Raw genomic sequence first — 235,098 nt, 5'->3', positions numbered from 1 at the left:
ACAAGACTATATTGCTTTGAGGACTATGACTATCCATATTATTTCAAGTCATTTGTCCCTTTGAAGAATGGTGAGCTCTTACTGGAAGAAGGTGGCTATAGTGGCGCAAGCCTTCTGTGAAGTAATCCTTTTAAAAAGAAAGAAGGTATCGTGTTTTTCCTGACTGTTCTTATCCTTCCATAGTAGCTACTTAAGTAAAAACAATTATCTCAATTGCTTCGATTATGAGGGCTACAACTAGCAAAGGAATTCAGGATGAAGAGGAGGCAAGAAGACCTCAGGGCAATGTTTGAATGATCATGCGGTGATGGTTTATTTAGCTAATTCGATAAAGAGTCTGAGCATCGTTATTGACAACAACGAAGTAGAAAAATAGATATTTCGGCATTGTTATTTCGCTCTTTACTGGAATAAGTGGGAGGATATCTCAGCGAAATTCCTCTGATCTAGAGTAAGACGCTTTGAAGACAGCTCCTTCAGAGTTCGGTAGAGAACCATAAAAATCCTGTGAGATGTAAGAACATCGGCTGACTGAAGCTGTTGTGCTAAGACTGAAAAGAGCTCTGGCCATTCTCTTGGATAATCAACGCGAGCAATTTTTGAAATAAGAACGGCTACCATATTTTAATCACTGTTTGGTTGATTATTAAGAGTTGGTTCCCTCATATAATAAGTTTTAAGTTATACAAAACTGTTGATTTTTTGCTTTTTGTAGGATTTGAGTGTCGTAAGACTGTTGGCTGAGAACACGTATGATATAGCAGAAGTGGCGTACCTGAGCTCAATGGAAGGAGAAGTTGTCTCTTTAGCAGCTCTGCTTATGGTGGTACCAGAGAAGGTGACAGATTCGATTATGGTTTTGAGGCCAGATGGAGGATTGGCTTCGAAAGACATGACAACCATCTATGAATGTGCTATACGAGAAGTGTTGTGTCTTGGTCAGAAAGAGGGTTCATTTAAAGTGTCAAGAAGGAGGCTTGGATTGATGAGTAGAACTCAGAAAAGAAATTTACTGCTCATTGAGATTGAGTTGCTTTGAGTTTATTCGATGCTTCATTCTTACAAAGGCGACCACGAGTCACCTCACCGCTTATTCTTGCTGCTCAGGTAAAATATAAATATACATAGGAAGGTTGTAATTATTAAAAGTCATTTTGACAATTACCTTAATGTTAGATTGTCAGAAACAAAGATTATCCTATTCATTTAACAATTAATCTAGGAATTTAGAAGTGGTAAATGACATGAGATGAGGGACACCTAACTTATTCATCAGTGAAAAATGGCCTAAGGTATTATCCAATTTTAATAATTAAGCAAATGAACATAAAATAATGGTACTAAGGATGAGAAGACAAATCAAACATGGCATTTTGGAGGCAAAATTATGAGGAGCAATGTGAATGTCCGATGAGATAGTAACAGTTTGAACTATTGTTTAAGGTGTCGCGATGAAGAAGTTGTAAAGCTTCTTCTGGTACCAACATTGATGTAAATGAAAATGCATTGAGAGAAGGAAACTTCGGCCTTTGCATTGCTACCTCAAGCAATCGCTCCAATACTAAGATTCCCGGTTTGGTGAATTTTATGTCTCAAGTGCATTGCTATCCCGAATAGCGGTTCATGGTTAAAATCTAAATCAGAGGACACATATTTTTTCTTATCTTGTTAAGATTGTGGCGTTTGCTTAATGATAATCGTAGAATTCCATTTACATTTTTAAACGTGGAGCCAATGTGAGCAAGAGAAACAAGTTGGGGCTGACCCCCTCCACCTTCTTTGCTTCGGTGGTTATTTCCAAGCACTCCAAGTATAAGGGACTTTGCCCCTCCAAAGAGTCTTTTGCCCTGTACTTGGACAAGTCATACAAATATTCCAATACATTGAAATTGAAAATCGGTGTTACGTTATCCCAAATATGTTCCGGATCCTCCTCCTAAAAGATCCAGTTAAACATGCAATTTCAAAACTCAAGAACCAAAGAATAACCTTTCATGTAAACCCTATTCCTATTCCTATTCATGTCTTTTTACTTGAGGAGTATTACCATCTTCCACGCTAATCTGACCCTTTGAAGAATTGCGAAAGGGAGATTCTAAAGGCCTTGACTTCTCTGGTGGAGATGGTACCGGTGAGACTGAGAATCTGCCCTTGCCAGTATGTGTTGAAGACATCGTGACTTAAACACAGGCTTAGGTAGACTTCATGATGAGTGTTAAGCCAAGATGATGGGGTGGCAATGGGTGGAGAAGGGAAAAGCAAAGACATCAAGTAACAACATCATTATCTACTATTTAAGCTATATATCGAAGATCTACTTTCATGACAATAATATCAACTTTCTACAAGATATTAAAATCTAACATATGCCCATACCTTGAGTTGGCTCAACTTTCCGTTTTTTGAATGGAGGATCTCTCTTTGGTTTATGGGTTGTCCTTCTTGAATTTATTAGCAAAATGTATCAATGTTGTTGATCAGGGTAAAATTAAATAAAAGAGGGTGTTAATGAGGCTGGGAGTGGAAATCACAAGATACACCAGAATCTTTAAGATACCGCACACGGAGTAGCTCGGGAACTACTCCTCTTTTCGGGGGTTAAATCTTGCAAGCCTCAATTTTGATCAACTCTATAAATTTTGTGTGGGCTGACTTTTTAAGCAAAAATCTTGATTTTATTGTATTTTGATTTCTGGCATGGTTATTAAAGGTATTGTGGTTAAAACTGCATAGAGAGAGGTGAAGAAGTCTGACACAATCCAAAATGTGAGAACTGAATTTTCAAAATTGGAAGGTATATCTATGGTAAATATGAAGAGTTTGTTGCGGGAGATTGGCTTCAGAATGAGCAAAAGGTTGTTGATTATGACATAAAGAATGGCTCAATCATCATTGTCTTTATGGATTCGAGGATTCAACAAAAATACATGTAAAGATGTTGCGACTTATAACACTTGATGTGGATATGAGGGACCACAGTCCTTACTATCAAAAGCGTGGGATCTGAAACAAGGAGGGTATCTCTGTTGGCCAACAAGAGCTTTTCTACTTAGGAGAAGAACTGGATGATGGTCGAACGATTGCAAGTTATAACATTGAGGGAGGGTCAACAATTTATGCAGTCTTTTCGTTTGGGAGATACAATGCTAATATCGGTTACTACTTTTGAAAAAAATAGAACTTTTAGTCTTAAAGTGAAAAGATGGTTTACGGTTCAAATGTCAAGTTCTGATTGAAAGCATGGTGGGGATCCCAATTGGCAAACGAAACTCTGGCTTGACAAGGTGGAGCCGGAGAATGATATGACTTTAGCAAACTTACATTTTCGAAGGACGGACATTGAATTTGAGGAGTGACAAAGATGCAAATATTCATTAGGGTGCCTTCGTGTAAATTGATTAATTACAGAGTGGATGGATCTTATACCGTTCAAAATGTGCAAGAAATGATTGAAGAGCGAGGAGGGAATACATATAAGGTCGCAAAGGCTCATCTACGGTCGATCACGGTTTGAGCCTTCACAAGAGTTTGGACGACTACAATATTAAGGAAGGCATACAATTCATTTGGTTCTTCGTCTATGTGGGTGTTAGATAAAGATAATTGTTAATCTTCCAATTAGTTGATTTGATAGAAGGTATTGTGCGTTTTAGCATATTGTTCTTATTGCTTAGAAAGATCCAATGGCTCTCTATCCCTTTAAAAGTAGTGTTAAAGTCAATAAAGTAGAGCTAAAGTCAACAAAATAGAGCTAAAATCAACATATTTTACTCTATCATTATTTTTCTATGTATATATACAAAGAATTTTACTCTCTATCTCTATTTTACTCTCTATATATAGAGAGTAAAATAGAGATAGAGAGTAAAATATGTTGACTTTAACTCTACTTTATTGACTTTAGCTCTACTTTATTGACTTTAGCTCTACTTTAGCTCTACTTTATTGACTTTAACACTACTTTTAAAGGGATGAGGAGCCATTGGACTCAGCCTTAGAAGCTTTTTAGAATTTTATTTCTATGCAATTTAAAAGTTGGGTGCTGCTTTTGGGGTTTTAATTGTGTTTTTTTTTATAGTTAAACTTTGGTATTTGGACTCAAGTTTTAGTAGATTGTTTAATTTCTTTGACACTCATAGGCCACATTATTACATGGCTTTCAAAAAGTAAAAAAATTACATAATAAGCAATTAGTGTTGTAATATATTATGAGGCTTCAAATGGGGTATATAACGGTGCATTTAGATTGATTGTTTTATTCAGTTTTTTTTTTTATAATGGATCGCCATGATGCTTCTCTTCTCAACCATTCCTAAATCCTTAGAAAGAGAGCTGGAAACAACTATGGCAGCCGTGTAGCTAGAACCACGATAAGATATACTCAGTTGATAGTTAGTTTAATTGGATTGAGGGAGTATTGAACATTGCTGATAATCAGGTTCTTTGTAATTATAAATTAGAGTGCCATCAACTGGATGTTCCTAATTAGTATTCCCATTACCATATGATTCTCCAGCCTCATAAGGTATGAACATATTGATGTAAGAATGATATTTTTATCCTTTAAGTGAAACTGATTTATTAGCATCTTAAAAGGATAGACTATAACTCCCTATATCGATCAATAGTACACGATATTGCCTGAGATCATAAAATATGATAGCTATAAATATATCAGTGGAGAGATTTATCTATATTGATAGTCTTGATGAAGATAAATGGAGAATGTGCGTGAATTTGAGGAATTACAATTTTTGTTTTTGTTTTGAATTGTGGGTTGGTAGAACAAAAGAGACATAATTCTATGTTACTCTATTTTTTTTTTTTAATAATTTTAGGATATAAAGGGGTTCAAGGTTCCTCCTTAGATTGTGCTTTTCATCTCATTTAGAAATGTATGGAACCCCTGTCCAACATTATTTAATTTTCTATTTTCAAGTGAATTTGAAGTAAAATTTTTAGATGACTTCTCATTTCCAAGGCAAATATAGCTATTCTAACATAAATTACTATTTCAGGTCATGTGGATGGCACCCCGACTAAGTTTGAACTTGGATATTTTCATGTCAGGCAGGATTCAAGGTTCCTCCTTAGGTTGTGTTTTCATTTCACTTAGTGATGTATGCAACTCCTGTCCGACAAAATGTAATATTCTATTTCCAAATGAATTTCCATGAAAATTTTCGAGCAGCTTATAATTTCTGGAAAATACAACTATTCCAACAATATGATTATTGTTTCATGTCACGTGGACGTGCCACTTGTATAATTTGAACTTAGCCTTACACACTCTCTCAATGCCTATTCGATCAGTGTCATTCGATCTTCAACCTCACCACCCACCAAATAAAGTTCTTTCCCATGGTAAGTTCTTCCTCAAGGTAAGATAATCACTTTGCTTCAGAGATATATTATTATACGTTTTTACAACTCTTAAGATCAGTGCTTTAAAGATAATCACTTTGTTGGGTGGTTATATAACGTTTTCCAAGTATATCAGAATTGTTAAAGATTTGTTGCCCAAGGTTTACGTCTCTGTCATGACTCACGAGGTCAATTTCCAATTAGTAGAGCTCCTGTTATTTGGTTTAATTTGTTCTTATTATGGAATCAAATTCCCAGGTTTTCTTTATCTCTTCAATTCCCTATAAAGTATATGTCAAAATGCGGCCCTTATTTTCTTCATTTCATTGTGTTATTTAGGACAATAATACTTCCAAAAAATTAGAAAAACATAAACTCATCAAACAAAGTATATATATATATATATATATATATATATATATATATATATATATAGCGAATGCTATCAATATACATATATTATTTATTCAAGTGAATTTTAGGTTTTTGAGTCATTAGCTATCTATATAGCAAGTCCGGCCATAGGCCGGGCCAAATGGCTAGTGAAAAAATAGCAATGCAGTCTTTTTACATGCATTGACCAAAAAGATAACAGTCAAACATGGTTGACTTGGATGTGGTGTGGTCTTAAGGGGGATAAACCTAAAGAACTGGGGGTGTAAAGCTAATTGGCCTAAGGCTATGTTTGATAGGAACTGTGGCAAATGCAAATTTTGTCACCCTGACAAATTTGCTATGTGACAATTGCAAATAATTTGTGGCAAATTTAAATTTGTCATTGTTTGATGATACTGTGGTAAATATCATTTGTCCTGATTTGCAACTATTTGTTTGATTGTTCAAATTTGTTGCGGCAAATATTTCATTTTTTTTTCATTTTTTATGCTTTTAAAATATTTAAAATTTAAAAATTATAGTCACTCACCTGACTTGACCAAATTCAAATCTCATTTGTTGTAAATGAGTTGAACTTTCGAATTGAGGGTGCTATGGTTATAAGGATGCACGGGAAGAGAAGTTTTCCTGTTCTAGAAATTACTAATTGAGAGTCTAGAGGAATTTCTGCGTCTTGAAGCAAAATATCTTTGCCTTGAGAACCTTAAGCTTGAAATACAACTGGAGACTGAAGCATCAGGTTCAAAAGTTATTACTCTAATATCTACTGCATTAAAAAAAAGACTGCTATATGGGCAACACATTCAAGTCCAGGTCTATTATGATACATAGAATCCATACGCTTATTAATAGTCTTTGGAATAGCAGTAACAGCAGATAAGAAGAGATATATACTCAATCGAACATAAGAAGAGATATATACTCAATTCTTGCCATACCATCTGTTCACATTCACCTAGAACTCACCCTAACATGCAAATCATAACTTCGCTAACTTATTTTGTTTCTTTGGAAAGTTGTTTAATGAATGGCATATAAATCCCAGCGGATGATAAAATGTTGCCATGATAACCGTCTTTTGTCTCTGCAATTTGAAGACACTTAACCTCAAATGAGACACAGAACTGAACCATATTCATGGGGACATACTCAAATGTGCGTTCACTGAAACAAGCTCATTCCTAGAACATAATACTTTTAATTAAGACAAGCTAAACATGAAAGAATTGCTACTGAGTCCGACATTTTTAGGTATTTATTTTCAAAATCAGTATGACAATCTAAAAAAAGTAAGAAGATACATAGCCCTCACATCAATGAAAGAAGAAAAGACTCAGTTTTCGGCTCAAGAGTTGAAGAACCATTATAGTTCATCTATGCAGGAAAAAACTGAAACACAGAAAATAAAATAAAACTGTCGGGCGAAGGTGTAACATGACTACCACTAGCCTGATAGTGCAAAGTTGAGTGCACTATGAACATCCACACCAATTTGAGCTTCAGCTTTCTCTAAATCAGTTGAGGCTGAGCTCAGCTTTTGGTTGAATTCCGCCAGTCCTTTCTGAACCTGGCTTGCGTCAATTTGGTCAAGTGGCACTGCCTCAACAGCAGGACTCAATCAGTATTTGATTTTACGGAGCTCACCAGCTTAAGCCACCCACGGACATATGAAGGCCGCATTATAACCCAGCAGAAGGGGTTTTTAGATGTGAAATTTGTGGCCTCTAAAACGTCTCTTTCTTTTTCGCGGAATGAGACTGATCTTCTAGTCACAGACTCTGTGGGATGCAAACAACTACTGGTGTCAATCACGATAACACAATTCCTTTTAAAAAGAAATGTGATTGATGGATCATAAAGCACAAGATCGGGAAATATAATTATCAAGCTCAGCTCGTTGCTTCAAGCAAACTGTTGAACCCTCTTTAGCATTCTTATCAAACATCAAGTGACTTTTATTCGCTCGTTCATTTCCGTTTTTTTCATTACCATCATACACCTTCCTACTTTTCCCAGTGTGATTATCGTGCTTCGTTGTGTTTCTCACAGGACTGCTTGGTCTCTTAGATGGAGATAAATTCCTTTTTCTCTGTTTGTTATATCCGAAGGCAGAATCAGAAATTTTCTCGCCTCTCTTTGCTGCAGTGGAGTGAAGTGAACAATGCAGTTTCAATCCTTTAGTACAGTGCTTGCCCTTCTTCTGGTCCTCACCACACTCTGTTAGCCGTTTCCTGTCATAAAAACGTGGATCAACTTCTTGTTCCTTGTCGATTCTGTTGTCCCTATTCCAGTATTCCTCGTCAACCCATTCAGATGTGAACTTCTGGGCAGTATGTGTGCAATGACAACCAGAACTGGGCAAACCAACTTTATCATCAACTTCTCCATTTTCAATCTGTCTGCCATTCTTTTTCTTAGAGTCAAATAGGCTTCTTTTCTTTCCAGCATCATCATTTTGCTTCCCTCTGTTTGTAACAAGAGAGCTAGACTTGCAGCTTTGACTTTTTGAGTCAGCTGAAATTCTTTTACTCTGTTTGGGATTCCGAGATACTCAATCAATAAAAACTTTTAGAATCTTATGTGTCTTGTCAACAAGCTCAAAGATGCATTTATCGTCTTCTTCCAAGTGATTATCTAAAACAAATTCCTTCCAGCCCTTGATTAGCCTACTTCCGTATTCTTTGGAGGAGGACACGACAGGCCACGTCCGCCCATCTGAAGTTTCAATTGTGAGATGCTGATATGTCTTGGCAAAGTCATTTGGTAGACGCTGCACACATGAAGATAGAAATACAACATATAAATAACTACAAGAAGTGCAACTGAGATATAGTACATATAAATAACTACAAGAAGTGTACTGAGTGATCCTCTCAACCAAATTTCCGTTGTCTCCCTGACTTCTACAATTATCTGGTAGACTATGACAGAAAAACAAATTAAGCCCAGGTGTTAGATATAGTACATACTCATCAATATCTGTAGCAGAAAATTATCTGGTAGTGAGGTGTAGGGGGAACTACTTTATTCCTTAAACTGATAAGGTCAGGTTTATATACTGTGTTCATATACTAGGTAGGATGCACAAGCCTAGAGATGAGGATAACCCTTCACTCCACCTAGAACTCACCTTAACATACAAAGATTACAAACCATAACCCTTCACTTTTTTTCCCTGAATATGCTGCCCAACAAGGCAACAAGTTTTCTATTCATAACTTATTAAAAGTCTGACGAGTCCTTCACTAGCTAAGTAACTAATCAATCCATATAATATATATATCAATCAGGAAACAAAGGTCCAACACTAGAAACTAACAGTACTTACAAAAATTTAACAATTTATGACAGCAACTATATACAACATTTACCTTCATTGGGTTGACACGGTGTTCATTATTGTATTGCCTTCGTTTTTCCCCATCTATAAGTAACTCATAAGCAGCTTGAATTTTAATAAATTGCTTCACCCATTGCTTCAAGATTGAAATTCTCAAATGATGATAGACCACATGGCACAGAGAAATTGAGTGATAATACAGCAAACAAAGAAATTTATATCAATTGTTTTACCTCGTTGGAAGCAGCGAGAAAATCTTTGAAAGGCCAAAGAGAGAGTAGGGTTTGTCATCCAGCAGCAGCTTGCCATCCAGCAGCAGCGGAAACACAGCAGCAGCACTCACTGACAAATTTGAGTTATCTCTGAATTGTACAAGTAGAAGAAAACCCACTGCTGCTGATATTTTCACTTCTGCAGCACTCACTGACAAATTAAAACCAAAGGCAGAGAAAGTAAACTAAGAAACCTACAATGGTTTCAGCTTAAAAAGTCAACAAATTTAAAAGCCCAATTTCAACAAATTGGATAATCCCTAACCCTAAACATATCAAATTTTGAAATGGGGTGATGTTAAACTTCCAAGTGAGTTGTGACCCAATGAAATTTGATGAAACACATAACCCCACTCTTACTTTTAACTATTATTAGAAAATTATATACAAGAAGAGATGAGAAGAAATCGAGGAACGAACCTGTTGAAGGAGACGAGGAGATTTCCTCATTTGATGTTGAAGGCAAGCGAACTGGTGAAGGTGGGTTGGGTTTTGGAAATATGTTATCAGGCTCTTTTTGGTTTTCTTTTTTCTGTTGGTGGCAAATTTGTGTGTTGTTTTGGCGTGGCAAAATTTACATACCTCCCCCCAAAGCAAATTTTGCCATGAAAATGGTGGCAAATCAAGGAATATGGCAAATTTTGATAAAATTCGCCACCAAGTAAAAAACGTATCAAACAGCGGCAAATGGGTGATTTTTTGCATTTGCCGTGACAAATGGTGCTATCAAACACAGCCTAAGTTTTTTTTCGCGGGGGGGGGGGGGGTAAAGCTAGAAAACTGAAACATGTAAAGTAGAAAGTTAACACAATATACAAAGCACGCATCATAATTTGATGCCAATGATGGCGCAAAAGTTATTCAATAGTAGCTTCTGGTATAGGTACATTGGAACCACATAAGTTCCTTAAATTTCTCAGAACTGTCTCACACAGATTTAGGCGCACTCTACGAGTAGGCAGTAGTGCAGTACCCTACAATAGTGGGACAAGTCCCACTTCCATGACCCATATTCATCCATCTTCTTGTTGTTAATTAAATGATGTCTCTTCTCAATGTGAAAGAAAGAAAAGAGGTGCAGAAACAGCACAAGCACGTGGTTGTGCAAGCACAATTACACCCAACCTCCTCCTTTTAACACTAAATAGTCCAAACACATTGAAAGGTGTTATGCCCTCTCCAGATCTTTATGTCTCATGTGTGATTGTGTTCTGCTGTACCTACCAACCTCAAAGGCTCAAAACAGTCTCATGGTCAATTAGTCATAGATCACATCATCACAAGATTCACAACACTAGATATGGGTATTGGTTCCATTCTCATGCAGTACTTTATATATCATACTGATCTTAGAATATGATTCAAAAGTAGATACATGGAATAAATATGGAGCATGCATTACTTTATGGTGACTCCCACTTCAAAAAGTTGATAGAACCTCACTTCATTTTCATTTTCACTAGTGACTTGGTGAGTCTCACCTAAGAGCATTCCCAATGCAAACAGTTTTGAGGGGAAATAACAACTTGTTACCTTAGAGCATTACCAATGCAAGTCACTATGAAGGGAAATTAAGAGTTTTCACCTTTGTGGACCAGAAAACACTTGCCCAATGCAAGGGTGACAATGATGGTGACAATGACGGTGACTTGTAACTAAGTCACAATGAGGGTAGCAGTTGCTACCGAGATTGTCACTGAGTTGTGAGCTTCGAATGAAACTTTTTATTCCGTCTCGTGTGTTTTTTTATATTTTTTGGTTTTTTTTTTCAGACCGTGTTTTTTTTTTTTTTACATTCATACAGAATCAAACATTTCGTCCGAGGTTTAAAATCACCTTTGCATTAGGCAATTTTTCTTGTTTTTCACCACAAATGTAACAAAGATGGAAAATAATCCTAGGTGGAGGTGAAAAAAAGTGACTTGTATTGGGAATGCTCTTATGAGCCAAAAACAATAGTCTAATGCAAGGGTGACAATAGGGGTAGTTTTTCACTAAGTTACAATGAGGGTAGCACTTGCAACTAAGATAGTTGCGGTTCGATGGAACATTTTATTTTGTTTCACGTGTTTTTTTTTTTTTTTTCCTAGATGGGATGTTTCATTTCGTGACTTTTTTTTTTTTTTTTTTCTTCGGACGGGATGTTTCATTTCATCCGGCGTGTTTTTTTCGATATTTTTTCATTTTTTTATATTCAAACGGAATAAAATATTCCATCCGAATTTTAAAGTCACTTTTGCATTGCGCAACCCTTAGTAGTTTCTCACCAAGAAGGTAAGTATGAGGGAAAATAGTCAAATAGTGCCTATGTGGAGGTAACAAATTGTTGTTTGCATTGGAAATGCTCTAAAGACGTAAGGACCCTCATAAAAAACTAAGCCACTAAGGAACCTTATGTTTTATCTAAGATGTGATTAAAGAGGAAGAAATGCTGATAAGTTGCTTCAAAATAACAAAGAATTAAGAATCCTCCAGCAAGAAGATGTACAAAGTGAAATATTCTAGGTTCTAGTGTACAAAAAGAAGTGCGATTTTGCGGGGTAGCTCCTTAGCATTTGGAGGAAATGACAGGAGTCTAATATAGAACACAGGGTCTTGGAAGGGCATCCCATAAACAGCCCATGACTCAAATATTATACCAGTCTATAGTCTATACATGCTTCTGGGCCCACCAAAAATTCTTTTGACCCACTTATAATTCGGCATAATAACCAGCAAAAGAACAATGCAGAACATCATCAATAACCACTTTCTACTTTCTAACATGTCAACATGTGCTAATTGAGGATTTTCGGTTGATTAATTACCAAAAAGAAACTAAAATAAAATGAAAATCATAACAATCATTGAGGTCGAATTTTAAAGGCCTGTAAAATCTCAATTTCCAAATCATTTTCAGACAGAGAAGGATATAAATGTTTTGTCGAATAGTTGTCCGATAGCAAGTTGGTACGTTCAGCTTATGACAATTGAGTTTTCATCATGGAGAGATTTTCTTACAATGATTAAGAAGAAAACAAACGAAGCACGATATAGTTCGATCCTTTAACTTTGCTGGTCAAAGGGTTTTGGATTAATAAATTGAACACCACTTAATTCTTTAGTAAATTTTCCCTTTGAAATTACAGATTCAAATTTGAATTTAGCCGACTTGTTTTTTGTTTCCAAGCTTGACTATAGAAGTCGATTAGCGTGTGTGTGTGGACTGTGGAGTAATACCAAATTACTGATATTACTGAAACCAACCTATCAAAATCAGTCAACAAATAGTTTGTTGAATATGGATTATCTCGTGTTGAGCAAGAGCCTTGTTGAACAAATTCCCTACCGGTCGACTGGAGATCACTATTACATTATGAAGGAGGCCAGCATCATCTTGTGAGGGTAGTCATTGTGTGGTTGTGGTTTTGATAAGCTAGAAAACAAACTGCCGACAGTCTTCAACCTCTTTCATCCTATCCACTGCTTCAGAACTCAGGAAAAAAAACATGCATACATTGCCACATTGTAGCAAGAGGACTTTGGTTAATACATTATTGGCTCTCACCTATTCATGGGTTGCTCAGACAGCCCATGTCTGGACATTGTTATGATCCAATTACTAGATTTTGTCAGTTACATCTGGTAGTTTATACAAGCGTGCAAACGCCCAATCAAATATCACTTGGTCCATTAATCAGTGAAAAATGCCACAAGGTAACTTATTAATCATGTAATTCATGTACCTACAATTTTTTTTTTTTTTCACCTTTTCTTTTCTTTTTCACAAGGAAAATAATGAAATAAAACTAATCCTAATGCTCTGAGAATTCTTAAAAGCAAATAGATATATGCATCATCCAATGAAGCACTAAACTCTACAAAATCATACAACCACAAATAGTTGGCAACAATGAGCAGCCAACAAAGGTTTAGATCTCTTTGGTTAAAGTGAGAACCTAGATGTCTTACTTCAATCTAGCACACAATGGCGTCTCCTACTTAATAGCAGAATTGCCAAATAAGACAGTTGTGAACGTTAAACAAAAGAAAAACAAACTTTTCCTTTTTATAGATACAAAAGAAAATCGTACTAATAGTTTATTTTAAGTTCAGATCCCTCATTGTTGAATTACAAAGGTGAAAAACTGAAGAGATGAGATTACAAACTAATTTCCCTCCCCCCGCCGCCTCCCCCTCCCTAACAGATAAGAAAGAGTAACTTCTATCATTCTTTGGGAGAAAATGATGACCAAAAAGAAAATGCAATCGGTATACTAGGAGGCCAATTCAAGAATTATTATCAAAGTTTCACGACAGGTTTTGGGAATATAACTCTCTCATTCATTTAATCCTTATGAGATCTTTATTCCCAGGGTGACTTAAGGATTTGCAAGCAAATCTAAAGAATCACAAATAAAAAATTTAATCGTTTGGTTCTTACTTTATTCTGTTTTTTGCTCAGTCGTTTCTTTCTTGTATGCTTGTAGTCTCTCCTTCAATTTTTTACTCTCTTCAAAATTTGCCTTACGCTTTACCTCTTTCTGCAAAATGCACGCAAAACTAAAGGTTAGATTAAAAAAACACAACATAGGGGAAAATACTCTGGAAGAAACATGTTTTTCAGAGTAACTTACTTCCTTGCGGAAACAACGATCAAGCCTTATCTTGAGATCTGTACACTCACCAAAGAATTTTCCAAAAGGATGGTCTGTGTGACACTTCTGAAATAGTTCAATTATCTGCAGCAGATGTATTCAAAGAAAGAAAATGATCAAGATTTTTCAGTGTTTTCCTCCCTCTCCAGTAAAAACAGAAAAAAGTTATTTCTCCCATTTTCTAGACATTGACATGGATGTAGTTCGAGGAATGAGCATGAGGTTGAAACACCTAAACTCACAGTGCTTTTGTATATCAAAGAATTGATTCTTCATTTATAAAATTAAATAATAACAAGGAAAGAGTCAAACATACATCGGCGCACATAGGGTGCCTATGCAATGTCAGGGGAGGGTGCATATTTCCAGAGTCACAACCTCGATCACTGCAAAACATAAGAATCAGTTAGTTTTGCTTCTTTCTTTTTCCTTTTCTCAATTTCTCTTAACCTCTTTCTTATGTTTGGTACTTCTTTTGTTCTTCAATCTTAATTTTTTAATTCTTGTAAGCTGCTAATGAGAAAATTATTTATATAACCAAATAGGCCTAAAACACAAGATGAGAAGCAAGACAACACATGCATCAAGAAATATTTAGAATAGGTGCAGTCTATCAATACAATGGACTTCCTTTCATACACAAATGCACAAAGAGTGTGCCTGTAAACTCGTTCCCCGTCTTGGGACAAGAACAGATGGTTTTTAGTCTAACAGTCTTGCAGATGTCAATTGATCTACACTGAAATGCCACCAGTACCTCTCCATCGACACTATAGACATAAATGCCACCACGCTCCACAATTACCTTTATTTAGGATGGAGCAGGGTTCTGCCTGTAACCAATCAGGAGGGACTCGGCGTGCATTAGATAGAAACAACATTAATCACTAAATACTCCAGGAGCAAATAATCAAGTGAGTGTATGCGAACGTTCTTGAGTTGGCTTTTTTTGAGAGGGCCTAAACTGAGTCTTAACTGCCCCCCCCCCCCAACTAATAGTTTCTCTCTTCTCTCTTTGTCTTCATCTCCCTCCTCCTCTCACTTCCCCACTGCTATGCAGTAATTCTAGTATGATCAGAACATGGTTGTCTATCTCGCCAGCCATCCCAGAAGAAACAACATTTAAGAAATCCTAACCGTGTTCCTCTATACCAATAGTCAGTATGCATTTCACCGCAGCACAGGATAGATAGGGCACCTTTAAAAGATCTTTTGCTGGGAGTAAACAAACCTCTTCGTGAATCCTAATACCTCTCTTAATGTCCACCATCACCTCTCCTCCTCTTCCCTTACGCTCTATCCTATAACATGGTCTGAATGAGTCTGACTATAGGTAGTTCACCCATATCACCTTCACTACCTTGGTAAAGATAGTCTGCTGAATGGATAGTATTTGAGGACTAATATCAACAGACAAGTACAAATTAGGCATTGTCGAGAAGGTGGGAAACAAGGACTCAAAATAAAAGTAATCCATAATCACTTGTAAAAAAAAGGAGAAAAGAAACAAATGGTACCTGATTTGTAGTTTGTACTCCCTTGGTTATTAGATTGACGAAGATGAAGACAACAGACAAGTTTCCAACAAGTCGGGTTTGGGCTTGGTCCGATCGGTTGCTGGGCTTTGTTGAAACGTTGAAAGAGTCAGACTGAATAAACCCCGTCAGTTTGTGGCATTTTAGTTGGGGTTTATCTTTGTGTGTTCTTACTGTGATGGATCCGACTAGAAGCTGGGCAGCTAAGTGGTTGAGAATTGGTGAGTCTCAATCCAACTTGTAATTTTGTGATTTGTATTAAATGGGCAGCATGTGTATACGTATTTTAAGTGTCTGATGTGGTAGTCGATGTAGTATTGGCAATGTGTTAAGTGGCCGTGGTGGTTGGATGTGTAGAAGGCTAGAAGCACATCAAAAGAGAGGGTGAGTGAATGTGAAGAAACATGTTCGTTTGTTTCGTTTATGCCAAGATAATAACTGGATTTTGTTTTTCCCCCTATGTGCTAGATACGTTTGAACACGTGCACACTTGTTTTGAGATGTGAAAGAAGGTGGGATACTCACAAGGGTAAACCTTGATGACAAAGTTCATCAGTGATCTTAGGTTATAAGGTAGTTTCGTAGGATCCATTAATTAACTAGTTCTTTGTACACTCCCACACACTGACACACCCCACAGTTAGCTTATTACGTCCAGGAAGAGAATTGAGAATAAGACTTCATATGCAACTGTTTGTTCTTCGAAATAATATTGGTGTAGGTAACAATTAATTAACCAAGAGCATTAAAATAACTTTAAAAAGAAAAGAAAAAGGCATGAAAACTGTTGCAGCTTTCTATATTTCTCTCTGCGGTACTCTTTCCTGATTCTCATTTAGTTTTGTTTCAATTTTTTTATATGGATTCTGTAAAGGTGCGTTTTGGTCCTCCTTTACATACAAGATTAAAAGGAGAAGGAGATTGGATATTGATAAGACTGAGTTCGTTGATGAACGAACTGCCTACGTATCTTCTCTCGATCCTGGGGGGAGAGAAGAATCAAGTCTGACGTAGTTCATGTAGGTTGTATTTATAGCCGTTGAGTATAAAGATTTGTGAGACACGTGTGCTGACATGTACAGATGTATGGTTGAGATCAAGGATGAGTGTTAGGTTGGCTTTGGTAGGAATTCTGTAATGATGGAGATCAGTAGCTGTGGTTAGTAGCCTACGGTAGTGGTTTGTCAAAGTACAGCTTTGGTAATGATTGCATATGGATAAGAGATGGTGTCATAAGTCGAGGCGTTCTGCGTGAGATCATCTGTTCGACTTGCATTATCCTGGAGTGAGCTGAAGTAAACCACCTACATGAGGCGAGCTGCTCATGAAGCGAGCTTGGAGGACGTTGACATGAGGTCGGTGTGGTATTTCTGTTTATGCTGGACACGTGTCTAATATTCATTATATGTGAATATTACTCCCTCACAGATTCAATTTGATAAATTTACTTGATTTGTTGTACCTTCTTGGCCTATTTACAGGTAGATTTCTCCCTGGTTGCTACACGCTTGCTGTGACGGAGGTACTTCCAGAAGAATATCAGGTTAGTGGCGTTAATTTGATTATCTTACTATTTAGTTTTGCATTGCTGCTAGATGCTCCGCCGCTCAGCATATTTTGACTTATCCTCTTCGAAAAATTCATATGTAAAGAAATATTGCAAACTTTAGAATGATGAATTGTCCTTTCTTTTTTGTGAGTTAAGTTTGAGGAAGGGTTCTAGAGGTACTGTCACAGACCTTATATTTTTCATTCCAACGAATTCTATTTTGTGCTCTTCCCCTGATGGCCTAATTGTTGTAACACAAGGAGGGTTTTAGATTTTATGTCATGGTTTGAGGATGTCTGATGGATACTCTGTTTACATTGAGGGCTCTTCTCTTCTGTAACACAATCTCTGTAATTAAATTATCTTTAAATGTGGAAATTTGTTCTTAAAGTGTGTCAAGATGGTGTGCTGACACTGTAGTAATACACTGAGCTGCTCAAGGCAATTTTTTTTTAGAGGCACTGTTGATGCTACTAAGACCAACCTAAAAGATTGGTTCTGGATAAATCTTATTGTCCAACCTAAAAGAGTTACACCTTAGATCGGTTTTTGATTGGTTCTGGGTGAATTTTACTGTCCTTGCGTATCATCAGAACAAATGAAGTTTATAACAGAACACTACTTTACAAAATCTTATTAAGAGTCAGCTATTTGGTTGGATTTTAATGTGATTCTTCTTGTGGTATTGTTGGTAAACAACCTATTTTATACTGAAAAAGCTCCTCTGGCTTTCTTTTGTATTGATGCTCTGTTGAAAACGTAATCAGCTCACATATCATTTGGGGAAAAGTTAACTCCTGTTATTCATTTTCTTTTCTTGTTTGCTGACTGAAGTGCCTGATATTTGCATTTTTCGCAGACTCTGTGTGCAGAAAATCATGTGCCATACATACCACCAAAACGTGTTTGACTGGTCAGGAGGATCTTGTTATCTACATAGAGTTGGTGTATTAAGGTTACTTAGGATAAGCAATCAGTTGATCAGGGACCTCTCAAGTCACAATGACGCTGAAGCTAGGAAGCTATTGTGTGTTTATATTAGTAAATTGTTGCAGGCTTGGATTTAGTTGAAGCTTTTATTTGTGAACAGGTCTCAAGTAGTTCAAACTTCTCTACACAATTGAGAAGATAAGATGACCTCTTGAAAAAACCCAAAACATTGTTGTTTCTGCCCGTTATGTTTTTGTGCATTTAAATTGATGATGTGCATTTGATGGTAGCGGCAATAGTCGTAACTTTAACAATCTCTGAGTCATCTGTATTTCCATGTTCATGCAAAAAGAAGAAGAAGAAAGAAAACCCTTTTCACCTCGAAGGTGAGTTGCTTGTGACACTAATGTAAATGTAAGTGTAAGGTGAGGCAATGCCTCCCGTTCTTTTATACAATGTTTACATTGACTGGAGACGCCATCCAGCTAAAAAGTAAGGCTTGCAACTTCCAGTTATATCCACTAAATTTAAATGACAAGCCATCCCAGTCAGGAGATACATTTACAACGAGTCCTGTTTTTCAAATGAAACTACATTTACAAGTTGCTGAGCTGTTCTTGTACTTGTGCAATATCATAGCGTTTTTGGGAATAATTTGCCTAAGAATCTGAAACAAAAGTAGCGTCTACAATATTACATGACAGTTACTCAAAGAGCCCCAAAATATGTGGTTGCAAGTTGCAAGTCGCAACACAATTAGTGTGTGCCATTGTTTTTAGGGCTGAAATGAAAGAGAATCAAGTTAGTCTCATGCATTTCCCCCTTCTGTTTCCTTTTCCAAACGGGTTACATTGTTTTTGTTAAGCTCGACACGTCTTAGTGAATATGTTTTGTTGAGTCCCCAGTGTCCCCACGCTCCTTCCAAGGGATACACACCAACAAAACCTCGATTTCCAATATCAAATGACAGAAGCGCTTAGGTTATGTATTTTAATAAAAGTGAGCAATGAAATTGACATCAACTAGACAACTAGTGTGAAGTGTGAACTACTAAAAACAGAGTACGAACTAAGAACACAATTATATCCTTGTATGCAAGCGCTTTAAAAAAATGTGGTGTTGCAGACTTCATACTGGTTTAAAACAGTAAGACGCACACCCAATAGGCCAATACATGATACATGAATATCTGGGATTTGGAATGACATTTTACGTAGTTCAGTTTGAAACACACCCCACTTGGCAATAGTAAGAACGGCAAGTTCATAACCTTATCACAAGGCTTTTTTCCAGTGAACATCTATTTCAAGCCTGGACTTAGAGTTATACAAGCTTACACACAAAGTGAAACTGAGTTTAATGTGGGTTTTAATGTAGGATACACAAAGTTCTTGACCATCAATGCTCTTTAATCTTCAATAAAGAGTTTTAATGTGGGTTTTGCACACAAACGCATTTCTCCTGCTCGTTACTAAAGCTTATATAAATACATACAAGTTCAAAGACATTGTTTGTTCTATAAACTGATAACAAGAGGGTGAAATAACTCATGTATGGGGTATGACTGATAAAGACATAAATATTGCAATCAATATGAGGCCTTATTTACCATAGTCATAGTTGACAGTCAACAAAAGAACTTGGTCTTGGCGCCTTTTACTTAATATGGTACGGTTTTTTTCATTTTCTTGTTTCGTCATTCTTTCTATCCATTTCTTTCTTCTGCAACTTCACCATATATGGAAACCATACTTTTACTTCTCTCTTTTAACCCACTCATTCATTTACTCTTCCGATCCTTTTACTCAACAACCACAAAAAACTCAGTTTCACTTCATTTTCTTCTATTCTATCAGTTTTTCATTTTCAAAACCCAAAAAAGAGAGAGCAAATAATGGTCAAGTTTCCGAAGTATGTAGCAGAGAGAACAAGCCGTGGGTTGGATCACTATTATAGTGAACTGCCAAAAGCAAATAAGAAGAAACAAAGTGGTACTCCTGCTGGATCATCACGTGGTGGTGTTATTGAGTTGTCGGATGATTCGGATGATGATGAGAAAGTTTGGAAGAAGAAGAAATGTGGTGGGGGTAGAGGAAAGAGAGGGTTTGACAATGGGAAGAAATTTGAAAGGTTGAATGGGAAAGGGGAGGCTGCTGTGCTTCCTTCTTCTTCTTCTGAAGATGTGTATGTGATTAAGGATGACGAATTTCCTTACGTTGTTGGTGGAAACAGTAGTGATGAGAGTGAAGAAGTGGAGGTAAAGAAATGGTCAACTCCGGCAGCTGGTTTGCAGAGGAAGAATATGGACAAGGGTAAAGATGTTGCTGTAAATGTTTCTAACTATGAATCTGGTGGTGATGATTCTGATGAGGAGGATAATGATGACAGCAACGATGAAGAGTATCGGGCTTGTAGTGATGATCGTGATGACGATGAAGAGGATGTGGAGAGGTACGTGGTCGATAGCGATGAAGGTACTATTTGGAGTAGAATTGGTAGGAAAAATGTCCAGGGTAGAAAGAAAGGGTTTAGGGAAGCGTACAAAGAGAGAAAGGCTTTTGAGAACAATGATCAGAATAGAAGGAAAGGGTTTTTGGGGAAGGATACGAAGAGAGAAATGGTTGGTTCTTCAAGTGATACTGTCGATGACGCCGACGAGGATAATGATTTGGGTAATAGGAGGGGTAAAGCTGTTACGAAAAATGACCAGAGTGGAAAGAAAGGGGTTTTAGGGAAATTTGCAGAGAGAAAAAGGGTTGGTACTCCAAGTGATATTGATGATGATGCCGATGAAGATAATGATGTGGGTAATGGGAGGGGTAAAGCTGTTAAGAAAAATTACCTTGGAAAGAAAGGGGTTTTAGGGAAATTTGCAGAGAGAAAAAGGGTTGGTACTCCAAGTGATACGGATGATGATGCCGACCAATATAATGATGTGGGTAGGAGGGGTAAAACTGTTCAGAAAAATGACCATAGTAGAAAGAAAGGAGTTTTGGGAAAATTTGCAAAGAGAAAAAGGGTTAGTACTCCAAGTGATACTGACGATGATACCGACAACGATAATGATTTGGGTAGTAGGAGGGGTAAAACTGCTCAGAAAAATGACCAGAGTGGAAAGAAAGGAGTTTTGGGGAAATTTGGAAACAGAGTAAGGGTCAGTACTCCAAGTGATACTGGTGATGATGCCGACGAGGATAATGATTTGGGTAGTAGGAGGGGTAAAGTGGTTCGGAAAAATGACCAGAGTGAAAAGAAATGGGTTTTGGGGAAATATGCAAAGAGAAAAAGTGTTGTTACACCATGTGATACTGATGATGACGCCGACAACAATAATGGTTTGGGTAGTAGGAGAGGTAAAGTTGTTCAGAAAAATTACCAGAGTGGTAAGAAAGGGGTTTTGGGGAAATTTGCAAAGAGAAAAAGGTTTGGTACTCCAAATGATACTAATGATGATGCTGATGCTGGTTTCCGAAGGCGATGCTTTAGAAGAGGTAAAAATTTGGTTGTTGAAATTGAATATACTGACTTTTCTTACGCTGGTGATAATGTAGATATTGAGGAGGGTAGTAGTGGTGATAATGTCGATATTGGTGAGGATCGTGATGAGTATGTTGTTGATATGAACGGGATTGATGGTGTTAACAAATTTGTCTCCACAAGTGATTTGTCTAACGCTGTTGATATTGGCGATGGTGGTGGTTCTGATGATGTTGTTGCTATTGGCGACGGTAATGGTGTTAACAAATCTGTCTCCACAAGCGACTTGTCTGATGCTGGTGAGGATATGGATATTATCAAGGATTGTGGTGCTGAAGATGCTGCTGGTGATAAACTTGATAGTGACAAGGTTGGCGGTTGTGACAATGCTGATATAGGTGAGGGTATTCATAGCGATCATGTTGATGTTGATAACGGTGGTGATATTGATATTGACAAGGGTAATGATCATGGTGAAATGGGCGTAACAAAAGAAGTGCATTTGGGTATGTCCAGAAAGAGAAGAAATTTGGGGACGTCAAGTGATAAAGTTACTTTGAAAAGGAGTAGTTCAAAGTCTTGTTTTTGGAACGATGGAGAGCAGGGGGAGAGGCATGAAAAGGGTCTAGAACTGAAAAAGAGATGTCTGGAGAAAGTAAAATCTATAGTTAGTGATTGGAAAGAGAGGGATGAAGGAAGTAATGCTGAGTTGGAAAAGAGCTTTTCTGAGAGAGGAAAGAATGTACTCAATGATGCTAATGATAAGGATGTCGATGGTATTGATGATTATGTCGAACCTGACGATGAAGAGGATTATGAGGACAGTGATAAAGATACTAATAAAGGTGAAGATGGTGCTGATGAAGTAGGGGAAAAGGAAGAAGTACAGTCTGTAGGTGTTCCGCCAGTTAAATCCCTCTTCGGTTTCTTTTTGAATACTATTCGGGAGAATGATGGAAACCATCATAATGAAGAATCGGTTTTACCAAATGGCGGCAATAAACAAATTAATTATAAGTTCAACTTTGGAGTTGAAACGCCCAAGCCTGTGGAGAAAACAGAAGAAGAAAAATACCTTGAAATGCTCTGGTCTGAATATGATTTTGCTGTTGTCGTTGCATCCGGTGACGTTGGCTCCTCTGAAACTCCTGCTGTAAGTTTCTGACTTATTTCAAGTTTTCTTGATCTTTATAATTTACACTTCGTTATTAAAATTGAATCTTAATCTTTAACGTTGATTCACCTGCATACCTTTTGTCACGAATCCTATCCTATGAGAACAATAGTATAAATGTTTAACATGAAGGATGTAAATGTCCACCTCTGTTCTTCTATTTCCTACGAGTGCCATTTTGGAAGGATATAAATGTTCAGCATAAGAACCAAGCTAAACCAAATAAAGACAAGGAACTTCCTCTGCATTTGGTAAACTATGGTATTGAGAAACCCAAGCCTGTGAAAAAATGATGAGAACTAGTTCATATCTTATGGCTAATTATTGTTTTGCTCTTACATCCTGTGCGGTTTGTTCCTTAATTGATTTTTATGCATTAAGTTTGGTATTCATGTAGAAGTACAAGCAAAAGAAACAATGTTATGTTGATCCTAGTGTGTTTGTTATTAGCTCTGTTATGTGTTTTTGTTAAGCTCTGTAATCACATTGTTTTTGTTAGTATAAGTCAAGTACATGTGAATAAGTTAGATTTTGCCCATGAAGCTTACAAGCTTTCATGATCTTCTGCAGGTTGACACTGAAGATGCTAATGAATCAAGTGTGGAACTGGATCCATCTACAACTTGTTGTTATGGGAAGCAAGGGAAGCATGACTTTGTCATTGATGATGAAATCGGAATCAAATGCAGATTTTGCTCTTTTGTGCATTTGGAGATGAAATATGTATTACCACCTCTTGTAAGTTTTTCCTCTTCTCTTACTTCACATCGACTTTTTGGAAGTTCGCAAACTTAGCAACAAATCTAAACAAGAGATTAGAACACTTACATTCAAGAGGGAATTCATCCTCGTCAAGATTTTGTGTATTAAGTATATCCCGAACTTCATTAAATGACTAACTGTTTGTACCTTTTTATTGGAATTTTGTTATTGATAGAGAAAAGTTACATTTGAACATGAGAACTAGTACATCAGCCAGTGCCACATTATGATCAGAAATCTGATTATGATAGCTCCCCAGCCCATACAAGATAAAAGAAGAGACCTAGATCAATCTAAAGGCCTACAAATCGTTAATGCAGCCGGGGACATGCCCTTGTTACACTCTCTCTTTGTTCTTACTTAACGGCTTCTACTATCAATCAAAAGATCACTTAATCATTGTACCAAGAGTGTATATAAGGATGTCAGGTTATTGTGAAATGCATCACATGAGAACATGACTACATTAGGACAGGTGATGGGCATGGTTTTTGGATTTCCATGTTAGTTTGATGATGATTTCACATTGAGTGAACAGAGTATGCATCTCTATCTGTTTTGAAGATGAAAGGAATGGACAAAGTGATGCTGATATACTTTTTTTTATTAAAACATAATTTTTAGACTTCTTTTGGCTTCTATTTCATTAATGTTTTTATATCAACATACTCTGCCTAATGTAGATGTTGTTGAATAAAGTTGCATTCTCTTAGTGATTATCCATCTGGGTTCTGGATTTTATAGGAGACACAGCGTTATGAAAGATTGTTGAAGAAGAACTCTGCCGATTAGAAAGATTTGTCAATGTGGGAAGATCTTCATTTTGATGATGCTAGTGGGGATTCTCAGGTTTCCTCCGATCCTGGTAAAGGCACAGTGTGGAACATATTTCCACGAATCAGAGAGAGCATGTACCATCACCAGCAAGAAGGTTTTGAATTTTTATGGAAAAACATAGCTGGAGGACTTAATATTGAAAATTTGAGGAACTCCCCTCCTCCTGATCACATCGGTGGGTGTGTGATATCCCATGCCCCTGGAACTGGGAAGACCTTTCTCACCATTGCTTTCCTCCGGTCCTACATGGAAATATTCAAGGAGAGCAGAGCAGTAATCATGGCTCCAGCCAGTATGCTACTTACTTGGGAAGAAGAATTTAAGAAATGGAAGATTGATATTCCATTCCACAATCTAAACTCTTGGGACTTTACAGGCAGGGAAGGTAGGATGGTTCATAAACTAATACAGGGGAAAAACCGGAATAATAAATGGACCCGTTTGGTGAAGCTTCTCTCATGGAGTAAAGAGAAGAGCGTCCTAGGAATTAGCTATAATTTGTTTGAGAAGCATGCCGGGGACAGATTTGTCAAGGGTAGAAACAAAGAAAAAGTGGAGATGAGGCGAATACTACTGGAGAAACCTGGTTTGTTGGTCTTTGATGAAGGCCATACACCACGTAACAAGCATAGTCTTATCTGGAAGGCTTTGGGGAATGTTAAAACCGATAAACGTATAATTCTGTATGGAACTCCTTTTCAGAATAACTTCGACGAGCTTTACAATACTCTTTGTCTTGTAAGGCCAAAATTTGCAGAGAAGTTCTTTCCCATCCGCCAGGCAAAATCTGATCTACGTAGTCAAGATGCAAGAAGGCTATGGGCTTCACTCACCAACTCTATTGGTAAAGATGATGATCAAAGTTTATTGGATCCGTTAATATCACTGATTGATCCATTTGTTAATGCTCATAGAGGAAGTATACTAAAGGAGAATCTATCGTGTTATTGTTTTGGTTCCTACTCCTTTGCAAAGAGAGCTCCTTGAAGAACTTGGGAAGATACAAAACCCACTTGAGCTAGAACATTCTGTTTCTTTGGCTTCTGTCCACCCATCGTTGTTTTTAAATTGCCGATGTTCTAAAAGTGAGAATCCTTTCATGGACAAGGTTTCATCAGCTGCGCAAGGAGCTAAAACAAGATTTCTTATGGAGCTCATCCGGCTATGTGAAGTACTGAAGGGAAGGTTTTGGTTTTCAGTCAATTCAGAGCTCCGTTTTGCATCATAAAAAGACCAATTAAATCACCATTTCAATTGGACTGAGGGCGAGGAAGTTCTAAAGATGGATGGCGACCTTGATATGAAGATTCGTCAATCACTGATCAATCTTTTCAACGATCCAAAGTATTACTTGCTTCAACTAAGACTTGTCGCGAGGGAATAAGGCTCATTGGGTCGTTCTTCTTGATGTTTGGAATCCATCAGTCGAAAGGCAAGCCATTAGCCAAGCATATAGGCTTGGACAGAAGAAAGTTGTGTACACTTACCGTCTACTAACATCGGGAACAATAGAGGAAAGCAAGTATGACAGACAGGTTGAAAAGGATCATTTATCAGAGTTGGTTTTTTCATCTGCTGAAGGTACTTTATTTTTTGATCAGTAAAATTCACTTTGTATATATAATAATGATATTAAAGATTACAAACATTTCGGCCCAAGTAGCAAGGAGGTACTCGACCAAATTCACACTCTCCCAAATCCCAATACCCTTGACAAAAGTGCGCTCATCTCACCATCCCATCCCAATTGCACATGGAATCAACAAATTTTACAGCCTTAAACAATGATGTAGCACATGCCCAATAAAAAAGAAGCTCCTTGATCTCCTCTACTAGCTTATGCGTACCCTTCTCTTTTTGTTCTCATGTTCCTTTCTTTCTTTCAAATCTACTGAAGGTACTGGAAATAAAGAAAAAGATACATTGAGCATCCAAGATGACAGAATTTTGGAAGAGATGGTTGGTAACAGAAAACTCAGAGATGTGTTCAACAGAATTTATGTACCCGCGGGAAAAGACATGACTGAACCTTTTGGATCAGTTCCCAGAAACACCCAGTAGAAATGCTCCCATAAAGTTCTGCAGTCAACAGAATTGTTCGCAAGTTCATAAAGCAATATGCAAACAAGTGATTTATATTATATATAACTGGGAAATTGGTATTTGTTTACGTAGTCTGAACTCTATTAGAAAACCTGTTTAATTGTGTATTAAATGATTATATATGTCTTTACTTAATGAGTTGGTGAGACCTTGTGGTGAACATCAACATTATCAGTAATTAGGCATTTCCAGTTCTCTCAAGTTGGAATATCTACTATGTAGTGTATGCAGTAGTTTTTAGTTTGCGAGGTTACGTTTTTATTTGTTCCTGTTTATCCTGCTCCTAGAAATGTCTACATGTCCCAAACAGTTTGGCAGGTAAATTTCGTTTTGTAAGGCTCTCCAGCCATAGTACATGTCTTTTCTAGACCGTATTCAGATCTGCTTCTCTTTGGTTTTCTCATATCTTCTATTATTATTGAATTTCTATAGGTTTGACCCTCAATACACCTGGGGACCTGGCAATCAGTCTTGGCACTAGTGATACTGTAAGCTACATGTGGTCTTTGTTTTCTGTTGTTAGTTTAAAATATGAGAGGTCTCAAACTTTCACCAAGGTTTCCATACCCTGCATTCTGCCCACAAGGGTTGTTTATTTTCACAAATCAAGCCGGTTTGTTACTTTTAAGGATGTTGTGAGATTTTTCACTATCTAATTACTGTTTATTATTTTAGTTCTTACCGCCTATGTACAAATGGATTTTCCAGGTGTTTGGGATCGCCAGTGAGCCGAGCCTAGGCTAGAAGGTCATGTCTTAAAGCTACATGGTAATGCTGGTATACAAGAATGGATCTCTAACTCGTGAAGGTATGCCTTAAAACAAAGTGTCTGGATTTTTGTGATGCAATTTAAGCAAACGTTGACTAAAATTGACTAAAACTTTGGTGGTAGATGTACGGAATCGTTGTGCCGAACGGTCATGGGATACTTTCAACAATATCCTGGAGCAAACACCTCCACTAAATGGTTTGTAGATCTTATGTGATCAATGTAGTTGGATTTTTACCTAGCACATGTTCGTATGTTCTTTATTTCATCCATTTTGCGCAACAGGTGGGAAACTAGGCTTCTACTACAAGGAGCATGAAATTCTTCCTCCTCTTCCAGGTTGGTTTCTTTCCTTGAAATTGAGTTCCTATATACTTGAGTTTAGACTGACTGATCATATTTATGGTCAAATTGGATCAGCGAGATAATGTAAAAAAAAAATTGAGTTGGTGGCATTCCTTTTCCAGTTCAAACAAATTCATATAAATTAAAGTCAAGTAGGCTGTAGGCCGTTTATCGTTGCTTATGAGGTCTGGTTAATATAGTTTTGCTTAGACGGTTGTTTCTACCTTTCCTTTAGTTGGCATAGTCAGGGCTGTTAACAGGTTGGTGTACACATCTTAATTAGATAATCGTATTGAAAGATTGTAAAAAGTCAAACACATGATCAAATAGACCCCTGCAAATCTACCCTTTGAGGTCAAATCTGTATATCCCAACTGAAATCGAACATGTTTATCGCTGGGAAAATCCATATTCTAACTCTAATTTAAATGCACTTTAGTTGGTTACCATCGCTATGTCCTTGAAAACTTCACTGGTAGCACATTGGATGTAGTGGAAGAGCGTGAAGTTGCAGAATTCGATGCTCCTTCTGAGGTGAGTTCAAATAAAATAAAACTAAGGGCAGCAGATAGTTGAACTGAGGTATTTTTTTACTTGTCATGAGGCAGCAGATAGTGAACTGAGGTATTTCTAACATTACTTCAGGTAAGGGGAATAATTGAAGGCCCTTTTCTCTCAATGCGAGCTCATGCAGAAAGGTTTGGGATGCCTGCTCCTCCCAACCGAATCATAGCAACTGGTGGTGCATCTGCAAATTCAAGCATTCTCAAGTCAGTGGCATCCATTTTTGGCTGTGATGTTTATACAGTCCAAAGATCAGGTGACTACCCATTAGACTGTCAAGTATAATTTATTGTTTACTTACACAGGATTTTTTGTCTCAATCGTCCAACTTCACCTAAAAAACAAAAAAAATTATATAGGTAAATATTTTTCTTGTTCCCATATATTAAAGAATTATTATCTGGATTCTAACCAAATTGACCTGGACATTTTTGCTTTTTTCCCACTGTTGCTGATTGCCTTCCCAGTTTATGAGCTTACTTTGTTATGCATGTTGATGCATATTCACAAAGTTGAGGTGCTGGCTTAAAATTACAATCTACAAATACTGGCAATTTGAGGAAATATTGAGAAATTCAGAAAAATATATAAGTATAATAAATAATACTTGTGAACAAAAGTAAATAAATAGATAAAATAACCTGTATAGTGTTATGAAGTATTTCATATCTACACCATTGTAAAAATTCATTTTAAAGACAGAATTAACATTGTTCATTTGCTGATTCATATCATCATTATTATTATTATTACCTTCATGAATTGCTTATCAATCTAACACATTTCCCATCGGTAGAAGTGAATTTTGTATGTGCCATTTAATTATAAAAGAGTTGAACAAAGCGTGCTTAGTTCATCTACGCGGTCTCTATACTCAGCTATTATGTATCAGCAAGGTTATTCCCTAGGAGTGAACGTAAATATTATACTAAATGGCATAGGATATGGCGAATTAATCTTTGCACATTATGACTTACTATAATAACTTATTTGGACTTAGGTATTCTCCGTACTCAGTGCAGTTTTTTTTATCGTTTTTAACAGATTCGGCTTCACTGGGTGCTGCCCTAAGGGCAGCTCATGGGTGGCTCTGCAACAGAAAGGGAAGTTTTATTCCCTTCTCGGGTATATATGAGAACAAGTTGGAAAATTCGTCTGTTAGTTGCAAGCTTTCAATGCCTGCAGGAGATGCACAACTACTCTCAAAGTACACCCTGTTGATGAAGAAAAGAATGGAAATTGAGGATTGCCTCGTTCAAAAGTTGGGACGCTGGCAATAATCTTTTCGGAAATGTTTGTTACAATCAAGATACTTTATAAGCAATAATAAATTTGTTTTCGGCCGTTAGAAAAGTCTCAACTAACACATTTTAACATGAATTATTAGAGTATTTTCTTATAGATTGTTATCTTTCATAAATCAATATGGCGCACATCCAGAAACCAAATGACCATCCATTGTGGATCTTGCCGCAAACCACAATTCGCCGTGGCTCATTGTTGGAGATCTAAATAAAACCACATGTCAAGTTGAAAAAAGTGGCGGAACTCCATTCAATTTTTCTCTAGACTTTATGTTCTCTACAGATTTTGTAGATCTAGGATATGAAAGGACTATAAATCTCCCTATTATTAAATCTGATCATGGACCCATTGTAGTCTACTTGAAGCCTCCTCCTACCCTAACACATAAGCAATTCCGGCAATTCTATTTCCAATCAATGTGGGGTGGGGTAAATGAACCAGAATGCAAAAATGTGATATCTAAAGATACCAAGGTTCACAATCTATTGCTTTTGCAATAAACTTGAGAAAGTCAGGAATAAATTTAAAAAAATAGAACAGAGATGTGTTTGGAAATATTTACCTCCGCATGCAAAGCTTTCTAGAGGAGATTAAAAAGTGTCAGATTTATCCAAATATATACAAACTCAACTGTCGAAAACAATTTGCTACATGATATACAAACTCAACTGTCGAAAACAATTTGCTACATGATCTTAATCAAGCCTCCCATCTTGAAGAAAAATTATGGAGAGACAAATCTAGAGATACAATGCTCCACTATGATGGGACCAACTCCCGCTATTTCCATCTCTCCTGTTGTTCGAAGAAATCGGATCGAGATCAATAAAATTAGAAAAGCGGATGGGACTTGGGTTGAAAAGCAAAGTGGAGATACAGTTGTGGAGCACTTCAAAACCCTTTTTACCTCTTCAAATCCCTAAACTCATGTTAGAGACCTTAACATCTGTCATCACTAGTGAACAAAATAATGACCTCACCAGAGAGGTCACTTTAGAAGAAGTCAAGGAAGCTCTTTTCTCTATGGACCCCATAAAGCTCCCGGTCCCAATGGTTTTACCCTTCTTTTCTACCAGAAATATTGGAAAATCCTTGCAAATCGCATAAAACCTCTTATTGACATTTTTATCTCTCCGTCCTAGAGTGCTTTTGTAAAGGGAAGACAAATCTTTGATAACATTGTTCTTGCTCATGAGATAGTTCGTACTCTGGAAAAAAAAAATGTGCATCGGGTTGTATGGGCATCAAGTAGAATGGAGTTTCCTTCTAGAAACTATAGAAGCCCTTGATTTCTCCGAGAAATGGAGGAATTGGATTAATCAATGCATATCTACTACTTCTCTTTCGTTCAAGATAAATGGATCACCCATAGGTTTCCTCAAACCCGAACGAGGTATCAAGCAAGGAGATCCCCTGTCACCCTTTGTGTTCATTATCTACATGAAAGTTTTCTCTCGTCTTCTCTTCAAAGCAGAAAAATAAAAACAAATCCATGGGGTCAAAATCAGTAGGAGTGACGCTCCTATGTCTCACTTTCTTTTTGAAGACGACAACTTCATTTTCTGCAGAGCAAATATTACAGAAACACATCATCTCAAGGATATTTTGGAGCTCTTTAAAAATGTTTAAGGTCAAGAGATCAGTTTCCATAAGTCAAGTATTTTTTTCAGTCACAACACCCACTATCGTCATCAACGCATTGTGTAAAGAATTTTAGAAATTGGGAAAACAATCACCCATGAAAATATATTTGGGAGTCTTGTTAATCCTCAGGCGCAAGAGTCGTATTAATTTTGATGAAGTGCTAGACAGAGTTTTTTAGATAATGGAATGGTGGAGCCAAACTTATCTCCCAAGCCGGAAAATTAACGCTCATTAAAGCAGTTACTTCGCCCATCCCCTCTTACATGATGTCAGTATTTCAATTGCCAACCTCTACATGGAACAAGTTGGATTATCTAAATGCTAGTTTTTTTTTGGGAAGAAAATAAGACAACACAAATAAGGTGCATTATATCTTCTGGGACAAAATATGTTTACCAAAATCAAGTAGGGGCTTGGGGATAAGGCGTGCATCTCATCACAATATCGCACTTCAAGCTAAACTATTTTGGAAAATCCTTAAAGATCGAGCCAGACAAACCTTGGGTGGTAAGCCTACTAAAGAAGTACGATTGTGGAAATTCGATCTCGAGAGTAAAATGCCCTAGGCGAGGGGTATCCAATATATGACAAGGTATACTTAAAGCAAGAGATGAGATCCTCCCTAAGCTATGTTGGCATATTGGGACTGGAAATGACATTGGTATCTGGCTCGATCCTTGGATACCAACTCTACCATACAACAAACCATAGGCAAGCGGGGCTGCCACAGTAGCGGGCAAGCAAGCCCGCCTCACTAGTAGGCAAGCGATGCCACAGTAGCGGGCAAGCAAGTACGCCTCACTAGTAGGCAAGCGGGACTGTCATGGTAGTGGGCAAGCAAGCACGCCTCATTAGTGGGCGGCTCTTATAGTATTACCCAATGATGATCGTTCGTAGGGGTACAATTCAAGTACACTGGTACATACAAAATCCATGGGACCCTTGCCACCTGTAAGCCCATATAGACGCGTAGGCGACCTCATTGATCCTGAAAACCATTCATGGAAAAGAAATGTTTTGGATAACATCTTTCTCCTAACCACTATCAAGGCTCTTGCCGGTGTGAAAGATGCAGCATCGGCGTCATCCCTTTGTACTTGCTTCCCTTTGTCCAGTTGCTTCTGCAAGTAGTTGCTATGCTCTTTCTCTCTTCTGAACCTCTGACGCAGTACTTCTAACGACACATCTTCATCTCCTATCTCTATATTTTCCGGATCTACTTCGTTTGCATTTGTAACATATAGATCTTGAAGGTGAGTTACCGGAGCCTGAGATGGCAGACGTCTAGATCTGGGTTGTCGTGGCACTTGGAGTTGAAAAGGCTGATCTTGCAGATATGTTGTAGCAGGTTGTTCTATCACCTCCTGATTGATTAGTACTTTCGGATTTTCGTCTTGTTGTTGTTGTGTTCTTGCATTCTTGTTCGCCTGAGACCTTGTAGTTTTTGCCATTAATGGTGCTTGGAAGAAGGAACGTGGAAGAGGGCCCGTCAATAAGGACCACAGACGGCACCAATTATGTTTGGGTGAGAACTCACACAAACACACCAATGATCTTGTTGGAGAGGTTGATAGAGAGTGAAAGAGACTGTACTACTAATGGCTGCCTACGTATCCAAATTGTTCTCTTGAATCAAGTCTAAAAAATGCACGTAGTTCTTTGTTTGAAATGATTGTTGAGTATTTATAGGAATCTTATTGCTTAAAATACCATTTTCTTATTTGATGAGATATTTCCCTCTTTGTATGAAATATTTCCAAAAGCTTCATATGGAAAAAATCCCTTGACATATCTCCAGACTTGCTATATATAACTTGGGTGTCATATTAGTGGGCGGTGTCATTGCTCCAATAGAGGGCATGTCCGAATGCCATACTAGTAGGCAAGCGGGACTGCCACAGTAGCGGACAAGCAAGCCCGCCTCACTAGTAGGCAAGCGATGCCATAGTAGCGGGCAAGCAAGTACGCCTCACTAGTAGGCAAGCGGGACTACCATGGTAGTGGGCAAACAAGCACGCCTCATAAGTGGGCGGCTCTTATAGTAGTACCCAATGATGATCGTTCGTAGGGGTACAAGTACACTGGTACATACAAAACCCATGGGACCCCTGCCACCTGTAGGCCCATATAGACGCGTAGGCGACCTCATTGATCCAGAAAACCACTAATGGAAAAGAAATGTTTTGGATAACATCTTTCTCCCAACCACTATCAAGGAAATTCTGAAAGTGCCTCTTAGTCGACAAGAAGACAACAACCCTATCAAATGGTTATAGGAAACAAATGGAAAATTAACAGTGAAGTCTGTTTACAAATACATTAGTGAAAACACAAATGTAGATCAAAACCAAAAGTGGCAACTCTGGAAAAGCATCTGGAATCTTGACACAGCGGAGATAGTCAAATTGTTATTTTGGAAAGCAATCAGAAACAACTTGCCCACAAGAGAAAATCTAATAAATCGGAATATCATCCCTTCAGCTACTTGCGCGCCCACACTGTAGTAATTAGGTGGAATCTACTCATCTTACACTCTTTCATTGTGTCATGCTCAGACACATATGATATGGTTCTAAACTCTCTATCAGAATGGATCATTGGAATAGCGATGATTCTATCATCTCTATCATCACAGATATCACCACTATGCTAAATTTTAAAAATGATATTAAAGACATTCTAAGTGAACTCGCCTCAATCATGTGCTCCGTATGGACTAGCATGAATTGATATCATCTTCAACAACAAACAAACAAATTTTTTTGGCATCATTTCCAAAGCTTCAACTCTCATCAATAACACTGAAAAACCGTTTGCTATAAACAAACATGTAAATGTCTGGCCTCATATAATTGATAACTATTGCTACCTCACTACAAATGCCTCGTGGTATAGTAATATTAAACATGTAGGTTTAGGTTTTGCTATTCGGAATAATTTTGGTTATTGCATTGGTGCAGGACATGACAGAGACATAAGTGCTGATCCAGAAGAGGCAAAGGCTCGAGCCGTCCGAGGAGGCCTAGAGCTTTTACAACGCATGCAAATCCGGAACATCGCCATTTCGATGGACTGCCAGAAACTTGTTGAGAATTTAGAATGTAGAGGGACAAACCTATTTTGGCCGGGAGCTACTTCGGTGGTTCATGATATTTATGCCAGTATTTCTATTTTGAATGATTGTACCTTCCATTATATTAGTAGAAACTCAAATTTTATAGCTCATACACTAGCGGTTAGGGCCGCTACTGCAAGTTTGTTGATTGAATTATGTATGCACTCTCTGGGAGCACTTCCTAGTTTGGAAGTATTTCCCTTTTATCTATAAAAAAAAAATGAGCATCCATTCATATATCGACACCTGTAGACTGAGTTGCGAAGCGGGATGTGCCCAGGTGTCGATATATTTGGCAGTCAAACTATGACGAGTAGTAGGACTAAATTGGATTGGGGCATAGGCCCAAGCCCAACTCAGATAGCGCCCGCCCATTTTCCGGAAATTTTATATGTGCAAAAAAATTATAAAAAAAAATGTTGCACTATTTATCCCGCGCAAATTTTGAAGCTATGTCTCATTTCTTTATTCATACAAAACCCTAAATATTTTTTTTTGACTCAATCTCAATTCTCAATTCTCAAATCACCAATTACCTTTATAAGGGTTTAGGGTTTAGGGTTTATTTTTACTCCATCTCAAATCACCAATTATCTTTATACTCATATATATCACTAAAATTTCTACACTTGAAAATTCAGGATTGTTATTATTTAACACCGTGTTTATTCGAATAAAGAATTTTTATTTTGAAGAATGCAATTATGTTAACTAATGTCTAAGGTGAATTTACCAAGGTAAGCTTTTAGTTTAGTTTATTATTATTATTATGATTTTTTAAAGTAGTTGCGTTTTTCTCCATTGATTAAATAATTTGGGGGGTTTTTTTTTTACAGTGGTAACAAACTGAGTAAAGATTCTAGTTGTGATGGAAAACTGCCTAAAGTCAATTGGTCACAGCATGTCTCTGCGCATAACAATTTCTCGTGTCAAAATGAATTTGTGACCTCAAATTTTCTTTACTCGCTACCTCCACGCAAAAAGCCTTCCTCGAGAAGGAAGGTATAGCTAGCATTTATTTACATTCATATTTTATAATAACTAATAATATGAACTGATTGTTGTATCACTGTAAGCTTATTCTAACCATGTACGTCTGCATTTTGTTATGATTTTTCCATACGTAATGGTAGGTCAATGGCATGTGCAATCGTAAATGGGAAGATGCTACAAAGCCCACAGGTGAGCTTATTGTGATTTTATGTGATTAGTATGAAGGGGATACCATGTGTTCTACTAGCATATTAGTTTCTTTCTATGTGTTAATATTATGCTCCAGTTCACCTTATAAATTAGACTTGCTTGGGCTGTCTAAAAAAACATTGCTGGGCATAAGTCCACTGTAGCCTTGGAGCTGTATTAACTAGCGTGAAAAGACCTTCCCCCATCCTGACAATTTTATGAATTTCCTATAAAATTATATTTAACCATGTGGACATGAAGATGGAAATTTTGCAATATATCGTGACAAGAGTAGCCTTGTTCAGAGCATTTGGCAGCATCTTGCAATTTTATCTGGAAAGCTGGACCCAACCAATACATTTCCTGTGAGAACTCGAAGTGGGAGGGCCGTTGTTTTCTTGCACAATGCGTTCTTAATATAGTTACCTCATTCTCTGAATCACTTAATGTAATACTTTTTGGCAGGCATGGAAAGCTCTTTCTAGCTTTCAGGTGACAAAGCGGAATTATTTAAAGCCCGGAATAACTGCACCAGTTCTTCAGAATAAAATTTCAGAAACCTCCCAGTCTAAGACATTAGAATCTTCTCAAGATACCAGAAAAAATACTACTTTAAGGAGCTCATCTGACATTCCCCAAAAAGCTTTTGGACATTCAGGGGAAAATTCTTCTGAAAGGCTCCAAAATTTCACTGATTCTAATATCAGAGGGCGTGATTCTATAAGTTTCCAGGGAACTTCCCTCCAACACAAATTAAGTGCTACAGACAGCGAAAGAAGGGGCAGCACGGTGTGGTCAAGTGAGACAAAAGCATCAACGCTCTATACTTCTGCAGCACAGGTTGGAGACCGGTCGTTTGTTAACCATGCACAGCATGCTAACCCAAAGAATGGATATGTGAAGGAAACTGTTGAGGATATTGATGATGATGACATACTCCAGGTGATCTGCAGCTTTAGTTCATTTCTGATAGTAAATTCTTGCACCTCTGGTACTAAGTTGCTGATTGATGTGCAATTGCATCCCATTTTCCTTGTTGTACTTGTTTATTCAGAATATCGATGTAGATCAAATAGTTCTGGAACACTATCAATCAAATTGCACTCCTCAACCTTCATCTGAGCTTCGAGCTTCCACTCCAGTTATTGGAAAGAATAATATTGAAATCCCAGATGAAGCAAATATTCCACCTGAATTGTGTACACAATGCAATCATGGTTGTAAGGTATACCTTAATATTTTTTTTTTTTCTTCCAGTCCAATTTCATCAGGTTTGGAGTAATTCCTTGAAAAATCGATCCAGGTAGCACTTTGCCCAGAAGCTGCAAGCCATTTGCAGGAGATGAAGGATATGCTACTTTCTATTACAAACGAGCTTCTTGAGCTTATTGACAATGTTGACAATGTCAGTGATCGTAGTCCTGAGCACCTAGAAAAGCTTCGCCAAGAGAGGTCAGTCGTCTTGTATTATGATTGTAAAAAGATCTAATTTTTTTTTCATGTTTCATATTGATTAATGTGTGACAATCGTCAGGTTGGAGTTGAATAAGAAAGTTCGGCTGCTTGAAAAACACATCTACTCTTTGTCGATGGATGGAGAAAGAGAAGTATCAAACCTTTCAGCTTCAAGTGCAATTTCCAAGAATTATCAGTACGAAACTCCTGCAATGGGTGCATATAAGATTGATCCGTTGAGATTTAATGCTCAGGTTCATATTGGTAATGAGCCAGATAATCCTGACAAGGTTGCATCGTCAACATTGTTCTCTTCTTTCGATAGATTTTCTGTAGAAAGGGAAGCTTATATCCCAAAGTTTGGTGAAGTTAATTACATCGAAGGATCACAAGATAAAAGATGGAGTAGTTGTGATTTTCCATGGACCAGGAAGTTGGAGGTGCTCATCACTACTATTATTATTCTTATCTAGTATCCACAAAGCTTCTTCCAACAATGAGCACTTTTCCTGTTTCAGGCCAATAACAAGAAAGTTTTTGGAAACCGTTCGTTTCGACCCAATCAAAGGGAGGTGATCAATGCAACAATGAGTGGATATGATGCTTTTGTGTTGATGCCAACTGGAGGTGGAAAGAGCTTGACGTACCAGGTAATACCAATAGTATCTTTGTAAGACTTTTAGGGGTTTTACACGCCCATGTAGTATACTCTGTATTATCCCCTTCAGCGTGTAGTAGAGTTGGTCAGTTTCAAACCTAGGTCTTTGGGAACAACACCCACAAACTCTACCAACCAAGCTAGTTGGCACCTGTAGAATCCTCAAATTTATGATGCTTCATGTGGTTCCTTGTCATAACTTTCCATATTAATAAATTTCTGTGGTCCTATGATCCTATGTTAATTAAGATATGGCGTTGGTGTAGAACGGGTAGGATGTACCTTCATCGTCGAACTTTCCGTTGCTGATATGGTACTCCAATTTTAGTATTCTGAGGAAAGCTCTATAATAGCTAATTCTATTTTTCACTATATGGGTTGCTTTATCCATTTTCTTTATCTGTTAGATATGGTGTTTTTGAGTTTATAACAGTGAACTACTAAATATATATCATATACTGAAGATCTCTCCAAATTCAGATGCTACCAGCTTTATTTCTTGAAGATATCACTGTATGAGTCCTCCACTGTTATTCGTTTGGTTTTTCTTTGCTTTGAACGTGAGAATTATGTGGAACTTCGCATAGCTTTATAAATATTAACCTATCGCCTTTATTTGCAGCTTCCTGCCCTAATCTGTGGTGGAATAACTTTAGTGATTTCTCCTCTTGTCTCACTCATTCAGGATCAAATAATGCATTTGTTGCAGGTAATATTAAAGTTTAGATATTTTTTATTTGCTAAGGTGCCTTTGATTATCTGTACCTCATCTTATTATTCATTTAACTTGTGTCTTGCTTTTTGACGTTTGAATCTTACAAATTACAAATGTAGGCAAATATACCTGCTGCTTACTTGAGTGCCAATATGGAATGGAGTGAACAGCAGGAAATTTTTAGGGAACTGAGTTCAGAGAATTGTAAATACAAGCTGTTATATGTCACACCAGAGAAAGTTGCCAAGTAAGTGCTGTGCTGTGTACTTTTATTGGTTACTTACAGTTAAAGCTGTTCAGTATGACAAACATCAGAAATGAATAATCAAGTAGGCGAAGTATCACAGTGAAAAATATCCTGCTATGTATGGCCTCTCTTGCTACCACTGTAGCACCAATGTGATCAGCACCAGTCCTGTTTAGGCAATGAATATTACACTCATTTACATTGGTTCATCCTGCTATGCCCTGGACCTATTGCTCTTTTCACGTAAAAGGTGGCCACCCACCATTCTTGCAAGGCTCAGGAATCCGCTGTGCTTATGATGGTTAGTAGCCAATCAAGACGATGAACTGCCTTTTAGTTGCTTTTTTAGTTTAAGTAGTAATGAACAATATCATATGTGAAGTTGTAGAGAAACGGGAAGAGAGATTGTGAGAGAAGCAAGAGTCAAGGTTGGAGAAGAGAAACTTTGAGAGAAGAAAGAGTCAAACTTGTAGGATTGGTCTCAACCTAGAAGCAGATCTTATTAGAAATTGAGGACAGAAGATATACCTACCAAGTAGTAATTTGATGCTCTATTTTCGCATCCTCTAGCACTCTTCCACTAGCTGTCTTCCCAACTTGGATCAAAATGAACTAAATTGGAAGCTAAGCTTTTTACCACCAATGAACTTTTCCTCTGAATTCTTATTATCCTAAGTTGTTAATAGCCCCATCCCCATCAGGAATGAAGTATCACCAAGTGTGTTGTTCTCCGGTAACAATAGACAAACAGTGTTCACAATGCATCACTGCCTACTTCAGCAAGCTTTGACCAACAAATAGCACCCGGCTTAGCAAATTGTAGTGTGCAAAAAGTTGGAATGTATTTGCCGAGATGTTTAGTATAAAGTCCGTCATGCATTATAGATTTATAGTATAAGTTAGTAGGGCCGCTCCACTCATTGTCTATGGGTCTTGAACTGGATGCTCCAAATTTAAGATGGTATGGGAGCAGGCTATTTTGATACCTGGCCCGACAACTTGTGTGATATGACCCACAAAAACAAGTTTACATGTTATACCAAAAGTGAAGGGCGTCTTCAGATATACAGTAGATTGTCCCACATCAGGCATTTAAAGCTTTGCATAATGTACAAGATCTAGGGTCGCTCCACTCATTTCCAGTTGGTTTTGAGCTGGATGATTCAAATTCGAGAGTAATAGAGTCCATCACATGTGTAGTATGGATCTACCTGAAAAGTAGCATGAACATGTAGGTGTTTCTTAACCAACTTTAAAAAATGCTTCATCTGTGTATTGAGTACTTTGTCTCAATTTTAAAACTTGAATTCTTCCCAAAACTTTTAAGTAACATGCATATTTTCCGATCTTTAACAAATATTTCCTGACGCATTCATCCTTGTTTTACCAAGACATGCATTCAATCTAATGTCAATATTTGTATTCCATGGGTAGAAACTGAATCCAGTATCATGCATTTGGTTGGGGTAAAATGATAATTATTTCATTACGAACCAATTTTTCTTTTTCAAACATCACTTTTATTTGATTTTCAGCATTTTCATATTTTTGGCGTATTGATATACCTTTTTTTATCTTAATGCAGAAGTGATGTTCTTTTGAGACACTTGGAAAGTTTGAATGCTCGTGATTTACTTTCTAGGATTGTTATTGATGAAGCTCATTGTGTAAGCCAATGGGGACATGATTTTAGACCAGATTATCAGGTTTTAGTTTTCTAGACCTTATCATTTCGTTCTATAGGTTGTGTTTTGCTTTACTGGTTGCTCAACTTTATGCTGCATTCTTTCTAGAGTCTTGGCATTCTGAAGCAAAAGTTTCCAAATACACCAGTGTTGGCTTTAACTGCCACTGCAACTGCTAGCGTGAAAGAAGACGTTGTGCGAGCTCTTGGTCTAGTGAACTGCATTATTTTTCGGCAAAGTTTCAACCGCCCAAATTTGTTGTATGTGTTTAATGTGATGTTTTGCCACTACTAAACGTAAATCATCTCATACTTGATGAAATTGCAGGTACTCCGTAATCCCCAAGACAAAAAATTGTTTGGATGACATTGACAAATTTGTTAAGGAAAACCACTTTGACGAATGTGGCATTATTTACTGTCTTTCACGAATGGACTGTGAGAAAGTAGCTGAAAAGTTGCAGGTTGGTCTACTCCTTTTGAACATTTTATTTTCAAAGAGCTTAATTTGATTCTGAATACTTGGCATTGCTCAAAGATATCCTGGTAGAGACTAAGAAGCAACTATTATTTGTACTTGTCCTCCTTGAATTGTGTTTTTAGTGTCCCCAGAATAATGGTGGAGGATATTTTGTTCAGGAATGTGGACACAAAGCATCCTTTTACCATGGTAGCATGGATCCCCAACAGCGAACATTTGTTCAAAAGCAGTGGAGCAAAGATGAGATCAATATTATTTGTGCTACAGTGGCTTTTGGGATGGGTATCAGTGACTAGCACATTTACTGAGTTCGTTATTCTTTGTTTGTTTTGTGTGTTTGTGTGTTAATCAGCATTGTAATTTTAGGTATCAACAAACCGGATGTCCGTTTTGTTATCCATCATTCGCTTCCGAAGTCTATTGAAGGTTACCATCAGGTAGTTTTTGAAAACACATTCTGCTATCTCCAGAATGATTTGGCTTATAAAGATTATGATAATGATATGGCAATGATGATACTATGTAGTCTTTGTAATTTGTTCTTATAATTAATGTCAAAGGTGAGACAAGTAGACAACAGATGGCGAGTATTGTACTCACAATAATTCTTTTATTGTCATTGAATCAAGTAGGAGTGCGGTCGTGCCGGTAGAGATGGTCAGCGTTCTTCTTGTGTGCTGTATTACGGTTATGGCGATTATGTAAGTTTCAGATAATTAATTCATAATTTCATCCTGTTGATACAGTGAAAGCTTCGCTATAATTTGGTTATGAAAAAATAAAACTGAATGGATCTTCATTGTTTACATCATTATTATGTTTCCCTTTCGTTCCTTTGGTTGAGCAGATTCGTGTCAAACATATGATTAGCCAAGGTGCACTAGAGCAAAGTTCTTTTTCCTCTGGCTCGAGACGTTTTTCGTTAGCCAATTCAGATAGGGCACTGGAGACAAATATTGAGAATCTTTTGCGTATGGTACAAACAGCTAATCTTTTCACTTTTTCCATGATTGGAGTAAGTACTTTGTGACTTGTGAATTGATTAATTTAGTATTAACAGGTCAGTTATTGTGAAAATGATGTTGATTGCCGGCGTCTCCTACAACTTATTCATTTTGGTGAAAAGTTTAGTCCTCTAAATTGTAGCCGAACCTGTGATAATTGTGCGAAGGATTCACATTGCACTGAAAAGGATGTCACTGACACAGCAAAACAATTGGTTTGAAATAAATTTTCTTAATGTTTGTTACTTTGGATTTTGTTTCACATAGTGGCTCAAATCAATGTCTAGTATTTGCTTTTTTATACTGAGCACTCTTAGATAATATGCTCTTTCTGTTACATCATGTTCAGGTTGAATTAGTTAGAACAGCAGGGCAGCAGAATTCATCTTCGCATATATTGGATGTCTACAAGGGTTCCATGAACCAAAATGTAGGTTATCACATAACTTGAACTGCTTTTTCCCGTGTCATTGGCTTTGGTGATCTTGTCTATGTTTTTTTAGTTAATAAGCCATTCTATTAATGAAAGAATGAGGATGTACAAAGAGGGGGGAAAAAAGTTCTGGGTACTAGGCACATTGGTACATATGCCTAAACCTAAAATAAATAGCTTAATGGTCCTCTATTTTTATGTAGTAGTAATTAGTAAAGGCCGGTAACAAAAGATTCAAAATATCAGCTCCTGGTTGAACACCACAGTTTGCCACTGTCTGCTGAGAAGTTAACCTCTCTCCATGTTGGTCATAATGACAATATTATTTAGAGAGGACAAAACCTGCTTCTGTCTGCTCCTCATGGCCCATACTCTATTGTTTGATCCATAGCTTTGTACTGCTGCTGTAGAGGCAACCTCCATCTATAGGTTAGACCAGCCTGCTTAGCCGCCCATTCATTATCCTCAAGAATCGTCAAACATTCAGCCATGAAAGAAGTTGTGTTAGGAAACCCTTACCAATGGCTCCCAAGACTTATCCATTATGATTTCTGAAAACAGCAGCAAGACACAACAGCTTGAACATGTGGTGATCTTGTCTACTCTAAATTTTAGGTTAAGAAGTACAGACATAACAGCTTGAGCCTTCACGGAGCTGGTAAACATCTAGCAAAAGGAGAAGCTTCCCGAATATTGCGTCACCTTGTTATCGAGGATGTTCTTGTGGAAGAAGTTAAGAAAAGTGATCTTTATGGATCCGTATCATCAGTGTTGAAGGTATGCACTCATTGTCTTACTTGAAAAAAGAAAGAAAAAATGGAACAGTTTGAGTCGGTCCTCCCTTCTGTGCTGTCATAATTAATTGGTGTTCCAATACTGATGTTAGGTAAATGAGTCTAAGGCGCGCGATCTTCAGTCTGGTGGAAAGAAGTTTCTTATAAGGTTCAATATTTTACGTTTTCTCTTTCGGTCTTATCTTCATAGAACTGAGTGTAGTGAGGTACTGTTTGATGTATGGATGTGATTGTCAGATTGCTATAAACTTATGGATTAGTTAAACATAATAGATAGCATTTTCTTTTTTGATTCGTGGACATCACTTCATCACTTCATTGCATTTTCTTAATTTTCTCTTCTTCGCTACTTGCTAACCCCTAGAACTACCACACTTAATCATCTTATTATCTTATCAAAAGAGATGAAAGGACCTCCCTCTCCACGTTTGTCACGGCAAAGAGATTATCCATTGCCCATATTGCTCATGTCGAAGCCACATGGGCCTATTACCCCCTACCTTGTCCATCATTCTTTCATATCGGGTGCTTCCGAAAATTTTAAGGGGCCAAGTAATATTTTTCTAGAACATGTGGAAGCGTTAGGGTGTAATATGCGTAGTCATTTGATAAAATTGAAAAATCAGATTGATTGGTTCTGTTCCCATCTTCCAAAAGATGGTAGTTGAATTCGTTTTGTTGCTCGGAGTTTTAAAATTGTTTGGAGATGAAAGGATTATAGCTTGGTACACCCTACCATGGATTGTTTATCAAGCAATTGTTGATAAATACTCACATCGTTATGACAGTTACTTCATCTGGTGATTCTTTTTATATCATGGAGATTGTACTAAAAATTGAAAAGATGAAATGCTTGTATGGCATGATGATGCGAGCATCTTATCTATCTTGAAGGTTCCCTGCCTCAACAAAAGCAGTTAAGCTGAGAAAGCCCGAAGAGACGCCAGCAAAAGGCCCTCTGTTCTCAGGAAAGATAGACTCTTCACTTAATGATGCTGCTGCCCAACCTCAAGGAGCTCGGTACTACTCAGTTGGTTTCTGATCTTTTTTCACTCATACATACAATTATCTACTTCCTATCCTGAGCACAAATGTCTTTAATTGCAGAACTTTTTTCTCATACTTTTTGAGGCTCTGAAGAAAATGCGATCTGTTCTTTTGAAAGAGGCTGGCGAGGGGGTCATGGCATATCATATATTTGGGTCAGCTCTTACACACTTCTTTTTCTTTACTTTATTTGTTGTCTTCTTTTCTTGTTTGTCTCAGCAAATCCCCTTTCCCCCTCTCTTTTTCCTTTTTCTTTCATTATGTAATGTTTTTCCCTCCGTATATATATTTTCCTGATCCCATTGGTAAACCTAAACCCTGACATCTTTCCTATTCTTGTGTAGAAATACCACTTTGAAGAACATCAGCAAGAGGGTACCCAGAACTAGAGAAGAACTTCTCGAGATTAGTGGCATTGGCAAGTAAGATCTAGATCGATTTGAGTTTTGATCTTGTAGAATGATTTGAATTAACTAATCTGGCTTAACTCAGGGCAAAGCTAAATAAATACGGGGATCGAGTACTGGAAACCATTGAATCTACCTTAAGGGGTTACTACGGTGCAGACATGAAGAGCAGCAGTGGCAGTGATAATACTGAGGTAACCAAGAGGAGAAGAGACTCGGCAGGGATCATGAACTCAGGTTCGAAAGAAGATGACGACTTTATTGATAGCAATGGTATATCAAAGAAAAGGGCAACAAAGGATTGTCTGACTGCAAAAGAAGGAAAAGATGATTATGTGTCACCTAATAATGAGGAAAGGTGTGTAGACAGTGATCTCGATTGGGATGACTCTGAAAACGTGGACATTAAAGGCTCAGACTTGAACACTAGTCGTAATGAGAACGGGAGGGTGTTACCTTCATGGTCAACACGAGGTAATAGAGGTGGTGTTCGAGCTCGGAATTTGTACGAAGAGAATGCTTTCAAGAGGTAGATATAGCATCATGTGCATATAGTTTGCGTTGGGATGACTTAAAGTGTACAGTTCTATATTCAGTGTGTAGAAGCTGAGTTTTGAGATCTGCTGAAGAATTTCAGTTTTTCAGAGAATGGAAAACATTGTTGTAACATGTTCTCATCTTTTCAAAGCCTGCTATCTATTATATACATCAATCACTGATTGGTTTTATGTTGGACAGAACTGTAGTTGCCTTTGATGTTGAATGTCTGCTTAAATCTTTTTTACGTCTTTGATAACATTTCAGATTACTGAAATGAAATAAAATGTAACAGAATATTGCAGTTATTACTGAAACATTTTCTCTAGGGATGGAACTTGGGACGGGTTAGCCCAAGCTCATGGGCTAAAACCCGAATTTTGTTGGTCTAGGGCTAACATTTCAAATCTGTGGTCCGGATTTGTTCTTGTAAAATCAAAACCCGACTCAGTTTCGAGTTGGACTCAAGTTTGAATATCAAATAACCGAAAAACCCGAGGTTGTTTGCATATCTATATTTTAATATTAAAATTCTCATAAAGGATATTTTTTGAGCTTTATTAAAATTTCACGTCATCAACTTAATAGTTAACTTAAAACGGGAATTTTTTTTCTTTTTAGAATCCAACTTCAAACGGGAATCAACTTAATAGTACTTAAAACGGGAAATTCTTTTTCTTTTAGAATCCAACTTCAAACAGGAATTTCTTTTCCTTTTAAAACTAAAACTCAAATTAGTATAAAAACTCTTTATTTCCAAATTAAAATGGTATCCCTCCACCAATTAAAAAACACGGGTTTTTAAAACATAATTAAAATAATTTGTTAGGAAATTAAAATAGGTTAGCGACGAAAACAGAAATCACGATTTGTTATGATTGTTGAGCAAATTTTTAAAAGAGTCGGTGCGTATGCATGGGTCTACTTTCTAGTATGTACATATATATTTCATTCAATTATATTATATTATATTATTGTTCCTTATAAGGATTTATTCTCATAAAAAATAAAGTTGAGAATATCAATTTTAGAGAGAATAATTGAATCAATCAGGTTAGTTTCATTTTCAAATAATCAAATCCCTTTGATTTAGTTAGAATATTGAATTTTGGTGTTATTTATCTCTTAATTTATTTATTTAACAGTGAAAAAGTGTTGAGTCTTTCACTGTTTAACATTAAAACTTGAGAAATTTGACCAACCCAACCCAATCCGACCAACCCGAGTTGGCCTGGGTTTGAGCTGAAAATTTAAAGACTGACTAGGGCTTGGTCCCGGGCTCGAGTTAAAACATTTGAAATTTGGGTTAGGCCTCAACCTAACCCAACCCGCCCGAATTCCACCCCTAATTTTCTCTGAGCATTATCGACAACCCATTGTTAAAATCCATTTTCAATGTGACCAGTTGACAAAAAATTTGGCAATTTTCGCTCCCAACGCGCTTTGTCAAAACACAGTTTTTATTTTAACAATTGTCAAATCCGAAACCAAATTAATAAGAAATATAGAAATGACTCACACGGGACAAGTTTTGTCGTCCAACATTTTTTCCCTTTTTTTTTTAATAAAAATTTAAACCTTCTCGATTTTGTATGTGGGGCCTAAGATGTTGGACGGGACAAGTTTTGCCGTCTAGAACTTTTTCAATTTTTTTTAATGAAAAATTAAAATTAACAATTAAAACAGGCTATATTTTTTTGGGCCCAAGATGTTGGACGGGACAACTATTCCCGTCCGAAATAGAAACCCCAAATTCGTCGAAAATGCGTTGGTACTTGACACGAAAATAACAATTTTGATCGATGAAAAAAGCTGATGTGTCACAATTTTTTTTAACAACACGTTGATGATGCTCTCACACTCTTGAACCTTGCTAAAAATAATTATGATATTTTACCAGTACTAGCATTTTGGGCACGTTTTATGAGCGTGAAATTGAGAGTTGTCCAATTAATCAAGCCACAAAAGCAAGCCCAACAAAAGCCCAATCCATATGGTGAGGTTGATTTTAAAAAAAATTGCAATCGAAACCCACTCAAAATAAGCCCAACCAAATTGCAACTGAAGCCCAATAACAAAAAGCCCAGCCGCAATTGATGACCAATCTAATTAGAGTTGAATATTATATTTATATATTTACACTTATCAAATATAATAAATTACAAATAAAATCATATTATAGCCTTGTAAATAGAAAATATGAGTGATGGCAAATTTGGAAAACAAAAAGTCCAGTCGACTCAAAAAAACATTGTTGCTTGGGGAGTTTTCTTTATAAAGTAAAGACTAGAGAGTCCTTAACCACAAGCCCATGACAGTTTACTCTGTGACTGTTTTAGAAATGGAGACCTTAAAGTGAACGATTTTTTTCACTGGGGGTATAATAGTCATTTGACAAAAAAAATAGATGGAGAGAGAAAAAACACGCGAGAATGAGAATGCAATCCCTAGAACACCTGCTAGGGTTAACACAGATGATGAGGAAACTAAGGAACAAGAAAAGGAATTTGAAAAACTGTATGGGAGAGGATCACTTGAAAGACTGCTGCAGAAACGAATGGTAAGGATTCATAATGAGTTATTAGTACTGCGAGAGGAAGGAGAAGATGGAGAACTGAATGGGAGTGCAACACAGGAAGGGAGAAGCATGGAGGAACAATAGATAAACGGAGGAAAGGAAGAGAATGAAGCAGTGCGACATGGGAGCGCAACATTGCAGAACCCAAAAGTCAGATCCGATAACTTAGGAACTGAGAAAGAGAGTGTAACAAGTGCGGCAACTGAAAAGTCTTTGGCAACAAAGCAAACTCTTGGTATGACAGGACAGACGGTGGTAATGAAGCAAGCTTCTGGGACTTCAGAGATCCTGGTACCAAGGAAACTATCAGAGGAAGTAAAACAGACAGAGGAAACATCAAAGGGACCGTCTGGTAAGACAAACTCTTGGGCTGATATTCTAGGAAGACAATCTGTTGGGAAGCAAAGCCTCGAGTATTATAAACCAGATATAGTGGAAGGGAAACCAGTTGTGCACTTTGATTCAGAGGAGTATGGGGATGTCAGGAAGAAGTTTGAACATTTGGTGGTAGGAACCTTTGTTGGTCGCAAAGTTTGGGGTTTTCTTTGTAAAGGATGTTGTCCGCGAGAACATGGAAGGTTAAGAAGCGGATTCGAGATGAGGACATCTGAGGAGAAAATATGTACTCGTTTGAGTTTAGAAGTGAGGAAGATCGGAATACTGTGCTGGATATAGGCTCGTTTCATATAGCAAGCCAACTCTTTGTTGTCAGACCGTGGAAATTATTCGTCGAGGCTGATGAGATGAAAACCATTCCTATATGGGTAATACTTAAGAAATTTCCAATGGAACTATGGAACAAGAAAGGTTTGATGGGTGGCAAGTCGCGATCGAGATACCATTTGTTCAGCGACAAGCCCATCAAGAAATGACGAGAACTGGGTTTGCAAGAATATGCGTGGAGGTGAACACAAAATGTGAGTACCAAAAGGACATCACTTGTGTGGTGGATCAAAAGAGAGCGTGTAATGTGAAGGTGGAGTACAACTGGAAACCTCCACAATGCAAACACTGTGAAGTGTTTGGGCACACAGAGAAATCTTGCCCGAAAAAGCCGAGAAAGATGGAGATAGCGACAGTATGGATAAAAAAAAAAGAGTCAAAATCAGCAAGAGGAGAAGGGAGATAAGGAAGAAGAAGTGGGGACAGAAAGAGAGGAAGCATCAGACGAGAGGGGAGCACAGGAAGGATTAGAAGAGAAGAGTGGAAGCAACAAGGAAGGAGAATGGTGGCCGCCTAAAAAACATACACAGAGAGCACAAAAATCACAAAGAAGATGAAATCGGTAGCAAAAGAAATTGCGATCAAGACAAAAGGGAGGCAGGTGATAAAGGCAAGGGGCAACAGGATCGAAATTCGATGAAAGCGAAAAAGACCCGACCAAAGAAAGCGGGAGAAACAAGTATGGCGGAGAGGAAGGACTAGCAAAGAGGTGGTGCTGAAACAGAATCTGGGAGGCAAAATAACTAGTTCTGCGAAAACCAACACAGTGGTTGCCAAGTATGACCACTCTAATCCTAAACGAAGAGTTAAATGATGATTAACTTAGGATGTTGGAACATAAGAGGGCTGAATAAGAAGTTCAAGCAAGCGGAGATTAGAGATTTAATAAGGAAGAAAAACTTGAGTCTGATGGGGATAGTGGAGACTAAGGTGAAACAAAAGAATGTGGATTTTGTGCTTAATAGGGTGTGTCCGGGATGGGAAGTTGCACACAATTACAGTCATAGTGATCTAGGACGAATATGGGTATGCTGGAATGGAAATGAATGAGAGGTAAGTAATATCAGGATTGAGATGCAGTGTATTACTATGAGCGTTACAGTAATTAGTGGAGATACTTTTACAGTAACTATGGTATATGGGAGTACAGAGGAATGGACTAGAAGAGAGCTGTGGAGACAGATAATGGATTTGTCTTGTAACATACAAACTCCATGGATAGTACTAGGGGATTATAATTCGATCCTGAACTCGCAAGAGAGAGTTGGGGGAGAGCCTACAAGGCCTTACCACTTCCAGGAATTACTGCTTTGTACAAATACGGCTGAGATAGTTGATCTAAAGTTCAAGGGCGACATACTGACATGGAGTAATAAACAAGTAAAGAGAAAATGGAGGAAGCTTGATAGAGTTATGGTGAACATCGAGTGGATGGATAAGTGCCCAGATTTGGAGGCAGAGTTCATAAGCCTAGGAGCAACTTCTGATCATTCAGCTATGGTGGTGAACTTGAGTCCCCAGAAAGGTAAATGCAAAAGATCTTTTAGGTTTTTTAATTTCTGGGTTTATGAAGAAGGGTTTTTGGAAGTGGTAAATAAGGCGTGGAGTACAAAAATAGTTGGGAACCCGATGTATGTGATTATGAAGAAACTGAAGCATGTGAAGGCAGAACTCATACAGTGGAACAGAGAAAAGGTGGGCAATGTGAATGAGAGGATAATAGAAACGAGGAAGGAGTTAGAGGACGTTCAGAAGGAGTTACAAAGTGCGCCCATGAGTAGAGAGCTGATTATGAAGGAGAAAAATACTATCAGGACATTGGTAAAAGAATCGATGAGCGAAGAATCTATGCACAAAACAAATCCGAGATAATATAATTGTTCTTGGAGATAATAACACCACTTTTTCTTCAATTCCGATTGAAGAAGCGAGAAGAGGGGGTAAATAAAATCAGTGTGTAAAAAGATAGAATGGGGCAAGTACTTGATGATGTTAATGAGATAGGTGAAGAGTGTGTGAAGTTCTACAAGGAGTTGTCTTGTCCGGACCGCCAGAGGAATTGGATTTCTCTATGTATTCAATATTCACATGCCGCAGATTGGTCAAGACCAAGGGCGAGGAGTTGATTAAGGAGATCACAAGGGATGAAATAACAAAATGCCTCTCAACCATAGATAGTGAGAAAGCACCAGGGGGAGATGGGTTCACATCCTTATTTTTCAAAGTTGCTTGGAGAATAGTGGGTGAGGATTTTGTGAGAGCAATACGGAACTTCTTCAGATCTGGTATGATGCTACAGGAAGTAAATGCAACATGCATTACACTAGTGCCAAAGGTGAAGACTCGGTTTAGTTGAGTGATTATAGACCCATTGCATGTTTATGTGTGGTTTATAAATGTATCACAAAGATTCTTACAAGAAAGATGAAAGATATTATACCACAGGTGGTGTCTTTGAATCAATCAACATTTATCTCGGGTAGGAGCATCCAAGATAACATACTGCTGACACATGAACTGTTGCATAACTATCATAGGGATTCTGGGCCTCCAAGATGTGCAGCTAAGATTGATCTCCGGAAAGCTTATGATTCGGTCAGATGGGAGGCAGTGGAATTTGCATTGACAAGTATCGGAGTACCTGTACAGTTCATCAAATGGATACTGATATGCATTCAAACACCAAGGTATTCTATCATGATTAATGGAGCTCCATATGGATACTTTAAAGGTAGAAGGGGGATTAGACAAGGAGATCCTATGTCACCTTACCTGTTTGTGATGGTAATGGAGTTGTTTTCGCAGATGATGATGAGGAAGGTACAGGAGGGCAGATATACACTTCATTATAAATGCAAAAAACCTATTATTACACATCTGTCATTTGCAGATGATCTCATAGCATTTATGCATGGAGATGTCCAGATAGTGCAGAGTCTAAAGGAGGTGTTGCAGAGTCTGAAAAAGAGCACTGGACTACAGGTGAACATGGAGAAGAGTAATATATTCTTTGCAGGGATGGATAAGGCAACATGTGATCAGATTCAGGGAGTAACTCAGTTCACAAAAGGGAAGTTACCTGTCAAGTACCTGGGGCTGCCTTTGATTACAACCAGACTCACTTCCAAGGATTGTGGGCCATTGTTAGAGAAGGTGAGTAATAGGATACAGAGTTGGAAGGGGAGAGCACTGTCTTATGCAGGTAGATTGCAACTGATAAAAGCAGTGCTGAACAATCTGAGTACTTATTGGTTCTCATCATTTGTGCTACCTCAGAAGACAATTGATGATATCAATAAGTTATTAAGGAACTTCCTATGGAATGGACCTGATGGTAATACTTCTCATGCATTGCTTGGGTGGGAGGATATATGTTACCTTTATGAAGAAGGTGGGTTAGGCATCCGGAACATCAGCACTTTGAACCATGCATCTAACCTAAAGCATATATGGCACATAATCAGTAGCAAGGATACACTATGGGTGGATTGGGTGAAGAAAAATCTGATAAAGGGAAGAAATTTTTGGCATTTGAAGACACCCAATGACTGCTCATGGGTGTGGAGAAATTTGATGAAGGATAGAACAGAAGCAGCATCCATGGCCCTTCATCAAATAGGGAATGGGAATCAAACCAAATTCTGGTTGGACCCTTGGCATCCAGCAGGTATTTTGAAGAAATTTTTCCCCCAATCTTTACTTTATGACTCTACATGCAATATGAACGCCACTGTTGCGAACATGATAGAGAATAGGCAGTGGAGTATTCCTCATAAAATCAGGGTACACTCACCTGACATAATAATGCAAATGGATGAAGTGGTGAGTCTAGGGAGAGAAGAAGACAGAGTGATATGGTTGGTGTCTATGAGTGGAGACTTTAAGCTTAAAGACACTTACAACAGCTTAAGGAACTCAAGACCGGCGACCGAAGAAATGGCATGGAATTGTGCGGTTTTGAATAGAATACCAAGACATTCATTTATTGCATGGTTAGCAATGCGGGGAGGACTCAAGACAATGGATGTGCTGATGGAGAGAAAGGTTGTGACAACATACACCTGTGTGCTATGTTGGCGGGAAAAAGAAACGACGGTACATCTGTTTTTTCAGTGCAACTATTCAGTGAGTATATGGCATAATTTGATCACAAGTGCAGGGTATATGAAGCAAAGAAGTCAGACATGGCGAGAGGAGATTGAATGGATCATCGAGAAATCAAAAGGGACGGGATGCAATAAAGATGCGCTGAAGCTGATGTTCAATGGCTTTGTGTATGAGATCTGGCAAGAAAGGAATCGAAGGGTGTTTTGAATAAGCGGCAGCAGCAGAGCACATAATACAAGTGGTATTGAATGATACGAAGACAAAACTTCGAGCATGTCGATTATAAGATGAGTGAGGGGCCGAGTAGAACGCCGAGAACAGGATGTGGAGATTAGATATTGAAGTCGAGAGGAGGCCGGTCGGTGGTGCAAATGGGAGAGATGGAGAAAGATGTAAGTATCTTGAGTACCGATGGAACATTGCAAGGTAGGCAGCGTGGAGGATGGTCGTGATGATAAGGAATCATAGTGGAGAAGTTTTGGCGGCAAAAGGGAAGTCTGAGTTTAAAAGCATCGCGAATAATCGAAAGCTACAAGGACTAATGCACGGACTCAAGTTGGTTGAAGGCCACAATGTAATGAGAATTAAAGCCCGAGACGGACTCAAGTAATGTGGTCTCATTTTTCAAGGCCCAAAATCAATACCCATGGCGAGGCAAAAGAACATAATGGATGATATACACCACTATATAGGGAAATTGGAAGCATTTTCTATTGTCCATGTATATAGGGAAGCTAATAAGTTGGCAGACGCTAGTCGCCAATATTCCTACTCTCTTCATAGAGATAGTACCTAGTTCATTTTAAGAAGATGTTAAGAAAATTGTATATGAAGATGCTACAGAGCAAGGAATATGCAAGAATGTAAAAGCTTTTATTATTTTATTTATGAAAAGAGATAAGGGACCTCTCTAAAAACCCTGCTTACCTACCAAAAAAAAAAACCACAAGCCCATCATTATCGGTGTATAAAAATTAAAAACATCAAACTTTTGGGTCATGGAGCAATTTTTGGTACTAGCATCATGCACGTTTCAAGACGCTTAACAATACTTACGAAGTTATAATTGAGAAGTAAACCTACGCAACAGGATAAAAACTGTTTGAAACCCAAAATAACCAACATTGATTTTTTTTTATCATTCAGGTTTTAGAAATATTCAGTGCATGCTCTTTGATCCCTCTCTCAAACTCAGGTTTTAAACGCGTCGACAATACATCGCGCATCAACCAAGTAGCAACATCACCTAATGCACAGATGGTGTGCCTATCAATTTGCTTAGTCAATCTTTCAATGATCATCCATAGTCATCATATCCCTTCTATGCAAGGTGTGCATTTCTCACAACTCTCATACTTGTAAAAATATGAAAGACCTGCAATTGCATCTACAACACCTGTAAAAATAAGAAATAGTACAATCTTAATTGAAATAAAAAATAAGCCCTTGTGTTAACAATCTGAATTGAAATAAATATAAACTACAGAAATAGTACAAAACATAACATCCTCCTTTTTGAATGAAGTCCGAGAGAATGTATGCGCGGAGAAGAGAACATGGAAATAATGGAAGACATGACTTCATATAAAAGATTGGATAGAGATGTGACATAAAACTTGGAGGTAGCTTCTTTAAAATTCAGACCTCACCTTTCAAGGATGTAATAAAATGGTTCACACAAAAAATGTCATGAAACTCACTGCGATATAAAGTAAAAACTAATGTAAACAATTCAGAGAACATGGAAATGGATTTTAGACTCTCTAAGAGTGATAGCTATGAGCCTGTGAGTATTAAGCTGCAAGTAGAATTAACCTAACATCATACTCAAACTATGAAGAGAAAATTGAATGTGAGCAAAAAGGTTATTTAACAATCAAACTTCTTATATTCTATTTGAAGTATGTTTGGCAACTGAGAGAATGAATAGAGAAAACAACATGATGAAAATAATGGAACACATGGCTTCATATAAAGTTTTGAAGTTTAGAATGAATATTACCATCAAGTCTATGAAAATTGAATCTTCCGAAGAGAGCTTCTGAAGAGAGCCAGCCTAAATGAGGTCCTCATCCAATTTGTAAGTATTGTACCTGGTTCCATTAGCAAGTATATTATATAATGTAAGCTACATAACATCTTTTTTTCATAATGTATTGGCTTAGGTACTATGATTAGTTTAATTATAATTTAAAAAAAAATAAAAGAAAGAAAAGAATTTCAAGATAATATAATCCGAGAGCAGTATAATCATTTCAATATCTTCTAAACACAAAATTAAAAGATAGGTTACAAACTTGATCTTTCGTATGTTGAGTTCTCAAAGAGGTCACAAATAGAAGCGAAAAACTCCACCTTTTCATCACAACAAAGAGAATAATATTAACAACTGCAAGCACAAATATTACAAATATGTGCTGGATGAAAACCTCGATTACCTAGAAAAAGCTATGAGAAATCAAGTTGGTATTTCAGCTTCTACCAACAAAGCGGTATATAATAAATAGAGACCAGTTGATCCCGCTATATGTTATGTGTACTTGTCATAAAATTGACCATGCTCAAACACATGATCGACAGATAAGTCCCCACATGAGGCGATTAAATGCGTCCCATGAGATTTGTGCCGCGATTAAAAAGCAAATCTCAAAGCGTATTGGGAACTGTTTTTCTAGTGAAGTCAAATGGAAGCTTGAGATCTTCCTCGACGGCCGTTGGAATTCGATGAAGAAAAGCGAGGTTTGGCAACACGACTTCCAGTTAGAATTTAAGCATAAATGACATTTCTTCGAAACCACGGACAAAGAAGTCTTGTTTCGTTTCATAGACCATTGGTTGGGTCGATAATTCTCATAAGTATAAGTGGGGCTCCTAGTTTCAGTGTCAATTTGTGTGGGGCTAAACCACCCGGAGATATGGAGTCTAAGAACATTTGTAACTGTCGTGTGAGGCTAAACAACAACATTCTGAACATTTGTAACTGTCGTGGGATAGCCATATAGGCGCGGCATTAGGCCGGGAAAGGAGGCTTGAGCCTTGGTTTCCAATGTTTCCCTCCGAGAATCCCCAACAACACAGTCTCCTCAACACCAATGTAAGCACCAGCACCATAATGGACATGAACATCCATATGCATTTTCCCCCAAAAGTCCATCTTCTTAAGCTTCTTTCCCGGCCATCCCAAATTAAAAAAATGTGTCAGAAATGGGATCTGGGCACTGATTGTCAGTGAATGAAGCGAAAAATATTGGAAGTTCACTAACATCCACAAAAATAAAAACTAAAAATTAATTTTCTTAAACATCTTGACAGTTCAATACTATTTAATCCTAAAAATGCAATAGGGAAATGTCAGGAAATTGACTGAGCTATAGGACATTGTTTCGGCAGTAACCTGCTTTAACACAACGAGAGCAATGGTGAAGAACGCACTAAGAAACAGAGAAATTTGATGTTTGGGGAGATGAAATTGAACCAAATAATGGCTGCCTACGTACCCAATATCTATTCTCTAGGGATCAAGTTTCAACGTAGTTCCTTATTGTGAGAGAGAATGTTTCTTTATGAATTGGTAGAGGCCCGAGTCCTAAGAGAATTGTGTTTGTTTGTCAAAAGAATTCTTATCTCTTTGAACATCTATCCTTATATTTTAGAATAATGAACCTGGACATATTCATAAATAGACCAGTTATTAGGTGTAGCTAGGATTAAGCCCTTGGGCTTAATTGAACTGGGATGGATCCGTGGGTTAATGAGCCACAAAGTGTGGGTCTATACATCGCCCTCTCTTTGGTGGATGAGCAAATAAGTTAATATAGAAAAAAGAATTGAAGAACATCGATTTAAAAGAAAAGAAAAGAAAATAGAATAAATGTTACCAAGTATTGGCGTGCGTAATCTCATTGTCAAAAGCGATAGCAGGCGATGACAGGAGACGAAAATTATTGGCGACAAAAGACGGAAATAATTAGCGAAAATTATTGGCGGAAAGGCGGAAGTTATTGGCGAAAATAATTAGCGAAAATTATTGGCGAAAGTAATTGGCGGAAATAATTGGCGGAAGGGCGGAAGTTATTGGCAGAAATAATTGGCAAAAATTATTGGCGGAAGGGCGGAAGTTATTGATGGAAATAATTGGCGAAAATTATTGGCGGAAAGGCGGAAGTAATTGGCAAAAATAATTCTTAACTTAATTAATTGTGTGAGGTCGGCTAAAAAGCTAAGAATAATAGAGCTGCAAAAGTAATAATATGGGTTTGGAACTTGTTTGGTTATAAGAAAAAACAAATGAAATAGGTAAAAGAGTAGTAAGACCGGCCTAAATGATTTGTTTTGTGTACTCTTGTTTGACTGGCCTGGATAAGTAAAAGTGAGTAGAATAGGAATAGAACCATTGAAAAAATTGGAGTGCTAATAAAACAAAAAAGAATTGGTATTGGTATTGGTAGGACCGGCTTTATGACAAAATATTTGTTGGAAGAGGAGTTATATTACGTAAGACCAGCTTTAATTAGTAAGAAGGGCTAAAAGATTGCCCATGTGAAAAGAGCATGACCGGACCCATGTGAAAAGAGAATGAAAAAAGCAATAGGAATAGGACCCATGTGAAAGTGTAGGGCCGACTTACCATGCGAATTTCTTGACTGAAGTTGATGTAGAAGTTGGTGTTGGCGAAATATTGAGATTGACAATAAAAACAAAACAAGGAAGTGAATAAAAACAAAACAAGAAAGGTAATGTATGAAAGGGCGGGTTCCACACTGAGGAGTCCTAATACACAAGGGAATAATATTTAGAATTGTTGTTTAGCTAAACTATCAGAACCCACTATAAATACAACACACTAGCTAGGTGGGGTTGGAGAACCAAACTAAATAGAAAGAAAGAGAAAAAAAAATTGAGAATGAAACCGGTAATAAGGATTATTATTATTATTTGTTGGAAGCGAAAATTTGAAACGGTAATGGCGAGAATTCAACTTCAACGAAGATGGACCAAAACAAAAGGTACTTTATACATACGAGGTCAACCAAGGAAGACTTCAATAACGGAGATGAAGAAACGGTTTGCATTACAAGAATTCAATGTGGACAGTGTGAAAAGTGTTTTACAAAAAGCCAAAGAAGATGAAGTAGTAGCAACATGGCACCAATTATTATATGGTTTGAAATTTCCCTTGGATAATACTGTTGCAAGGATCTTAGAATGGTGGCATGTTACACCTGCGCAGATGTCAGTTCCATTTTGGTTAATAGTTTCAAGGATGCGAAGATTACAACTACGGTACAAGCGAAGATTTGGGTGTCAAGAGCTTTACTCAATTCAAGGCCTCATGTCACCGAAAGACAATTTCATAATGTTGGTTAATGCACTTTAAAAAAGAAGGGAGAGATTTAGTGGTCTTCACGATAGTAAAAGCATTGGGAAGATTATCCATTATCGCGATGAGGGAAGTGGAACCACGGAGGAAGGGGCGTTCCCAACAATTTTACTGGTAAGAAACTGTATTGTGTTTACGCATAGGTTAATATTATATCTGTGTTAGGAAAGAAAGATTTTGTAATACCTTAATTACTAATTGTGTTTTTGTTGGTGGCTGTATATGTAGAGGAAATTCCGCCGATTGACATGGTAGACATGGATAGCAAAACACAGAATAGCTTAAAATTTTACTTCCATGGGAAAATTCCAGCTGAAGTATTTGACCTAAGTTTCCCAGATGATATAGTGGACTTCCTATGTGAGGTGGAGGAAGAGGCGTAAAAAGAGGATGAGAGTGAAGGGCAAGAGAGTGAAGAAGAAAGTGATGATGGAGAAGAAGAAAGAAGTTTTGAAGGAGAGGATGAAGATGAAGATGAGAGTTGTAAAAGTTGTAGGAAGGAAAAATAATAAAAAAAAGTGTGTGGAGAAAAAGCAAACTAAAGAATTTGAAGTTATTAGTGGACAATTAATTAGACAAAATAAGATCAAATATCAAAACAATATTATTAGGAATAAACGAATAATCGTAGAAGATGAAGATAGTAATAATGATCTGAGGGAAGGAGTGAATACTTCAAAAAGAGGGAGAACGCTAAGGAGAAAAGATTATGAGTTACCGTTGAAGGGCGATGGTGAAACTTATAAATTTTTTAGAAGATGGTTATGGGAGAAGAGAGAGAGCGTAAAAAGAAAAGGGAGAAAACCGTGGATAAAAATGTAGAAGAAAGAAGAGCGATCTTGCATAGGTTGGATTTGACATTTTAACACTGAAGGAAAATCACAAAACGCAAGGTGAATCTAACAATTTAATCCAAGTGACAACTAGCATGCAATGGGAGAAAAGGAACGAGGTAAATTATTTGTTTAGTTATTTAACTGTAGCATGCGTTTTAAGGTTATGTTAATATTTCATGTAGTGAGAATAATAGAAGAATTAAATGAGATGGAAGAACAGGAGCGGAACGCCACTGTAAGGACTGAAGAATTAGAAGATTTGAAAGCCCGGGTGAAAACGCAGGAAGAAGAAAACGAAAAGATGACTGCAAAAGTGTTGGGGTTAGAAAAAGAATTAAGTGTTGCTAAGAAAGAGAATGTGAAAAATAAGAAATTGTTAACACAAGCTTCCCTAGAGATAGGAAATAAGGAGATGGAGAGGATGCAAGCAATTATGCAAAAGGCAGATGTTCTGGAAGAGAATGAAGAGAGAAAGAATACATATAATAAATTATAGGGCTTTTTAGACTTTGGTCCTAACCATACTTGGTTTATTAGGGTTTGGTCCAGAAAAGGTTGAATATTAGGGTTTAGTCCTAGTTTTGGTTTTGACCGATCCAACTGAGTTGGATCGTGGTCAATCGCCTTTGTATTTTCGAAATGGCAATAATACCCTCGCGTGTAATATCCGCGTGTGCTTCTATTTAATCAAATTAATTGACATCGTCGACATCCGACTTCGACTTTCAATGTGGCCGCCGATCTGAAATTTGCGCATCTTGAGAATACAAATGAGATTTTTGTTTTGGATGTGAAATACGCAATTGAAATAAGGAGGAAATGATCACTCACTCTCTCACTCTCTCTCTCGACTTCTCTCCACGAAACCCTAGCTCTCATGTGTGAAAAACACCAAGTTTAACAGCGGCATACAAACCCAAACAGCCAAACCCAAATTTCTTCTTCTCTAACCACGAAATATGAAGAACCTCCATTGGAGTTGTTGATCGTGTTTTTTTTTAATGATTTTCATCTAGTGTACCTATTGATCGTCATTGTTTTATGGTTTTGAAGCTGTTGTGAGGTCATAATCGTTGATCTAAGGTCATCATCATCTGTTGTCGTCATAAAATTGAAGGTTGTTGCTTAAAGGTTAGTTTTTTATGTTAATCTTAGTAAAAATATAATTTTTATATAAAGTTGTATGATAAACATGAAAGTGTTAGCTTGATCTGTTGGAAAAATGGTGGCTTTCTCGTATGCTTCTTATACTGTTATTGTTAATTTTCATTAAAAGCGTGAATTAAAATGGTGGTTTGTTGTATTGCATGGTGCATGGCTTAGTCTATTGCCGCACACTTTAGAAAACATGGACTAAAACCTAATTTTTAACTATTCAGTTGGACTATGATTATATTAGGAAGTAATTACAAGTACTTAACTCTATATGTGGACATGCTTGATTTGGGGTCTTTTCTTTCATTTTGTCCGAGAGTCGATCCTTTGTTAGGAAGTAATAACATTTGGAATATGTTGTAAATGTTTGAAATTAGGAAGTAATAACATTTGGGATGGATATATTGTAAATGTTTGAAATTATATGCATTTGAATGATCTATATTTGCAAGTTTATATTTGTCTTGCATTAAATTGATTGAATGTAATTGTGAGAAGGGTCCCCTTTGTTTGAATTGTTTCTTATTAACTGATTTATCCTATATGTTGTTTGTTTGTATGTTTGTGGACAGAGGAAGAATGGCCAATCCTTTGCTAGGTGTAAAGGAATTTGTGATACATTATGGTGGTAAGTGGGGGAGAACTATTCCTGGGAAGATAAAAGCTAGTCAATACAAGGGTGGTAAGAGAGAGTGTGTGAAATATGATGGGGATGAGATATTTCTGCTAGATTTGCGAAAGGATTTGCAGAAATTGGTTGGTGAAGGAGTTAAGTTTGAGATTGCAAGTTTGATTGAAGGGAAGTTATGTAGCATAACAGAAGACAAACATCTGATGGATATGTGGGGTAAGCTTACACTTAAACAATACCACCTATTTGTCCTCCCACCTCCACCAACTGCTCATAACTCTCCCCCACCACTTGACTTCAACATCACTGCTTATAACTCTCCCCCACCACTTGACTCCAGCATCACTGCTCATAACTCTCCCTCACCTCTTGACTCCACCCCAACACAACTGCCCACAACACCCAAGAAACCTTTACAAGTCACTGAAAGTGTTAGAAGATCACCTAGATTAAGTCCGGTTCCCATTGAAGTTCCCACTCCAAAAACCTAATCCAGTTCCCACTCAAAAAACATAAACCCGGTTCCCACTCAAAACCTAAAACCAGTTCCCTCAAAAACCTAATCCAGTTCCCACTCAAAACCTAAACCCGGTTCCCACTCAAAAGCCTAAACCAGTTCCCACTCAAAACAAAACCAATGACACCTATAAGAAAGTCCAACAGGCTTAACATACTCTAAAACTAAACCACTTGTAGGTCCCAATGGAGAGCCATTGGTCTTTGACATTCGATGATGAAGAAATTAGTGAGCCACAAGCAAGAGAGGAGGTGACCGAGAATGTGGTTGAGGGGCACAATGGTGTTCACCATCCGGGAATGATGTGCACTTGTCTCAATTAGATCCACGCTGATGATGGTTTCGTACTTTCGAATATTAATGAGTTTCGGAAGAATTGAATGAACCCGATGGTACTCATGTTGAAGTTATTGATGTGTTAGAGGAATTGAATCCTAATGGTAGTCATGGTGAAGTTGTTGATATGTTAGAGGATTTGAATCATAATGGTACTCATCTTTGAAAGTGTTGATGTGTTAGAGGATTTGAATCATGATAAAAGGGATCTTGAAGAACCTTTGTATCGGTATGGTCAATATTTTGGGCGGTTTTGGTACTTGTTTGGATGTAGGGTATGATAGCACCGGCGAAGAAGATAGTGATGAAGAGTATTGTCCTACGGTAGTGATTACTCCGAGAATGAGTTAGATAATGATATTGATCCAATGATGGTTGATGAAGAAGTTCACAATTTAGAAGAAGAATTACAAGGCACTGTTTTGGGAAATTGGTCCATGGGAACAACAAATGTTTTCGAGATTGAGGACATGGCTAAGGTTTCTGACCCTGTTGAAGCTTCTAAAAGGTTTGGCTCGTGTGAGTTGAAGCCTAAAATGACATGGGCAACTGTAGAGGATTGTAGAGAGTTCTTCCAGACAATGGCAATTAAGCACAAGTTTAGTACACAACAAGTGAGAAATGAGAGAGAGATACATTTTGGCATGCAAAGATCCTAGTTGTGAGTGGACTATAACCGCTACTCTTACCAGAAAAGACATGCACACTTTTTGTTCTTAGAAACTATAATGATGAACATACATGTGAAGCTAGTGTGAAGAACAAGTTTACCTGTGCTAGAGCACCATGGGTGGCTCAAGCACTTGAAAATAAGATGAGAGAGCATCCGCATTATGACCCTGGGATATACAAGCGAGAGATGTTTTTTTCAATGGAGTTAGCATATCATATTGGATTAGTTGGAATGCTAGGACATTGATGCTTGAAGTGATCAATGGCAATTATGAGGAGGGTTATAGACTAGTCCCGGAGATGTGTGGGCAGATTATAAAGTCAAACCACAGTAGCCTTGCCAAACATTTTGTGAATGAAAAGAATCATAGTTTCATTGGTGTTGTTGTTGGCATTAAGCATCAAATCATCACTGATGGATGGTTGAATGGGTGTAGACCAATTGTTGGTATGGATGGCTGTTTTCTCAAAGGCAAGTATGGTGGGTGTTGTTTAACCTGCTATTGGATTGGATGCCATGAATGGGATTGTCCCTCTTGGTTTTTCATATGCAAAGGGGAGAATGGGGATACATGGAGGCAATTCTTATGTGAGATGAAGCCATTTCTTGACATGCATAAAGACAAGCTTACCTTCATCGCTGATGACAAAAAAGGATTAATAAGTCTTTGTTGATGAGTACTTTCGATTCAAATCACGGTAATGCCTAATAGGTGATGTTGTTTTTTTTGTATATGTATATCTTGTTTTTTTGTATATGTATATGTTGTATATGTATAATAAGCCATTTTGTTTGTATATGTTGTTTATATCAGTCATAATGATAATATGTATATGTTGGTTTTCTTCCGTGTATTGCTTGGACATATGTATAAGAACTTCAAAAAGAATTTTGGCGGTGAATTATGGGAGAATCTAGCTTGGGTGCAACTAAGGCATATAAACAACAAGAACTGATAAAGATATTGGGTGTTATCAACAAAACAAACAAAAAGCTTTGGATTGGTTAGACACCGCCAAGGAGTTGTTGGGCTAGGGCACACTTTGACCGACATCAAAGTGTGATGAGTTAACCAATAATTTCAAAGCTTCAATTCTGGATATTAGCATCGGAGATAAACCATTGGTTCATTTTATGGATAAGTACAACCTAAATTTGCTGCAAATGGTCTATGATAGAAGGGGAATTGGCATTGTCATTGATGCCAGTGAAGTTGTACCAAATGTGTTGTTCATGATAAAAAGAGAGAGTTGAGATACAATTGGTATGAGATAAAGGGTGTATCGATGTCAATACTTAGCAATCAACATAGTTCACCCATATCACCTTCACTACCTTGGTAAAGATAGTCTGCCGAATGGATAGTATTGAGGACTAATATCAACAGACAAGTACAAATTAGGCATTGTCGAGAAGGTGGGAAACAAGGACTCAAAATAAAAGAAGAAAAACATAATCCATAATCACTTGTAAAAAAAAAGAGAAAAGAAACAAATGGTACCTGATTTGTAGTTTGTACTCCCTTGGTTATTAGATTGACGAAGATGAAGACAACAGACAAGTTTCCAAGAAGTCGGGTTTGGGCTTGGTCTTAGAAAGATGAAGCCCGATCGTTTGCTGGGCTTTGTTGAAACGTTGAAAGAGTCAGACTGAATAAACCCCGTCAGTTTGTGGCATTTTAGTTGGGGTTTATCTTTGTGTGTTCTTACTGTGATGGATCCGACTAGAAGCTGGGCAGCTAAGTGGTTGAGAATTCCAACTTGTAATTTTGTGATTTGTATTAAATGGGCAGCATGTGTATACGTATTTTAAGTGTCTGATGTGGTAGTCGATGTAGTATTGGCAATGTGTTAAGTGGCCGTGGTGGTTGGATGTGTAGAAGGCTAGAAGCACAAAAAAAAGAGAGGGTGAGTGAATGTGAAGAAACATGTTCGTTTGTTTCGTTTATGCCAAGATAATAACTGGATTTTGTTTTTCCCCTATGTGCTAGATACGTTTGAACACGCACACTTGTTTTGAGATGTGAAAGAAGGTGGGATACTCACAAGGGTAAACCTTGATGACAAAAGTTCATCAGTGATCTTAGGTTATAAGGTAGTTTCGTAGGATCCATTAATTAACTAGTTCTTTGTACACTCCCACACACTGACACACCCCACAGTTAGCTTATTACGTCCAGGAAGAGAATTGAGAATAAGACTTCATATGCAACTGTTTGTTCTTCGAAATAATATTGGTGCAGGTAACAATTAATTAACCAAGAGCATTAAAATAACTTTAAAAAGAAAAGAAAAAGGCATGAAAACTGTTGCAGCTTTCTATATTTCTCTCTGCGGTACTCTTTCCTGATTCTCATTTAGTTTTGTTTCAATTTTTTTATATGGATTCTGTAAAGGTGCGTTTTGGTCCTCCTTTACATACAAGATTAAGAGGAGAAGGAGATTGGATATTTATAAGACCGAGTTCGTTGATGAGCGAACTGCCTACGTATCTTCTCTCGATCCTAGGGGAAGAGAAGAATCAAGTCTAACGTAGTTCATGTAGGTGGTATTTATAGCCGTTGAGTATGAAGATCTGTGAGACACGTGTGCTGACATGTACAGATGTATGGTTGAGATCAAGGATGAGTGTTAGGTTGGCTTTGGTAGGAATTCTGTAATGATAGGGATCAGTAGCTGTGGTTAGTAGCTTGCGGTAGTGGTTTGTCAAAGTACAGCTTTGATAATGATTGCATATGGATAAGAGATGGTGTCATAAGTCGAAGTATGCTCGTTAGATCATCCTGTTCGAATTGCATTATCCCCGAGTGAGCTGAAGTAAACCACCTACATGAGGCTTAGCTGCTCATGAAGCGAGCTTGGAGGACGTTGACATGAGGTCGATGTGGTATTTCTGTTTATGCTTTGGACACGTGTCTAATATTCATTATATGTGAATATTACTCCTCACAGATTCAATTTGATAAATTTACTTGATTTGTTGTACCTTCTTGGCCTATTTACAGGTAGATTTCTCCCCTGGTTGCTACACGCTTGCTGTGACGGAGGTACTTCCAGAAGAATATCAGGTTAGTGGCGTTAATTTGATTATCTTACTATTTAGTATTGCATTGCTGCTAGATGCTCCGCCGCTCAGCATATTTTGACTTATCCTCTTCGAAAAATTCATATGTAAAGAAATATTGCAAACTTTAGAATGATGAATTGTCCTTTCTTTTTTGTGAGTTAAGTTTGAGGAAGGGTTCTAGAGGTACTGTCACAGACCTTATATTTTCATTCCAACGAATTCTATTTTTGTGCTCTTCCCCTGATGGCCTAATTGTTGTAACACAAGGAGGCTTTTAGATTTTATGTCATGGTTTGAGGATGTCTGATGGATACTCTGTTTACATTGAGGGCTCTTCTCTTCTGTAACACAATCTCTGTAATTAAATTATCTTTAAATGTGGAAATTTGTTCTTAAAGTGTGTCAAGATGGTGTGCTGACACTGTAGTAATACACTGAGCTGCTCAAGGCAATTTTTTTTAGAGGCACTGTTGATGCTACTAAGACCAACCTAAAAAGATTGGTTCTGGATAAATCTTATTGTCCAACCTAAAAGAGTTACACCTTAGATCGGTTTTGATTGGTTCTGGGTGAATTTTACTGTCCTTGCGTATCATCAGAACAAATGAAGTTTATAACAGAACACTACTTTACAAAATCTTATTAAGAGTCAGCTATTTGGTTGGATTTTAATGTGATTCTTCTTGTGGTATTGTTGGTAAACAACCTATTTTATACTGAAAAAGCTCCTCTGGCTTTCTTTTGTATTGATGCTCTGTTGAAAAAACGTAATCAGCTCACATATCATTTTGGGGAAAAGTTAACTCCTGTTATTCATTTTCTTTTCTTGTTTGCTGACTGAAGTGCCTGATATTTGCATTTTTCGCAGACTCTGTGTGCAGAAAATCATGTGCCATACATACCACCAAAACGTGTTTGACTGGTCAGGAGGATCTTGTTATCTACATAGAGTTGGTGTATTAAGGTTACTTAGGATAAGCAATCAGTTGATCAGGGACCTCTCAAGTCACAATGACGCTGAAGCTAGGAAGCTATTGTGTGTTTATATTAGTAAATTGTTGCAGGCTTGGATTTAGTTGAAGCTTTTATTTGTGAACAGGTCTCAAGTAGTTCAAACTTCTCTACACAATTGAGAAGATAAGATGACCTCTTGAAAAAACCCAAAACATTGTTGTTTCTGCCCGTTATGTTTTTGTGCATTTAAATTGATGATGTGCATTTGATGGTAGCGGCAATAGTCGTAACTTTAACAATCTCTGAGTCATCTGTATTTCCATGTTCATGCAAAAAGAAGAAGAAAGAAAACCCTTTTCACCTCGAAGGTGAGTTGCTTGTGACACTAATGTAAATGTAAGTGTAAGGTGAGGCAATGCCTCCCGTTCTTTTATACAATGTTTACATTGACTGGAGACGCCATCCAGCTAAAAAGTAAGGCTTGCAACTTCCAGTTATATCCACTAAATTTAAATGACAAGCCATCCCAGTCAGGAGATACATTTACAACGAGTCCTGTTTTTCAAATGAAACTACATTTACAAGTTGCTGAGCTGTTCTTGTACTTGTGCAATATCATAGCGTTTTTGGGAATAATTTGCCTAAGAATCTGAAACAAAAGTAGCGTCTACAATATTACATGACAGTTACTCAAAGAGCCCCAAAATATGTGGTTGCAAGTTGCAAGTCGCAACACAATTAGTGTGTGCCATTGTTTTTAGGGCTGAAATGAAAGAGAATCAAGTTAGTCTCATGCATTTCCCCCTTCTGTTTCCTTTTCCAAACGGGTTACATTGTTTTTGTTAAGCTCGACACGTCTTAGTGAATATGTTTTGTTGAGTCCCCAGTGTCCCCACGCTCCTTCCAAGGGATACACACCAACAAAACCTCGATTTCCAATATCAAATGACAGAAGCACTTAGGTTATGTATTTTAATAAAAGTGAGTAATGAAATTGACATCAACTAGACAACTAGTGTGAAGTGTGAACTACTAAAAACAGAGTACGAACTAAGAACACAATTATATCCTTGTATGCAAGCGCTTTAAAAAAATGTGGTGTTGCAGACTTCATACTGGTTTAAAACAGTAAGACGCACACCCAATAGGCCAATACATGATACATGAATATCTGGGATTTGGAATGACATTTTACGTAGTTCAGTTTGAAACACACCCCACTTGGCAATAGTAAGAACGGCAAGTTCATAACCTTATCACAAGGCTTTTTTCCAGTGAACATCTATTTCAAGCCTGGACTTAGAGTTATACAAGCTTACACACAAAGTTCTTGACCATCAATGCTCTTTAATCTTCAATAAAGAGTTTTAATGTGGGTTTTGCACACAAACGCATTTCTCCTGCTCGTTACTAAAGCTTATATAAATACATACAAGTTCAAAGACATTGTTTGTTCTATAAACTGATAACAAGAGGGTGAAATAACTCATGTATGGGGTATAACTGATAAAGACATAAATATTGCAATCAATATGAGGCCTTATTTACCATAGTTGACAGTCAACAAAAGAACTTGGTCTTGGCGCCTTTTACTTAATATGGTACGGTTTTTTTCATTTTCTTGTTTCGTCATTCTTTCTATCCATTTCTTTCTTCTGCAACTTCACCATATATGGAAACCATACTTTTACTTCTCTCTTTTAACCCACTCATTCATTTACTCTTCCGATCCTTTTACTCAACAACCACAAAAAACTCAGTTTCAAATAATGGTCAAGTTTCCGAAGTATGTAGTAGAGAGAACAAGCCGTGGGTTGGATCACTATTATAGTGAACTGCCAAAAGCAAATAAGAAGAAACAAAGTGGTACTCCTGCTGGATCATCACGTGGTGGTGTTATTGAGTTGTCGGATGATTCGGATGATGATGAGGAAGTTTGGAAGAAGAAGAAATGTGGTGGGGGTAGAGGAAAGAGAGGGTTTGACAATGGGAAGAAATTTGAAAGGTTGAATGGGAAAGGGGAGGCTGCTGTGCTTCCTTCTTCTTCTTCTGAAGATGTGTATGTGATTAAGGATGACGAATTTCCTTACGTTGTTGGTGGAAACAGTAGTGATGAGAGTGAAGAAGTGGAGGTAAAGAAAATGGTCAACTCCGGCAGCTGGTTTGCAGAGGAAGAATATGGACAAGGGTAAAGATGTTGCTGTAAATGTTTCTGACTATGAATCTGGTGGTGATGATTCTGATGAGGAGGATAATGATGACAGCAACGATGAAGAGTATCGGGCTTGTAGTGATGATCGTGATGACGATGAAGAGGATGTGGAGAGGTACGTGGTCGATAGCGATGAAGGTACTATTTGGAGTAGAATTGGTAGGAAAAATGTCCAGGGTAGAAAGAAAGGGTTTAGGGAAGCGTACAAAGAGAGAAAGGCTTTTTTTTAGAACAATGATCAGAATAGAAGGAAAGGGTTTTGGGGAAGGATACGAAGAGAGAAAATGGTTGGTTCTTCAAGGATACTGTCGATGACGCCGACGAGGATAATGATTTGGGTAATAGGAGGGGTAAAGCTGTTACGAAAAAATGACCAGAGTGGAAAGAAAGGGGTTTTAGGGAAATTTGCAGAGAGAAAAAGGGTTGGTACTCCAAGTGATATTGATGATGATGCCGATGAAGATAATGATGTGGGTAATGGGAGGGGTAAAGCTGTTAAGAAAAATTACCTTGGAAAGAAAGGGGTTTTAGGGAAATTTGCAGAGAGAAAAAGGGTTGGTACTCCAAGTGATACGGATGATGATGCCGACCAATATAATGATGTGGGTAGGAGGGGTAAAACTGTTCAGAAAAATGACCATAGTAGAAAGAAAGGAGTGTTGGGGAAATTTGCAAAGAGAAAAAGGGTCAGTACTCCAAGTGATACTGACGATGATACCGACAACGATAATGATTTGGGTAGTAGGAGGGGTAAAACTGCTCAGAAAAATGACCAGAGTGGAAAGAAAGGGGTTTTGGGGAAATTTGGAAACAGAGTAAGGGTCAGTACTCCAAGTGATACTGGTGATGATGCCGACGACGATAATGATTTGGGTAGTAGGAGGGGTAAAGCCGTTCGGAAAAATGACCAGAGTGAAAAGAAATGGGTTTTGGGGAAATATGCAAAGAGAAAAAGTGTTGTTACACCACGTGATACTGATGATGATGCCGACAACGATAATGGTTTGGGTAGTAGGAGAGGTAAAGTTGTTCAGAAAAATTACCAGAGTGGTAAGAAAGGGGTTTTGGGGAAATTTGCAAAGAGAAAAAGGTTTGGTACTCCAAATGATACTAATGATGATGCTGATGATGGTTTCCGAAGGCGATGCTTTAGAAGAGGTAAAAATTTGGTTGTTGAAATTGAATATACTGACTTTTCTTACGCTGGTGATAATGTAGATATTGAGGAGGGTAGTAGTGGTGATAATGTCGATATTGGTGAGGATCGTGATGAGTATGTTGTTGATATGAACGGGATTGCTGGTGTTAACAAATTTGTCTCCACAAGTGATTTGTCTAACGCTGTTGATATTGGCGATGGTGGTGGTTCTGATGATGTTGTTGCTATTGGCGACGGTAATGGTGTTAACAAATCTGTCTCCACAAGCCGATTTGTCTGATGCTGGTGAGGATATGGATATTATCAAGGATTGTGGTGCTGAAGATGCTGCTGGTGATAAACTTGATAGTGACAAGGTTGGCGGTTGTGGCAATGCTGATATAGGTGAGGGTATTCATAGCGATCATGTTGATGTTGATAACGGTGGTGATATTGATATTGACAAGGGTAATGATCATGGTGAAATGGGCGTAACAAAAAGAAGTGCATTTGGGTATGTCCAGAAAGAGAAGAAATTTGGGGACGCTAAGGATAAAGTTACTTTGAGAAGGAGTAGCTCAAAGTCTTGTTTTCGAACGATGGAGAGCAGGGGAGAGGCATGAAAAGGGTCTAGAACTGAAAAAAAGAGATGTCTGGAGAAAGTAAAATCTATAGTTAGTGATTGGAAAGAGAGGGATGAAGGAAGTAATGCTGAGTTGGAAAAGAGCTTTTCTGAGAGAGGAAAGAATGTACTCAATGATGCTAATGATAAGGATGTCGATGGTATTGATGATTATGTCGAACCTGACGATGAAGAGGATTATGAGGACAGTGATAAAGATACTAATAAAGGTGAAGATGGTGCTGATGAAGTAAGGGAAAAGGAAGAAGTACAGTCTGTAGGTGTTCCGCCAGTTAAATTCCTCTTCGGTTTCTTTTTGAATACTATTCGGGAGAATGATGGAAACCATCATAATGAAGAATCGGTTTTACCAAATGGCGGCAATAAACAAATTAATTATAAGTTCAACTTTGGAGTTGAAACGCCCAAGCCTGTGGAGAAAACAGAAGAAGAAAAATACCTTGAAATGCTCTGGTCTGAATATGATTTTGCTGTTGTCGTTGGCTCCTCTGAAACTCCTGCTGTAAGTTTCTGACTTATTTCAAGTTTTCTTGATCTTTATAATTTACACTTCGTTATTAAAATTGAATCTTAATCTTTAACGTTGATTCACCTGCATACCTTTTGTCACGAATCCTATCCTATGAGAACAATAGTATAAATGTTTAACATGAAGGATGTAAATGTCCACCTCTGTTCTTCTATTTCCTACGAGTGCCATTTTGGAAGGATATAAATGTTCAGCATAAGAACCAAGCTAAACCAAATAAAGACAAGGAACTTCCTCTGCATTTGGTAAACTATGGTATTGAGAAACCCAAGCCTGTGAAAAAATGATGAGAACTAGTTCATATCTTATGGCTAATTATTGTTTTGCTCTTACATCCTGTGCGGTTTGTTCCTTAATTGATTTTTATGCATTAAGTTTGGTATTCATGTAGAAGTACAAGCAAAAGAAACAATGTTATGTTGATCCTAGTGTGTTTGTTATTAGCTCTGTTATGTGTTTTTGTTAAGCTTTGTAATCACATTGTTTTTGCTAGTATAAGTCAAGTACATGTGAATAAGTTAGATTTTGCCCATGAAGCTTACAAGCTTTCATGATCTTCTGCAGGTTGACACTAAAGATGCTAATGAATCAAGTGTGGAACTGGATCCATCTACAACTGGTTGTTATGGGAAGCAAGGGAAGCATGACTTTGTCATTGATGATGAAATCGGAATCAAATGCAGATTTTGCTCTTTTGTGCATTTGGAGATGAAATATGTATTACCACCTCTTGTAAGTTTTTCCTCTTCTCTTACTTCACATCAACTTTTTGGAAGTTCGCAAACTTAGCAACAAATCTAAACAAGAGATTAGAACACTTAAATTCAAGAGGGAATTCATCCTCGTCAAGATTTTGTGTATTAAGTATATCCCGAACTTCATAAATGACTAACCGTTTGTACCTTTTTATTGGAATTTTGTTATTGATAGAGAAAAGTTACATTTGAACATGAGAACTAGTACATCAGCCAGTGCCACATTATGATCAGAAATCTGATTATGATAGCTCCCCAGCCCATACAAGATAAAAGAAGAGACCTAGATCAATCTAAAGGCCTACAAATCGTTAATGCAGCCGGGGACATGCCCTTGTTACACTCTCTCTTTGTTCTTACTTAACGGCTTCTACTATCGATCAAAAGATCACTTAATCATTGTACCAAGAGTGTATATAAGGATGTCAGGTTATTGTGAAATGCATCACATGAGAACATGACTACATTAGGGCAGGTGATGGGCATGGTTTTTGGATTTCCATGTTAGTTTGATGATGATTTCACATTGAGTGAACAGAGTATGCATCTCTATCTGTTTTGAAGATGAAAGGAATGGACAAAGTGATGCTGATATACTTTTTTTTATTAAAACATAATTTTTAGACTTCTTTTGGCTTCTATTTCATTAATGTTTTTATATCAACATACTCTGCCTAATGTAGATGTTGTTGAATAAAGTTGCATTCTCTTAGTGATTATCCATCTGGGTTCTGGATTTTATAGGAGACACAGCGTTATGAAAGATTGTTGAAGAAGAACTCTGCCGATTAGAAAGATTTGTCAATGTGGGAAGATCTTCATTTTGATGATGCTAGTGGGGATTCTCAGGTTTCCTCTGATCCTGGTAAAGGCACAGTGTGGAACATATTTCCACGAATCAGAGAGAGCATGTACCATCACCAGCAAGAAGGTTTTGAATTTTTATGAAAAACATAGCTGGAGGACTTAATATTGAAAATTTGAGGAACTCCCCTCCTCCTGATCACATCGGTGGGTGTGTGATATCCCATGCCCCTGGAACTGGGAAGACCTTTCTCACCATTGCTTTCCCCCGGTCCTACATGGAAATATTTAAGGAGAGCAGAGCAGTAATCATGGCTCCAGCCAGTATGCTACTTACTTGGGAAGAAGAATTCAAGAAATGGAAGATTGATATTCCATTCCACAATCTAAAACTCTTGGGACTTTACAGGCAGGGAAGGTAGGATGGCTCATAAACTAATACAGGGGGAAAACCGGAATAATAAATGGACCCGTTTGGTGAAGCTTCTCTCATGGAGTAAAGAGAAGAGCGTCCTAGGAATTAGCTATAATTTGTTTGAGAAGCATGCCGGGGACAGATTTGTCAAGGGTAGAAACAAAGAAAAAGTGGAGATGAGGCGAATACTACTTGAGAAACCTGGTTTGTTGGTCTTTGATGAAAGCCATACACCACGTAACAAGCATAGTCTTATCTGGAAGGCTTTGGGGAATGTTAAAACCGATAAACGTATAATTCTGTATGGAACTCCTTTTCAGAATAACTTCGACGAGCTTTACAATACTCTGTCTTGTAAGGCCAAAATTTGCAGAGAAGTTCTTTCCCATCCGCCAGGCAAAATCTGATCTACGTAGTCAAGATGCAAGAAGGATATGGGCTTCACTCACCGACTCTATTGGTAAAGATGATGATCAAAGTTTATTGGATCCGTTAAGATCACTGATTGATCCATTTGTTAATGTTCATAGAGGAAGTATACTAAAGGAGAATCTATCGTGTTATTGTTTTGGTTCCTACTCCTTTGCAAAGAGAGCTCCTTGAAGAACTTGGGAAGATACAAAACCCACTTGAGCTAGAACATTCTGTTTCTTTGGCTTCTGTCCACCCATCGTTGTTTTTAAATTGCCGATGTTCTAAAAGTGAGAATCCTTTCATGGACAAGGTTTCATCAGCTGCGCAAGGAGCTAAAACAAGATTTCTTATGGAGCTCATCCGGCTATGTGAAGTACTGAAGGGGAAGGTTTTGGTTTTCAGTCAATTCTGAGCTCCGTTTTGCATCATAAAAGACCAATTAAATCACCATTTCAATTGGACTGAGGGCGAGGAAGTTCTAAAGATGGATGGCGACCTTGATATGAAGATTCGTCAATCACTGATCAATCTTTTCAACGATCCAAAGTATTACTTGCTTCAACTAAGACTTGTCGCGAGGGAATAAGGCTCATTGGGTCGTTCTTCTTAATGTTTGGAATCCATCAGTCGAAAGGCAAGCCATTAGCCAAGCATATAGGCTTGGACAGAAGAAAGTTGTGTACACTTACCGTCTACTAACATCGGGAACAATAGAGGAAAGCAAGTATGACAGACAGGTTGAAAAGGATCATTTATCAGAGTTGGTTTTTTCATCTGCTGAAGGTACTTTATTTTTTTATCAGTAAAATTCACTTTGTATATATAATAATGATATTAAAGATTACAATCATTTCGGCCCAAGTAGTAAGGAGCTACTCGACCAAATTCACACTCTCCCAAATCCCAATACCCTTTACAAAAGTGCGCTCATCTCACCATCCCATCCCAATTGCACATGGAATCAACAAATTTTACAGCCTTAAACAATGATGTAGCACATGCCCAATAAAAAAAGAAGCTCCTTGATCTCCTCTACTAGCTTATGCGTACCCTTCTCTTTTTGTTCTCATGTTCCTTTCTTTCTTTCAAATCTACTGAAGGTACTGGAAATAAAGAAAAAGATACATTGAGCATCCAAGATGACAGAATTTTGGAAGAGATGGTTGGTAACAGAAAACTCAGAGATGTGTTCAACAGAATTTATGTACCCACGGGAAAAGACATGACTGAACCTTTTGGATCAGTTCCCAGAAACACCCAGTAGAAATGCTCCCATAAAGTTCTGCAGTCAACAGAATTGTTCGCAAGTTCATAAAGCAATATGCAAACAAGTGATTTAATGGTTGATGCAAATGAGTAAGTTCTTCAAAGAACTATTGTGTCTTTGTTAGTTCTATTATATATAACTGGGAAATTGGTATTTGTTTACGTAGTCTGAACTCTATTAGAAAACCTGTTTAATTGTGTATTAAGTGATTATATATGTCTTTACTTAATGAGTTGGTGAGACCTTGTGGTGAACATCAACATTATCAGTAATTAGGCATTTCCAGTTCTCTCAAGTTGGAATATCTACTATGTAGTGTATGCAGTAGTTTTTAGTTTGCGAGGTTACGTTTTTATTTGTTCCTGTTTATCCTGCTCCTAGAAATGTCTACATGTCCCAAACAGTTTGGCAGGTAAATTTCGTTTTGTAAGGCTCTTCAGCCATAGTACATGTCTTTTCTAGACCGTATTCAGATCTGCTTCTCATTGGTTTTCTCATATCTTTTATTATTATTGAATTTCTATAGGTTTGACCCTCAATACACCTGGGGACCTGGCAATCAGTCTTGGCACTAGTGATACTGTAAGCTACATGTGGTCTTTGTTTTCTGTTGTTAGTTTAAAATATGAGAGGTCTCAAACTTTCACCAAGGTTTCATACCCTGCATTCTGTCCACAAGGGTTGTTTATTTTCGCAAATCAAGCCGGTTTATTACTTTTAAGGATGTTGTGAGATTTTTCACTATCTAATTACTGTTTATTATTTTAGTTCTTACCGCGTATGTACAAATGGATTTTCCAGGTGTTTGGGATCACCAGTGAGCCTCAGCCTAGGCTAGAAGGTCAATGTCTTACCTAATCCTGGTGACTCCAAAAGCTACATCTTTAGATATATACTAGTTCTTTGGCCTGTGCGTTCCACAGGCTAATATATTTGGATTGGTAGAGTTTAAATTTAAGAAAGTAGATAAGAGTAACAACAGATATAGAAGTGTAGAGTTTAAATTTTGTACTGTTATTGCTGATCCAGGCCATCGTGATTTCATCAAGAACATGACTACTGGTACTTCATAGTCTGATTGCGCTGTACTCATTGACTCAACCCCTGGAGGTTTTGAACCTGGTATATCCAAGGATGGTCTGACTCATAAGTAATTTACTGACTTATAACGGTAGTCCACATGCATCTCCTTCTCCCTTTCTCTCTTTCGTTTTTGCCACTCCCTCTAGCAGTCTTCATATCATGTGACTAAAAGTTTGTAATAAAACAGACATCTTATGGAATTGAAGGCATAAAGGGTCGATGAGATGCTGCATTTGATATACCTGGAATCCTAGATTATTATAAAAACATGTCACTGAGAAGTACGGGGTTAAACTGCAATTTTTTTTTTCATAGACCCACTGAAGATTTTCGCAAACAGATTATAACTATAACCCCTAGATAAGAGTAACAGATATAGAAGTGTAAAGAGTATATATTATATACTAAGCCATCTGAATTCTTGTATAGAGTAAAGAATTGATGGTATACAGGCAACATAGATGAAGTATATATTGCGTACTAAGCCATTTGAACTTAAAGTTTGAGTCAATATGTCAAATTCTTATACTGAGAAAAGACTTGGATGTTATACAGACAACACAGTTGAAAGTATGAGGCAAACAAAATAATGGCTCGTGATCAAAGTTATTTCTAGTTTCTGATTCGGTAATAAATATTGTCATTAAACATTAGAGTTGTTTGATTTGTGTTAGATAGAAATATACTGCGGAGGATAAGGATTTGTTCTAAAAATAAGGGAAGAGGATAAGGAGCCAAGCTCATATCTAAACTTTGCAGAAAACGAAAGAGGCCAGTTTGCCTCAAACACAACATGAATATCATTCTGACCTTCTAAGCCCTAGTTGCAAGTCTGCAACCTAACGCCCTGTCATATATTAGAGTCCATTCCACGATCTAAATGCAGGATGAAAAGGGAATCTCAATCCCATTTGTATTAGAGTTTCAATTTAAACAGCATATGCGTGCCATCCCTAGTATTATATATATGGGAGATAGAAATACAAAAAGGAATAAATTGTATAGTATGATAACTCAACAACTAAATCAGAACGAATCAGTCTCATAAGTGAGAGTTATTCATCTATTATTACAAATATTATACTGAAAGAAGTCAAAATAAATAGTTATTCATCTATTATTACAAATATTATACTGAAAGAAGTCAAAATAAAATAACTTATATAGATAATACAGTACACTCCTAGCCAACTTCCACAGTTATCCGACTATCATCAATTTTTCTTCTGCAAACAAAACAATTTAATTTTGATTAGTAAGTGATATGTTTATGTTGTAGCTGGTCCTGAAAACTTTGATATCATACTTACTTTATAAGTTGTCCTCTTTATTCTCTTTGACTTGTAGGTCAAGGTAGAGCAATCATTAGGAGCGTCATTTGTATCAAACTAAAAAAAAACATCGGAATCATTTAATTTAAATGTAATACGGTGGGGAAATCATATTATAATATTAAAATGTCATATAAGTAAAGTTAAAAGGTACCTTTGTATTTGTTTTGTCAAAGGTTACCATCTTGGAAATCAAGACGTTTTCTTCCGAGCAATCATTGTCTTGTTGATCAATAACTATTTGATCCTGCAATACATAACAACTAAGTGTACTTTACAAAGAAAAATTACCTTTTACGCATAGTAGTAAGTGAGTCGGATACTAAACCTTTTGGACATTCTCATGTATGCCACCAATCTGAATATCCCGATCTATGTGAAAGATTTTGCTGACAGTAAATGATTTATTCTTATATTTCAAATTGAATGGAGTTATTTTAATTTCAAAAGTGAAAGATACTCCTATAAGTTTCTTCAATTCTTCTTTGATCAGTTCAGAACCATTATCCTAAACATAGCAACAATATAGTAAGTAAGAACTGTAGTATAAACGTCACATTCGTTAAAAACAATATTCTAATAACACTGACAATTTTTTTTTAACCTGTTTCTCCATATCAACCAATTTTTCAACAAGATCCAATATAAGCTTTTCAGCAAGTTTGTCAAAAACCACCAATAATATAGAGTGTGTTGAGTCTTCAACTTGGATTCGAATCATATACCTTTCAAAAAGGGAAAAAGAAAAAGATGTTAAGTATAAAATATGATTCAATGATTTAAAATAGCAGTTTTAGCTCAAACCTTGGCTTCACATCTGTAACAAAAGTATGGCAACCATCGCACCAATCATTGTTGTCTTTGCGTATCATTTTTCTAACACATTTACCACAGCTATAATAAAAAGGCTTAAAATCATGTAGCACTTCACAAATTTTTGCTTTACACGTGTACATTGTACCCTATGTTTGTGAAGAAAAAAAAAATTATAGTAATTATTTTTCAAAGAGTCAAACAAAAAAGAGTTGGTAAAAACAAATTGTATAAGCTGTTTCCTTACCATAGAAGGTTTTTTATCCAATGCACTTATCATATCCTATAATGTTTTTATGTCAAGATTATCCAAAACATCATCGTCGTAAGATGATACAAATGGCATTGTTAACAACTGAGTCTTTTTCCCCTTGCATCTATAAAATGTATATAAGTACGCATGTTGGTAAATAGCTAATGGGATAAGTAGCTTTCAAATTTATTAGAAGGACAATATATTACTTGATAATTTCTTCCAAAGGGCGTGCCTCTGGGATGTCTAAATCAATATAAACCTTGGTTGCAGTTGTAGATGATAGAGCGTATACACCTGTTTGGACACATTTGATTATGTTGATAACTTTGTACCCGAAGTTAATTATGTCAAAGCAAATTTTTTTGTAAAATATGTACCATTGAAGAAGGTCACACTGGTGGATGTAATAACTACAACAGGAGCAATAGCAAATGTTCGAATATTATCTTCTTTGATTTTGAGACTTTTTTTCTTCCAAAGTGTAATCTTCAATTGATGACCTCTACATAAATAACAACAAATTTTCTATTATAATTTTCTATATGTTATATATACAAATGAGCACTATCTATTAGAATTTTTTTCACCTTTCATTTTGTATGATAATATCCCTTCTCTTAGAAACGCTTGATGTGCCTTCCTTAATGTAGGACATAGATATCAGAATCCCAATGACATCTGTAATTCAATTACAAAAAGTGTATTAAGGTAATGAATACATTGTATAAGTTTGTAATGCTAAAATTCCGTCATGTGTGATTACCAGTTGCATTTTGAGTTTCTTCATAGCCAGAACTGATGGCATTGAAAGTCTTGAAGGAGAACATATACATTGGGAAGTTGTTGGATTGGTCATTCATCAGTTTAGCAACTGTATCCCATTTGAAGAATATCCTGTGTATATTGTTAACAGGACGCAAAAAAAATTTCGCAGACCCTACATTAAAATTTGTGATGATACAAATGTTTCCTTCTTGGAGAACACGCTCATGTTTAAGAGCATCTTCTTCAGGAACAGTAGCATGCATCTGATTGCCCTGTATAACATAACTAACAAATTAGCAATTTGGTTTCTAATCCAAATGGTTCTGTTTATTGTAACACCTAAGTCGTTTGCAATGATCGTGTGTCTAAAAAACGTTTGAAACGATCGTTCATAATTAGCAAGTTGTAAGACGTTTGCAATGACCATTTGAAATTTCGATAACTAAAGATGTTTAAAAAAAAATATGGTAGTCATTGCCAAAAGATTAAAAGGAAAGATACATACATGGGTATCAAGTAATATCAAGTCCAAGCTTATGCGTTTATCACCATCTTCAAAGTCAAACACCTCCCAAGTTCTTGAGATTCTAACCATAATTTTCCAATGTTTCTTAGACCTATCAATCTGGTCCAATGAAGTTGTCGCCATTTCGATCTACAATTGAATAACAAATTAAAAAAAATATGAAGAAATGAATCAACATTATGAAATTTATCTGAAGGAAAAAGTGTGGAATGGAGAGAAGCAGAGGAGCACCTGGAGAGTCTTTTTTTTTTACTATTGGGAGGGAACCATCTGAAATCTGCCAAAGGTATGTCCATTTAAAGAGAAAAGAGTGACGATTGAGAAAAGAGAAATTTGAAGTGTTGTGACGATTGAGAACAAATCAGTTGGTAACTGCTATACTGGGTCGGAAAGTTCGAGAATAGATATATTGCTGTAACTGCATTTTATCTTGTAGTTTTTTCTCAATTTAATGAATGTAAATTTTATCTAGTGGAAAAGGTATTTATATACTTAAATGTCTTACGTTTCAATATAAAAAAAAATAGATTGGAAGTTATCGAGATGGCACTGTATTTTGGAATGAATTTGCTTTTTTCCATGAGTTGGGGCAGAGTATTTGTGTTCAGTTATGTGTAATCAAGGCAGATACTACAATTTTCGCCTAAGTAAAACGTTGTGTTGGCGGTAGCCATTATTAGGATGCCTCTTTGGAGACGGAATTCTCAACTGCAGGTGTGCATCAGTTGTGTGGTACATTTGTGGTTTAAGAGATAAATTAATACGGCATAGTTTCTAATGATGAATCCTCATTGCCATTAAGACGTGGAGTTGGATCAAATATCAAAAACACCTCCCTAGAGGAGCTGCCAGATTGGATAAGTAAGCGACAGAGCCTCCAGATTTTGGTCAGAACAGAATGCAGTAACTTGAATGCCACCAATATCCCTTCAAGAGTTGAACCTTAGGTGCTACCATGGAGAGACCAGGTCTATCCAGCGCAATCCTTTTTCCCTTCCTGAGTTGCTATATCTTTACATCGAGAACGGGGAACTCACAAGTTTAAGAACAAACTTATGGGGTAATACAGGGAAGCCTTGGAACATTTAGGGTTATGTTTGCAGTACTTGCCTTAGTTAGAAATGGAATGGAAAACAGTGTGTAGCAAAATGGAATACATCAAGATTATCAGCTTTACCTATCATATTCTTACCACTATGTTATTGGAGTTGAACTTTGAGAGCCTAGTTGAGAATTCTACTGCTCTATGCCTGTTTAGAAGCTTTCCTTGTTTGCTAACATTGTATGTTACGGTGAGTACCAGTTTAGTAGATAATGGTTATTGCAGAGAGATTTTTCTGGACAGCATACCCTTTTGGGCAATGGCCGTCATTTTTGGGAATGTATACCACATGAAGAGATCATTTTTGCTCGGCTTATAAATTTGGTGTTGAGTGGGTTCCTAGTTCTTTGGCCTGTACGTTGCACAGCCTAATCTATTTGGATTGGTAGAGTTTACATTTAAAGAAGTATATAAGAGTAACAAGAGATATAGAAGTGTAGTTTACAGTAATCCATTTTCGCATAATGTGGTCTAGTTCTTCCAGAGGTTCCTGGCCATTACGACCCTTATGACTAAACTTAATATCAAACTTATATCAATAACTTTTTTTTCTTCCAAACTGATTTAAAGACACCTTATGAGGGCCAGTTGTAGTAAGGTAATTATTTACTTTCGTCATGGCATGTCCCCCAATGTGTTAGGTGAGTAGTTGTTTTGGTACCTTCTCTTCAAATTAGGGCTAGGACCTCCACTGTTGCTCTGTTAGGACTTAGAAGCATCCCTGTATCCTGCAGCATGAAAACCGTTGGCATATCCAGCATTTGGCCCAGCAATGAAGTAAGTTTTGTCTAATTCGTCCTCAGTTGTGCAGGTACCCTTTTCAACTCTTGCGTCCCATAAAGTAAGTTTTGTCTAATTCATGTACACACTCATAGAGTTGACTGATCGAACAATAGATACAGAAGGTATAAGCGAAAAAGCAATCAAGAATTGAAATTAATAAAATTAAGACGCTACAACCGAATAAATTGCAAAGTGAATGAATAAGTTACACAATTGGAAGCATAATTCAAAAAGCAGTGAGCATAATAGGCAAATGATGAATGTTAAAAAGTAATTAAATTACAATGGAAGATTCATACAGTAAAAATTACAACATTAAGTAAGATCATTCTTGATCCATAATGTCATACATAACCATTACATAATAGAATTTAAAAGTAATAATGTCATACATAACCATTACAGAATAGAATTAGTCAGGAGATAAGATCATTCTTGATCCAATACGTACAAATCAATCTAACATCTCCATGCATTCTGAAGCACCGGAAGTTTTGACAAAATTTTCATAAGGAAGTCGATGTGTAGTAAATGGTTCACAGTTTTCATAAGGTAGTCGATCTGCAGCGGTAAATGGTTCATAGTCTTCTGGTATATCCGAATTTCTCTTAGCCTTTATGTAATTTAGCCGGAATTTGTAAATGTTCATGAAAGGATCCCTTTCAACATTCCTTTGGCGCCCATAAACTGGAAAGCCTTCTTTATTGTATGCATTTGTTGAAACATGACCATTTTCTTGCCGCATACAATCGGTATAATCATCATGTAGCAGGAAGACACTATTGGCTATTAGTGCTTCATCTGGGCTCAAACTGGATTCATCAGTTTTAACTTCGAAAACAAATGATAATCCTATTAGCTCATCCAATATGGCCCTTATGACTTCTGAACCTCCTTCCTAAAATGAAGTAATATCAATTAGTCGTGGAAAAAAAAATGTGTGACCAATCAAGTTATTGTGAACAGGAAAAGCAAATGGAGCAATCAAATTCTAACCTTTTGATTCATTTGAAATAAATCATCGAGAGGGATCGAAAGAACCTTTTCGGCTTGATTGCTAAAAAGAAAAATTGATGAGGAAAATGTTTGATCCTCTACTTTAATACGGAGGCCATACCTTATCATTAAAACATGAGTACATAAAAGTATAAGTTTGTATGTAGACAATAGTAAGGCAGAACTCTATACCAAATAACCAAAATACACGATAATGAATAAAAATACCTTGGAGTAGTGTGAGAAACCAGATCATAGCATCTCTCACACCATTTGTCATCAACTTTTTGGCCGCAGTTTACACATGTCCAACAGAGAGGATCAAAGTTATATATAACTTCTGAAACATTAGCTTCGAAACTATGAATTGAACCTTGCATTTTACTTTGGCTAACAATTGATTTATTCCCCCTTAACATATCGATAATGTCATTTAAGGATTTTCTGGAGGTGTTGTCGCTGGTCTCCATCACTTGAAAAGTGAGTAACAACTATCGAATCAAGCATTTTCGTTTTTTGACAATGGATATACGTTTTATAAACTAACTGTGAGAAAGGTTAATAGCGCCGAACCGTTGCGAAGCAGATGTGAAGAGCTTTGAGGCAGATATGACGCCGATTGGAAGAGTTGGAAGGCTCTAGATTCTTTAAGGCGAAGAGGCGCGTTCATTTTGGAAGGGCAACGGATAGCGGCCACATATGACATAATAGAAATGTCCAGAATCCGTGTGGGCTACATAAGGGGACGCTGAATGTAGCCCATTAGAAGTAACTAAATTATATGCTGCTGCTGAAATGTTTCGTCATAGATATAATAATAAGCATAGATATAATGAAGAGGTAGTCGTAAACTAAAAAAAAAAAAAAAACACAGAAATATTTATTTTAATATATTCTATCGAACAATATAAACAACCAATCTGGAAATGAGTTACATTGTTTTTAAAGAGTATATTATATTGTTGATTTCTTTAACGACCAATATACGTAATCTGCATAGATTGCATTAGTTTACCACCGCTTATATGTTAAGATCTTAGTGTATATAAGGTCAACAATAGTCACACTATATATAGGAGTATGAGAGAGATGATTGTCCCTGGAATATGTAGAAATAGTCCCACCATCCTTGCATACCTGCATATACATACATATATGGAAACAACCAAGCTTAATTTAAGTTGGAAAAGTGGGCATTAGATGTCCTTAGACTCAATTTTAATGATAGTTTAGGGAGAAATGCGAGAATCATTAAAAGTAATAGTACACTTGTTAAATGCTCATAAAGAATTGATATTTTTATTTTGTAAATCTAGTTGCCACTGTACCCAAGTAACTTCTGGGTTGCCTACGTACCTGGGGGATTAACTGTCACCCTACTTATGGATCAAGCGACACGTAGTTCTTTTATCATACAACTAATATGGTTACAAAGTTCATGTAGATGTAACGGCTTGAATTAGTTAGTTCCATGTAGAAATTCTGATGTGAATCCAAGATAGCTCCCTATTCCACTCCTTCAAGTAGTGCAGTCTGTGCATCGACCCTTTGAAAGTGTGTTCACAAATGGGTATGAGTCGACGTGTTTTCATAACTCCTTTTGCATTTAACGTTGGCCGAGAAGAAATAGAATCTTTAATCATCACCTGTAAATAACTGACAAATTTGCACATCAGAATAAGCTATGTAGAAGAGAATCATAATATCATTTACAGGGAACAGATACATCTAGGGTTGGTAAGATGAGTAAAATCAAAACAAAATTACCTCGACATCGTGCATTTATTTCCATCACATAAGATTCGATACAATTGCAAAGAAATGAGCCGATGGTGTAAAAGTATATCCAAAGTCTTTGTTTGTTTGATTTCCAAAGCCGGCTGAAATTGCATTCACCACCGTGACAGTAGGAATATTTAGCGTGAGATAAGCAATGCAATGTAAAAAACATATTAAAGTTTATTAAAGTTTTTCTCCGTAGCGTGTAATGAGACTAAACAATCTATAAGCAATTACTATTTAAGAAACAGTTAAATAATTCATATCAAAATTGTTATTATATACATAAACCAATAACTAAACGTAGCTCATTTTTCAAATTCTTGTTTCATAGTGAAAACTGAAACAGCGGTTTTTTTTTATAAGGACCATCGACAAAAGTGATAAATGACATACACAATTATAATGGAATGTTATACTCTAAACGTTGATACCTCTAAACCAAGGCAGAGAGCATGTATTCAATAAGAATTAAAATTTTAGACTATCGCAGAAAGAATACTGCGAGCTAGAACTAATTGTGAGACACCAATTGAAGTCGCCGATAATTGAATGAATGCAACAATCTTTACTTTAAAACCACCATTGTCACCGGGTAGCGGTTGCTGAAGAGCCTCATGGTGCATTTCGACTGACTTAACTTCATTGGTCTATCCAATAGTGCCAAAGGTGATAACCATACCAGGTTTGATCAAACCAGTGCCGACATGACCAACTGACACAGTTCCAATACTACCAATCTTGTAAACATGCTTAAGTGGGAGACGTAGTGGCTTGTCTGTGGGTCTCTTGGGTTCTGAGATCAAGTCAAGTGCCTCAAGGAGGGATGAGCCCTTGGAACAATCAAGGTTGGTAGACCTTTCAATCATGTTGTCAATCTCAAAATCAGAGATGGGAACAAAGGGTATTTCATCAGGGCTGTACTCAACCTTGTTCAGGTAGGTAGAGACTCCCGTGAAATAAGATCCGTTAACCACAGAGGAGAATTCCTCCATTTTTGTTTATCCAATGTGTTACTGTAATATGTTTTCTTAGCCTATTAGGATGTATATATAGTTCAAACTTCAAAGTACCTAACCCTTGGTTAAACAAATGAAGGAATATCAAAGCTTTAGGATTGGAGCGATGGAAATTTGCAAGGCGTTGGCCTATTTATAACTGCAGCACCAAGCTCTGGACACCTGGTTAGTTAATGTATCAAGTTCAGGTTGGCACTATTGGACACCTGGCATTGGCTATAGGATTGGCCTATTTATGTATATACTTAAAAGTCTAACAAAATGCTAATTAATATCAAACGCAGTTCACCTGCATTCACAATATATTAATTAATAAACTACTTATTTTGTTTTTGAGAAACTATAGTTTCACTAAATTATCAAACTAAAATATAAAGCGGAAAGCAGTGTTACATTGATTATTAACTAAGAACTAAAAATGAATGTATACAAATTAAATTACCTCGCGAGCTTGAGAAACAGGGAAAGCAGCCGTGAGTGATTCAGAAAGAGCTAGAGAATCACAACAAATCACAGCTGTAGCTGCAGCAGCAGCAGCCGTGAAACCAACAACGCTTTTCACAGTGGACCCAACCAAACTTGGAGAACTTCTCTCTCTTTCAATCCCAACACCCTTCAACTTCTCAGCAGATGGATCTGTCCATTTTTGGGAAATTTGAAGTCGATATGAGCGAGAAAAAGCTCTGTGATTGAATTTCGAAGATGTGGGGCATCTCGAAGTGAGTTTAAGATCTATTCTAGTGCATTAACCTTCCATTTTAGGAACCAAAAGTTTATGGTTTTAGAAGATTTCTATAAAGTGTATGAGCTTTATACATGTTACACATTGCCTCATCATACATGTGGGTGACAACAGTTCAGTTGTTTCAAAGGCCCAGACTTCTATAGCTTTTTGTCCACATAACTCTGGGAATACTGCTTAGATAAGCAATGTAAAAAAAAAAAAAAAAAAAAAAAAGAAAGAAAGAAAGACATATTAAAGTTTTTCTCCATATCGTGAAATGAGACTAAAGAATCGAGAAGCAATTACTATTTAAGAAACAGTTAAATAATTCATATCAAAATTGTCATTATATACATAAACCAATAACTAAATGTAGCTCATTTTTTTAAATTCTTTTTTCGTAGTAAAAACTGAAACAACGTTTTTTTGTTATAAGGACCATCTGCAAATCAATCATGTTGTCAACATCAAAATTAGAGATGGGAACAAAGGGTATTTCATCAGGGCTTTACTCAACCTTGTTAAGGTAGTTAGAGACTCCCGTGAAAATTTCCTCATACCAAGCCTTAGAAGAGTAGTGGCACAGGAATATTTAATTGGTTTGAAGTGTTGACTCGTGTTGCTTATGTCATTGCTGTATAGAGGTTGGGTGGGTTCTATCTGTTGATCACAGTATATGCTTGCGAAGGCTGCGATAATTACTTATTGAATAAGATTTTTATGGTGCTTCCTCGAGCACTTAAGGAACTATAGATCAGTAGTTGCTTATTATATGGGACTATTTTTTTGTCTTAAAAGGTGACTCATCTTTAGGTGGTCCTGTGGAGATGTTTCCTATTGCTCTAGTGATGTTTAGATGGTAGCACGAACTATATGCGAAAGCTAACAGAAACCCTCTGAACTAAAGTAACTTGTTTATGACGTTCGTAAGCATGTAACATATATAAAATGGAAGACAGAAGTCAAAGCATATGTTTATCATTTTAACCTGATAAATCCTAGCCACCGCTAACATATTGGATGAAATATAAAAAAGGACGATGCTTCAGAGCTGAAGCAAGATAACCAGAGTTTAGCGATTCTTACCTGAAGCTTTATTGATCGTGGACCGAAGTTATCAATTATGCCAACCTAACCCTTGATCCCTCGAATCGCTCCCAAGAGTTGGTAAAGTACCAACATATCTCGCAAACAACACGATTACAATGTGAAACGATATACCACAGCCTTATAAATTGAGCCATAACAATCACTATAGACAAAGGAATAGAGGATTCGGATGTCTTCTAGACACTATGCAAGAGGGTGCTTGTCCATCCAAAGCAAGTGTTTGTCAATGACAACACCACATTTTCTGATTCTCGTTCTTCACGATCTTTGAAATGACAACACCACCAATGTTGTTGTTTTTTTTCATTTATAAGTTTGTAATTTCTTCTCATTTCTATGTTTCTACCCGGTAATGGATGAGGCCCCATCATCGGTTTATATAATTTATACAAAGAAGGCAATGGATCTACGCATTTATATTAAGAAATATAAGCGACATGTAAACCCCTTATAAGTTTTTAGCATTGATTAAGTGGATGTTGTGAGCACATCTCGAAATTCCCAAGCTTCCTAACACCACACTTTCTCTATGGCCACTTTGAGTTTCTCGTTTAGCCAAGGAACTTCTATTCTGAACCAAGACCTTTTGCAATACATTTGACTATTACCCGCAACCATTCAACTTAAATTCAAAGTTGTCAAAATTCACCACAAAACCTACAAATACGTAAATTTCTTACCTGCATAAAAATGTCAATGCAACTCAAAGACTCCGCAAGAATAGAAACTGCCAGGTGTATTGGCACCGTGGATACTATAATTGGCTGCTTAATGTACATATATTAGCATACATCAGTTTAATGGAGGGGGAAAAACATTATATTAGATCCAACTGGAAAAAACTTAACAGAGGCGAAAAACATCATAAGTCTTATAGCATAAGATAAGAAACAAAGATGTTATAACATTAGGATTTTGATAGAGCTAATATTAGTAGTAACAATTAAAAATTTACACTGCATGATTGTCATTTATGTTCTAATAGATATAAAGATAACAAAAAAGTGTCATAGCATAGAAATCAGAACCGTTGCACAATATTCAGGATCCTACGATAAGATGTAGCCTACATTAACATAGTTACATAGATATGAAACGAAATCTTACATCAGGACGGTGATTCAACAATGTTTGAAATGCTTCATGCTTTCCAAAGACTCGTTATGCCTCAGATAGGCGTGCCCCGAGACTTGAGACAATGTTCACCTCAGAACCTCTCAAAAGTAGTAGTTCGAATAACTGGTTGCCTCCTGTGATAATACCAACCCAAGTTAGTGATTCAAAGCAATAAAGAACATCCATTGAAACAGAAAAATTGGCAAAGGAAAAAAACCTCTTTCAGCAACATAGTGCAATGGAGTAAAGACTGCATCATCTATTGTATTAGGATTGGCCCCCTTATCTATAAAGTAAAGTGAAGTGGCCAAAAGCAAATTTTATACCTTTGAGAATATTATGGGAGCCCAAATAAAAGAAAAGAAGTTGGATTGTATTCACAAATGTGAGAGTTGTGACTGATCAGTGTCGGCATCAGACCCAGAATCTGTTATAAAGAAAACCCATGATAATTTCACTGTTTAAAAATAATAGCACTGTTCAGACCAAGAAGCTCGTAATAGCAATATTTAAAAATAATTTAACTATTTCTAAAGCGTTACCTGTAGGCAAATTATTGAAAATCTCTCTGTAAACAATATTTTTTGTATAACCTAGTTTCTCACTGTCAGAGTGATTGATCAAAATTTTAAGCCCATCAGCAGACGACGTCCATGATACAGCGACATATAACTGGCCGTGTGAAAAGACAGGTTTTGACAAATAAACTCCAACATATCTCAAAGTCTGACCCTGGCTCTTGTTTATCGTCATCGCAAAACATATCTTAACCGAAATTGTAGACGCCTCAAAGTAAAAGGCCAGCTCGAATCGATGAAGACAACACTATCCCTGATCGGTTCCCCTATTTCCAATGTGGCTACCAGCTTAAGATTTCTGCCTCAAAAGCTCTCGTTCCTAAAATGGTAACAATCATCCTAGTGCCATTACAAAGTCCTCTGCTCGGGTTTAAATTTCTAAGCAACATAATCGGCACTCCAACTTTTAGCTGAAGAACATGTGTTGGCATACCAGACATTTCCAAAGTGTTAAGAAATTTAGTAGGATACCAAATATCCTGATCTTTAGTTGGCATGGAATCTGAACTAATCGAGTCAGCACTCAAATATGTATGTGAATCTCCAGGTATGAGAGAAATAACATGAGCATTTATGTCATCTACAATCTAATTTGTCGTAGTCAAGATGCATCTATTTTGCAAATAGTCAATATGTTTATATTGTTGTTTCAAATCTTCATAGATGGTTGAGACTATCTGCTTAATAGGATCAGGACTGCAAGGAATAAGATATCTATCTGGTATTTTAATCCAACATGGTTCATCCTCATCCTTAAACATCCGAATTGCAGGCAACTTCCCTTCTCCAAGTCTCGATATCCATTCTTTGAACTCTTGCATCGACTCCGCGCCAACACTGTCAATCTCGGTATCTCTTAATCTCATATTAGTGGTTAATGTATAAACTCAGCAGTGCTCCCAAATGTATGATCTATTTACTGATGCTCCAACAATTGTTTCTCGGGTTCCACCCCTAACCACAGGAAGAACTTGTCTGAAATCTCCTCCAAAAGCAATTGTTATCCGGCCAAAAAGCCTATTTTCTGAATTAGGATTTATTCCACGCATCAAGTCTCTTAAAGTTCTATCAACTGCCTCAAAAGAATTCCTATGGTTTAAAGGAGCTTCATCCCATATTATGAGGCTAGCTTTTTGTATTAGGCGAGCTAATTGTGACTTAACTGGAATGTTGCAACATGAATCATCATCAGCTATGACCGGAATTTTAAACCTTGAATGTGCAGTTCTTCCCCCAGGTAATAAAAGAGAAGCTATCCCCGAGGACGCCACCACCAGAACTATTTCTCCTTTAGAACGTAACCTTGATATTATTGTCTTCCACAAATAAGTTTTTCCGGTTCCTCCACTACCATAGACAAAAAAAACCTCTCCCTTTTTCGAATGAACAGCTTCAACGACAACATTGAAAATAATATTTTGGTGAGTATTAAGCCCACTGTGCAACCTAGAAAAATCAGATGCAAGAAGATCTCTGTCAAAACACAGTTCCTCTCTCAACAAACTATTACGCGGGTGTTGATAAGATGAAGAATCCGGTGATGGCATGCAGAAGTCTTTCAGCTTTTTTCCATGGCCGCTCAGAATTCTTTCAATATCTCTCAATGCTAAATTTTTAATTTCAGCCTCACTAAGTTGCAAAGTAAGATCCCTTGATTCCCTCTGTTCTCTATGCAAAATATCATCAGACAATAGTTCCCAATGCCCACTCCAAAGTTCAAGTGGATTTGTGACCCCTCACAAAATAACAAAAGTGTGACAAACAATTCACGTAAAGAACTGCCTGTAGACCAAGAACCCGCCTCGACCAAAGTTTCACGCCATTCTTGATCATCTTCTAGCAATCCCAAAGCTAAGCATGCCGATTTAAAATCAGGATATGTGACACCATTTACTGTCCGAATATCTTTGTAGCAACGTGGACCTCTAACAACATTTAATAACAAACGAAGATAAAATCTTTCTCCGGATGTTGGATGAGCATAATATAATCTTCCAATTTTTGTCCCACTTTCCCTTCTTGTCCATATTTTTTCATCCTTGTGCCAAACCCATTTAATCGGAAATTCGACATACGTGAGTTCCCTAGCATCTTCATACAAAGAGTTTGTATACATCCAGTCTGTAAACATAGTTTTCTGGACATTTGGCCTATTGACTACATCAACTGTGTGGTCTCTATCACAGAAGATAACCATATGTTCACCTTCTAAATGGTAGGAAAGTCTCTCTACAGCCGGTTCACGGAACTGAATCGGGAAATTAAATATCCGCCAACATGCTTCATGAGCAGATACATATCTACACTCAAGATAAGTTTTGATTTCATCCACTTCTTGAATGGTAGATTGTTCCGCTGGCTCGACATTAGATAAATTCTCTTCAACCACAACTGTAGCCCTATCACTGCCTTTGTTTATGTACTTGAATAAATATTTAACCGATCTCCCCCGGTTGCAGATTTCTACATTGATATGAGCATCAAACTTTACGACGAAGTCTCTATTATAGGGCACTACGAAACCATTGCTCAACTGAATTAATCCCACTCTTCGTAGCTGTTCTTAAATCGTCTTTTATTTTATACGCAGCAAACCCGGCATCATCAAAAGAAGTTTCACTGCAAAATTTCTTTGGAAAATGCTTAGTACATTTTCCTTTTACTGTGCAAGGTGCATCACTCTTCAATAATCCACATGGCCCATGCATCATGAACTGAACAACATGTTCATATCCCACTGGATCAGCTATCTTATCAGGTAGTTCTGCTGAAATTATTTTATCAACATCGGTAATGGTAGTTGGCTTATCATCACGATGAAGAAACAATAGGATGTGCGCATGCGGCAGTCCCCTCTTCTGAAATTCTACTGTGTAAACCGCTGCAGGGAGGGGAAAATTATATAGTTAATATAGTATGCTACCTTAAGAAGTGAGAGTGTAGCAAAAAAAACGCGGTGCGAGAATCTATGATATACCTGCAAGAACCCGACCAAAGCACTGACCCTGCTTTAAGTCTTTCATAAGTGCATCCAGTTTCATCTTGAAAACGCGTGCAACAACATCTGTCCTATCCTATGCCTTCTGTCCGTCTATACGTTTCAACCCCTCTCTTATTTCACGCCAATTTGGATTGCGGTAAAATGTAATAAAAGATCCGTGTGCCCGCCCACCTACAAATAGCAATGGCATCCCGATAATTCTCAGATCTTATATCGTGGACCACCAGAAATGTTGAAGGCAAGACAATTCTCCCAAATGTATAGTTTGTAGTGTCTCCTGCAACAACTGCATCCATTAGTCCATCAGATAGCTCTCGCTCGACTTTGGATTGATTATCTCTATACCAAAATAAGCGATCTTCTTCAATGCAAGCATAATTAAGCATCTACAACATACTGCTGAAACAACCGACCTCCACGGATCAACGCCTGACCTTCTTCATACCTCTGCTGAATCCTATACGCATAGAATTCTCTCATGCTAACCCTTTGACGCTTGGTAGTCCTTCCTCCACCAGTGTCACGATAAGGGATTTTGACCATAAACCCATCCTCCCCATAAGGAAACAGTAATGGATATTGCATAGCCATAAAACTTGGATACAAAACACTTATTCTTTTCAAGCCGGCATCCTTTCTATCAACAATAATATCCCGTCCGTCGTTGTGTTCCAAACCGTTGCCCACCATAATAGCAAAGAACCTCGCACGGTTGGATGCTTATATTGCCTTGCATCCCTACTACGACTTCCAATAATCCGCGATCCTAACATCTAAAAATGACATTGCTTGAACCCTCGCCTCGTGCCATTCTAAAAGTTCGTGGCAAGATGATTATTGTCATCTAATACCTTTATAAGACCTTTAACAATTTCGGGATCCAAGTTGTCCTCCCCGCCATCCTTTCCGAAAGTGAATTCAACCTCGCTCAGACCTCATTTTGTGTATCATGGATGTATAATCGTATAACTTGGGTTTATATCCTTCGCCAAGAGTAAAGTACCAAGCCTATGATAATTATGACCTTTTAGCCGAAAGGCATAGGGTCCCCGGCCTTTATTTATCTTCCTATCTACCTCCCCACCCATTGATGTAAAAGCAAACATCATATTGTAAGCGCGGATATTTCTCCTGAATTCCTGCGTTCTTCTTCCTCCTCTCAGATTCTAAAAAGTTGACCCAAAAGTGAGGTGGGTCTTTTAGTAAAGGTAACTGGACTTTTCCCGCTTGGCAACAAATCGAAAAAGATGGACGACGCGGCCGTTTCGATTTCTGGTTTCTTTCTTCATACCAGGCAAATGCTCCACAATGATTGCAGATATGTTCCATTGGCCCCAAATAATGCGTCTCCAACAGATGGCCTATAATGAAATTAAAAATTTAAGTCATATCTATGTTACCCATTCATAACTCCATAACTAAAAAAAGAACATAACCCATTAATCATACCTGGGTCTCTTTCATTATTATGTGAACATCCATTAAACTGTTCATCTCGCAAAGTCACACTAACTCCATCATTAAACTGTTCATCTCGCAAAGTCACACTAACTCCATCATTTGCAACGGTGCAACCATGTGTATGGCTTGTGGTTGTTGTAGTCGTGCCATCTGCACAAACAACAGTACGTGAATGTAAACAAACCTTAGGTGTAGAACGTTTAGAAATCGGTCGGGACCTTTTATTTAAGTGCCTATTACATAGACACTCAATCTTCCTCTTGTTGTATCTCTGCCGAAGAATACTTCGACGAAGGAATCTCGACTTTTTCGCCTCCTCCCTGGTAACAATATTCATTTGTGCCGGATCAAATTTAATATTATTTAGAGTCTGTGTATGGATGTAAATGAAAAATAAGGGGATGGAAAAAACAACAGATTAGAAATCAGTGAGGGATTGAAAGAGTGCCTGATCAAATTTAATATTATTTAGAGTCTTGTATGGATGTAAATGAAAAATAAAGGGATGGAAAAGGGGATGGAAAAAATAACAGATAAGAAATCAGTGAGGGATTGAAAGAGGGAGGGATCAAGCATTTTCTACTCAATTGTTGCAAAGCTTGGGGAAGAAAATAGAAAATGAGTGAAATGTACGCTATGCGGTTTTTAATGTAATTTTTTGCGAGGGAAGAAAATAGAGAGTGAGCGAAACGCTTTGTGGTTTTTATTTTATTTTTTTTGCGAGGGAAGAAAATAGTGGGAAGCGAAACGGTATGCTTTGCGGTTATGACAATACTTTTTTTTTTGTCTCAATTTTTGTTAAGATGGCGTGGAGCTATGACAACACGGTAAAGGACAGCCCTTTAGTAGTGTTAATAGATTATAGCTATACCCTCTTGGCTCTATTTTTCAAGGCTTTATAGAGTTTCCAATTTTTTATAAACTCTAACACTAATTACCAAAAAAAAGGAATTCCAAATCATTAGATATATATTATAGCTATACCGTTACCAATCTATTTTTTGGAGCACTCACATATCCAGACTCCAGTTTTTTTCTAAATTCTATTACTAATTACGAAAAAGTAGAATATAAATAAAGAAACAATTTCATCTAAAGTTTTAGAGAGTCTCCAACTTTTCCTAAATAATATAGCTAATTACGGAAAAAAATTGAGATAGACAACTAAATTGCTAAAAACAGTAGTTTCAACAAAAAACGGTTTTTCTAAAACTCTTACGCTACAAAGAATAGCTTCCACACTAATCTCAGATGAAGTTTAACATAACAAAGTTTCTTTCTAGAAAATGACAATGAATCTATGAAAGAACAAAGAAAAAAAATGAATTGAGTTGCTTGAACATTTACCACACATGTGACTGAAAAAAAAAAAAAAAAAAAAAAAGTCAACGAATTATAAAATAAGTAACAGTATACACCCAAACAAATAAAATTATATTGTATGCACTATATATATGGGCCTAAAAAATAAAGTTGGATCAATTTAATGTGTCATCCACTGTGGGATTTAGACATTTAGTCGTAGTTAAGAATTTCAAAAACCACAATTCCGGCCACAATAATTATAACATATTCCAATTACATTTATGAATTTTATAATTTCCAATTTTAGCGGAATAACGAGATTTAGTTAAAGCAGACGTTGACTTAAATAAATTATATAACTATGGATTTAGTTAAAGAGGAAGTTGGGTTTAAATAAATTATATATCAAACCAAAACAAATTACTATACATGTGGAAAATTAAATTATACAAAAAATAACATCACAAAATATATAATAGAAGAAAATAATAAATAAATAAATAACGGCAAACCAATAATGACAAATATTTTAAAATATATATAATACTACATGAAACTACCGTCAAAGAACAATTAACTGAAAACAGAAAACTAGATGCAAATACATCGAACTAACCTCAAATAATATTTAACGGGAAATCGGAAATTGGATGCACATGCAAGCATTAAACTAATCTTAAAAAGTAATTAATGGACAGTCGAAATATTGATAGAACTGCATTAAACTACGTACCCTCAAAGAATAATTAACATTGGGTTATCGAAATAATAATAATAATAATTAACATGAAATCAAAACTTGGATGCAAATACATCGAACTGACATCAAAAAATAATTGTGGGGAAATCGAAAACTGGATGCAAATGCATTAAATTAACCCTCAGAGATTAAATTAACGGAAAATCGGAAACTGGATGCAATTGTATTGAACTAACCTAAAAAAATTAACTATAAATTAGAAACATGATGCAAATGCAAGCGTAGAACTAATCTTAAAAAATAATTAATTGGAAATCGGAAACCATATGCAACTACAGTACTACACTAAACTAATCTAAAAAAAAAGATGCATATGCATTGAACTAACATTAAGAAATAATTAATGGAAAATCGGAAATTGGATACAAATTCATTGAACTAACATCAAACAATAATTAATGTGAAATCAGAAACTAGATGCAAATGCAACCTTATCGAATAATAAATGAGAAATCATAAACTTGATGCAAATGTATTAAACTAATCTCAAAGAATAATTAACGAAAAATTAGATGTTGGATGCAAATGCATTGAACTGATCTCAAAGAATAATTAACATAAAATTGGAAATTGGAATGCATTGAACTAATTGCAAAAAATAATTAACAATAAATCAGAAACTTGATGCAATTGAATTGAAGTAACTTCAAAAAATAAATAACATAAAATCAGAAATTGGATGCAAATGCATTGAACTAATCTCAAAATATAGTTGTGTTATATGTTGTGAGAATGTCTCTATAAGTATAGTTTTACATTTAAAACGGTGTTTTTATTATTTTTTTTCGTATGATTGGAAACGTCTTAATATTCAAGTAGCTTATTAGACAATCTCACAAAACTTCAATCAAACTTCTATTATTAAACAACAAAATGAAGTTGAAGGGTTTTATCAATGGTGAATTTTTCTTTTAGTGGAGAGTACGTACGTGGGGTTTTCATGTTATAAGAAATTTGGACGCGTGATCAATATAAAATTTGTATATAATAGTTTTGCATATATAGTTGCAAATATTTTTCAGAATAATTAATATGAGAGGACCTGTTCGTAGATAATCTTTGAAGATCCCACATAGTGAGTCAGATATAATTTAAAGAATAACTAACGGAAAATCGAGAACGGGATAATCTTTGATAATCCCATATAGTAAATCAAGCATAATTTATTTTTATGCCATGCTTGCAAGAACACTACAAGTGGATTTGTAGAAAGTTAGTATTACACACCACATTGGATAATTAAAAGAAAGTTGAAAACTAGATTCAAATATATTGAACTGAGCTTAAAGAGTAATTAATGGAAAATCATAAACTTTATGCAAATGCAATAAACTAAACTCAAAAAGTAATTAATTAGAAATCAGAATCTAGATGCAATTGTATTAAACTAATGTCAATAACTAACGGAAAATTAGAAATTAGATGCAAATCATTGAAAAATATTTAACGGGAAATCGAAAACGGTATGCAAATGCATCAAACAAACCTCAAATAATAATTAACGGAGAATCGAAAACTGGATACAAATGCATTAAACTAACCTAAAAAAATAATTAACATGAAATTAAAAACTGAATGCAACTGCATTGAACTAACCTCATAGAATAATTGGCGGGAAATCATAAACTAGATGCAAATGCATTGAAATAACTTCAAATAATAGTTAACGGGAAATCAAAAACCGGGTGAAATTGTATCGAACTAACCTCAAAACATAAATAATTAGAAATCATAAACTAGATGCAGATGTACTGAACTAACCTCAAATAATTATTAATGACAAATCGGAACTGGATACAAATGCAATGAACTAATCTTAAAGACTAATTAACAAAATATCGAAGACTGGATGCAACTGCACTGAACTAACCTAAATGAATAATTAACGGAAAATTGAAAACTTGTTGCAAATGCATTGAACTAACCTAAAAGAACAATTAATGGGAAATCGAAAATTGGATATAATTGCATTGAACTAACCTCAAAGAATAATTAACTATAAAATCGTAAATTGGATGCAAATATATTAAACTAAAATCATAGATTAACTAACATGCTAGGAAATCATAAATTGGAAGCAATATCCTTGAAGAATATTTAACGAAAAATCGGAAATTGGATGTTATGCATTGAAATAACCTAAAATAATAATTAACTGGAAATCGAAAACCGGATGTAACTGCATCGAACTACCCTCAAAGCATAAATAACCATAAATTGAAAACTATATGTAAATGCATTAAACTAACCTCAAAAAATAATTAACAGGAAATCAGAAACTGGATGCAAATGTATTGAACTAACCTCAAAGAGTAATTAACGGGAAATTAAAATCTAGATGCAAATGCAATGAACTAATCTCAATAAATAATTAACAAAACATTGAAAACTATATGCAAACCCGCGACCAATTAACCTTTAATGAATAACTAACAGAAATCGTAAACTTGGTGCAACCGCGACCGAACTAACCTCAAAAAATAATTAACGGGAAATCAGAAACTTGATACAACTACATTGAATTAACCTCAAAGAATAATTAATGAGAAATCGGAAACTAGATGCAACTACATTGAACTAGCCTCAAAGAATAATTAACGTAAAATCGAAAACTTGATGCAAATGCATTGAACTAACCCCGAAACATAGTTTTACATTAAATCGGAAAATATAGTTTTACATTTTAAGTAGTATTTATTGTAATTCTTTTATTATGTTGGGAATGTTTTGCTATTCAAGTAGCTTCAATATCATCTTCGCCACATTGAGTATTCTCACAAAACTTCAATCAAACTTCTATTATTAAATTTAACAACAAAATTATGTTGATGGGTTTTATCAAGGTTTGGTGCTTTCTTTTTATAGAGAGTGCTGATATAAATTTGAATGAGTGATTAATATAATTTTCATATCTCATAGCTATGCATAGTCGCTAATATTTTTTAGAATAATTTAATATAACGACAATTAAGTAGAAGCTGGTTAAAAGCCGATGGTAATGCTGGTATACAAGAATGGATCTCTAACTCGTGAAGGTATGCCTTAAAACAAAATGTCTGGATTTTCGTGAAGCAATTTAAGCAAACATTGACTAAAATTGACTAAAACTTTGGTGGTAGATGTACAGAATCGTTGTGCCGAACGGTCATGGGATACTTTCACAATATCCTGGAGCAAACACCTCCACTAAATGGTTTGTAGATCTTATGTGATCAATGTAGTTGGATTTTTACCTAGCACATGTTCATATGTTCTTTATTTCATCCATTTTGCGCAACAGGTGGGAAACTAGGCTTCTACTACAAGGATGAAATTCTTCCTCCTCTTCCAGGTTGGTTTCTTTTCTTGAAATTAAGTTCCTATATACTTGAGTGAGTGAGTACGACTGATCATATTTATGGTCAAATTTGATCAGCGAGATACGTAAAAAAAATTGAGTTGGTGGCATTCCTTTTCCAGTTCAAACAAATTCATATAAATTAAAGTCAAGTAGGTTGTAGGCTGTTTATCGTTGCTTATGAGGTCTGGTTAATATAGTTTTGCTTAGACGGTTGTTTCTGCCTTTCCTTTAGTTGGCATAGTCAGGGCTGTTAACAGGTTGGTGTACACATCTTAATTAGATAATCGTATTGAAAGATTGTAAAAAGTCAAACACATGATCAAATAGACCCCTGCAAATCTACCCTTGAGGTCAAATCTGTATATCCCAACTGAAATCGAACATGTTTATTGCTGGGAAAATCCATATTCTAACTCTAATTTAAATGCACTTTAGTTGGTTACCATCGTTGGTTACCATCGCTATGTCCTTGAAAACTTCACTGGTAGCACATTGGGTGGAGTGGAAGAGCGTGAAGTTGCAGAATTCGATGCTCCTTCTGAGGTGAGTTCAAATAAAATAAAACTATGGGCAGCAGATAGTTGAACTGAGGTATTTTTTTACTTGTCATGAGGCAGCAGATAGTGAACTGAGGTATTTCTAACATTACTTCGGGTAAGGGGAATAATTGAAGGCCCTTTTCTCTCAATGCGAGCTCATGCAGAAAGGTTTGGGATGTCTGCTCCTCCCAACCGAATCATAGCAACTGGTGGTGCATCTGCAAATTCAAGCATTCTCAAGTCAGTGGCATCCATTTTTGGCTGTGATGTTTATACAGTCCAAAGATCAGGTGACTACCCATTAGACTGTCAAGTATAATTTATTGTTTACTTACACAGGATTTTTTGTCTCAATCTTCCAACTTCACCTAAAAAACAAAAAAAAAATTGTTCCCATATATTAAAGAATTATTATCTGGATTCTAACCAAATTGACCTGGACATTTTTGCTTTTTTCCCACTGTTGCTGATTGCCTTCCCAGTTTATTGTTTATACTTTGTTATGCATGTTGATGCATATTCACAAAGTTGAGGTGCTGGCTTAAAATTACAATCTACAAATACTGGCAATTTGAGGAAATATTGAGAAATTCAGAAAAATATATAAGTATAATAAATAATACTTGTGAACAATAGTAAATAATTAGATAAAATAGCCGGTATAGTGTTATGAGGTGTTTCAATCTTAAACCTGTGATATAATGATATTTCATATCTACATCATTGTAAAAATTCATTTTAAAGACAGAATTAACGTTGTTCATTTGCTGATTCATATCATCATTATTATTATTATTATTACCTTCATGAATTGCTTATCAATCTAACACATTTCCCATCGGTAGAAGTGAATTTTGTATATGCCATTTAATTATAAAAGAGTTGAACAAAGCGTGCTTAGTTCATCTTCGCGGTCTCTACACTCAGCTATTATGTATCAGCAAGGTTATTCCTTAGTTTTTGTGTTCCTCTTTTTAATGATCTAACTCTTAGGGAGGCTTGTAAGGTTTAACATTTTGCAATAATAATAGGTGGGGTCTGCCTTAATCCCAATTTATTAAAATATATATATATATATATAGGTCCTGGCTTCGGTGATTTGCAATGGCATTTAGCGACGCCCATTGCATGCCAATGGGTTAGGTATCTATTGTGCCTCGATGTCTCTCTTTTTGCTTTTGTGGCTTCCCCGCTTTGGACTTGAGCTTGAACCACATTCTTAGGAGTTGTGGTCCAGGTGCCTATGGGTGAGATCCTTGGTGATGCTACCAAGTGCATTCGGCTCTCTATCTTCCCGATTTTGACTTTGATTCTCTGGCTGTGAATGCTACCGTCCCCTCAAAACCACAAAAAGTTTTGGCGGATGGGAGTAGTGCATTATTTGAGGATATGGAAACAATCAATCTGTTTGAGTGATTTGTACAAATTAGTACGTAAGCCGAACGGTGATGATTTACTGCTAAATCACCATAAATCTAATAAAACTATTATACAAACTAGATCGAGTTTAAGATAACTCCATTTGAAAATTACGGATTAATATCCTAAACCACAAAGTGAAGAGGTTATCTCAATTTGATCCCTTAGTTTCCAAGTAATTATGCACCATAATCACTGCTCATTAACGTATTTCGATTTATTTTCAATAAAAATATATTCCGGTTCGAAAATTTGCCGCTAAATCACCATAAATCTAATAAAATTATTATACAAGTTAGATAGAGTTTAAGATAATTCTATTTGAAAATTACGGATTAATAGCTAAACCACAAAGTAAAGAGGTTATCTCAATTTGATCCCTTAGTTTTCAAGTACTTATGCACTATAATTGCTACTCATTAACGTATTTCGGTTTATTTTCAATAAAAATATATTCTGATTCGAAAATTTGCCGCTAAATTACCATAAATATGAGAAAACTATTATACAAGCTAAATCGAGTTTAAAATAATTCTATTTGAAAATTATGAATTAATATCCTAAACCACAAAGTGGAGAGGCTATATCAATTTGATCCCTTAGTTCCCAAGTACTTATGCACTATAATCGCTGCTCATTAACGTATTTTGGTTTATTTTCAATAAAAATATATTCTGATACAAAAATTTGTATAAGGCATTTTGTAAAGCCTTTTCAACACACAAAATATTTAATAGATCCCGGACGTATGCCCGGGTCCAAAATAATTTGTCGATATTTCCGATTAAATCCTCTTGTTCCTAGATCCTCCATAACAATAAATTATTATTCTGTTCCTACACGATAAACGTTTATATTAAATAATATAATTTATAAGATTAATCAGTACCATTAATGAATATTTGGAACTTATAACTTATAAAAATGAGATGGAATTGTCCATTGTCGTTTGTGGGATAAGAATTTGTCTGTCAACTAGAAAGGAACTAAAAAACGGGGCACAAAACAAAGTTCAATCCTTCTTTATTTGTGTGTTTTATTTGTGAGATGGGGATTATTATTTTCCCCATCGATTCGCTTTTCAATAAAATGAATAAATAATAATAAAAAAAAAGAATGGGGTATGAAAAAAATTTAAGTTCTAGGCATGTGTTTAGAACAGAATCATCCAGTTTCAGATTTCCCATTATTTTAATCATTGAGGATTAGTTCAATGCATTTCCAACCAGTTTTCGATTTCCTAACAATTATTTTTTTATGTTAATTTGATGTATTTGCATCCAAGTTTTGATTTTCCGTTAATTATTCTTTGATGTTAGTTTAATGCAGTTGTATCCATAGTCCGATTTCCCATTAATTACTTTTTAATATTAGTTTAATATTTTCATTTGTATCAACTATCAAGTTTCTGATTTTCCGTTAAATATTATTTGAGGTTAGTTCGATGCATTTACAACCAATTTTCAGTTTCCTATTAATTGTTCTTTGAGCTTAGTTTCATATAGTATTATATATATATATATATATATTATTTTGTTTTTTTTAATAAGTTGGGATTAGGGCAGACCCCACCTGTTATTATTGCAAAAGGTTAAACCTTACAAGCCTCCCTAAGAGTTAGATCATTAAAAGGAGGAACACAAAAACTAAAGAATAACCTTTGCGATACATAATAGTCAGAGAGACCATGAAGATGAACTAAGCACGCTTTGTTCAACTCTTTTATAATTAAATGGCATATACAAAATTCACTTCTACCGATGGGAAATGTGTTAGATTAATAAGCAATTCATGAAGGTAATAATAATAATAATGATGATATGAATCAGCAAATGAACAACACTAATTCTGTCTTTAAAATGAATTTTTACAATGATGTAGATATGAAATATCATTATATCACAGGTTTAAGATTGAAACACCTCATATATATATATTTGTCATTATTGGTTTGCCGTTATTTTTTTTATACATGTGAGCTTACATTAGAATGAATGCAGATTTTTATATTATATGTTTTGTGATGTTATTTTTTGTATAATTTAATTTTCCACTGTAATTTGTTTTGTTTTGGTATATATATATATTATAAAATTAGAATTACATTATAGTGTTGAATTTTTTTTTTATAAATTTATAAATTTAATTGGAATATGTCGTAATTTCTGTGGATTTTGAAATCTTTAACGATAACTAAATGTCTAAATTACAAAGTGGATGATGCATTAAATCTATCCAACTTTATTTGTTTAGGCCAATATAGACATATAGTGCATACAATACAATTTTATTTGTTCTCCGCTTAGTTTTGAGTGTACACTGTTATTTATTTTATGATTAGTTGACTTTTATTTTTCCTTTTTTTGTCCCAGTCACATGTACTATGGTTAACAAATATAAAAAGTAAATGTTCATGCAACTCAATTCATTTTTTCCTTCACTATATAATTGTCTTTTTCTATAAAGAAACTTTGTTTTGTTAAACTTCACCTAAAATTAGTGTAGAAAACATTCTTTGTAGCGTAAGGGTTTTTAGAAAAATCATTTTCGGTAGAAACTATTGTTTTTAGCAATTTAGTTTTTTGTCTCATATTTACTCTAAATGGGATTGTTTCCTTCTTTATATCATATTTTTTTTCGTAATTACTAATAGAGTTTAGAAAAAACTGGTGATTTTTCCACATTAATCTCATACTTTTTCGTAATTAGTATATATAATACTGCATGAAACTAATGTTAAAGAACAATTAATGAGAAACATAAAACTAGATACAAATGCATCGAACTAATCTCAAATAATATTTAACGGGAAATCAGAAATTGGATGCACATGCAAGCATTAAACTAATCTTAAAAATTAATTAAAGGACAATTAGATTATTGATACAACTGCATTAAACTAACATCAAAGAATAATTAACGGAAAATCAAAACTTGGATGCAAATACATTGAACTAACACCAAAAAATAATTATCGAAAAATCGGAAACTGGATGCAAATACATTGAACTAACCCTCAGAGATTAAATTAATGTAAAATCGAAACTGGATGCAAATCAGTATTGAACTAACCTAAAAGAAATAACTATAAATTGGAAAACGGGATGCAAATCATTGAAACTAATATTTAAAAAAATAATTAACGGAAATCGGAAACTGGATTCAACTACACTAAACTAATTTCAAAAAATAAATTGGATGCAAATAAATTGAACTAACCTCAAGAAATAATTAATGGAAAATCATAAACTGGATGCAAATTTATTGAACTAATCTCAAACAATAATTAACGGGAAATCAGAAACTAGATGCAAATGCAACCTCATCGAATACTAAACAAGAAATCAGAAATTAGATGCAAATGTATTAAACTAATCTCAAAAAATGATTAACTAGAAATCGGAAACTGGATGCAAATGCATTGAACTGAGCTTGAAGAATAATTAACAGAAAATTGGGAATTGGATGCAAATGTATTAAACTAACTGCAAAGAATAATTAACAATAAATCGGAAACTGGATGCAACTGCATTGAACTAACCTCAAAAAATAAATAACAGAAAATCAGAAATTTGATGCAAATGCATTGAACTAACCTCAAAATATAGTTGTGTTATATGTTGTGGGAATATCTCGATAAGTATAGTTTTGCATTTAAAACGGTGTTTATCTTATCTTTTTTCGTATAATTGGGAACACCTTGCTATTCAAGTAGCTTCAATATGAACTTCGTCTTATTAGACAATCTCACAAAACATCAATCAAACTTCTATTATTAAACAACAAATGAAGTTGAAGGGTTTTATCAATGGTGAGTTATTTTTTTTTAATAGAGAGTACGTGGGGTTTTCATGTTATAAGAAATTTGAATGGGTGAGTAATACAATATTTGTATATAATAGTTATGCATATATAGTTGCATATATTTTTTAGAATAATTAATATGACAGGACCCGTTCGTAGATAATTTTTGAAGATCCCACATAGTGGGTCAGGTATATAATTTAAAAAATAATTAATGGGAAATCAGGAACTGGATAATCTTTAATGATCTCATATAGTAAATCAAACATAATTTATTTTTATGTCATGTTTGCAAGGACAATATAGATGGATAAGTAGAAAGTTGGTATTACACACCACATTAGATAATTAAAAGGAAATCGAAAAGTGGATTCAACTACACTGAACTGAGCTTAAAGAGTAATAAACGGGAAATCGGGAACTTTATGCAAATGCAATAAACTAAGCTAAAAAAGTAATTAATTAGAAATCAAAAATTGGATGCAACTGCATTAAACTAACGTCAGAAAATAATTAAATGGAAATTAGAAATTGGATGCAAATCCTTGAAAAATATTTAACGGAAAATCAGAAACGGTATGCAAAAATGCTACAAATAAACCTCAAATAATAATTAACTTTGAATCAGAAACTGGATGCAAATAATGCATTGAACTAACCTCAAAATATAATTAACAGTAAATCAAAAACCAAATGCAACTGCATTGAACTAACCTCATAGAATAATTGACGGGAAATCAGAAACTATATGCAAATGCATTGAAATATAAATAACCTCAAAGAATAGTTAATGGGAAATCAGAAACCGGGATAAAATTGCATCAAACTAACCTCAAAGCATAAATAATCAAAAATCATAAACTAGATGCAGATGTATTGAACTAACCTCAAAGAGTTATTAATGAGAAATTAGAAACTAGATGCAAATGCAATAAACTAATCTAAAGACTAATTAACGAATATAGAAACATAAAAAAATGGATGCAAATGCATTGAACTAACCTCAATGAATAATTAATGGGAAATCATAAATTTGATGCAACTACATTGAACAAACCTAAAAAAATAATTAACGGGAAATCGAAAACTTGCTGCAAATGCATTAAACTAACCTCAAAAAACAATTAACAGAAAATCGAAAACTGGATGCAACTGTATTAAACTAACCTCAAAGAATAATTAACAGAAAATCAAAAATTGGATGCAATTGCATTAAACTAAAATCATATATTAACTAATAGGCTGGGAAATAAAAAATTAGATGCAATATCCTTGATGAATATATAACGGAAAATCAGAAACTGGATGCAAATGCATTAAAATAACCTCAAAGAATAGTTTATTGGAAATCGGAAACCGGATGTAACTACATCGAACTACCCTCAAAGCATAAATAACTGAAATTGGAAGCTAGATCTTAACTAACTTCAAAAATAATTAACGGAAATCGAAACTAGATGCTGATGTATTAAACTAACCTCAAAGAGCAATTAAGCGGAAATTAGAACATTGATGCAAATGCAATTAACTAATCTCAAAGAGTAATTAATGAAACATTTAAAAATATATGGAACTGCACTGAATTAACTTTAATGAATAACTAATGGAAAATCGTAAACTTGGTGCAACTGCACTGAACTAACCTCAAAGAATAATTAACGGAAAATCAGAAACTTGATACAACTACATTGAATTAACCTCAAAGAATAATTAATGAGAAATCGAAAACTAGATCCAACTACATTGAACTAGCCTCAAATAATAATTAACGTAAAATCGGAAACTTGATGCAAATGCATTGAACTAACCTCGAAACATAGTTGTATTATATATAGGGAGAATATAATATCTCGACAAGTATAGTTTTGCATTTTAAGTAGTGTTTATTATAATTATTTTATTATAATTGTGAATGGCTTGCTATTTAAGTAGCTTCAATATCATTTTCGCCATATTGGACATTCTCACAAAATTTCAATCAAACTTCTATTATTAAACATAACAACAACAAAAAATCGATGGGTTTTACCAAGGTTTGGTGTTTTCTTTTAATAGAGAGTGGTGCAAGAAATTTGAACAAGTGATTAATATAATTTACATATCTCATAGCTATGAATAGTTGTTAACATTTTTTAGAATAATTTAATTTAACGACAAGTTTCTAATTTTTTATAAACTCTAACACTAATTACCAAAAAAAATGAATTCCAAATCATTAGAAATATATTATAGCTATACCGTCACCAATCTATTTTTTGGAGCACTCACAGATCCAGACTCCAGTTTTTTCTAAATTCTATTACTAATTACGAAAAAGTATAATATAAATAAAGAAACAATTTCATCTCTCGAAACATAGTTGTATTATATATAGGGAGAATATAATATCTCGACAAGTATAGTTTTGCATTTTAAGTAGTGTTTATTATAATTATTTTATTATAATTGTGAATGGATTGCTATTTAAGTAGCTTCAATATCATTTTCGCCACATTGGACATTCTCACAAAATTTCAATCAAACTTCTATTATTAAATATAACAACAAAAAAAATCGATGGGTTTTACCAAGGTTTGGTGTTTTCTTTTGATAGAGAGTGGTGCAAGAAATTTGAACAAGTGATTAATATAATTTACATATCTCATAGCTATGAATAGTTGTTAACATTTTTTAGAATAATTTAATATAACGACAAGTTTCCAATTTTTTATAAACTCTAACACTAATTACCAAAAAAAAGGAATTCCAAATCATTAGATATATATTATAGCTATACTGTCACCAATCTATTTTTTGGAGCACTCACAGATCCAGACTCCAGTTTTTTCTAAATTCTATTATTAATTATGGAAAAGTATGATATAAATAAAGAAACAATTTCATCTAAAGTTTCAGAGAGTCTCCAACTTTTTCTAAATAATATAGCTAATTACGGAAAAAAATTGAGACAGACAACTAAATTGCTAAAAACAGTAGTTTCAACAAAAAACGGTTTTTCTTAAACTCTTACGCTACAAAGAATAGCTTCCACACTAATCTCAGATGAAATTTAACATAACAAAGTTTCTTTCTAGAAAATGACAATGAATCTATGAAAGAACAAAGAAAAAAATGAATTGAGTTATTTGAACATTTACCACACATATGACTGAAAAAAAAGAAAAAAAACAACGAATTATAAAATAAGTAACAGTATACACCCAAAACAAATAAAATTGTATTGTATGCACTATATATATGGGCCTAAAAAATAAAGTTGGATCAATTTAATGTGTCATCCACTGTGGGATTTAGACATTTAGTCGTAGTTAAGAATTTCAAAAACCACAATTCCAGCCACAATTATTACAACATATTCCAATTACATTTATGAATTTTATAATTTCGAATTTTAGTGGAATAACGAGATTTAGTTAAAGCAGACGTTGACTTAAATAAATTATATAACTATGGATTTAGCTAAAGTGGAAGTTGGGTTTAAATAAATTATATATCAAACCAAAACAAATTACTATACATGTGGAAAATTAAATTATACAAAAAATAACATCACAAAATATATATAATAGAAAATAATAAATAAATAACGGCAAATCAATAATGACAAATATTTTAAAATATATATAATACTACATGAAACTACCGTCAAAGAACAATTAACTGAAAATAGAAAACTAGATGCAAATACATTGAACTAACCTCAAATAATATTTAATGGGAAATCGGAAATTGGATGCACATGCAAACATTAAACCAATCTTAAAAAGTAATTAATAGACAATCAAAATATTGATAGAACTGCATTAAACTACCCTTAAAGAATAATTAACGTTGGGTTATCGAAAAAAAAAATAATTAACGTGAAATCAAAACTTGGATGCAAATACATCGAACTGACATAAAAAAATAATTATAGGGAAATCGGAAACTGGATGCAAATGTATTGAATTAACCCTCAGAGATTAAATTAACGGAAAATCGGAAACTGGATGCAATTGTATTGAACTAACCTAAAAAAATTAACTATAAATTAGAAACATGATGCAAATGCAAGCGTATAACTAATCTTAAAAAATAATTAACTGGAAATCGGAAACCATATGCAACTACAGTACTACACTAAACTAATCTAAAAAAAAAAGATGCATATGCATTGAACTAACCTTAAGAAATAATTAACGGAAAATCAGAAATTGGATACAAATTCATTGAACTAACCTCAAACAATAATTAATGTGAAATCAGAAACTAGATGCAAATGCAACCTTATCGAATAATAAATGAGAAATCATAAACTGGATGCAAATGTATTAAACTAATCTCAAAGAATAATTAATGAAAAATTAGATGTTGGATGCAAATGCATTGAACTGATCTCAAAGAATAATTAACATAAAATTGGAAATTGGAATGCATTGAACTAATTGCAAAAAATAATTAACAAGAAATCAGAAACTGGATGCAATTGCATTGAAGTAACTTCAAAAAATAAATAACATAAAATCAGAAATTGGATGCAAATGCATTGAACTAATCTCAAAATATAGTTGTGTTATATGTTGTGAGAATATCTCGATAAGTATAGTTTTACATTTAAAACGGTGTTTTTATTATTATTTTTTCGTATAATTGGAAACGTCTTACTATTCAAGTAGCTTATTAGACAATCTCACAAAACTTCAATCAAACTTTCATTATTAAACAACAAAATGAAGTTGAAGGGTTTTATCAATGGTGAGTTTTTCTTTTAGTGGAGAGTACGTACGTGGGGTTTTCATGTTATAAGAAATTTGGACGAGTGATCAATATAAAATTTGTATATAATAGTTTTGCATATATAGTTGCATATATTTTTCAGAATAATTAATATGAGAGGACCTGTTCGTAGATAATCTTTGAAGATCCCACATAGTAAGTCAGATATAATTTAAAGAATAACTAACGAAAAATCGAGAACGGGATAATCTTTGATAATCCCATATAGTAAATCAAACATAATTTATTTTTATATCATGTTTGCAAGAACACTACAAGTAGATTAGTAGAAAGTTAGTATTACACACCACATTGGATAATTAAAAGAAAGTTGAAAACTAGATTCAAATACATTGAACTGAACTTAAAGAGTAATTAACGAAAAATCGTAAACTTTATGCAAATGCAATAAACTAAACTCAAAAAATAATTAATTAAAAATCAGAATCTAGATGCAACTGCATTAAACTAACATCAATAACTAACGGGAAATCAGAAATTGGATGCAAATCCTTGAAAAATATTTAACGGGAAATCGAAAATGGTATGCAAATGCATCAAACAAACCTCAAATAATAATTAACAGGGAATCGAAAACTGGATACAAATGCATTAAACTAACCTAAAAAAATAATTAACATGAAATCAAAAACTGAATGCAACTGCATTGAACTAACCTCATAGAATAATTGGCGGAAAATCAGAAACTAGATGCAAATGCATTGAAATAACTTCAAATAATAGTTAACGGGAAATCAAAAACCGGGTGAAATTGCATCGAACTAACCTCAAAACATAAATAATTATAAATCATAAACTAGATGCAGATGTATTGAACTAACCTCAAATAATTATTAATGACAAATCAGAACTGGATGCAAATGCAATGAACTAATCTTAAAGACTAATTAACAAAACATCGAAGGCTGGATGCAACTACACTGAACTAACCTCAATGAATAATTAACGGGAAATTGAAAACTTATTGCAAATGCATTGAACTAACCTAAAAGAACAATTAATGGAAAATCGAAAATTGGATATAACTGCATTGAACTAACCTCAAAGAATAATTAACTAGAAAATCGTAAATTGGATGCAAATATATTAAACTAAAATCATAGATTAACTAACATGCTAGGAAATCATAAATTGGAAGCAATATCCTTGAAGAATATTTAACGAAAAATCGGAAACTGGATGCTATGCATTGAAATAACCTAAAAAAATAATTAACTAGAAATCGAAAACTAGATGTAACTGCATCGAACTACCCCCAAAGCATAAATAACCAGAAATTGGAAACTATATGCAAATGCATTAAACTAACCTCAAAAAATAATTAACGGAAAATCAGAAACTGGATACAGATGTATTGAACTAACCTCAAAGAGTAATTAACGGGAAATTAAAATCTAGATGCAAATGCAATGAACTAATCTCAATAAATAATTAACAAAACATTGAAAACTATATGCAACTGCACTGAATTAACCTTAATGAATAACTAACAGGAAATCGTAAACTTGGTGCAACTGCACTGAACTAACCTAAAAAAATAATTAACGGGAAATCAGAAACTTGATACAACTACATTGAATTAACCTCAAAGAATAATTAATGAGAAATCGGAAACTAGATGCAACTACATTGAACTAGCCTCAAAGAATAATTAACGTAAAATCGTAAACTTGATGCAAATGCATTGAACTAACCCCGAAACATAATTTTACATTAAATCGGAAAGTATAGTTTTACATTTTAAGTAGTATTTATTGTAATTATTTTATTATGATTGGGAATGTTTTGCTATTCAAGTAGCTTCAATATCATCTTCGCCACATTAGGCATTCTCACAAAACTTCAATCAAACTTCTATTATTAAATCTAACAACAAAATTATGTTGATGAGTTTTATCAAGGTTTGGTGCTTTCTTTTTATAGAGAGTGGTGATATAAATTTGAATGAGTGATTAATATAATTTTCATATCTCATAGCTATGCATAGTCGCTAATATTTTTTAGAATAATTTAATATAACGACACCCGTTCGTAGGACGGGTTTGAAAGCTAGTGGTAATGCTGGTATACAAGAATGGATCTCTAACTCGTGAAGGTATGCCTTAAAACAAAGTGTCTGGATTTTCGTGAAGCAATTTTAGCAAACGTTGACTAAAATTGACTAAAACTTTGGTGGTAGATGTACGGAATCGTTGTGCCGAACGGTTATGGGATACTTTCACAATATCCTGGAGCAAACACCTCCACTAAATGGTTTGTAGATCTTATGTGATCAATGTAGTTGGATTTTTACCTAGCACATGTTTCTTTATTTCATCCATTTTGCGCAACAGGTGGGAAACTAGGCTTCTACTACAAGGATGAAATTCTTCCTCCTCTTCCAGGTTGGTTTCTTTCCTTGAAATTGAGTTCCTATATACTTGAGTGAGTGAGTACGACTGATCATACGACTGATCATATTTATGGTCAAATTTGATCAGCGAGATACGTAAAAAAAATTGAGTTGGTGGCATTCCTTTCCAGTTCAAACAAATTCATATAAATTAAAGTCAAGTAGGCTGTAGGCTGTTTATCGTTGCTTATGAGGTCTGGTTAATATAGTTTTGCTTAGACGGTTGTTTCTGCCTTTCCTTTAGTTGGCATAGTCAGGGATGTTAACAGGTTGGTGTACACATCTTAATTAGATAATCGTATTGAAAGATTGTAAAAAGTCAAACACATGATCAAATAGACCCCTGCAAATCTACCCTTTGAGGTCAAATCTGTATATCCCAACTGAAATCGAACATGTTTATTGCTGGGAAAATCCATATTCTAACTCTAATTTAAATGCACTTTAGTTGGTTACCATCGCTATGTCCTTGAAAACTTCACTGGTAGCACATTGGATGGAGTGGAAGAGCGTGAAGTTGCAGAATTCGATGCTCCTTCTGAGGTGAATTCAAATAAAATAAAACTAAGGGCAGCAGATAGTTGAACTGAGGTATTTCTAACATTACTTCAGGTAAGGGGAATAATTGAAGGCCCTTTTCTCTAAATGCGAGCTCATGCAGAAAGGTTTGGGATGCCTGCTCCTCCCAACCGAATCATAGCAACTGGTGGTGCATCTGCAAATTCAAGCATTCTCAAGTCAGTGGCATCCATTTTTGGCTGTGATGTTTATACAGTCCAAAGATCAGGTGACTACCCATTAGACTGTCAAGTATAATTTATTGTTTACTTACACAGGATTTTTTGTCTCAATCTTCCAACTTCACCTAAAAACAAAAAAAAATTTGTTCTCATATATTAAAGAATTATTATCTGGATTCTAACCAAATTGACCTGGACATTTTTGTTTTTTTCCCACTGTTGCTGATTGCCTTCCCAGTTTATTGTTTATACTTTGTTATGCATGTTGATGCATATTCACAAAGTTGAGGTGCTGGCTTAAAATTACAATCTACAAATACTGGCAATTTGAGGAAATATTGAGAAATTCAGAAAAATATATAAGTATAATAAATAATACTTGTGAACAATAGTAAATAATTAGATAAAATAGCCTGTATAGTGTTATGAGGTGTTTCAATCTTAAACCTGTGATATAATGATATTTCATATCTACATCATTGTAAAAATTCATTTTAAAGACAGAATTAACGTTGTTCATTTGCTGATTCATATCATCATTATTATTATTATTACCTTCATGAATTGCTTATCAATCTAACACATTTCCCATCGGTAGAAGTGAATTTTGTATATGCCATTTAATTATAAAAGAGTTGAACAAAGCATGCTTAGTTCATCTTCGCGGTCTCTAAGCTATTATGTATCAGCAAGGTTATTCCTTAGTTTTTGTGTTCCTACTTTTAATGATCTAACTCTTAGGGAGGCTTGTAAGGTTTAACCTTTTGCAATAATAACAGGTGGGGTCTGCCTTAACCCCAACTTATTCAAAAAATAAAATAAAATAAAATATATATATATACAGGTTCTGATGGTCCTGGCTTCGGTGATTTGCAGTGGCATTTAGCGACGCTTCCATTGCGCCTTGGTGGGTTAGGTATCTATTGTGCCTCTGATGTCTCTGCTTTTGCTTTTGTGGCCTCCCGTTTTCAGACTTCAGAGCTTTAGAACCACATTCTTAAGAGTTGTGGTCCAGTGCCTCTGGGTGAGATCCTTGGTGATGCTACCAGTGCATTGCGTCTCTGTCTTCCCGATTTTGACTTTGATTCTATGGCTGTGAATGCTACCGTCCCCTCAAAACCACAAAAAGTTTTGGCGGAAGCTTTCTGCGGTAAGATTGTTGCTAGTCTTGAGAGGGAGTTTGAGTTCTCTACTCGTCAGAAAGCGATCATTGGATGTTTGCGGTCGGAACATGCAAAAGATTTTCTACTTGCTATTTCGATGGAGGGATCGACAAAGTATGATGTCACAGTGGAGTATCGTGCCATTCTCAGTACCGCCTTATGATTCCTCTCAGACTCGACGGGGTCTTTATGCAAAAAAATAGATTAGATGCCTTTGGGGACCATGCAAAGACATTGACATTTTCCGGTTTTAAATACGATATGATCATGTTAGAGACATTTTGTGTGATGCATTTTGGAGGGCTGGGGTACAAGTGAAGAAAGAGACTCCTGTTAACTTTCTCATTGATCCGAATGAGGGCAGATCGACACTTCGGCCTGCGGATGTATTGATATACAGTTGGTCTGAGAGGAGACATGTATGTGTTGATGTAACTAGCGCCTCTCCGTTGGTTGGGCTTGAGAATGGAGTCTTTGAGGTGGGAGAAGCAGCTAAGAGAGCAGCGACATGGAAGATGGAGAAGCATGAGGAAGCTTGCACGGCTAACCAGCATTGTTTCATTCCGTTTAGTTTCGACACTTTCGGTTTCTTGGAATAACAGGTTGTTGAGCTTCTCAAAAGACTTCAGAGAGTTATGGATAGTAACGTTATGACAACTGGTTCTAACGAGTTTGTTTTTAGAAGAATAGGATTTGCAATTCAAAAAGGACTTGCGGCGCAGTTTGTTACACGCTTGTCCTAATTATTTGTAAAATTCCTTATAAGTATCAATAAAATTTCCACTTATTTGGCATAGGTTATGACGAATTTATCTTTGCACATTATGACTTACTATAATAACTTATTTGGACTTAGGTATTCTCCGTACTCAATGCAGTTCTTTTATTGTTTTTGATAGATTCGGCTTCACTGGTGTTGCCCTAATGGCGCTTCATGGGTGGCTCAACAAACGAAAAGGGAAGTTTTATTCCCTTCTGGGTATATATATGACAACAAGTTGGAAACTTCCTCCTTAGTTGCAAGCTTTCGATGCCCGGCAGGAGATGCACAACTTCTCTCAAAGTACACCCCGATGAAGAAAAGAATCGAAATTGAGGATTGCCTCGCTCAAAAGTTGGGATCGCCGGGCAATAATCTTTTCGGAAATGTTTGTTACAACCAAGATACTTTATAAGCAATAATAAATTTGTTTTCGGCTGTTAGAAAAGTCTCAACTAACACATTTTAACATGAATTATTAGAGTGTTTTCTTATAGATTGTTATATTTCATAAATCAATATGGCGCACATCCCGAAACCAAATGACCATCCATTGTGGATCTTGCCGCAAACCACAATTCACCGTGGCTCATTGTTGGAGATCTAAATGAGACCACATGTCAAGCGAAAAAAAGTGGTGGAACTCCATTCAGTTTTTCTCAAGCAGTCCACTTTCTGGACTTTATGTTCTTTGCAGATTTTGTAGATCTAGGATATGAAAGGACTATAAATCTCCCTATTATTAAACTTGGTCATGGACCCATTGTGGTATACTTGAAGCCTCCTCCTGCCCTGACACGGAAGCAATTCCAACAATTCCATTTCCAATCGATGTGGGGTGGGGTAAATGAACCAAAATACAAAATGTGATATCTAAAGATACCGAGGTTCATAGTCTATTGCTTTTGCAATAAAGTCGAGAAAGTCAGGGATAAATTTAAAAAAATGGAACAAAGATGTGTTTGGAAATATTTACCTCCGCATGCAAAGCTTTTTAGAGGAGATAAAAAAGTGTCAGCTTGATCCAAATACAAACTCAACTGTCGAAAACAATCTACTACAGGATCTTAATCAAGCCTCCTATCTTGAAGAAAAATTATGGAGAGACAAATCTAGAGATACAATGCTCCACTGTGATGGGACCAACTCCCGCTATTTCCATCTCTCCACTGTTGTTCGAAAAAATCGGATCGAGATCAATAAGATTAGAAAAGCGGATGGGACTTGGGTTGAAGAGCAAAATACTATTGGAGATACAGTTGTGGAGCACTTCAAAACCCTTTTTACCTCTTCAAATCCCCAAACTCATATTAGAGACCTTAACATCTGTCATCACTGGTGAACAAAATAATGACCTCATTAGAGAGGTCACTTTAGAAGAAGTCAAGGAAGCTCTTTTCTCCATGGACCCCCATAAAGCTCTAGGTCCCAATAGTTTTACCCTTCTTTTCTACCAGAAATATTGGGATATCATTTCTTCTGACCTCCTTAACACCATCAAGAACTTCATGAACTCCGATCATATCTTGGCAGAGTTGAACCACACCAACATCACTCTAATACCTAAATGCCAGCAACCGGAAACTTTTGACCAATTTCGACCTATTAGCCTCTATAACGTAAGCCTCATAATCATCTACAAAATCCTTGCAAATCGCATAAAATCTCTTATTGACATTTTTATCTCTCCGTCTTAGAGTGCTTTTGTAAAGGGAAGACAAATCTTTGATAACATTGTTCTCGCTCATGAGATAGTTCGTACTCTGAAAAAAAAAATGTGCATCGGGTTGTATGCCCATCAAGCTAGATTTGAGCAAAGCTTTCGACAAAGTAGAATGGAGTTTCCTTCTAGAAACTATGGAAGCCTTTGATTTCTCTGAGAAATGGAGGAATTGGATTAATCAATGCATTTCTACTACTTCTTTTTCGTTCAAGATAAATGGATCACCCATGGGTTTCCTCAAACCCGAATGAGGTATCAAGCAAGGAGATCCCCTGTCACCCTTTGTGTTCATTATCTGCATGAAAGTTTTCTCTCGTTTTCTCTCCAAAGCAGAAAAATAAAAACAAATCCATGGGGTCAAAATCAATAGGAGTGACGCTCCTATGTCTCACTTTCTTTTTGAAGACGACAACTTCATTTTCTGCAGAGCAAATATTACAGAAACACATCATCTCAAGGATATTTTGGAGCTCTTTAAAAATGTTTAAGGTAAAGAAATCAATTTCCATAAGTCAAGTATTTTTTTCAATCACAACACCCACCATCGTCATCAATGCATTGTGAAAAGAATTATGAAAATTGGGAAAACAATCACCCATGAAAATATATTTGGGAGCCCCGTTAATCCTCAGGCGCAAGAGTCGTATTGATTTTAATAAAGTGCTAGAAAGAGTTTTTTAGATAATGGAAGGGTGGAGAGCCAAACTTCTCTCCCAAGCCGGAAAATTAACGCTCATTAAAGAAGTTACTTCGGCCATTCCCTCTTACATGATGTCCGTATTTCAACTGCCAACCTCTACATGCAACAAGTTGGATTCTCTAAATGCTAGTTTCTTTTGGGGAAGAAAACAAGACAAGACAAATAAGGTGCATTATATCTCCTGGGACAAAATATGTTTACCAAAATCAAGTGGGGCTTGGGGATAAGGCGTGCATCTCATCACAATATCGCACTTCAAGCTAAACTATTTTGGAAAATCCTTAAAGATCGAACCAGACAAACCTTGGGTAGTAAGCCTACTAAAGAAGTACGTTTGTGGAAATTCGATCTCAAGAGTAAAATGCCCTAGACGAGGGGAATCCAATATATGACAAGGTATACTTAAAGCAAGAGATGAGATCCTCCCTAAGCTATGTTGGCATATTGGGACTGGAAATGACATTGGTATCTGGCTCGATCCTTGGATACTAACTCTACCATACAACAAACCCATGGGACCCCTGCCACCTGTAGGCCCATATAGACGCGTAGGCAGCCTCATTGATCCAGAAAACCGCTCATGGAAAAGAAATGTTTTGGATAACATCTTTCTCCCAACCACTGTCAAGGAAATTCTGAAAGTGCCTCTCAGTCGACAAGAAGACAACAACTCTATCAGATGGTTAGAGGAAACAAATGGGGAATTAACAATGAAGTCTGTTTACAAATACATTAGTGAAAACACAAATGTAGATCAAAACCAAAAGCGGCAACTCTGGAAAAGCATCTGGAATCTTGACACAACGGAGATAGTCAAATTGTTCTTTTGGAAAGCAATCAGAAACTACTTGCCCACAAGAGAAAATCTAATAAATCTGAATATCATCCCTTTAGCTACTTGCCCACACTGCAGTAATCAGGTGGAATCTACTCATCTCGCACTCTTTCATTGTGTCATGCTCAGACACATATGATATGGTTCTAAACTCTCTATCATAATGGATCATTGGAATAACAATGATTCCATCATCTCTATCAACACAAATATCACCACTATGCTAAATTTTAAAAATGATATTAAAGACACCCTAAGTGAACTCGCCTAAATCATGTACTCCATATGAACTAGCATGAATTGATATTATCTTCAACAACAAACAAACAATTTTTTTTTGCATCATTTCCAAAGCTTCAACTTTCATCAATAACACTGAAAAACCGTTTGCTAGAAACAAACATGTAAATGTCTGCCCTCATATAATCGATAACTGTTGCTACCTAACTACAAATGCCTCATGATATAGTATTACTAAACATGTAGGTTTAGGTTTTGCTATTTTGAATAATTTTGGTTATTGCATTGGTGCAGGACATGACAGAGACATAAGTGCTGATTCAAAAGAGGCAAAGGCTCGAGCCATCCGAGGAGGCCTAGAGTTTTTACAACGCATGCAGATCCGGAACATCGCCATTTCGACGGACTGCCAGAGACTTGTTGAGAATTTGGAATGTAGAGGGACAAACTATTTTGGCCACCTTCTATTATATTAGTAGAAACTCAAATTGTAGAGCTCATACACTAGCGGCTAGGGACCGCTACTGCAAGTTTGTTGATTGAATTATATATGCACTCTCTCGGAGTCTCGGATCACTTCCTAGTTTGGAAGTGTTTCCCTTCTATCTATAAAAAAAAATGAGCATCCATTGGCCACGAAGGACTAAATTGGATTGGGGCATGGGCTCAAGCCCAACTCAGATAGCCCCGCCCATTTTCCGGAAATTTTATATGTGCAAAAAAATTATAAAAAAAAATGTTGCACTATTTATCCCGCGCAAATTTTGAAGCTATGTCTCATTTCTTTATTCATACAAAACCCTAAATATATTTTTTTGACTCCATCTCAATTCTCAATTCTCAATTCTCAAATCACCAATTACCTTTATAAGGGTTTAGGGTTTAGGGTTTATTTTTACTCCATCTCAAATCACCAATTATCTTTATACTCATATATATCACTAAAATTTCTACACTTGAAAATTCAGGATTGTTATTATTTAACACCGTGTTTATTCCAATCAAGAATTTTTATTTCGAAGAATGCAATTATGTTAACTAATGTCTAAGGTGAATTTACCAAGGTAAGCTTTTAGTTTAGTTTATTATTATTATTATGATTTTTTAAAGTAGTTGCGTTTTTCTCCATTGATTAAATAATTTGGGGGGTTTTTTTTTTACAGTGGTAACAAACTGAGTAAAGATTCTAGTTGTGATGGAAAACTGCCTAAAGTCAATTGGTCACAGCATGTCTCTGCGCATAACAATTTCTCGTGTCAAAATGAATTTGTGACCTCAAATTTTCTTTACTCGTTACCTACGCAAAAGCCTTCCGGAGAAGGAAGGTATAGCTAGCATTTATTTACATTCATATTTTATAATAACTAATAATATGAACTGATTGTTGTATCACTGTAAGCTTATTCTAACCATGTACGTCTGCATTTTGTTATGATTTTTCCATACGTAATGGTAGGTCAATGGCATGTGCAATCGTAAATGGGAAGATGCTACAAAACCCACAGGTGAGCTTATTGTGATTTTACGTGATTAGTATGAAGGGGATACCATGTGTTCTACTAGCATATTAGTTTCTTTCTATGTGTTAATATTATGCTCCAGTTCACCTTATAAATTAGACTTGCTTGGGCTGTCTAAAAAAACATTGCTGGGCATAAGTCCACTGTAGCCTTGGAGCTGTATTAACTAGCGTGAAAAGACCTTCCCCCATCCTGACAATTTTATGAATTTCCTATAAAATTATATTTAACCATGTGGACATGAAGATGGAAATTTTGCAATATATCGTGACAAGAGTAGCCTTGTTCAGAGCATTTGGCAGCATCTTGCAATTTTATCTGGAAAGCTGGACCCAACCAATACATTTCCTGTGAGAGCTCGAGTGGGAGGGCCGTTGTTTTCTTGCACAATGCGTTCTTAATATAGTTACCTCATTCTCTGAATCACGAATGTAATACTTTTGGCAGGCATGGAAAGCTCTTTCTAGCTTTCAGGTGACAAAGCGGAATTATTTAAAGCCCGGAATAACTGCACCAGTTCTTCAGAATAAAATTTCAGAAACCTCCCAGTCTAAGACATTAGAATCTTCTCAAGATACCAGAAAAAATACTACTTTAAGGAGTTCATCTGACATTCCCCAAAAAGCTTTTGGACATTCAGGGGAAAATTCTTCTGAAAGGCTCCAAAATTTCACTGATTCTAATATCAGAGGGCGTGATTCTATAAGTTTCCAGGGAACTTCCCTCCAACACAAATTAAGTGCTACAGACAGCAAAAGAAGGGGCAACACGGTGTGGTCAAGTGAGACAAAAGCATCAACGCTCTATACTTCTGCAGCACAGGTTGGAGACCGGTCGTTTGTTAACCATGCACAGCATGCTAACCCAAAGAATGGATATGTGAAGGAAACTGTTGAGGATATCGATGATGATGACATACTCCAGGTGATCTGCAGCTTTAGTTCATTTCTGATAGTAAATTCTTGCACCTCTGGTACTAAGTTGCTGATTAATGTGCAATTGCATCCCATTTTCCTTGTTGTACTTGTTTATTCAGAATATCGATGTAGATCAAATAGTTCTGGAACACTATCAATCAAATTGCACTCCTCAACCTTCATCTGAGCTTCGAGCTTCCACTCCAGTTATTGGAAAGAATAATATTGAAATCCCAGATGAAGCAAATATTCCACCTGAATTGTGTACACAATGCAATCATGGTTGTAAGGTATACCTTAATATTTTTTTTGTCTTCCAGTCCAATTTCATCAGGTTTGGAGTAATTCCTTGAAAACGATCCAGGTAGCACTTTGCCCAGAAGCTGCAAGCCATTTGCAGGAGATGAAGGATATGCTACTTTCTATTACAAACGAGCTTCTTGAGCTTATTGACAATGTTGACAATGTCAGTGATCGTAGTCCTGAGCACCTAGAAAAGCTTCGCCAAGAGAGGTCAGTCGTCTTGTATTATGATTGTAAAAAGATCTAATTTTTTTTTCATGTTTCATATTGATTAATGTGTGACAATCGTCAGGTTGGAGTTGAATAAGAAAGTTCGGCTGCTTGAAAAACACATCTACTCTTTGTCGATGGATGGAGAAAGAGAAGTATCAAACCTTTCAGCTTCAAGTGCAATTTCCAAGAATTATCAGTGCAATTAAACTCCTGCAATGGGTGCATATAAGATTGATCCGTTGAGATTTAATGCTCAGGTTCATATTGGTAATGAGCCAGATAATCCTGACAAGGTTGCATCGTCAACATTGTTCTCTTCTTTCGATAGATTTTCTGTAGAAAGGGAAGCTTATATCCCAAAGTTTGGTGAAGTTAATTACATCGAAGGATCACAAGATAAAAGATGGAGTAGTTGTGATTTTCCATGGACCAGGAAGTTGGAGGTGCTCATCACTACTATTATTATTCTTATCTAGTATCCACAAAGCTTCTTCCAACAATGAGCACTTTTCCTGTTTCAGGCCAATAACAAGAAAGTTTTTTGGAAACCGCTCGTTTTACCCAATCAAAGGGAGGTGATCAATGCAACAATGAGTGGATATGATGCTTTTGTGTTGATGCCAACTGGAGGTGGAAAGAGCTTGACGTACCAGGTAATACCAATAGTATCTTTGTAAGACTTTTAGGGGTTTTACACGCCCATGTAGTATACTCTGTATTATCCCCTTCAGCGTGTAGTAGAGTTGGTCAGTTTCAAACCTAGGTCTTTGGGAACAACACCCACAAACTCTACCAACCAAGCTAGTTGGCACCTGTAGAATCCTCAAATTTATGATGCTTCATGTGGTTCCTTGTCATAACTTTCCATATTAATAAATTTCTGTGGTCCTATGATCCTATGTTAATTAAGATATGGCGTTGGTGTAGAACGGGTAGGATGTACCTTCATCGTCGAACTTTCCGTTGCTGATATGGTACTCCAATTTTAGTATTCTGAGGAAAGCTCTATAATAGCTAATTCTATTTTTCACTATATGGGTTGCTTTATCCATTTTCTTTATCTGTTAGATATGGTGTTTTGAGTTTATAACAGTGAACTACTAAATATATATCATATACTGAAGATCTCTCCAAATTCAGATGCTACCAGCTTTATTTCTTGAAGATATCACTGTATGAGTCCTCCACTGTTATTAGTTTGGTTTTTTTTGCTTTGAACGTGAGAATTATGTGGAACTTCGTGATAGCTTTATAAATATTAACCTATAAGCCTTTATTTGCAGCTTCCTGCCCTAATCTGTGGTGGAATAACTTTAGTGATTTCTCCTCTTGTCTCACTCATTCAGGATCAAATAATGCATTTGTTGCAGGTAATATTAAAGTTTAGATTTTTTTTATTTGCTAAGGTGCCTTTGATTATCTGTGCCTCATCTTATTATTCATTTAACTTGTGTCTTGCTTTTTGACGTTTGAATCTTACAAATTACAAATGTAGGCAAATATACCTGCTGCTTACTTGAGTGCCAATATGGAATGGAGTGAACAGCAGGAAATTTTTAGGGAACTGAGTTCAGAGAATTGTAAATACAAGCTGTTATATGTCACACCAGAGAAAGTTGCCAAGTAAGTGCTGTGCTGTGTACTTTTATTGGTTACTTACAGTTAAAGCTGTTCAGTGTGACAAACATCAGAAATGAATAATCAAGTAGGCGAAGTATCACAGTGAAAAATATCCTGCTATGTATGGCCTCTCTTGCTACCACTGTAGCACCAATGTGATCAGCACCAGTCCTGTTTAGGCAATGAATATTACACTCATTTACATTGGTTCATCCTGCTATGCCCTGGACCTATTGCTCTTTTCACGTAAAAGGTGGCCACCCACCATTCTTGCAAGGCTCAGGAATCCGCTGTGCTTATGATGGTTAGTAGCCAATCAAGACGATGAACTGCCTTTAGTTGCGCTTAGTTTAAGTAGTAATGAACAATATCATATGTGAAGTTGTAGAGAACGGGAAGAGAGATTGTGAGAGAAGCAAGAGTCAAGGTTGGAGAAGAGAAACTTTGAGAGAAGAAAGAGTCAAACTTGTAGGATTGGTCTCAACCTAGAAGCAGATCTTATTAGAAATTGAGGACAGAAGATATACCTACCAAGTAGTAATTTGATGCTCTATTTTCGCATCCTCTAGCACTCTTCCACTAGCTGTCTTCCCAACTTGGATCAAAATGAACTAAATGGAAGCTAAGCTTTTTACCGCCAATGAACTTTTCCTCTGAATTCTTATTATCCTAAGTTGTTAATAGCCCCATCCCCATCAGGAATGAAGTATCACCAAGTGTGTTGTTCTCCGGTAACAATAGACAAACAGTGTTCACAATGCATCACTGCCTACTTCAGCAAGCTTTGACCAACAAATAGCACCCGGCTTAGCAAATTGTAGTGTGCAAAAAGTTGGAATGTATTTTCCGAGATGTTTAGTATAAAGTCCGTCATGCATTATAGATTTATAGTATAAGTTAGTAGGGCCGCTCCACTCATTGTCTATGGGTCTTGAACTGGATGCTCCAAATTTAAGACGGTATGGGAGCAGGCTATTTTGATACCTGGCCCGACAACTTGTGTGATATGACCCACAAAACAAGTTTACATGTTATACCAAAAGTGAAGGGCGTCTTCAGATATACAGTAGATTGTCCCACATCAGGCATTTAAAGCTTTGCATAATGTACAAGATCTATGGTCGCTCCACTCATTTCCAGTTGGTTTTGAGCTGGATGATTCAAATTCGAGAGTAATAGAGTCCATCACATGTGTAGTATGGATCTACCTGAAAAGTAGCATGAACATGTAGGTGTTTCTTAACCAACTTTAAAAAATGCTTCATTTGTGTATTGAGTACTTTGTCTCAATTTTAAAACTTGAATTCTTCCCAAAACTTTTAAGTAACATGCATATTTTCCGATCTTTAACAAATATTTCCTGACGCATTCATCCTTGTTTTACCAAGACATGCATTCAATCTAATGTCAATATTTGTATTCCATGGGTAGAAACTGAATCCAGTATCATGCATTTGGTTGGGGTAAAATGATAATTATTTCATTACGAACCAATTTTTCTTTTTCAAACATCACTTTTATTTGATTTTCAGCATTTTCATATTTTTGGCGTATTGATATACCTTTTTTTATCTTAATGCAGAAGTGATGTTCTTTTGAGACACTTGGAAAGTTTGAATGCTCGTGATTTACTTTCTAGGATTGTTATTGATGAAGCTCATTGTGTAAGCCAATGGGGACATGATTTTAGACCAGATTATCAGGTTTTAGTTTTCTAGACCTTATCATTTCTTTCTATAGGTTGTGTTTTGCTTTACTGGTTGCTCAACTTTATGCTGCATTCTTTCTAGAGTCTTGGCATTCTGAAGCAAAAGTTTCCAAATACACCAGTGTTGGCTTTAACTGCCACTGCAACTGCTAGCGTGAAAGAAGACGTTGTGCGAGCTCTTGGTCTAGTGAACTGCATTATTTTTCGGCAAAGTTTCAACCGCCCAAATTTATTGTATGTGTTTAATGTGATGTTTTGCCACTACTAAACGTAAATCATCTCATACTTGATGAAATTGCAGGTACTCCGTAATCCCCAAGACAAAAAATTGTTTGGATGACATTGACAAATTTGTTAAGGAAAACCACTTTGACGAATGTGGCATTATTTACTGTCTTTCACGAATGGACTGTGAGAAAGTAGCTGAAAAGTTGCAGGTTGGTCTACTCCTTTTGAACATTTTATTTTCAAAGAGCTTAATTTGATTCTGAATACTTGGCATTGCTCAAAGATATCCTGGTAGAGACTAAGAAGCAACTATTATTTGTACTTGTCCTCCTTGAATTGTGTTTTTAGTGTCCCCAGAATAATGGTGGAGGATATTTTGTTCAGGAATGTGGACACAAAGCATCCTTTTACCATGGTAGCATGGATCCCCAACAGCTTAACATTTGTTCAAAAGCAGTGGAGCAAAGATGAGATCAATATTATTTGTGCTACAGTGGCTTTTTGGGATGGGTATCAGTGACTAGCACATTTACTGAGTTCGTTATTCTTTGTTTGTTTTGTGTGTTTGTGTGTTAATCAGCATTGTAATTTTAGGTATCAACAAACCGGATGTCCGTTTTGTTATCCATCATTAAACTTCCGAAGTCTATTGAAGGTTACCATCAGGTAGTTTTGAAAACACATTCTGCTATCTCCAGAATGATTTGGCTTATAAAGATTATGATAATGATATGGCAATGATGATACTATGTAGTCTTTGTAATTTGTTCTTATAATTAATGTCAAAGGTGAGACAAGTAGACAACAGATGGCGAGTATTGTACTCACAATAATTCTTTTATTGTCATTGAATCAAGTAGGAGTGCGGTCGTGCCGGTAGAGATGGTCAGCGTTCTTCTTGTGTGCTGTATTACGGTTATGGCGATTATGTAAGTTTCAGATAATTAATTCATAATTTCATCCTGTTGATACTGTGAAAGCTTCGCTATAATTTGGTTATGAAAAAAAAAAACTGAATGGATCTTCATTGTTTACATCATTATTATGTTTCCCTTTCGTTCCTTTGGTTGAGCAGATTCGTGTCAAACATATGATTAGCCAAGGTGCACTAGAGCAAAGTTCTTTTTCCTCTGGCTCGAGACGTTTTTCGTTAGCCAATTCAGATAGGGCACTGGAGACAAATATTGAGAATCTTTTGCGTATGGTACAAACAGCTAATCTTTTCACTTTTTCCATGATTGGAGTAAGTACTTTGTGACTTGTGAATTGATTAATTTAGTATTAACAGGTCAGTTATTGTGAAAATGATGTTGATTGCCGGCGTCTCCTACAACTTATTCATTTTGGTGAAAAGTTTAGTCCTCTAAATTGTAGCCGAACCTGTGATAATTGTCTTGAAGGATTCACATTGCACTGAAAAGGATGTCACTGACACAGCAAAACAATTGGTTTGAAATAAATTTTCTTAATGTTTGTTACTTTGGATTTTGTTTCACATAGTGGCTCAAATCAATGTCTAGTATTTGCTTTTTTATACTGAGCACTCTTAGATAATATGCTCTTTCTGTTACATCATGTTCAGGTTGAATTAGTTAGAACAGCAGGGCAGCAGAATTCATCTTAAGATATATTGGATGTCTACAAGGGTTCCATGAACCAAAATGTAGGTTATCACATAACTTGAACTGCTTTTTCCCGTGTCATTGGCTTTGGTGATCTTGTCTATGTTTTTTTAGTTAATAAGCCATTCTATTAATGAAAGAATGAGGATGTACAAAGAGGGGGGAAAAAAGTTCTGGGTACTAGGCACATTGGTACATATGCCTAAACCTAAAATAAATAGCTTAATGGTCCTCTATTTTATGTAGTAGTAATTAGTAAAGGCCGGCCAACAAAAGATTCAAAATATCAGCTCCTGGTTGAACACCACAGTTTGCCACTGTCTGCTGAGAAGTTAACCTCTCTCCATGTTGGTCATAATGACAATATTATTTAGAGAGGACAAAACCTGCTTCTGTCTGCTCCTCATGGCCCATACTCTATTGTTTGATCCATAGCTTTGTACTGCTGCTGTAGAGGCAACCTCCATCTATAGGTTAGACCAGCCTGCTTAGCCATTTCATTATCCTCAAGAATCGTCAAACATTCAGCCATGAAAGAAGTTGTGTTAGGAAACCCTTACCAATGGCTCCCAAAACTTATCCATTATGATTTCTGAAAACAGCAGCAAGACACAACAGCTTGAACATGTGGTGATCTTGTCTACTCTAAATTTTAGGTTAAGAAGTACAGACATAACAGCTTGAGCCTTCACGGAGCTGGTAAACATCTAGCAAAAGGAGAAGCTTCCCGAATATTGCGTCACCTTGTTATCGAGGATGTTCTTGTGGAAGAAGTTAAGAAAAGTGATCTTTATGGATCCGTATCATCAGTGTTGAAGGTATGCACTCATTGTCTTACTTGAAAAAAGAAAGAAAAAATGGAACAGTTTGAGTCGGTCCTCCCTTCTGTGCTGTCATAATTAATTGTTGTTCCAATACTGATGTTAGGTAAATGAGTCTAAGGCGCGCGATCTTCAGTCTGGTGGAAAGAAGTTTCTTATAAGGTTCAATATTTTACGTTTTCTCTTTCGGTCTTATCTTCATAGAACTGAGTGTAGTGAGGTACTGTTTGATGTATGGATGTGATTGTCAGATTGCTATAAACTTATGGATTAGTTAAACATAATAGATAGCATTTTCTTTTTGATTCGTGGACATCACTTCATCACTTCATTGCATTTTCTTAATTTTCTCTTCTTCGCTACTTGCTAACCCCTAGAACTACCACACTTAATCATCTTATTATCTTATCAAAAGAGATGAAAGGACCTCCCTCTCCACGTTTGTCACGGCAAAGGGATTATCCATTGCCCATATTGCTCATGTCGAAGCCACATGGGCCTATTACCCCTACCTTGTCCATCATTCTTTCATATCGGGTGCTTCCGAAAATTTTAAGGGGCCAAGTAATATTTTTCTAGAACATGTGGAAGTGTTAGGGTGTAATATGCGTAGTCATTTGATAAAATTGAAAAATCAGATTGATTGGTTCTGTTCCCATCTTCCAAAAGATGGTAGTTGAATGCGTTTTGTTGCTCGGAGTTTTAAAATTGTTTGGAGATGAAAGGATTATAGCTTGGTACACCCTACCATGGATTGTTTATCAAGCAATTGTTGATAAATACTCACATCGTTATGACAGTTACTTCATCTGGTGATTCTTTTATATCATGGAGATTGTACTAAAAATTGAAAAGATGAAATGCTTGTATGGCATGATGATGCGAGCATCTTATCTATCTTGAAGGTTCCCTGCCTCAACAAAAGCAGTTAAGCTGAGAAAGCCCGAAGAGACGCCAGCAAAAGGCCCTCTGTTCTCAGGAAAGATAGACTCTTCACTTAATGATGCTGCTGCCCAACCTCAAGGAGCTCCGGTACTACTCAGTTGGTTTCTGATCTTTTTTCACTCATACATACAATTATCTACTTCCTATCCTGAGCACAAATGTCTTTAATTGCAGAACTTTTTTCTCATACTTTTTGAGGCTTTGAAGAAAATGCGATCTGTTCTTTTGAAAGAGGCTGGCGAGGGGGTCATGGCATATCATATATTTGGGTCAGCTCTTACACACTTCTTTTTCTTTACTTTATTTGTTGTCTTCTTTTCTTGTTTGTCTCAGCAAATCCCCTTTCCCCCTCTCTTTTTCCTTTTTCTTTCATTATGTAATGTTTTTTCCTCCGTATATATATTTTCCTGATCCCATTGGTAAACCTAAACCCTGACATCTTTCCTATTCTTGTGTAGAAATACCACTTTGAAGAACATCAGCAAGAGGGTACCCAGAACTAGAGAAGAACTTCTCGAGATTAGTGGCATTGGCAAGTAAGATCTAGATCGATTTGAGTTTTGATCTTGTAGAATGATTTGAATTAACTAATCTGGCTTAACTCAGGGCAAAGCTAAATAAATACGGGGGATCGAAAGTACTGGAAACCATTGAATCTACCTTAAGGGGTTACTACGGTGCAGACATGAAGAGCAGCAGTGGCAGTGATAATACTGAGGTAACCAAGAGGAGAAGAGACTCGGCAGGGATCATGAACTCAGGTTCGAAAAGAAGATGACGACTTTATTGATAGCAATGGTATATCAAAGAAAAGGGCAACAAAGGATTGTCTGACTGCAAAAGAAGGAAAAGATGATTATGTGTCACCTAATAATGAGGAAAGGTGTGTAGACAGTGATCTCGATTGGGATGACTCTGAAAACGTGGACATTAAAGGCTCAGACTTGAACACTAGTCGAATGAGAACGGGAGGGTGTTACCTTCATGGTCAACACGAGGTAATAGAGGTGGTGTTCGAGCTCGAATTTGTACGAAGAGAATGCTTTCAAGAGGTAGATATAGCATCATGTGCATATAGTTTGCGTTGGGATGACTTAAAGTGTACAGTTCTATATTCAGTGTGTAGAAGCTGAGTTTTGAGATCTGCTGAAGAATTTCAGTTTTTCAGAGAATGGAAAACATTGTTGTAACATGTTCTCATCTTTTCAAAGCCTGCTATCTATTATATACATCAATCACTGATTGGTTTTATGTTGGACAGAACTGTAGTTGCCTTTGATGTTGAATGTCTGCTTAAATCTTTTTTACGTCTTTGATAACATTTCAGATTACTGAAATGAAATCAAATGTAACAGAATATTGCAGTTATTACTGAAACATTTTCTCTAGGGATGGAACTTGGGACAGGTTAGCCCAAGCTCATGGGCTAAAATCCGAATTTTGTTGGTCTAGGGCTAACATTTCAAATCTGTGGTCCGGGCTTGGTCTTGTAAAATCAAAACCCGACTCAGTTTCGAGTTGGACTCAGGTTTGAATATCAAATTCTCATAAAGGGTATTTGCATATCTATATTTTAATATTAAAATTCTCATAAAGGGTATTTTTTGAGTTTTATTAAAATTTCACGTCATCAACTTAATAGTTAACTTAAAACGGGAAATTCTTTTCCTTTTAGAATCCAACTTCAAACGGGAATCAACTTAATAGTATTTAAAACGGGAATTTTTTTTTTTTTTAGAATCCAACTTCAAACAGGAATCTCTTTTCCTTTTAAAACCAAAACTCAAATTAGTATAAAAACTCTTTATTTCCAAATTAAAATGGTATCCTTCCACCAATTAAAAAACACGGGTTTTTAAAACATAATTAAAATAATTTGTTAGGAAATTAAAATAGGTTAGCGATGAAAACAGAAACCACGATTTGTTATGATTTGTTATGATTGTTGAGCAAATTTTTAAAAGAGCCGGTGCGTATGCATGGGTCTACTTTCTAGTATGTACATATATATTTCATTCAATTATATTATATTATATTATTGTTCCTTATAAGGATTTATTCTCATAAAAAATAAAGTTGAGAATATCAATTTTAGAGAGAATAATTGAATCAATTAGGTTAGTTTCCTTTTCAAATAATCAAATCCCTTTGATTTAGTTAGAATATTGAATTTTGGTGTTATTTATCTCTTAATTTATTTATTTAACAGTGAAAAAGCGTTGAGTCTTTCACTGTTTAACATTAAAACTTGAGAATCTTTACCAAAAAAAAAAAAAACTTGAGAAATTTGACCAACCCAACCCAATCAGACCAACTCGAGTTGGCTTGGGTTTGAGCTGAAAATTTAAAGACTGACTAGGGCTTGGTCCCGGGCTTGAGTTAAAACATTTGAAATTTGGGTTAGGCCTCAACCTGACCCAACCCACCCGAATTCCACCCCTAATTTTCTCTGAGCATCATCAACAACGCATTGTTAAAATCCATTTTTAATGTGACCAGTTGACAAAAAATTTGGCAATTTTCGCCCCCACGCGCTGTCAAAACACTGTTTTTATTTTAACAATTGTCAAATCCGAAACCAAATTAATAAGAAATATATAAATGGCTCACACGGGACAAGTTTTGCCGTCCAACATTTTTTCCCTTTTTTTTTTAATAAAAAATTAAACCTTCTCGATTTTGTATGTGGGGCCTAAGATGTTGGACATGACAAGTTTTGCCGTCTAGAACTTTTTCAATTTTTTTTAATGAAAAATTAAAATTAACAATTAAAACAGGCTATATTTTTTTGGGCCCAAGATGTTGGACGGGACAACTATTCCCGTCCCTAAATAAAACCCCAAATTAAATTTAAAATGCGTTGGTACTTGACACGAAAATAACAATTTTGATCGATGAAAAAAGCTGATGTGTCACAATTTTTTTTAACAACGCGTTGATGATGCTCTCACACTCTTGAACCTTGCTAAAAATAATTATGATATTTTACCAGTACTAGCATTTTGGGCACGTTTTATGAGCGTGAAATTGAGAGTTGTCCAATTAATCAAGCCACAAAAGCAAGCCCAACAAAAGCCCAATCCATATGGTGAGGTTGATTTTAAAAAAAATTGCAATCGAAGCCCACTCAAAATAAGCCCAACCAAATTGCAACTGAAGCCCAATAACAAAAAGCCCATCAAATTCCAACAAAAGCCCAGCCACAATTGATGACCAATCTAATTAGAGTTGAATATTATATTTATATATTTACCCTTATCAAATATAATAAATTACAAATAAAATCAGATTATAGCCTTGTAAATAGAAAATATGAGTGACGGCAAATTTGGAAAACAAAAAGTCCAGTCGACTAAAAAAACATTGTTGCTTGGGAGTTTTCTTTATAAGGTAAAGACTAGAGAGTCCTTAACCACAAGCCCATGACAGTTTACTCTGTGACTGTTTTAGAAATGGAGACCTTAAGAGCATTTGCAATGCAGGTGATAGTTTTCACCCCCTCTATCACCGCCACCTCCTCACTTTTCACCCCCTCTATCACCAACCCGGTGATAAACAAAGTGAAGCTGTGCAATGCAAAGGTGATAAAAATATCTCGGCGGGATGTTGATTCCGGCCGGACATAAAAAATTGAAAAAAACACTGACGGAATGAAACATCCCGTCCTGAAATTTAAAAAATCGAAAAAAAAACGAAAAATCATGCGAGACCGGAATCTAACATCCCGTCCAAAAAAAATTTTTTTTAAAAAACACCGAGACGGAATCCAACATCCGTCCGGTTAACAAGTCGATGATAAACTTCGGTGGAAGGTTTCACCTTGTTTTGAACTTCGGGAAAACTATCACCGAAGTTTATCACCCAAAGATTGCACGAAAGACTTTTAGAGGAAAGTAGGTGATAGTTATCACTTCCCCCTCATCCTGATTGCAAATGCTCTAAAGTGAGCGATTTTTTTCACTGGGGGTATAATAGTCATTTGACAAAAAAATAGATGGAGAGAGAAAAAACACGCGAGAATGAGAATGCAATCCCTAAAACACCTGCTAGGGTTAACACAGATGATGAGGAAACTAAGGAACAAGAAAAGGAATTTGAAAAACTGTATGGGAGAGGATCACTTGAAAGACTGCTGCAGAAACGAATGGCAAGGATTCATAATGAGTTATTAGTACTGCGAGAGGAAGGAGAAGATGGAGAACTGAATGGGAGTGCAACACAGGAAGGGAGAAGCATGGAGGAACAAGAGATAAACGGAGGAAAGGAAGAGAATGAAGCAGTGCGACATGGGAGCGCAACATTGCAGAACCCAAAAGTTAGATCCGATAACTTAGGAACTGAGAAAGAGAGTGTAACAAGTGCGGCAACTGAAAAGTCTTTGCCAACAAAGCAAACTCTTGGTATGACAGGACAGACGGTGGTAATGAAGCAAGCTTCTGGGACTTCAGAGATCCTGGTACCAAGGAAACTATCAGAGGAAGTAAAACAGACAGAGGAAACATCAAAGGGACCGTCTGGTAAGACAAACTCTTGGGCTGATATTCTAGGAAGACAATCTGTTGGGAAGCAAAGCCTCGAGTATTATAAACCAGATATAGTGGAAGGGAAACCAGTTGTGCACTTTGATTCAGAGGAGTATGGGGATGTCAGGAAGAAGTTTGAACATTTGGTGGTAGGAACCTTTGTTGGTCGCAAGCTGGGGTTTTCTTTTGTAAAGGATGTTGTCACGAGAACATGGAAGGTTAAGAGCGGATTCGAGATGAGGACATACGGAGAAAATATGTACTCGTTTGAGTTTAGAAGTGAGGAAGATCGGAATACTGTGCTGGATATAGGCTCGTTTCATATAGCAAGCCAACTCTTTGTTGTCAGACCGTGGAAATTATTCGTCGAGGCTGATGAGATGAAAACCATTCCTATATGGGTAATACTTAAGAAATTTCCAATGGAACTATGGAACAAGAAAGGTTTCAGTAAGGTGGCAAGTGCGATCGGAGTACCGCTGTTCACTGACAAGCCCACTGAAGAAATGACGAGAACTGGGTTTGCAAGAATATGCGTGGAGGTGAACACAAAATGTGAGTACCAAAAGGACATCACTTGTGTGGTGGATCAAAAGAGAGCGTGCGATGTGAAGGTGGAGTACAACTGGAAACCTCCACAATGCAAACACTGTGAAGTGTTTGGGCACACAGAGAAATCTTGCCCGAAAAAGCCGAGAAAGATGGAGATAGCGACAGTATGGATAAAAAAAAAGAGTCAAAATCAGCAAGAGGAGAAGGGAGATAAGGAAGAAGAAGTGGGGACAGAAAGAGAGGAAGCATCAGACGAGAGGGGAGCACAGGAAGGATTAGAAGAGAAGAGTGGAAGCAACAAGGAAGGAGAATGGCTGACGCCTAAAAAAAAACATACCTGTAGAGCACAAAAATCACAGCAAGATGAAATCAGTAGCAAAGAAATTGCAGAGCAAGACAAAAGGGAGGCAGGTGATAAAGGCAAGGGCCAACAGGATCGAAATTCTGATGAAAGCAGTAAAAGACTGACCAAAGAAACAGGAGAAACAAGTATGGCAGAGAGAGGAAGGACTAGCAAAGAGGTGGTGCTGAAACAGAATCTGGGAGGCAAAATAACTAGTTCTGCGAAAACCAACACAGTGGTTGCCAAGTATGACCACTCTAATCCTAAACGAAGAGTTAAATGATGATTAACTTAGGATGTTGGAACATAAGAGGGCTGAATAAGAAGTTCAAGCAAGCGGAGATTAGAGATTTAATAAGGAAGAAAAACTTGAGTCTGATGGGGATAGTGGAGACTAAGGTGAAACAAAAGAATGTGGATTTTGTGCTTAATAGGGTGTGTCCGGGATGGGAAGTTGCACACAATTACACTCACAGTGATCTAGGACGAATATGGGTATGCTGGAATGGAAATGAATGAGAGGTAAGTAATATCAGGATTGAGATGCAGTGTATTACTATGAGCGTTACAGTAATTAGTGGAGATACTTTTACAGTAACTATGGTATATGGGAGTACAGAGGAATGGACTAGAAGAGAGCTGTGGAGACATATAATGGATTTGTCTTGTAACATACAAACTCCATGGATAGTACTAGGGGATTATAATTCGATCCTGAACTCGCAAGAGAGAGTTGGGGGAGAGCCTACAAGGCCTTACCACTTCCAGGAATTACTGCTTTGTACAAATACGGCTGAGATAGTTGATCTAAAGTTCAAGGGCGACATACTGACATGGAGTAATAAACAAGTGAACAGAAAATGGAGGAAGCTTGATAGAGTTATGGTGAACATCGAGTGGATGAATAAGTACCCAGATTTGGAGGCAGAGTTCATAAGCCTAGGAGCAACTTCTGATCATTCAGCTATGGTGGTGAACTTGAGTCCCCAGAAAAGTAAATGCAAAAGATCTTTTAGGTTTTTTAATTTCTGGGTTTATGAAGAAGGGTTTTTGGAAGTGGTAAATAAGGCGTGGAGTACAAATATAGTTGGGAACCCGATGTATGTGATTATGAAGAAACTGAAGCATGTGAAGGCAGAACTCATACAGTGGAACAGAGAAAAGGTGGGCAATGTGAATGAGAGGATAATAGAAACGAGGAAGGAGTTAGAGGGGCGTTCGGAAGGAGTTACAAAGTGCCCCATGAGTAGAGAGCTGATTATGAAGGAGAAAAAATACTATCAGGACATTGGTAAAAGAATCAGTAGCAGAAGAATCTATGCACAAACAGAAATCCAGAGATAATGTAATTGTTCTTGGAGATAATAACACCACTTTTTTCTTCAATTCAGTGAAGGCGAGAAGAGGGGTAAATAAAATCAGGTGTGTAAAAGATAGAATGGGGCAAGTACTTGATGATGTTAATGAGATAGGTGAAGAGTGTGTGAAGTTCTACAAGGAGTTGTACTATCCAGACCAGTTAGAGGAATTGGATTTCTCTATGTATTCGAATATTCACATGCCGCAGATTGGTCAAGACCAAGGACAGGAGTTGATTAAGGAGATCACAAGGGATGAAATAACAGAATGCCTCTCAACCATAGATAGTGAGAAAGCACCAGGGGGAGATGGATTCACATCCTTATTTTTCAAAGTTGCTTGGAGAATAGTGGGTGAGGATTTTGTGAGAGCAATACGGAACTTCTTCAGATCTGGTATGATGCTACAGGAAGTAAATGCAACATGCATTACACTAGTGCCAAAGGTGAAGACTCTAGTTTCGTTGAGTGATTATAGACCCATTGCATGCTGCGGTGTGGTTTATAAATGTATCACAAAGATTCTTACAAGAATGATGAAAGATATTATACCACAGGTGGTGTCTTTGAATCAATCAACATTTATCTCGGGTAGGAGCATCCAAGATAACATACTGCTGACACATGAACTGTTGCATAACTATCATAGGGATTCTGGGCCTCCAAGATGTGCAGCTAAGATTGATCTCCGGAAAGCTTATGATTCGGTCAGATGGGAGGCAGTGGAATTTGCATTGACAAGTATCGGAGTACCTGTACAGTTCATCAAATGGATACTGATATGCATTCAAACACCAAGGTATTCTATCATGATTAATGGAGCTCCATATGGATACTTTAAAGGCAGAAGGGGGATTAGACAAGGAGATCCTATGTCACCTTACCTGTTTGTGATGGTAATGGAGTTGTTTTCGCAGATGATGATGAGGAAGGTACAGGAGGGCAGATATACACTTCATTATAAATGCAAAAAACCTATTATTACACATCTGTCATTTGCAGATGATCTCATAGCATTTATGCATGGAGATGTCCAGACAGTGCAGAGTCTAAAGGAGGTGTTGCAGAGTCTGAAAAAGAGCACTGGACTACAGGTGAACATGGAGAAGAGTAATATATTCTTTGCAGGGATGGATAAGGCAACATGTGATCAGATTCAGGGAGTAACTCAGTTCACAAAAGGGAAGTTACCTGTCAAGTACCTGGGGCTGCCTTTGATTACAACCAGACTCACTTCCAAGGATTGTGGGCCATTGTTAGAGAAGGTGAGTAATAGGATACAGAGTTGGAAGGGGAGAGCACTGTCTTATGCAGGTAGATTGCAACTGATAAAAGCGATCTTAACAATCTGAGTACTTATTGGTTCTCATCATTTGTGCTACCTCAGAAGACAATTGATGATATCAATAAGTTATTAAGGAACTTCCTATGGAATGGACCTGATGATAATACTTCTCATGCATTGCTTGGGTGGGAGGATATATGTTACCTTTATGAAGAAGGTGGGTTAGGCATCCGAACATCGACACTCGAACCATGCATCTAACCTAAAGCATATATGGCACATAATCGATAACAAGGATACACTATGGGTGGATTGGGTGAAGAAAAATCTGATAAAGGGAAGAAATTTTTGGCATTTGAAGACACCCAATGACTCAAGCATGGGTGTGGAGAAATTTGATGAAGGATAGAACGTAAGAAAAGATCCATGGCCCTTCATCAAATAGGGAATGGGAATCAAACCAAATTTTTGGTTGGACCCTTGGCATCCAAAGAGGTATTTTGAAGAAATTTTTCCCCAATCTTTACTTTATGACTCACATACAATAATATGAACGCCAATCGCTGCGAACATGATAGAGAATAGGCAATGGAGTATTCCTCATAAAATCAGGGTACACTCACCGACATAATAATGCAAATGGATGAAGTGGTGAGTCTAGGGAGAGAAGAAGACAGAGTGATATGGTCGGTGTCTATGAGTGGAGACTTTAAGCTTAAAGACACTTACAACAACTTTTAAGAACTCAAGACCGAAAGCGAAAATGGCATGGAATTGTCTGGTTTTCGAATAGAATACCAAGACATTCATTTATTGCATGGTTAGCAATGCGGGGAGGACTCAAGACAATGGACATGGTGATGGAGAGAAAGGTTGTGACAACAGACACCTGTGTGCTATGTTGGCGGGAAAAAGAAACGACGGTACATCTGTTTTTATAGTGCAACTATTCAGTGAGTATATGGCATAATTTGATCACAAGTGCAGGGTATATGAAGCAAAGAAGTTAGACATGGCGAGAGGAGATTGAATGGATCATCGAGAAATCAAAAGGGCGGGATCACGATAAAGATCTTGTGAAGCCGATGTTCAATGGCTTTGTGTATGAGATCCGGCAAGAAAGGAATCGGGCGGTGTTTCGAGAATAAGCGTGCGGCAGCAGAGCAGCACATAATACAAGTGGTATTGAATGATACGAAGACAAAACTTCGAGCATGTCGAGATAAGATGAGTGAGGGGCCGAGTAGAACGCCGAAATCAACAGATGTGGAGATTAGATATTGAAGTCGAGAGGAGGCAGGTCGTGGTGCAAATGGGAGAGAGATGGAGAAGATGTAAGTATCTTGAATACCGATGGGACATTGCAAGGTACGCGTGGAGGATGGTCGCAGATGATAAGGAATCACAGTGGAGAAGTTTTGGCGACAAAGAAGGGAAGTACAGAGTTTAAAAGCATCGCAATAATCGAGCTACAAGGATTAATGCACGGACTCAAGTTGGTTGAAGGCCACAATGTAATGAGAATTAAAGCCCGGACGGACTCAAGTAATGTGGTCTCATTTCAAAGGCCCAAAATCAATACCCATGGCGGGCAAAGAACATAATGGATGATATACACCACTATATAGGGAAATTGGAAGCATTTTCTATTGTCCATGTATATAGGGAAGCTAATAAGTTGGCGACGCACTAGTCGCCAATATTCCTACTCTCGACTTCATAGAGATAGTACCTAGTTCATTTTCTGAAGATGTTAAGAAAATTGTATATGAAGATGCTACAGGCAAGGAATATGCAAGAATGTAAAAGCTCTTATTATTTTATTTATGAAAAGAGATAAGGGACCTCTCTAAAAACCCTGCTTACCTACCAAAAAAAAAAAACCACAAGCCCATCATTATCAGTGTATAAAAAATTAAAAACATCAAACTTTTGGGTCATGGAGCAATTTTTTGGTACTAGCATCATGCACGTGTTGTGCACGTCTTAACAATACTTACGAAGTTATAATTGAGAAGTAAACCTACGCAACAGGATAAAAACTGTTTGAAACCCAAAATAACCAACACTGATTTTTTTTTATCATTCAGGTTCTAGAAATATTCAGTGCATGCTCTTTGATCCCTCTCTCAAACTCAGGTTTTAAACGTCTGACAATACACTGCATCAACCAAGTAGCAACATCACCTAATGCACATATGGTGTGCCTATCAATTTGCTTAGTCAATCTTTCAATGATCATCCATAGTCATCCTATCCCTTCTATGCAAGGTGTGCATTTCTCACAACTCTCATACTTGTAAAAATATGAAAGACCTGCAATTGCATCTACAACACCTGTAAAAATAAGAAATAGTACAATCTTAATTGAAATAAAAAATAAACCCTTGTGTTAACAATCTGAATTGAAATAAATATAAACTACAGAAATAGTACAAAACATAGCATCCTCCTTTTGAATGAAGTCCAGAGAATGTATGCAGAAGAAGAGAACATGGAAATAATGGAAGACATGACTTCATATAAAAGATTGGATAGAGATGTGACATAAAACTTGAAGGTAGCTTCTTTAAAATTCAGACCTCACCTTTCAAGGATGTAATAAAATGGTTCACACAAAAAATGCCATGAAACTCACTGCGATATAAAGTAAAAACTAATGTAAACAATTTAGAGAACATGGAAATCGATTTTAGACTCTCTAAGAGTGATAGCTATGAGCCTGTGAGTATTAAGCTGCAAGTAGAATTAACCTAACATCATACTCAAACTATGAAGAGAAAATTGAATGTGAGCAAAAAGGTTATTTAACAATCAAACTTCTTATATTCTATTTGAAGTATGTTTGGCAACTGAGAGAATGAATAGAGAAAACAACATGATGAAAATAATGGAACACATGGCTTCATATAAAGTTTTGAAGTTTAGAATGAATATTACCATCAAGTCTATGAAAATTGAATCTTCCGAAGAGAGCTTCTGAAGAGAGCCAGCATAAATGAGGTCTGATAAGCACCCAAAACTGTATTATAAAAACCCGTAGAGACATAACATTTCGGTCAATTTTGTGCTTAATAATCATGAAATAATCGCATCTTCGCGGCTTTTTGCGGGTTAAGAGCAACTAATGTAAAAATTATGATAAAGCCAAAGATTTAAGCACGGAATAGGGAGTATACACATGCCTTCCGATCAAGCCCATGTGAAGCCCAACAAATTCGGACTAAAGCCCAAAGACTCAAATAGTACGAGAATCCAATCGAAACGGGATTACGCACGCGGAAGCATCAAACTTCCGAAGCTCATATCTCTTGAACTAGGACTCGAATCGACGAGTGAGCTCACTCCGGACGATCGATCGCGATGAACTCTACAAATAGGCGGGAAGTTGTAAAATGCCAAAAGACCGGACTGCCATCGATTATCAGTCGTGGACCCACTAGGCGGCCCATAAGATTTGATGAGTCATCATGCAAGTCAAGACAAAGGTGCAAATAATTGGTGCAATTTTGACACCTTGCATGAAGTTAATGAGTTAGTTGGATTTAGGTGATGATTATCTAAAAATGAAAGGTGTCAAATGGGAGTTAGTTGTGGATAAGTGAAAAATAAATGAGAGGAGAGTGTTTCACGTGGGAGAAGAGAAAAAGGCTCTCTTATGTAAAGGGGGGCTGATTTTGGGAGTTGGAAGCTTTTACTTCTTTGACTTTTACTTTTCATTTACATCCATGTCTTTTAATTTTGTTTTTTAGTTCTTAGTTTTTAGAGAAAAGCTTGTAACTTGTTAATGGGGGAACTCTCTCTAGTTTTGAATAAACTCTTCTTCATTTAGGTAAACAGGTTGTAGTTTTCTTGTTTCATTCTCTTTCTTTTTCATTTCACATATCTTCTTGTAGTTTAATTCAATCCTAGGATCATGAGCTAAAAACTCTCCCAAGGGGAGGGTTAATGATGCTCATGTGAGGATCATGCTACAAATTTAGGATTCCAAAATCACTACTTAAAAGACTTAGGTTCTATTTTTCATCCCATCCCAAAAATGACGAGATTGACAATTATCCTGATCAATTGTTGTAAAGTAGAACTAGGAGTTGGAATGATATTTCAGAGATGAAATATCATTTCAATTCTACATGCTAGCATGATATGTTTAGAGATAGGTATATTATGTTAGGGATTTGAGATGGTAGTGACCTGTTTCTAAAAGACTTGTAGCTAGGCCTTGCATGAGTAGGATTAATCCTTCCCTATCTCTCTCTTTCATTTAACTATAAACAAACTTACAAATTTTAGATAACTTGTGTAAAAAAATCTATCTATAAAATCCTTCTCACTTAGTTCTCCAAAGTGTAGATTCCAGTTGTGATCATTTAAATTCTTGTCTTAGAAGTTGGAACGAAATCCTACTCGAACTAGACTGACATTCTCAAAAAAAAAAATTAGTGAGTAAGGAATTATTGAGTTTTAGCACGTAGTAAGTCAACTTCTAAAAACACTGAAAAGTGCAAAGATCAAGGTCCTTATCCAATTTGTAAGTATTGTACCTGGTTCCATTAGCAAGTAGATTATATAATGTAAGCTACATAACATCTTTTTTTCATAATGTATTGGCTTAGGTACTATGATTAGTTTAATTATAATTTAAAAAAAATAAAAGAAAGAAAAGAATTTCAAGATAATATAATCCGAGAACAGTATAATCATTTCAATATCTTCTAAACACAAAATTAAAAGATAGGTTACAAACTTGATCTTTCGTATGTTGAGTTCTCAAAGAGGTCACAAATAGAAGCAAAAAACTCCACCTTTTCATCACAACAAAGAGAATAATATTAACAACTGCAAGCACAAATATTACAAATATGTGCTGGATGAAAACCTCGATTACCTAGAAAAAGCTATGAGAAATCAAGTTGGTATTTCAGCTTCTATCAACAAAGCGGTATATAATAAATAGAGACCAGTTGATCCCGCTATATGTTATGTGTACTTGTCATAAAATTGACCATGCTCAAACACATGATCTGACAGATAAGTCCCCACATGAGGCAGTGTCTGTCCCATGAGATTTGTGCACAGTTAAAGCAAATCTCAAGCGTATTGGGAACTGTTTTCTAGTGAAGTCAAATGGAAGCTTGAGATCTTCTGACGGCTTCGTTGGAATTCGATGAAGAAAAGCAGGTTTGGCAACACGACTTCCAGTTAGAATTTAAGCATAAATGACATTTCTTCGAAACCACGGACAAAGAAGTCTTGTTTCGTTTCATAGACCATTGGTTGGGTCGATAATTCTCAGAAGTATAAGTGGGGCTCCTAGTTTCAGTGTCAATTTGTGTGGGGCTAAACCACCCGGAGATATGGAGTCTAAGAACATTTGTAACTGTCGTGTGAGGCTAAACAACAACATTCTGAACATTTGTAACTGTCGTGGGATAGCCATATAGCTATGCATTAGCTGGGAAAGGAGGCTTGAGCCTTGGTTTCCAATGTTTCCCTCCGAGAATCCCCAACAACACAGTCTCCTCAACACCAATGTAAGCACCAGCACCATAATGGACATGAACATCCATATGCATTTTCCCCCAAAAGTCCATCTTCTTAAGCTTCTTTCCCGGCCATCCCAAATTAAAAAAATGTGTCAGAAATGGGATCTGGGCACTGATTGTCAGTGAATGAAGCGAAAAATATTGGAAGTTCACTAACATCCACAAAAATAAAAACTAAAAATTCATTTTCTTAAACATCTTGACAGTTCAATACTATTTAATCCTAAAAATGCAATAGGGAAATGTCAGGAAATTGACTGAGCTATAGGACATTGTTTCGGCAGTAACCTGCTTCAACACAACGAGAGCAATGGTGAAGAACGCACTAAGAAACAGAGAAATTTGATGTTTGGGGAGATGAAATTGAGCCAAATAATGGCTGCCTACGTACCCAAAATCTATTCTCTAGGGATCAAGTTTCAACGTAGTTCCTTATTGTGAGAGAGAATGTTTCTTTATGAATTGGTAGAGACTGAGTCCTAAGAGAATTGTGTTTGTTTGTCAAAAGAATTCTTATCTCTTTGAACATCTATCCTTATATTTTAGAATAATGAACCTGGACATATTCATAAATAGACCAGTTATTAGGTGTAGCTAGGATTAAGCCCTTGGGCTTAATTGAACTGGGATGGATCCGTGGGTTAATGAGCCACAAAGTGTGGGTCTATACATCGCCCTCTCTTTGGTGGATGAGCAAAGAAGTTAATATAGAAAAAGAATTGAAGAACATCGATTTAAAAGAAAAGAAAAGAAAATAGAATAAATGTTACCAAGTATTGGCGTGCGTAATCTCATTGTCAAAAGCGATAGCAGGCGATGACAGGAGACGAAAATTATTGGTGACAAAAGACGGAAATAATTAGCAAAAATTATTGGCGGAAAGGCGGAAGTTATTGGCGAAAATAATTAGCGAAAATTATTGGCGAAAGTAATTGGCGGAAGGGCGGAAGTTATTGGCATAAATAATTGGCAAAAATTATTGGCGCAAGGGCGGAAGTTATTGATGGAAATAATTGGCGAAAATTATTGGCGGAAAGGCGGAAGTTATTGGCGGAAGTAATTGACGAAAATAATTCTTAACTTAATTAATTGTGTGAGGTCGGCTAAAAAGCTAAGAATAATAGAGCTGCAAAAGTAATAATATGGGTTTGGAACTTGTTTGGTTATAAGAAAAAACAAATGAAATAGGTAAAAGAGTAGTAAGACCGGCCTAAATGATTTGTTTTGTGTACTCTTGTTTGACTGGCCTGGATAAGTAAAAGTGAGTAGAATAGGAATAGAACCATTGAAAAAATTGGAGTGCTAATAAAACAAAAAAGAATTGGTATTGGTATTGGTAGGACCGGCTTTATGACAAAATATTTGTTGGAAGAGGAGTTATATTACGTAAGACCAGCTTTAATTACTAAGAAGGGCTAAAAGATTGCCCATGTGAAAAGAGCATGGCCGGACCCATGTGAAAAGAGAATGAAAAAAGCAATAGGAATAGGACCCATGTGAAAGTGTAGGGCCGACTTACCATGCGAATTTCTTGACTGAAGTTGATGTAGAAGTTGGTGTTGGCGAAATATTGAGATTGGCAATAAAAACAAAACAAGGAAGTGAATAAAACAAAACAAGAAAGGTAATGTATGAAAGGGCGGGTTCCACACTGAGGAGTCCTAATACACAAGGGAATAATATTTAGAATTGTTGTTTAGCTAAACTATCAGAACCCACTATAAATACAACACACCAGGTGGGGTTGGAGAACCAAACTAAATAGAAAGAAAGAGAAAAAAAATTGAGAATGAAACCAGTAATAAGGATTATTATTATTTTTTGTTGGAAGCGAAAATTTGAAACGGTAATTGCGAGAATTCAACTTCAACGAAGATGGACCAAAACAAAAGGTACTTTATACATACGAGGTCAACCAAGGAAGACTTCAATAACGGAGATGAAGAAATGGTTTGCATTACAAGAATTCAATGTGGACAGTGTGAAAAGTGTTTTACAAAAAGCCAAAGAAGATGAAGTAGTAGCAACATGGCACCAATTATTATATGGTTTGAAATTTCCCTTGGATAATACTGTTGCAAGGATCTTAGAATGGTGGCATGTTACACCTGCACAGATGTCAGTTCCATTTTGGTTAATAGTTTCAAGGATGCGAAGATTACAACTACGGTACAAGCGAAGATTTGGGTGTCAAGAGCTTTACTCAATTGCAAGGCCTCGTGTCACTCCGAAAGACAATTTCATAATGCTTTCGGTGTGCACTTTAAAAAAAGAAGGGAGAGATTTAGTGGTCTTCCTGATAGCTGTAAGCATTGGGAAGATTATCCGTATCGCATACGAGGGAAGTGGAACACGACAGGAAGGGACGTTCCCAACAATTTTACTGGTAAGAAACTGTATTGTGTTTACGCATAGGTCAATATTATATCTGTGTTAGGAAAGAAAGATTTTGTAATACCTTAATTACTAATTGTGTTTTTGTTGGTGGCTGTATATGTAGAGGAAATTCCGCCGATTGACATGGTAGACATGGATAGCAAAACACAGAATAGCTTAAAATTTTACTTCCATGGGAAAATTCCAGCTGAAGTATTTGACCTAAGTTTCCCAGATGATATAGTGGACTTCCTATGTGAGGTGGAGGAAGAGGCGTAAAAAGAGGATGAGAGTGAAGGGCAAGAGAGTGATGAGGGAGAAGAAGAAAGAAGTTTTGAAGGAGAGGATGAAGATGAAGATGAGAGTTGTAAAGTTGTAGGAAGGAAAAATAATAAAAGAGGTGTGGAGAAAAAGCAAACTAAAGAATTTGAAGTTATTAGTGGACAATTAATTAGACAAAATAAGATCAAATATCAAAACAATATTATTAGGAATAAATGAATAATCGTAGAAGATGAAGATAGTAATAATGATACAGAGGAAGGAGTGAATACTTCAAAAAAGAGGAGAACGCTAAGGAGAAAAGATTATGAGTTACCGTTGAAGGACAACGGTGAAACTTATAAATTTTTAGAAGATGGTTATGGGAGAGAAGAGAGCGTAAAAGAAAAGGAGAAAACTGTGGATAAAAATGTAGAGAAGAAAGACGATACTGCATAGGTTGGATTTGGCATTTTAACACTGAAGGAAAATCACAAAATGCAAGGTGAATCTAACAATTTAATCCAAGTGACAACTAGCATGCAATGGGAGAAAAGGAACGAGGTAAATTATTAGTTTATTTGTTTAGTTATTTAACTGTAGCATGCGTTTTAAGGTTATGTTAATATTTCATGTAGTGAGAATAATAGAAGAATTAAATGAGATGGAAGAACGAGGAGCCCGGAACGCATGTAAAGGACCAAGAATTAGAAGATTTGAAAGCCCAGGTGAAAACGCAGGAAGAAGAAAACGAAAAGATGACTGCAAAAGTGTTGGGGTTAGAAAAAGAATTAAGTGTTGCTAAGAAAGAGAATGTGAAAAATAAGAAATTGTTAACACAAGCTTCCCTATAGATAGGAAATAAGGAGATGGAGAGGATGCAAGCAATTATGCAAAAGGCAGATGTTCTGGAAGAGAATGAAGAGAGAAAGAATACATATAATAAATTATATCTAATGTATATGGAGATTGTTAAAGTTTCTCCGAAAGGTGTGCCTTTTCCAGAGGGAACTTAATAGACAGTTGATTTTGAAATAAATGTAGTAAAAATACTACCAATCTTGAATGAACATGCATTGTCGGTAATAACTTGATAATAATATGTCATCTCGCTTTTGATCTTGCGTGCTGTGTTGTATGTTGATACGTAGTATGGATAGAAATATATGATAGCGATATAACGAGGGGAATGCAGACGCCCCCAATATAAAATCCATTGGAGAAAGTGTGATTGAAAGGCAAAGGGGTCGTGATCGTCCTCAATGAATGTAGCTATTCAGGCATCAAAATAGTTATACCAAACGTGGGGCAAGGCCTGACAACTTTCAGAGTTTCCACAAATGCAAGGCCGTCACCCTTGCACTGGGACGAAACTAAAACACAACGTCGTTGCCTTAGTAGTGGAATTTGCACGGATATTGTAATTTGGGAGTATTGTAATAATTGTACCGAGCAAGAATAATCATCTTAATGACTCGGATTTCCTTCAAGTAGGCATTAATGCGACTGACTTGGACCGAAGAAGGCATAATATGGATGACCTATCTAGAATTAAAGTTAATGAATGACATTGTTGAAAGGAAGAGTACAGAAAAATAGAGTAATGTAAAATGACAACCAAACATATGAGAATGGAAATTAAATGTCTTTATTGAGGGATAAAATAGAATGAACTACATAGATGGATAGATTTGTTATTGATGGAGTAAACGCAAAAATGCAAAAGATTTCCTAACGGTAAAACTTGCAAAGGTGGTAAGCATTCCATGGTTTCTCTATCATTCTTCCAGAAACAGTACTGAGGAAATATGACCCCTTAGATGTTGGACGATCTATGATGTAGGGTCCTTGCCAATTTTGTCCAAACTTTTCCGATTCTATAAGTTTTGGGTTTAAACAAACAGACGCCCCCGGTTGAGCCTATGTGGAGGATGACACTTGCCATTATCTCTTACAAGAGTTGGAGATTTTAGACGATACACACATTCGGGTCCGCCTGGAGACTGTCTTTTTCTTTGCGTGTAACCAGCCTATCTAAGCCGGTAGCTTGTCTGGGATCGTGGTCTTCCCTCTAGTTGCTTATGTGACACCTTCCTTCCCAATCGGATCAGACCTATTTAGGATGGCGATTTTCCTCTAGTCAACGAGGTCGGCCTTCCCTGTCAAGTCGGTCTCGTTTGGGATATTGTTCTTCCTTATATTTTCCTCCGTGACACCTTTTTTCCCTGTCTGGGATGGCAATTTTTCTCAAATCTGCAAGGTCGGCCTGATGATGGTCTTCTTTATACTTTCTTCCGTGACACCTTCTTTCCCGGCCTGTCTGGTCGGACCTGTCTAGGATGGTGATTTTTCTCAAATCTGCGAGGTCGGCTTTCCCTGTCAAGTCCGTCCGGTCTAGGATGATGGTCTTCCTTATACTTTCTTCCGTGACACCTTCTTTCCCGGCCTATCTGGTCGGACCTGTCTAGGATGGCAATTTTCCTCAAATCTGTGAAGTCGGCATTCCCTGTCAAGTCCGTCCGGTCTAGGATGATGGTCTTCCTTATACTTTCTTCCGTGACACATTCTTTCCCGGCCTGTCTGGTCGGACCTATCTAGGATGGCGATTTTTCCTCAAATCTGCGAGGTCGGCCTTCCCTGTCAGGTCAGACATATCTCGGATGGCGGTCTTCCCTGAAATTGATTCTCTGAGGTAAATATTTCCTTTGAGATCGGACATGTCTAGGGTAGTAGTTATCCCTGTCAATCCGATTCTCCCCATAAGTTCGGGTAATAGGGTCATTACTCTTAGAGCGTGCACTGGTTGATTGTGCTTGAGAAATAACACCTTGCGGTGGCGTTGTTGCAGTTGTATGTTGAGAATTGATCCTACCACTAGGAGCAACTCGATTGTTCAACGGTTCTTGCATTGGCCAACTTGAATTTCGAAGGTTGTGATTCCTATTGGCAGCAGGAATATGTTGACTATTTGGTCTGCTTCTTGTGCTTACCATCCTGATTGTTTCACGTGATAATGGATTCAAAAAACCCATAGACGACGCCAATTATGTTTCGGCAGTAACCTGCTTCAACATAACGAGAGCAATGGTGAAGAACGCACTAAGAAACAGAGGAATTTGATGTTTGGGGAGATGAAACTGAACCAAATAATGGCTGCCTACGTACCCAAGATCTATTATCTAGGGATCAAGTTTCAACGTAGTTCCTTATTGTGAGAGAGAATGTTTCTTTATGAATTGGTAAAGACTGAGTCCTAAGAGAATTGTGTTTGTTTGTCAAAAGAATTCTTATCTCTTTGAACATCTATCCTTATATTTTAGAATAATGAATCTGGACATATTCATAAATAGACCAGTTATTAAGTGTAGTTAGGATTAAGCCCTTGGGCTTATTTGAACTGGGCTGGATCCGTGGGTTAATGAGCCACAAAGTGGGGGCCTATACAGACATCAACTTAATAGAAGTGCTCAATAACTAAGAAAATGACTATGTTGTTCGCCAGAGTTCGGGTGATAGTGAAACAAACGCAATATCAATGTTCAAGTATAATTAAGTTCAATTATATTCAAGATTTCACTTCAAAACTACAACTTTTATTAAGAGTTGACCATGATGGGCAAGAGAATGCATCTAATTAAATTAGTTAAAAATAATAATTAAGCAATAAACGTTTAAATAATTAAGCAAATAGTCACATACGTAAATCAATCATTGAGCAAGTATACATAAAATTAAAAAAAGACAAAACGGAACCTTGAGAACAGTTGACGAAGTAGAAACAACCATACAGACAGATTCACGCGGCTAAGCATCAGAGTTTCATCTGCACCAAAGTTTGTAATTAGTGGTGCCCAAAATCATATTATCCAAAATAAAAATTAGCTTCTATTGCATTTATATATTAGCAATGTCACCATCACATATGCTACTTCGGTATGAGAATCTTTCTTAGTTTAGCAAGACAAAAAAAAAAAAAAAAAAAAATCTATCTTCCTTCCATTGTGAATCTTCTTTGAGATTTATGAACCTAAGTCTCTATAACAAGTCCCACATGCTTTACCATCTAAGCCTGCTCACACCTTGCCAGCTGGAAGATTCACTTATTTATATTTAAAATCCCACTCATAAAACTTCAAAGTCTGAGTTTTTTACAATAACGACAATAACATCATTCCTACAAAGAGATTGAAAATCCCTCATACTAAATGTGCATACCAAACTAAGCTACCCTCAGAACAATGTTGTGTTATTATAAATGAAAAATCGGAGAATAATAACCCATTTGGCCAATTCATCAAAATTCAAAACCAAAATTCACCATATCTAGTTCAGTATATTACCGCTTACCTTTCATAATACCAGGTCTTTTTAACCATAGCTCACCACTATTGCATGGAGGCATACAGGAACCAGAGTTCCAATTCACAACTTTAACCTATATGTTTGGCACCAGAAGTCCCACTGACATATACTTCATAAATTTTCCATTATTCAAGCCACGTGCTCCTATTGCAATGGACTCAGACATGCCATAGCCCTGAAGAAAAAAAAACAAAATGATATAGTATTAGACTGTATGCAAAGGTCACTCGCTTATAAATTTCAATAAAATAGTGTCAAATGGTTTTAGATTTCACTTCTAAACTAAAAGGGGTTAAGAAGAAAAAGTGGTGGAACCAAATACATCAAGACACTCCCATCTAAAGATTAATCTTGTACTAAACGAATGACATCAAAGTAATTAATAGAAAATATTTATTTCTAAGGTAAATTCATGCGGACCATTTAAGAATTATATCTGTACATTACAAAATCCTAAAACTCAGGTTTCGCAAATCTTACTCTATAGCAATAGAACATGGTTTTAAATCTCCACATTATAGCATATATACACATACATGACAAAATACTGGAAACTGTTATAAAACATGTATTGGAAACTGTCATCAAAGCAATATGCTGCTAATATTGTATTGTGAATCCAAACTATCAGAAAGTTGTTCTCCCGGCAAAAAAATAGTTAAATATTCAAGTTCACCCTTAACTGTTACTACATATTCAGTACTTTAATTAGAACTGAAGATAGAAAGCTCTTCCAGCTGATCAAACATAAATAATAAAGGAAATGAAAATCTTACTATAATGAGGCAACCAACCTGAAGCTGAACTGCAGAATCATTGCCACCCCCACATTTTAAACTTGAGTCTTCAGTAGCTTTCCCGGGAAGAGAACTTGGAGACATTCGCTCCACCACATGGGTTACATCATTCACTCCAATTGCAAATTGTTGCTGCATGGAAAAATTTCCAAGTTGTGAATCAAATAATTTTTGACAATATCCAAAACGGAACAAAATTGTTTGATGGAAACTGTCATCAAAGCAATATGCAGCTAATATTGTATTGTAAATCCAAACTATCAGAAAGTTGTTCCCCGGCAAAAAAATAGTTAAATATTCAAGTTCCCTTAACTATTACTACATATTCAGTACTTTAATTAGAACTAAAGATAGAAAGCTCTTCCAACTGATCAAACATAAATAATAAAGGAAATGAAAATGACTATAATGAGGCAACCAACCTGAAGCTGAACTGCAGAATCATTGCCACCCTCCACATTCTAAACTTAAGTCTTCAGTAGCTTTCCCGGGAAGAGAACTTGGAGACATTTGCTCCAGCACACGGGTTACATCATTCACTCCAATTGCAAATTGTTGCTGCATGGAAAAATTTCCAGTTTGTGAATCAAATAATTTTTGACAATATCCAAAACGGAACAAAATTGTTTGATTTAGTAGATCATATTAATGCCAGTAGGCACAAGGGCGGACATGTGATTCCACTAAATAAAAAATCACTTCTACTGGACTTATCAATGAGGATTATTTAGAATATCACTTCTCTCGTTTAATAAGTTTTATACCTTGATCCACAATTTTTCAGGCAATCCTCCCTTTGAGATCTTAGCTGACTCTATCTTTCTGTTGAACAAAATCAAGCATTAACCTCAGTACATAGTAATTACGGAAGACCTTTAATAGTTAAATGTTACCTTACCTAGTTATAGCATATATACGCATACATGACAAAATACAGTGTGTTTTTACGAACAGATTATTCCTTTAACATTTTAAAGGTTTCCTTAGTTCACTGAGTTAAGAACCAATTCATTGTGCACTTATTAAATTTAAAAAACTGATAAGCAATCAGCCCAAAAACATAATGAAAGAGTATATTGTGCACTCATTAAATCGCAAATTGAGACAATAATGGTTTCAAAATTAAACCAAATTTAAACGTGTTAAATTGTGTTCTCATCGCTTTCCTAAATTAAATCACCTATGCAACTGTAACAAATAAAAATCCTGAAGAACAAAGTCGAAAATTTAATGATGATTTCAACATTTTGAACTAACCTTCTTCCTTCTTCTTTTTACCGTCATACTGTAAGCTTGAGAAGAGAGAGAAAAATCGAGAACTGTTGAGAAGTTTTGTCAAGTGATCGACCCCCACAGTTTTTTCCAGAGAGTAAACGTCCTTCCCAAAATCCAAATAGGGTAATGATTTTTTTTTAGGGCAGGCGAGAAGAGAAAGCTAGTTGGGTTTCCTTCCCTTCGCACTCTCTCTCTCTCTCTAGAATTTTAGTTTTTTTTTTTATCCTTGTGAATGGACGATTTTGCCCCCACAATAGAGAACGAAAAGACAAAAATACCCCTGTGACGTATGTGGAAATTACTATTCATCGACCACCATATTTTTCTAATATAGTAAGATTTATTTATTTAGCAGTGAAAAAAGGCGTTGAGTCCTTCACTGTTTAACATTAAAACTTGAGAAATTTGACCAACCCGAGTTGGCTTTGAGCTTGGACTGAAAATTTAAAGACCGACTAGGGCTTGGTCCCATGCTCGGGTTAAAACATTTGAAATTTGGGTTAAGCCTCAACCTGACCCAACCCGCCCAAATTCCACCCCTAATTTTCTCATAGCATCATCAACAACGCATTGTTAAAATCTATTTTCAATGTAATAGTTGACAAAAAAAATTTGGCAATTTTCGCCCCCAACACGCTGTCAAAACACATTTTTTATTTTAACAATTGTCAAATCCGAAACCAAATTAGTAAGAAATATATAAATGACTCACACGGGATAAGTTTTGCCGTCTAACATTTTTTCCTTTTTTTTTTAATAAAAAATTAAAATTAACAAATTAAAACGGGCTATATTTTTTTGGGCCCAAGATGTTAGACAGGACAACTATTCCCGTCCGAAATAGAAACCCCAAATTCGTCGAAAATGCGTTGGTACTTGACACGAAAATAACAATTTTGATTGACGAAAAAAGCTGATGTGTCACAATTTTTTTTAACAACGTATTGATGATGCTCTCACACTCTTGACCCTTGCTAAAAACAATTATGATATTTTACCAGTACTAGTATTTTGGGCACGTTCTATGAGAGTGAAATTGAGAGCTGTCCAATTAATCAAGCCACAAAAACAAGTCCAACAAAAGCCCAATCCATATGGTGAGGTTGATTTTTAAAAAAATTGCAACCGAAGCCCACTCAAAATAAGTCCAACCAAATTGCAACTGAAGCCCAGTAACATAAAGCCCATCGAATTCCAACAAAAGCCCAGCCGCAATTATTGACCAATCTAATTAGAGTTGAATATTATATTTACACATTTACCCTTATCAAATATAATAAATTACAAATAAAATCAGATTATAGCATTGTAAATAGAAAATAGGAGTGATGGCAAATTTGAAAAACAAAAAATCTAGTCGACTCAAAAAAATACTGTTGCTTGGGGAGTTTTCATTATAAAGTAAAGATTATGATGGAATACAACCCTATTGCCTTCGTAAAACATTCTTCTCTCGCTTTCTTTCAAATTGCATGCTACTGTTAAAGGTTGCTGATCTTTCTTATTATAATCCAATCTTATTAAACATGACCCACGGGCCTAGGCCTATCGCTTTTTTTCTTTATAGGAATTGAACCATGGGTCAGTCTGTCCTTGTACAATAGTTAGCTCCACCAAAAACCCAGTAACCTGTTTTTGTTTCCTCTTGTAATCAGTCTATTTCATTTATAAGATCATCAATACGTTAGGCTGAAATTGAAAAGCGTTTTTTTCTTTGAATTTGTACCTTGTACCGGAATTGCATACTAGCCGTTTTGAGATATTTTTGTTTGTAAATTTAAGATAGAAACGGGCCGTTTCTATCTTAAATGTGTGCGTTTCACTCCAAAAACTAATTCTTAAGAAGTATGAATTTCAAAACTGTTAAAAATCACTTTTTTATAGCAATTCAGATATTCTGTATTTGGTATTGGGAGTAGACAATGTTACGAAATAAGTAAAGCGTTTCACCCTCTAAAACTTGGTCTTCAAGACTTCATCTCCCAAAGGTGTACGTATTTTTTAAGTAGTCTTAACGTAAGACTGGTTATAATTGCTTCTTGGCACACCATCATTCCTCCTCCCATGACTAGAATTCTATTATCTAACTATAGAATTGCCAGTAGACAAACTGAACATGCTATTCTATGGATCAAAATCTTTCCAGATATAGAAGGAATCTTCATGGGTTGTAAGAAATATCTCATGACACAAGAATATCAGACTAAGTGGGGCCTTTACTAAGCTGTGTACTTGTTTTTGGCCAAGTCGTCTATCTTGCCTTGGTGTACACCAATGTGTCACATCTCTCTCTAAATTCGCTGGACCTCCACTCCAATAAGCTGCTTACTTGTTGGACTGCCCTACCTCTTATTCAAAACAGGACTATGATTATGGGAAAGGTCGTGAGCAATAGCAACTCATTCTAGCTAAGAGTTGCTCTAGTGCCACCCGCGCTAATATATTGCGTGGAATTCATTCATTTAATTTTCTTCGTCATACCGTTAGGATTAACTAATTTGATAATCTATAACAACTTGAATGCGCACTTGCAAAATGCACCTCATAATCTACCCATTGCTAGTTTTTGTGAAGTACTAAACTTAAGAAACAATTCAATTTGCCGTTTTTATTTGTCCTTTTGTGCAAGTAGTTGCCACCTGGGGTTGCATTGAAGCAATTCTATCAATACCTTGCTTGATTAGAATTCTTCTTAAAGGGACTCTAATTGAATACCTGATACATTAATGAAAGAAGTAGAGAGATTAGATTATGAAGAAAAATATAAAAGTTGTCGTGAACACTGAACATAGTTGGATTCCAATAATACAATTGTGACAGCTGGAGATGATCACCAACGGTATCCTCTTCACAGTTCACACTAACTTCTCATCACCCTAACCTATCTATATTTCTATACGTTTTATTATGCAGATGTTTACCCTTGTAATCATTGCCATTGGATGAATTTAATATTAAAGATTCATGGGATGACTTTAAATTTGTCAGGACCGTCCAAATCTCTTCTCTGCAAATTCCCTGTACTTTTCTCTGTCATTTTATTTTTTTCTTTCACATTAGCACCAACGGAGCCACCATAGGCAAGAGATTCTAGGAATTTGAGTAATTTATACGTATACTACTATTCTTATTTCATGTAGCAAATAATTCAAGTTCGTACTCCTAAACATATTGAAATTAATATGTCAATGTATTGTAAATTATACGTTCATATGACTATCACGTATCAAGTACCAACTACCAACACACTCTTCTTGAGTTTGATTCCTTGGTTTCTAATTTACCTACTTTTTAAGAAAACTATCTGCAATAAATACAACAGATATTGAGTATTTGAGTAGTGAAAGAGATTGGAAATTTAAAAGTACTGTGGTCCCAAATTCAAACTCTGGTTCATGGATGATGGATCACCGCAGTAGTTTGAGACATTTTATCTTTGGTACCATACATTTTATCTTTGAAAATTTGAGTACATTGCATCTCTTGATTGGGACACACGTTTTATAATCCAAATGAAGCACAAGTGTGCAAACAACAGATTTGATTTCTAAAGTTTTCCTTCTATTTTGTCCTTGTGCATCTTTATCGGATGGTAAAGCTAAAGGTTATGAACTTATGACATCATTGGACTGTCTTGTATACTCACGAATGACAAAGCACTATTAATTCCAGTCCCCAAAAGAAAAAAAAAAAAGAAAATAGCCATAGCTATTTTTATGACTTGGACCAGAGTCACCAGAAAATTGTCGATGAAAAAAGACTTGGACTAGACAAGAGAGAAAGAGAGGAATAAAACGAAAAAAACGGCTGTATATCTTAATCTTTTCATCTTGTTTGGAAAGAACTATAAATAAACACAAATGCTACTTCCAAATTCAACAAGTTCATGACATTTTAAAAAACATAAACTAGTGAAGGGACTAATGGGCACATATATATCCAACAAATAATTTCCCTTTTATGTATTGGTTGGCTGAGACAACTGTCATGCTTTGATTTGGTCAGTGGAACAAATGGTATGCCATATGTCATAAATTGTCAAACAAAGATAGTAATCCTTAGCTCAGAGGCAGAGTGTGTTTCTACTATTTTTATATGTTGTTTTGTTGTAATTTTGATCTTGTGTATAGTTGTATGCTAGTGGGTTAGATGTTGTGAAGCATGGAAATGTTATGCAGTATGCACTAGAATCTGAGATGGCAGCTGCTTAGTACAAAGCATCATCAACCTAAAAATTGGCTCTGTTCGAAAAGAAAAACGGAAAGTTTTGTATTGAACTGGGAGGACAAAACCACTCGGTTTGTATTTTATGTATGAAAACATTAACAGCTTGTTAAATAAGAATTAATTACATTACAAGATTCATACAGGTTAAAATCACATAAAATTTCAGAATTCGTGGTACATAGACACGCCTCTTTACTTTCAGGGTAGCAGTTACAACCCACTTTATGGGATTTGACACTCTTTTAACAAAAAGTAAAACAATAATAGTTATTTTTTATATATCATTTTACACCCCACAAGCTCATAGTTCTACAGTATCGGGTTGCCGCGAGATCTCATATCTTATGGCAGACAGTTACCGCGAGATTGTACAATTTACGGCATCGGGTTACCGCGATATCCCATATCCCATGGCAAGCAGTTACTACATAACATTTTTTTTGTGTTTTTTTTTTTTTCACTTCAAATTTTACATATTGAACACACGACAACCCATGGATACCTCATATCCCATGGATACCTCATTTTATTCTTTAAAGCTTATTTATATACTCCAAGAACAACATCAAAACCATGATAAAAAAAAAATACAATCGAGCCATAATTTTGTTATCTTGCGACAAATATTTTTATATGCTATAAGAAAATTTTGTGAGCAAATTAATGAAGAAGAGTTTTGATAATTAGCACAAGTAAATACTCCATTTTAGTAAACACAATCATCTTGGGACAACTAATTTTTTTTACAGTGGCTACTAAAAAAAATTTAAAAGAAAAAATGACCCATGGCAACCACCTTACGTGGAGTATGGGATCTCATAACAACTCGATGTCGTGGGTTGTGCGATCTCGCGGCAATTGATTGCCGTCAATGTTTTTTGTGTAATTAATAGAGGGGTGTCAGTACCTTTGAATTGGTCAAAGGGTGCCAGTTTCATTTTATGGGATGTCAATACCGCGACCCTTCGCAGTATTGACACCCCACTTTTTGAAATTGGCACCCTTTTGACCAATTCAAAGGTACTGGACACCCTCCATTAATCACATAAAAAAACATTCACGGCAAGAAGCTGCCGCAAGATCGCACAATCCACAACAACAGATTGCCGCGAGATCCCATATCCCATGGAAGGTGGTTGGCTGGTTGCCGTGGGTCATTTTTTTTTAATAGCCACCGTAAAAAAAGTTAGTTGCTGCGAAATGGTTGTGTTCACTAAAATGGAGTATTTGTTTGTATTAATTATCAAAACTTTTCTTAATTAATTTGATCATAAGTTTTTCTTATAGCATATGAAATATATTTACCGTGAGATAGCAAAATTATGTCTCAATTGTACATTTTTTTTGTCATGGTTTTTGTGTTGTTCTTGGAGTGTATAAATAAGCTTTAAAGAAAAAAAAAAAATGAGGTATCCATATGTCGTATGTGTTCAATACACAAAATTTAAAGTGAAAAAAATTAAAAAACACAAAAAAAAATATTCCGCGGCAACTCCCTGCCGTGGGATATGGGATCTCGTGACAACCTGATGTCGTGGATTATGCGATCTTACAACAACTGCCTACTGTGAGATATGGAATCTCGAGGCAAATAGAACTATCGGGCATGTGGGGAGTAAAAGGACATATAAAGAATAACTATTATTATTTTACTTTTCCCAAAGGAGTGTCAATCCTATAAAGTGGGGTGCCAATATCGCGCCCCTTCGTTTAAAGAAGTGACGCAGTTATGGAAGATTGCAAGGCTGCAAGTAGAGTGTTCATAGGTCAGTTCCAGTTCGGTTTTTACCGGTTTCGGGTTTGGTTATATTTTTAGCAGTTTTTTCTTACATTTAGAAAATCCGTAACCATGCCCATTATTTAAGTCAGTTTCGGTTCTTTCTCATGTCATACATTATTATTTTAAAATTATTTTTTTAATTGCATAACTGATATAAATTAAAATTTGTTTTTCAATGCGACAATAACATTTGTCACCAAATTTTTGTCTTCTCCAAAATAAGTAATAGTCCTAAATTCAATAATCTTTGAAAGTTATCTAAAAACTTTAAATATATCTCATAAATTGTACGTACGCATGTATTGTCTTGCATTTTAAATCGAACACATATACATTATACTGTACATACATACATCTTATATAAATATATTAGAAATTGCCTATATATGACTTCGTCACACCGTTTAATTTGGTAATCTAAGTTGGTATCTCATTTTAAATATTACCTTACACATATATGGTAATTATATTTGATTAGATGTACAATTCCTATTTGAATTGTTTTGGCTTATTTCGATTGTCTTGTTCAAATGATCATGCTCAATTTGAACATTTGAACAAAACATTGTATAATTGTCAGTAATGTATGTTTCAATTATCTAGTAAAATTCATATTTGTAGAGCTACCAATTATCATATGATTTTGTGTTTCAATGGCAACTATTTTTTATGTGTGTTCAAAAGAACCAATTGACCATAAAGAGTTTCATGTATGTGTTTCCTAAAACCCAAACCGTGCATTAGCTCATCGACATTACTCTAATTTTGTTCATAGCTAACAAGATTTATAAAAATTGTCTTTACCTTTGACATTTTTTATTAAATTTTGAATAAAACTTGTGATGGACTAATATACATAACCAATGTATATTATACACATGTCCAGCACAACTCATCACATAACTATATCAAGACCTACCAGGTCGCCCATATCAAGACCTTCTAGGTCACTCGCGTCAAGACCTGCCAGGTCACTCACGTCAAGACCTCAGCCAGGTCGCTTAACCAACTCTTGTAACGCTCAAAGAAGGAAAGACAGCCGTTACAACAATTCTATAACAACAACCATGCACTCATTTATCCTCCATTTAAGATCATTCAAAAGCCACATTGACGGGGGTCACAGGATATAAATGAGGAGGGAACTAACAAAGTAAAGGGGGTAGCTCTGCGCTCACATTCTCTCAATCTCCAACTTAATCACATAACATGAATTACGTCTGACTTGATTCTAGTTCACCGGAGAACTGGATACATATATAGGCAGTTTGATCATTCGAACTTAGTCATATCATCACCAATCTCATCTATTACCTATTCTCATAGGTTGATCAGGTCAAATACAAAATGAACCTTTACAAATCTCTATATTACCTTCTATATCAATTAAATTGTTTCTTAGACCTTTCAGCTAGTCCACCATTCAAATTTGATTCATCTATTGTTTGAATTTATCGAAATCAATCTGGATAGTTTATATGAATTACTACGGTATAAAGAAAATGACTCTTACGTGAAGCCTTAAATTTGGGATAGAATAGAGATTTTATTTCTTTTTATAGTTGCAACTTAGCACAATTACAAGGTCGTTATTAATTATGAATTTGTATCCTATTTAAACTATGATTGCTTTATCCCATTTTGAATCATCGGATTTTAGAGTCATAAATTATTTGTATATATATATATATATATTAAAGCTCCCACAAGGGTATTTTTCGAGCTCTATTAAAATTCCACATCATTTCCTATTAAAACGGAAATTTCTCTCCTATTACAACGGAAATTCCTCTCCTATTAAAACAAATTCTAGCACTTCTAATTAAAGCGGAAATCATTCTCCTATTAAAATAGAAATTCCTCCCCTATTGAAAAAAAAACCGGGTTTTAAAACTTAATTAAAATAATTTGTTAGAAAATTAAAACGGGTTAGCGACTAAAACGGTAGTCCTAATTTTCTAAAAAAAATATAAATATTTTCAAAAGAGTATTTTCAAAAAGCTAGTGTAGGCCTATATATATATATATATATATATATATATATATATATATATATATATATATATAATTAGATCTAAGCTATAAGTTAACTTTGAGAGTTTCAAGTAGGACCACTATTTAACACTCAAATTCCTCAAGATCAGTCTTCTATATTATGTTAGATTTATATATCACACTAAATTTTAACATGTAGAATAACTACGTGTACTACAATTGTTAGCATTGCACGGATTTATTATTATATATATATATAAACGTGTAATATATCAAGTATGTGTACCATATATAAATATTATCATATACACATTTATTAGGTAATATATACAGTGTATTGGTTAATTCATAGTATACGTGTAGCCATTGATATTATTATTAATATTTATAATACACATGTTCATTGTAATATTATAAAATATGTAGTTAATAACATACATTCACTATTATGGCTACCTCTATATATTTACTATTTAGTAATTAGTAGGGACTTTTACACCTTTAAAAAAACTATATATTCTAATGTTTGGGTTTGTTTTTATTTAGAATAATATAATACTAAATTTTATATATTAAAATCATAATAATCGGTTTTGGTTTCACTTTGGGTACCCACCGGTTTTTTACTATTCGGTTCTAACGGGTTCAATTTTTGAAGACCCAATTTTAATGGGTTTAAGTTTAACATTTTAAAATATTCCAGTTCCGATTTTGTTTCTCGGTCATCTGATACCATGCACACCCTAGCCGGCAAGCTATGCTCAATGTCAAATACAGAGCCTATGAAGAATGAAAAGTATTGAACGGATCTCTTTATCTACACTCTCTCTTAAAAAATAATAATAATAATAATAAATAAAATAAAAAAAAAAAGGTAGATTAGATGCTTTTGGGGACCATATAGCACACTGTCGACATTTTACTGGTTTCAAATACCACATGATCATGTCAGAGACATTTTATGTGATGCATTTTGGAGGGCTGAGGTACAAGTGAAGAAAGAAGCTCCTGTTAACTTTCTCACTGATCCGAATGAGGGAAGATCGACTCTTCGACCTGCGGATGTCTTGATTTACAGTTGGTCTGAGGGGAAACATGCATGTGTTGATGTAACTGGAGTCTCTCTGTTGGTAGGGTTGGGAAATGGTGACTTTGAGGTGGTAGAAACAGCTAAGAGAGCAGCGACAGGGAAGATGGTGAAGCATGAGGAAGCTTGCAGGGCTAACCAGTTGTAGATGTTGGTTATTTTGGGACTACGACCTAATGATTTGTTGGATAGAAAATGGTTGCACTCTTATTGGGATAAGAGTTGCCTACGTATCAAGTTTCTCCGGGATAAATTTGAATCAAACATTACGTAGTTCATATCTCTCTATTTGTAGATGTGTGTCTAAACCGTTAGGGATTGCAGATTTACCTTGTATGCTATCTTAATGATTTGCTATTACTCTGATGTTACAAAGTAAATGACTCATTGATTGTTGCGTTGACTGAGCTCTAGAATTGCGCTAGTTGATATCTTTCCATGTATGGTTGTAACTGCTGTTGGTGGTGACCTGGGTGTTGGGTCGTTGATACGTTCTGATATTGTGGGATGAGCTGAGGTAAGATGTCATGCCTTGTGAACACGTGCTCTGTAGTGTGGAACGGAGGGCACTTACACCAATATTGTTTCATTCTGTTTAGTTTCGACACTTTTGGTTTCTTAACAACAGTCTGGTGAGCTTCTCAAGAGACTTCAGAAAAGTTATGAACAATAACATTATGACAGCTGGTTTTAATGAGTTTGTTTTTATAAAGATAAGATTTGCTATTCAGAAAGAACTTAGGGCGACCACACTTGTCCTAATTATTTGTAAAATTCTCCACCAGTATTAATAAAATTTCCTCTTAAAAAAAAAACACGTGGCAATGACTTATTTGCTCAGAAAGGAATCCAGAGTTAGAATCTAAAGAAAGGGACCGGGTCAGAGAAATTTATCCAAAACTTAGTAGGGGTATCTGAAGGGTACAGAGGAGATGGAGATATATGTCAGGTAGTACACGGTGTCTAGTCCTTATCTGACACAGTATTGTTGCACCCTTGGCCGGCATAATCGTGGATAGCGTGAAGTCGTGGACTTACTTACCTTATGTCGGGCGCGCCGAATTACACACGTGTCCAACCATTTCTGTTCTTCAAGGTTCAAGCGGTGGACCATGTGATTATTCGTGTGAAGGACGTATTTAATTCTCAAAATCGGCGCAGCGAATCACGGGACTGAACCAATGACCAAAGTACCAAACTGTCAATAATCCATTAACTGCGCTTCAGGAAAACCAATAGAAAATGCTATTATCGTCATTAGGATGTCGCCTAGAATCCTTGATGGGTGAATGTAATTGTCACCGTGTACACAAAAGCGTCCAACAAATGCTTATATAAACATATATATACAACAAACCCCACGTCCCCGTCTTTGATGATTTGATCAGGATGATCTCGAAATCGTGGATGCCAAATGCGGCGGAACAACTTGTGTAGAATCGACGGCAAGAAAAGAGTGAGAGTTACATATTGTTTTGGATGTCGGAATTGCTGTAATTCCGATAGGTCAAAAGCTAGAAGTCTAACAAATTCTGACCAAAAATTGAAATCTTGGATTTCTAATCATGCATTAATACATCATACTTCGATTCCGTTTCATTTATTTAAAAAAACTGAAATATTTGTTGATACTCTAACATTTTGTTTGAACTCATTAAGAGTTGCCAAAAACCATAGTTTAAGATTTCAGAAATTTTTGGAACTCCAACAAGTCCAAAAACTGGAATTACAATATTTATTCTACTATATTTCAAATACATTCTGAAATTTAAGTGGAATTCTGAGAATTCCATTGAAATCACAAATTATGTCAAAAACTGAATAAGCAACGTTAGAAACTACACACAAATTGAGTGTTTGGTCTGACGTTCTTCGTGTCTTCATCGCCCATTCACCCTTCCTGAAAATCATGACGTAAGTCCACACATTTGGTTTTATTGTTTTATACAATTGTTAGTGGGGTTGTTTCTTTTTTAATTGCCCAAAACAAAATAAACACCAAAACTACAAAATTAACATGAAAAACGTACGGTAAGTTATATAGCTAATTATGTACGGTAGCTTTTAAAAGGACTCTCCGTAAGTTTCCTAATAGCCCGATACATGTCCAAGAAGAAGGCGCCGAAGAGGATGGGGTTGTGGGGAACTGAAGATTACGTAGGTATATTTGGTCATAGAGTGCTTGATGTATTTCAAGTTATGTGACATATAATGATGTCTCACTATTTTAGATTTGAATTTTATATACATTTTACAATTTTAAAATTGTAATAAATAAATGAGAAAGACATTCCTTGGTTGTATCCACCTTGAAACAGGTGAACAAAACAGAGATAATAGAACCTAATCTCTAATGCTAGTTGTAATCCAATTACAATCTTCAAACGTCAATACTATTTTAAGTTATGCTAAAGCATAGAATTAGACGCAATGACTTCACTTTGGTGGTTGGATATGTGTTAGTCACCACATGTCAGCAATGTCATTATCATATATATAAGTGCTAATTCTGATCCATTTATTCATTCTGATCTGATCCACATTAGATCCATATTAGTATGGGTATTCAAGAACCCACAAGAAAATGCCATTGGTCATTTTAAATCAATGGAGACTTGAGCATAAGCCACAAACTGACAAACATTTGGGGATTTCTGTAGAGTAGAATCTATATTTTCTAGGTAGTTGTTGTACTTACTGTATGTAGAGCTAGAACTCCTAGAAGTACGCCGTTTATAACTCTTATTAATGTTATATATTTTTCAACTCCATATATCAGTCTCACTAAATATAACATTTTGTATGTTAAATTACTGTAGAACTGTAGAGTCATTACTTGTTGTAACGCATGACCATCAAGGCTGTTGCGATCATCAGATCATGTACTTTAATTAAAGGAACATAAATTGTTGTACAATCACAAAATATGGAAATTACAATGGTCATTCAACTGCACCCCTTAAGATTTATAGATATCCATTATATGTAAACCAATTTCATTTCATTCAAGTTACCGTCACAATATACAAGATGTTTAAGTTTTCTAGAAATTGATAGCTAAAAGAGGTTCAAAGGTCTGAGGATACTCCAGAGCATATTCCTTTTCTTTTTAAAAAGTAATTTTAATAAAAGTAGCTTAAAAAGCGGATATATTTGTGGGGCAGTTTATATAGTGTCTTAAACAGTTTATATAATATTTTGAACAACTTTTTAATTCACAAAATATGGAAATTACAATGGTTTTTATTAATAATTTATTCGTGGTATGTTAAATTACTGTGGAACTTATATATTCAATACTATAATTAAAGGAACTAGTTTTCAAAATATGAAATTACAATGGTCCCAAAGATTTATAGATATATCCATTATATGTAAACCAATTATATTAAATTATTGTTTAAGTTTTCTAGAAATTGATAGCTAAAAACTTCTAAAAAACGGATATGTTTGTGGGGCAGTTTATATAAGTAATTATAATATTTTGAATAACTTTTAATTTACGCTTATAAGATATGAAAATTATATTAATCAATCATTCAAATTTATTAATCAATCATTCAAATTTCTTGCACCACTCTCTATAAAAAAGAAGCACAAAACCTTAATAAAACTCACCGACTTCTTTTTGTTGTTAGGTTTAATAATATAAGTTTGATTGAAGTTTTGTGAAAATACCCGATATGACGAAGATAATATTGAAGCTATTTGAATAGCATGACATTCTTAATCATAATAAAAAAATTATGATAAACACTACTTAAAATACAAAACTATACTTGTCGAAACATTTATTTCTCCTACATATAATACAAACATGTTTTAGGGTTATTAGTTCAATGCATTTGCATTAAGTTTCTGATTTTCCATTAATTATTTTTTTAGGTTAGTTCAATATAGTACGTTGCATTCAGTTTTCAATTTTTCATTAATTATTATTTGAGGTTAGTTCAATATAGTTGGATTAAGTTTTCGATTTTCTGTTAATTATTATTTGAGGTTAGTTCAGTGCAATTACATCCACCTTTATAATTTTCCGTTAGTTATTCATTAACATTAATTCAGTACAATTGCATCTAGTTTTTGATGTTTCGTTAATTAGTTTTTGAGATTAGTTCAATGCATTTGCATCCAGGTTCCAATCTCCCGTTAATTACACTTTGAGATTAGTTCAATACATTTGCATCCAGTTTCTGATTTCCCGTTAATTATTTTTCTAGGTTAGTTCGATAGTTTACAATTTCTAGTTTATTTATGCTTTGAGGTTAGTGCGATGTAGTTACATCCGACTTCCGATTTCCACTTAACTATTCTTTAAGGTTATTTCAATGCATTTGCATCCAATATTTTATTTACCATTAGTTAATCTCTAATTTTACTTTAATGCAGTTGCATCCAGTTTCTGATTTTCCGTTAATTATTCTTTGAGGTTAGTTCAATGCAGTTGCATCCAATTTCGATTTTATGTTAATTGTTCTTTGAGGTTAGTTCAATGTATTTGCATCAAGTTTCCGATTTTCTGTTAATTATTTTTTTAGATGTTAGTTCAATGCAGTTACATCAAATTTATAATTTTCTGTTAATTATTCATTTAGGTTAGTTCAATGCAATTTCATCCATTTTTTAACATTTCATTAATTAGTCTTTGAGATTAGTTCATTGTATTTGCATCCAGTTTATGATTTTCCGTTAATAACTCTTTAAGGTTAGTTCAATACATCTGCATCTAGTTTATGATTATTTATGCTTTGAGGTTAGTTTAATACAATTACATCCGGTTTCTGATTTCCTGTTAACTATTATTTGAGGTTATTTCAATGTATATTTGCATTTAGTTTCTGATTTCCCACTAATTATTCTATGAGATTAGTTTAATGCAGTTGCATTCGGTTTTTGATTTTATGTTAATTATTTTTTGAGTTTAGTTCAATGTATTTGCATCAAGTTTCTCGTTTTACATTAATTATTATTTGAGGTTTGTTTGATGTATTTGCATACAATTTACGATTTTCCGTTAAATATTTTTTAAGGATTTGCATTCAATTTCTAATTTTCCATTAGTTATTATCTAACGTTAGTTTAATGCAATTGCATTCATTTTTCGATTTCTAGTTAATTACTTTTTGAGTTTAGTTTATTACATTTGTATAAAGTTTTCGATTTCCGTTAATTACTCTTTGAGCTCAGTTATGTATTTGAATCCAGTTTTCGATTTTCTTTTAATTATCCAATGTGGTGTGTAATACCAACTTCTACTGATCCATATGTAGTGTCATTGCAAATATGACATAAAAAATAAATTATGTTTGATTTACAATGTGGGATCATAAAAGATTATCCAGTTTCCAATTTTTTGTTAAAATATTATTTAAATTATGCATGACTCACAATGTGGAATATGCAAAGATTATCTACGAACGGGTGTTGTTATATTAAATATTCTAAAAAATATTTGCAAATATACATAACTATTATATATTAATATTATATTAATCACTCATCCAAATTTCTTATAATGTGAAAATCCCACTCTCCATTAAAAAAAAAACTCACCTTTGATAAAACCCTTCAACATTTATTTTATTGTTTAATAATAAAAGTTTGATTGAAATTTTGTGAGATTGCCTAATAAGACGAAGTTCATATATATTGAAGCTACTTGAATAGCAATGAGTTACCAATCATACGGAAAGAGATAATATAAGCACCATTTTAAATGCAAACTATACTTATCGAGACATTCTCATAATATATAATCCAACTATGTTTTGAGGTTAGTTCAATGCATTTTCATCAAGTTTCTAATTTTCCGTTATTTATATTTTGAGGTTAGTTCAATGCAGTTGAATCCAATTTCCAATTCCCGTTATTTTTATTTTTGAGGTTAGTTTAATGTGGTTGCATCTAGTTTTCGATTTCTAGTTAATTATTCTTTACAGTTAGTTCAATATATTTGCATCCAATTTCTAATTCCCAATTCCCAATTTTCAATTCCCTATTAATTATTCTTTGAGGTTAGCTTAATGCATCTGCATACAGTTTTCGATTTCTCGTTTATTATTTGATAAGGTTGCATTTGCTTATAGTTTCCGATTTTTTGTTAATTATTGTTTGAGGTTAGTTCAATGAATTTGTATCAAGTTTTCAATTTTCAGTTAATTATTTCTTGAGGTTAGTTCAATGCATTTGCATCCAGTTTATTTTTTAAGATTAGTTCAGTGTCGTTGCATCCGGTTTTCGATTTTCCGTTAATTATTCTTTAAGATTAGTTCTACGCATTTGCATCATGTTTCCAATCTATAACTAATTTTTCTATGAGGTTAGTTCAATATAGTTGCTTCCAGTTTTCGATTTCCCGTTAATTTAATCTTTGAAGGTTAATTCAATGTATTTGCATCTAGTTTTCGATTTCCCAACAATTATTTTTTTATATTAGTTTAATGTATTTGCATCCAAGTTTTGATTTTCCATTAATTATTCTTTGAGGTTAGTTTAATGCAGTTGTATCCATATTCCGATTTTCTATTAATTACTTTTTAAGATTAGTTTAATGCTTGCATTTGTATCCAGTTTCTGATTTCCCATTAAATATTATTTGAGGTTAGTTCGATGCATTTGCATCCAGTTTTCGGTTCCCCATTAATTGTTCTTTAACATTAGTTTCATTCAGTATTATATATGTTTTAAAATATTTGTCATTATTGTTTTGCCGTTTTTTTTTTTTTTTTTTTTTTTTTTTTTTTTCTATTATATATTTTTTGATGATGTTATTTTTTGTATAATTTAATTTTTCACATGTAATTTGGTTTGGTTTGGTATATAATTTATTTAAGCCCAACATCCATTTTAACTGAATCTCGTTATTCATCCTAATTATATATATATATATATATATATATATATATATATATATATATATATATATATATATATATATATATAAAAAGTAATACTTATTTTAAGTTAAAAATAAGTACATAAGTAAAACTTCACCTAGACAATGAATTCAAACGTAATTTTTTGTGAATATGATATATTTACTATAAAGATTATCTCCACAAAATTTCAGCTCATTTGAAAATCTCTGACCTAGATAAAATATGATTGCAAAACCTCGACATTTTTGAACTGTAAGATTTCTTCTTAAAGATGACATCAATTTTAAATCATTTTAAGTATGTAAAGATGCAAACTTTTAAGCATTTTAAATAATGATATAATATTATTTATCATTATGTAACACAAACATACACAGATATACAGTCTTCAAGTATCATAAATCTCCAAATCCCTAAATTATTGATTTTAGTTGTTTCAAAAAATTATATAATAATGTGGGTTTTTAGACAAACAAGTATAGTACAGAAAGCAAATGATGTACCTTACAACGTGCAAAAGTTAATGTTTTATGGAAGGACACAGATAATTGAAGGATGAAGACGAAGGAGAGTAAATCATGTTTATGGGTTTGTTAAGTAGCGTATAGAGGAAGTTGGAAAGATGAGGGAAAGAGAAACGGTTTATTTCAAACATTTATATTTAAAATTGTGGACTAGGTTGTTACTTGGGCCCAGATATAACCGCTTCTCGAAAAGTTGAAATTTGAAGTGAAATTTCAAAATTTTGAGAGGGGGTGATGCAATGAGCAAATATCGTACCTTTAAATATTTTTATTTAATATTTCAAAACTCGAGATATTGACACGAGGGTCAATATCTCGGTATATTTCGTGGTTATTCCAAATATTTGTAGGTATTAAACGGGAAAAGAATGGATGAAGACAATGAACACGTGTCATGAAGTTGATTGGGTCAAAGCTAATTGAGGACACTATGTAAAGAATGGATGAAGTGAAAGAATGATTCATTCGATCATTCCCACAAAAATTATTAGAAACAGAAGAGAGAGAGAGAGAAAGAGATAATTAGAGAGATTGTAAAACCCTCATGATTGTTTAATAAAAAAGTTTTATTTACTTCATATCAGATCTACAACTTACTTCAATTTCATTCAAATCATCATTTAATCTCAGTGATCTTAGAACAATTAAGAGAGAATGTTCTTAGACATTAGAGAATCAATAGCAAATTTCCTCTTATTAGTTGTTTTTAGTGCTATTATTTCTACTTATGCAGTTATGCAGTTTTTTTGGATAAAACTAACTGTTTTTGTTTGTTTTTTTTTTTTAAAAAAACATGTTGGATAAAAATTCTAAATTCATTTTTAGGAATGAAAATTTAGAAACTTGACAACATGAAAATACTAAATGCCGCGAGACATCCATTAAAAAAAAACATGTGGACAATCAAATGATCACCATGACCCATAAATTCCCTAAATTCATTCACTTTATGGAATGAAAATAAAGTAGTAGACAACCCTTACTTACTCTATTGAAAAGCAAGTAGCAATTGTGTCTCTGTGTCGAATTTGTTTCCAACCTACACATACATGACACTTGCAGGGGCTTGGTATCATATAACTGGAGTATAAGTATATAACATATTGCCTCGTCGGTTCAATCTAGTGAGAGCACTTAATATGCTGGCTGATGTGTGCCCTCTTTGTGTTTATCTTCAAAAACCCATTATATTGTGTTTGTTTTGAAAAAGATTGTCTTGAAGCCTTGAAAGACTTGATTTGGCTCTGATGAATATTTGTGTACATAAATTGACAAATAGAATTACTTTATATGCAGGTAAACTTTTTCTAAAGGATAGTCAATAGTGACCTGATTTGTTTGAACAGGCAAAGTAATCCTGGGTAGCGATGGAAAAACTTTGTTTGCCAAACAAGAAATGTCACACTCTTCATTTGTCAACTTTTTATTAGCAACCTTCAATTTATTTGTCGTATCATTTGTAGATTTTGATCTTAGATTGTATCTAAATAAAGGAACATTTGATTTGGTGATTTTACCGAAGTCAACAATTCTTACCAAAGTTTTAGTATGTTTTGGTACTTTGGGATGATTTCTAGTGTTAGTGTCCAGATTCCAGTGAAATATTCCAAAACCTCCAATGAAATTGATGTGCAATTTTTCTTCTTTTTTGACGCCCCCCAATTGTGTTGAGCAGACCCGATTCAATTTGGGGTTTGTATTTATGTTCTAAAAAGTTAGGGTCTTAAGATTTAGGACTGATTTAGTCATGACTCATAAATTTTAAATGTGGAGAGTAAAAATGGGTTATAAAAGGTTGCAAACAAGATAACTTGATGTATTAAAGAGGAGTGCCCACACAAATCATATTTTTTTTTTAGGTCAGTGATAAATTTGTAATATTTTTGTTTTTTTTTTTGTCTGCCCAATACGAAATGAAAAATGGCCATAGTAATTTTATTTTTTATTGATATAAACTTTATTTTATGTTTAAGGAGGAATGTATCGAGATAATGTTACAAATTACAAGCTGCAATGCTTAATAAGTCAGGCGAAGGGACTTTTATAGTTTATTAAAATTTCTTCAAATCACTATCAAGTCACCTTCACACTCAATCAACAAATTTTAATTTTTGATGTCTCTTACGACATCGCAGTCGGTGATAAGATTAGAGAACAGACATACTAAACAAATTATCTGATTATCTTTTTTTTTAATCGGTAAATTATCTGATATCGGAAAAAAAAAAGTACTAAACTAATTGTTTAGCTGAGTTTCATACTCAATTAGGAAATTTCCCTCCTTATTTTTTACAAAATATTGACATGATAGAATGTTGGATACTCTTAATTACAAGTTATCCCCCACCTTCCAAGTACAAAGAAGAAGTGTTGAGTGCAAACTAGACCGAAATTTCCAAATCATGAAACAATTTAAAAGGTCCCACCAAAATAATCAAAACTATAATAAAAAAGTAGTTTTATACAATATATATCTAGAGTTGCTAATATTATAATTTATAAAGATGCTAAAAAAAGGACTTGAAGAACTCTTGACACAAACTATGGGCTATAAATGAGAAAAAGGATATAAAAACCATGGGCTGAGGGGCATATAATGCAATTCGTAACATTTCAAACTATGTTTAGAGAAAATCACAAACTATGGCCTCGAAATAAATAAAAAAACAAGTAGGAGCCGAAAAACCCAGCAAAACACAGCTTTACTTTACTACGAAAAAGACGGGAAAGTAGGACCCCAACAAGAAGTTGCCGGCCATAGACGGCCACGATGATGCCAGATAAGAAACACAACACAGCAGCCGTTATTAGAGAAAAAAGAGGAAACAAAAAAAAAAAATGGTTTACTTACTTAGTTAGGCAGAAAAATATAGGACCCACAGAAAAAAAGAAAAAAAAAAAAAAAAAACTGAAGTGTGACAGACTGTTTACCTCCATATACAAGGTGTACACATAACACTTGCTCCACTCCTCTATAACCTCTCCTCATTTTTAAGCACTTCCTCATCTCCCTTATTTTCACCTCCCCCACTTCTCCCTTCCTCTCTTTTCTTGAATAATAATTTTTTTGACATGGCTGAGGAAACAGTAGCTGTAGCTGCCCCAGCACCACCAGCAGAAGTTGTTGAGGTGGTGAAGAAGGAAACTAAAGAGGTGGAAACACCTGTGGCTGAAGAAGCTGTAGGGGCAGTTGAAGAAGAAGGAGCTGCAATTCCACAGTCAGTTTCATTTAAAGAAGAGAGTAATAGAGTTGCTGATCTTCAAGATCCTGAGAAGAAAGCACTTGATGAGTTAAAAGTGCTTATTCAACAAGCACTTGAGAAACATGAGTTCACTTTACCACCACCTCCACCTCCACCCAAGGAAGAAATAAAGAAAGAAGAAGAAACCTGCTGCTGCTGCTCCTGTTGTTGTTGCTGTTCCTGCTGAAGAAGGAGAAAAGCCAAAGGCTGATGATGAAGAAGTTGCAGCTACTACTTCTGAAAAGGTTGAAGAAAAAGAAGTAGTTGTTATTCCAAAGGAAGAAGTGCCAACACCAGAAGATGGTACTAAAACTGTCGTGGCGATTGAAGAAACTGTCGTCGCTGTCGCCAAAGAAGAAGAAGAAGCAAAAACTGAAACTGTTGTTGAAACCAAGGAAGAAGAGACGACGACGCCAATTGTTGAAGAAGAAGAACAGGTACCACCAGAAGAAGTCTTTACTTGGGGAATTCCACTTATTGGTGACGAGAAGAGTGATACTATTCTGTTGAAGTTCTTGCGAGCTCGTGATTTCAAGGTCAAGGATGCATTTACTATGGTGAAGAACACTGTGCTGTGGAGAAAGGAGTTTGGTATTGAAGGGCTTCTTGATGAAGATCTTGGTACTGATCTTGAAAAAGTTGTTTTCATGAATGGTTTTGATAAAGAAGGACACCCAGTTTGTTATAATGTTTATGGGGAGTTCCAGAACAAGGAATTGTATCAGAAGACTTTCTCTGATGAAGAGAAGAGTAAAAAATTTTTGAGGTGGAGGATTCAGTTTTTGGAGAAGAGTATTCAGAAGCTTGATTTTAGTCCAGGTGGTATTTGCACAATTGTTCAGGTTAATGACTTGAAGAACTCACCTGGACCTTTGAAGACGGAACTTCGTCATGCTACTAATCAAGCTCTATCTATTCTTCAAGACAATTATCCTGAATTCGTCGCTAAACAGGTGTGTGTTGATTGTTTATTGGATATTGGTTTTGGTTTTGATTGAAATGGTTATCTGATTATGTTTGTTTATGTGTAGATCTTCATCAATGTTCCATGGTGGTACCTTGCTTTCAATAGGATGCTTAGCCCCTTCTTGACTTTGAGGACTAAGAGCAAGTTTGTTTTTGCTGGGCCATCCAAATCTGCCGACACCCTTTTCAAGTTAGTTCTGAATTTTGAGTTTGCTTCATCTTATTTTATTTTTATTTGGTGCTGTTTGGGATTTTAAAATTATGATTGATGCTCAATTGCTCATGTATTTGTGAATTTGGCTGTTTATAGATATATTGCTCCTGAGCAAGTACCAGTACAATATGGTGGTTTGAACAAGGAAGGCGATGCAGAATTTAGCACTGCTGATGCAGTTACTGAGGTTATTATCAAGCCAGCAAGCAAGCAAACTGTTGAAATCCCTGTTACTGAGGTAAAATTATTTCTTAGCTCTTTTACTTATCTAATTACTAATTCATTTAATCAATGATGTCTTAAGTCGGTCGTGTTCGATTTGGTTGGTTGCTTTTATATCTTAGCATTTGGTATTACTCTTGAATTCAAATGATAATTGTGCCAGTAGTAAGAGGCAGAGTTCATCCAAGGGGGTGGAATATAGGATTGCATGTTATCATATTTACTTGGTCTTGTATGAAATTAGTAAAAGAGCTTAAAATCGATAAATATCAATCATGAAAGCACTCAGTTTACAACCAAGCTTGGTGAATGATGCTATGTAGGTGTTGTACAATTGGTGATTGATAACTTCCTGTTTGAACATAACGAAATGTTGCCAATTCTGGATTTTGTGAAATGGGTACTTGTATGCTTCAGTTGATCTTGAATTGTCATTGGGAGAGCAATGACTTGTTGCGCGAATCAGTGATTCCACATGTACTAACTTGGTTCATGGACCATGGTAGTCTTATTTTTTAATTTTGTTTTCCTCACGGAAATAAAAGTGAGAGTACATTTGTATGTGCAGACTTGCCTTCTTGTCTGGGAGCTTCGAGTGCTTGGTTGGGATGTGAGCTATGGTGCTGAGTTTGTACCAAGTGCCGAGGATGGTTACACAGTTATTGTTCAGAAGACAAGGAAGATTGCCGCAACTGATGAACCAGTCATTACCAACAGCTTCAAAATTGGCGAACCAGGAAAAGTTGTGCTTACCATTGACAACACTACCTCAAAGAAGAAGAAGCTCCTTTACAGGTTCAAGACCTCTTCAGATTGAATTGGATTCTTTTTATAGTTCTCAAGTCATGAAGAAAAGAATTGTTCAAATTGGATCAATCAGAAGAACATGAACCTGAGATGCAAAATAAAATACTTCATCTCTCCGTCATAACGACCACCACCACCTCATTGTCATATAAATTGGGATTGGTGCTGGGTTCTTTTGTTCACTTTATCTTACTATTTATTTTGGGGGGAAGTCTTTTGGAATTTTTTAGTTCTTTACAACAGTATGGTTTCATTTTTGCTTTTTTTGTTTGTGAAATTTTACTGGAGAAATTCAACTCTGTTATTTATGTGTTTGTAAAATTCCTATATGTACACATTGTGGTTATTTGTTTATCACGGTTCGATTATGTGGATGTATATAGGATGAATTCGTATGTTTTGAATATTGGGATTTTTGCTGGATTTCATTTGTTTCACTTCTGTATCTTTTGAATCAGGCATGTTTAGTCTGTAGGGATGTTGGTCTCTCTTAATTGGTTTTCTGAATCATTTGGTCCACCACCTTGTTCTTATTCATGCTCAGAATTTCTTCACAGTGGACACTTGTTTAATTTATTTTCTATTCATTGTCACATGGCTTTGATCATGAAGAAACTTTATAGGGAAAGTCATGTGCTTTTGACCTTGGGTGTTCGTTGTAGATAGAGCTTATAAACTCCTGGCGTTGAAAGTGCATTCGCAACATGATCTGGAAGAAACATGATATAGAAAGAATCCTAGACTGTCCTTGCGAAAACCTTTCTCTTTAGTTCTTCACCAAGTCATGGTATTGAGTTAAAATTTTAAAACTCAAGTACCAGCGACCTTGAGAGATGCCATTCAACAAGAGTTGCATTTGCCAGCTCAAATAGATAATAAGCATGAGTGCATGACGCCCAGATGCCTCCTAGTCACACATTTCAGTCTAGTAGTCTACTAGATTTCTCAGATGCTTCACCATTCCTCTAATTACTGAAGTGATCTTTGTAGTTTGTACATAACTTTCTACTTTCTTTTGTTAGTTAAAATCCAATTTACAGTTATATATAACGTTGTAAAGGGAATATTGTGGCCGTTAAAGGTTGAGAACTAAAAGTGAAAGAGGTGAGATGGTGGGATCATGTTTGACTACATCACTAAAATCACTTAAACAAACAAACTACTGGTTGCGGTCCCCAGTGAAGAAGAGCATGAGCAACGGGTAGCAGACGCAGTAATGTGTATGGTTTTATTGTAGCAACCACTGACACTACATGTGCGTCTTTGGTCCCACTAACAACACAACTCCTTACAACCCACAACAGAAGCAGGAAATGGATAGAGTCGATAGCAGCATGTGTACTTCTGGACTGTGGTTGAACCCCAGCACTTGGCCCACTAAATCTTGGACCCACCCACGTACCTAGTGAGTTGGTGCTGCTGTGCATCATTATATGTGTATGACTAAGTTTGAGAGATGTTGGAGTTGTTCAAACTTCAAAGATATATTTGATTGAATCCACGTTGGGACTTCGATGTTCTTGGCTACTTTTACAGTTTTACTACAAAATACAAATAGGGCCTGAGATGAATATCATTATGAATTCATTTCCATTTTGTTTGGTCTAGAAAATCTTTGAAATCATGCATGTAACGCATTCATGTGGGAGTAATGGAGTATACCCTTTTTAAACATGAGCATATTAGTTTGCCTCCTTTTAATCATAAAATGCGGGGTGCGGGGTGTTATGCTTCATGGTGAAAGTTCATTGCATTCTTCCTTTCCTTTCACACCAGGAAGGCTAGTAACCCAACGTTTTACTATATATTAGAAGCGGATTACTTTGTCGTAAGTAATTTTTTCGTTGTGAGTGTTGAAGTGATTATTAACAACATTTTCAGATTTGATAATAATGTAACAAGGAACTTAAACATTTGGTTTATCAATAGTTCAATACAGTATCAATATCATGTTGCCTATCTTTGCTTGTCAATTGTCGTTTCTACAAAAGACCAAAACCATCTCTATCGTTTCTTCAGAAAAAAACAGACCAGTTAAAGACATTCTCTTTTTCCTTGAGCAGAGAAGAGATCTTTCTCTTTTGCAGATTGGTTACCAGATTTTCTACATGAAAACAGTTCGCATCTTTCTTTTTCAATATCCATTCATGCACTGATGCACCACAAGGAGATCTTCCCTACTCCCAAGTCCCCAGTGGCTATAAGTCTCTAACTAGATTTCAGAATATTGTTCTTATTATTATTTTAACTTTTCTTTTGCGCACTGTAGGCTTTTAAATCAACCCTCTGCAGTTGGGCTCTCATCAAAACCCACCCATTAAGTTGCTTTCTGCTAATAAACTGGTTGCCTTGTAACCCTTTTATGCATTTGATACAATTCCACTCAACGACCTGTAAGTCTGTAACTCTGTAATGGTAAAGAGCTACATTACCACATCTGAATGGATTTTTCATAATGGAAAAAAACAAAGTAGGGAGTGATACTGTATTTATTGGTTCTTACAATTCTCTTAAAGAGAAAATCAGATAAAGTCGAGAAACACTGAGGAGCCAAAAGAACGATCAGCAGCAGAGTAACATAACTTTCCAAATGTACATTTAAGAATAGACAACAAGGAGCATTCAGTTCTTATTCACAAGCAAACCATCATGCAACCAATTTCTCATTATCATAAATGCTTCCTCCGCATCTTTATCTGCTTCAGGAGATTCTGGCCGGTGAACAAATGCATGACCCTGACCCTTGAATACCACCACCCTGGAACCTCCGCCAATGCTGCTCTTAAAATCCTGTAAGATGTCAATTGGACAGAGTGGGTCGCTGTCACCAGAAATAAATAAAATGGGGACTTTAATAATGGCAGCTATAGATAGGTCCATATGTGTTCCATAGAAGCAGACAGCTGTGCTGAAACAGGATCCCTGGTCTCGCGCAAGTGTATCAATCAGTCTACCGCCTCCGAAGCAAAAGCCAATTATACCAAGCTTCTTTGAAATACCAGCAGCTAGGAACTCATCGATCATCCACTTTGCCGAAGAGTTTATGTCTTTGGCAACTCTTTCAGCTGGTTGTCTTTCTACCCAATCATCAAACTCAGACCTGCTTCGGTCGCTTGTCCAAGGATTTCCACGGAACAAGTCTGGTATCAAAACACTGAAAATCAAAGAACATTGACCGTCATGCTATAATAAACGTTCAATGATTCTAAACTTAAGTATCTTTAATGCCATCCCTGTGGATGATCATAAGCGAAAAAAAATATAAAAGATAGTTGCATTGATATCTTAATGGTCAGGAAATCTCCCTTCCAATGGTACACATCAATTTGGCCCACACCAACAACGACTCATGGTAGCCAGTCACTTCACCTGGCTGTACTCAACCATCAAATCCATATCCCACCATGATGTATTTATGCCTTTCTAAAAGACTAATCAAAGTCCACGGCTAAATCAATGATAAGGATCCTAAGATTAAATCAATGTCCACGGCATACAATTTATCAGGTTGGCAAAAGGGAAAACTTGGCATGTCTTAACTTCACTAAAAAAACCAAACCTAACATGAAGCATTTAAGCGTCCAACAAGTAGCTCGAAAAAACACTCCATATGGATTAGAAATGCATTTTTTGTACACAACGTTTATAGCGAACATGCACCATATTCAACTGGATTTTAAAATTTATGGGTCACCCTACTATCTACGCTTAACAAATCATTCAGTAAAGCTTAGTATACCTTACTGTAGCACTATACTGAATTTGCAATCGTTCAAGAAGTAATAATTATCTTGTCATCAATTCATCGATGTCCTTTTATAATGCTGGGGACCAACTACATACGCCTGTTGATAAATTTGTAAATTTTGAGAGGATCCCCGAGGAAGACTACACTAATGAAAATATGCAGAAGGGGGAAAATTAAGGACTCAAATGAATATAAAATTGATGAAAAGAATGAAACAACGCATATGACGATCACATTGAATATAGAGAAAAAGATCGGGTAAGAAGCCTACACTTCGTCTTGTATTTTGATATGTGTGTGTGTGTGTGTGCATTTTTTTTTAAAAAAAAAACTTGTAAAAGAAATTATTTTATATATGTAAAAATTCATTTGAAATATCATGGATATGAAAAATAAATCAAACAAATGATTTAGAGGTTAAGCACGCTACAAATTGCGCAGCTAGCCCTTTCTGAATAGCAAAACCAATCCTCCCTAAACACATATTCGTGAGAACCAGCTATCATCACATTGCTGTCTAACACATATTTGTTTTTGTTTTTGTTTTCGAGTATTTGAGAGTGCCCTAGATATACTCTTTGGATGTACTATTTTTATATTGTATAACATGAAATACAAATCCACATATACATAACAGAATGTGATACACGACAAAACAATCTAACTCATATTTCATGTATAAAAGAGGATATAATTTGTAAAGGATAAGAAGTCCAACACAATGGTAAAGAGGCTGATTTATCAAGTTAGTTAAATGAAGGGGCAAGCATCCCTGACAAATCATGTACATACCAAATACAGACCTAAGGGACCATCTCTAATAGCCAAGTCTAGCAATTCCAAAAGTCAAAAAGATTAAAAATCAATGTTGTCTAAATAAAAGTTCCTATCATTAGTTTGAAAGATGTATGGCATACTAGAATTTTTAAAGTGTTCCGAATTGAAGCAACATACTTGTAGCCATTGCATGCAACCCGATATGCAAAATCTCTGGTAGATGAAGCTTCAAAACCATAAACATCAGACAAAATCAATACACCAGTTCCATTGTTGTTTTTCACTGCCGTCAATAGGTAAGCACGGAAGCTATCTGTATCCTCCCCTAAGATAACCTCAGCACCACTAACTAACTCGCAATGCTTCATCATCTACATCATCTTCCAGTTTCACTTGACTGGAATATACTCTGCTGTGTTTATTTCTTGAATGATACAAGCATCTTTGATGACTGAAGTTGCTTTTTCCCTAAACAACTGAAGTATTACAGTTAAACTACTTGTAAACATTATCTAAGTCATGAAAATACAAAAGGGTGGTCATATAGCCATATTCGTGAAAGCTTAATCATTTGCAAGAAGACACTTAGAAGGAATAAATCATATTTCAATTAGTTATAAAAGAAAACATTATTATTCCAAGCATACGGATTTGACCAGTCAAATTTGAAAAGGTACAAGGTTTTCAGTATCATCTACCAATACCAGGTGATAAATTGTTTGACATGGATAGGTTTTGAAGGGGTTTCTTATTAACAGCAAGCTAGATATCAACTTGCTGAAGAGTTGAGTATTCTATATTTTAAAACTTGTTCTAAAGCTAGATATCTAGGTTTAGTCGACAATAAACTACTCGACATCTCAATCTGATGATAGCCATTGAAAGTCTGAAACGAAAAACTGGTTTGAATCATTCAGTTGTGTACAAAAGCCCAAAAGGTCACAACTGAACTAGCCTTGCCCAACTCTAGCCTTGAACACACTCAAAATAGGTAAAGTTCTGGTGGAGCTTCTAATACTGAAGGAACCTGGACTCCTTGAGCATTCATCTAATACCAGTTTCATCCTTCTCCTAATCAATGTGCAAAGTCCATTTAGCATATCAGTTTTCAGCCTATTAGTGGGTCAACAATGTGTATAAGATCATTGCAAGAACCTGTTGCCTTAAACTTTATACTGACTTCAAGCCATGTCAACGAAAAATGATCACACAGCTAAAGGGCGTCAAACTTTAGAGAGCATTCTTGCACCCATTCTTGGAACATATCAAATACCCTTGGTCAAATATGTAAGGTAGACAGAGGCAACCCTGTTATTCCGTTTGTTGGGAGTTCCTACAGACCTTTTAGCATAAAAAGGGTCATGAGAACTGAATATCTTGCAGAAGAAAGTGTGTTTCCTTATCTTCTTTTTTGGTGATTGTGAACAGTAAATTCCAGATTTTCCAAATTCTTTAGCGGTTTTAAATTGAATGACACATTTGCCCATTCCCATTCTAAACTATAGTTGAAGCACTAGGCAGGATGACCCAGGAGAAAATTAAAACAACTTTGAAGAAAATTGTTGATGTTATAATAGTTATCCCTAAAGAAATCAAAAGCAATTGCAAATCGTTACAGCTCTAAAATGCCGATTTATAGCCTTTCCAGTGTCAAGAACATTAACATTTTGGTTACTTCAAAGTGGGTAATTTGGTTTTCCAATTTTGATCAACTTCATAACTAGGCCTGACTAGGGCTTTCAGTAGCACCTTTATGTACTACCTGGGTGAATTCTATATCAATGTGGTAATCTTCAAGTCTTGCTCTCATTTCGAAAATATTATAGACTGAAATTGGGTTGTACTAGGTGCAATATTTCATACTGAAGAGCTAAAACTAAACCATGACATGGTTCTATTATACTATTAAAACTTCCATAAGCAACAGGAAGAATTAAGGAAATTTAGAAGTACTTACAGAAGATTGGAGGACAAATGAAGCAGTGAGAGAAGAAGAAGAAAGCAATGAAGGGTATTGTCTTGTCCTTCTTCTACTTACGTTTAATGGGGTTGCAACTGATGAAAGTGTTATTAGTGCCGTCGCCATTTTGTGGAATTCTCTATTGCACAGCACCACTAGTCCAAAGCTCCAAAAGAGGAGAAATGGACAAAAATGAGTCGATCAGCGCTATCCACTCAATTAATTTGGGCCATCCATTTTAGGGTGAGACTAGTCAACAAAAACTCCCCAAACCGGTTGACTTTCTCAGAATCCAACACTAAGTTTCGCACTGATTTCTCCTCTGATTGCTTAGCAAATAAGGAAATAGAAATAGTTCAACTACAACATTTTTACACTTAAATCATATTTAATAACAAATCAAAGACTACAATAAGTTAACTTTTCTTGAACTTGAGATCAGCATAAAGTAACTTTACATGACATCAGTCTAGCATCCTATCTACACACCATATACAACCCCCCCTAGCAACTGCACTACCGACAATCATACATACTTCTTATGTACAATACATGACAAATTTGCAAACATCACATGTTCTTGATCATTTCTGCATACCAGGGTCCATGCACATTACATGACACTGTTGCTACAACGACCAGAACCTCTACAGCCTTCATTAACTTTTCAGTAAGAACAGCAGCCCCAATGCGCCGAAGTGCTATTTCTGCCAATTCCTTACCTTGCAACCCACTTCCTCCAAAGACAACCGCCCTTGCAGCCAAGTAAACTGCACGAGATACACTTGAAAACACGGGGTCCCCATCTCTCAAGCTTTTTCCCAACATATTTGCCATGACCTCCTTCCTCGACTGGAGTTTCTCAGCGTCCACATAGTCACATGAAGATTCACTGATTGTTACAACAATTTCTGCTATACCCACATCTTCGACTCGGTCCAGCAGCTCAGTGAGTCGACCAACAGAGTTGCATATTGCATTTTCTACATCTGCAGCACTGGTTGCTAATTTCTCACTGACAAGAATTTGCCGGAGAACCAACATGCTGCACATTTCATTAAATTAACATTAGGAAAAGTATAAGATAAACAGCAATATATGGTTGATTAAATGATGATCTGGTCACCAAGGGTTTCACCAGGGTAGACCTCTTGCAATTAGAAGTGGGGTACTGTGTTTACACAAACACAGCAAACCATAGAATTTGCAAGCAAGAGAACAGCCTATGTCCATGCAACACCAACACAGAGAAATCTAGCAAACATTGTAGTTCTTATCCACATACCTGGTAGATATGACAATGATCTTCTGAAGTTGAGCCTGAACATCCCTTAGCCTTGACAAATTGAGCTTAAGAGTTTCAGGTACAGTCTCCTGAGTGATCCCTTCTATACTACTTGTTAGCTTTAATAAGCCAAGTCTCACCATCTTATCAAACTTGTCTCCACTGCATTCCGGTTGATGATTACCTGATCCAAAAACATTTTAAAACACTTTCATATCACGGAATATAATTTCAAATTATTATAACTATACCAACTCACCACAAAAGGAATAAAAGGAAGAGGGATAAAAAACAAAACCAAACAACTCTAGTTTCAAAAATCCAAAAATGTGTACATAAACTGTTACAGCAAACAAACCTGTTGCGGTAGCGACTGGTACTAAAGAGTCAGAAATCAACTGGCCTCTGTTTAATGCTACAGGGATGCTGCCTCCAGTTCGAAGGGCAGTTTGAGGAAGGCCTTGTGAAGAACTTGCATGGCTTACTGACAAACCAGATAGAGAGTCAGTGTGTTCACTCCAGGCCTGCTCCACAGTACTCCACACAGATAAAATCCACTGAACAGTTAGTGGCAGAGAGATTGAGGCATTGAGAGGAGATCCAAAGCGATTTTCAAAAGCCTTTCTCAGGTATTCAAAACCAGCGGGACCTTGTATGACTGGTTCCAGTAATCTTATGCGAGCTTTGCTAATTTCTCTCTTGAGTATCTGTCAAAGCATGCAAGTATTCAAGTTTAGAAGGTCAAACGAGGATTTCCAGACACACCAAATCGTCTATATTCATATACATAAGTACTCTTGTTAGTGCCACAACATAAAGTAAATAATAATAATAATATATATATATATATATATATACACACAAGCAGGTTCCGTTTACCATACTTTTTATACCATAGTTTATACCACACCCCCTTACAAGATGAGTTAAGTGCTAATAATTTGTGGATATGATCTACTAACCATTGATAACATCTCCACAAAAATTCATCTCATTTAGAAATCTCTAACCTAGTTAAAAATCGTTCTCAATTTTGATTTTTTTTTAAACGGCTCAGATTTTACGATTTTGTAATCATCTTTTGACATAGTTAAACATTATCAAATTAGTTTAAATTTTGTAGAGATGATCTTTATGGTTAGTTGAACACATTCCCAAAAAATTAGGTTATAATTAACGTTGTACAAAAAGTTGTGGGGCATGGTATAAACTTTGGTATAAAAAGTGTGGTAAACGGAACCTACTTATATATATAAATTTAAACTAATTTGATAATGTTAAAACCGTAAAATCTGAGCCGTTTAAAAAAAAATCAAAATTAAGAACAATTTTTAACTAGGTTAGAGATTTCTAAATGAGGATATATATATATATATCAAACTTTCAATATTCATTATCCACTGCATACAACTTGTCATACAAACTTTATATGTTCAGAAATACTAAAGCGTGGTATGCATAGGCGTATAGCAAGGAATCTATCTGGAAAGACTGGAATTATTATTATTATTATTATTATTATTATTATTATTATTTGTTGACGGAAAGAATGAAATTAAAAGGTAAAAAGAGAAGAAAGTGCATAAAATCACACCTGTGTCTGTTCTAGGACGAATTGTAGACCCTTGATCATTGCAATCACAAACGACGTGTTTGATTCCTCTCCAGTTCGAGATATCTCATGTAATTCATTCAACAACTTCTTGCGGGTCTTTATCATCTCATCCTCGCTAGCTGGAGCTGAAAGCTTCTGCAAGGTGACCAATGCAAACTCTAGGATCTTTCCCAGATAACTAAAGTCACGGTTTCCTGACATCAGCACCTAGAGGATGGGGGGGAACGTACATTTTTAGCTGTTATTTGTAGAACTAAATTACAATAACATTGCAGAGTCAACAGATTAACAAAATACCTGAGAGACGATGTCAACATCAATAGAATCAAATATATTTTGCTTCCAACTCTTAGGAGCCATTTCACATAGCTCATCCCTCACTTCCTTCACTAGCTCAATAACTCGTCCATAGTCAGGTTCACCCTGTTTCAAAGATTCTGCAATACCATCCCAGAAAGCTTTCTCCATTGTCTCTTTTATTTTTGCCTGCAAACAACCATAAGGATCTGTATCAAACCATGCACTAAGTAATGGGGCAAAAGAGTAGGTATTAAATAGAATATGTGACGGCACATCAGTTTAGTTATGTACCAACCTTGATATCATTCGGACCATCATTGCTGACATCCAAATTATCAGTAAACGCATGGCGATGCTCATGAATAATTTCATTCACAAGAAGTTCATTATCTGTCAACAAATATTTGCTCGAAGAACCCAATCTACCCTCTGCACTACTAGGAGTGGAGGAAACAAACCCTTCTGGTTGGGATGAAGTATCGTCTTTAAACAAGGAACGAACAACACGACTTGGCCTCTCACCACCATCTACGGAAATATTTCGTTCAGCCGAGATAGAAACTGAAGGGCTAGGTGAAGAACTAGGGAAAACTGGAGATGAAATATGAGTAATAGGCAAGACAATTGGGCTTCCATTCTCCTTCGCTTCGAAAAATTTGGACCGAGTATCTGAGAGAGCACATTCCATTCGTTTAACACCATCGTCACCACTGAGATGTAGCACTTTTTCTCTCAAAATTTTCTGATCTACTGTGACCTGGCAACACCAAGAAAGATAATAAAGAAACATTAGTAATGCAGGCGATAATCACTATAGCAAAGCTGTTTAAACACTGGTAAAATCAAAGAATTTTACATTCTCTAGTGTATCATTTCGGTATGATGAGGCCATTATGAGATCTTGTTGGGAACAAGTGGTATTATACACAGGGTTCTAACAGTGGATCTCGTAGGTTATGACAATGATAAATAAATGAGATTGTTAAGATTAGTGCATGTTTATTGCTACATGACGAAAGTATTTTCTCCAGCCCTCAACTAGCAAAAACAGCCACATAATATTTTCTCCGCCGGCCTCATTTTTTAGAATGTATTATGCGATCCAACTCAACCTCTGATGAATTAACTATATATATATATATAAGGAGGATTGAAAACATAATCTACACACAGACCTGTTTCTGAACAGCTTTCATATCATGAGTAAGATTGTTCTCCCCCTCAGCACTCAGCTTGCATGTTTGCATCATAGATAGCTCCATTTTGCAGGCAGCTCTTACCAAATCCTCCTCTAGAGACCTAGCATCCTTCACTTTCCAAACCACAAAACGGTATAGGTAGGAGCACCATGCTGCATCAAATGATTCTAGCTGGGTTCTAAAAGTCCTTCTGCTTGGCAATGTAGCAGTAGAATCCAGCTGAGTATTCTGTGAGGGGCCATCTAATATTATCTTGATCAGCAGCTCCAACTCTTGTATAAAGCTTGCTGCAGACTCAGCAAGCAACTTCTCGTGCACCCCTTGCCCATTGAACACTGCATCTGGATGGCCCAATATCATGTATGCGCAAAGCGCCACTCTCACTGGATACCTTGACAATTTAACCGGATTCTGAACTCCTTTGCTTGATCCCACTTTTCTGGATCCTTTCCTCTTGGTTGTATCACTGGATGTGCTCCTCCTTTTTGGAGAAGCCAAGCGTTTAAGTAAGTGATCAATATTATCCAAATTGGATGAACTGCTGGAAGCACTTGCAGCTCGTGACACCGTCAAACGGTTCTCAAAGCGATCAAGTAAAGCTTTGACAGTCTGAAGAGTTCCAGCTGATTCAATCCGCATAGCAAGTTGCTCAAATTGCATTGACTTAACAGATTTCTCATCAATTTTCAATGCATCATAATCTTTAGCAAGAGTAAAGGTAGTCTTTCTTATACTCAAGAACTGCCTCCAGCACCTGAAACATGCAGCAGTTTGAAGGTTAATACATTGATTCCACCAAGTGAACTTTTGTTAAATTCCAAAATTCCCCCAAAACGAATGTTGCTGGAGTTGGCAACACACATCACACTGTTATTATAGTCTAAACAATATAGTTTCTCACCTTGCTAATTTTCTTGAAAGAATGTCCCCTTGCCGGTGCATCTTAACACGGCCAGTATGCAGATTTCCTCTCTGCCTTAAGAATTCTGCCCTTTGTCTCTTTGCCTATTCATCAAAAAAGTGATTAAAATAAATAAACTTAAAGCTTCTAAACTTGAAAATACTTATAACAACTATACTACTATAGTATAAACATGAATTACAAGAACTCCAGAAACATTGATAGTAACACATCCATCAGTAGAACTATATATAAGCCAGCATTATATTAATCACACAAAGAGTGTGCATACCTTTTGAAGCCTATCTTCCAGCCGATCCTTCATCTTCCTTCTTTCGATTTCTCGCTGGTGGTAGACAGACTTAGCCACTCTCCTCACTTTCATTACTTTTGCATGTACCCTCCTCCTCTCTGCTTCCAATAATCCCATTCGGTTCCTCTCAGCAGCTGCACGCTTTTCATAGAGTGCAGCACTCACACAGTCCTTATACTTTCTCTCCTGAACCATCCTTTGTTGCAATGATTGAGCAGTCCGCTCCTTTGCTGCAGCCCTTCGCTGCCTGTGAGCCTTGAGGAGAAGCATCCGATTTACCTCAGCCTTCTGAACCCGTGATTCGACTTTCGTGCCAAGCTCCTCACGTTTACTCTCATAACGCATTTCAACCCCGGATTTTGCTGCTTGCCGCAACTCATCCAACCTAGCTAAACGCATCTGAGCCTTCGTGATAATGCTCAATCTGTTAATTCATCTCAAAGAAAAGTAGATAAGTTCCTTCATCCATATGACATTTAACAATAAAAGTAAGAAAAATAACCAAATAGCTACAGCAATATGGTTTTACGTGGGTCGTATACTTGTACGTAACCAAGAATCAATCATTTTTTGCCTCACTAAAGGAGAACCATAGTACTTACTGCTTAGCTACAGTTAAAAAAGAAAGGAGTAGAAAAAATAGTTTCAAAATTAGTGCCTGCCTTCTGATGTTTTGTATGTTTCCAACAAGCAGATACTCACTAAAATCCACGAATACTTGGAAATATTTAATGAGAAATATGAAGCTTGTGAAAATGTCCAAGGATGGAGAGAGACACTTTGAGAATGGAAGTTCCACTATTTATTTATATTTATATGATGCCATGCATTCAATACACATTCAAGACATATAATTAATAATATTATCTTAAGTAGCCTTCCAATTTAATTCCTAATAGTCACTTGACATGAACAATACTACTTAAAGTGGCCACGGAATAAAAAGTTAAAAGATATAGCTAATAAAATTGGCATTCAGTTGAACGGTCCGGTCCGGAGGAATTGCACTACTCCGACACGGATAAAAACTAAAATCTTAAGCACAGGTTTAGCTTCTCATAAAGAATATAATATGTGATCCTTGAAGAAAAAAAAAAAATAAAAGTTATTATACCTTTTCTGCTCAGCAGCAAGAAGCTTTGCTTCGAGGCGCTGTCCAAGGTCTTCCTCTTGAGAAGAAGACCATGAAGGACTTCTCGGTTTCCGCCGAGCTTTGTTCGATAACCACTCATGGAATTGCTGTCATGAATTAAAAACAATATACATGTCAACATATAAACTCCATAAACAACAACAAAAGGGTATTCTTTAAATATTTTAAATACTTTACACCAAAAGCCCAACAAACAAATATATATATACAAGGGAAAAAAAAAAAGTTGGAAAGAAAGGTGTGAGTAAGAAGACATACTTGTCGTCTTAAATTGGCTTCTTTGAGCTTAGTTTCAATATCTTCAACACTTGTTATAGAAGGAGTCTTATCTATTATTAATCTTCTTCTTATTCTTCTTGGTATCATCATCATCTTACCTTCTGAGTCATTCACTGGAAACTCTAAAGAAACACCCGTCGTCACTCCATCTGTCACTTCCATAGCTGATCGAATTTAATTTAATTTAATTTAATTGAAAAAACGTTTCTTTTTTGTTTGTGATTTTGAGGAGAAGGAAGAAAGAATGTTTGTGATGGGGGAAAAAGTAGCAGGTATTAATACTTTGAGTTCGAGATAAACTATGTTTCTGGATGTGGATTTTGGATTTGGATACCCGCTCCGAATCTTTTTTTTTTTTTTTTGATGATTCAGATATTACTTATGGCTTACCTCATTTCACGTTGGTGTGTTAAGTCTATAGTTACAAAAATCTCCAGTTTTTAAAAAAATACATAAAAAGTCTCTTAATTGAACAATACTTTACATATATATATAATTGTAAATTTGGAATTTGATATATGCTTGAAGTAACCCTAACATGATATGATGTACAATTACACATTGCATACTATTTTATGTTTTAATTATTTATGGATTTTCCAATTTTTTTAACTAATTTGTAAGAATTAACGATTTTTTATTTGCCGAATTCCAATTTTGTGACTATGGTTAAATCAATAAACCACTATTAAACAAAATCAAAAAATTTATATGAACAAACAATTGTAAACAAATTGACGTGACAGTACAATATTTATATTAGAGTGGGAGTTGACAGTGCAACATTTATATTGCAGTGGGAGTTGACAGTTTATGTTGCAGAGATAAATAGTGGGATTTGATAATACAACATTCATGTTGCAGAGTTAGATTTGATAGTGCAACATGCCAACACCCGTGTTGCAAAGATAAATAGTCTGACTTGACAAAGGCAACATTAAATATTCTGAGGGTAAAATAGTGCATTTTGATCTGGCATCCACATCATGGAGGTAAACAAAAATAACATAGTAATGAGAATTGACACTACAACATCTATATGACAATAGTAATTGACACTGCAATATGAATACCTCAGTTTGTTCACAATATTTTGTTCAAAGTTGTCTGTTCATATAGAACAACTCTTAAAAAATTATGGCGGCGTATTTGGTGAATTATGGAAGCAAGGAACAGAACTTTAAAAAAAAAATGAATGTGAACCGGATAGGAATGGAGCTGGGATCGAACCCGGCCCGCTGAGAAACTTCCAGCTATAGCTTATATAGCCTTTACTTAATCGCCACGTTAGCCACCGCTTAGAAGTCAACTACTACTTTGTCTTTCAACTACCTACACAACGGCCTTCTTTTTTCTTACGGTATTACCCTCATTAAATTAATAAAAACGCTGCATGTATCAATCGTATAGGAGGATAATGAATTTAAGCTAGTATTTTGTACAGGTTTCAGTTTCTATCGTTTGGTAAAATAATCAATCAATTACTAATATTAACAAGTGGATTGATACTAGTTTCCCTTATATGATGGACTCAGATTCCCCTAAATAAAGAATCTCATTAATTATTATTTTGTTTCGTTTTCCATTCAATTTTGTATCAAATTTAAAGTAAAACATTTGTTTAATCCTGATATTAACAGTGGGTTTGATTAGGATAGTTTTTACGTAGGTATACGTTGGTTTCAGTTTCTATCAATTCGGTCACAATATCAATCAAACTACTGGTTTTTTAACATGTCGATCAATAACATAATAATAGACTAAGATTCTTCGAGTTAGTTCAAAATAGCGTTTAATTCAGTTGAGCGAGATAGGCCAGCCACACATAAATGATATAATTGGAAGAACTAACGCTCGCACAAAGGTGGATGACATTGCTCCCATGATCAAAGTATTCTAAGGACTCGAATGATGTCTGCCAAAACCCAACGACCAGTTAAGGTACAGGGACGACCACGTGGTTCTCATTCCCAGCATAAATTTTCACATTCTCTCTATAATAAACAGTGCTTAACAGAACTCTGTATGTATTGTGGCCAAAGATGAAGCTATCCTGGAACGCTAGGCAAAGAGAGACGTGTGTAGAACAAATGGCTGACGTAATTCTGATCCTACATTGCATAAGCGAATAAACCCACCAAACAATTAAAAACCCTTTTGCTATGTTTCCAACTTTCCGTGATTAATTAAGAAAGAAGAATTTGCAAATCTATAGTGCGCAAACATGTAAATGTGCTCTAGAATCTGGACCCTGTGCAAATACTTCCCCACAAAGTCTTGAATCAAGAGATGAGAATCCAACGAATTCTAGAATTTCTATAAATTTTTTTGGGTCATGTATTGGGCACTCTTCAAATTGGATTGGACAACCCAAAAAAAAAAATAATAATAATAATATATATATATATATATATATATACTAGCTCGTAGGCCCGTGCATACGCACCTTCTCTTTTAAAAATATTTAGATTTTTTTTAGAAAATTAGGACTACCGTTTTAGTCGCTAACCCATTTTAATTTTCTAACAAATTGTTTTAAATGAAGTTTTAATTAAGCTTTAAAAACCCATTTTTTCAATTGAGATAGATATTCTGTTTTAATATGAGAATGATTCCCGTTTTAATTAGATACGCTAGATTTTCGCTTAATTTTCAATAGGGGAGGAATTTTCATTTTAATAGGAGAAAGATTCCCGCTTTAATTAAAAGTGTTATAATTTGTTTTAATAGGAAAATAATTCTCGTTATAATAGAAAAGAAATTTCCGTTTTTCAAATAGGAGAGAAATTTTCGTTTTAATAGGAGATGACGTGGAATTTTAATAGAACTCGAAAAATACCCCTTGTAGGAGCTTTAATATTAAGATATAGATATAATTTGTAGTCCCTGTATCATGACCGCTCTTTTGAAAACATTTATATTTTTTTTTTTAAAATTGGGACTACCGCTTTAGTTAAACCCGCTTTTAATTTTCTAACAAATTATTTTAAATGAAGTTTTAAAAACCCATTTTTTAAATTGGAAGAGAGTTTCTGTTTTTAATAGGAGAATAATTCCCATTTTAATTAGATACGATAGATTTTCGCTTAATTTTCAATAGGAGAGGAATTCTCATTTTAATAGGAGAAGGATTTCCGCTTTAATTAAAAGTGTTAGAATTTGTTTTAATATGAGAAGAATTCTCGTTATAATAGAAGAGAAATTCTTGTTTTAATAGGAGATGATGATGTGGAATTTTAATAGAGCTCGAAAAATACTCCTTGTGGGAGCTTTAATATTAAGACTAGCTTGTATGCCCGTGCATACGCACTGGCTCTTTTGAAAACATTTAGATTTTTTTTAGAAAATTGGGACTACGATTTTAGTTGCTAACCCGTTTTAATTTTCCAACAAATTGTTTTAATTAAGTTTTAAAAATCCGTTTTTCCAATTGGGAGAGAGATATTTGTTTTAATAAAAAAATAATTCACATTTTAATTAGATATGCTAGATTTTCCCTTTTCAATGGTGGAAGAATTCCCATTTTAATAGGAGAATGATTCCCGGTTTAATTAGAAGTGCTAGAATTTGTTTTAATAGGAAAGGAATTCTCGTTATAATAGAAGAATAATTTCCATTATAAAAAAAGATTCTCGTTTTTCAAATAGGAGAGAAATTCTCGTTTTAATAGGAGATGGCGTTGAATTTTAATAGAGCTCGAAAAATACCCCTTGTGGAATCTTTTGAAAACATTTATATTTTTTTAAAAAAATTGGGACTACCGTTTTAGTCAGTAACTATTTTTAATTTTATAACAAATTATTTTAAATTAAGTTTTAAAACCCGTTTTTTCAATTGGGAGAGATTATGTTTTAATAGGAGAATGATTTACGCTTTTAATTAGATCACGCTAGATTTTTAAACAATTTTCAATAGGAGAGGAATTCTCATTTTAATAGGAGAATGATTTCCGCTTTAATTAAAAGTGTTATAATTTGTTTTAATATGAGAAGAATTATCGTTATAATAGAAGAGAAATTCCCGTTTTTCAAATAGGAGAGAAATTCTCGTTTTAATAGGAGATGACGTGGAATTTTAATAGAGCTCGAAAAATACCCCTTGCGGGAGCTTTAATATTAAGATATATATATATATATTATAAGTTTGCCATCAAAGTCCAGGCCCAACAACTAATCCTACCTGTCTCGCTATAACGAAACCCTCGGGTCGTTTGAGTATATATTTAAACGGTTTATCCATGTCGTTTGAGTGTACACTCAAACAATCTCGCAATGTAGTTTAAATGTACACTCAAACGACCTCATCATGTAGTTTGAGTGTACACTCAAGTGGTTTGCGCGTGTCGTTTGAGACAAAACTCTTGGTTTTTAGCTAGACGATACGACGGGGTCGTTTGGGCAGTCTCCAGAATAACATGGTGGGGTCGTTTGGGGACTCTCTTAGACAACATGGCTGGGTCGGACTTAAAAAATTCGGTTTGTTTGTTACGATGTTCATTTTAAAAATCAACTTCCACTTAATCAACCCAAATTCAAAATAATTTCATCAAAATTGGGCAAACTCGAACTCAAGTTTAATCAACCTAATCTTCCACCCAAACTCCAAAAAAAAAATCAAGTTTGAAATCATCGAGTTTAATCAACCCAATCTTCCACCTCAATCAAGTTTAATCAACCTAATCTTCCATCCAATCAAATTTAATCAACCTAATCAAGTTTAATCAACCCAACCAAGTTTGAGTATATACTCAAACGGGACATGATTCGAATTGAGTGAAGTCACCAACTTCAATTCCCATTGTTGATTCACAACTCAACACTCGAAGTATGAACACGACAGAAAACTCAAAGTTTTTTTTTTTTTTTTTTTGAGGGGTTCAATGTCGTGAGAGAGATGATACGGGATAAAAAGGTTTGAAAAAAATGGTAGCCGGTATGCGTTGAGGTGGGGAGGGGTGGGGGGTAGCCGGTATTGGGCTATTGTTGTTGGACTTAGTTGTCGGGTTTGGACTAGAGGCTGCCCAATGCAATTTGATGAGTGCCCCCATTAAATCACCATAAATTTCTTTTGGTTGAAGTGCGTCTCTCTCTATTCTCCAATTTAAAAAGATAATATATTTATGAAGTAAGTCACCAAGTCCAATAACCCTACAATATATAGGTTGCTCAATGTATAACAGCAGCGGGAACGAAAGCAATACCGTGGAGAGTGGTGCAGTGACCACGTCCTAAGGTTTTAGGAAGGCAAGGGAGGTGAGATCCCCGTTACTATATATACTGAAGACTATGAAAATCCCGATCACATCATGTGGACGGTTGTTGTAAGAAAGGCTGTTGGCTGTTCTTACTTCCACAATTCTGCACGGTTAAAGGGGGCTGGAGAGTACGTATGGTAACACTCCAGGGATACATTTGTGTATCACGAGTTACTACTCACAAAGGAGTATACCCTCCCCTCACACCGGATCAATCACTGAGCATAAGAAGCAGCAAAAGGAAGACAGAATAGAAATGGAGGAAGGAGAGGGAAAGAGAAAAGAGGCCACTCCAGCAGATTTCAATGGTGGGGCTCTTCGAGGCATTTTAAGAGGGTGATTTTCAACATGTTGGTGGGACATCGATAATCAACAATGTCGCGAGGAAAGAATGGATGATAAATAATTTGATAGTGGGAATTTCGTGCACCTAAGACGTCCTTAAACAATCTCTATTGTGTTTTTCAGTCAACTTGTAAAGCTTACAATTTCGTGAGACTGAGACATAGCAATTTCACATTCCACCTTCTAGGAAAAAAAATAGACGTAGGAAATGCTAAGAAGCTTTCCCATGGTAAATCTGTAAATGACCTCAATGTATTATATAATCACACACTGTGCAATAGAATGCTGAATATGGCGTTCATCACAGTGTACTGGCCATTACACAGTGCTTCTTTAGGCGCAAATGTTCTTGAGGCCATTACACAGCTGGAAAATGTCCGCCCAAGAGCGTACCCACCATTACCCAGAAAACTCCCACAAATACATCTCTCACAAAAGAGGAAGTTGGTGAGAAAGAAAAATGTGGAGTTGTTGTAGAGGTGACACAGATGCACATATTAAGCTATTAGCTTGACCCAATTCAAAGTTTAACACTTCAAATGTCAAATCTTTCACACGTTCTATCCATTATTTACCTCACAAAGTTTTGTTGATTATTTCAGTTATTAATCAATGGACTTCAGTCGCCTATTATGAATCTTCACCCTATATTATTAGTACAGTGGGTGAAAAATTCCCGATCAAATGGCCTAATATCAGGAAGCAATTGCTGTCTGTTATAACTTAGAACTAAGACTTTCCTATATCTCCTCTAACTAACAGAACAAAGACTGACACCATGAAGCATAACAAATAGAAGAAGAAAAACTCATTTTTGCAGCCACTCAATCATTCAAATTAAATATAAAGGATACACAGTTTATAAGAACTTGCCACGTCAAGTGAAATGTTGAATAATCTACTTGAAGCAACCCCAGTATGTTGTTATAGAAATGAAACACCAACTATCTCAACTTACAAAAGCTCTGGCAACAATTCAAAATCCTAAACAGTTCTGGGGAACTTCCCAACAGCCTCTAATCTCACTCCTGTTCACCCTGCAAAAAACTAATACAGAATAGTTAACGCCTTTTGAGTTTACAATCGTTTAATAAATATGGTTGATTTGTGGGAAAATATATACTATAAGATAAATGCAAAAAAAGAGCATGCTACTCTTCCAGAAAATAGAAATTCAAGAAGTGTATTCTTATAATCCAAAACACCACAAGTTTTTGCTCAACAGTACAAATCCCCAACAATGTCTTAAGGTTATAAATATAAAACCAGACAGTGCTTGTAAATAGAGATTAATATTTTCCTTCTAATACTCATCGGTGTAGCACACAAGATCCAATCAGAAGCAGGAAGGTTCATGTGTGCCATACATATTTTTTGTCTAAGTATTAATCAAATAAGTTTCTTTTATTCTTCCACCTCATACCATCCACACAGACTTTCACAGTCAACCTTATAAACCTAGTATATGTGAAATGCATACACTCGCAAATTTTGAATAATGTGCAAGTCCCACACATCACATTATGTTTATGTGACAAAAAAGCAATTGATAAATAATTAAGATACATCATACATCATCAGCATTTTTTAAGTACTCTTAATGTTTAACAAATATTTCAACAAACACAAGAAAACAGATAAAAAATTCAGTAATCATGGATCCTGCAGGGCAGAATATAAACATAAATGCAATTACCTGAGAAGGTGGAGCTTTTGGAACCTTAGGAGAAGAAGCTGTCCAGTTTGTAAGAGATCCGCCAAATTTCTGAGAACACTCAGTGTAAGCCGATCCTATACCTATACCAGCACCTAAAGCTACAGATGCCCATCTTGTCACAGGGCTCCCTGTTTTGAATAAAATAAAAACAATTAGTGAAATCAACATGAACATTACTTGTGATATCATTGACAACCAGTCTTAAGGATTGACATAATGCTCTTCTTAATTCCAATTCAAATATCAAATGAAGGGGCAAGTCTTCATTCTGGACACAGGACATTCATTCCGCTGACCCTATATATTCCAACAAAGACTTTTTAAAATGATTTTTTCTCTTATTTTTTAAATTCATCAACACATCCCTTTATGAACAGGCACATTGGACAGAGGTTGCTGGACAGCACCATTTCGTGCATTCATTCAGCCCCAATGCTTTATAAAATTAACAGAAACTAAATTCTAAACTTGCAATTTAATACCAAAGTAATTAAATATACAAAAATAGGGATGATAAAATTGATAAAATTAAAAACACCCATTTGAATATATCGACATTTAAACTAAAAAAAAAAAAAAAAACTTACTGAAAAAAAGGAGACCAGCAGCAGCACCAGCGAGAGAAGAGTAAGCGAAACGACGAACTGCTAGATCGAAACACGCGTCCCACTTGGCATCTAAATCGAACTCAGGTGGTGGGGTTGTTTGTTTGTCTTCTGCCATTGAACAAAATTTTCAGCTCAAGGCTTGTTTTCTTTGGGAACTTACAAAGGGTATTATGGGGAGACAGAAATTTTTTTGACATAAAACAAGGGTTTTGTTCGACTTGGGCTTCAAGATAGATAGTTAGGTTGGAGTGGGCCGGGTCGAGTCCAGCCCAATCTTTAAAACATTGGAAAAGGCCCAGGACCAAGCCCAAGCATACTGACCAAGCCCAAGCATACTGAACTACTGAAGTAGCCAGTCTTGTTAATGGGAACCAAACTTTTGGAATATTAAAAGTTGTGGACCTAAAGGCTAGACGATTCCGACATAATGGCCCATTTAGGCAAAATAAAATGACTAAAATTACTTTATTCCGACATAATTTATTCTCTATGCATGTAGTTCAAAAAATAGAGAAGGTTAATATAAACAAGTTTAAAAGTTTAGGACGAAATTGAATTGTTCTTTCTAATGGTTAGATCGAAACAAATCAGACTACACAATTCATATTATAATACTATATTGAAGGTTTTATTTTGGTTTTCCAAATGGGGGCAGATAAGTTTTTTTTTCGACTCTTGATTTAGTAAATCTAGAATTAAGTGACATAACTTTGCTTTTACTAATTGAATAAGGGTTTCAACTTGTTGTAAAAAAGAGAATTATAAAGACTAGTTGGGTGATTGTAAGGTTATGATAGCACATGGATCCATTTCAACTGAAAACAAATAAAAAGTGATACAACGAGGTAGTCTAGTACACGCTTTAATGCATATATTTTTATTTTTATTTTGGTAAAGAATGCATATTTTACTTGTTAAAACACAGTGGCATATATTGTTACCAACCATGAGGCATTTAGGAATGTGACATTTTGCATGATTTTATTAGGAATTAAAGGAATTAGAAAAACTGAGAGTAGATTAGAGAGACTAGTTTACGAAAAATCTATGTCAATTTATAAATCAAATAACACATGAGTTGACAAACCTATGCAATTAATCTAATAAACTAAATACAAATTAATTAACCTAACTATTTATTTTATTTTTTTATTGACAAATCTGTTTTAAATGAGATCAATAACTATTTAATGCTAGCGGGGTTCGAACTCCAGACCTCTGGTCGACGTAAGTTGTGATCCAATCCAACACTTATGAATTAGAAAATCCCCGTTACTCAAAGCTATTAATATAACTTTAGTTCTCATATATTATATTAAAAAAATAAATTAATAATAGTTTGTTAAATAAATATTTATAAATATTGTATATATATTAATGGTGTTTAACTAAATGTCTAGTACATGTACACTCATGTAGCTGTGGATAGTACGTGTACACTCTAATTATGTAGTTCACTCAATCTCCCCCAACAATTTTCACCTTGCCCACTTCTCCACAATGTTGAGTGACAATGTAGCCTTGTTCTAGGAAAATCGGCTAAACGACAAAGAGTGTGTTTTAATGATTTTTTCTGTTTTAATCACGTTTATGCATCAACTTCTGAACCCGATCAAGCCTCATTCATGGTCCTAAAATAGTACATCGTAAAGCAATGACGTGGACAAAGACTTATCCACGTCATAGCTCAACCTTATCCATTTAAACAATCATTAAAAAAAACAAACTATAATAAGATCTATCTAATCTCGGTCTTAATGACAGATTAATTACCGTTAATCAAAATCACCAAACACTATTAATACTCCAATTTCGACTCATCATCATCATCATCATGTCTTTCTTCAAACTCAATAATCTATTATCTCGTTCTCTTGTCAACAGAAGCTGCTTGAAACCTCATTACTTGACAACCTCATTCAATCTCAACCGTCCATTATCACAAGACCATCATCAAAGTAATAGTAGTAATGAAAAGATTAGTAATTTGAGTGGGTACCATGTTAGCAATGGCCCTTCTTTTATGAGAGGAACAGTGTGGTGGGGTCAGCCTAATTCACCACTCACTATTGAAGATTTCCATATGCCTATACCCAAAGCTAATGAACTTCTTATCAAAACTAAAGGTGGCTTTTTTTTTAGATTTTTTTTTTTTTTTTTTAAAGTTTATTTGTTAATATTGGTGATTTTTTTTATTTTTTTATGGATGGTGAAATAGCATGTGGAGTTTGTCATTCTGATCTTCATATAATGAAAGGTGAAATAGCATTCCCTAGTCCTTGTGTTGTTGGCCATGAGATTACTGGAGAGGTTGTTGATCATGGGACTCACACTGATCCTGGTATTATAAAGAGGTATACTTTTTTTTTTTAAGCTTTAGTATTATTAGTGAGCTTGTGTTTTTGTTATGTAACATAATTGTCTTAGACTTGCTTGGGATTGAGAGTTTGTATATCTCAGTGATGATTTCCCTATGTTTTATTATGTTGCACTGCTAGGCTTCCTGTTGGATCTCGTGTTGTAGGAGCATTCATAATGCCTTGCGGAAATTGTTTCTATTGTGTGAAGGTGATGTTAGCCAAACTCATTTCCAGATTTCCTCATTAGTACTATTCATTGTTTTAAAAGAAAGTTTAGGAGAACTGCTTACAAGTGGTTTGAAATGAAAACAGGGTCAAGAAGATCTATGCGAACCCTTTTTCGAGTATAACCGAGCTAAAGGAACACTTTATGATGGAGAAACTCGATTATTTCTGCGTAAAAATGGTATCCATCTGTTTAATTTGGAATATTAACTTATCGTTCTGCTAACCAGTAATATAACATATACTGTTTCTCTGTTAATTTGTGTTAATTACTTTATTACCTTTACCATTAAAGTTTTATGTGGGGAAAGCCAAAAATGAAAAATCAGGTCTGTGATCATTCACATAACAGTTGAAACATGGTCCACATTGGTAGATAAAACTTGACAATGGAAGTTTTGAAGGACAGTGGTTTGTGGCTTGTCATTTTTTTCTCCATTTCTTTTGGTTTTCTATTAATTTTTCATACCACATCTGTTAATGATATCTTACTTACCGGAAGTGCTGTTATAAAGGTTGGTATTCGAGCCTAGTTGGCTGAGCTTCAAATTTGTCTCTGTTTAATTTCATGTTATAGTCCAGAAATTGGCTTGAGCGATCCATAAATCAACCCAAAAGACTTGGGTCCCAAGCAGCTCTGTCGAATTCCAACCCCCACCCCTCTCTAGGATAAAAACAAAATGTCATATTATTGTTCTTCTCAGTTGACTGTTCATCTTTTCTTGAAATGTGGACACCCATCCTTCATTCCTTCATTTTCTTACGGAACTATCCTTCTGTATTTAATTTGTAGGAGAGCCAGTCTATATGTATAGCATGGGAGGACTAGCAGAATATTGCGTTGTGCCTGCACACGCATTATCACCTCTTCCTAATTCATTGCCCTACACAGAATCAGCTATTTTGGGATGTGCAATCTTTACTGCTTATGGTGCAATGAGACATGCAGCTGACATGCGTGCTGGAGATGCAGTTGCAGTTATTGGCATTGGTGGTGTTGGATCAAGGTGAAAATCTGCCATTATTTTGTTCTTCCTAGGGCACGCCGGTTTCTACCTTTTACTATCATTAATTTTGTTTTGACTTCTAGCCCAGACTTTATCCTCTAATCTAACACTTGAAACCTATTGTGCACTTTTTGGGGTGTATTAGTGCATATAAACATATAAAATGCAGTAAAGAGTGTAGTCAAGGTGATAAAAACAAGGTTTTAAAAAGTACGTTGGCTCACACTTGCACAAGCTAGAGCTCTATGAGCTGCAGACATGTGAATATGATTTGCTGCACATAACATATTATCAAATCATTCCTGAAATCAGCAAAGAGTGTTTGCTATAGTATTTTACCAATAATCAGCAGTCTGTCTACAAATGGCTATTTTTAGAGGTTTGATTATTGGAATGTGCATGAATATCATATCTGAATGTTTACAATTTACCACATTATGCTCAAGCATAGAGCTTGCCTAACTTACCTCTTTATGTGAATGGAAATGTAATGGTCTGGTCCTCTAGGAGATATATGCTTGAATATCTATTTGGTCAAATTTCTTTCATACTCAAATGTAGGTAACTAGGTAAGATGCAACTTCCATTTTGGTCGAGTTTTCATATAAAATATATTAACTAATCAAATACCTCAGTTGCTTGCAAATAGCTCGGCGTTTGGTGCCTCTCAGATTATTGCTGTTGATATTCAAGGCGACAAACTTCATAATGCAAAAATGTTGGGAGCAACTCACACCATAAATGCAGCAAAGGAAGATGCTGTTGAGAAGATAAAGGTGTGCATGCTCTTCCCCCCCCCAACCCAACACACACACACACACACACAAAGATGTTTACCTTGGTTTTTCCAAAAAACGTTTCCTCCAAAACTGTAAATTGTTGAGTATATTATTATTTTGTTTATGGATCAATCAACTACAGGAGTACGGACAATCCTTTTCTTTTTTTGAGTGTATAGGTTATGTCATTGTTACTTCTGGTTTTGACAGAGTGGTCATTAACCTTGAACATGTGCTTTTAATGTCCACTGAAGCAAAACTCTTTGTTCGGCAGTTTCCATGATAGTATGTGACTGGGCATCTTATTTTGTAATGTGGAAATCTATTTTGTTTGTTGTTACTTTTGATATTTTTAAGGTGCAACTCTTTATTTGTCCAAGTCCTTTTTTATCTCCAGAAAGCTTTGTTACTGGCTTAATGCCTTTCCTTTTTGTGTTTTTACTGGAGTGGGTGTGTTTACGCACTGAACTTAGAAGTCAGGTAAGTTGGTACATATCTGGAACTTTCCTATTGTTTCATGATATGCATTATCTTTGACAGGAAATAACTGGAGGAATGGGTGTTGACATTGCTGTGGAAGCATTGGGGAAACCTCGAACATTCTTGCAGTGCACACAGAGTGTACGAGATGGGGGAAAAGCTGTAATGATTGGACTTGCTCCAACAAATGTAATAGGGGAGGTAGATATAACTCGTCTAGTCCGCAGACAGGTGCGTCCCATGAACCTGCTGTGTGTTCCCAAAGCCTTTTAACTTACTTTTACTTTCTTTTTTCCTTTTCGTGAAGACGGAGTTACTGTGTTATTCTACACTGTTTGGTAAACGGTGCACAACCCTGCTTTTGTTATTCACAGAAAAACGTAAGCAAGTGTATGATGTTAAGTTGATTGTTTGAAATATCATATTTCAAACTATTGCACCAATGTAGCATTACATTTATTCTCTCTGTCTCAGTGCTATATCTAATTTGCATCCTTATTGCCCATTTCATCCTTATTGACATAGCATATAATATGCAGAAGCAAGTGACATTTTATTGAACGTGTGATGATTTCTTTGAGCAGATAAAAATAATTGGCTCCTATGGAGCAAGGGCTAGACAAGATCTTCCCAAGTTGGTAAAACTTGCAGAGACTGGCATCTTCGATTTCAATTCTGCCATATCAAGAAAATGCACATTGGAAGAGGTGGATAAAGTGTTCCAAGATCTTGCCAGTGGAAGTATTGTTGGCCGGGCTGTGGTTGAAATTATGTAGTTCAAGTTTCAAACAAGTACGGGCTAGCCTTTTGATATCCCTGGTGCGGCATCTCCCCAATGTTCAAGGATGAGTTGCCTTTTCCTAGGAATCTGATGATATACAAAGATGACATAGGCTTACAACCGGAATAAATTAGACAAATAATGGTACAGGTAACTGATGATGCTCTCAGATGCAACTTCTTTTTGCCCCCTTTAAATGTAAATGCAAAAACTGCTTCTAGAATAATCATATTCATATTTGATGTCATATGAATATGAGCCAAAAGCCACAATTGTAATCTTTTCTTTTCAAAAATGCAATTTTGTTTTATTGTCCCGTTTGTTGGGAAACAGAGAACTTCTTGAACTTATTTTGGTGGTCACGATACAGTAGGATATCGCACAAAAGCGATTCAACAAAGAGGATAATTAAAATCCAGAAGAAAAACAGGGACCAAAAGCGGGAATGAAAGTGATAGGAAAGATCCATCTGCAATTTTGCTCAACTCAGGCCGGCTATTTTGAGACTGAACATATATATTGTCTTCGTACAGACTACAGAATCACACGAGCAAATGCAACACGGGTTGTTGTGGAATTAAGAAATCTTCCTGAGCTTGTTGTGTGCACGTCCCTGTCTTCGTAGTAGTAGTAGTTTGCTAGGGTACATTGCTATGGTGGAGCGCAAAGGGTCTAACGAGTCTGGAGGGGTGATGTACGCATTTGTTTGTTTGCTAGTTTTGACTTTTGAGGGGGCTTAGAAATTGTATCTAGGATGATAGTCGTGGAGATGATAGTCAGAAACTCCGAACATAATTCCTAACAAACAAATCAGGCCAGTCAAGCATTCTATTTGTGTAAAACTTGTGCCAAGACTCAAATTTTCGAGTCTCTGAAACCTCTTCAAAATGAAAGATACGTTTTGCAAATTGCACAGACGGAAAAATAGAAGAGAGTTAATTAGATATAGTGCATGTATAAGACATATTGATGACATGTGGAGTCGGGGTCGTAGCAGAGTAGCGAAGAGGAGACATGATGCAGCGGATCAGGTTTGCGGTAATCTAACTGCCGAGAACTGCCATATAGGGAGTGGGACAGGTAGAGAGCTGAGGAGCGAGATGGAGAGGAGATGAACGAACCTGATGAAAAGAGAACTTAGGAAAAAAGAAAAGAGATCGAGAGATAAGTAAATCTATTAGGTTGTAATATTTTGAGTATACAGTGCACATCCTTTTTTTCCATCTCTCTGGAGTCTGGTGTCTCAAATAGATTTTACCCGTTTTTACGGGAGAATATTTTTTTTTCTTCTTTTTTAGGGGAAAAACTTTGATTAACTTCACATGTTATTATCTTATGGTTGTATGTTGATTAACTTTGTACACTGGCTAAGTTTTTCATTGGAACCTTTTTAATTCGGGTCAGATAAACTCATATAATTTCCGATGTTATGGAAGGACAAAATGAGACTGTAGTTTTCACACACATAAAAACATATAAAACACGCAACATAATCCATATACCAACAACACAAATAAAAACATATAAAACATTGAGAAAGCATAAGAACTTTGAGGAATAAGCTTTTACCCTATCTTTTCCTATTCTTTTCATGTTTATGTTCTTCCATTTTACACGTTACTGGTATATTCCTCACTTATGAGGATCGGGCAATCGAGCTAGAACGAAGCCAACAAACAAAATTTACATCACGTCCACTACACCATTTTAGAATACGGATCGAACTTGAGGCATTTTTGTTTGGCAGATGGATCCCCACTATTTTTATTTTTATGCTACAACTCTTTTTAAATAAATTGATGTTCTATAATTTTGACAATGCCCATTTTATATGTTAGCTTATATAAATTAGATTGATGATGTATAATATGTTGTAATGTATGAAATTTGATCTTCACATTTATTGTGTTTTGGAATGACTATGATTTTGGCTTTATGAAATACTTTGAATGGTCGACTCCTTTTTTTTTTCGCCTTATCTTTTATCAATTACTCTTCATGCTTTGTGAGCAGACATACGTATCTGTTGACCTAAAACGTATACTTCTATATCTGGGAGCAAAAAAATTAATAAAAATGGTATGGGAAATTGATGTGAGAATTCTTAGCAGCCAAACAACATGTGGGAAATTGACAATGAGAATTATTGAGAATTCTCTCAATTTGCCAACGAAATCGGAGTATATGAACCTCTCTGGAGAACAATGGGTCGACCCAGGAAGCAGAGTCTCTTCCTATTGCCCAGACGTACACCAGAATCTGTGTCCTTAGGTATTGAGTACCCCATGAAAAGGGTATCCTCCCTCGCCCTACGGGGTACTAGTAATGGTGTTGGAGGATGTAACCTTAGTGTTTCCTTCACCACAGCCTGCAGATATGGTAATTTTCCTATGTCACCATCTTCAAACTTTTTGTCTTCACCTACTACTTGGTCTAGTTCAGCACTTCAGCTACGAGATTTCTCATCGCTTTGGGGTTGCAAAGGAGCTCTGTCATGGCCCACTCTATGGTGCTGGTCGTTGTGTCTATAGATCCTGTAAAGAGTTCCTACACCATTCAAGGAGCATAGAGGCCTTAATTGAAAAGCAGAAATGAATATATAAGAAGATTTTAGACTTGCAGAACATCGAAATCGTGGTGGATAAACTGGGTGAATACGTGCTTACCTACAGTTAGTGTTAATTCCTACATTTTCTCATTTTTCTGTGTTTAAGCATATGAATTGAATGCAACTTTTCTCACCAGTATCAGCGTACTGATGTTTCTTTCCGATAGTTCTGTGGGTTCACCTCACCATCTTTCTTACTCCCTTTAAAATCCAGCATCACATCCAGAATGAAAAACACACAACACGGACAGGGTTTCAGTCATTCTATACTACAATCTTTTATTATGTTTGGATTGTTTGCTTATTGTTGTTACGTGTACTCAAAGTCTCCAACATAATGCTCAAGAAATCGTTCCTTGGCACAATAACTTAAAGAATTGTGAGATATACACGTATACAAATACAGCTACATAATAATAAAGAAATACGTCACCAGTTAATTGCCTTGCTGAACCAAAAAGCTTTATTAGTAGTTGTATACATGTATATTTCACCATTGTTACCATTACAAAGAAACAATTGTTCCCTTTGCACCTCATCTTTTAGTGCATTAGTCAGTCATGAATACAAGTATTCAACTACAATATATAAAGACAACTTGTACAGAGGTAGGTAGTGAGTGGTAAAGTAAAATTGTTCGACTGTGAGTCTGCCACAATAATGTTTTATTCCGCATGACATACCTCAATGGATCACCTATTTGACCTTGATTATTGACAAGGCTTAAGCATCAGAATCGACAAATTGACTGCATGGGTCTTCTATAAACATACAACCCTCAAATTGAACATTTATAAATTATTTCTTAACCAATTCACATTTAATCATTGTTTACAATAAATAACTAGCACATACATGGAAAAAAGAAAAAAGGGCTATGATCTTATTGAGGACTTCACTAATTCGGGGATAGAAAGTGCACCCTAGCAAGTGGATACTCTTTCCCGGCTATCAAGACACCTGTTTGTGACCACTGCACATCTTCCCAGTCAAGGTTCTCCTCCAAAACCTGCTAAAATTGCCAGTAAAGCAAACATTCAGCAGCTCACAATTGCAAGAAGAAAATTGGGTCATATCTACCCTACATCTGATGGGACAACTTAAATATTAAGAGTTATTACTAATAAGTGCTGAACTGAGATAGTTGGTAACTATGTCTATATGTACCAAATGATGAAAGATGAGGTAACATCTAACTACATCTCAAAATCAACTTTAAGGACACTCATTCAGAACCCAGCCTTTCTTCAACCCAGTCATGAGTCAATGGTTTCTTAATACCTATATGGCTATATGAATACAAACAAGCAAGAATAGCCAAATTAGGGTCAACCAGCAAGGACACATTGATCGGAGGTCCAATTTCAAATTCTAGCAGATTGATCAAAATGAAAGAATTGGAAATGGAATTGAGATTGATCAAACAAGAAAAGAGGCCAGAGAAGATCCTGCATTCAGACAGTACAGATCTCACTCCAGTCGTCCATGAGAGCAGGTACGCTCATTTATGCTGTGTATATGAGTATTATTGTAGCACTCAAACTGTGTCTGTGCATTTGGGCTACAGAAAATTCTCATTTACAAGGGAACAAAGTTCCATTTCACAGTCGAGCTTGGACTCACACAGAGCAGATTCCAGAAGCCACCTCATGATTGGCAACTAACATTCGGTCAAAGTTACATTTCTGGAAAACTATAGGAGATTCGTTTTAGATATGTTCAAGCAACAGTCAAGAAAAAAGAAAACTCAGGAAAGCCTCGTTTGAGAGACAGCTATTCAATGGTATATCATATAAGTGATTTGAACATTTATTCGAGTGAACATTGTAAATTCAAAATTTGCGACGAGTAACAGAGTACTTGTTTTAATTCAACTTTTCAAACGTCTTTAAAATAATTATGTCAATTAAGTCCGAGAGACTACGGGTAAATTTACCTCAATATATTCAAGGGGTAGGGGGATTCCAATAGAGCGCATCATATTCTGAGGAAGGGGCTTCTTACAACGAGCCCACCGGAATACGTCATTTTGAGTGTTCTCACGATCCACCACAGTTCTTTCACCATTTTGGTCATATGTAGTATGAGCTTGAGATTTATCATTCTCTATTTCTGATGGCTGAGAGGTTGCTATCGGACTGACCGTTTTCCATTTATTATAACAGAGCTCGTACCTTAAAGTGACAAGGGAAAGTATTTATAATACATAGAAGTAAACTGATACAGCTAGAATTAAATACACAGTAATAAATAAAGCTCCTAATTTTCAGCAAGATACATTGCTTCTTCTAAGCACTAGTATCATGTAGCAGTCTGTTACATTTAATTCATGGCCATGAATTGCGTTTCTGTATGTTGTATCTATCAAGGAAGAAAAGCAGTTATGTGTTCTCTGTATTTTCATTCTGTAACAATTAACGAGTTCTTAGCATCTTTTCCTAATAAAATGCTGAAAGATCCTAGGATTCTCAAAATTATCGCAACAAATGGCGAAAAAAAACTACTAATAAGATGAATACTTTAGTTCTCATTTATTAAGTTGAATTTCCTTTTCACTCAAATTCAACTTTCAGATCCATTTCTTAGTATTTATACCCACTTCACTGGAGGGAGGGAAAAGCCAAAGAATATGATAGTATCTGAGATTATTTAGATAACCAAACTGTAAATTAAAAGTAGATTCAAATGGAATAATAATTCCATTCGTAACATAATGGTCTATCCTAAACTAAGAGAGAAGTCTGAGTCATGAGATTAGCAAACAAGCTTATGCAAGATGCCTTGTCTAGAAATTGCAATATACCAATAGTGAAGCATCCTATATGAAAACCTCTTTTTTTGCACGCAAGGATATATTATAAATAAAAAGAATGTTACATCGAGAGTGTTGTTGTTACACGGTTATATGAAAACCTCAATATGCAATATCATAACTAGTCTAAATACATAATAGAATGAACAAAAAAACAATCCAAAAGGAGCTAGAAAGACAAAGCTGTTGAGAAATAACCATCCTATCATACTATTATTATCACCTTTGAGTGAACACATCTTAAATATTGAGACTAAATTTGCAGACATGCACCTTGTGGACAAAGTAAACAGAACAAGCTGATTCGACCACATCAGTACTTATCCAAGTCAGCTTTGTGGTTCACACAAAGTATTATAGGTGGAATAGGTGGACCAATCAGCTTGTGTATGTCCACAAATTCAATGTTTTAAACATCTCCAATAACTATAGCAGAGTAGTAAACAACTGGTAAATAACTCAATAACAAACATATATGTATCATGGAGTTGACATTCATCTAAGGAAATAATAACCTGTTTGAATGTGTTTCTAGGTATAGAACCTCTCCTTTCTTCAATCGTGCAGAAGTGTAAAGCGGTTTCTTTAGTCCCTTGTCAGCAACTATGCTTATACTGTATTTTATCCTGAAGAATTTGACATATATGGCAATGAGTAAGTTCATAAAGTAAATCTGTATAGAAAATACATCTACATAAACTAATAAACAAAATAAACAGATATGGCCATTACAAACTTGTGTTAGTTTATAAGCCACAAGCTATAGACAAACCTACGGACTATAAGTCATAACTAAGTGGGAAAGATGAGGCCATGAGCAGCGAAGGCTACACAGGAGTTCTCTCTGCTCACGAGTAGAAAGACCAGAAAAAGAACGGAAATTTTTTCACAGAAGAAAGTCTTTCTTTTTTCGTTTGTGAGTTCCAGGGAGAGGGGGTCGCGGTTTTGATTGATCAAAAAGAAGAATCTACTTCAACCGATATGCCCTTAGGCACAGCCATACATAACATCTATATAACAAATTAGGGTGGTGCTGGACATCCAACACCACCCCCTAACCTTTGGATCTAGCTTATGACGTGGCGAATCGTAGGGCTTATGAGGTGTGGGTCGTTTAATAGTGTGGAACAAGAGTATTGCATCATTATTGAAGTCAACAAATGCGACTGGACTTTTAGTGGGCTTCGGTTGGGCTTTTTTTGTCGGGCTTATAATGGGATTCGATTGGAGTTTTTTTAGTTGGGCTTCGGTGGGGGGTTTTTAGTGCCGTACGGCACGGGCAATATACTAGTATTTAATAATATATATAATAGTTAAATAAATATATGATTATATGAATGGGCGAACGACGGGAATTGAACCCATGCATGGTTGATTCACAATCCACTTTAATCATAATATTCACTTCAAATATGGATGTGCCGTCACTGGTTATGGATCTCACCAGAATTATACGTGTGTGTGTGTGTGTGTGTGTAATCAAAATCAAAATCAAAATGTAAACTATATACCAAAAGCAACACAGATCACACGAACTATATAAAGGAACTCTGGAGTATACCAGGGTTCATTGCAGAGGTTGTATTGTATTGTGACCTCCCGCACAAATCTTTGTTGCCTCAACGCATTCTACAAAATAAAGATCAAACAAATAAATAATAAAGACTTCACAACACCAATAAGAGAACAAGAGAAATTTCTATACCGATGCAGCAGCTCTTGTAGTCATTGTACGTTCGACAGCCACTGGAGCCAGAGTAGGTTCCACAGATGATGTATGTGTCAAGCAGGGTTCAAGGTCAATGGACCCGCCACCTTTCTGCAGACAGGTATCAGAAAAATTGTCAGAAGACTCCATGAAAGTAGTACTCCAAATTAAATCACTAATAAATCATAACCAAAGCGATTATACAACAATAGAACAGATTATGAACTGTTAGATTATGAACTGTTATAACTTATAAAATCCCATATTGTTGAAAAAATCTAGAGCTGGAAAGTATCTATCAGAGAATTTGAAAACATATCACTATAAATTACAAATGCAAATCGTACAAAACGGAAATTATATTCACCTTCACAATGCAACACCTCTCAACACGATAACTACACCCAATTGCAGCTCCCCACGCACGTGAACGGACATTGTTTCTTAATGTAGAAGTATAACCTACAGCAAAAGTCCACATCATGATATTGTCATCCACTATAAAGAAACTTTTATAGGACATAATATGCTTAAATTTATTATTTATATGATATCTACAGTAATCAGCAGAGGTTCAATTGTGTGTAAATTTTCAATCAATGAGACTGCACACACACACACACACACAAATAATAATGGCACGTCTGAGAGAGACCGTTATATAAGCTTCTTAAAGATATACCTGCCCTAATCATGCATCATATTCTTTTATCTATTTCACTTTAGATGAAGGCGAAAATCACTTATAGGTGCCCTAAACATGCATCATACTATTTTCTTTTATTTTCACCTTAGATGAAGGCAATATTCACTCCTAGGTAATGCGTTTTAATCTCATTTAAATCATAGACTTTTGGCTCATAACCACCTTCCTTTCCATGCATCTCACTAAATTTCAAAATATGATCTACTTCACCCATTTACTTGCCTCTATACTTATTGAACAAAATTATTTCCAATTCTATTCGTTTCTAGTATTGCTAATTTCCTTTTCACTGTTGGTTTATGTTATGATTTAATTATTTTGAGAGGGGTAGAAGTTTTCTAAGAACAACTCATTTCTAAGAATTTTCTTTTCTCTTCAAGCTAAGATATGATCATTGTAGTACTAGTTGTTAATTAAGTGTACTTAAAAAATAATTTTAGTCATTAAATCAAATGAAGACCAACCCAATTCTCCAAACGGAGATAATACTATCAAACAACACATGAATAAAATCACTGAAGTCTAGGTCAACGCATAAAGCCAACATTTGTCACGAAAAAGCTACTTCAAAAACATAACAATGCACAAAAGATTATAGCCCAACTTCAGCATCTACACAATAGACAGGCATGAAGAGTTCCATAAGCTTACAATCCTGAGGTGGCATCACCCTGATGGTTGCACGCAACTCCTGGATAGCCGACGGGGGAGGAGATGCAGTAGGACGGCAGTAACCAGTGTGCATGAGAACTGGCAAATAAGAACTGGTTAGCATATAACAACATTATTAATCTCAAAAGGGAAAATCACAAAAAGACAAATGCTTTTATCCAAAAGGCATACCAGCAACAAGATCGGAGTCGTCCGTGTATATATCTGTTCCCCAGAGCTGACCACCTCTGACCTGTAATTCAGGATCAAAATGTAGAGAAGAAATACAAAAGACATTGACCGACTGAGTGTTACTGTAGCAATACTACCCACAGTGAATAATAACTAACACCTAATCAAGCATTAAATCCAACTTTAACAAATATGCAAATTTTGTGTTATAAGCTTACTTGACGGTTTGTGGCAGTGACATATTCAGCCGGTATTCGGATTTCCAGGGTTGGGCCATTTAGAGAGCTCTCAACATTTTTATCTTCCTGAGATGCTTCAAATTCCTTCCACAACTTTATCAATTCTTGCATGCATTCACCCACTTTGTAAACAACAGTTGAAACTTCAGGTTTGTCTGCAATGAGAACAGATAAAGGTGTAATTGCAACAAATATGCATGTGAGACAACAAATTAGACCCAGAGTCACCAAAGTATATTTGAGGAAAAATATCATATGAATCTCCTACAATGGGCTCTACATGGTGACCAGTATAAACCTAAATATAATTTCATAGCATCAAGACAACCAAGTTTGTTTAACGCCACACTTGAAGACAAAGAAAATGAGGTCAAGAAAAGTTACGAGTCTGCAACTCTACAGGACTGAGTAAGAGACTGATTAAAGGTAATAGACATCTAGCAATCCATTCCTACCAAAAACAATGGCCCACTCAATACATGCACTGTAAATGATACGAAAAAAAAGAAAGAAAATAATTATTGACAAAAATTACTGCCCAGGAAAAGGTTTTCTTCAAGCATGACACACATGCCCATGTTGATTCAACTTGCATAAATCAGCCCAATCAATTGAGATGAATACCCACTAACCTTGAGACCTGAAACAAAATAAGAGAGTTGTGATATTAGGCAACAGATAAATAACGCTGAGTAGCAGGTACGCAACAGAAGAACAAAAGCTTAATAAAACCTCAAAACAATAAATCCTTTTGAACTTGTTTTCTCGACGAAAGACAACACACATTCTGCCAAAATGTAGAAGAAAAAATGTCATACATACTAATTTCCCTACCTCACTGATTATATTGTTTTTCTATTACGTTGTCATTAGGCATATCTACAGTAAAAAAGCATAGTTGAGGATTAGCTATCCTTTGTCACTGCCTGCCCTAAAAGCCTGTATAATGAGGACTTTAAGTTTCCAGCAGATGAACTCAAAAACAAACAAGAAAAAAAAAAAAAAAAAAAAAAAAACTATGTCGCCTAGTAATAGGATTTGCATGTAAAGTTCCTACATCCATACTGATTAATGATTATAATAAATAACAAATACTCCAATACCACGATCCATGATACTGTTTTAAAGGCACATTTCATTCTAGTTTCCTGCTTCCCAAATTACATGCAGTTTGGAACTTGAACAAATAACACCCCAAAAGATAATTTAGAACATAACGAAATAAAAGGAAAAGTTAAAACCTTATCATAAAAATATACAGAAGCAGATGTAGAAAAACAAAAACAAAATTTTCTTAGATAAATCCGTTAGACAACATATATGTAGATAGATTAATCTGCTACACCATAATCTTGAGTGATATTAATGATAAAGAAATGTAGAAATTATGAAACAAGGTATAACTTACTCCTCGTTATCTCTTGAGCGAGACCGAAATCGAGGCTCCCGATTAATTTGAGAGCCCCTTGGCCGAAGCATCCTCTTACGTTGTTGAACACCGAAGCTGAAACCTTCTCTTTCTTTTTCTGTACCTCCATCGCCCTCCATCAATCCTTCATCTGACTCCTTGTCATAACACTTACCACGTTTTTCATGTCTGTCTCCTTCTGATTCTACGTCTCTTTCCTTTTTCCTGTCTTTAGATTCCCTATCATCGGCTTTCCAGCCATCATGTTCTTTTTGCCTCCTCTGTTCCACTGCAGGATTTTCCAACTCAGGTGTTCTAATAGATCCATCTGCCGATTCCTTCTCATTGTGTAAACCCTCTTTCTCTATCCCATTCAATGTTTCCTTCTTAATATGATCCTTCTCCCTCTCCTTTGGTCGCTCTTTCTCTTTCTGAATGTCCTTTCTATCCCTCTCCCACCTCTCTGATTCTCTTTCTTCCCTAGTTATTTCTCTGTGTTCACTACTGCTATTACCTAATGGAAGGTTGCTTCGCCGATCAATTCTGTCCTTGTCCCTTTCTCCCCAATCTCTGTGTTTCTCACCTTTCTTTTTCCTGTCCTTATCTTTCAACTTATCATCACTTTTCACGACAAATTCGTTCTCCTCGCCTGCATGTGCTTCTAGATAACCCGTTCTTGATTGTTGAAGAATCCCTACCAATCTCACTTGTTCCTTGAGTAGTACTTCGAGTTACGCCCGTGTATCGATACCATCGGTTGCTGCTTCAGGATATCGTTTCCCTCTATGTTGTTCCCTAGGATCCTTCCAGTTCAAAGGACTATTTCCAGCATTATAAGCATCCTTATCGATCTTAACATCACCCTTAAATTCCATATGAGACTCCCTGTCATGTTTTACTTCTTTACTATCATCCCTCTACTTTCTATTCTCACGCCTTTACCACTTTGAGGCTCAACTCTTGACTTCGGCATACATGTCCCTAGTTTCACCCTTGAAATCTCTGTTATCTACTTTGGGATCCCTACTGTCCTTATAATCTCTTGATTCCACCCTGTTTTCAGAAGTACAATGATGGTCTACATATGAATCGTTAGATGGTGGTGTGGTTCGATAAAGTGGATGCATGGGTGACCTCCTATCGACATCACGGGATTCAGTTCTAGGCACTTTGGCTGACCTCCCATCTTGCCCTGATTCAAATTGCAATGGATGGTATTCGTTCGAAGCCAACTGTTTCAATTTTCCAGAATGATTATTACTATGAGACAGGTTCGCATTTTCAATCACATGTTTTGAAGCCGAAGAATGACTTACCTCTTCATGCAGTCTCTTTGGAGTGCCACTCATTATGTTCAGCCTCCCAATTCACTCACTTTCTATCAAAACTTGTCGTCTTTCACAAATAAAAAACATTCGCTTTGAGTACAACCTGAAAACCAAATAAATAAAATTAAACAATATATTCCAAATCGACAAAACTAAAATTCTTTTCTTCGTTGCATGTATTATCCAATAAATAAACTCGCAATGCTGACTAGGCCAAAAATCTTCTTCAGTGAACAAAATGAACAGTAAATATTTACAATTTATCCTCTATAATCATAAAAAAAAAATACACAATTCAAGAAACAAGATAAAAAAAAAACGTTACCAATTCGTTAATTAAACACGTGTTAGTAAGTTAGATCTACAAGTGAGTTTTTGATAGTGTTGGGTAATTAATTGGGGTTACAATGAGAGAGTAAAAAAGTGACATTTGAGTCTTATCTTGGCTTTTTTTTTTACCTTTTAATTTCTTCTTTGAATCGCTCTCTCGTTTTGGGTGGCTGAGTGTTTTTTTTCTGTTTCGCCTTACGTGGTCTAATAACCTCACCGTTTTTTGGGAAATGACCGAAGTTGACCTTTTAGGGATTTGTTTTTACCTACTACTACTTGTCGTGACTCGTGAGTCGTGACTAGGCAATTTTCTAGTAAATCCAATTAGAGAAGGAAATAATAATTGAGATAAGGAAAAGGTTCTAAAAACGACTATTGTAGAATGAAAGCCGAAAAGGTGTAGATGATTATATATAGGTGGAATCCATCGAGTGAATGAGATGAATGTGGAAATTCAAAGGCAAGAGAGTACATGGGAGATAAGTGGTAGAGATTTGTGTTCTGTTGTCTGTGAATCTAGACAGTATTTCTCAAATATTACTCACATAATACATTTAAGCATTTAAGTGTGCAATCAAGATAAACAAAACACTATATTATTTACTGATATGATGTTGTGAGTGCTTTTGTTGATCTCACGCCTACCAACAATTGCTTTTCTCCCAGGTGGAGTATGTGGCCCTACAAATTGTAGCAATATAGTTTATTCCGATACCACCCATTCCCACTCAACTAGTATTACATATAGCCATAGATCATGATTCCGAACGAAAATTTGAAATTCCATCTGAAATTTTGGTTTAAAAAAAAAATGAAATTTCAAATATAGAGTTGAAATATCTAAAATTTTGAAATCATCCGAAATTTCAAATGTGATAGAGATCGAAATTTAATAAATTTCGGATTTTGAATTTATCGGAATTCTAAAAATTCCGAACTATGCATATAGCTATGTAAATTGCAAAAAGTATATCACTATTCACAACTAAGTTTATAGTTAGAGAATACTTCATACAAAAAGGTGAATAAGAGCTATTGACAAAAAAGTGAATAAGAGCTATAGACCTTAGGGTAGTCATTGTAGGATCTATATATATACATAAGAGAAAATCTACTATATGCAGGAGAGAAAGTGGTGTAGTCAATGGAGGCCACTCATCACAGCAAAAGATGCATCACGAAATATTGTGAAAGGGCCTAGATTCATGTGTTGCAGTAGGTGTACTATATATATATATATATAAAAGAATAAAACGAAGTAAGTATCAACTAATTGTGGATAAAATAAAAAAGCATGTGTATAGAGTTTGTCAGAGAAGCGAATAATACTCTTTACCTAAGTGCCTAACAAAGTTGTAGGGGCACTGGGCCAAAACACCAAAAATTCAACGCAACTAAAAACTTAAAGGCCCATCTTATCCCAAAAAAGCCCAACCCAAGCAAATCTCCTCATTCCCCAAACTACCCTCAACGTTCCTGTCTATTTCTCAGTCTTCTAATGAAAACAGATCTCCCCCATTCCTTATTAAACCACACTAAACCCTAATAAGAAGCAATGATCTCATAAACAATATAATTTCAACACAATGGATCGCGGTTATATATTCACTAGGAAGCTTTTTATATTATTATTATTTTTTGTGTTTTTGAGCTTGATTGCAACTTGTGTTTCTGGAGAGATTCGTAAGCCAAAGAATGTTCAAGTTTCTCTTCGTGCTAATTGGCCTGGAACTTCACTGTTATTAGAAGCCGGGTAAATTTTTATCATTCATTTTGTTTTATTCAATTTTAAGATGGAGATTGAGAATGTTAACTTGTTTGACAGTGAATTACTATCTAAAGAGTGGAAGGACTTGTTCTGGGAGTTCATTGACGTATGGTTAAACAAAGAGATTGATTCTGAATCTCTTACGGCCAAGCATTGTTTTCAGAAAATTGTCAAATACGGCCACTCTCTTTTGGAACAACCGTTGGCGTCGTTATTTGAGTTTTCTCTCTCTTTACGTACATCGTCTCCTAGACTGGTGCTTTACCGTCAGTTAGCAGAGGAGTCTCTGTCTTCTTTCCCATTAGGAGATGAAATGAAGACTAGTTTTGGAAAATGTTGTTGGGTGGATACTGGTAATTCACTTTTTTCCCAGGTGTCAGACCTGCAGTCGTGGCTTAAGACTGCTTCGGAATCGTAAGTCGTATTCTTTTTCCTTTTTGTAAGCACATGCTTGTGGTGGGGAGAAAATTTTCTTATGCTTATGCGGATGCATTATATTCATTTACAATTTTCAGAGCTGAAGATTCGTCTGGGATGCCTGAAATTTTCGATTTTGATCATGTTCATTCTGATTCAAAGGGTGGAAGCCCAGTTGCGATTCTTTATGGAGCCTTGGGTACAAGCTGCTTCAAAGAATTTCACATTCTATTGTCAGACGCAGCAAGAAAGGTATGTTGATTCAGATGAACACTTGTTCTGTGTTTGTTGCAATTTCTCTCCATTTATTATTTTTCATTTGGTAAAATAATATACAGAGAGTTAGTCTATACTCCCTTTTATATTTCCCCAATGTGGGTCCACAAAAAAGTAGTGCTGGATAATCCAGTCGTAAAGTAAGTTATCCATATTGCGACGATTACTGATAGTAAAAGTCAGTCACTGCCATTGTAACTCCTTGCTGTATGAAAAATCTAATCCAGATGTCATGTCGTGTTCAAGCCTTCAAGGGCTTAAATTATTTTCATTTTTAGCTCAAATTCCCAGAGATATGAGTTTCAGACCCTGTTGATTTTTTGTGACCATTGTCTTCAGGATATGGAGTGCGTATTGTTGTTGGATTGAGTGTGATTCTGCAGTAGGAAAGGTGTAGATATGGACTATATGTTTGTTTTGGTTTGTTAGAAAAGTATACGAGAACTTGATGAAGAGTCAAATATTGTTCTTAACAACAAATAAAGAACACAAGAAAATTTGTTATACACGGGTCAAGCAAGTCATGTTTGTTCTAGAGCTTGATGGATCACTCTGAAGCGATTTTATTACAGTTACAGGTCAAAGCTTTGGTTCAGGTGAAAGTAGTTAGGTGTAAAAAAGATGTCTTTGCATCCCTGCATCTTGATTTCCCTCCTCTTGCTCATTAAATGACCAATCTATCGGTTAAAAATGCCAACTTTTCTCTTATTGGTGTTATTGTCTGTGGCTTGGATAAATTCCCATGCCGACTGACTCAAGTTTTTAATGCTTATAGGGAAGAGTTAGATATGTTGTCAGACCTGTCTTACCTCATGGCTGTGAAAAAGCTACAAGTCCCTGTGGTGCTGTTGGTACAACTGACTCTATGAACTTGGGTGCTTACGGCGTAGAACTTGCATTGAAAAATATGGAGTATAAAGCTATGGATGATAGTACGATAAAAAAAGGTATGTTATGTTCTTCTGGTCAGTTTTGTTGCTAATTCTGTGAACCAAAACGAAGAACTTTGGCTGGATTGTGGATGAAATCGTAACCACTATATTTTAAGAAGTGTCTCACAACGCGGTGCCAATGACCATGTTTCTAGTAGCTTTTAGCTTGGGAGACTGAACAGATTTTACGCTGGGTCTTGTCTACTATGTTTGATTATATGTCATTTACACAACTATGTGATTTGTTCTAGGAGTCATTTGTGCCATTAAATTATTAATAGCTTGAGAAGATAAGTTGGTGCTTTTATGCTATTATGTTATGAACTTTTAGAAAAAGAAAAAAATGGCATTCTTGCTATTTTCTTGGCATTATACGAAGAAGTTATATTTTGCCAAAATTTAGCAAATTTCGACACAGAACAAGTTTGGTAAACTCGTTTTCTCAAAGTTCCATATTTCATTCCAAGTGAGTGCTTGAACTATGCGGAGAAATATATTTTACTCCACATCCAAAGGATATCTTTGAACTTAGCCTCTCATACCTAAACCCTCTTGCATTAAAAGCATATATACTATATTAAAATTATGCTGAATTGAGACTACTCAGACTAGCACTGACGAATTTCACTTCCTCTAGGCAACTGAACAGACCCTAATGACACTCGTCTTTGGGGTTTTATCACCAAGGTAGGTGGCTGTTTTGGAAGTTTAAGGTGACAAATGCTTAGCTCTATGTTCCTAAACTCAATTATACTAAGATTCCAGAAACATTGATCTTTTTAACTGGAAGTTCTTGTGCTTCTACCACTAAAAGTAACAGAATTAAGAATATGGGGTCCTCCCAGGCCCTTGAATTCCTTAAAAGACTGCAGAAGTAGATAGATATTTTGCTTTCTCCATATGCTTTCTGCAATCAACTTGGATACACTTTTCTTTCTCGTGTCTAATGTGGGTGTGTTCATTTGTGATCAGCATGCAGTACAAGATGTCCACCTGAAACATAGAAGTCAAAGTATTAGGAGCTATCTACATGGAAAAATCTTAATATGATTAATGAGCACATCTTGTTAAACTTATTTGCCATATGTAGACCCCTGTCTCATTTTATCTGTGTCTGTGCTTTTGTGCATTGTATTTTGGTCACCCCTCCTATAGTGCACATGCGAATTTAAAGTGTTTAATGTCTGAGTTGCAGGTATTACTCTAGAAGATCCTCATACAGAAGACCTTAGCCAGGAAGTCAGAGGATTCATCTTCTCCAAAATTTTGGTCTGGCTTTTAATTAATTATTTTTTATGTTTACTTGTGTTATGATTGTGGTAACATTCTGTAGTCATTACCATTGTTTTTCCCTAGAGGCCGTACACTTGACATCAATATACTGTTTCGTCATGTTCATATTAACTTAGTATAGATGTAAAAGTGATTCACCTGGAATTAGCACTATAAGTTGAACTGACATAGTATAAGTGTAGTGATGCTACATACAGATAATTATATGACGCACTGTCACGACTAGTGTCCTTTAGGTCTGGATATGTTCTTGATCATGGCTTTAAGTTCTTAAAAGGCCATGACTACTGTCCAACACAGGTAGACATCCTTCTGCTCATAGCAGAGAGTTCATGTCTAAGCAGACCCAGATACGGTTCGTTGATATGAATCTGAAAACCAAAAGTCCATGAGAAACTCTGCTAACACTTCTAACGTTACTATAACATGCCGCTGAAGTTTAAGTAAATGTCTTTGTGTTATTCTAAATTCGAGTATCATTCGTCGGACTGGTTTGGTTTTTCTACATTTCTGACTCTGCTGAATACTGCTGATTACTCATTCCTCCATCGTCATACACCCTTGCTACGCGCTGTACGATCCTACTACTTCTTTACTTCTTCTTCTCAGCACTGTGTCCTTGACCCTCATTGTCACTTATCTAAGTCTTATCTGGGTCTTGGAATATCGTGCTTGAGACCAATATATGTCTTTTCTTGTTTCTCATCTAGTATGTGATCCCACTCAACAGTACTTTTTGGCGTCCAAATGACATATATGTTACTTCTTTGAATTTGCAGGAACGCAAACCTGAGATGACTGCTGAAATAATGGCTTTCAGGGATTATCTATTGTCATCTACAGTATCAGATACACTAGATGTTTGGGAACTCAAAGGTACCCGTTGTCTTCAATTGTCAGTTTTGATTCATATGAAGCCTGCTAGTATCTATAGCTGGAATCTGTTTTAAAGAATAAGCTGTTAAGCTCCACATGTGGTGGTAAGTGGGTAAGGCTGTGTACATCTGAGTATCTGCCCTTCCTCATATCCCGCATCAGGGAAAGGCTTAAGCACTGCGCCACACCTTTTTGAGCTCTTTAGCTCGGTTGTTGTTCACATACTGATTGTTTGATTATTGTTGTTTTCAATTTTACAGATTTAGGGCATCAAACTGCACAAAGGATAATTCATGCGTCTGATCCTTTGCAGTCGATGCAGGAGATTAATCAAAATTTTCCTACTGTAGTTTCTTCCTTGTCAAGAATGAAGGTAACATTTTCTATTTCTTTTAAAAACCAATTTATAGCTGGCTTCCTCAAATGGAGACATATTCTAGTTGTACTCATATGCTGAAAAATCTACATCCATGTGAATGCAAACATGAGTTGCAATCACTCTTTTATTATTAATGAAAACGGGGTAGGGGGACCTCTATAACAACCTCGCTTGCTGATAAAAAAAAAAAAAAAAGAAACATGACTTATCTTCTACTGTTCTACATGGGTGTTTCCCTACTTTCTTCTTTCTTTGGTAGATGCCTGATAGTGACTTTGTAATCCTCTTCTTCTTGATCTTTGGCAGCTCAATGATTCAATTAAAGATGAAATAATTGCAAACCAACGCATGATCCCACCCGGCAAGTCTTTGATGGCTTTGAATGGTGCTTTGCTCAACATTGAAGAAATTGACCTTTATCTGTAATGCATCTTCCCACTTTTTCTTGCTACCTATCTGATGACACTGAATCTTTGTTTCTTTCAAATTGGTTCTTGTGATTTTCAGTGTTAAAGTTTGGAGTGTGAGAGTTGAAATTTTTATCATTATTTAAATATGTGAACCATCTTCAGTGTATATAAATGCTATATGTAAAATATATACTCTTTTTGTATTTATCATTTAGAATATGCTTTCATGTGAGGCTTGTGTCTTACAATGAGGCTCATACCTCAAGGATTTTGATAGTGCAATGTTTGCGGTCCGGCCTTTGCAATTGTGTGTTACAGCTCTGAGTGGTATATGGCGGTTGTAATTATGCATGTTGTGGTAGAGGCCCACAACACTGGTCACAACACTGGTGTTTGTAGCGTTGTGATGGAATGATGATGGTAGTGGAAATGGTACTGTTGATAATGTGGTATCAGGAGTGATGGTTCTGTAGGTGGTTATGATTGTTGCATTAGGTAAAAAGCATGGCGGCATTGAAGCTGTTGCATTGACTATGGTGGCCCAATGTTGGTGAATATCTTGTGTTGTTGTTGTTGGTGGTGGTGGTGTTGGGTTTTTTTTATTGTGTGGTGCGACTGTGCAAATAGTGGCAATTGTCGTAGTTGTCTGGGATATACGTACGTAACATTTGCAAAATAAAGTACATTCATTTTTCCAAGTCGTAACAATTTGTTTGTTTTAGGATCTTTGCATCTGCATTCACACTTTCTAAGTTAGCCGAGACCTAAACTGTTGAACAATGTTAGAGTAAATACGCATGATTAGTATGTAGGCATGTGAATGCTTTGGTGGAATCTCGACTGCTATTATAAACTTGAAATGCAGACGAACTAATAGCTGAATGTATTTCAAGTATTTCGAGTTTGCTGAAAATGTTGAGGTATTAGCTGGTCAGTGACTGTTAGATAAACATGTAGGCATTGATCATATAACTTATCATTTTAATGTGTATTTGTATGTGAATTTTCTCCCCGAGATTTATGTCATAGTCTTTGATTTTAATCTTAATCTGGAATTTATAATTAAATTACCCTTGCTCTTCTAGCAACAGGGGATTCCTTGAAGTTCACTTATCTTGTCTAAGGTTGCAGGTGCTATATTTGTTTTGTTTGGTGTCACTGAAGGATAATTATATCGTTTGGCTAGAGACTTGTTTATCTATGTTTGTGTGCTGTGGTTTCATGTGCTTAACCCCTCTAGTTTGCATATTGGATTATCTGTATATAGGTTAATTGACATGGTCCATCAGGAGCTATCATTGGCTGATCAAATTTCAAAGTTAAAGGTGAATAACTCTAGATTTTATCCATCAATCTAGATTGACAACTTTTGGTTACAAATCATACCTCTGATGAAGTTTTTCACCTGACTTGGTGGTTTATTAAAGTTGTGCAATTTTTTTCTGATGCTCTCTGCACTACCTTTGGCATGGAGTGCACATTTATATTCATTTTTCATCTAGTGGCATAATTTGGTTAGATGATTTCTCTTAAATGTTTGAACTTAATGAACCAGCAGTAGATTGAGCTTACTTTTGTTCCTTTAGAGTTCTTAGCATGTCCCTGCTGCTCTTATTTGTCTGGCTTGCCAGCAGCACATGCTTAGGATCCTGGGATTGGAGGTGGAGCTCAACCCCAGTCCCAATTGAACATTGTAACCAGCATGTCTCGTAGCAATTCTAATTTTACTTTTGATAATTTGCTACTGGGTTGAGCCAGTAGTTATTCCATAAGGCTTCACCATCTGCTTTTGGCTGTACGTTATGTCATAATATCTATTTTCTTATGCTATGTATTTAAATTTGCTCCTAATGTACATTTTGGTTAGCCTCGATGGTCTTGACTAATTTGTCTTGAGTCTTGACTTCTTCTCAGATTCCTCGAAGCAACATAAGGAACTTGCTATCTACCTTACCACCTTCTGAGGCCAATACATTCCGTGTGGACTTTCGATCTACCCATGTCCATTACCTCAACAACTTGGAAGAAGATGCCATGTACAAGCGTTGGCGGAGCAACTTAAATGATGTAGGTACTTTTTCTTTTGAAGGTTTAACTTCAATGACATATCTGTAGTTACTATTTAGAGGGATTGTATGATTCTTTATTTTTATTTCAGTTCTCTCCTAGGAAAGACGTGACGTGGTCACTTTTATTTATCTCTTGCAGCTTTTGATGCCAGTTTTTCCTGGCCAAGTTCGCTACATCCGCAAAAATTTGTTCCATGCAGTTTATGTACTTGATCCAGCCTCTATCTGTGGACTAGAGGCAAGCCAATTTGCTTTTCTGTATATGTAGTTTCCTGTGTTTATCAGAATATCCGACACAAATTGTTTATGAACTTATTTTGGTACCTTGTATTGCAGTCGATTGACACAATCATATCGTTGTATGAAAGCAATTTTCCCATTAGATTTGGGGCAATACTGTATTCATCGAAGTTGATAAAGAAAATAGAGGAAAATGGTGGTGTTCCTGTATTCTCGGCGGGGGAGGATGGCATTCATATTGAAGATGACATATCTACTTTGGTAATTGATCCCTTTTCTTCTTGTACAGTACATACTTATACAGATGAGCATGTAAAATATTTGTGGTTTGCGTGGTGTCTCTCTCTCTCTCCACAACTAAAAACAATGAATTAGAAGCTAATTTTTGGTGGAGATGTTTTCCACACAATAGAGATCATCCTCACGAAAAATCAGCGCATTTGAAGATGTACAACCTTGTCAAAATTAGTTTAGAATGTTATGGAATTATCCAACGGTCTGGATTTCTTAAATTTGGATACAAATGTTGACAAGGTTAAACATATTCAATTGAGCTAATTTTTTGTGGGGGTGTTCTCCATTATGGGATGTATACCTCCACCAAAAATCAGCCCATAATTCATTTTGCAAGTCTACTTTTGGGGGTGGAGTAAGTTTGGAGTCACTATAAGGTGGAGTTCATATAACCATCCCCATATATATATTACGGAAATAATCGTTCACAAGGTACTCATGGAATAATAATAAGTATACATGTATGTGCGTATGCGCACTTGCGTGTCAGTTAACAGTTTGAATTTGCACTTAGTTCAGTAGGTGTGTAAATGAGATTGAAATGGTTGCAAAATATCAATGAGATTAAGCTTCTGCAATCTGCATTATACCAAATTCGACTTCCTTGTGTGGGAACTAGAAAATGCCTCTAGGCTGCTTAGTTCATAAGTTATCTACTGATTCAGCTAAATGATTGAAAAGGTACAAAATACAGGACAGAGTTCTGGCTGCTATTTTATGAACAAAACGGGATTAGCTGGTTTGGTACTCTTAACTGTCTTTTAAACCATTAACTCTTAACTGTTCGTTTTAAACCATTAGCCATTAACTGTCCATCAACAGTCACTGTTAAGTCGTTAACTGTTGAGACTGTTGATGTTAGACCCATTTTGAGGCAAATTTTGCGGTTGCTATAGTTAACGGCGACAGACCAGCCAATCCAAACTGTTTTTATACTTCAATCAATGGATATCCTTTTATTGATCATAATAGGCCTATAATGGTTTGTTTGGAGTTCGCAGTCTGCCCTTAAATATGTACGTTCTTGCTTTTCAAGCCATTGTGTTTTTACCTCGAATGATATGGGTGTATCTAATAGGTATCTTTCTAGTTCTACAAGTTCATTTTTAGTTGTCTCCATCCTTTTTTTTTTGATTGGCAAGCCTGTTTTAAATGAGATCAGTAACTCTTTGATGCTGGCGGGATTCGAGCCCCAGACCTCCGGTATCATCACCCAAAGGTTTTACCGACTTTACTAGTCGGCACCTGCGTTGTCTCCATTCTTCATTTGGCTTACTCTCTATTTTGAGCTGGTGTATGCAACTAAGTACTGATTTTATTGAGTAATGCAAAATTATGCTTCTCCTAATTGATCAAATGTGATTAACGTTGATTTCCTTGTATGTTAACTTCATAACTTCGTAGGTTACAAAACTCAGTAAACGAAATATAGAAAAGGAGCATAAACTCAAATTTTCAATACTGTCCAATTTCAAAGTCTAAATTTGCCACGGCTTCTCAAACTCTGATGAAAATAAACAGTTTAGTAATTTGTTTGTTCTATTCTGCGAAAATTTAGTTCCTCTAAATGTTAGGGATTGTAAAAACCAATTTTACTAGGAAGTAGAGTAGCTGAACAATAAAAGAAATAAGGAGGAGGCTTAAATGCATGTAGACTGAGAAAAAAACATATGAATAAGAAAGCATCAAAGTGTCTTTCTTTTGGATATTAGGACCAAATGAAAGTCCAAATGCATAGATCAATAAAGTAGGTTTATATTGAATAAATTTTCTGACCCAGTGTTGAGGGTACTACATTTTCACCTCAAGTAACCTGTCACTTCCGCGATAGTTCTACATGCAATGATTTTCTCAAATATTTATGTAGGTCTATGCAATTTCTTTCTTTCCTCTATTTTTTTTTTTGAATAAATTTTCTTTGTTTTGTTTGTTTGTCTCTTACTTGGAATTTCTTTTAGGGATTAAAAGGTTTGGTCGCTTTATACTCTGTTTTGCAGATTATACGACTTTTCAGTTATATTGAAGAGAATCATGGGGCACAAACGGCTTTTGAGTTTTTGAGCAACGTATGTTTGGAGGCTTTGTTTATTTTGTTGCTTTTCTGTCACACTTTGCTTGGCATGAACTGTTTTACAGCTTTTCAGGGGTATATAATTTGCTTGTCTATTCATAATTAAAAGAATATCATTTAAGTGGCAGCTTCTTATTACCATATCGTTTCTTGTAGAGAGGAATTTGGCCTTTGCACATATACATCTTGAACTGATCTATTTTCTTATATTTAATAATATTTCAGCAGACACATTAGACCTAATAGAGTCCTGTGGCTAGTCAGAGTGTCTAGAGTTTGGGTGTTGGTTGTGGGCATTACAAGACACCTATATGTGTAAAGTAATTAAAAGGTATTGTAATTGGCTGTACAAGGAAGGATAAGTATAATATTTAGTGGTTGGAGTCAGCGGTGTTGGACATTTGGTTTGGCTGTATCCATTGCTTTAGACTACCAGTTAAGCTGTAATTTTTGCACATATATGGCAGGTGAATCGGCTTAGGAGTGCATCAGAAGATCCTCTTGAAGAAACTCTGGAAGTGCATCATGTAGAAGGAGCATTTGTTGAATCTCTTATGTACGTTTGTATGGCCAGGATTTCATTTTTTTCCCGTCTTTTGAATAAAACTTTCGCTACTCATAGGAAGTAGAAAAGTTTTTCCGTTGTTCAGTGTCTTATATAGGCATGTATAAAAAAGAAGGATTACTATTAAAGCTCTATACAGCTTCCAATATATCATCTTTCACTAAATATTAGTGACATATGTGCTCTTCAATTTTTTGTTTGCTTGCTCTTATGTTTCCACTTTCCACAGATCAAAGGTGAAATCTCTACCTCAAGATATCTTACTGAAACTGGAAAAGGGGACTGCATTCAAGGAAAAGGCTGATGCAAGCTCTCTGTTTGTTTTTAACCTGGGTTTGTCTAAGTTGAAATGTTGCCTTTTGATGAATGGGCTTGTTCGTGAACCTACTGAGGTGACTTTTCACACTTTGCATATCTTTCTACATTTTTTGTGATGAAACTTTTGTTCTTATGTGATTGTCAAGCTTTACCAGACAACAGTTTATGGGTTATTTATTGGTTATTAAAAATTTCTTTTAGTCTAATGTTGGTCTGTCTAGAAACATCATTCAACTTCTCTACCTTGTAGTATAATGCTGGTATTGTCCTCATTTAGCCACCCAAGTCGCAAAGCCCATCCATGGCTGTAGGGTTTTCCTTGAAAGCTCTCGACACAAGTATGTAGGAGATCATGACTATATATGTAGGCTCTAGAACTACTTCCTGTCCAATGTAGGCCCAAACCCTATGCGGTATCACAATCCCACCACCTTAAGAACCAGCCGTCCTTGACTAAGATACCACTTCTATAACGACCCACCTCATACTATTAATAGATTTCAATTCGTAAAAGAGCAGGAATACCAATCAGTAGCCAGAGGTGGAAATGTCATACAGCTAACAAAAAACATGAAGAGAAAAGCTGAACAAGTAGCCAAAAAAACAGCTGATCCCACACTTTCTCAAACAAAACATCTTCCCTTCTAGATATAAAAACCCATACTGAGTCCCCTTCAACTCATGCCAATGGTAAGACACATGTTAGGCATTTGAATACGAATTTTATTCTTTGGTCGGTAAATAAGAGGTTAAAGGACAAATACAAGCTCTTGGCACTTAGGGAAATGCACTTCCTATCACCCTTTGGACCCACCTCAAACAGCTCTGACCCTATAACAAATCTTCTCCTCCTTAGTACCATCAGTTTCTCCAAATTGTTGCAACAGGAAGAATTTTGGGAGCCAGATCACTGGTTGATGAAAATGACGTGTATGAATAGAAAAGCTCCATATCTGATACTGGCAATAGCTATGATACTTTGGACGGGGACAAGAAGTATTGTTTCACTCTTAATAGTGTAACCACTGTGGAAAAGATGGTTTAACAGCCTCCCTGTTGGATCTCAAGGAGAAAAATCTTGATTATCACTCTCATCCTTTTAATAAGGTTATAATAACCCCACTAAGAACATGATATTAGAGACTTGCTGAAAAAGAGGAGTTCCAGTTGTAACCCTGATAGAAAATTAGAAACTATAAATGGCACCAATTCAGTATGAATATGAGCAAATAAATTCAAATAAGAAAAATGATACTTTTCAGCCTTCTGTTGGGATCTGGTGTTCATCATTGGTATTGTTTGAAGGGTCTCATTTAGAGCCATAGATAAATGTTTGTTGTCGAATATGTGGATAAAATTCTAATGCATTTATTCCACACATGCGCTTTGCTTTTCGATTTTGTGTACTCTTTGAATTGACTGTAGTTGCTTAACTTATCAGAAATCAGTTCTTCAAGTTCTGCTAATCACTAATTGTTAAAGTTTATCGAACTTGTGTAACAGCATATTTTTTAGAGGATCAAAAGATGCAACATAACAATTTTAAATTTGACTTTTTCAGGATGCTGTAATGAATGCTATGAATGATGAGCTCCCAAGAATCCAAGAGCAAGTTTATTACGGACATATAAATTCACGCACAGACGTTTTGGAAAAATTTCTTTCAGAAAGTGGTTTTCATCGTTACAATCCCCAGGTAACAAAGTAGGTGTAGGTGGTTTGTTATAAAACTAAGTCTTGCTTTTGATTTTTGCCCCCTTTGTTTTTTCTAAGAATGTGAGTGGTGTTAAAAAACCAATGAGTGATGAGGAGTTTAGCCTTTGAAGTTTAGTTGTGATCCTTAGAAATTTTTAAAAGAAGCTCTAAAAAGTAGAAAAATATGTGTTGAAATGGCAAAGAAGAATAAGTGAAACAATATGTGTTTATCGTAAATCATTTTGCTAATGGTTTTGTAATTTACACACCTGCTGATTGGTTTGACATTTCAAAACTCAAGGGCTCACTAGCTCAGTAATGTATAAACGTTTTATTTATACTTTTTATTGGTTTTTCTGTTTTCAATACACAAACTGCTTGATATTATGAAGTGAAGAACTGATGAATCAACGTTACGTCAATCCTGGTTCATTTATCAAAGTAAAACAGTGTAACATGACTTAGATAAGAGAACGATATCTCATTTGGTCGAGTCGTAGCCATATGTCATTACTCCAAATAGCATTAGATTGTTTAAACTTGTAGCAATGACAGATCTGGCTATGATGTACTGAGAAACAAGGGACAATTAATTTTACTTGTAAAAGTTGGGTCCAAATTTAGGTAGCTTTGGCTGGGCAATTTGAATGTTACTGTTACTTCTCTATGCTTTAATATATATATATATTAGTATCTATATATTCAACTTGTTAAAAGGGGAAAAAAAGTCTCTGTGTAGAATAAAAGAGGACCTGAGAAGTAGATTATGGGTTTCTATTTTTTTTTTTCTAGTTGAGCTAATTCATGTAATGGACTCTTGGTAATAAAACATATAAAGGGTAAATGTGTGAAAGAAATTGAAAACTTATAACATTGAAGAGTCCAACTAAGACACTTACTGCATGGACCTGAGGCTTGAACCTCAATGCTCAGACACATACCCTTTCTATGCTGTACACAAGCCTTGTTTAGAAACTGCACCACAGCTGCCTCCTTTCTTAAGGCATACTCACTTACCTTCTAGCTTTTCAAGGCTTGAATGTGAAGTCTTTTTAATCTTCATATGCGGTGATACAGATTATCGGGAATGGAAATATCAAAAAGAGGTTTGCATCTCTGTCTGCATCAGTTCTTGGGAGTGAATCCGTACTGAACGACATCAGTTACTTGCATTCGCCTGGAAGTAAGTCTACTTGATCTATAGTCAGAAAACAGCTTGGCCCTGTCAAATGATCATGTTAAGTTATTGCGTCTGACATATGTTATTTGTCTCAATCATTCCAGCTGTAGATGATTTAAAGCCAGTGACTCACCTACTTTCTGTTAATGTCTCATCAAAAAAAGGAATGAAATTGCTCCGTGAAGGAATTCGTTTTCTGGTTAGTGTAATATCATGAAGCAGCCCTTTTCATTGTTGCCTTGATTATCCTCTCTTTCTCTATCTATCTATCCATGTCATGCACTTTGATGCAGATGGGAGGGTCCAAAATATCCCGTCTAGGTGTATTATTCAACATTGAAAATAGTGCTGGATCACCTAATTTTGTTTTTGAGAAGGCTTTTGGATTTACTGCAGCCTCATTTAGGTATATAATGTCTCTGTAAACTTTACAAGCTAACCTCTGCTTCTAGTTTTCATCTTCTGCATCAATTTGTGGTTTCATGCGTATGAATTCAGATACGTGCTATTAAACTGGCACATATATAACGTTCAGAGGTCTAAAGGCCTGATTTGTTCATGTCATCCAGTCACAGGCAAAACGTGTTGGACTTTTTGGATAAATTGTGCTCAACTTTTGAGAGGGAGTATATGTCTATGTCTTCTTTGAATGCTAAAAGTGCTTCATCATTTCTGCAAGAAGTTTATGAGCTAGCTGGTTCAAGTGGCTTACCCGTCGAAGACTATAAAGCTGCTCTATCTGACCGTTCAGTGGATTCACGGAGCAATTTTAATAAGGTGTACATTTATGCAATGACTTTGGAAACATAACTTCTCAAAGTGTATTACTTGGTCACTGTTTTTTTCAGTCTTGTTACTTTGTCTTGATGGAACTTGTTCCTTTATTTTCCCATTATTTCCATTTGCGTTCGATGTGCAATAGTCGTTACGTACCCCTGATGGTGGTTTACTGTTTAAAATTATATAAGTGACATAAGCTTAACTACAAATGTTATGCAGGTGTCACATTTTATTTGCGGTCAACTGGGACTTGACTATGGTGCTAATGCAGTTATAACTAACGGACGGGTGAGTCGTACACTTAATTGTTTTGGCTCACATATTGTTCTTATGTTCATCAGATTCCTTATGAAGTTGAATTTTCTAGTTATGCATGTCCTTATTAACATATATTGAGTCTCTCTGTTCTTTACGTAATTTTACATCCGTCTACTCATGGCAGGTAATGGTTCCTGTTGAAGGTAGCATCTTTCTGAGTCAAGATCTTGGGCTTCTAGAATCTGTGGAGTTTGAGCAAAGAATAAAGCACGTTATGAAAATTATTGACGAAGTGGACTGGAAAGATATTGACCCTGACGTTTTGACCAGGTTTGCTTAGAGCATTCTACTTACCCACCTTGTATGTTTCTTGAAACTTGTGGCAAGTTAACTTGAGACCATTAAAATAAATTTCAATAAAGTTTAGTGAAGATTTTGTTATGGTGGGTACCAAAAAGCTTACTTATTTTACATTTTTTATTCTGCAGTTTTTCCGTTGATGACATTACCTTTCATTGAATATTCAATAAATACCATGATTGCAACTTTTGTTCATGTTTTTGCATTTTTAAAAGAATATCACGAAAATTTTGGTTTTTCCTTCAAATTGAAAACTTTCGTCATATGGAAGCTCTAACCCAAGAAAACCCCTTAAATGTAACTTTGATACTCTCTCACTGTGAACCATGATCTCTTTTGACTTCTTAACGATTTTGATTTATTGTGACTTATATGTATCACTCTTGACGTCAGGTCAATGGCGTGATACAGTGAGTCCAAATAATTAGAAGTTTTTTCACTCTAATTTTCCAATTGGTTGTTGAGCTGAAGTGTTTCCTTTTAGTTTGAATTGTTAGTATCCATATACCTGTCTATCTTAGATAAGTGAGTATATAGAATTTTGTGAGTAATGATCCTCACTCTAATTTCCTCCATGGGAGTTTTAACCATATTTGTTGTTGCTATGTGCAGCAAATTCATTAGTGACACTGTCATGTTTGTTTCATCTTCAATGGCTGTGAGGGAACGGTTCTGACACTGCTCATTTTGAAGTCCTAAATTCAAAATTCAGGTAGAAATGCTCATTCTAAAGTAATTTGAAGAGAGTTAGTTAATGTGTCCATTTTTTTACAGGTCTCTTATGGTTAAAATGAAGTACAAAGCATTACAATGTATAGGCTTATCTGTCTTAGAAAAGTGTAGGACGAGAGAACTTAGTTAGAACGGACACTAAAGTAGCTAGAAATACATCAACCAAAGCCATTTTGAGCTTTTTGCTTTTGGCGGGTTTTTTTAGGAAGATGTGTGACTCTGTTGTGTGTTCTATCTTTATTTTTGCCCTTCCCTTTCTTTCTTTTTGTTGAAAATGTTTAAATAGAAATTTATTTTTAAAGAACCTATCAAATACTCAAACAGTGGAGCAGTAGGACTATTGACCTTCTTTTTGGATGTGGATACAAGTTATTATTATTTGATATGTTCATTAAGCTTACATCATTATGTAGGGTTATAGCCAGTGGGTACTTCACCTCTGGCGAGAGGAGCACCCCCGATAGTCCTAATACACCCATAATTAACAAAGACCAAAAATTTAAATCAAAACAAAACAGGGCAAAGCTCTTGAACACTTGAAGCGCTTTGAGTTCCTTCTTTTATGGAATGTGGAGGGGAGATTTGTTTACCAAGAAGAATGACTCACTGCGTTTTTGTGGACTTGTAGTTTTTTGGAGTAGCAATACAAATTTGTGAATTTGTTTCTGTCAGTAGTTGATTTTTTTTTACACTTCAACGCACATCTAACTTTGGACCATGTAGTTTTCTTTCCCAATTACCATGTCTCATTGTCTTTCTTTTCTTATACAGTGCTGTAATTTTGAGTAATGAGGACTCTAGCATTCATATTGATGCTGTTATTGATCCATTAAGTCCTTCTGGACAAAAGCTTTCGCCTCTTCTTCGTGTGCTTTGGAAATGGATTCAACCAAGCATGAGGATTGTGCTTAATCCTTTGGTGAGATCTCCAGGATAATATGTTTGATCTTTTGATATTAATAACTGGTAACCTGTTTTAAGTTTTGGAGGAAGAACCAAACCATTTTCATCTTCATGATATAGGAGGGCAGCCTCTCTGTTGAAAATGTATTTTCAATACTCTTGACCTGCTAGGTTCTTCGTACAGCTATAATAATAACAGATATTTGGTACTATTACAATCTATACGTGTGGATATAAATATAAATAACATATATTTGGTACTGTATAATTTGCTCTTGTGGATCAAAGAAAATGAATTGTTGCACATGCATTTTAACAGTGGTCATAGCATATACTATTTTTTTTATTCATTTATGATTTTTGGGTTAACTCTAGTTGATTTTTCTTGCAGAGTTCTCTTGTTGACCTTCCTCTGAAAAGCTACTACAGATTTGTGCTGCCAACAGTGGTAATTTCCGTACAATGTTGTATAAAATCTCTCTCTTTATCCGTCCGTCCATTCTCTGTCTGTTAAATACTTAAACAGGGGAGATAGCTAAATTATTATAAATGGGAAAATTTAGTTTTCTGATAAAGAGATTAGGGATGAACTTCCCTCTAATGGGGCACTGTATTGAAATTCCAGTTTCCACATGTATTTCCTAATGGGCTGGGAATTTCAGATTCAAACTTGTTTATTCTGAATTTCATTCCAATCTGCGAGATAACTGCTGATTAAAAGCAATATTACTATTTCCTTGGATGGAAGACAATTGTATTTGTCCAGACTCAGAAACAGGGACATTTCTGTTGAGTCTTTTCTGTTTTTTTGGGAGTCTGTTAATTGTGGGGGATGTGCAGCAGTGGTAGTTCTTGTGGTTGGTCACTTTCTGTCATGTCGTTGTTTGCTTTCTGTAAGATATTTGATCGGACATTGTTCTCTCTTCAATTTACTTAGGGTACATTTGATGTTGCTCATTTACTGTCTCCAAAACAAAATAAATAAATTGGAAAGAGAAAAAGGAATGCATATTTCTCTGATGGTGGTCATGTTTATTTCCAGGATGACTTCAGCTGTGTTGATTACTCAGTATATGGACCAAAAGCATTCTTTTCAAATATGCCGTTGTCCAAGACACTCACCATGAACCTTGATGTTCCTGAGCCATGGCTCATTGAGCCTGTTGTTGCTGTGTACGTATATAAAAAAGTGGTGGTAATTTGCACAATTATGTTCCATATTCATGTCAAGAATGTGTATGCTGAAATCTTAGTTCTTTTGATAATTTTCAGCCACGATTTGGATAATATTTTGCTCGAAAACCTTGGTGACACAAGAACACTTCAAGCTGTATTTGAACTTGAGGCACTTGTTTTGACTGGTAAATATCATCTCTTTAGATGGTTTGAATAAAATTTTAACTCTTGTCATTTAGTTATGAATCTAAAAAGTGATAAAACAAACCATTGTGACCAGGTCATTGTAATGAAAAAGGCCATGATCCTCCTCGAGGTCTCCAGTTGATTCTTGGAACTAAGAGCATGCCACACTTAGTTGATACTCTTGTAATGGCTAATTTGGGCTACTGGCAAATGAAAGTCTCCCCTGGTGTCTGGTACCTGCAATTAGCACCAGGTAGAAGTTCTGATCTCTATGTACTAAAAGAAAATGGAAACGTAAGTCAAGTTGTGCAATTCTCAAAGAGAATCACTATTAATGATTTGCGGGGGAAACTGGTTCATTTGGAAGTAGTAAAGAAAAAAGGGAAGGAACATGAACAATTGTTATCTTCTGATGATGATTTGGAGGAGAAAAATCAAGTTAGTCTCTCTCTCTGTTTGCGGAGTGATAGTATTCACATATTATTTTAATCGTGTACTTGTGGTTTTTCTCTAATATCTTTGGTGTAACTTATTTACAGGAAAATCTCAATAGTTGGAACTCTAATTTGTTGAAATGGGCAACTGATTTGATTGGTGGTAATGATTATTCAAAGAAGAGAAAAGGAGCTTCAGTGGTAATTATTTGTTTCTTATTTTGTCAAAACATCAAGTTGGTCATTTTTATGCTATATTGACTTGATTACAATTTTTTAAAAGAACTTAATTACATTCAAAACTTGATCATATTTGGCCAAAATTTTATTTTGCGATCTAATGTGATCTAGTCACCATTTAAAGTCACACAGGACGATGTGGACACCATAGTGTAGTAGGAGTCGAGCCCTATGGATGTGTATGGGCACGCATGGGAGCCACACTACTTTATTATTTATTAGTTGGAGCCACAGGTTGTACTGTAATTGGTTCCCTTGGCTAGCAAGGAAAACCCCATCTAAAGTAAGGGGCTTTTGCGGTTTCAAAGTAGTTTTGGATGTAATTCAATATTAAGTAAATAAAAAAGACTTTTAGGGTTGTCTTAAAGAACTCAGGTTATTGCTACAATGCTACTTCATAGATTTGTAATTTAATTAGTAGTTTCCTCACTTTCCCTGTTATTTGTTTTATGTGTTCTTGTATTCTTGTATAGTAAAGGATTATTGCTATCATGGACTCCTGTAGAGTACTTCTGGGAACCATATGCTTGATTTGAAATTCTGATTGTAATATTTGATATCCTTGTTTTAGTTGTTGGTATGTTCTTACTCTATATAATATTATAATCATATATTTCCTGCTAGGCGTGGAAAATATGTTTGTATGCTATGGTTTTCAATCAATATATTCTCAATTGCACTTTATGTTAACAAATTGTCTGGATTGTATTCTGGAAAATGCTGAGTATAGAGGTTAACTGGTGGTTAATTGGCCTCTATGTTGATTAGCCTTACAATTCTCTTCTCAGGAGAACCGTAAGGACGGAAGATATGGCAAAACAATCAATATTTTCTCAATTGCTTCTGGGCACTTGTAAGTTATTTCCCATTATTCTAAAAGCTGGAATATCCACACTTCTTTTATTGGAGTTGGAGATTGGTATTGGAGGTTTACATGAAAGTAAAAATGCCGTGTGATTTTGCCTTCAGTGTCTTCTGTTTTTATTTGGAAACTAGTTAATCAGGTTCCGGCATACCAATGAGTGCACAATCTTTCAGTCCATGAACCATTTCTTATTGCACCCTGCTAATCTATGGGACATCAATGTACTTAAAGCGATTATGGTCTGCAAACCTTAGAATCTCTCTCAAACTCATTCACAGCTGGGTGTACTGCTGATACTAATCTTTTGGTCGTTTTGCAGAGAAAACATGTTCTGCTCTTTAATATGAAAAAAGTTATTGAGCATATGTTATTCATGGTGTTGTGTATGTTTGACTTGGCCATCTATTGCATAGGGAGAGAGACGAGGATAGTGAGAGCGCAACTTTAATGTCTCTTTCTCACTTGAGTTACACGAAGCAAAAAAAATGCTGGGATACTGCAATTGCTTCATAATCTTGTTTTTCTTCCAATCATTTATTTATTTTGTGGCCAAATTCTAACTAATTTAAGCACAAAACACAAGCCTGGGGTATGGCGTATAGTTTGTATCCCTCATATTTTTCTTTTTGTGTGGTTTCTTTTTTGAACTATGCACCTTAAATGTCTGACTGGAGTGATATCTGCTTTCTGTAGGTATGAACGATTTCTCAAAATCATGATTTTAAGCGTTCTTAAGAATACAAACCGACCAGTAAAGTTTTGGTTCATAAAGAACTATCTTTCTCCACAATTTAAGGTTGTGATTGTTCTTCATAAAATTTGTTGATTTCATCTAAATTGATGCAGATAATTTATCGTATCAGTAGATTCATACTCATGAGCCATTATGGTATACTAACAAGTAGCCTTGTTCTGATGTCGATATTTTGTGCAGGATGTCATACCTCATATGGCACATGAGTATGGATTTGAGTACGAACTGATCACATACAAGTGGCCTACGTGGTTGCATAAGCAGAAAGAAAAGCAGAGGATCATTTGGGCATATAAAATATTGTTTCTTGATGTTATTTTTCCACTCTCCTTGGAAAAGGTTTACACTTTCTGATTCTCCTTTTCTCTTAAAGCAGATATTTTCCTACCGCTATCTACTCTAACTTCTAACTTCAATTATGTGTGTGTGTGTCTGTTTTGTGTTCTGCAGGTTATCTTTGTTGATGCAGATCAGGTTGTTAGGGCAGACATGGGAGAACTATATGACATGGATATAAAAGGAAGGCCTCTTGCATATACACCTTTCTGCGACAACAATAAGGAAATGGACGGCTATCGGTTTTGGAGACAAGTATATCTCCTTCGTCGTTATGAATTTAATCGTATTTTGATTAATTTTTTTTTTCTAACTTATTTTAATAATAAACAGGGGTTTTGGAAGGAGCATCTGCGAGGAAGGCCATATCATATAAGGTAATCTACTACTGACTCCATCATAGGTGTTTCATTATAGTTTGATTTTTTCATGAATTATTTTTTGTTCTTATCCATTCATTACTTCTTGTAGTGCATTGTATGTGGTCGATTTGGTTAAGTTCCGACAAACCGGCAGGGAGACAATCTTAGAGTTTTTTATGAGACTCTCAGCAAAGACCCAAATAGTCTATCCAATCTTGATCAGGCAAGTCTTTGTTACAATAGTTGAATATGTTGAATTTTTACTCATGGTGCCCAGACATTGTTTTTATAACATTTATTTTGAAGTACAACCATAAGACGCAAATAATTACTTAAAAAGTAGTGAACAAAAAAGTTGGAAAGACTTTATAAGAGGGAATGTCACTCTATGATATGAATGTCTCTTTAATTATTGATGTTATAGTAGGTGAACAGTTATTGCTGAACTTCTACGCTGTAATTTTCATGGTTCTGGTCGAGCTAGGTGATCTATGCCACATATGAACCCATAGAAGATCGGAAGATGAATTTTTAATCTAGTTACTGTGAAGGATACAAATGGGAAGGAAGAATCACCCATGCCACTAACAACGAGATTTTGACAGCCTCATCAACCAATTTCTTGTGTCCAACAAGTGAATATGTTATAAATCAGAATTACTACAGGTGGATTAGCTTCAACTGGTTTTAGGGTACCTGTCGGATGATTTTTAATAAGTATCCAAGGATAAATGAGAAAGAAAAGAAGCCAATAGGAGGAAAAGGGGTCTTCTAGACCAATTTATAAGCAGAAGGTTGTTGACATATATGAGTGTTCCCGAGCCTCCTTTAATATATTAATAGAATTGACTTTTCACATAAATTCGAACTTATGGAGAAATTGGCAATTTAACAAAGGCAACACCAAAAGACAAAGCTCTGTCTAAAATATCGATTACAACTAAGACCTCTCGATAGAAATGAAAAATTGAGATAAAGAAATAATAATTGTAAGAAAATAAGACTGGCAGTTAGTGTTGGTTGAATTTTCAAACTTCTCTTTAAAGGTACGTGCTTCTTTTTCAAGGCTACAATTTTCTTTCGCTTAATATAACTTGAATTTAATTTTCCAGGATCTCCCGAACTATGCCCAGCATACAGTGCCCATATTCTCCCTCCCTCAAGAATGGCTCTGGTGTGAGTCTTGGTGTGGAAATGCCACAAAATCAAGGGCTAAAACCATAGATCTTTGCAATAATCCAATGACTAAGGAACCAAAGCTTCAGGTACTTATTGTTCACTCTTTAGAACTTGACAATGTATTTTGAGAAGTTACAAGTAGAGAACATATATATTCCTCACTTTTAAATTTTCAGGGTGCTAGGAGAATAGTATCTGAGTGGCCTGACCTTGATTCAGAGGCGAGACGAGTCACTACCAGAAGATCTGGTGAGGAGGTGAATAACCATGACGTCATGCCAACTCCTGCTGAGAAAGACATCCCAGTCGATGACACCCCAGAAGACATTGAATCTAAGTCGGAGCTATAAACAAAATTTGAACATTGTCTTTTGAATCCCCTGGAAACCGATGGGACTTTTACATCATAGTCGTCTACCTTGTATTTTAAAGTTACGTTAGCTCAACCAATCCGCCTGCAATATGGGATGGAGAATGCAAGGATGATTCTTCCTGCAAAAGCCTCTTCAAGCTGCTAAATACAAACGAAACTGCAAGAAATTCACCGGAAATTTTGAAACGTCACTGAACTAGTTATTTAAAGTTTGTAAATCCTTCATGTACCAGATAATCATTTTTCAACAATCAGAACTCGATTGACAGATGAGATTCTGATGTCGGGAATAGGATTGACAGATGAGATTCTGATGTCGGGAATAGAAGTTCCAATTAAATGTGCAAGAAATACGAGAGCAAGGATGAGTCATTATGGTGCTGGAGAATTGTGAGACTAATTGAAGTGTTATGTCTCAAATATAGTCGATAGAAGCAGTATCTTGGCTGTAAATTTACAATATTGAATATAAAACTGTTATTTCATATGTTAAGCAGTGATCAGTTTTATTTTGTTTTCGTACCACTTTGTTACTTGCTATATTATTTCCTAATATGAATGTTACCTGTGTAAAAAATATGAAAATTCATAATGTTCTAATTCTAAAGTTGGACCGACTTGAAATGGATACAATATAGCAGTCTTCTCTGTGAAAGGGACAGTTCACCAGTCCACAGCATCAACTTATCTATAAGTGAAACTCAGTAGCTCGGCAATTTTCTTTGCAAGAATAATTGTACTCGTACAGTTTTGTAGTTATTTGAATGCTTTACCAATACAGAATGGTTGTTCATACTTCATAGTGACTTCGTTTGTTGTTACCTTAAATGTTTACAAAAAAAAAAATTGTTACCTTAAAGATTCACACATGACACAAGTACACAACACGAGTGGCAACCAAAGGACGTAACATGCCTGCTTATTGGAGAGGAGTGGTATCGTGGCAGTGTCAATGCTA

At 35.8% G+C, this 235,098-nt stretch overlaps 17 protein-coding genes, 6 long non-coding RNA genes and 2 pseudogenes across 34 annotated transcripts; 16 read left to right on the top strand and 9 right to left on the bottom strand.

Annotated features, from left to right (window-relative positions):
• Positions 1-8,327: 8,327 nt before the first annotated feature.
• Positions 8,328-9,786, bottom strand: LOC147491103 (uncharacterized). Of its 2 annotated transcripts, XR_015200032.1 has the most exons (3): positions 9,132-9,786; positions 8,622-8,681; positions 8,328-8,530 (listed from the first exon to the last, which is right to left on the bottom strand). It is a non-coding gene; the product is annotated as an uncharacterized LOC147491103 (long non-coding RNA). The 2 variants fall into 2 exon arrangements; XR_015200031.1 differs by having other exon boundaries at positions 8,622-9,786.
• A 3,793-nt stretch (positions 9,787-13,579) lies between these two features.
• Positions 13,580-15,675, bottom strand: LOC147491102 (uncharacterized). 2 transcript variants are annotated; one of them, XM_086569075.1, is made up of 4 exons: positions 15,527-15,675; positions 14,326-14,395; positions 13,989-14,093; positions 13,796-13,895 (listed from the first exon to the last, which is right to left on the bottom strand). In XM_086569075.1, exons 2-4 carry the CDS (start codon positions 14,368-14,370, stop codon positions 13,797-13,799), a joined length of 249 nt encoding a protein of 82 aa, XP_086425201.1. In that variant the 5' UTR covers positions 14,371-14,395; positions 15,527-15,675; the 3' UTR covers position 13,796. The 2 variants fall into 2 exon arrangements, with proteins under 2 accessions (XP_086425200.1, XP_086425201.1); XM_086569074.1 differs by lacking the exon at positions 15,527-15,675 and having other exon boundaries at positions 13,580-13,895.
• Positions 15,676-15,714: 39 nt separating this feature from the next.
• LOC147491101 (uncharacterized) lies at positions 15,715-18,312 on the top strand. Its single transcript, XR_015200030.1, has 3 exons — positions 15,715-15,765; positions 17,026-17,087; positions 17,953-18,312. It is a non-coding gene; the product is annotated as an uncharacterized LOC147491101 (long non-coding RNA).
• A 1,253-nt stretch (positions 18,313-19,565) lies between these two features.
• Positions 19,566-27,004, top strand: LOC147491100 (uncharacterized). Its single transcript, XM_086569077.1, is given in 9 exon segments — positions 19,566-22,653; positions 23,245-23,412; positions 24,181-25,253; positions 25,255-25,451; positions 25,454-25,500; positions 25,502-25,610; positions 25,613-25,666; positions 25,669-25,854; positions 26,171-27,004. Coding segments are annotated over 9 exon segments (4,734 nt in total). The 5' UTR covers positions 19,566-19,917; the 3' UTR covers positions 26,335-27,004.
• LOC147491099 (xylulose kinase 2-like) lies at positions 26,814-29,398 on the top strand. The gene is made up of 7 exons (XM_086569073.1): positions 26,814-26,864; positions 27,085-27,184; positions 27,269-27,343; positions 27,431-27,484; positions 27,930-28,024; positions 28,136-28,310; positions 29,099-29,398. The coding sequence occupies exons 2-7, from the start codon at positions 27,142-27,144 to the stop codon at positions 29,332-29,334; spliced, it is 678 nt and encodes a 225-aa protein (XP_086425199.1). The 5' UTR covers positions 26,814-26,864; positions 27,085-27,141; the 3' UTR covers positions 29,335-29,398.
• A 5,165-nt stretch (positions 29,399-34,563) lies between these two features.
• Positions 34,564-44,965, top strand: LOC147491098 (ATP-dependent DNA helicase Q-like 4A). Its single transcript, XM_086567181.1, has 26 exons — positions 34,564-34,855; positions 34,955-35,120; positions 35,252-35,300; positions 35,562-35,665; positions 35,766-36,242; positions 36,355-36,525; positions 36,604-36,752; positions 36,835-37,195; positions 37,274-37,405; positions 38,036-38,122; positions 38,248-38,375; positions 39,961-40,081; positions 40,169-40,320; positions 40,388-40,523; positions 40,699-40,822; positions 40,907-40,977; positions 41,173-41,241; positions 41,388-41,516; positions 41,601-41,759; positions 41,894-41,974; positions 42,593-42,754; positions 42,864-42,919; positions 43,666-43,801; positions 43,879-43,973; positions 44,163-44,240; positions 44,311-44,965. The coding sequence occupies exons 1-26, from the start codon at positions 34,833-34,835 to the stop codon at positions 44,756-44,758; spliced, it is 3,864 nt and encodes a 1,287-aa protein (XP_086423307.1). The 5' UTR covers positions 34,564-34,832; the 3' UTR covers positions 44,759-44,965.
• Positions 44,966-49,194: 4,229 nt separating this feature from the next.
• Positions 49,195-49,935, top strand: LOC147491097 (uncharacterized). The gene has a single exon (XM_086567180.1). The coding sequence runs from the start codon at positions 49,195-49,197 to the stop codon at positions 49,933-49,935; it is 741 nt and encodes a 246-aa protein (XP_086423306.1).
• Positions 49,936-53,398: 3,463 nt separating this feature from the next.
• Positions 53,399-149,614, bottom strand: LOC147491087 (uncharacterized). 4 transcript variants are annotated; one of them, XR_015200033.1, is made up of 8 exons: positions 149,392-149,614; positions 148,899-148,956; positions 148,557-148,692; positions 148,132-148,266; positions 147,323-147,512; positions 146,729-146,798; positions 54,173-54,263; positions 53,399-53,566 (listed from the first exon to the last, which is right to left on the bottom strand). It is a non-coding gene; the product is annotated as an uncharacterized LOC147491087 (long non-coding RNA). The 4 variants fall into 4 exon arrangements; XR_015200034.1 differs by lacking the exon at positions 146,729-146,798; XR_015200035.1 differs by lacking the exons at positions 53,399-53,566; positions 54,173-54,263 and adding an exon at positions 139,308-139,336 and having other exon boundaries at positions 149,392-149,613.
• On the top strand, positions 64,632-65,992 carry LOC147491096 (uncharacterized). Its single transcript, XR_015200037.1, has 2 exons — positions 64,632-64,765; positions 65,633-65,992. It is a non-coding gene; the product is annotated as an uncharacterized LOC147491096 (long non-coding RNA).
• LOC147491095 (uncharacterized) lies at positions 69,383-71,894 on the top strand. Its single transcript, XM_086565260.1, has 4 exons — positions 69,383-69,625; positions 69,728-70,213; positions 70,805-70,972; positions 71,740-71,894. Exons 1-4 carry the CDS (start codon positions 69,383-69,385, stop codon positions 71,785-71,787), a joined length of 945 nt encoding a protein of 314 aa, XP_086421386.1. The 3' UTR covers positions 71,788-71,894.
• On the top strand, positions 71,917-74,190 carry LOC147491094 (SNF2 domain-containing protein CLASSY 3 pseudogene; annotated as a pseudogene). Its single transcript, XR_015198987.1, has 2 exons — positions 71,917-73,411; positions 73,729-74,190. The product of XR_015198987.1 is annotated as an SNF2 domain-containing protein CLASSY 3 pseudogene (transcript).
• On the bottom strand, positions 73,365-79,106 carry LOC147491093 (replication factor A protein 1-like). 3 transcript variants are annotated; one of them, XM_086566469.1, is made up of 12 exons: positions 78,901-79,106; positions 78,649-78,798; positions 78,142-78,415; positions 77,966-78,056; positions 77,756-77,880; positions 77,585-77,672; positions 76,914-77,034; positions 76,638-76,817; positions 76,464-76,556; positions 76,289-76,366; positions 73,837-73,910; positions 73,365-73,731 (listed from the first exon to the last, which is right to left on the bottom strand). In XM_086566469.1, exons 2-11 carry the CDS (start codon positions 78,790-78,792, stop codon positions 73,869-73,871), a joined length of 1,236 nt encoding a protein of 411 aa, XP_086422595.1. In that variant the 5' UTR covers positions 78,793-78,798; positions 78,901-79,106; the 3' UTR covers positions 73,365-73,731; positions 73,837-73,868. The 3 variants fall into 3 exon arrangements, with proteins under 3 accessions (XP_086422595.1, XP_086422594.1, XP_086422596.1); XM_086566468.1 differs by having other exon boundaries at positions 73,365-73,910; XM_086566470.1 differs by lacking the exons at positions 77,585-77,672; positions 77,756-77,880 and having other exon boundaries at positions 73,365-73,910.
• Positions 80,816-82,188, bottom strand: LOC147491092 (uncharacterized). The gene is made up of 3 exons (XM_086567002.1): positions 81,779-82,188; positions 81,551-81,671; positions 80,816-81,452 (listed from the first exon to the last, which is right to left on the bottom strand). The coding sequence occupies exons 1-3, from the start codon at positions 82,018-82,020 to the stop codon at positions 81,009-81,011; spliced, it is 807 nt and encodes a 268-aa protein (XP_086423128.1). The 5' UTR covers positions 82,021-82,188; the 3' UTR covers positions 80,816-81,008.
• On the top strand, positions 83,678-84,877 carry LOC147491091 (uncharacterized). The gene is made up of 2 exons (XR_015198988.1): positions 83,678-84,267; positions 84,428-84,877. It is a non-coding gene; the product is annotated as an uncharacterized LOC147491091 (long non-coding RNA).
• On the top strand, positions 110,474-111,533 carry LOC147491090 (xylulose kinase 2-like). The gene is made up of 4 exons (XM_086568970.1): positions 110,474-110,534; positions 110,615-110,665; positions 111,122-111,216; positions 111,286-111,533. Exons 1-4 carry the CDS (start codon positions 110,489-110,491, stop codon positions 111,316-111,318), a joined length of 225 nt encoding a protein of 74 aa, XP_086425096.1. The 5' UTR covers positions 110,474-110,488; the 3' UTR covers positions 111,319-111,533.
• Positions 117,588-128,099, top strand: LOC147491089 (ATP-dependent DNA helicase Q-like 4A; annotated as a pseudogene). Its single transcript, XR_015200029.1, has 25 exons — positions 117,588-117,898; positions 117,998-118,159; positions 118,291-118,339; positions 118,802-119,278; positions 119,391-119,561; positions 119,636-119,784; positions 119,867-120,230; positions 120,309-120,440; positions 121,071-121,157; positions 121,283-121,410; positions 122,990-123,110; positions 123,198-123,349; positions 123,417-123,552; positions 123,728-123,853; positions 123,924-124,009; positions 124,204-124,272; positions 124,419-124,547; positions 124,632-124,791; positions 124,926-125,006; positions 125,622-125,783; positions 125,893-125,948; positions 126,692-126,818; positions 126,906-127,000; positions 127,190-127,267; positions 127,338-128,099. The product of XR_015200029.1 is annotated as an ATP-dependent DNA helicase Q-like 4A (transcript).
• LOC147491088 (uncharacterized) lies at positions 130,698-132,432 on the top strand. The gene has a single exon (XM_086569182.1). It carries the CDS (start codon positions 130,726-130,728, stop codon positions 132,430-132,432), a length of 1,707 nt encoding a protein of 568 aa, XP_086425308.1. The 5' UTR covers positions 130,698-130,725.
• A 19,252-nt stretch (positions 149,615-168,866) lies between the features above and the next one.
• LOC147491086 (patellin-3-like) lies at positions 168,867-171,774 on the top strand. Its single transcript, XM_086566110.1, is given in 5 exon segments — positions 168,867-169,320; positions 169,322-170,095; positions 170,174-170,298; positions 170,419-170,560; positions 171,113-171,774. Coding segments are annotated over 5 exon segments (1,638 nt in total). The 5' UTR covers positions 168,867-168,972; the 3' UTR covers positions 171,362-171,774.
• Positions 171,775-173,779: 2,005 nt separating this feature from the next.
• On the bottom strand, positions 173,780-178,130 carry LOC147491085 (alpha/beta-Hydrolases superfamily protein). Of its 2 annotated transcripts, none has more exons than XM_086563917.1 (3): positions 177,834-178,130; positions 176,054-176,344; positions 173,780-174,505 (listed from the first exon to the last, which is right to left on the bottom strand). In XM_086563917.1, the coding sequence occupies exons 2-3, from the start codon at positions 176,245-176,247 to the stop codon at positions 173,974-173,976; spliced, it is 726 nt and encodes a 241-aa protein (XP_086420043.1). In that variant the 5' UTR covers positions 176,248-176,344; positions 177,834-178,130; the 3' UTR covers positions 173,780-173,973. The 2 variants fall into 2 exon arrangements, with proteins under 2 accessions (XP_086420043.1, XP_086420044.1); XM_086563918.1 differs by having other exon boundaries at positions 176,054-176,352; positions 177,834-178,016.
• Positions 178,131-178,204: 74 nt separating this feature from the next.
• LOC147491084 (T-complex protein 11) lies at positions 178,205-185,149 on the bottom strand. The gene is made up of 11 exons (XM_086563916.1): positions 184,861-185,149; positions 184,564-184,688; positions 183,429-183,873; positions 183,137-183,240; positions 182,212-182,989; positions 181,332-181,793; positions 181,034-181,222; positions 180,716-180,943; positions 179,480-179,828; positions 179,122-179,305; positions 178,205-178,881 (listed from the first exon to the last, which is right to left on the bottom strand). Exons 1-11 carry the CDS (start codon positions 185,041-185,043, stop codon positions 178,407-178,409), a joined length of 3,522 nt encoding a protein of 1,173 aa, XP_086420042.1. The 5' UTR covers positions 185,044-185,149; the 3' UTR covers positions 178,205-178,406.
• A 6,124-nt stretch (positions 185,150-191,273) lies between these two features.
• Positions 191,274-192,997, bottom strand: LOC147491083 (MICOS complex subunit, putative (DUF543)). 2 transcript variants are annotated; one of them, XM_086568833.1, is made up of 3 exons: positions 192,785-192,997; positions 192,177-192,325; positions 191,274-191,517 (listed from the first exon to the last, which is right to left on the bottom strand). In XM_086568833.1, the coding sequence occupies exons 1-3, from the start codon at positions 192,918-192,920 to the stop codon at positions 191,503-191,505; spliced, it is 300 nt and encodes a 99-aa protein (XP_086424959.1). In that variant the 5' UTR covers positions 192,921-192,997; the 3' UTR covers positions 191,274-191,502. The 2 variants fall into 2 exon arrangements, with proteins under 2 accessions (XP_086424959.1, XP_086424960.1); XM_086568834.1 differs by having other exon boundaries at positions 191,274-191,527; positions 192,785-192,988.
• Positions 192,998-194,538: 1,541 nt separating this feature from the next.
• Positions 194,539-198,769, top strand: LOC147491082 (uncharacterized). The gene is given in 9 exon segments (XM_086565166.1): positions 194,539-194,931; positions 195,024-195,159; positions 195,304-195,373; positions 195,478-195,571; positions 196,184-196,397; positions 197,033-197,049; positions 197,052-197,173; positions 197,717-197,887; positions 198,241-198,769. Coding segments are annotated over 9 exon segments (1,308 nt in total). The 5' UTR covers positions 194,539-194,639; the 3' UTR covers positions 198,433-198,769.
• Positions 198,770-201,789: 3,020 nt separating this feature from the next.
• Positions 201,790-210,553, bottom strand: LOC147491080 (zinc finger CCCH domain protein). Its single transcript, XM_086569178.1, is given in 13 exon segments — positions 201,790-202,054; positions 202,982-203,219; positions 204,373-204,483; positions 205,419-205,486; positions 205,563-205,676; positions 205,933-206,027; positions 206,923-207,021; positions 207,115-207,175; positions 207,333-207,508; positions 207,986-207,993; positions 208,762-209,993; positions 210,078-210,192; positions 210,415-210,553. Coding segments are annotated over 12 exon segments (2,346 nt in total). The 5' UTR covers positions 210,111-210,192; positions 210,415-210,553; the 3' UTR covers positions 201,790-201,943.
• Positions 202,066-202,919, top strand: LOC147491081 (uncharacterized). The gene is made up of 2 exons (XR_015200119.1): positions 202,066-202,540; positions 202,613-202,919. It is a non-coding gene; the product is annotated as an uncharacterized LOC147491081 (long non-coding RNA).
• A 1,351-nt stretch (positions 210,554-211,904) lies between the features above and the next one.
• On the top strand, positions 211,905-234,652 carry EBS1 (EMS-MUTAGENIZED BRI1 SUPPRESSOR 1). The gene is given in 39 exon segments (XM_086563900.1): positions 211,905-212,172; positions 212,245-212,601; positions 212,703-212,856; positions 213,656-213,827; positions 215,008-215,081; positions 215,885-215,981; positions 216,242-216,354; positions 216,667-216,782; positions 218,038-218,095; positions 218,685-218,837; positions 218,979-219,077; positions 219,176-219,340; positions 221,371-221,439; positions 221,912-222,000; positions 222,239-222,401; positions 223,889-224,023; positions 225,100-225,205; positions 225,307-225,401; positions 225,496-225,608; positions 225,772-225,979; positions 226,202-226,270; positions 226,425-226,570; positions 227,213-227,269; positions 227,271-227,312; positions 228,104-228,251; positions 228,627-228,683; positions 229,278-229,408; positions 229,508-229,596; positions 229,692-230,035; positions 230,137-230,232; positions 231,060-231,124; positions 231,830-231,932; positions 232,071-232,229; positions 232,341-232,481; positions 232,560-232,603; positions 232,698-232,738; positions 232,741-232,811; positions 233,701-233,853; positions 233,944-234,652. Coding segments are annotated over 39 exon segments (4,833 nt in total). The 5' UTR covers positions 211,905-212,005; the 3' UTR covers positions 234,118-234,652.
• Positions 234,653-235,098: the final 446 nt, after the last annotated feature.

This window comes from Coptis chinensis, chromosome 6 (genome assembly GCF_015680905.1).
Source record: "Coptis chinensis isolate HL-2020 chromosome 6, ASM1568090v1, whole genome shotgun sequence".
In the NCBI taxonomy this organism is placed as follows: domain Eukaryota; kingdom Viridiplantae; phylum Streptophyta; class Magnoliopsida; order Ranunculales; family Ranunculaceae; genus Coptis; species Coptis chinensis.
This window is presented reverse-complemented; position numbering and strand designations above follow the sequence as displayed.

Coding starts and splice junctions, on each gene's coding strand:
- LOC147491098 (XM_086567181.1), top strand. CDS start 34,833: ATGTCTAAGGTGAATTTACCAAG. Junction 35,301..35,561: donor AGATGCTACAAAGCCCACAG/GTGAGCTTATTG, acceptor GTGGACATGAAG/ATGGAAATTTTGCAATATAT. Junction 43,974..44,162: donor ATGGCATATCATATATTTGG/GTCAGCTCTTAC, acceptor ATTCTTGTGTAG/AAATACCACTTTGAAGAACA.
- LOC147491093 (XM_086566468.1), bottom strand. CDS start 78,792: ATGGCGACAACTTCATTGGACCAGATTGATAGGTCTAAGAAACATTGG. Junction 78,416..78,648: donor TGATATTACTTGATACCCAT/GTATGTATCTTT, acceptor TATGTTATACAG/GGCAATCAGATGCATGCTAC. Junction 77,673..77,755: donor CAGTGTGACCTTCTTCAATG/GTACATATTTTA, acceptor GTGTCCAAACAG/GTGTATACGCTCTATCATCT.
- LOC147491097 (XM_086567180.1), top strand. CDS start 49,195: ATGGTATATGGGAGTACAGAGGAATGGACTAGAAGAGAGCTGTGGAGA.
- LOC147491102 (XM_086569075.1), bottom strand. CDS start 14,370: ATGCACCCTCCCCTGACATTGCATAGGCACCCTATGTGCGCCGAT. Junction 14,094..14,325: donor GGCACCCTATGTGCGCCGAT/GTATGTTTGACT, acceptor CATCTGCTGCAG/ATAATTGAACTATTTCAGAA. Junction 13,896..13,988: donor ATCGTTGTTTCCGCAAGGAA/GTAAGTTACTCT, acceptor TGCATTTTGCAG/AAAGAGGTAAAGCGTAAGGC.
- LOC147491099 (XM_086569073.1), top strand. CDS start 27,142: ATGGTAATGCTGGTATACAAGAATGGATCTCTAACTCGTGAAG. Junction 27,185..27,268: donor TGGATCTCTAACTCGTGAAG/GTATGCCTTAAA, acceptor CTTTGGTGGTAG/ATGTACGGAATCGTTGTGCC. Junction 28,025..28,135: donor AATTCGATGCTCCTTCTGAG/GTGAGTTCAAAT, acceptor ACATTACTTCAG/GTAAGGGGAATAATTGAAGG.
- LOC147491090 (XM_086568970.1), top strand. CDS start 110,489: ATGGGATACTTTCACAATATCCTGGAGCAAACACCTCCACTAAATG. Junction 110,535..110,614: donor GCAAACACCTCCACTAAATG/GTTTGTAGATCT, acceptor TTTGCGCAACAG/GTGGGAAACTAGGCTTCTAC. Junction 111,217..111,285: donor AATTCGATGCTCCTTCTGAG/GTGAATTCAAAT, acceptor ACATTACTTCAG/GTAAGGGGAATAATTGAAGG.
- LOC147491083 (XM_086568833.1), bottom strand. CDS start 192,920: ATGGCAGAAGACAAACAAACAACCCCACCACCTGAGTTCGATTTAGAT. Junction 192,326..192,784: donor TGCTGGTCTCCTTTTTTTCA/GTAAGTTTTTTT, acceptor TATTCAAAACAG/GGAGCCCTGTGACAAGATGG.
- LOC147491085 (XM_086563917.1), bottom strand. CDS start 176,247: ATGATGAAGCATTGCGAGTTAGTTAGTGGTGCTGAGGTTATCTTAGGG. Junction 174,506..176,053: donor GTTGCATGCAATGGCTACAA/GTATGTTGCTTC, acceptor TTTGATTTTCAG/TGTTTTGATACCAGACTTGT.
- LOC147491088 (XM_086569182.1), top strand. CDS start 130,726: ATGGAGAGAGAAAAAACACGCGAGAATGAGAATGCAATCCCTAAAACA.
- LOC147491084 (XM_086563916.1), bottom strand. CDS start 185,043: ATGGAAGTGACAGATGGAGTGACGACGGGTGTTTCTTTAGAGTTTCCA. Junction 184,689..184,860: donor AAGCCAATTTAAGACGACAA/GTATGTCTTCTT, acceptor AATTCATGACAG/CAATTCCATGAGTGGTTATC. Junction 183,241..183,428: donor TGGAAGATAGGCTTCAAAAG/GTATGCACACTC, acceptor TTTGATGAATAG/GCAAAGAGACAAAGGGCAGA.
- LOC147491095 (XM_086565260.1), top strand. CDS start 69,383: ATGGATATTATCAAGGATTGTGGTGCTGAAGATGCTGCTGGTGATAAA. Junction 70,214..70,804: donor GCTCCTCTGAAACTCCTGCT/GTAAGTTTCTGA, acceptor GATCTTCTGCAG/GTTGACACTAAAGATGCTAA. Junction 70,973..71,739: donor AATATGTATTACCACCTCTT/GTAAGTTTTTCC, acceptor TGGATTTTATAG/GAGACACAGCGTTATGAAAG.
- LOC147491092 (XM_086567002.1), bottom strand. CDS start 82,020: ATGGAGACCAGCGACAACACCTCCAGAAAATCCTTAAATGACATTATC. Junction 81,672..81,778: donor GTTTCTCACACTACTCCAAG/GTATTTTTATTC, acceptor TTTAATGATAAG/GTATGGCCTCCGTATTAAAG. Junction 81,453..81,550: donor TATTTCAAATGAATCAAAAG/GTTAGAATTTGA, acceptor ACTTCATTTTAG/GAAGGAGGTTCAGAAGTCAT.